A 214,785-nucleotide genomic window follows, 5' to 3' on the forward strand; every position below is an offset into this window, starting at 1 on the left:
GAGGAATGGCTTTGATCCAGAGAAGCTGACAAACTGGTGAAATTTATGGGCAAAGCTCGCTTGCTGCACAGCCTGATTCTCATTTCCACCCCACACCACACCCCTGCAATCACCAGACAGTACATAAAACATGCCTCTCCCTCAGCACGGGCCCTTTTATTCTTCAAGATTGCAAAGATGAAGGCATGAATAAGAAGAGTTGCCACAGTCAGTGAGGAGTCTATATGTATATATAATATTTAGTAATACTTCTCAAATTAAAAAATTCAGAGGGAGAGCCTAAAATGACTTTATATTAGAGGGTTGAATGATGAGTAGATGTGTGTAAAATGATGTATGAGACATCTAGAGACATTTTTCAACACAGAGAAAGGGTTTATTCAAGGTAAATGGTCTGCATTTCATAGCATTATATTTAATAAGTGTTTTACAGTCTCATTCATTCATTCAGAAAAAAACTCAACAGCGACATCTTACAGGCATTAGCATCATACGGAGCGGCTGGGAATCAAACTTTTTACCTTGCTCACAGCAACGTTCTTTGCCACATGAGTTATGTAAGTGATAATGTTTTAATAAACAATGGCAACAATGTATTGTGTATTTTAAAACAAATAAAGAATTTGGACACAATCAGATGCTTCCCTGATTGTACTGCATGATGGATGAGAATGTAATCTTTCTGTGCCTAAACTTTTCACAGTTTAACTCTATGTATTACTGGTGTACCAGTGATGCCATAATAAAATGTGAGGAATCACTGGAGGAACTGTCTTTTTCTGTGTATTTTGGCTCAGTTTGTTGTACTTTATTACAATCAGTAAAACAAAGTTTAAACAGCACTGCAGGTATGGTAATATAAGCATGTGTTCAATCATTAAAAAATGACACACCTGAGAAATCAGCCAACTGCAATGCTTATAGATTGCAGTGGAAGTGCAGGCACAACCTGCTCTCATAGCATTCAGCAGTAAATTTCAAATTAATCCCAGATCGGACGCAGTTTCCACAAGAATCCTTTACACAATAAAAGGCAGTGCAATATTTCACAGGCTTTTATAGCCTCGTAAAGCTCTTATGTTTTTTTTTTTTTCTTTTTTGTGGCGGTTATGAATTGGGGACAGGGTGGCTAAGGTGCATCTCAAAATAGAAAGTTGAAGCACTCTTGAAGTTTGAAGCAATCAGGGGGAGGGCTGTTTTGTAACAGGGCTTTTACAGTATTTCACCTCAGGACTTCCGTTCAGCAGCATTGCAGAGGTATAAATCTTTGAAGAACTGCAATGTGCATCATGCATGCACACGCGGTGCTGAAGCTGTCCCGCCCAATCAGTGCGCAAAAGGCGAGATGGGCTAATTAAGGACAATGCGTGAGGTCCAAAGACTCCAAGGTCAAAGGGTCTGGGTCTCTGTTTGTGTGAGTGTGTGGGGCAGGGATTGGGGGTTCAAGGGTCAATGCACAGTACAGCCTTAGGTAATCCATCATATCTCTGTGATGCACAGCTTCCTGGTCCTGGGCCTCTTAAAAGCTTCAAGGTGACATTGCTTTCCAGCCAGCCAGATAGTCTTTTTTTTTTCTCTAAAGAAATATTTATAAAACCATACTGACCCTCAACACTGATTTTTATCTGTCAGTCAGTTGTTGTTTTGTTTTGTTTTTTCCTGTGATTTCCTTTGTTTTGACCTGTGCAATGCCTTATTTGTTAGTTATTAAATTTTTTGTTGATATATTTTGCATTAAATGCCTACATTTTAAGTGTAACTTGGACATAATTATGACATTTTTTCCCACTAAAAATGCTACGCAGAAAAAAAAAATCTGACTTTCCATCAGGACTGTGTTTAAGAGCTTGTTATTGATCATAGATTAGGAAATATCCAGTTCATCAATAGGGTGCATAAACAGACACGAATGATGTGTGCATAGATCGATAATGACAACTATGTGAGTAGAAATATTTTGCGTTCAACTTTTGCATACCTTCCAGTAGGAAACCCTTCCCCGTCATTTTAAAGAGACATAATGAAATCACATGCAGCCAAAATTATTTCAAGGTTTTATTGATATGGTGTCATACAGCAATACAATAATAATAATAGTAAAGAGAAAAGCATGTCAACTACATTCAATCCATATGCTTTTGTTGTCACTGCAGCTATGATAAACACTACGAAAGAGAATATAACGGTTAAACACCCCACTGAACAGAGTCGTATGCATCAAACACATGGTCAAAAGCTGCTGGTGTTTTAAGGCATATTACGTCCTACAGTATTTCTTTTACAGTATGGCTAAATATTGATTGTTGGTTTTGAATCGGTGATATACTGATCATCACTTTCCAGAGCATGTGCATTTAGAAAAGTTTGGCAGTGCTGCGGACGCGATATTTTTCTTTAGACATCCATGAAAGCTCTTTTGGTTTACAGTGTAAGGATAAAGGCTTGTCATTTGCAACCACTAGCAACTCATTCAGTGTGTTTATAACTTCTTCTGTTTGACGCTATAATTCGTACAATTCATTATTCTACGAAACAAAATCAAAATGCCCAGCTTTCAGACTTGCTGTTCTCACTCAACACATAATTCCAGTTATGATAGGCCACTGTGTAGAGACACAAACACACTTAGTACAGTACTATCAGTAGGTTTTGTTACCATTCTTAGTGTTAGTGCAGTTTGTCAGGGCATTATTCACCATGACCAGCAGCAAGAGAATACAGATAGCTGTGTTAGAGTTGGCAGTGCACGAGCAGAGAAAACAAGCTGCAAGTCTCTTTTAAGCTACTGAAGGATTTCTAGTGGTGGGGTCACACTACAACAGACATTTTATCCAGTCATGGCCACAGTTTAAAAAAAAAAAAGAAGTTGAGACGTTCTAAACACATCATGGCATGGCACGCTTCAACTAAATCATTAGAGTTTTGTCAACACTGTTTTCTTCAGGGTGACTGATATGGTATTAATTCTTGGGTTGTGCTTCATGGGAAATGTTGTTATGCAGCTGATGTGTAAAATTTATCACACCTCAATCGCTGGATCATTATGAAACTCATGCATTTGTGCTACAGCATAATTTATAATTCAGTCTTCAACTGACTTTACAAAAGACTCTTTTATTATGTTTGCTCCATTCTCTAAAGTCTCAAATCTAACCTAAAGGCCTAACAAACACATGTCTAATGCAGTCATTAAAAGGTGTTGTGCATGATGATGCTCGACATAGTCGGCAGTTTTAACTTCATACAACAAAAATGTGTTGAATGAGTAATTTGCTGATGAATTCCATGCAAGCATGACATCTTCGTACACCATGCAAATTATGCCAGAATAATATATTTTTGTCTTTGTCCTAAGTCTTGATCTTACTCAAAGAGCTACATTAATATATTGTTGTTAGTGAAACTTTTCCAGGAATTCGAAAAGGGTCGGTGCTCGACTCCTTCAGCCATTTGGGTTGTGCTCAAATCCCTTGCAATGAAAAGAGAACTGTCTGTGCAAACATTTGATTTAAGCAGGATATTCTTTGCGCTAAAAAGGCTCAAAATGTTGGCTCAGTAAGACATTATCATTTATTATTGTTCATCTTATTAATTATTGTTATTATTGTTAGCTGGTTTCTTATGTAGACTGTGTGCTTACTTACTAAAGAGAAATCATTATATTCCTATTGTGGGTGGAGACCCATACCAGCTGATGTGTTTTAGATCTTTTTGCCATAGTGTGGAATGTGTTGAGAATAATTCACAGTTTGTGGAAGAAATGCACAACCGGAGTTGTTATTATTATCTACTGTGTGTCCGTACATATTGATTAGTGAGAAAGACCAGTAGAATAATGTACTGTGAAAGACCATACTCCTGTAAGAGATGCTACCTAAGTGCTTGATATTGTTTGAAGCTGAGAACAAGAGAGAACAAGAGAGAACAGATGTCCTGGACTTTTGCATGGTGTGTCGGTTATAATAGCGGTATAATGGATTACCCTTGATGGGGGGAACACCTGTGGGGGTCAAAGGGGACAAGGACACCAACATAAAACAAACCTGTAGATCCTGCACTCTAATCACATCCAACACACACTAGCTCAGATATGAAAGACAATCTTACTATGCTTTTGGGATGGGGGATGAAGAGGTATGGGTTTGCAAGGCAAAGGGAAGATTTAGGGGTCAACACCAGGCTTACAGTAGGCTTAGTTTTTCTGATTGGTGGGAATGTCGTCTTGCTGCTTCTCCATCTTCTTGGTGGTGACTACCGTCTCCTCATAAACTTCACGCTGGGACATCTTCCCACCGGATTTGCTCTCCAGCTGCTCGTCATCCTTTCCCTCCTTCTTGGAGCTCTTGCCAGAGCTTGTGTAAATGCGGGTCTGGTAGCTGTAGCCCTGCCCAGGTCCAGCACTTATGGAGGGACTGGGATAGGTGATGCCTGTCCCGATGCGGGTCTCCTCTCCCTCCAGTAGTTTCCTGCAGAAATGGTCATAAAAAGGCGTTAGAGGAAGACATTATATAATGAGAGAGGCAAGTGGTGAGGTGTCAAGAAACATACCTGTATGCTGCAATTTCTATATCCAGTGCCATCTTGACATTAAGCAGATCCTGATACTCCCTCAAGTGACGAGCCATCTCGCTCTTTGTGGTCCTCAGCTCATTCTCCAGCTCTGCCATGCTTTCCTGAGCAGAAAATTAAAAATGAAAGTAGGCCAGAATTACATATTTAAAAAGGTGAAGACAATGTGTGTGACTACATGTCTTGCAGCAGACAGACAAAGACCTCTGTCAATCCCATTGTTAACATGGGCATGGTGTAGGCTAGAATTTGAGAAATGTATTAATAAATAGTAAATATTTTATTTTTAGTAAGAAGCTCTGGATCAAGCGTTTTCTTGTTTTAAAGTCTTTTTTTTATTTTTTTTTTTACTTAGAGCACTGACAGTGGGCGTTGTCAGATGCAGCTGAGCGCGCTATCCCGAAGGAACTAGTTTCAGCACCACGGACAGAGCCCGACAAAAAACGGTTGTCCCGATCTTATTTTTGCGGTATTGTCACTAAAAACTACACACATAGTAGACTATCAATTTAAATGAAACTTTTACGAGACTGCTATTTAACAGCCGAATATCATTGCAGGAGAAACCTGATGATAAGCGTCAAAAAAAGTAAAACAGAATTACCTGATAGTTTCCAATCTCCATATTGTGTCTGTCCTCCATCTCCCGAAGCTGCTTTTCCAGAGATTCGTTGGTTCCTCTCAGACTCTCGATCTCGATAGTCTTGGACTGCAGCTGCCTCCTGAACTCGTTCACTTCCTCCCTGCCGGCGCGGATGGCCTCGTTACTACGGTTAGCCTGCTCGGAAAGATCTGCAAACTTGCTCTTGTACCACTCCTCGGCGGACTGCAGGTTCTTTGAAGCCATGGACTCGTACTGGCTGCGAATCTCTTTGAGGGCGGAGGTGAGATCCGGCTTGGACACCTCCATTTCAACAGACACCTGTGCAGCCTGGATCATATCCGTCAGTTCGGCCACCTCCTCTTCATGCACCTTCCTGAGGAAGTTGATCTCGTCCAGGAGGGATTCCACTTTCTTCTCTAAGTCCAGGCGCACCATGGTAGCATCATCCACATCTTTTTTGAAAGCCTTGAGGGTGGCCTCCGCCTCCTCTCGGGCGCGGAACTCCTCTTCATATTTCCCCCTGAGCTTCTGCAGGTCGTCCTCAATATTATCCCTCTCGATCATCAGCTGGGACTTCTCCCCGTTCAGTTCGTCGAGCTGGGAGCGCAGTTCGCGGATCTCTTGCTGATAGAGCTCTGCCAGCCTGGACGGCTCGGTATGACGCTGTCGCAGAGCAGTCAACTCTGTTTCCAGCACTTTGTTGTGCTGCTCCAAGTTGCGCACTTTCTCGATGAACATTGCAAAGCGGTCATTAAGACCTTGCATTTGTTCCTTTTCATTAGTGCGGATGATTTTAAACTCATTGTTGAGGACGCTACTCTGTGTCAGGTCGAAGGACTCCACTGGCATAGGAGAGAAGGAGCGGCCAGACTTTCTGCTGAAAGAGCCCAGGGACGAAACGTTGCTTCGGGATAGGGAGGAGGACCGGTACCCTCCGCGAGAGGCCACGTTCATCACCGTGCGCGATGGAGAGGATGCATAACGGGGAGAATCCCCGAAAATCCTCCGGTAGGAGGAGGAGGAAAAGACTTCAGATCCGTAGCTCATCTTCGCTTGTGTGGAGACAGAGCAGAGCAGTGGGCGCGTCTCCTTTATATAGGGGGGTCGACCCAATCACTAATTAATGCCCAACGGTAACATCCGGACTTAGTTTGTTCCAGATGCGTCAGGCAGTCCACTGTGCATATGCGAATGAACAGAAATCACTCCTGTAAAGTAGATTTTTCGTTGATAGGTATATTATAAATATGACATCACTCCAGATGTGCACGGTTGACTCTATTTTTTTTTTTTCTTTCAGCAAATGGAACTGTCCTTTTTGGCTCAGTGGTGATGTATCCGCGTCTGATCGCTTGTTGCTTATTTAAAACAAACAGCTAACAACATGTAACAAATGTTCCGTATAAGACATCCTTTAGCAACAGTTTCCTGCAGCCCATCTTCAGCGATTTTGTTGCTGAGAAAAATCTCTGAAAACGGAATTTCATCTAATCCGCTCCAGTCTACAAATTCTCGGTGCTGTTTTTTTTTTTTTAACGCAGAATGACGATGACGGTGCAGTTTACTTGCAAATTTACTTACTTGCAGTACAGCCAGGTAACATCCGTAAAACACTCTTCCCCAAACCACAGTACTGACGTCATACAACACATCTGCTTGCAGTTTCCAAATAACATCTATTTAAATAATATGACCCATTAATTTAACGCAGATCAAGAGCGAGCCCTGCGTTTTTCTTGGACCTTTATAGCGCCTATAAGAAACATGTGTATAATACACAATGAGAAATTTGTATTTGAGGCTGCACGAAATATAATTAGAGTTAGATTTCCAAGAAAACTATTTTAAATAATATCTAGGGTTACTCGGACTGGTTGATTGTTATTTGTTCTGTTTGGTATAGTGTGTATATATAAAGCCTGGTCAAACAGGATCCGACTGACAGGCCTTTGCTGCCCTCTGCTGTCAAATAGCGTTACATTGCAAGCAAACTGGACTACCGAACCGTATTAACTGCCACAGTGTTTTTATTCTAGTGTGTTTAAAATTTTAGTGCGGCACATTCACAGTGGTGTCATTATCGTGATTTGTGGCAGAGCAAGATCGTTATGAGAATGATTTATAAATAGGGCCTAGTTAAATGTGTTTATTTTGGTATCATACTCTTATCATGGACCTAAGGTTTTGTTGTTTGAACTTTGAATTCCAGTTTGCTATTAAGAATTCTTTTGTTTAGTGTTTTTAGTTGAATGACTTGACTTTAAGGTGTGTCTTTGTAACCAAAGTAATGCATCTGTCCTTAGTCTTAAGTTGCACAGTATGGGGTAATGGCAAGAAAGAACAGTGAAATAAAAAGTAGAAATTTACATTTAGAACAAGGGAAGAGCAAGTAATCCTCATCAGATTGAGAATACATCTCACTAGATTAATGGTACTCCAACTGGCTATTGAGCAAGTACTAATTCCATATAGTTGGTACAAACAAGCATGAAGAGAGATGGGGATAATCATGCAAAGGTTAGGTCTCGGGATATCAATATTAGCGATGTGCTCATGTGTGGGGACTCAACAGTGGGAGGAAACTACTATTTAGGTAGGGACATGTCTCCATTTTGAGCTTTAGAAATATATATTTATATGCACTTCTCTGATCTATTAATCGAAGGTGTTTGGAAAGAAAAGCGACTGGACTGCTTTATGTTTCTTGAAGATGTTTCACCTCAAATCCAAGAAGCTTCTTCAGTTCTAAGACCAAATGGTGGAGAGTCCCAAGTATTTAAGCCCTAGTGAGATACCTGGGACTTTCCACCATTTACGTGTGTATATGTATTAGCAAAGTTATTGCTAAGGTCTGAGATAATGCATAGCTGTAACTTTGATAATACATATAAACACATATTGTTGTGAGCAGTAATTAAGGCTTAACAGATTAGACAGATTCTCTTTTTTAATATTATTAGAAACTGTTAACAGTAAAGGTCCAGTTAACTGGGAAGGGACACTGGCTCACTGTTGATGGTATCTTAGTTTTGAACATTACACAGAGCATTACACTGCAGGCATTTAACTTTACTAATTATTGCCATGGACTCTAAATCAAAACATCCTGGATTTGCTCACTTAGGACAGCACATTAAATTATTATGACATTTAATAGCAAGAGTATATATGTATTACAGGTACTTCTGCAGTGACATTCCAAGAGGAAAAAGATTGGCAAATCTGACAGCAGTACAACAGCTAGATGGATAAATATCCAAGAACAAGTCAACAAACAAAACATAAGACAGGGTGGAAAAGAAGTATAAAATGCATACATTAAAAATCTGCATCAAAATAATGGAAAGATGATCAAAACCATGAAAAGTTTCCTACGTGACCATTTAATAATCTGATTCTACTGGGAGCAAATGATTAGCCTACTTCTAATCTTTATTATGCTATAGGGTGAGTCTGCAGGCAGAACAGTGAACTCTGAACAGTGACATTTCAGATACCCATAGCTGCATTTGTGATATCCATTTGTGATTTCACATATCTACATTTTAGTCATTACCAATCATAATTTTAATATGAGATATCACAAATAAAAAAAAGTTATATCTGTTATGACTGTGCAAAACTGTCATATCCCAAACAAGATGTGATTAGTGCTTGTGTTGTTCCTAAAACAAGCTTTATCCTGTAAGATTTGACTTTCAGATTGAATTTACTTTCTGTACTCTGTTTTACTACTTTTAACCTCTTAACACTCATCAGGTCACTTGAGTGTCATCTAGGGTTAGGGACAGGGTTTGAATTGTGTTAACATCCCTCATTTTAGACATCTGTTTTTCCATCCATCCATCCCCATCCATTTTCTGCTGCTTAACCATGCCTAGATTGACAAGACAGTAGTCTAAGCAGAGAAGCCCAGACCTCCTTCTGCATGGCCACCGCCATCTGGAGGACACAAAGGTGTTCTCAACCTACCTGACAAATATATTCTCACCAACATATCCTGGGTTTACCTGGGAACACCCTTCTGTTAGGACATGCCTGGAACACCTCACTTAGTACATGCTTAGGACACATGCTAGTCATGTGCATGAATCACCTAAGCTGGGTCTTTCCACTATATCGCCATCTTATCATGATGGAAGGATTTGTGTGCCCTAGTAAGTTATGTTGTCAGGGGTCCTGGCTGAGGGGCCAGATGACGAAGAACTCACAATACCCCTATGAAGAAAACATCACCTAATGTAGGGCCTCTAGGCAGAGGTCCTAGATATTTTTCTTATTTTGGCTGTTCCCTTTATGAGACACTACAGCAGATCATCTACCTCTGTCACACCAACACTCATCATCACATATATTAGGCTTTTCTGTGGTCTTATTAGCTATTACCAGTAATCTCTACAGTCTAAAAAAAGTCCCTACTCTCACCTCCACACTCCTGGCTTCTCCCTCACTGCCTTTGAACAAGCATTCTTCCGCTTCCTATGTGTTTAGCCAATGTGCCCTGACTGATACGACATGGAACTCTCAGTCTTGATGATCCACATATTTTGTTAGGTAAAGATTTTGGACCCAACGCCCTTCCTGACACAACCTTCCCCATTTATATCAGCTTGGGACCAGCACTAGTAGTACACCAGCTTGTGGCTTCAGCCCCCGTTGCCTGGCCCTGGAGGCCCTAACAGTTCAGTCCCTGGTTATTGTAACTATCCAATGGAATATGAATTTTCCTGTGTGTCAAAAACAAAACGACACCTCCAAAAGGCCAGAAAATTTGTAAAATCAACATTTAGGAAAGGTTAACATCTTATAGTTTCAAAAGAGCTTGGAAAGAGAGTGAGTACCACAACCTGAATGATTGAGAACCTACACACACATCTTATAGTTTCTGAAAATTTGCCTATTTAGCATGTTTCAGAAACAAAAATCAACTCTAATCCCAGAATGAATGCCAATGAGCTGATGGAAATTAGGACTTTAACATCACCGAGGTTACAACAAATACATTTTCAAGGTTAGGGGTTGCAATAAAGGTAGTTATTACCTCTTTTTTTATGCAATTTTCACCTGTTTGACACCCAGTATAGAGGTTGCATATGCATATTAGACTTGCTTAGCATATTGCTAAAATCAAATATTATTATTATTATTATTATTATTATTATTATTATTATTATTATTATTGAATCGTTATTTTATATTATTTTTTCTAAATTAATTAATTAATTTGTTATAAAGTGAAGCCTAATTCAAGTGGGGTCACGTGTTTGTGCCACGGCGCTTGATGGTCCCGCCCCTCTGTGATAGACAGAACTTAACGCCGCCCTCTGAATGTCTCATAACAGCAGCTGGCAGCAGGGAGAGAGACAGCAGGGAGCAGGCAGGGCACGGACAGCTATTACATACCTGGCTTTGCAGAGTACTCGTCACCGCTTCGCCCACAGCTTTCTGTCAGAATATACACTTTTTCCTGCGACTTGCACGCAGCTCAAGGCGCATGCTCAGAGTAACCGACGGCGCATTTGTTTTATTCAGGAACTCAGAGGTGAGTACAGTAACGCCAACCGCAGCTGAACAAAGTGAAATCTGCTCCCATAGTTTCAAGTCTTCGTGTTTTTGTGTCAAAGCCAGCTAACGCGTTAGCTGTGCCTGGACCACCTCTGGCTGCCCTTCGCATCAATGTCAGATAAAGAAGAGCTGGACGGAGGCGGTTTGAGCGGAGTGTTAGCTAGCCCCGTAGTCCGGTGGTAAATACGGGATGTTGTTCGGTAACCCCGCGAACGAGATGTTCTAGCTTGTCGAGATACTTTTACATTAGGTTCAGGTAATCTGTGAGTATTCACCGTTGTTTTCTCTGACTGCGGAGTTAAAGAAAGAGCTGGCGTGATTTCTTCGCCAAAAACAAGTGACAGTTAGCTTCACCCGCTGTACAGTTGCAGTACTCGTCGATCCACTCTCTCTCTCCAAGACTGAGCAGAGGAAACAAAGCCTGCTCTAAGTTATGTTTGCTTTTCAGCTGCTGTCTGCAGTACTGTTGAGTTGAGCAGGTTTTCGTAATGCTTAGCTGTGGATTTTTGCAAGCCAGAGCTTCCTTCTGACCCCATAGGACCCATTTCACAACATGGGCAATTAAGATAGAGCTAAGAAAGCAAACAAGCTGTAAAATAACAGAAAAGTGATTTGTCTACCAGTTGTGTCCATACTTGTTTTTAAATACGAACAGTTAAAATAAGGTTTCAGATGAAATCAGCTGAAGCTTTTGTTTTGTGTTCTGTGAAGCTGCGCACTGATTGCAGTGGTTTTTGTTTGTTTGTTTTTTATGTCTGTGGCCCTGTTGACAGTTCTTTGCCTCAGCATGTGATTCTCATTTGCTTTTGTGCTAGCACTAAGAAGAAGAAAGCTGATCTCTACCCTTCCTTCCTGCAGCTTCTCCAGCAACAGTACAGGAATGACAGCATGTCAGCATAAGAGGAAAAAAAACACACAACACTGGCCTTTTAAGCTAAAAGACAAAACCAGAAACTAGGCTTGCATTCCACTGGAGCATAAATCCACAAGACTTCCCATATGTCTCTTTTTTTAGGTCTCAGCTTTTTTGCTTGCGATCTGATGTTATAACCAAATAAGGACCCATTCATATTCTGACTACCTTGATCCCCATGTTAAATTGAATCACATGTCTTTGTTTTATCTCTCATTTTAATCTGGCTTGAACTTTTACATACAGTAGGTCCTCACTCTCCACTGTGTAATCTAATCCTAGTTTGATAATTACACAGGAAACACCATAATTAGGCGATGATAACCAAATTATCAGGATATTAGTTTGGCCCCTTCCAAGTTTTAAACCACTCAGTTTCTACAGGTTGGGACTTGATTAGCTCATCCACATAATCCCATTTCTAAAGTCTAAAGGACAAAGTGTGATTGACTTATATTTCTATTCACCACAGACTTTGCTGCTTCTAATGTTTTTTTTTCCCACCCTTTTGTTGTCTGATCAACATGGGTATTCAGTAACTTAAATTTAGGCCTTCTGTGTCTCTTCCTTTTTGTCTCTCCAGAGACTGAACAGTTAGAAAGATGACCACTTCATGGAGTGACAGACTGCAGAACTATGCAGACTTGCCCGCCAACATGGACGGCCTTACAATGAAGAAGTACAGGAGGGAGCCCTACCACAGGTATGAAACATCCACAAGGGACACACTGACATTTCACAGCATAAATTAAGCAGCCAGACAGGGACTACTGTGGAAAAAACAAATCAAACCCCTGGACTGATGATTTTGATTTATGAATAGAAATGAAAATAAATGAATGATAGTTTTCAGGAAGATTTGAGCATTTGTAATTTGGGGCTGTCAGCGCAACATAAAGAATATACTGCTTGTAATATAAGGATTAATAGTGCTCATAATTCAGCTTTCATTCAGAGGTTAAATCTGCAGGTAATAATAAAATATTGTGGACGTCCATTCTTTAATATGAAAACTAATAATATGCAGTTTCTGTTTGTTAAAACGATGGATTGTATGGCCACCCACCACAGAGGGGTTTACAGAATGAATTGCATAGTTATATACAGAACCACAAAGGAATCCAGGGCCGCTCTGTGGTACAGACATCAGGACACTAAAGAAACTACCATTATTAATTTCGGACAGCTTATATTTGTGTTTTTTGTTTCTTTTTATTACCAATTTGTCATCAGCGAGTAGTCAAAGAAATTGAGTTAAATTTCCTTTGTTTCACGATTGTGTTTGTTTGTTTCAGCTTAGCTTTTATTGCTTGGAAATGTTTAGTTTTGTTTTATTTTTTTCAGTTTCAGTGTTAGTTCTAGTCTTTGGTTATTATAATGTAGGTCTGCTTTTAAAGGACAAATTTATAAAGTTCAGATCAGTTATTACAATACAGGATTTGACTCACAGCTATGTACATGTGCCAGACTCAGTTCACACTGCTGCCTCATACTTAATGTGTTTAGGAATTTGAAACTAAAACTAAAGGTATTGCCTCTGTGTCTTTATTTTGTAATGATGTTTTTCTCTTTAGTAAGAAACATTGTTTCGGTAAGGTTTTTTTTTTTTTTTAATGTATTTGGGGTTTTTTGTATTTCCGTTAAGAATTGATTGATTGATTAATTTATTTTTTACACCAACAGTAACTTATAGTTCTTTTAAGTAACTATAACAACGATAACTCAAATCATGACTTAACCAGTTGAGTTGTGTTGGGTGGTCTTTGGCTTACCCAACAGTTTATGACAGTAGCTTGTTACTATTTATTTCACCATGGCAAAGCATGTCATACATTTTAAAAATATACTAAAGTGCGTTTCTTAGATTTTACATTGTGTATCACTTATTGTCATAATAACAGAGTGGCTGACTAATCTGTGATTATATCTGTGATTATCCTGTTAGCGTGCTGTGTTTTCCAATTTAATTCCTGTCTTATTTTACTTGTAGTCTGCCATTGGTGCTCAGCATGTACTAGGCTATGTCTCTTTGTCACTTCGACTGTGAAGCAGGCTGTGCTGCCTTAGATGTTTCATAGAATTGATTGTGACTAGGGTGTGGTCTTTGTAGCTGTTATGCAAAATTTTTCACTCATGAAACATCAGCAGAATGACAAGACCCACGGGCTAAATGGACGAATCCAGATCCAGATATGCTCAGCATATTAAACATGTAGTTGGTTTTGCAGGGAGTTTATGGCTTTGACTTTATAGTAAGTAGCTTTATTGACCATTAATATATCTTTTCACCTATAAACATCCTTGTTCCTTTACCTGCTTGTAGTAAAGTCTGTTCAGTTATACTGACATAATCAGGGGTTTATTCCCTGTCAGAGCAATAAAATGAGTGTTTCTTTTCAATGTTTAACTCTAAGGCATGTTTACAATGGGTACTGCTTTTCTTCCATGCTATTATATAATATGCAGTGCTCACAAGGTTTATGAAACCATCACTCATTTGTTTGTTCTGCATGTGCTGCTGGGGAATAAATCAACCAGTTCATGAACCAGCAAAGGGTTACACATGCAGTGCTAAGTGAAAGTTCAAAGGTGCTCTTTGAAACAATGTGACAGAAGTTCTTGTTCAGTGAAATCATTTCTGATTTAAGCGTGACCTTTTGTTTATCTTACAGACTCACAAAGGCCTTTCCAACAAAGTAAGAGCTCAGCCGAAACAGTGCACCCTGTGTATATCACATTGCAGGGGGCTGATGGCTCTGCCCAGTGCAGATAAACGTTCGAGTCACTGTCTGCATGAGATTAGAGCGCAGTGGAAAAAATCTGGCTGATTGTTCTTCAGCTGCGCTCAGATGGAGTAAAAGTTATTAAGGGATTCACTTGTAGGTGCTATTTGAAGCAATACTGATGTCAGCAGGGCCAAAGTCAAGGCTGACTACAGTAATTGATCTTAGAAGGGGCACGCTTTATCATTTATGGCCGTTCTTTACTACCCCTCCCACAGGCATCTGGCAAGAGGTTACATCATAATGGCACCAGCAAAACAGAAATAGAAAAGATTTAAACATTAAATCCTTTGTTCATCCCTGCGAAATGTTGACTGTATTTGTTTTGGCTGATGAGGAGCACATCCTATTTTGATGAGCCAGTGTTAAATGTTAAATGTCAAAATAAGGCCAGAATAGACTCATTTTTTATAAGCAACTAAATATATAAAATAAATATAGATGATCAAATTTGATATAGCATTTTGATATTTGAGTACACGTTTTTCAAGTTTAAAAGGTCGTTAACCTGAATTTGTAAATCTCTTTTTACAGGTGATCAGTTTGAGATTCAGTAGCACTTAATTTCATCTACAAAATTGATTTATTTGTAAGAAAGGATTTACATTAAAAAAAGAAAGAAAGTAAAAAGTAGTATTAACTTTGTTAACAGTTACAGCATAAACATATTTAATTAAATTTTTATTTGAATAAAGAAGTCTAAGGATATTTGAAGAGGTAATTTTCTGTTGAAAATCACAACTGGCAGTTTTCACGGCCACAAAAATGAATTTAAAAAATAACCAGTAGTTGTAGGCCAACGACAAATGTGTATATTCAACCAGATGTGAGTAATGGAAGCAGCTGTAGCTTGTGGCACTGGCGTGCTTGATTCTACCCGACTTGTGATTGTTCTAGATGTCTTTGAGGGCCCACAAACATCATGGTTCACAACAACCCTGACTGACAGCACACAACAACAGAGAATGACGCAGAATGGCCACAATCATTTTTGCAACAAGTCAGAAAATTTCTGAATGGCAAGACAGCAAAGAGAGAGAGGGAGGGGGGCTTTGTTTGTGGGTCCAGTGTTGCCCTGCGTTGCTGGAGCAGTGTCAGACCACCGGAGAGTCAAACCGAGGTTTAATTTCACACAGAATGCATTGCCAGTCGTGTCGTGGACTTTGCTCTAAATGGGAACTTGTTCACTATGGAGCCGCTGCCAGGTATTTCACAACTGATTTAGACGTTGGTGAAGATAAATAGACCATTATCACAGAAAAATGAGAAGATTAGATGCCTTGCAGTTTTAGACTTGTGTATCAGTTCACCCTTGTTTTTAATTTAGTGTCATTCTTGATTTTTCTGTTGGTCTGATACATATTTCGGTTCTTGTATCATTAAATATTGACTTGTATAGAATTTCAACTATGTCACAGCTGTAGAAGATAAGTTATGCAGGTCTGTGCTAGCAGTCAGAGTTACGCAGACAGTGTGTGGCTGTATTTTCTGTGTCTATGAAGCGCTGGCTTTCATCGTGGCCACTTTATATTAAAGTATTTTAAGATATTATCAGAACTAATTATGTGTATTAATTTACTATTATCGTTAAGGAACATGCCAGCAAGTAGATCTCATAAAATACGCTCTAGAGAAACAAACAACTTGTAATAATGAAAGTATCAAAGAACCATCATCCTGGCATGGTATTTCCAGTACATACAAAGATGAAGTGATCTGAAATGGATATTTAGTTCTCATTTTCATTACAGCACCTAAAATGTAGTTAATTATGTGTTATATATTGGTGTTTAATAAGGCTGAAATGACTTGGTAAGCTCTTCTTAAGTACTTGTCATAAGCTGCCTTTTGGCTTCTTAAGGCTCTGTACCTAACACAATAACAGAATTTATTCTTTTACACTGTGTGGTAATTGCCAAATTCGGAGAAGTAGTAGTAGTAGTAGTAGTAGTAACTTCATCTTTTTTTCTGACCTTTAGATTAGACACTCAAGGACACCCAACAGTAAACAAGATTTGTCCGTGTTAGAACTTATGATATATTTTCATTTTATGATGTATGTGGATAGAATAATTTGAAGTAATGATACTGTACAGAAAATATGAAAAAATAGGGATATAACTATCAGTCAAATCTATAAATCACCTATATCATTGTTTATTTGGTGTAGTCTTTTTTTTCTTTTTTGGCAAACAAACTCAAACTGCAAGCTCATAGAGGTGACACCTAAGTTTGTAATCATAACTGTACAAAGAATGCAAAAATAAGAGTTACACTCTTATTTTTTAAGAGTTACACCGTTATTAATAAGAGTCACATTTTTATTTTATTGTGTTTTTTACATTTGCTTTATGTATTTTTCTATATTTGATTTTCACAGTTATTTTGACACCTCAGTCTACGCATGCACAGTGAAAGGCACTGAGTCTAAATTACCTGACTTAAAATGTAAATCTATAAATGTACCTTTTGACAAAATGTAAAAGTTGTACTTGGAAAAAAAAGGACAGTTGTTGGATATGTATATGTGTAGTTTGTTAAAAAGGGATAACATTCTTCTTTTTCTCACTTGGGGCAACTGCTATGAGTCATAATTTGTTGTGGATGATTACATAAAATTTACAAAAACCTTTTCCCCCCCCAGAATCTTTGTTAACAGAAGCTTGGCAATGGAGAAGATTAAGTGCTTTGGCTTTGATATGGATTACACTTTAGCAGGTAAGCTAAATACACAATCACACAATCAATTACAATCAGTGATAATCAGATCAGAGTTTGGATAATCAGTTAACTAATGAAGTCAGTGATTGGAGGGAAAAAATGCCTATTTATCATTTGAAAAAGAGATTTCACAGTACTATGCAGTCCTATTATAACAAATTATACCCTAAATGGTTCCTGGACTTAACACTGTAAATAGCATCCAGGTGCTAATCGGATACAGTTGATTAATTGATCATCAGCAAGTGGCACCACCTCTGTAAAAACAGACGTTTTGGCAGTTTTCTGGATTGAACGATTGAGATGTGTTATCACAGTTTCACAGTTTTCCCAGGAGAGGACCCCACAAATTTACCCCAAGTTCAGACAATGCAAAGAAAATTTTAAAACCAATTTAAAAAAAACAAACAAACAAACAAAAAAAAAAACCCCAAACAAACAGAAAATCAACACAAGACTTCTAGAACAATGACATTTGAACAGATGACACCAAAGTGGAGCTCTTTGACTATAATGCACAGTTTGAATACCAAGCACAGCATATCAGCACAAACACTTTATACCAACTGTCAAGAACAGTAGTGAAGAGGTGATAATTTGGGTTTTTTTGTTTGTTTGTTTGTTTGTTTGTTTTGCAACTGTAGGACCTGGTTACCATGCAGTCACTGAGCTGACCATGAACTACTCTGTATACCTGAGTCAAAGATGATGCTATCTGTTAGACAGCTAAAGCATGGTCGAAACTGGGTCATGCAAGAGGACAATGATCCCAAGCATACCATTAACTCTACAACATAACAGCTGAAAAGAAAAGACCCAATGACAAAGTCACAGTCAGATTATAATTATTTTTATGATTTTGATCTATTTTATTTTCACTTCTTTTTAATTCTAAATTTGCCAGTTTTTAAGAGACGTTTATTATATACGGTCCAAAAGTGTTTTAGATTTAATAAACAATTGATCAATTTATTGATCTAATTAATCAGCACTTTTTAGGGTTTTGGTATGCAGGCCAAGTTGGCTGGAGTGTTGTATAGCACATTCTCAGTTTACGTGGCTCGTCTGTGCTGTCATCAACAATACAGTCTTGTCAAAATGACCATTCCTATCTTGATAAACGTTATGTAATGAATCTATAAAAGTGTCTTGGAGTGGCATTGATTGAAAGGGAAACCAACTTTGTGGTTGTCACGTTAAATTTAGATTTTGAGAGCGCATTTATTTATGTGCCTTTAGAAGCTGAAAAAACTCCCTAGCTGTTAAATGTGCTGTGACCTCATGTTTGGTGTAGATGTTGAAGTCTATAGTATCCCTTTCTTTTCAGCTCTATATTTGGGTACCCTACCATTGCCCCTGAACCACAGCTTGTTGTCCACAAAGTATTATTTAGGTCAATGATAGTGATACACTGAGTATGCCATAACACTAGGATAACGAAATGTTAAGCCAGCAGTAGCTCTCTGTAACACAGACTTAATTGCGTATGTTCTTTTTCCTAGTGGCTAGCAACCTGGCTAAAAATATCCTGATTTTTCATGCCACTTTGTTCTGTGACTCAGCTCCAGTTTTCGGTCTCTACACATCTAAAAATAAATCTTCCCTGACTTTGAAAAACAGGTCACGTTTGTTTGTTGAGTTCAGCAATGACGGCTCCCCTGAGAACAAGAGTCACTTGTAGTTCTTCTTTGACTCTGGACCCCTATCACCATTCGGGGTATAAGAGATTTTACAGATGCTCAGCTGTTGACACGACTCTCTTTATGGGAGCTCATAACCAAGTGTTAATGTTTGCTTGAAGGGTGGCTATTGTGTATCTTTGGAGAGTGTTCACATTTTGATCACAGAACTGCTTCCTCAGATTGACTGTTGCTTAATCACATGTAACGCTATGTGATAGAAGGCGGTTCAGATGTGCAGCACGCCTTAAATATGTACATTTCAAATATTACTTGCTTTTTGCGTGCAATGTTTATGGAAAAAGATAAGGAAGAAAGATTGGGATTATAAAAATAGAGATTTAAAGCAGAAACATAATTTATTTTTTTTAAATCACTATGTAAAAACTCAATAATATCTGTCAGGAAATTTTGGTACACATGAACAAATGAAAACACAGATTATAGTTTAGAAAGTATGACAAAACTAAACTAGAGATGGCACGATACCACTTTTTTATGTCCAATACCGATATCATAAATTTGGATATCTGCCGATACCGATATGAATCCGATATAGTGTATTTTTTAATCAATAAAACGTTTTTTAATATTTTGCTGCATTTTGTATAAGTTTATACTCAAGTTTAAATAAATAACAACACTAAAGCTATTCTGTTATACCTGTATGTAAAAAAATATATACTGCGCCCAAAATATTTCATAGTTCAGCAACACTGATCAATCTAATAAACTTAAACCTACTCCATCCTCCCTATTCTGGTATTTTAAAGAGCACTTAGCAGAAATATTAAGCAACCTAACTAATAGGGTTGCAAACTCCCAGCAAAAAAAAATAGGGAACCACCCTCCACCTCATGATGCTTAATCGATGTAATCAAATTTAATTTGATGCAGGGGGAAAAATGCACAGAAATAAATTATTTTTCAAGAATAATTAAATAGATTCAACATCTTTCTTCAACAGAACTGCAGACTGCACAGATGGTATCTTGCCAAAGGAAAAAGTACTATAGCTTACTAGGGTATATTAGACTTAACAGTTACTATATACAGTAATGGACTTCTATATATTTTACATCAGATTAAAACTTTGGGTGTAAGAGTCAGATAATTATTTATTAAAAGCTCGACATTTTAAATGAGAATAAGAAAGAAAAGTATGTCTTTCTGCCCCCTTTTCCCTGTTCATGCCCTATCGGCCCCCCTGGCTAAACTTTGCTAGATCCGCCCCTGCACAGTTACCAGCCGTCAGCTACATAGAAAAAGATCCTGGTGTAGAAAGTAATATTAAATAAATTCTAACAACAGATTATCAAGCTTAATAGTGCTGCTGTTGTTCAGCCGCTGGTTTCCTCGTTCTGGTGAGAAGTGGGCCAAAAACAAAGAAGAGAGATGGACTCGCGACAGAAAAGCCGATCAGCTGATCATTAAGCAGTTTCACGATTGAAGTAGCAGCAGGAGAGAGAGAGAGAGAGGCAGTCGCTCTGTTGTTAAGCTTAACGTGGGAATGCTTTACAGACATTCAGAGATGAACTTACACACTTGCTTTACTTCTCTCTGGGAAAACTTCCTCGGAGATGAAATGTTGGTTTGGTAGCGAGGCTACAAATACACACAGCCGCTCTATCACGTGACCACACTGCTGCTACGTGCTACGTTATGAGCCGAGTTACGCTGTGTAGCAAGTTTTGTGAGGTGCTTTTTTGATATTTAATGGATCGGATTACATTTTTTATTTCTCGCTGATATCCGATCCAGTAATTTGGGTCAGTATCGGACCGATACGTAATATCGGATCGGTCCATCTCTAAACTAAACATCAGTTGCTATTTCAATCTCCACTGTCCACTTCTGATGATGTGAAGATGTTGCCTACAGTGCTGCTCCTACAGAGATGAGGGGCTCCTGTCTCAGTTTGTAGATAAGTTGGCAAGAATCTGTAAGATTTGAAGATATTTTGCTATTTTAAGCTAGCAGTTCTCAAATATGTACAATTTGCATAACAAGCGCGGTGGCTGAGTGTAACATATTGGGAGTGGATGGGAGCAGTTGTCAACATGATTAAAGAGTTGTGTTTTTTATTGAGTTCACTGCCTTCATTGTGGCATGTCTATGGTGTGTCGAGTGTTTCCAAACAGAGCAAGAAAGTCTAAAACTCAGAGAAACCAAGAGCAGTTTTTCAGTAATTCTTTTCGCAGTCATTAAGCATTTTGAAAAAATAGTGGGTTTTGGGGAAAACCGTTAAGTTAATTGAACGTATGCAAAACCTAATGTAATGATTTTGCTTATCTTCGGAGATTGTGTGAGGCTTTGGGTGAATTTTAAACACAGTCCCTGTCAACTGTAATCAGTTTAGCACATATCACACTGTGCAAAGACTACTATTGTGTGTATGCAGCATATATTGCAGTTCTGCATAGTGAATTTAAGCTGAAGATAGCGGTCATATTATAAAACGTTTTAAAAAGTTAACTTTTTCTTTACTTTGGTATGCGATTGTGATTGAAGCAGGAAATGCACTCCATGTCCTGATTCATGAAGATAATTGTCTTTGTTTTTCTGGATTAATCCTTGTGCTTACAGTAACATACTAAAATACCTTAAAAAGCTCAGAAAAATCACATCTTATGTATCAAATAAAAAAAGGTAAAGTTTGGAAAGGAAATATTGCTAGGAATGCGAAGGAAAAAACTATTAAGGTGCCTTTAAAGTTCTTGTGACCTTGGTTTCAGATGTCAAAGCATTTTTGATACATTTAAATGTATTCAAAAAAGACGCAACAATCTAATCCATTCATAAAGCTTGCTGTGTAATCAAATTTCACTATGCCAGCAACAGGTGAATTCCATTTTAATTCAGATATTGAGAAATTACGATTGGTCTTGGAGACCTCACCATCACCTGTTACCAGCTGTGCTCCTGTTATCCCTTTCAAACGTTTGAGAAGAGCACGGACTATAAAAGAAATGCAATGTAAACAAACAAATTAAACAAAAAATTAAAGTATTTTGTGTTCATATGACTGTCTATAGATCTTGGAATAAAGACGGTCAAAGAAAATGTGATTTTAGGGCTTGTTTTTAATATCAGCATAAGTATTTTAGATTGTTATAGACAATCTCATGATGCATTGTCGTCATGCATCAGTGTAATGACGTACAGTGACTTCTCAACAAGCCAGAATGAGACATTTTGTGCCATTTTGCTCAACACGAGGATAAGAAGAGGTGAAAAGTTTGTTCTATTCTAAAGCTTTAGTGCAAACAAATTGCAAATATCATACATTTTGTAAGACTTTGTAAACTGAATTAGCATTGGTTGAGACAACATTGCTTCATCTGTTCTTCTGCTTCTAAAGGGAACATGTAACACCCTGCAGAAAGTTGCTCAAACACAGTTTTAGGCCCAGATTGCAGTGAGAGATACAAGCAGGTTTGTCCTAGTTTTCTCACAGACTTTTGGCTGGAATGTGGGCCCCTGAGGCAATGTTTAAGCTTTCTAATTTTTCCCACAATATGCTTCACAGTGTTGCAAATTTGTCACAGAGGCCTACATTTCCACTTTATTCTGTGCAAATATTAAGACATAAGTTAAATTATTGCTGTGTGAAATGGGTCAGATAGTCTCCTTGTACGACACACTATATCTGATTTGGAGATAAGGGTCTATCAGCAGAAGGGCTTTCTGCTGGTTGTTTATCTTGTATGCAAGAGGTCTACGTTACATGTAGGCCTGTGGTGGTCTGGCCCATAAACTCTGGAGACATACGTTGCTGCTCAGCAGTGGGAGTATAATTATCTGGCATCAGTCCCATTGGGGATAAAAAGGGAAACAGATCTCTGAAGTTCCCACCACAGGGGGAAAGAGTCAAGGACACAGCAAACAACAATAACCCAACTTCCTGTTTACAAAAAATGCAGTAAACATGAGCATCTCAGATGTGTCATTTACTAAAACATGCAGCTTTATGTTGCATTACGTAGTCTTGGGTGTGGCTTTCATGAAATACAGTTCTACGATAGTCTATCAACAGTTCACGATTTGATGTAAAGGGCTTTTAACATAAAATACCTAACCATGGTTCATTCCAAACTTAACTCTGGCTGGTGCACTTTTATTAAACAGTAACATTATGGACAAAATGACATTTTAAGCCAATTACTGGGGGAACTTTAGTGGCTTTTGACCTAATATTAACTTTGTGTAGTAGGGAGTTTTAGCTGTCCCATAGGTTTTAAAATTGTCTAGAATAATTATTATATATCAAACCATTTTCCAGCCTGACAAACTCGTAATGAGATTTGATTTGTTCTGTTTTATGTATGGGATGTACTAATTTCCAAAAGACAACATGTAAAGAGAGACTCCCAGTGACCTCAAGTGAAGAGGGTGACATAGGGGAAACAGGTTTTAAAATAGGCTTCTTTGTAGCAACTCAGAGCTTCATGAGGAATATTACAAGTAAGCAAAGAGGAGGGGGGGAGGCAGTTATATTGGTGTATGCTGCTGCTCTGGGCAGAGGGCCCAAACCCTGTTTACTGGGAGAACACACAGGGGGTGAACTACAAGAGGTTACGTGATTATAATGCAGAAACTGCCTCATGCAGTTACATCATATGATTGTTGGGGTTTTCTTTGTTTTCTTTGCATTATTGTAGGGTCTTTACTTTACAATATAAAGCGCCTTGAGGCGACTATTGTTGTGATTTGGCGCTGTTTAAATAAAATTGGATTGAATTCATGCTTACAGAGTAAAGGTGTCAACAAAAGAGCAGAGCTTTACTGAACCCAGGCTTTTCCTGTACTTCTCTGTGTACTTATCATCTCTCTGTATAACCCAGGACTTCTGTATGCACACACGTTTTCCAGAGTAGGACACAGATGTTTTCCTGCTTGACCTACAGTGCTGTTCCCTCCAACTAACTCTTCTCTAAGTATCATCAGCCAATATTTCATACCCTTGAGGGGCCTTCCACCACCCCACTGGGGGTATAGAAAGCAAGCATTAACACCAGTGCATTCTCTGTTTTATATTTATAACATCTGACATATTCTTTCCCCCTGTCAGAAAGCATTTTAATCCTCTGCCAGTCTTTTTTTAGCCTTGCATCACTGTATGTTTTAATTTCCAGAGCCCACTCCTGTCTCGCTTTTCGTTTAGCCTGGGGTAAATATCTACCACTGGCAGTGACGGGTTAGGGGCTCGTCAGTTGGGCTCATTAAAGCCACTGCTTAACATGAAGTGATTTTTCATTTGCCCGCCTGATCCTCTTTCTTTGTGGATTTACATGCAGAACATCCTGGTCCGTGTTGGTAGCCAGGACTGAGAAGGGCATTGGGTGTGAGGGGATGTTCCAGTAGAGTGAAAACATGTTGTTGACAAAATACAGACAAGATGATCTCAAATGGATAAGGTGGCCTTTGAAAACTCAAACTTATTTGTTGTGTAACTTGAGTATGTGCAACAAAATGCATATCACCTCATTAACCATTGTTTGCCATCGAATCACCCCACAGGCTATGCTTCTGGGGTTTTTAAATACAACATTGTTTGTATAAATTTGAGTCAGGTTTTCAGATCGATACCATTTCAGTACAGCATCACCGTCAATATTAAAGTAGTTATCCTACAAAAGGTAATAAATACAAATTCAAATAAACAGGGGAAAAAGTTTTTAAACATCTGATTTAAAATCTGTTATATTGATAACCGATCATTTGTTTGATTCTATATGTGTGCATTTATATAATATTAACTACTTTCATGTAACATTTCACAGTTTTTAAAGTGTCTACAGGACACTTTTATGGACAGTTGGCATTATTTACTAAACTAATGTGTACGTGTTTCCTTTGTAGTGTACAAGTCACCTGAATATGAATCATTAGGCTTTGAGCTGACAGTGGAACGGCTAGTGTCCATCGGTTATCCTCAGGAGCTCCTGAGCTTCGTCTATGACCCATCATTTCCCACCAGGTGAGACCAATCCCATCTCTCTGCACAGACATCATGAGGCTGATCGTGGCCATCAGATTTTTGACCAACTGCTGTTTCTGTTGCCTAATCTCTAAACTTTGTAGTCCAGTTAACCTTTTAGCTGAGATATCTATCTTAGCCAAGTAATAGTATGAAAAACCCCATCACCTGTGCAAAGTTCAGTGTCACTGTATTTATTTTGTAGTAAAAGATAACGAGTGACAGGAGTTTAAGTGCCAAGTGATATGATTGCTAGAAAGTTAGAAAGGCTGTTTTACTCGTGTATTGCAAAATCATGCATCCCTCTGCTCCTTTTTTCAGAGGCCTTGTGTTTGATACCATGTATGGAAACTTGTTGAAGGTTGATGCTTACGGTAATATCCTGGTCTGTGTCCATGGATTCAACTTCCTGCGAGGGTAGGTATTTTCAACATTCCCCCTCAAAATGCACAGATCTCTGCATACAAGCAAGCATCATAAATATAAACATTTGATAAAACATTTTATTCTCTTTTGTGCTTTTTTGCTTTTTCCAGCCCAGAGATCCGTGAACGGTACCCCAACAAGTTTATCCAGAGAGATGATACAGAGCGTTTCTATATCCTCAACACCCTCTTCAATCTGCCAGGTGGGTTCAAGTTCAAGCTTATTGTAGCCATTTCAACAAAACAACTGATAGGAATTATCATGGTGTGCTCACATATAAAACAAGACACATCCCACAACACACAGCACCACACAACATGATACAAAATACAAGTGCATGTAACAGATCAGCCCATAGTAGCTCAGTGTATCTACCTTTAAAGTGATTTTTAGTGCAACAGGATATAGTCCAGATTGCAGAAGGGAACACTCCATAGTGCAAGTAGTACAGTTAATATTGCAAATGCATGATACATACATACACATTTTACTGCCCAATGCATTTCGATTCTATGAGCACAACCTGATGTAGGTAAAGTGAATTAATAAGAGCTTCAATGCATCTTCAAGAGCCTAATAGCTTGGAGTTAAGTATTATCCCTAAATGTGTTCAGCTGGTAATGGTTTTGCCCAATGGGAAAAGAATGGAAAGGTCATGTTAAGGGAGGATTGGTCATGGATGATGCTTCTGGCCTTGCTGGTGATTCTGGCGGCTTAGTGTGAAGCTATATATAATGGATCATACCTTACAGACTGACTCTCTATTTCCTTAGCTGCTAAATAAAGTCAAGTCTCTGGTGGGCTTTACAATGAGACCAGTGTTTAAGTCCGATGATAAAAATTGGCGTATTGTGGTGGTGGTGGTGGTGGGAAGAACTTTCCCATACAGAAGAATGGGATGAATGTGTACAACAGAATCTAAATCTGGAAGGCTGGGGCGGCAAATAATTTCACTGAGGTTCTTGACATTATCTTCCAATCTTCCTGTGTCCTTCACAGAGACCTACCTTTTTGCTTGCCTTGTGGATTTCTTCACCAACTGTGATAGATATGACAGGTAAGAAAACTTTTCTCTGCTTTATCTGGCCTGCAACAAGTTTTTGGGCGCCGCATGATGAGACCATGACAGTTGCAAGCCACAAAGGGTCAAGAGCAAGCCCTAACGCATGGGAGGGTTCAGGTGTCTCAGCTGCTAATCTCGTCTAATTCTATTGTTAATCCAATGGGAGTTCAGTCAAATAACCCTTCGTTTCGATTACAATTACTATATCTATTAATCTGTTCTACCAATTGTGAAAAAGTATGGATTCTTATCAAATTCAGATAGGAATAAAAACAATTACTAACTATTTGCAAAGAATGAAATCCTGATATAACAACAAGATAATCCTCTGAATGTTAAAGTAAGGAGATTTAATGGCCTGTAATTTTTTTTGAGAATGTAATCTGGAATGGTTGCATGTCCTTTGTCCTCTGAAACCTGGTTGTTGGTCTTTTAGGGGGAGAATGTTTTCCTGTTTGGCTGGGGACCCCTCCAACAAGGGAAGGCTATCCCATTTAAAAGCAAACAAAAAACAAATGTCATGTTTTTGAAAACCTTCTATAAAGCTATGGCCTGTCCGACGGCTGTGTACGTGTGTGTCTTTGCTCCCCTCCCCCAGCTGTGAAACTGGCTTCAAAGATGGCGACCTCTTCATGTCCTTTAAAAGCATGTTCCAGGATGTCCGGGATGCTGTTGACTGGGTCCATTTCAAGGTAAAATACATGCAACCACTAAGATTTAATCTGATTTGTTGGAACTAAAACTAGATCATGTGATGAAATAGAGTGCATAAATTATATCTTGAGGACAAGTTATTATTTGCAAAGAATAATTGAATTGAAATAAACATACTGGCATGTTATATCATCACAACCTCTCATACTTTTGACATCTCTGTGATACCCCTTCCTCTGTCTTGGTGGAAGTCCTACCTTCCTTATTTATTCTGGCCAAATATAACATGATGTGATAACAGAAGGCAGCCTCCAACAAGCCAAATAAAATTTTCCTCATACGATGTCTGAATCGAGTCTCTTGACAGAATCCAGATAAGTTTGTAATATTTTCTTAAGAACATCAGGATAATGTCTCCCAGTTTTTATTTGATATGTATTTGTGAAGACGACACATACAGGAAATTTTGAGACTGTCTTAATAATAATGCCATTCATCACATCGTTCATATGCAGGCATATATTTTCTGTACACATATGTTTCAGTCTGCACTAACATACTAACACAAACTCACAGTTAAAATTCTGTCAACTATGTCTTATATTCAGTTAAAAAGTACTAAAACCTGTTTCCAAAATAAACTGCAGTTAAACCATGCATATTTGTCCTAGACTGTAAACCAATTTTTAAACCTTTGCAAAAAGAGAAGTTGTTTACAGAAGAATTAGAAATACTCTTGAAACACTACCACTGATTATGCCACAACTAAACAACACAAGGTCCCAAAGGTTCTGCAGCAGTCGTCACCAATTACTGCTTCTAAACTGCTATTAACCATACAGCTGTACTTTAAAATGTTACTTCACTAGAATGTCTGATCTTTATTGTGTATAGTTACCTTTTCTTTAGAGTTTGACAGTAGAAAGCTGTTTTAATTTCGTGTGCTAAAATTGAACATCACTCTGAGCATCCTCTGAAAAGGGAGTGAGTTCAAGATGTGTAAGCACGTTTCGGTGAGGTCTTAAAGCTAATGATTAAACTTTTGAAATGTCGCATTATTGCATAATGATAATGGTTTGAAAAATTATACCAATGTTAATGCGATTTTAAACAAAGGAGTTAGGTTTACGTGTCATTTTAAGAATTTTTATCAGCGTTTCTGGAAATATCAGCATTCACTGATATCTATAGTTATTGATGATTTTGCTAACCCCTTTGTCTCACATTGCAGGGTACGCTGAAGGAGAAGACTGTGGAGAACTTGGAGAAGTATGTAGTGAAAGATGTAAGTAGTTTGTATTCACTGTGAGTGCACTGCTGCAGAGAAAACACACACAGTGTCTCACACTCTTGTAGTCTGTGAAGAGGCTGGTTTGTAAAGATGCTTAGAGCTTCATTCTTTCTCTTTCTTTTCTTCTTCTCTGTTCCCACCAGGGAAAGCTGCCTCTTCTTCTCAGCCGAATGAATGAAGTATCCAAGGTTTTCTTGGCAACCAACAGTGACTACAAATACACTGATGTAAGTGTGTGTGTGTGTAGTTATGGTGGAAACTTACTGATTAGGGAAAACAGTAATGCAATAACAGTGAAAGACTTAGATGCCAGTAAGTTAATGCCGAGATCCTTTTATTAGTTTTCTACCAGTTTGTCGGTAACACGTGTATTAGCTTACGAACAAAGTATGTGTCACATCAGACTTAGAGACGTTGTGTTGTGTTACAGAAAATCATGACCTATTTGTTCGACTTCTCTCATGGCCCAAAGGTAAAACATATTTTTTCTATTTCTATTTGGTGAAGAATTTTTTATTATTATTGTCAAACATAAATGTACATCATGGTTTTATCTTTGTACTCATGTTTGTGTGTTTCCATCCACCCCAGCCTGGCACCCCGCACCGGCCCTGGCAGTCCTACTTTGATCTGATCCTGGTGGATGCCAGGAAACCGCTGTTCTTCGCAGAGGGTACAGTGCTCAGACAAGTGGACACAGTAAGCAAAATCAGAACAGAGAGTTCTGGCCAGAGAAGATATTATAAGTGAACCCTAGCTGGCATGTGTTATGTTGTGGCTTACAGTCTGTCCCTTATTTGCTGTTCAGTCAGGGCTGTTCAGGATTTCTTAGAGCAGAGTGTTCGTTTTGTTTTCCAAAAACACACCAGTTGTTTCAAACTGAGGGCCAGCTTACTGAAAACAGTGTAGAGTGCATGAGTGAATTTTTTGTTAGATAGTCGTTCGAGCGTAGTTTGCATTTTGTTTTAGTCACTGGCTCAACCTGGGATCCATTCTAGGGTCAAATTAGACAAAATCTGTATGTCAATTATTTTGGTACATATATATTAATGGGCAGGCAATGATCACAATGATTTAAAAAGCATAACATTATGTAAATTTAAGCATGAATTTATGCCAGAAAAACGCAGAGGTAAAGGCCCTAAAAATATGCCATCAGTGCATAAGTAATTAAATGATTGTTTTCAGGAAGATGGAGCAATTGCAGAATGATTCAAAAACAGTCACTCACTTCACTTAGGTTATTCAGACCCACTTTTTAGTGATTTATTTATTTTCTTCATTTCAGACAACAGGACGTCTAAAGATAGGAACCTACACAGGACCACTGCAACATGGGATAGTCTACTCTGGAGGTAAGGCTTTATTTGTTTCATCATTCATTCTTTGAGCTAGGCTTTATTCATCTGTCATTCGTGGACCTTAAGAATGCATACATAGTTGGTAACACGCTACTGTCATTCAGGCTCTTCAGACATTGTGTGTGACTTGCTGGGGGCCAAGGGAAAGGACATAGTATACATCGGGGACCATATTTTTGGCGATATCCTCAAATCCAAGAAACGTCAAGGCTGGAGAACATTCCTGGTTATACCTGAGCTGGCCCAGGAGCTTCACGTGTGGACCGACAAGAGCTGTGAGTCTAGAAAGAACTTGACTCATAATAACACATAGTGTGTAGACATGTGGGAGGGCCAGTTTGGCTGCATGTTTTCTCAGTCTCAGAAAGGACTTGATCTTTAACAGCAATCTGAAATGTAAAATGTTGTGCAAAAACTACATCTATAAGTGCAAAACAAAAACCTGTAAATTATCTCACTCTCAAAGGATACATTCTCAAAATTTCAAACATTTGTACAACAACTGTACATGTACTCAAATGTGCTGAAGAGAGAGAGATTCACGCTCTCCCTCTGTTTTCCAGCATTATTCGAGGAACTCCAGGGCCTGGATGTTTTCTTGGCAGAACTCTACAAGTAAGAACTGTGACCTTTAGCCTCATTCCCCCCCACCCCCCCACCCCCACCCCACCCCCAGGTTCCCATTCTGCTGCTCTTTGCTCTCGGCTGTAACAGTGTCTGTTTGCATACATGTGTGGATACTGCATATTTAACAGAAACCCACAGGGCCAATAGGGTAAAGTCTAAAGTGTCAAAGTGTGCACCTGATAAGCAGGTTCACTGACGTTATTTATAGCCTGGCGCAATTCTCTGTTACGCCACCTCTTTGACTCATCATCTTTCAGGAGGCTGATATCAGTATCCACACCCCCACCCAGTCCTCATTGTTTTTCTCCTGCTTCCTTCTCAGGCATCTGGATAGCAGCAGTAATGAAAGGCCAGATATCAGCACTATCCAGAGGAGAATCAAGGTACACCCTTAATGACCTCTGCTGCTATGACAACAGATGTGCTGCTTACGTGGTTTTAGTGCTGTTTGTTTCATAGAGACTAATCATTAAACCTCCTCATCAAAGAGCCCTTTCAGTCGGTGTTTGTCTCTCATAGGCTGTTGGAAAAAGATGCAGATTCAGCTGTTTCACTGAACAAATACGACATCCCAAATAATTTATTAACCGTACTTTCCAGGGTTAATGAGTCAGTGTCCCTCTTTTTTGACGTGATTTTGAAGGCTTACCAGTTTCTCTTTTTCTTCTTGTTTTGTAGAAAGTGACACATGACATGGACATGTGCTATGGCATGATGGGTAGCCTGTTCCGCAGTGGCTCCAGACAGACTCTCTTTGCCTCACAAGTGATGCGTTACGCCGACCTGTATGCAGCCTCCTTCATTAACCTGCTGTATTACCCCTTCAGCTACCTCTTCAGAGCGTCACACATACTAGTGAGTATCTGAATGTAAAGTGGGGGATTGAATGAAACCACGCACCCTTAAGATGCAGACACATTGCCACACTTCACTGATGCACATACTAAAATATTGTCTGTTCTGATCTGTCATTGTTCGTAAAACATTTCAAAGGTTAACTGTGTTCTTGTTGTGTAAAAAATGCTGTATACAGCTTGGTGAATTAGTCAAGAGCATATGACCAGTCATATTCTATCGCTTAGCAATTTGTCTTATTTCTCCTCTTCCAGATGCCCCATGAGTCAACAGTTGAACACACCCACGTGGACATCGACACAGAGTCCCCGCTGGCTACCCGCAACCGCACCCACTGCAGCGACTGCAAAGAGCTAGAGTGCAAGCGCAACCAGCTGACCCGCTCATTCAGCGAGATCAAGCCACCCAACCTGTTCCCTCAGACTCCCCAGGAGATCACTCACTGTCACGATGAGGATGATGATGAGGAGGAGGAAGAAGAAGAAGAGTAATATAATAGGACCTTTAGAGGGGAGCCATGTTCCCGTTCCTGCCTTCTTATCTTTCCTAGTAGAGTCAAGTAGTGATTGCTTTCAAAGCGAGGCAGAGAGGGGAAAACATCTCCAGTGTGCATATGTGTGATCACACACGCTCACACACGTACACATTCTTCAAATTTCTGAGGATAAGTGTAAAGGACCAGTAGCAAAAGAGATCATATGACTGTCAGAAGACTGCATGCTCGGTCCTCTAAACAAAACCTGTATGAGCTTAGTTAAAAAAAGAAAAGAAACACAAACTTCTTGATTTGTAAATTCATTTGATTTCTGTGTAATTCTCCCAGCAGACAGACAGAGAGCACACACACTCAAACAGATATCACACACCACGTTTCTTTATCTTTTTATAAGCTGAGTTTTAAGTCCTGCTGGTGGATCACTTAGTTTTGGTCATGTTTACGGTTTAATCCACCAGGTTTGGACTTTCTACTGTAGTTTGAAGTGTAACGCAAACTGACAGAATATGCACATTGCAGTCACAGGCAAAACACTTTTCAGCGTAAGTGCCGAAAAATCAGTGCAGACATTAAACATTTTTATATGCAACATGGGAACAACATTCAATTTTTTTTTTATCCATTTTGTTTTATTTGCTTGTCTTTATAGAGCTGTAACTTGTATGTAAGAGTATTTCTGTGTGTGTTTCTGTCACGGTAGACTCATTCAGACTTTAGCATCCTGAGTGACAGTAAGCAAAGAAGATGTTGGACACAAGCTGGTGTTAAACCACTCGATACCCAGATGAATATCTTCTTTGACTTGTTTGGAGTTTGGTTAGGCGTACACAAGTGAAGCTATTGAATTGATGCTTTGTTACCAAGCAACAAAGAGGACAGAGTATCTATATTTTATCCTTAGTCTCTATGACTACCCCGAAACACAGTACTGTTTCTATAAATACCTGTAAGGTAAATGAGATGAGCTAATCGTTCAACACCATGAGCGGGCTGTTATGCAGTATTTGTCAGCTTGATTGTTTCGGAAGTATAACTTGAGTATTTCATTTATCAGATTTTTCTTTTTTTCTTTTTTTGGTAAGGGGGGTGTACAGTACAAGGTCTTCAAGTTTGTTATTTTGCGAAGTGTGTAAAAAAGGAAAGAGCATGAAAGTGGATTCGGCATGTAATAAAAGTAGTGTTTTCGACAAAAAACTTAATTGAAAAGGTCTAATGAGTTTTAGCTGACTTTTATCCACAGGTCCAGTATTATCATGCCATTCATAGGAGGATGAAATATGAACTGTGTTTACAGTATTTTGCTAGCGGGCTTCTTAACACTACTATGTGTTGTAGATTGTGTTCACAGGTCAGAAATGAGTGAAGTGCTCCAACATTAAATGCTTGATTTTGCATTTGCTCTGATCGTTGCAACAAAATACAAGCTTGTTAAACTTAAAGCTCCTGAAAACTTATTCTAAAACACCTTACACACTTCGTCTTATACGACTTCTATTACGCTACAGTCGGAGTAGGAAAAACTGCATAATATGATGTGGCACGACCAAAATGATTGTGACCGTGTGCAATTAACTTCCAAATTGTTGCCTTTGAAATGATTTCTTCAATTATGGAAATTATGTCTGCGACCAGTCACAGTCAGTTGCCCTCTTCAAAGTGTGTTTTGTGTTAAGATGGAGATAAAATAGCAAAAGGAGTCAACCTGTTATCAGTTTGCAACAGCAAAATGGGGTCAGTCTGTCTTTGACATTATGGTGATGAATTTGCAAAATCACAAATCTGTTGCAAATTTGTTTTCTGTTTACATACGCAGAAATTCATATTAACTACTTGTATTCAGAGTCCAGTCAGAGCCTCATAGAAATTCAGAAATTCTTCCACAAATGGTGGCATAATTGCTGCTGGATAGCGATTGAACTGCAAAATGACATAAGCACTCTGCAACCTTGCTTGTTGTATGGGAATTTAACCAGAATACAACCAGCTGGTAACCAGCTGAGTCGCGACTTGGAAAGAGATGCGCTCAGATTGATTGCAACATGTTGACTCTAGTTATTTGAATACCTTCAGTCCACGTTGGACCACAAATGTTTGGAGACAGGTTGCATTTATGCAGTCACTGTGTGATTGCTACGAAGCTTGTTATAGACTTCATAGCTTAAATAATTGAAACAACTTGTGTTATGTGGACTTTTCTGCTTAGGTTTTTTTTCTTTAAAAAATCCTAAATGGAAAAACAATTTTTGAATCAATATCAAAAGTTTTATTTTATTTAATTTTGAAAACTTTGGTTGAGGTGGTTTAGTAGGGGTTATGATAAAAGGAAAATGTGACGATGGAAACAAAACGTGACACTTCTGCTTGAAGTTTGAGCCCCTCTCCAATGGCACCAATCAGATTAATTTAAAATGCACACGCAAACTTACCTAATGAGCAAACTACCCGCCAACTGCCATTGGAATGCATGTCGGTCTATACTGATTGGTTTAAAAAGTTAATGACGTCCCTGCTAGTTCAATTTCTCGTTTTTAAAAAGAATTTTGAAAGAAAAAAATCTTCCATTAAATTATTAAAACTGTTCAGATTTTGTTCATACTGGACTCTGCTGATCATCGAGGAAAGGCGATGGAAAAGTTTTCAGGATCTTTAATGCAGATGTCAGTGGCATCAGTGTTCATACACAAGGTAGAGTGCTGCCTCATATTATTTTTTTCTCCCCTTTTTCCTACCATCCACTAAAAACAACGTTAAACTGCCTCACCTTTTTAAAGTAAGTCTCGACCTTTTCTGTCTTCAGTGTGTTGGATCGGCCTTTTGATTTAGGCCACAAAAAGGGAAGGAACATGCCGTTTAGTTTTTGGAATGATTTTTGGTTTGGCTTGATGTGGAGTGAGTAGTGGTGAATGTGCTTAATGCGTTGGATAAAACCATGTTGAACATATATGAATATATTACAGCTGTTTAGGCTTTGTTTTTTTGTTTGTTTTTTTTTACAAGTGAAATATTTATATTTTATGTTCTGATGTTTGTTTCTTGAACATAGAATAACTGGATATGCTACATGATGCAGCTGCATTGCCAGCGTGGAAGAGGTGACTGTCTTTGCATCATTTCATGTGAAAATAACAACAGTATCCGCTCTGCTGTGGCCGTTATGGTAGCATCAGTTTGACTTCTATGTGAGGCTGCTGTCGGTGTAGTTTACACAGAGAGGATAGAGAAAAAAAACAAACTGTAAGCCTGCAAAAAAAAAAAAAATCTTAAAATGAAGGGAAATGTGACTAGCATGTTAAGTATCATAATTTGTTACTTGTCATCAGCATCATGGGATTTTTACTTTTCTAAGCTAGTGTTTTCCAATGGTCTCTGTTTACAGAACTGTAAATAGACCTTGCCATTTCCTTTTCATATGATTTTCTTTAAAAAATATAACATTTTTTTGTTCATTTTTATACAATATCTCATAAACCTGTCACTACGACTTGGAACTAACTAAAGACTGGTGAATAGGTTACAGTGCTTTAGAAGATTTTTATCTTGTGTTCTGATGCCCAGAATGCATCTGTATTAACAGGTGCAAGAACTCCACTGTTCATTTTCTAACCTTTAGTAAACTTTTGTTTTTATGCATATCAATTTATGTTCTTCTGAACAGTGTTTTGTGTGTTTCCACAAATTATCCTTTAGACTGTACATTGAAGTAAATTACATAAAAATGTAGAATAAAGATAGTTTGTAATATTTTGCTGTTGCTTCTTGGGTTTTCTTCTCTCGATATTGTGTTAAGGGACCTGAAACCAGGTGATACATATATTGTTGTATCTATAGTCCAGAGCTAAAACTAAAATTTAAGGTATTTAATATACTCCTAATATATAAAATTTTATTATTGACATAAGGTTTCACTTTTCTAGCACTTAAGTGGCAAAAATACATCTGATCAGTGACTAAGGGAAATTCAAGGCTCAGTTAAAAGGTTTTGCACATCAGGACATAATAAAAAATGATTTTATCCATAGCAGGTTTTAAAATATAACAACATTTTTTTCCATTTAAGAAAAATATTGCTAAACTGGAGAAGAGGTCTATGACAAATTGAACCCTTATTTGTTTATTTTGCAAAGCTTCAACTGAACAAACCAAAAGACTTCTGGAACAATTTTCTTGGACAAACGACCAAAGTGGAGATGTTTGGCTGTAATGCACCACATCGCATTTAGCGAAGGCGTATCAGCACAACCTCATACCAACACACGGTAGTAGAGAGGTGATGATTTGGGTTTGCTTAGCAGGCACAGGACCTGATTACCCTGCATTTGTGTGTATGCCAAAGAGTCAAATGTTAAACTGTCTGTCCAACAGCTAAAGTAGAGCTGGAATTGGGTCATGAAACAGGACAATCATACCAAGCACATCAGCAAATACAATGCAACAGAATGGCTGAAAAAGAAAAGAGTCAGGGTGACTGTTCAGAGGCTCAGACCTCCGACAACGCTGTGAAGAAGAGTGGCTACACGATGATCGAGAGACTGATGAAGTCATAAAGCATTCAAGTAACGCCGGTCAAGCTGTTTCTACAAACTACTGAAACAAGGTGTGTACTATTCACACCCTGGTGTGTAATTTTTCACATCCCGTTTCTCCTCCTGCTGGAACAGAACATAATCCTGACTCAGCATTAAAGTCCTTAGTTTTAATCATTTAAGGTGCAATATTTTTCTTTTAATGTCCTCCAGCCTCCACAAAGTATAAAGCAAAGCATGGATAGCAATGGATGCTAAATTCTAAGATGGGAAAGTTTGCAAGTGAGTATAGTTGGATGCAGTGTTGGTCAAGTTACTTGAAAAAAGTAATCAGTAACTAATTACTGATTACTTGACCAAAAAAGTAATCCCGTTACTTTACTGATTACTTATTTTCAAAAGTAATTAATTACTTAGTTACTTAATTACTTTTTAAAAACACGATTTACAACCTGAATACGTGATAAAGCGATAGATCTTTCAGCCCAATTCTACTTTTTCTGCATAATCCATCATACAAAATGTAATCAAATGGAAAAGTCTCTTTTTAAAATTTGTTTTATTAGTTTTAATCTTTTAACTTTATGCATCAAGCAAAAATTTAATTATATGCAACATTCTCTGACTGGAAGAAATATGTTTAATATTTAAACCTATTTCCTGCACATTCCAGCACATAAAATAATTTTTTTGTGTGTGTTTACACTCACTCTTTCAAATAGATGCAAGTAAAACACAGCAGAAAATAAATACAGTCAAAGACTAGCGGTCCTTTTGCTCTATTTTCACCTGTAAAGCAGGAGTGGGGTAGGCGGAGGTTTACCCTGGTGCAGGTGTGCCGCAGCGGTCAGTGGAAGAATCCGCGAGTTTCTCTGTGAATTTCCCATTACGTCATAGCGCACTCGGTGCTTGCTTGGAAGTTTAGGGGTTTTTTTTTCGCTGTAAAAAGACGTTTTCTTCCCACACACAACGGACACTAATGTTTTTGTCACTTTTTATGGAATCAAACTCAAAGTAAGGTCAGTACTTCCACGCTTTAAACGCTGCACGCTCATACTCTCTCCTGCACTCGATATATGACCCATTGTTGATATGCACACAGCTGTTGTCACAAATGTGGCACTCGCTTACGTCACTGTCAGGAGACGTTCTTGCAAAAAAAATCACGGTTTTAGTAACGCAGTAACGCAGCGTTCCTACGGGAAAGTAACGGTAATCTAATTACCGTTTTTGCAATAGTAATCCCTTACTTTACTCGTTACTTGAAAAAAGTAATCGGATTACAGTAACGCGTTACAAGTAACGCGTTACTGCCCATCTCTGGTTGGATGAGATGTAATCCATGGAGTTTAGGTGATGGCTCAGCTGAAAACTTACTATATCTAGTTGGACATTTTTTATAGTGTGTTAACCAGTCTACAGCGCCATGTCAGCAAAGCCGCTTTGCAACACACCTTCGTTTTCCTGCGCCTTGCCATTGATACGCAGCCTCTCCTGTGCTATGGGTCTTGCATTCCTTAAATACGTGAAGAAGGTCGGGGAGGTGAGAAATCAGAGCCATGCTGCTAAACATATAGCACTGCAGATAGAAACATATTTCTTTTCATTACAGTTGTTCTGAACGAATTAAAAACAAATCAGGATCTCTGAGAGTGATTTAAATGCTTAAAAGCTGGTAAATTATAATCAAAGCTACTGCTCATTAAGTAATGGCTTTGTTAATGACCAACAGCTTAAGAACCATTAGCATCTGAGTGTTTTGAATGAAGTGTTTTCTACTGATATTAACCCGACCCATCTTGGTGGGTTGTTAGATGAAGATTGTCCCGTTTTTAATTGCTGCTCTGGTGTGAGTATCAGTAAAAAGTGTGTCAAGTAGAGGAAGTCCTGCCTCAAAAGCAAACATTTGATGCAGCTTCATATGTAGCACACAGAGTCACCGGCTGCCTTGTCTGTTAATCATTCACTTTTTTATTAAACCACTGGCTGGAGAAGGCAACGAGAGTGTCACGTTCAGGCAGAAGAAGAATTATGGACAGCACATGGTTTGAACAGCAGCATAGAGGTGGACAGAAGTCCAGTTTAACACAGGCCTGGAAGACATTCACATGATCGAGGAATGATGACCTCTGTTCAGCTGAGGCTGGAGCGTGTAAGAGGAAAAAAATGACTGTATGTTTGTTTTGTGTCACAGAATATTAAAATTACCACCCCCATTACAGCTGATGCCCCCCCCCCCTTTCCTGCAGACTTTAAAAAAAAAATAGTTCTCATGCTTCTTCTTTCATCAGGCTCTGAGGTGCACAGGCAGAATTTCAACATCACAACCTTTCAGTGTGAATCACTGTTTTATCTCTGGAGTGATCGTCCCTGCAGACTGCAGTGGGCCTGCTGCATAGGAGCACTTTCAAGTAAATGATAAACAACAGCGAGCGCAGCTGCAAACAATGCAGATGTTCTCTGTGACCGGTTTTTACAACAGGGACGTCCCTCGCATCTGAGCAGATGGAAGGGCTCTTTGTCCATGTGTGCAGCTTGCAGAGACTGTTAGGGCACTCATACATATACCTTGAAATATAATAGGAAACAGCTACCACCAGTGGCTATAGTCTGCAACTGAATGTCAAAAAGATGACTGAGCTTTAGGAAATTTTCTGTTGCCTGTAAAGCAGCAAATTAACTACAAGCAAACATTAGATATGATGTTAAAGATCAGGCCTGATCTTTTCCACTGCCTCTACTTGTACTAGAAAACACTATCAACAGCCTAAAAAAAGTCTTTCTTTTAAAGAATACTTGATAATAAAAAAGGTCTGAGGTCTTGTAAGCAAAAAAACCTGTAAAAACCTTCATAATACAGAGAAGGATATAAATTGTAGTGGTAGATGTTATGTGCTACCAAAGTAGTTTTTCTTATTTTTCAGAAAAATCTAAGTGCCTTTAAATATTAAGACAGATATTACCTTAAAAACTTCCCCAGTTGGTTTATCAGTTTGGTCAGTGGTTCTCTATATAACATGCTTGGTGGAAATGCATTTTTAAAAAAGAGAATTGGTAATCATTTTATTAAACATACACAAATTTGCAAAAATGTCTTCTAGAAAAATTAGCTTAATTTATGCTTTGGGCAAATTCTTTTCACTTTTCTAATAGAAGATGTGATATGTGTAAAAAAAAGAAATGTGCACATTGACCATTGCATTAAAAAACAAAAACAACACAAACTTTATGGTACTGTGTAAGTCTTAAGTCATCCCAAATGTCTTTATATTTTTAAGTAAAGAAGGCTTTCTTGTATTTATCTTTACCACATATTGTACACCAACACGGCGATTCCCAAAGATCTTCTAACTAAAAATGTTTGCATATCTCTGCATGGTGAATCTGAGGAAACTGGATAAGCAAAAGACAAAAAAATGGCAGCAATGGACAGGGTGTGAAAGTCAAGTCTTTAAGAAATAGGAGAAAATCCATTAAAGAGTTTATACAGGAAAGATGCATCTGAGCCTTTACTGTTCCCTGAAGACTCATCAGAAATGGTCTCAGTTCAAAGGTGCCTGTCGAGAAACTTAAGGAAGGAGAAACGGGGTTGAGGTCTGCCAATTCACACAAGAACTGGACTGAAACTCAGGTCTGATGGAGTGGTGAATCCAAAATTTGACATTTTTGGTTGAAATTGTGGTAAATATGTAGAGAGGCATCTAAGAGAGAGGTCCAACAGTGACTGTCTACAGCCATCTAGAAACGCGTGGAGGCTCTGTCACAGTTTGGGGATGCATTTCAGACAGTGTTACTGAGAATCTTTTCAAAGTTGATGGAATTATAAATGCAGAAAAGGACCGTGACATAAGTGTCTGACTGGCAGCAGCTTAATTTTTCCAGCAACAGCAAAGATCACACTGCGAATGCAGTACGAGCATATCTCGATAGACTGATAAGTTTCTTCTTCAGAATTGAAGAAGCTTTTGGGATGAGAGGTGAAACGTCTTCAAGGACACTTAAAGAAGTCCAGACGCTTTTCTTTCCAAGCTCCTTAGACTACGATGACCTGGATGACTGAGAACCTTCACAGACATAGAAGACAATAAATCATAGATCATAGATTGGCCTTCCCAGAGTCAGGACCTCAACATTACTGAAGCAGTGTGGGACCAAAAGGCAGCCAACATCCTAAGAAGAGCTTTGAATGTCCTTCAAAAACCTGGAGAACTACTTTTGAGGATCACTTAAAGAAAGGATGAGAAAGCTGCCTAAGACAGTTCAAACTGTATTGAAAAAAAAAGGTGGTCGTACTACATATTGACTTTGAAGCTTGTTAGAATTGCACAAACTCCATTTTTGCTTCATGTATTTCCATGTATGTTTGCACATTTCAATAAATCACATTTTCCAAGCAAAAATACAAAGAAATGAGGGGTGGTTCAAGACTTTTGCACAGAAATAGATTTCGTCTTCGTCTTGTTTTTTATGAGCATTTTTACACAATAATGACAAAAGAAAACATGAGAGTGATCTAAGTTAATGTAGTCTGCAAAATATCCAGTTTTCTCTAAACTGGGAAATGGCTATAGTTTAATTATAGTTTAGTCTAAATTCTTTTAAAAACTGCATTTTAACTTTTAGCCTCAGACCTGAATTAAGTAAAAAACTATTTTTCTTCATCATAACAGAAGCCCAGTGAAATAAAGGTGCGTTTCTCCCTATTATATTTGCTCTCTTACATTTTGGATAAAGAAACAGACTAAACAGACACGCAATGAGCATGCGTTCAGAAAAGAAAACCAACGTAAAAAGTGGGAGAACATAGCTGTGTATCATTCATGGACACGTTTAATGTCGAGGTTGCTTTTTGTGACGTTGATGGTGCTCAACATGTTAGATGAGGTCATTAATACTGTGCAATTATCAAGTCTGATTATGCGTAAAATTGACAACAACAGAAGAAAGACACATAACCCCCACATGCATAGATGCTGGACTTTCACACAACTCCGCTACCTGCGAACCCCTCCCCCACCCCGGAAACTACACTGTGGTGACAAATCTTGGCGTCATAACTCCCAAATGAACTGGCAGACGTGTCTGAGGTCAACGGATGCAAAAACATGAAGGAAACAAAGGGTAAAGAGAGACTAAGACAAAAACAAATATACATACAGTACATACATACAAATATAATCTGTAAATCTATAGTACAGTGAATTTTTTTTATTCATAATCATCTCTTAAATAAACTGCGGTTCATTGCACTTTGTTAAAATAATTAATTATATGATTTCTCTTAAAGGCAATAGTGTGATTTTTTTTAAAAGGTGAAAAATATATTGTACCATAAGCCTGATTTAGGATAATAGTAAAAATAACGAGATCTGTAATATACATATGTTTCTGTAAAATACCCTCACCTCCTCATATACAGTGCATTCGGAAAGTTTTCACACCCTCGCAAGATTTCCATGTTTTGACTCCTTAAAAGGTTTTAGGAGTGTCTTTTTTTATCCAGACTAACAAACACTAAAACATCTAGATGATTCATTATTCTGTTTGAAGCTCACAATTGATCTCTGGTGCTTCCTTCCTTTATCAACAGTCAACAATCAAAGCAAGGTGCAACTTTTACACTTAAGGTACACCTTCTCCGTATCTAGTTAGCATTGCGCTTTTCAATTTTAGTACTCCTCAGCGAGAAATTTGTGAATGCTTGCAAACAAGTTACCATCTTCCATGCAAACTACTTATGAACTCAACCTGCTAGCAGCCAAAGCGTTTGCAAGGTTTTTGAGGAAACACCTCTTTGAGACCAATTTCACGCCGTTTGGGGTGCACGTTGCTGTCAGTGTAGCACTTCAACAACCAAACATTCATGGTGGAGTAGCCAAATGGAAGTCAATCCTTAATAAAAAGGCACATGATCGACTTGTGAAAAACTGAAAGGCAACTGACAAGATCTCAGACCACAAGACACATAATTATTGTGTCTGGGCAACAATCGTTAATGCTATTCCTGCAGTCAAACACGTGCTCTGGGGAAGCTCTTTTCTGTGACACGAATTGGGAGGCTAGTAAAGATATGTGGAAAGATGGATGCAGAATTATATCCAGTGCAGTCCTGAGTGAAAACCTTTTAAAAAGAGAGCTCAGAATCTCAGTAACATATAGCAGTGGATTTGTAGAGTGGCCCAACTAAAGTCAGGACCTGATCCCAATACAGCACCTCTGGACAGACCTGATAGTTGGTGCACACCAAAGCTCTGCAATGTTCTAAGGAAAGTACTAGGTAAGGTATCTGAATACTGATATCCTGGAATATTTGAGTGTTATTTGCAATTAATTTACATAGCACCTCAGTAACCTGTTCTTGATTTTTCTTCACGGTGTATTGTTATGTGTAGACTGTCAGAAAAAAAATCTACTTTAAAAATCTTCAAAACAACAAAACTTCAAAGGCTGTGAAATCTTTCTGAATGCACTATACAAGAATGGATGTTCATCCCCATATATGTAGCATATTCTACTTCTGTAGCACACTAATGCATGCTCATATGCCAGTTTTCTTAATATATATATCATATCTTCACGCAAACATATATACATACAATATTATAAAATAAATAAATACAGGAAAACATTCTTGGTTCGTGGTTTAACGGTTTCTTCCAAAGCGGTTTTTGGTGCAGTCTTTGACTAACCTCTCTGCATGTTTGGGTTTGAGCCCTTGCTGATGGGATCAACAGTTGACTGAGGCTCCCTGAAAGATGCACCGGTGGGGGAGTTGCATTTCCTTCTGTGCATGATTGTGAATGTGTTTGAGAGTGTATGTGTGCATAAACAGTGTACGAAAGGGGGGGGGGACCAAAGTCTTTGGCCTGAGGAGCAAGTACAGCAAGTGCTGTGTTATGTGTGTGTGCGTGCGTGTATGCACTCTGTTCAAGATACCGCTATGACAGTGTCCGATTGTCCCAAAAAAACGAAGCTCAGTAACACGGTACTGTCCGAGTGCACCCTCCGGAAGAGGGTGTAGTACAGCAGGGATTCTGACAGCGTTCAGGTGGGGGTGTTCAGGGTGACACAGCACCCATCTTCCCCATAGCCCCTTCATGAAAGGGTCTCACTGCCTGACTGACTGGGGGCTACTGATTGGAGCAGAACCCTCACTCCACCTGCCTCCGCTTCCCCACGTTCCCTCATCTTCATCTACATCACTGTGTGTGTGTGTGTTTTCACAAGACAGGGTGGAGGGTCTGGGTCTCCACCGGGCTCGGCGGGGCTAGATGGGTCCCTCATTGTGGGAGGAGTGGTTGCTCCTGCTAAGACCCACACAGTTCTGCTGCTGGTTGAGCAGGTGGGACGTTTCGTTGGCCACGCCAAAGGCCACAGCAGGGGTGGTGATAGTGGTGGTAGCCGTGGCGGTGACCACAGCTGGGTTCTCCACTCCATCGTGGAGCTCTGTTAGCGTGAGTTCGATCTTAGTGAACTCACTGTCTGTCGACTGCGGAGTCTTGTCCATCCGCGACGCCATCACAGCGTTCTGGTACTGTTGTCGCGTCACCTACAAAACAGTGAAGGTCAGGTCAAGTGTCACAACAAGAGGTTGCTGTGCTGTTATTTGTGGCACAGAGCTGGTAGCTCTGTAAACAAGGATCTGACACTAAATAAGGATGTGGAAAAGGCTACAAGTAATATTGCTTTTAAAATATTCTGTAAAAAATGTAATGATTAATTTACAATGATAGCCTTTCATTATCTGCTAGTGTCCAGTGCAAGGACAAGAATATTACTACAAGCCAGAAAATGACTCATCTTCATTTGTTTCTATAGCTGGAATCAAACCAGCAACCTTTTGTGTGTAATGTGTAAACCGCTACACGCTGGAGCTATCCATGATTCATCAAATCTAAATGTTTTAAATTGTAATGAAGTAATTATCTTACTGTCAATTTATATCAGTTAGGTAATAGCTTTTTGATCTTTTCTATTGATTTGTAGATGATTTGAAGTAATAAAACATCGTAGAAAGTCATCAGTTAGTACAACAGTTACGTCAGAGCTCTATTTGTGCCTCACGGCTGATAAGCAGAATAAACAAAAACAGCCTCATGAAGCAGCAGAATTCATCAATGAACATTTCCAAAGCAAGAGATTTGCCACATTTACACATCTGGCACAACAGCAGTGACTTTATTCGTTACTTAGAAGAAACAGAATCAGAGCGACTTTATTAATCCCAGAGGGAAATTGAGTTGTCATAGCAGCAAATATACAACAAATGTCAAGCACTCGTATAAAATGAAGTGTCTCACTGCCTGACTGAGAGTGTACGTGTGCATAGACAGTGTACAGAGATATTGATAGATAAATGTTAAGATAAATATAGAGATATGGGTATAAATAGAAATATTAATATAAAAGGACAAAAATATGTCATGTATGTCAAATATATGTAATCAGCAGCAACATGATATATTTTTTTCACTTTTAGACAGGTAAGACTTTATAAGTTATTTTTCATAAAGCAGCCATCCTCAGATATTTAATGTATTTCTAGGTATTTTTATTTCAGAGCAGAAAATTTGGGGAGGAGAATATTGAAATGACTTGTGCAAATGTGATTTCTGAGATCCAAATTACAGCAGTACATTTGACACTGACAAAAAGCAAGTTTTATTTGTGCATGATATGGTTGTGATAGTTGCTGCTAGGAGTGTTCATTTATTTAGAGTGAGAGGGGAAGATGCTATCAGAGCGAGTTCCTAATTGGCACAGATGGATGGCTCAAAGCTGCGAGTGCACTGCCAAAGCTTTGGTTTCATTCTCTAACTGCTCATGTTGAATGTTGAGAACTCAGTGGGAAAAAGAAAATGGAAAGTTCTCTTAAAGTCGTCAAAAATCCGCAGCTGCATGTGACATCACCACATCACCTACAATGTGCATATAATCCTCATTGCAGGCTAATTTCTGATCCCCTGTGTTTACTCACCTTTATATACTGCAGGTCTGAGCGTGCTCTGACAGAATAATCAGGCACATATATATGCAGGAAGGAGTTGAGCTGGTTGTTGCTGTTGCCCAGAGTCGGGGTGATGGCATCTATACGGTCACTCCTGTTCAGAGAATCGGAGTGATTCAGTCCAAATGGCCGTGGAGGAGATTTATTCTCTGTAGGAGAAAGAAATTTAAAGCATACTGGAATGCAAAAGTAATGCATGGCACTGCAAAAGTACTTTAAAGAGCCCTAATCCCTAAAGGTTGATTCAGTTCATCTGGACGTAGCGTTTTCAGAGGGAGAAACGTTCCGTCACTCATCCGACTGACTTCTTCAGTCTCAGCTGACTGCAGGTTTCCCCAACCTTATAAACAGCACATTTGCACAATAACTGAAACTAGCACCACTGAAGGAACAATGGGCTGGGAGGTCAGTTCCTTCATCTTAATTATGCAAATTGTCATGATCATTGATCAACAACCACTTATCAAAGGCCATGAGTACCATTCACAGAGAGTTGGGGAATGGCTGCAATCACAGCATTGTAAGATGGCGAAAGATGCACCCTTAGTCCCCTCCTCGATTCAGAGATGGTCTTTCCCTTTTCACGTAAATGGCCTCCTTGACTCCGCGCTCAAACCAGCGTTCCTCCCTGTCCAGGATGTGTACATCCTCATCACTGAAAGAGTGTCCACTGGCCTGTAGGTGTAAATAGACTGCAGAGTCCTGGCCTGACGAGGTGGCTCTTCTGTGTTGTGCCATCCGCTTCGCCAGAGGTTGTTTGGTTTCCCCGATGTATAAATCATGCCAATCCTCCCGGCACATAACAGCGTACACTACATTACTCTGTTTGTGTCGGGGGACCTGATCCTTGGGGTGGATCAATTTTTGGCACAGCGTGTTTTTGGGGATTAAAGGTTGTCACTCTTCCAACTGATTTATCCATGGGGCCAAAATATCGACATTATTAGCTATTTACTGATATATCAGTACTGATGATTCTAATGGCTGATAAATGAAAATGAAAAAAAGTAGAGACAGGAGAGGAACTCTTTAAATGTTTTTTCAGTGTGGACATTGTGTAGTTTGTCTATCAGAGGGCCCTTTGCAGCTTCCCTGGTGGCAACGTGTTTGCACAGTCGGGCAGAGCATACACGAGTAATCCACGACTTGTTCGGACAATAAAACAAGATTACTTTTCAACTGTGTTGTCCTATTAGCTTCTTAAGTACTCGTAAATTCACATAACAAATTTAAAGAAAATCTGTTTATTTTTCGAGTATCTGACAGAAAAGAACACCAGAATTGGTTTTCAGTCAGTTTTCAAACTCCTGTATCAGTTGGGCTCTATTTTACATTTCTGCTAGTCTGATCTAATATTACTGTTCCTTAAAGTTCATATGACACTAAATATTGATTTTCATTGTCTGTTAGATGATCTCTTTGGGCCTGTGCAATAATGACAACATAAAAAAAATTTAACTTAGAAACTTTACATAATTAGAAATTTTGTCTCAATTGTTTTGAGGACATTAAGATGCTTAAAATTTCCTCTGAAACTAGCTGAGTTGTACAGCACTACTTAAGATCCTTTGTATCTGTGACTTTTTTCCAGGTTGAGTCTTAGGTACAAAGCTGTGATGTATGGAAATCTAATTTATGTGTAAGTCTTCTAGTTTCATATAGCAGTCTCCAGTGATGCTGCGTTCTTCTATGTGCTACCACATAGAAGACTTGTTCTTTTCTTTTCTTTTTTTGGGTTATTTTTAATTAAAGCCAGATTATGTTTTCCACTTCTTAAAGAAGCCTTGTGAAAATCACACACAACAAAGTGGAAACAGCTTGGCCAACACTAATGCTACTACGCTGACTGGAATGTATGTAATCCCATGTTGGAATATGTGTGTATGAATGTGTATGAGTGAGGAAGTGAGAGGCAAAAACAGTGTGTGTGTGGGGGTGTGTAGAGGGAGCACAGTAGGCCAAAGACCTGGCATGTGGACTCTTGTGGATTAGTACTCTACTTTTTAGGGGCCAGGTCGACACAAAAAAACGTCAGTGTGCTGTGTCAAGAAAACACACATACTAGATTTATAAACACACACACTCAAATGCCACTGCACCAACGTGAGCACTGTAGGCCTCTACTACAGACACAATGAAAGTGTATTTATTCCACAGCATTTCCTATGGATGCGTTCACTTTTAATTCACTTTCAAAGCAGCCCTTCTATGTGTGTAGTATTGTGGGTTTTGTTCATGGGCCTGTAAATGTGAACATATGCATATGTGCATGTCTTTGTATGTGTGCTCAGTGGTGTCCAGCAGGGGGCTGTAGCTGTAGGTCTTGTTTATGTAGTTAGGGGGTTAAAGGTTAGGGGCGAGCGGGGCGGAGCCGGGTTCCACTCTGGGGCCTCTAGTCTCCAACACCATTCAGCCACTTGACTAATGGCTCAGGAGACGAGGATGTTAAGCCTCAGTCTGGATCTGTTTTCCACTCTGCCTCTTTCTCTTTTAGTGTCACACACATAAGTTTACAGTGTATGTTGCATTCAGGGACAAACAGACAGTGAACACGTTCTTTGAAAGTCACACAAAACAAGTCAGTTCTCAAGCAGACTATGAAAACCAAAAGACTAAACACACTCAGGTATATTTAGGTAAAGCATGCAGGTAGGTGAAACTGTGACTCTACAACTTTATGCATCTATTTAATATCAACAAAACATTCTCTTTCAAATAATGAAATTTCATCACTATTCACTAAAGGTTATAGAGTGATAGGTGATACTGAAAATCCACTGTACCTGGAGATCCTGCTAATGACTCAGCCCTACTGACTGCAAATGTACGAGACAGTGACAGAGGCACTTGGGGGAGAGAGGATTGAAACAAGAGAGAGACAAAAGCGAGAACACAGAAAGACGAGATTGTTAAAGTCGAGAAAATGGGTAATTTAATCAATTACATATGATAACATCTGATTAAAGAAAAGAAGTGTTAACTTGTTGTTCCTCTACTGATCAGCTAAAGATGAAAACTGGCACAAACCATGAAGCATTTGATTTAATTTCTTAGAGTGCACACATCCACCACAGGAGAGTTATTCTACTGTTTCACCAGTAGGTGTCTCTCAAATCACACCACCCAAATGAATCAGTCTAATAGCTGAGGACAGTGCTGTAGTTTATGAATGAACAGAGAAGAATGAGTGGATCACTAGATGATGCATTTTCATGACGTCTCTGGATTTAATATGTTATCATATTAGGACTTATGAGTTATTATTATATTATTATTTACTCACAAAAGTGGCCCATTTCACATTTTTCTCATGTAACATGATGAGTACTTTATCCATACGTAATTTTTAAAATTATGTTGCATGAGAACAAGGTGAAAAATTACAATTTTATGAGTAAATCATAGTGCGCTGCAAGTCTTATAAGACCTCCAGTACCTATAAAGCATAAAGAAGTAGTAAAACCTCTAATTCTTCATATGAGCAGTCTATAACATATTTTACTGGAAACAAGCTACAGTGGATCGCACTGTAAATGGTCTATATCACAAACCCAGAGAGAAGAGCTACTCATCCAGCTGCATTTTAACATTTTACTTACTAATAATATCATTTTTCTGTCACAGGGTTTTCTTTCCATCCATCCATCCTCTGCCAGTTTTCTGGCTATGGGGTGGATGGCTCACTTGAGCAGGTCATCTACCAGTCAGAAGTTCAGTGGTTCGATCCCTAGCTACATGTTGAAGTCTTTGGATACTGAACAATGCAACTATTGGAGTGTGTGTGCACTTTGAATGTTAGATAAAGTGCTTAGGTCTAAAAACAAAGTGTGTTATTGAGACTAATAGCAAAAAGCACTTCGAGTGCTCAGCTAGAGTAGAAAGAAATCCCTTTATTTGGATCCAGATTGCAGCAGTCTAGGCACAGATGCCCAGACCTCCCCATCCCAAGATATTTCCAAGTCTGAGAGATATAACCTCTCAAGTGCCTGAGTCTATCTTGGACAGGCCTCCTGGTAGGATATGCCCAAAACACCTAACCTAGGAGGTACCCAGGAGGCATCCTGTCCGAGCCTGAATCACCTCACATCTACTCTAAGCCCCTCCCAAATCAGACACCCTTTGCAGGAAGCTCATTTCTGCCATTTGTAGCTGTAACCTCACAGTTTCAGTCAGGCTAGGAACCTAAATCTACTGGTGACTCAACATCTTCAATTTTAAGCTCAGCTCTCTCTTCCCCGCAGCAGATCAGTACAATATCCTCATCTCCTGCTTTACTCTGCCCATACTTGTGAACCAGAATCAGTGACAAACAACACTTTAGTCAAACACCCACCTAAAGTGAGCTTGACATCAGCGCCATTGATGCAAACCAAACCTCCACTAGTTCACAGAACACATGTAGACTGGTTTGGCAAAGTCCCACCCACCTCCAAGTATTCCACAATGAGTGAAACGAAAACTGCAATTTTGCTCCTGATTGTGAGGTTCAACTAACAGGCGGATTCTTCTGTCCAGACCCTCTCAAAGGAGGCTGACGAGTGAGATTCCCCAGAAGTTGGGATTCACTTTCATGGGTATAAAAATTTAAGACCTAGACCAGGAAATCTTACCTGGTGAGGCTGTCAGAGCCATTATCCCATAGAAGGAGAATGGTCCCGCTTCAAACTTCATCCCCTCTTTTCCTGCTTCCACCTCCACCTTCCCCTGTGACAGCCAAGGAAAAGAATCATGAATTATCTTAAAAGTATGTAAGTGCTCAACACATTATATATCAACTTATCAGCTTAGTTAAACAAAAGATTACTTATTTGTGCTGGTTTTACGATATTTCCTTTAACTTTATGCTTTATTTTTTACTTTATTTATCCTGTCTGTGAGATTATAATAAATCCACCCTGCTTTCCTTGTTTCCTTTCCTTTTTACTACTTGTAGAAAATCCTCACTCTGTTTAATAGCTCCCAATCTGCTTCTAAGCTGGGTCTCAAGGGCAATGACCCCACACTTGCTCAAGCAGAACCTTATTTAATCCAAGGCTAATATACATGTCGACTTAGTGACCTGATAGGGGAAATATACAAAGTCTGCAAACCTTTGCAATATAGACTTTGAACTCACTTTAGGAACAGTTATTTGGGACTTCCCTTTAAGGCGTATGAAAGACTCAATACCCTCCCTGACGAGACAAAAGACAATAGTGGCTCCAGCGGCATATCAGAAACAGTGCAGAAATTCAGGGCCGCTTTTAGACCTGAGACTAAAGCTACATGAAGTGCAGAAGTCCTTGATCTGATACACTATTGAATACACTATTACAACTAACTATTATATATTATCATATATAATTATTACGCAAATGTGTGTTTCCAAGATTTGCAGGGTGAAAGATTTTCATTAAGGCTGGTGTCATAGCTTGGATTTTAAAAGGTTTTAAGTTCAGTTTGGTTCCTATTTAAAGTTTTTTTTCTGAATGATGCTTAACTTTGACTTTCTAAGAAATTTCCTGTCACACTCTATGATAGTTCAAATAATAACATTTAAATGTGAACGCTGTGTAACAATCAGAAAACTTCATTTTGAGGATAATGCAGGAATCCCACAGGGTTCCGTTTTTGGCCTGCTTGTTTTCAGCTTTGATGTGTTTATGCACATAAGATGCTTAGATGACGTATGCATTGTCCAAAACTATGTGCGATTGGTTCCACAGTAATAGTAAAGCAGGCACAAGAAGAACAAGAAGAGTTCTCTAACTCCTTGTTCAGATGAACATGGTACTGATGAACAAATTCAGCCTGACTGTGACACGTTATCCAAAACCCCAAAACACCTGTAAAGTGTGTTTACCCCAAACCTTTATTTCTTTATTGCTTATTGCATTATTTAGGCTCATAGATGATACTGAACGTTCTTGTTTCTATTTCTTGTAGATAAACAAAACAATTTATCAGGACAACTGTGTCTAATTTTTTAAATGTTGGAAGTTATTTGTCAAATAAATTAATCTCCAAGATTAATGAACCATATACTGAATACATTTGAGAAGTAATTAACTAAATAAGTAAATAATTAGCTTATGAAGTATTATATTGGTTATAAGCAGGACTTGTATTGGTCATACTGTATGACTGTACAATTAATGTCTGGCTAAGAAACCACACGACTGAAATTTTCTCAAGAAGGTAAATATTTCATGGTTTGATTTCACTGAATTTCATCAGGGTTAGACTCATCTGGGACATACTGATGTCACACATTCTCACGCTTACCACAAAGAACTCAAACAGGATAACAACTTTAAACTCAAACTGAAACTTTTTGGATTAGTCATGGATCATCTGGTTTATGTTTCATTTTATGGTACTACTTTAAAGACCCGTCTAGGGACTGGCACAATAAATTTGCTCATGCTATAAATGCTATGGTATGTGGCACTGGTCTTTTAAAATGCTGTATCTCTTAGGTCAGACATTATTATAACTAATTAGCTTCTTATCTATAGTATTATTGCTTGTTTTAGTTTAAACTGCCCTGCAGTACAGTCATACCGCGCATACCTTAGGGATGCATGGCTTCTGTGGGAACAAACTCTTGCAGTACAACTCTGTTAGATCGATGACTACACCGTGAAAAACTGTAGGCCAGAGGAAAACGAATGCTTGCAGTGCTACAAGCAGCATTTTTAAACTGATCACATAGTATATACTGCTTATTCATCTGTAGTGACGACAGAAGGAAATAATGGAATTAAATGATGCAGGTAAAACGAACTTATCCTGCATGAGCAGAGTTAGAATACTTGCGTTATTTTTTTTAATGTTAAACCTAAAATACATATCAATATTTACATTTTTCCCAAACTGGTTATGTAGTGGGGTTTTTTGTTGTTGTTTAAAAAAAAAAAAATCAAGACTACTGATGTATCTTTCCACCTTGAAACTCGTTGTGTCCACACACCTGCAGGATGAGGATGAAATAATCCACAGGTTTGTTCCTGTGGAAGAGGTAGTGCTCTGGTGCCCGCTTGTTCTTATCATCGTATTTTAGCTCCTGGATGACATTTGGATGCTTCAACAAGCGCAGCAGAATCTTTTCTGACATCTGCATCGGTGCAAATGGCTCAACCTCTGAAGAGACAAGGAGAGAAAAAGACTGTGGTAAGACAAAACATTTCATTTCTTATGAAAAGTTAAATAATTATATCAATGTAATAAAATTATTCTTATATATCTCCCTTATTGCCGTGAAAATCCCAAAACATAAAAGAAATTAGTCCTAAAAAAGTATTACTGTTCATGGACTATTTACAAGAAAAACGCCACTGTGATGTCACCTGATGGTTTGAAAATTTTGTTTGTCAATCATCCGCCATTAGCCACTGAGCACATACTAGTTTGGGGATGGGCAATTAGTTTTCCAAGGGGGCCACATGGTGCTGTTACCTGTGCAGACAAAGGTTTGATGTGTTTAAATGTGGCAGTTTTACTTACATTTATCCAAAGAAAGGCATGTATATGAGCTGGCCTATTTTTTTTAAACCAAAGACCTGGCAAATTTATATTTGTATTCTTAATATTTTATTTCTACCATATTGTTTTAAACTGATTTTAGACAAAGATTATACTGAAAATGACATCAGCAAAAGCGGCAGAAACAGACTTAGTAGAAAGTGAAAGATGAAACTGTAAAACTGGATTTTAATAATGACAGAGGTATAGTTTTTGAGTTATCCACATAAACCTAACGTAAATATATCAAATGCAAAGTTATGTAGGTTCTGGGATATTTCTGGAAAGATTCCTTTACAAGGCTTTGTTCCTTTACTTGTCGCAGTAAGGAATTTCAGAGATTAAAATCTCATATTAGAGGGAAATTTTAAGATTAAAAAAATAAAATCATGTGTATTTTCAAGTCTTTGTAGGATTTTAAATGAATCAAATGTATAATTGTTGTTTGCATTATTTATCACTGACCTAGTGGATTATTTAATAGAAAATGGCTCACAGAATATTAATTTTGATGGCATGGCAATAAATATATTCAGCTTAGGGTTATGATATATGTAGACAATAAACTTATTTTTCCAACATCAAAACAGGGGATATAGAAATAGATCACTTGTGTAATCTATTAGGGATAATCACTTAAATTCTGGAGCTTAAATTCCTTATGTTCTCAAAGCCAAAATTAAAGCATATATTGTCCATGGATAGCAGGGAAGATTGGACCAACTCTGTATCATAGTCATAAAGAGAATGGGAGGATTACATAAGGGAAACTAAACTCAGTGAACTAGCATACAACTATCTGCTCAGCCAGGATAAAATGGGAAATATTTGTCACCATGGGTCTCGCATGTTAAACAGATATTGGATAATTGTAGCTTATCTTATCTCTGGTTTACACAAAAGTTTAAAAAACATTAACTCGGTGAAACATGTTCTTAAACACTGGATGAAAGATTGGTTCTTGCAAAAGTGGCAAAGTGATCATATGATAATTAAATAAAGTATAAATGAGAGCTATAGCTGGAAAATTCATCTCCTGCAGTAAAACAAATAGTACAAATAGCAGTGGCTGACAAATTACTCGCTAAGGCGAAAGATGAATCACGGGCATGCGATCAGTGCCGCTTATCTGTCGGTTACCAAGCTCCAGATGAATGACCATGCCAAATTTCATTAAAGTTAATAGGAAGACAGAATATTGCTGAAGTAAGCATTTCCCCCTCAAATCAATTCATTAAATAGAGACAATTACTGTAAGAACCACATCCTAACAAAAAAGTTAACATTTTGATGGTTTGGTTTTTACATGATAACAAAAATACAAAATATTAGCAACATTGTGCTGCTGCAGAAACTGTATAAACCGTTACTGCATTTTTGTGAGGTGAGAGCCATACATAAGGGGCCAAAAATTTAAATAAATGTTAATACAGACACCCCCCTTCCCCCTCATTGTGTCTGGTCCTCTTCAACCACCTATTGGGCCAATCAGCTCCTTCAACTCATCAGCGGTGATATGTGTCAGCTGGCTGCTGGCTCCACCACCAGGAACTAAACTCCCTAATAGCCTTTAGAGGAACTTAATCAACGCTTAGCTGCCAGGTCAAAGTTCTAAAGCAAATCCAACTGCAATGAGGCATAGTGAACCGCTGCTGCTGGTGTAGTAGTACTTGCTGCCTGCTCTGAAATCCATTTCCCGAGGGAAAGCGGGTGAAATATTTCACATTTTACGCTAGTAAGTAACCAAGTATGTCGACTTGTGTGAGAACTGCGATTATAGGCCAAAAATCCTGGACGTGATGTCACTGAGGAACGAGTGTAAGCAAACAGGGTGGTGTTTTTAAAGCTGTGAGCAAAGATCTCAACATGTAACCTTCTGTGCATGACACGCAAGCAAATAAACGCCTGCATTTTTTTGGACCTGTGTCCATTCTGCAGACATCCTGTGTCGGGCTTATAGAGAGGCCTTCCACCTCTTTACACATACATACCAGCACACTTGTTGTGAGTCCCCACGCAATTCATTCCCTCACACATAGACGCACACAACGGCTACTCATGCTACACAAATACTCACACCTCCTCCTCTCTACACCCACTTGCCCAAAACTCAAAGCCCGTATGGGCACACAAACACACTCACACACACACTTTCCCCACAGTGAGGGGCTGAGGGCACACTGGGGGAAGTCAAGCAGCAACGCAGCCCACTTGCCTGTTGCTAGGAAACGCAGGGTAGCCAGCAGAAGCTGAGGTGATATTTTAACCTTCATTTCATTGTCGGTAGGCTTGAAGGCCGAGAAATCCTGCTTTCTTTCCCGATGCGTGATTTTCTTCTTTGTCTTGTTGTCAGCTGAGGAGGGAAAAATGAAAAGTCAGGTGTAAGAGTCAACCTGCAACAGGTTGGCTGCAACAGGAAAAGATCAGTCCACGACACTCCTCAGACGCTGAGCTAGTCATTTCGGGTCAAAAGGTGACTAAACTTGAGTTACCCTGCACTGATTACTGTTTTCCATAAAAGTAGCAGTGCTGACTTTCTGAGAACTACAGCAGAGCTATAGGAGGGCTACATTGTTACCACATTCTCGGCATTACAGAAGGCCATATGTACTGGCACGTACTCCATGTACACAGATACCATAATCTTTTACACAGTCAAAGGTAAAATATTAATTATGATTATGGTTGTCCATGATTATGAATGTATTTTGACTCCTATAATTATTTGATACCCTGATGAATTTGTAGGCTTGCTCACTTCCAAAGAAATGAACAATCTCTGCTTTTTATTGCAGTCTCATTTTAATAGAGAAAAACAGAATATCAACCAAAAATCCAGAACAAAGCACATTTCAAAAAAGTTATAAATCGATTTAGAAATTGATTTGCACAGTCAAAGGTAAAATATATGTGCCATATAGCCACACAGATCATGAGTTGCCATGTGGGCAACTCGTTATGCGTATGCACCAAACCTGTCCACAGAATCATTTTCCATTCCAACCTCTCCACCAATATGAGCAAAACCAAAGAATTGTCAAAGGACATCGGGGACAAGACCACAGACCTGCACAAAGCTGGAATGGGCTACAAGACCAGCAAGTAGCTTGGTGAGAAGGTGACGACTACTGCTGTAATTATTCAGAAATGGAAGAATGAGAAATGAGAAAGGTGGTGGATCAACCCAAAAAGGCAGTTGGGAAGTCACCAAGGACAGTCACCAAGAACAGCACCTCCCACCCGCCCAAATCCTCAAGATGGCACATGTAGACACCTGTCTTTAGTTTTACAGAGAATATCTGAATGATTCGGAGAAGGTTTGGAAGAAAGTGGTGTGGTCAGATGAAACAAAGTTCAAGCTCTTTGGTATCAACTCAACCCACCATATTTGGAGGAAGAGTAATGCTGAGAATGAACCAAAGAACACCATCCCCCAAGTCAAGCAAGGACATGGAAAGATTATGCTTTGGAGCTGTTTTTCTAAGGGTACAGGATGACTTGGACTAATTGAGGGGCCAATGGAATGGGCCATGTATCATAAAATATTGGAGGAGAACCACTTTCCCTTAGCCAGAACACTGAGGTCATTGATATGTCTTCTAGCATGACAACCCACAACATACCACCAGGACAACAAAGGAGTGGTTCAAGAAGCACATTAAAGTCATGGAATGGACTTGCCAGCTTCTAGACCTCAGTCTATAGAAAATCCGTGAAAGGGAGCTGAAGCTTCAAATTGCCAAAGGGCAGCCAATAGGATTTAGAGTTTCTGTAAAGAGGTGTGGGCCAAAATCCTTCATGAGATGTGTGTAAACCTGGTGACTAACTACAAGAGTCATAGGTTGCCTGGTAATCTTATTTCACTCCAATAAAATTTAAACTGCAATAGAAATTAGAGACTTTTCATTTCTTTTTAAATTAAATAAACTTACAAATTCAGCAGGAGATCACATAGATAGATAGTTTTGGGAAGGTTACTTTTAAGATGTATTTTGTAACGTATTCTGTTACATTACACAATGACAGTAACGTATTCTGAATACTTTGGATTACTTAATACAGTGGCTTGCAAAAGTATTTGGCCCCCTTGAACTTTCCCACATTTTGTCACATTACAGCCACAAACATGAATCAACTTTATTGGAATTCCACGTGAAAGACCAACACAAAGTGGTGTACACGTAAGAAGTGGAACGAAAACCATACATGATTCCAAACATTTTTTTACAAATAAATAACTGAAAAGTGGGGTGTGCGTAATTATTCAGCCTCCTGAGTCAATACTTTGTAGAACCACCCTTTGCTGCAATTACAGCTGCCAGTCTTTTAGGGTATGTCTCTACCAGCTTTGCACATCTAGAGACTGAAATCCTTGCCCATTCTTCTTTGCAAAACAGCTCCAGCTCAGTCAGATTAGATGGACAGCGTTTGTGAACAGCAGTTTTCAGATCTTGCCACAGATTCTCGATAGGATTTAGATCTGGACTTTGACTGGGCCATTCAAACACATGGATATGTTGTGTTTTAAACCATTCCATTGTTGCCCTGGCTTTATGTTTAGGGTCGTTGTCCTGCTGGAAGGTGAACCTCCGCCCCAGTCTCAAGTCTTTTGCTCCAAGAAGTTTTCTTCCAAGATTGCCCTGTATTTGGCTCCATCCATCTTCCCATTAACTCTGACCAGCTTCCCTGTCCCTGCTGAAGAGAAGCACCCCCAGAGCATGATGCTGCCACCACCATATTTGACACTGGGGATGGTGTGTTCAGAGTGATGTGCAGTGTTAGTTTTCCGCCACACAGAGCGTTTTGCATTTTGGCCAAAAAGTTCCATTTTGGTCTCATCTGACCAGAGCACCTTCTTCCACGTTTGCTGTGTCCCCCACATGGCTTGTGGCAAACTGCAAACGGGACTTCTTATGGTTTTCTGTTAACAATGGCTTTCTTCTTGCCACTCTTCCATAAAGGCCAACTTTGTGCAGCGCACGACTAATAGTTGTCCTATGGACAGATTCCCCCACCTGAGCTGTAGATCTCTGCAGCTCGTCCAGAGTCACCATGGGCCTCTTGGCTGCATTTCCGATCAGCGCTGTCCTTGTTCGGCCTGTGAGTTTAGGTGGACGGCCTTGTCTTGGTAGGTTTACAGTTGTGCCATACTCCTTCCATTTCTGAATGATTGCTTGAACAGTGCTCCGTGAGATGTTCAAGGCCTGGGAAATGTTTTTGTAGCCTAAGCCTGCTTTAAATTTCTCAATAACTTTATCCCTGACCTGTCTGCTGTGTTCTTTGGACTTCATGGTGTTGTTGCTCCCAAGATTCTCTTAGACAACCTCTGAGGCCGTCGCAGAGCAGCTGTTTTTGTACTGACATTAGATTACACACAGGTGCACTCTATTTAGTCATTAGCACTCATCAGGCAATGTCTATGGGCAACTGACTGCACTCAGACCAAAGGGGGCTGAATAGTTACGCACACGCCACTTTGCTGTTATTTATTTGTAAAAAATGTTTGGAATCATGTATGATTTTCGTTCCACTTCTCACGTGTACACCACTTTGTATTGGTCTTTCACGTGGAATTCCAATAAAGTTGATTCATGTTTGTGGCTGTAATGTGACAAAATGTGGGAAAGTTCAAGGGGGCTGAATACTTTTGCAAGCCACTGTATATTATCATGCTTTTTATAACTACATGAATGTACTATTGCTGTGTGATTTATTACTATTACTGAAGGTTACTCGCCATACCAATACCAACTAGATTTTTAAATCTTAATATAAAATGAGTAACAGTAGGGTGGACATTAGGTAAGGGCGCACTTTTTGCAGCGATCTCGTATAGAAAACTATTCCGCGCGTATATAAAACAGGTTTGCGGCTCCGAGCTGTCGTAAAGAGACTTCTGGCGGGCTCGTAGCCGAAAACTAGCTACCCTTAACTTGTCTGGGTCAACTTTGCTAGCGAGAGACAGAGAGAGGCGTTGAAAGGCTGCCCCAACGGAACTTATTGTTTCGGAGGAAAACACGAACACGGTGTACAGTCGAGTCTTAACAGCTTACTTACAACTGGGCTCCTCAGGCACTCTTTATGGCTGCAGTGGTTATTATTACATTTACATGCTTCCATCTCCCGTTTCTGCTCGGTGTCAACTCGGACTTTCCACTCTCCTTTTTCTCCCTTCCTCGCGCTCACACAAACACAGGTATGGCAGTCCATTCTCCCTGCAGCACGGACTACACTGCCCACGAGGCTACATTCTGCCTATTGCCTTCATATTAAATCATTTTTGTGAATAATTGAAAAAATATTTCTTCACGTCATTATGCGGGCCGCAACTAGGTTTGACATGGGCCACGGGATTAGGACGCAGGCATTAGAGCCCCTAATGTGTGTTTTGTTTGGGTTTCCACCGGCGTGGAATTGCCAAAAATAGAGATGTCATAGCCTAACATATGAAACAGGAAAAGACCGCCGTGTAATCCATTTATTTCAACAAAGTCACTGTATTCTGAATACCACCCTTTTAAACAGTAACTGTAATGGAATACAGTTACTCATATTTTGTATTTTAAATACGTAACGCCGGTACATGTACTCCGTTACTCCCCAACACTTTAGATAGATAGATAGATAGATACACCTGATGTTTAAACCTTCTGTTTGTAAGAGGCAGCCAATCACAGGAGCTAAAATGGATTGTTTCAGATGCTGAATAAACTTAGCAGATGCTTTAGAGCGTCAAATATAAATAATAAATAAGAGTCATGTTAAGAAACTCTTTATATATATATATCTTTTGAAAATAATCTCTGCTTGTGGAAAAAAAAATCAGATGTTGGGTGCACAACACAAACAAGACAATCTTCTCAGTAAAAAAACATAAAGTAGATCTTTATGACTTGGTGTAAATTAAGAGTAAATAAAATGCTCACCAAGAGTAGCATTCTCAAAACAACTCAATTTCCAACAAACTCCAATTAACACATCATCTCTAAAATGTATTCTTGAACAGAAGTTTGAAGCTACCATTATCTGCATATAATGAGAAAGTTGTCATTTATAGGCATGAACCCATAGAGCATTATCACTGCAGCTCTGCAGAGATGTTTTTAGCCCAATATTTTGAATTTCTGGCAGCCAGCTTTACTGCTTTGATTCAGTCCCGCTGCACTCATTAGTGTGAACCAAAAACTGCACAAACTGGCTCTACCCCACAGTACCCACAAGGCACCAAACAGCAGATATACATAGTTAGAAACTTGAACATTTAGCTTGTAAACTGCACATTTTCTCCAGAGTTTGTGGACACCAAGTCAGAGTGACAAAGAGCAATGACAACAGCTGCCTGTTGCATCTTGAAATAGTGCTTTTGATTTGAGATTAAAATGATTGGCTGAAAGATGCATAAATGCTGTTAAGAGACATGGAGCGTGGTAATTCTCAGGGATTTTATCATCTGTTTAGTTTTTCATGAACTTATTGTATCTGTTGTAAAGTTGAGTTTAAAGAGGGGAACCTACTGTATAGGTCAGTCTCGTCGAGGATCTCTGACTTGATGATTTCTTCAATAACGTCCTCCAGGGTGACAATACCCAGAACTTCGTAGAAAGGGTCTCCCTCACCTTCATTGTTCACCCTCTGAACTATGGCCAGGTGGGATTTTCCTAGCAAATCATACACACACATGCACATACACAGGTCATAAAGTTGGAGTCATATGTTATAGACGGTTAAACGTGGTTCACACAGTGAGCTTGGTTATAAAAGAGAAGAAACAGGCGGGAGTAAACATGTCTAATGTACCAATCTGAGGTGTATCATGGATAAATGTTTTATATAGTCTAAGTTTTTCTGTATAGCAAAGAGGAATTATAAGTTAGGTAGCAGGGTAGCAGGGATTATGGGGATTCAAAATCACACAAAGAGCAGGTGATGCAAAGTGATTTGAAGGCATGACTGTTGTACCCAGGGATACAGTGCTTGCTAATGTGAGGGTTAAACTGTTATCAGTGCCAGGAAAAAGTAATTCAGACCAAGACAGACAATCAAACAATCCTAAATTTCATCATATGAACCCCTTTTGCCCTCCTTCCTTCCACATCTGTGTTCCCAGGACCCTCCTGTGTGCTGTAACATCTGAAAAAAAAGAAACAAACTGCCGTGTATGCAGAGACGACTGTCAGGCAAAACACTAAACAAATTCTTTGACTTTTCTCAGCTTGTGATCATTTAAAAGGAATTTTCCAGAGGCCTAGGCTAATATTAGCCCCTGCAAAATGAAGTTTCCATTCCGCCCTGGCGATATTCTCACCAAGCAAAGGAACAGACCGGGCGAACCTCCGCTGTGTGATCAGATTGTCTCGGAATGGGCCGTTTGCATGCAGATACACCTGGGTATAAAAACATGGAGGACGTCAGAGTGCTTCTGCGTACATGTGCATGCACGTGTGTCAGGAGCGTCTGTGTGCACAAAGGAGTATGTTTATTTTACAGGTACATCACAGGGTCTGGTCTCAGTTGCTGTTTCAGCTCATTTTTACTGCTTCGATGCAGGCAAGCACAGACTGAAAAGATGTCTGAGCTAAAGACCAACAGAGTTATACTGCACAGCATCTCACTGCTTCCTCGCAACACTATGACAGCACAACAATGTTCAGTAGCTAGAACCTGAAAGTGAGAATGTTGTGAGTGCTAGATGGAGAATTGATGCTTTCAAGAAAGATACTCAGGTTACACCTAACACGCTGGCAGCGTAAGATCCCTTAAGAGAGGTATTAATAATGTAAGGACATAAATCCACTAACACAAAGAGCCTGAAAGTAGAAGGCCTTAGAAAATCTTAGCACCCAAGTGTCAAAAAACATACAAATGATATCTTCAGCATAGTGCTTTTTTACTGAGACAAACACAAATGGCACCTCATGGGTTAAAGCAATCATACCTCTGTAGTCCTTGAGCATGCACTTACTCTAAACTGCCCAGGGAGGGAAAGAGAAATGGAGTGGCTAGCACAGCACTGCAGAGTGAAATTGATCAATGCTCGCTTTTTTCTCGCTAATGGCATCCACTTCACTCATGTTAATGAACACAAGTTATGAAGTTTAGGTTTGTACTGTAATAAAACATGTTCTGTCTTTACACCATAGACTTTAAAATGAAATTAACTAACCATTGTCAGTAAAAAAAAACAGTTTGCTGCTGCATTTAAAACTGAAAATTAAAAAAAAAAAAAAGTACATATCTGAAAAGTCAAAAAGATTTCTGTTTTTCCAAGAGAAGAAACATCCAGCTTGTTATCACAGCAAAGTTTGTAACCACCTTCTGCTTATAGGTTTTACATTTGCAATTACACATGCCATTACTGCATATGGCATGGGTAACTGCAAATAGACCATTCATGTTTATAAAACAAATACTGGATTTGGAGAAAGAAATGCTGCTATTCAGGCTTTTCCGACTTTCTTCGGGGAAAAGTTTTCTTACTTATGCATTTTTTATATTTTTTTTTAAACTCGCATGTATTTCAGCTGCACAAGTAACGTAGTAACTGGGTCAATACTGTAAAATGTTATTTATTAACATTAATCGTTATCATTACTTACGTTGTATGGGGATGCAGTTTGCGATTTAATATACTGTTTATGTTACCTTGTTAACCTTTTATCGTGTTTATGGGAAGAACTGGCTTAACCTGAGGATGAACATGACATGCACAGGACATGCTCTAACATTTGTCAACGTGAGTAGGAGGACTTTTTATGTCAAAATATTTCCTAAATTGCAAAATAAAATCATGTTCATCCACACATACATAACCAAAGAGGGGCAAATTACAAATTACTACTACCAGACCTCATAAATAGTCACATAGTCTACTCTTTCTACAGAGGTTACCTTAACATCTTTGCACATCTGTAATTTCAGCCACTGGTATCCCAAAAGCACCAAAAGACTTGATGACTCTGTTGTAAGGGTTTCAGCAGAGGCAGTAAGCGTCATTACTTAAAAACGACATAAGGATGAAACTCAGTGGGAAGCTGAGATTACAGCGAGAAGCATGTTTATGCAAAGTTTATAGTCTGTCCCATGGACTGATATATAAGGAGACTCAACATTTTGTTCTATATAACAGAGGGCATAAGAAAATGATACACCCAATAATTTTCTCTTGTTACTATACTGGATGTTTTATGTGTCATTAGGCCAATTATAAATAAAGGATATGCACTGACAGAATATGTTGCAGCTCTAAAACCATGGGTCCACTTTATTTCACCTTTTAATGAATATCTTCAGCTCATGAAACGGCTGTTATGAGTTTCCATCACTAGTGGATGATCTTCCAGTACTTGATGGATTGGTTTAAAAGTTCAGTTTGAATTTATGATCACTTTGATGATCTACTGACTTTCCCCCCATAGTCTGAGTAAATTTTTCAACAACTACCAGATAGATTGCCATGGATAAGTGACAAGAGTGCCTATCAAAATCTGTGACCAATTAGCCTCAGCATTACTCTTTGCTTGTGATAAATGTGCTGGTGGCACACAGACAAAATGACAACCGTGGTATTAGTTATAACTACATGACTTAGCATCATCATTGATGTTAACGTTTAGCTTGTGTAGCTGGTCTAAAGTTCCTGACAGAGCTACACTTTTTTATTTAAATATTCTTGGCCGAGCACAATTAGGAAATACGGAATGAATGAATGCTCTTCTAAACTCTGGAAAACTCTTTTTTTTTCTTTTTTTTAAACAAACTGTATTTAAGAGCTGAGTCAATTAAACACTGGAAAATTTCCATGGGATTTGAGGGTGGGTGCGTGACCTCAGTATGGCCCTGTGGAGCAGACCTTTTGATGTACATCCTTCTCCTTATGCTGCCAGTGTATTAAACAACTGCTAAACTGTCTACTCAAGAGGATTAAGCACTTCCTGGTAGTGCACCTCTACTGCTTTGTTGTTAAGGAAAACAAAATAATCCGCTGTGTACTTTTTACTTCAGTTCACCCAATTACAAATATAAACCGAAACTGTAATTTACAGGGCTACTGACATTTCTCAGAAATGTTCAAACATAGCACTGAATAACTGTAATAATTGTGTTGTAGTTCTCAACAAGCTTCCTTAATAGATGAAACTGAAAGTGAATTGACCCTTGACCCTGCTGTTTGCAGTGTGCCTGTGCGCTGGACTACCCAGCATGCATTCAGCCTCATCCCAGCTAGATAGCCCCAGATGTCAGGCAGCAGTGGTGGGTTATAGGACCCTAGACGACTGGCCTTAACAAGGACACGCTCTCCCTGAGGCCCGCTGCCAAGTTCCAGGCTCCAGAAGGTCCAGAGTGTTAGCTTCTACTCTCTACCTCCACTCCCTCTTTTTTTTTTAAAAAACAAAACAAAAAAACACTGCTTCTACGGCAGCGAAGCAGCTATAAATAAACAGGCTGTCATTGTCTCGTAATATATTTATGGAACACAGAAGCTGCATTTTTTTCCTCTTGTTTGTGTGTTATTTTGTCTTTGTGGGAAACTGGAAAGTATGCACTCATCTGTGGGACAGTGAGACAAAATAACTGGGATGGCACTACTGTGCAAACACATATGTGTGTGTGTATTTGTGTGTGTACTGAGAGAAGCAGAAAGTGACTCTAGTTAGTTAAAGGTAGGGTATATGGTTCCATTCATGGTAACACTGCAACTTTTTATTCACATGTAAACAGAATTTATAACCTTCAACTGATTATAACCTGTCATAAAAAAAGTTGTAGTGCTTGTATTTGTCACCTAACCAAACTGATTTTTGAACACGAGTATTTTGTGCATTAGGTTTTTTAATCAAAGTATTCTAAGTGATATCAGACCAAAGCTTCAGCCAGAACAATGTGATGTGATGTAATTAAAGGTGGAAAAAATGGAGGCACTAAAGGGAAAGTCATTGGGTCCCCAAAGTCAGTCAACCAGTCACCAAAATGCCAGTCACCATAATAAAAGAACCTTTGAAAAATCTAAATTGGGGTTGCAATAATTCAGGAAGTAATATTCTTAATGGGCCCATTTTCATATGTAGTTTGACAAAGATCCAAATTAAAAGCGCTCCAACTCTTGATAACTGTACCAAGCCAAACCAATAAACCATCCATCTATCCATCCATACCCCAAAGCCAAGCCTGAGAACCTCCATTTAGGCCTTCGGAGACTAAGCCATGTGCTCTTTTCCACCATTCCCATCTTATTTATGGAATGTAGCTTTGTCATATTTTTCCATAGCGCAATATGCCCCTATAAATAGGCACGTAAGGCTCAGAGACTTGGGGTGGGAGTATGAGGGGTCAGTATCTGTTGTGGACACTCATCACTGCCCCCCCTCCCTGTCTCGCTCTCCCACTGTTTTTCCAAATATTTGAGCCCTGACAAATATAGTGCAACGTTAGGGTGATGGGAACTCGTTGGATGGTCTTTCTTCTAAATCTACCTCCTGTGAAAAAAAGGAGCAGAGTTTCAGGCTATTCTCACCCATTTTTCCATTGACATGGATAAAAACTTTACCCTGGTAACATGTCAGCTATTTACAGCTTCTTTATTTACACAAACATTCAGACTGAATACACACTGAATAAAATAGTGTCACCTCGTGGCCTGTATTATCTGGAGACAGAAATGGAATTTACAGATAAAACAGATACATGAAATGCCTGCTGAGGCATTTATAAGATTAATATAAATAAGGAAACAAATGATCCTTAATTGGTTACTTAAAGGGGCAGAGCAGCTGCTGCTCTAGGCTCCGTCAACTTCACTTTAATAAATCACACAAGGGGCATTTGCACCTTTATTGATCCTGAGCAAACTTTATAATGTGCATGCAGTTTGCTGAAGGGTATTTACAAAAATGATACAGAGAATAGGTCAACCAAGAGTGCTTAATTCATTTCGACTGTTCCTTTAATTAACTACATATCTTTGAGTAGATGGTATCAACTGACACAACAATATCATGATCTGGCTGTGTCTCAGGCTACGTTCATTAGACAGGGTTGTAATGCTGTTACGTGCTTTTACCTAAATGTGCTTGTACTAAATGTAGTTACGTAGGGCGATCGTGGCTCAAGAGTTGGGAGTTCGCCTCCCATCGGAAGGTTGCCGGTTCGAGCCCCGGCTTGGACAGTCTCGGCCGTTGTGTCCTTAGGCAAGATACTTCACCCGTTGCCTACTGGTGGTGGTCAGAGGGCCCGGTGGTGCCAGTGTCCAGCAGCCTCGCCTCTGTCAGTGCGCCCCAGGGTGGCTGTGGCTACAATGTAGCTTGCCATCACCAGTGTGTGAATGGGTGGATGACTGGTTGTGTAAAGCGCTTTGGGGTCCTTAGGGACTAGAAAAGTGCTATACAAATACAGGCCATTTACCATTTACGTAGTGCTCTGATAAATGCTATATAGATAATATGTAACATGTTTTTGTTTACAAGTTGAACAGCCACAAGGAGTAATACCCTCCATGGAGAAGGAGACTAGAGGCCAAGCTCAAGGTAGCACAGGTTAGCCAACTATCGGAGCTGCAGAAAGGCGCGATGAAGAAGGTGCCTAAGAAGTATAGCAAGCTGTACTGTTCCCACTGCTCTTCTGCATAGGCCTGAAACCCCTTAGTGAGATCACTGACAAGACTGGCTACTGATACCGACTACGGAATGGAGCAATCATCAGCCACCTCCTCTACATGGATGACATCGAGCTGTATGCCAAGAGTGAACGAGACACCGATTCACTTATCCACACCACCAGGATATACAGCAATGACATGGGAATGTCATTCGGACTGGAGAAGTGTAGTCGGATGATAATGAAAAGAGGGTAGTCAGAATTGAGGGGATTGAAAATCTAAATGGGAGACACCCCCCAGGGTGGTGGAGATTGCAGAGCTAAGATCCTGTGGGACTTCCAGATACAGACGGACAAAATGGTGGTGGCTAACCAACTGGACATAGTGTTGGCAGACAAACAGAAGAAGACAGCTGTAGTGATCGATGTAGCAGTTCCGAATGACAGCAACATCAGGAGGAAGGAACATGAGAAGCTTGAGAAGTACCAAGGGCTCAGAGAAAAGCTGGAGAAGATGTGGAGGGTGAAGGTGACGGTGGGTCCAGTGGTAATCGGAGCACTAAGTGCAGTGACTCCCAAGCTAGGCGATCCCAGGAGCAACATCCGAGATCTCTGTCCAGAATAGCGCAGTCCTAAGAACAGCTAAGATACTCCGCAGGACCCTCAAGCTCCCAGGCCTTGACATATAGGACATATGTATATATATATATATATATATATATATATGTATATATATATGTATATACACATATATATATATATATATATATACATATATATGTATATACACATATATATATATATATATATATATACATATATATGTATATACACATATATATATATATATATATATATATATATATATATATATATATATATGTATATACATATATATATATATACATATATATATATGTATATACATATATATATATATACACATATATATATATACATATATATATATATATATATATATATATAAAAAAACACCCATCTCGCCCCTGCGGGCGGTTTATCCTTCAAGCTCGGGTCCTCTACCAGAGGCCTGGGAGCTTGAGGGTCCTGCGCAGTATCTTAGCTGTTCCTAGGACTGCGCTCTTCTGGACAGAGATCTCCGATGTTGTTCCCGGGATCTGCTGGAGCCACTCGCCTAGCTTGGGAGTCACCGCACCTAGTGCTCCGATTACCACGGGGACCACCGTCACCTTCACCCTCCACATCCTCTCGAGCTCTTCTCTGAGCCCTTGGTATTTCTCCAGCTTCTCGTGTTCCTTCTTCCTGATATTGCTGTCATTCGGGACCGCTACATTGATCACTACGGCCGTCTTCTTCTGTTTGTCTACCACCACTATGTCCGGTTGGTTAGCCACCACCATTTTGTCCGTCTGTATCTGGAAGTCCCACAGGATCTTAGCTCGGTCATTCTCCACCACCCTTGGGGGCATCTCCCATTTTGACCTCGGGACTTCCAGGTTATACTCGGCACAGATGTTCCTGTACACTATGCCGGCCACTTGGTTATGGCGTTCCATGTATGCCTTGCCTGCTAGCATCTTGCACCCTGCTGTTATGTGCTGGATTGTCTCTGGAGCATCTTTACACAGCCTGCACCTGGGGTCTTGCCTGGTGTGATAGACCCCAGCCTCTATGGATCTTGTACTCAGAGCTTGTTCTTGTGCTGCCATGATTAGTGCCTCTGTGCTGTCTTTCAGTCCAGCTTTGTCCAGCCACTGGTAGGATTTCTGGATGTCAGCCACCTCCTCTATCTGCCGGTGGTACATACCGTGCAGGGCCCTGTCCTTCCATGATGGTTCCTCGTCTCCCTCCTCTTTCTTGGGTTTCTACTGCCTGAGGTATTCACTGAGCACTCGGTCAGTTGGGGCCATCTTCCCAATGTATTCTTGGATGTTCGTTGTCTCATCCTGGACTGTGGTGCTGACACTCACCAGTCCCCGGCCCCCTTCCTTCCGCTTAGCGTACAGCCTCAGGGTGCTGGACTTGGGGTGAAACCCTCCATGCATGGTAAGGAGCTTTCTTGTCTTTATGTCAGTGGCTTCTATCTCCTCCTTTGGCCAGCCTATTACCCCAACAGGGTACCTGATCACGGGCAGGGCGTAGGTGTTGATGGCCCGGATCTTGTTCTTACCGTTCAGCTGACTCCTCAGGACTTGCCTGACCCTCTGCAGGTACTTGGTGGTTGCAGCCTTTCTAGCGGCCTCTTCATGGTTCCCATTCGCCTGCGGGATCCCCAGGTACTTGTAACTGTCCTCTATGTCTGCAATGTTGCCTTCTGGTAGTTCAATCCCCTCAGTTCTGACTACCTTCCCTCTCTTCGTTACCATTCGACTACACTTCTCCAGTCCGAACGACATTCCAATGTCATTGCTGTATAGCCTGGTAGTGTGGATCAGTGAATCGATGTCTCGTTCACTCTTGGCATACAGCTTGATGTCATCCATGTACAGGAGGTGGCTGACAACTGCTCCGTTCTGTAGTCGGTATCCGTAGCCAGTCTTGTTAATGATCTCACTGAGGGGGTTCAGGCCTATGCAGAACAGCAGTGGGGACAGAGCATCTCCTTGGTAGATCCCGCACTTGATGGTGACTTGTGCTATGGGCTTGGAGTTGGCCTCTAGTGTTGTACGCCACATCCCCATTGAGTTCCTGATGATGATATATATATATGATGATGATATGATGATGATATATATATATATATATATATATATATATATATATATATATATATATATATATATATATATATATATATGCGAGCAAATTTTTCAGTGGTGCGACTAAAAAAAAATATTTGGTTGCACCTGTGCGACCAACTGTTCGGGTAGCAAAAAAAAAAAAAAAAATCTGCAACCTTCCCTGTGGTCAACAACAGACACACATTATGCCCCTATCGTGGACTAAACCAATCAGAGATAGTAAGGGGCGGGACCTCTCTGATTGGCCGTGGTCCAGTTGAAAGTGCAGGTGGAAGTGGGAGGTGAGTAGCTTGAATAAAGCGATATCAATTCATTAAATCCTGAATCGACTTTTAAATATAACTGTGTTTTGCCAGAAACGCCAGATTCTCAGATAAAAGCTCACAAAACCATTTCAACAACAACCAAACAGTAAATGAGAGCAGGTACACGGATTCCACACAAAGACGTAAACACGGAGCGGAACCGACGCATCAGAATCAACTTTGTCTTTCTCGGCTTTCTCACCCGACGGCCCGGAGACGGACACGCTGTCGGAGCTTAGTAGGGCTGCCACAAACGATTATTTTGATAGTCGACTAGTCACCGATTAATTTTGCGATTAGTCGACTAATCAGATCATCATCCATTGGACGTAAAACTACAGCTTATTGCACCAGCAGCATCTGCTCTTATATAACTATCATTAGCTTACAGCTTTAAGTGTTTAAGGTGCTAACTAAAAATAAAGACAAGATGATAGTTTATTAAATTTTAATGAAATTTGCAGATTGTTTAGGTGAAGTTTAATAAACTCAGCCGTCTGCTCCTTGATATCTAACATATAACGGGACACCGGAGTAAATTCTGGAGCATCTCACACTTCTGATAATCAGCTGTCTGCCTGACGTTTATTCAGCTGTGTAAAAACTATAACTTTGATCTCAGCCAAACCGATTTACTCAGGAACAAATAAAATACTAAAAAAAGCCAAACAATAAAATATTTAAGTTATCTAAGTGACTTATATATGTTTAACCTGAGTAGCGAAAGACGGAGGTGGGTTTGAAGCCGGGAGTCCGGTGTTCTCACGACTCTAGTGAGCCTTGCCCCGGCTAGCTATCGAGCTAGTGGGTAACAGACGTCTCTGAAAACGTCGGAGCGCTTTTGAAAATATGTGGTGTCTTGATAAACTGAGCAGATATTTGAGGTTTACACAGCTACATTCTCGCCTGAAAATATGTTAAACGTTTATTTTGTGACCCAGAAAGAATAATAAGAGTAACATTAAAACTAACTAGCTGCCGCCATTGTTGGAAACTGAGCTGGGCTGCGCTATGAATTCTGGGACACAGCTTCTTCTTCTTCTTCGGGGTTTAACGGCAGCTGGCATCCTTGTACATGCAGTGCTGCCATCTTCTGTTTCAGTCCGTTATTACACTCTTAAATCCTACTACTTATTCCTGCGTCTTTTGTGATCTTACAAAGCTTCAAACGATGCGTCGACTATTAAATTAGTCGTCGACGATTTTGATAGTCGACGTAATCGTGACTAGTCGACTAATCGTGGCAGCCCTAGAGCTTAGCGATTCTGATGCGCTGTGATTACGTCTTTTTGCGCTGATTCTGAGCTGCAGGTTTTGTCTCTCTCCAACCAAAATTCACCGAGCCAGCAGCAAAAGAAGCAGCAAACTGCGCTTCACATTTGATCAATGTCGTCATGAATTTTGCTGTTTTGCTTCCACGACTATTAAAATCACACTTCATGCACAGCTAGCTCTCTCTCTATCTCTCTCTGTACTTCAAGAACAGTTTCCCGTCTCCAATCTCTGTTTTCTGTATTATTCATTCGCTTATTACCCACCAGTCTACCGTTGTTTACAGCGCTGTCGGCTGCTGTCTTTTTCTTTTTCTTTTTTTCACTTAAATGACCTCGGACAAGAAAGCCTATTTTTTCTGTTGTTCAATACTGAAGAAATTTAAACTTTATATGCAGAACATTGTAGAATATTTTTAACGTTATCTGCTATAAAAAGCCATACCAGGAAAATCTCCTTCATGTTTTTCTGTGTTTTATTCTCAGTTACTTTCACACAAAGGCATCTGCTGTGATGGTCACAATTCTGATGAAGTCAGTACTGATAAATGATCAGAATTATAATATTTCTGACTGTCTGAGGCTAAGTTGAATCGAATCGGGACTTTGAAAACCGGAATCGAATGGATTATAGAAATCAGTGATGATACCCAGCCCTAGTGAGCAGCCTAGGCACGACAGAAGTGGATGTAGCTGTAATAGGAATTGCTAACTTTTCTGTTAAGTTAAGGCCTGATCCTTCTGAAATTCATAGCCAGTGCTCTGACACGGTGTCATCAATCTTTGAATGCTGAAAAAGCACAGTGTATCCAGAAAAACACATTATATTATATAAATTATTATAAAATTTGTGTGCGCCTAACTTTTGTGCCGGTACGCCTAACTTTTTAAAGTTAGGCGTACCGGTACGCCCATGGCAAAAAGTTAGTCTAGAGCCCTGATATGTATATATATATATATATATATATATATATATATATAGCCAAGTAAGCTAATCTACTTGTACGATCACACACATACATTGCTACAATGACTCATCTTGTAAGTCCCTCTCCACCAAATAGCATTATATACATATACTGTATCCCTCAATGAAATATCACCAAGCTATGAAAAAGCACAATTTTTTTAATTTTCCAAAGATAATATTCAGATATCACCTCTGAATTTCTCTCCTGACAGGAAATTAAAGCAACAAATCAGCTTGTGTGATATCACAAAGTTCTTGCATCCTTTGGTTGCTACACTGGTGAGCTGTCTTTAGCCCTGTCTCCATATACAGGGTGGGCCATTTATATGGATACATCGTAATAAAATTGGTATTGGTTGGTGATATTAAAGTCCTGTTTGTGGCACATTAGTATATGTGAGGGGGCAAACTCCTCAAGATGGGTGGTGACCTCTTCGACATGTCAATGGCTGTGAACAAAGAGAAACTTGTAAATAACTCATGAAAGAATAAAGTTACATTGAAACCAAGCACACCATTGTTTTTCTTGTGACATTACCAATAAGTTTGATGTGTCACATGGCCCTCTTCCTATTGAAAAAACAAAAGTTGTATCCAAGATGGCCGACTTCTAAATGGCCACCATGGTCACCACCCATCTTGAGGAGTTTGCCCCCTCACATATACTAATGTGCCACAAACAGGACTTTAATATCACCAACCATTCCCATATTATTACGGTGTATCCATATAAATGGCCCACCCTGTACATTGGTATTTTGGTTTTAGCCTTTTCTATCCGCTTTAGCCTTTTGTCCACACAAAAATGCTGTTTTAGATAACTGAAAACAGAACTTTTGAAAAACTCCTTCAAAGGTGAAGATTTTCAGTTTCTGCACTGACATGTGGAATAGAAAAACGGATTTTGTCTTACAAAGGTGTGCGCTTTTACTATTATTGGTGTCAGACTGGCCAACATTTTTTTACATTAGGAAAGATGGTGGTATATCGGTATATATCGCCGTCTGTTGCTCTGGCATGCACTTGACAGCGCTTGAGGTGTTTTCTTTTTTTTCATTTTCATGTTAACAGAGATATTTTTCAAAACAAATACGTAAAAATCCTCATTTTAGATATACTGATATAGTAGTTTCTGTCTCTGTGTTTTGTGTTGCAGATGCCAAGTAAGTGGTCAGTTCACCAGTTATTGGGAACATCTGGGCCTGCTCACAGTACAAAACCACATTCTGCTTTCTTCTTCAAGGGTGAGAAGGACAACTCTGCTCCGAAGCTCCATGCTAACCATTTTTGTGATTTCCTCTTTACTAAACAAGACCTTGCTCACTATACCAACCCTTTTAACTTACAACTAACCCCATGTTTCTTTTAATTAATAACAATAACCTTCATAGATACTCATCAGCACATGTGATATTTGGGAAATTTATCACCGGATGAGGCATGCTTTGCTTTCTCACTAACAAAACAAACTGCTTTGACTTTGATCACTGATCAACTTCCAAATGGGTGATGTTGTAAGAAACTGTAGGGGAAATGAGGAGAAACAGCTCAGATTTTAAAAACAATAATCATTTCCCAAACAATCATAATCTTAAGTATGCACATTCAGGTCCATAGCTGTCACAAATATAAACAATCAGGGTCACTTGGACAGAGATGAACACTGGCCTGAACAATTGACTCACTGACTGACTCACTTACCCTGTAATTTACCAGTCAATCAACTAAACAGTTGAGAAACAGACCTAATATTCATTTGCATGGACAAATATACAACTGCATGTGAACACAAACTCAGACACACAAAACTGAAAATGACTACTATAATTACTATTTTTACTGTTTAGCATTATTTTAACAGCAAAACAAAACAGTTATTCTGTTGCGGACACCAAATATATGATCAAACGAGTGCAAAGACTGAAATAGACGCCTTCCTATTTTAAATGTCGGTTATTTAAATTGCCTTTCACAAGATCTGAGATATTTCAGCCTGGAATTTAGAGATATTGTCCTGTTCACAACTAATAATCTTGATACACTCAGTGACATTGTTTACTAAGCTACTGAATTGAGACAGCACCTCACCCAAAGTGGAAATGCACCTTAAAACAGACTTATTTCTAGGTAAAAACAACTATTTCAGCGTTTGTGTTCAGTCACTGATGCACTGGTAGGTCTTCTAACGAAGCAATAGCATGGACAAATCAATCAATGGACAAAAGTTAAGTCCACTTCCAGCTCCAAAGCGTCACTAAGTGGCCTTGGTCACAAGATCATTCTGCTGCTACTAGCCAGTGGTGTTTGACTACACACACACATACACAAATACAGGACAGCCACACACACACTGCTGGAATGACATTGTTGTTCATTCAGAGAAGCAGCTTGCTGTCATAGCTGGCTGCGTTTGTTGTTGAAAGGTCCCCTGGGTGGAGATTCCTCTGGGCCTCAGTCATAAGGAGAGGCATCAATGGGAAACCAGTGCGGATAAATGAATGAGTCTGCGGTCAGGTGCTGCTCTGTTATGTGAGTGTTGCAACTGCTGAATGGTTAGCACATCGCACAAGGATGACGAGGACTGAGGGTGTCTTAAAAAAGCAAAAATGAAAGAAAAACTATTTTGTATTATTTTTGTGGTCATTTCTGAGCGAAAAATTGTCTTTACATAGAAAGTGCTTAATAGCATGCTAATACCAAGACCTGATCAGTAAGTATCAACATATTAGAGAATTAAATAATCAAATGGTGGCTGTGTGATAAAGATCATTTGCTGTAGTATTTTGTTTTTGAACTACATTCAATTTTCAATCTATTTCTTCTACAACTTTTATACTTTGTATATACAGTAATGAAGTGTGACAATGCAATAATGCAATAAATCTCTAGCATGTTTAGAGCAATCACAGTGACTTTATTAGACTACTTATCAAATGTCTGTTAAAAATGGCTAAACTTTCAAAATTAATATCAAAATAATGAATCAATTTATTCCATTGCCACACCAGCAGTCGAATCATTAGATGCACTCTTCATTTTTAACACAGAAAGAGCAAGTTAGTCAAACGCATAAAAACACACATTTCTTGGCATGGAGTACTCAGAGCTTTAAAACTCATAATTAATGCCTCAATAAAAACAATTAGCCACAGGGCAAAATCCTTAAAGCTACAATGAGCTAAGTACTGAATAAAAAAGCTCCTGTTCTTTCTGCAATAAGCTTTAAGAATGTGAAGGAAAACACAGAACCTGCAAAAACGTCCCGGGTCCCCGTGTTTCTTACCTCCACAGAATCATCAGTGATGATTCTCAAACTTTGCTGCATAAATAAATATGTAAACATGAACTCAAGTGATTTTAACATCTGAGTTTATCACTCCTGTTTAAATATTATATAGTTTAAAAATGACTTATTTCATGGTGTATGGTAGGCTACCATACACCATGACACCAAACACATAAATAGCTTTTATCATTTCTCCATAGTTTTTCCACATTTGAAGTGCTTTCATTTAAATGTTTGGGCCAAGAATATCCATTTATCTTAACTGCTTTTCCAAGTTGGGGTCGGAGGAGGGCTGGAGCCTGTCATAACTGTCATGTTGGAGAGGCAGCCTAGACAGATTGCCACAGAGAGGCAAGCGTTCGCCCTTATATTCTCTCCTACAGACAACTTAGAATCACCAATTAACCTAACAAGCTTGTTTTTGAAATATGGGAGGAAGCTGGAGTACCCGGAGAGAGCATGCAATCTCCATACAGAAAAGCTCCTGACAGCTGGCAGATTCAGACTGAAGACCTCCCTTTCTGTGAGGCTACAGTGCCAACAGTGGTGGTGTACCACTGCACTGTACCTCCCAATCATATTGTGTTAATGATACAAAAGAAAAAAAGGCCACAAGCTCAAAACATGGCAGTGCTCATCAGCAAAGCATAACAACAAAGTCCAAGAATGGACTATATGTTCAGGTTTTGCAGCCACATGACCACTTACTATATGATGCTAGACATTTAATCCTATAGGGTCAACTGAAAAAGGCCCCAGCCACACAGGTCTATAGACCAGTTACCAACAATCTGACAAACTAAGGATTGCGAGGGAAAAATGTGTACTCCCAGATCGCGGATGGTTTCTGGGTTGTAGTCGTAACCACCACCAGTGAAATCAATTCCTGAAGGCCCAGTCACATGGGTCTAGAACAGGGGTCTCAAACTCCAGTCCTCGAGGGCTGGTGTCCTGCAGATTTTTCCATGTGTCCCTGCTGCAACACACCTGATTAAAATTAGTAGGTCATTAGCAAGACTCTATAGAACTTGACTCCATGCTGAGATGGCAATTCAACCATTTGATTCATGTTACAGCAGCTTATGAGTAAATGAACATGGTCTAATAAAAGTACTTTTAGAAGTCAATTTTTCCAAACACTTACATTTACTTAAATTTACTTGAGTAGGGTTAGGGGTTGCCACTTCAGCATGCAGTCAAATTCTAGAGTCTTGCTAATGACCTACTAATTTTATTCAGGTGTGTTGCAGCAGGGAGATATGGAAAAGTTGCAGGACACCGACCCTCGAGGACTGGAGTTTGAGACCCCTCGTCTAGAACATGGTTAGACCACTAACCACCAGTTACCAGGGGAAAAATCTTTTACTGGACTGGTTGTTGGAGGCATACACTGCTGCACTAAAATCCTCTGGGCGATTGTTCAGGTTTCTAGCAGAAGACACAGACTTGTTTGCAAACACTAGTCAACTATTTCTTAAGAATGATAGTGAAACTGTGATAAGTGCAACACAAACTGGAACCAGAGACTGTCTGCTTTCAAAGTAAAAGCTGCACCTTTCGAAACATCATTCTGCAACACTGAGTTACAACATTTACTCTGGAGGGGAAGATTTTTTTTATTACAGTTTGTGTTGCACCTTTTCACGTTTTACAACTGCTTGGCTGGCAGCCAATGAAAGTTTGTAGACAAGTCTATGTAAACTACAGGCAAAGGTGACAATTCGCTAGTGACCAAAGCAATCACAAAGAGGTTTTCTCAAGCAAATGTTACCTAATGACAACTAGCAACCAACAAGAACCATTTGCCAAATGGTCAAATAGTAACATTTTCCATCGTAACCACTGGTGCCCCAAAAAAAATCACTGACTGTTCTCTCGGCCTATCTGACTGGAATCTGAGTGAGTGATAAAATGCTAAATATTAAATAATGAGAAGCACAAGTGAAAGAAATAAGGATGAAAAACCTCAATAGGTTATATCCCTCAAGCATGACATCAGATGATATCACAGAAGAAAGTTCTGTTTTTTCTGTGAAAGAATACAAAGGGGTTGATTATCAAAACGCAGGTGAAAACAATCAGCAACAAGTGAAGACAATTGCTATAGAGCAGACAATCACAAATAAGAAAATAAAGAAGTAACTAGAAGGATACACAACAGAAAACTAACCTTCACAGTAAAACAACACTAGGACCAAAAAGAAATCAAACAAGAATCCAAGGTACTATTCAAGAAAACCCAGGGCAATGAAAATAATGCATTTCCCAGAAATGATCTAAAATAACTCTTTTTAAATGATTATGGCCTTGACCCTGTAACACTTCAATGGTCATAAATAACTCTTTCACTCATCTTAAGGTCAATTGTCATTAATGATTAAAAGTCATAACGTCACACTTTGCACTAAACTTGGTTTTCCGATGACTTTACTAAAGTCAACAAACTCGGCTGTGTCCCTAAAGCAAGAAATTAGAACTTCAAGCTTTGATTAAACAGCCATCTGCAGTGGAAGCACACAGGACAGGAATAATAATTCAAGCTGGACAGTCAGCTGTGGATAGGGTTAAAGCTTAGAGGCTGAATCTGGGCCCGAAGGGTCAGCTGGAGCAGTGGCTGGGGCCTGCAACCCATAGTGGGGCTCTACTAGCAGTTCCCTCTCTTGCTGTTAGTTGGGAGACGCCAGAGAGGGAAAAGGTCCACCGCACGCATACCAAGAGTCCTGAATGACCTAAAAATGCATCTGCGTCTTTACAACAAAGTCAGATAGGCAGATATTTGATTTCTTCCTGCTTGGTTTCTTCATTTGAATGTAGAACTGAAAACAGTCTTGACAACTTAAATGCCTTTGTGTTATTTGTGCCACTTTGAGGAAAAAAGTTTTACTCGGTCTGTTTTCATGCTTGTACAAAATAATTGTGAAAACCTGAGTCAGAGTTCTTCTATGATTTGATACATCCAAATGTATAAGCATGAAAGAGGTGAAGCCACTTGAACTTGAAGACACGTTCTTCAACAAGATAACAAGTGAGCAAAACAACTGAAACGTGGAAAAACTGGTAAAATGTGTAAATTGAAAGCAGAAACCAAACCTATTATTGTGACTGCAGCGGAAAGTAGGTGCAAACCAGGGGCTCAATATTTGGAGCTCATTCCAATTTCAATACTGATCCGAAGGCAGTAAAAAAAATTCAGATACTGACAGCAAAACGGATCAAAAAGGTTTTTAACCTCGATAGCTTCAACAGCACAACGGGCACTTCATTTTGTACGTGATTACTGAATCATGGTTAATGCCACAGAGTGATCAAGAGTGCTTGTTGTTGGTATCCCGAAAGACATTTTGGACTTTTCCTGCAGAAAAATTATTTTATGATTTCCATAAAAGCACTTATGTCAAGTAGTTACAGCTTACCATATGCTCGATCAGAGCTTTTGTGACTCAAAATTGACCTTTAAGGTGTGATTACACAAACAGGGAAAATTGGTGCAATCAATTATATAGGTATGTGTGTGTATGTATGTATATATATATATATATATATATATATAGATATAGAGATATAGATATAGATATAGCATATGGTAAGCTGTAACTAGTTGACATAAGTAGATAAATATCAGCTGAACAAGGTAAAATGCTAAGTTATACAATTATATCATTTGCCTTGTCTCTGTCATTGTTTCTGTCAGCAGACAGCGCTATGAGCATTTCAAACAATGAACTCTGAGTCACTCTGCTGGAAAAACTACACCAGAAACTGTTTATAAAATATATATTTTTACATGCTAGGTAACATGCAAATACCAAAAAATCTTTAATAGATTAGTATTGGCTGAAACATTAGTTGGACTCTACTGGAAACCTACATTCAGTTCAGCTAACATGAGCTGCCACGTTTAAGGTTATTGGTAATTATGAGAAGAAGAAAAAAAGGAAAACAATCATATTTGTCATGCGGGGTAAATGTTATTAAATGTTGTTTTTTGGTTCCGTTTCATAGTGGGTTTATTCTTTAATATAACTTTGGTAATGTGAGGGCACGAAATGGTCACATGCACTCATGGCCCATTAGCTTTTGCTAATAAATGCTAATGAGTGGCTGGTGCTGATTTCTGAGAAACTGAAACAGCAGTGTGAGAATTTTCCAAATGTCCCCCAAAATGACTTTGATTACTTTCCTACAGACTTTTACAAATCTATAAAGTTTAATTAATAATTAAATCAGAAGGTATCCCATAAGAGTAAGTGTGAGGTCCTGATGCTCGGTGCTTTTTTGTCGTTTTAATCATTATCGATGTGTTTCACATTGCCAGCTGAAATAAAAACACTACCACTGCTTAAGTCTCAGGAAAGTAGGCTCCATCAGCTGATTGTAAAAAGTGCTGGTGTCTTTCGGGCCTGTGAAGGGCCCGTCTTGGGCTTTTCCTCTTGCCAGTAAATGGAGAGACGGACAGTGTGCCCGGTGTTATCAATGAAGCCAGCCTCTTGGCTCTCCAAAAAGTGCAGCTTGGAAGGCATCCATAGCAGGGCATTAGGCCTGGAGGTTTGTGTCGTTTGTAATTTATAACACTGAGGGAAATGGGTAAGAGGACAATATGGAGAGAAGAGGGAGAGAGGGAATGTAGGAGGAGGGGGATGGGACTTTGCTACACAAGCAAGTGGCTCTGCTTCCTTTAGTGTGCTGCACAGAGCCTGGTTACTAGGTTGACCAAGCTGCAGAGTCTTCTGTCCCTCTCTGAGGCACAGCCTGAATGGGCCTTATTTTTCTTTTTACTCAAGTCAAAGTTAGACACAAACCAGAAAAAGATACAGTCTTCTGTATAGAAAAAATGCAGTGCTGGAATGTAACTAAGTACTTTTACTCAATGTTTTCTTGGCCAAGTCTCGCTGGAAGAAAAGATTTTAATCTCAAGGAACTTCCTGGTGATTAAAGATTAAATAAAAACACAAAAAAACAAAACTTAAGTACATAACATCTTTTTTTTAACTAAATTTTGTGAATTGCAATTATCTGACACCTTTAGTAGCCTTCATGATGTTTTGATTCCTTTGTTGATTCATATTTGATCACTACTTCTCAAATAAATGTTTAGACTGGGCAATACATTAATGCCAGAGGAGAGCAAACAAGCAAACAAAAAACCCACAACATTTCCATGCTATGGGACTGATTTGTTAAGTAGATGAGAGCACATTTAAACAACAAACCCAGTAAAAACAGCTCTTAAGATTTTTCCTTATAGTCCTTATAGTCCATACAGCCTTATAGTCCAGAAGTCATCTGGACTATCAGGCTTAAAACAAGCAATGTGAAGCAATTATTTGTTCATTCATTTCCATAAGAAGTATATTAAACAATACATTTTAAATCAAATAACTATGACACTAAAAAGCTGCTTGCACATTAATGCATCACTGGAAAAACCCAATTATATAAAGCATAATTGTATATTAGTCCCAGGCGCTATTCTATAGCCTCAACTTCTTTTGTCTTTAATACATTAAGTACATCAGCCCATTGTACATTTATACCCAGGATGTAGTAGCAGCTAGTTGCCACTTTTCTCCACATGAGAGAATCAGTAGGATGCCGGTTAATCAGTGCTAATGGCTTTCATTAAGAGGAGTCTCACTATCTCCATGTTTCATTATGGAACGCCATCTCTAGAGCCTGCTAGAGCTTCCAGTGGGACAGACTGACATAGAGGCGGCATTACAAATTTGTACATTTCAACCCCTGCTAATAAGACATAATGATTACCGCAATACAGTAATCATCATCATCACTCTTCTCCTCCTACTAATCATCATACGGCGACACTAATAGCAGCAATTTCCCGTCATTTCATAACAATGACATCATGCACAACACCCAAATTACCCTGATAATATCTTAAAGACGTAACCACAGTCAGAGCAAACAGTTCCTCTCAGCAGAGACAAAATGAATGACACTTTGCATACGACTACATAAAGGATTTGTTTTTATATATTAAATATGTAATGGTGGCATTTCAAGTATCAGCTTAAGGACGATTTTGCTCTTTTTGCTCTTTTTGCCATCAAATGCAAAAGAAAGAGCATCTTTTAAGTGTCTTTCCAACAAGATAAGGGTCTTGGTTAAGTGGTTTCTTGCTTTAGAATAGAATTTCTTCTAAAAATCTTGGAATTTAATAACAGCAAAACTTTAGGCTTATAACAATAAATTGGTTAAATTTGGTGCCTTTTTGTGTCTGTGTGTCTGCATGCATGTGTTTTATATTCTGCCATTTGGACGACAGAAACACAAAGTCTTTCTGGTGTATCATCATCATCAGTCTTTGAACATTTAGCCGCAAAAAAAATATTGGCAAATGCCAATATTCAGATAAAATATTGATTAACGCCAACAGTTCATTTCTCTACTCCCACTAAAGTCTTAGATTATACAATCCCAAAACAGAGGCTGCACTATGGAGATGATCATTTCACATTTGTTTAAAGAGGATTAAAGGGGCTATCAAAATTAATAAATTTAAGTTCAAATGGATGTAAGTGCAAATATCTCATCTTCCATTCGGGTAACTTACAGTTAAATCCAGGCCAACAGAGTAAATGAAAACATGAGGCTGTTCTGTTACATCATACACCTCTCAGCCTCAGTCTCCTGTTACAGTAATACCTGCATGGCCACGTCAATTACAAAGTCTAAATAATCTGTTAACGAAATAACGGGCAGGTGCAGTGTGAGCTCTGTTTTGGGAAGCAGCTTATTAAAAGCAACGTGGGGGTGGCTGCATTCTGGATTGCATAATAACAAATTTTTTCATGGCGACAGATCCTAGGCAACATGCGCTGGAAGCAGATTCGGCTCCTTAACTACACGAACAACACAAAATTACAAAAGCCATTCCTTCAGGAGCAGCCATCGTCAGAGACTACCAGAAGTTATATGAGTCACTAATGAGTCTGCACTCAAGTTACTAGGTAGAAATGACGTGAAGTGAGATGCACTGCAGTGTCGAGAAAAAAGAACTGCGGTTTTTAAAATGTGCTCAAGATAGATGTTTGCACCAACATCAGAGACAATACATGACAGTGTTTGGATTTCTGTGCAATGTGTTCTGACCGAAAGAGACCTTACAGTAGTACAGTAATACCACTATACTTTCTACAATAAGTGCCTCAGGTTTATCCCACTCACTTCCTTGGTACAATATGGGACTTTTTCTCAAGTGACTACAGTGATAAAAACCATATTTGTGGATGTTCATAAAAAGCCCATTGTCACAAACAAATAAATCTGCCATACAGAAGCAAGGACGTGAGATTACAGAGGTTTATATCAAAAGTCTTCCATGTCAGATCTCCACACTTGATACTCTTCAAAGTAACCCTTGATAAAATGTCAACTATAAAGCAACAGAGACCTTTTTGTGTGTTTTAACCCCTTTTGGATAGTAGTGCAGTCTCATTTCTACTATATCTTTGGATGGCTGTGCACAGGTCAAATTTGGAGGCTAACGCATTTTGGTGCTACTTCCAAATATAGCAAGCTGAAGCTGACATAGTTGTTTGCTTGCAGGAGTTGTAGGCCAGCAGTACTGCTTAATACCACAGCCTACGTGAATAGAGACTGGATCACACCCAAAATCTTAATTTTGACATCAGAATACATTACAGTCAACGAAAAATCTGCAAAACTTCCAGGAAACCTACTTTACATTTATTTTCCAGGAAGAAAATAAATGTAAAGAAAAGTCATAATGCCAGATCAGACAGGCTTTGGTAATGCACTGCGGCTAGATTGACACTCCTTAACTGTTGTACTAATCGGGTCTTAAAAGCCTACTCCATGTTGTACCAGAATCTGAAGAATGTGGGGCAATTCAAAAACTAGTCTTGCAACGCAACAAACTCAAGAGTTCAACCCAGTCAATATCAAAATCTGCAAAGGTCAACAGTGCATCCATTCATTGTTGGGAAAAGTTTGTTTTTTTTGTAATAAGTTACAGATTACTAGTTAACTTGTAATGAATTTATTCTTCATTGATGATGAAGAATAAATGTTTTTATTCTTCATCATCAATGTAGCTTATTGCAGTTACTGTAATTAAAATGCATTTCGTTTTTGATTACTTGTCTAATAAATTAAATTGGGCAATAAAGCAGAAACAGACTTGAGCAATGTCAACATTTTTTTACAGCTTGCAAACAGGGTTTAGACTTGTTTACTAGCAGTAGATTAATGTCAAAGATTTAAAAAAAAAAGAAAAATCACTGAATTTCTGTACCCTGACATTGTTGGCGGGTCATAGCGTGGCCAGCTCGGATTTTTCACACAAATGTGCACAGAGTTGACTGGTGAATGACAACAAATTCAAACAACAGACACAAAAAACAACGCTAAACACCTTCAGGTGACTGTTGTTGTGATTTGGCGCTGTATACATAAAATTGAATTGAACTGAACATTTGAGCACAAATTGCTAATACATCAGCTTTTTGGAACGATCGGTATTAATTACATTTACATTTACTGCACAGTCTCACACCAACTTTTATTCTGAATTGACAGAAATTCTACATTTCTGCATTCGTGGATGTCACAAGTAACTAACCAACTTGACTTCACTGCTTGGGAAGTACAATAAGTGAGATTTTGGCTACAGCTGGTTTTCATCCATTTAATGAGTTTATGAAAATGAACTTACAAAGTCTTTATATTTGCATTACAAAATCTAGTAACCATTACATCATCGTCATTTTTTTTTCACAATTGTGTTACCCTGGAGCCTAAACAGTTATGAAAAATCAAACTCAAACAATGTGCAAGTATAAGCAATGCTAATAGAAAATGTCAGTTTGTTTGGTTTTTAATCAAATGTTTTTCTTCAGCCAACAAATGTGATGTTTGCTATTAGAGAAGGCCAGGAGGAGCACTGTGTCTTTGTGGATCTAGAGAAAGCATATCACAGCGTGCCAAGAGAGGAACTGTGGTACTGCATAAGGAAGTCAGGAGCGGCTGAGAAGTACGTGAGTGTGGAGCAGGACATGTATGAGGACAGCAAGAGAGTGGTGAGGTGTGCAGTAGAAGTGACAGATGGGTTCGAGTGAAAGGCGGAGTAGCATTACATCAAAGATCGGCTCTGGGCCCCTTCTTGTTTGCAATGGTGATGAAGAGATTTATAGATGACGTCAGGAAAAAAACTTTGTAGACTATGATGTTCGCAGACAACACTGCGATCTATAGTTGGAGTAGGGAGCAGGCGGAAGAGAGCCTGGAAAGGTGGAGAGAAGAGGAATGAAAGTCAGAATACATGAGTTTGAATGAGAGGGAGACCGATATAATAGTGAGGATGCGATTAGGAGAGGTAGTGACGGTGGATGAGTTTAAATAGGCATGATGGAGCAGATGGAGACGAGTGTTGGGTTGATTTATCAGAGAAGGGTAGGGGAAGATGTAGTGAGACTTGCTTTGATACATTATTTAGAGACAGGGGCACTGACAAAAACACAGGAAGGGGATCTATAATAATGATAATAATATACGGGACATGCCTCTCTGCCAGACAAATATAGTGTATTACAGAGTTTAAGTGGTGCAGAGGGTGGTCAGGATTATCCATGATGGATAACAGTGACCTCCTCGCTACACCAGCTCCACAAGTTCCAATTTGCAGCCAGTAACAGAGCCGGCCTTACTAATCAGTTTGTTCTGTTGGTGTCACCACCTGATGATGATTTCCCAGCAAACCACAGCAAAGTCCACCGTGCTCACCACAATTAACTGATAAAAAAAATAATCACCTTTGTTTTGATTGACAGATTGAAGGCTCTCAGCTTCCTTAGGAACTAAAGTCTGCTCATTCCCTTTTAGTATATAGCCTCCAGTTCAGCCCAGGTACTTATACATCTGTACTACGTCAGTATCCTGTCCCGTGATAGACACGGGTCATGTAGCCATCCTCTTCCTTCTGAAGTCAATAACCATCTTTCTGGTCTTATTCATATTAAGAAGCAGACAGTTCCTCTCAGACAGTTACACAAAATCATTAACTAGTTCTTTGCCCTCCTCCTTCTGCCACATAAACATCCAACAACTACAGAACTGTTACAGCATCTCTATATCTGGCATGAACTGCAGGTGTACAATGTGAACAGCAATGGAGACAGCACAGAGACCTTTCTGCACAGCTGCTTTAGTACACATCACCAAATCAGACAGAGCACCGCTCAGTCTCACATACTATGACCTGTCTGCCAGGTGGCCAGTAATCCATGAGATGGTGGATGCATTTACTCACACGTAGCTTCTCTTCTCGTATCATCCAGTTCTGCATCTCTGCACGCCATTGTGCATATATACACAAAGTACTTTCTAGTGAATGCTTTCTAGTTCTGTTCTTTCTACAGCATTTCCATCCTCAGCTTTTTTCAGTAAGGAGTCTTAATGCCATTGTTTACCATTTTTAAAAAATGTTTTTCCAGCACCTGAAAGCATATGATCTGCGCAAATTGCTGGTGAACACAATGTGGAATTAAGGGAGAGGATCTGTTCCACAATAGTTCAGAATGTGTTAATGTAACACACTCAAGTCTGTTAGGGTCTGTTGGGATATGACAGACAATAATTTCCTCACTGGACGGTCTGCGCAAGGATCTGTGCAGATGTCCGAATCCCTGTCTGGTTTTTTGTGTGTCTTATCTAAGCCATCAACTGTTATGCATGCACACCTTTAAGTAAGTATAATAGGATAAGTATTATAAGTATAATAGGAATAGCTACTCAGCCATGGTGTCTCCAGCTGTCCATGTCTATGTCCACAACTTGGTATAATCAAGGCTTTAAGCAGTACAGTATACTAGCTCATATGACCACAGATCAGCCACAGATAGACATTTTTCTTTACATCAACTCTTTATTCAGGTCTGCGATCATTTTGAGACCATAAATGATATCCCTACTTTTGCACTTTATTCATTAACCTCAAAGACAGCTTATCATGTAAAACATGTAAGTATATACATGTAAGTGTTCAGTGGGCCTGGTCAGTCCCTCTCACATTAGATAATCATGCTGCATCCTGGTTACCTCAACACATGAAGATTACCAATGCTTTTTCAGGTGTTGTCAGCACGTGGCCTTTAAAGGGTAGTTATTAAATAATTCTCCATAATGTAGTACTGTGCTTACTATATATAAACTCTACTTTCTCAAAAACTCAAACAATTTTCTGGTATTCCCAAATGATTAAGTTAATAAATGACTTGTCTGGTTCAATCAGCAACAATAAGTGAACTAACCGCATGAATTAACGGCAACTAGTGAACTAGAAAAATCCTTTGTCAGGTGCTGTCTTAATAGAAAGAAAAGCAATGAAAATTTCATCGTGACGGATTACATAATGCGCTTTCAGCAGGCTTCTCCAAAACTACGTCCAGAGCCGGAAAATCTGGCGGCAGTGAGTTATTCATCGCTTTTAGTAAACGGGCTAAAACACGCATTAACAACTTGTGTGGGCCTTTAAACTGAGTCACAGACAAGAAGTTACCAAACAACAGGTTACTACAACAGAGGTTTTCTGGCTTCTTTCTCAAAGACCTCCTAAAAGGGTTGCAGAAACAGAGGAATATGTTTACAACAAGCGAATCATTTTTGTTCTTATAAACCATGCAGACAGGCGCCTGAACAAATAAGCAGAAATCACAAGTGATATGATTATAAAAAGATAAGTGTTTAAATAATACATAAATTTGTTTATAAATGAACACACTATGTTACGCTGGAGGTAACAAGTACTTGCGACACTCAAATGCAGAGTGTTGTTTTTTTTTTAAATGATATTACATTCCACCGGAGAGAAAATCTGCAGCCGATGCCGTCTTCTGTAATACCAAGTATAGTGAAATGCAGACAACCTTTGATTCGAGGTAATTAGTTCTGATAAAGTGAGCGGCTGGCAGAAGAAGTCACGCTGAGTTCAAAGGGGTGTCCCTCATCAGGAAACATTAAGTGTTCTTACCAACATGATGTCATTTAATCCCAACACTTGATGCAGCGTTAAAAACCGAGGGTTACCAGGCAAACAATCCATCACGCTTTTTAGACATTTGCTATGACATGCTCCACACAAACCCCCAGAAAGAATAAAAACATTAAAAAAAACACAACACACACAAACTGCTGTCAGTATTTCAACAAGGCCCAAAAGAGAAAAAATGAGTTTCACTTTAAGACAAAGTCCTAAGCAAAGAGCCTGCAAGGCTGCTGAATCTGAATTAAGCATAGATTGGCCTATATTGCAGCAATTAGGGAACTAGTTCAAGTCGTGCCAGTTCTCATGTAGGTTCTTTTACACTGGGGACTTTTACTCTAAAACAGTGAAGAATACAGTGCAGTCTGGGCTATGAAACAGTGGTTGAATTGGAAAGACCACGGTGGAATTAACTTTTACTCATTTAACAGCAGAAAAGGTTTGCAGATGAGTGCTGTGCTTTGAAAGAAGAATGTGGCATGATAGCTTGTAGGCATGACTAAACAGTATGCACGTGAAATAACATTTTTCATCACCACCACGCAGGAGAATAACCACATCAATCACACACGCGATTTGAAAATAGGAGATAAGATAAACTGACTCTAAGTGCCCGTGCATCTGATGCTGCACGAGTGGCCCGGCTTCCCCAGAATCAGAAAGCAGAGTGGTGTAGAGGAACATGTGTGCAACCTGATTTGAGCTCTCATGCCTACGGTAAATCCATTCCTCCTCTCAAAAAGCTTGGAACACTGTATGTGAAGGGGTGACTAACTTGCACTTTCAGGAATATCGCACATAACTGGAAACCAGAAGGGCAGCTAAATTCCTGTTTTTGCCCCAGCTACTTGGTTTTGTCCCAAAAGGCACTCACTGACCCACTCATTAACGGGTAAAGCTGCAGCTTGACAAGAAACCCCCAGATGACAGTAATTGTTGCAGTCGCAGATGGAGAGCAATTAATGAAGGGTCAGAAGTTTCCAGAAGTGTGTCTGCCTGCATTAAACACCTCCTGTATGAATCTCACTGTAACCCTTGACCTAGGACCTCGATGGAGTTGGGTAAAACATAAGCAGGGGCACATTGATTATGGTGGCTTCTCTAAATTTCAAGTAAAATGAGCACTTCTGAGAATGTTTTTAAACCTTAACAAAGAGTAGAATCAGCATCACGGTGAATTATGTAATGCTGCACAGTCTGAAATCCTCTCTTACAAATCCATAACTGTGAAGAGGAACCAACTTATGAAAAAAGTTCTGATCCAATGCAAAGCAGAACCATCTGCTCTAACACAGTCTCTACCGTGAGCAGCATGTTTTGGGACTGTTTCTTTTTTTTTTTGTAACCGACTCCAAACGACTATGCGGCTCCGCAAGCGGCATCAAATTAATTAACAATGACTTACAATACAAAGCACTTTGAACTGAGTGTGTGCTGTGAACAGAGCCAGATTGACGGGAAACTTTGACCCCGCAGGCCTCCCCACAGCAGTTTCTTATGACTTGCCTCCCTTGAATTCCCCTCTGGTGCACTGCCAGCAGCACAGACGCTATACCCTCCAGAGCTGAGTGTTTATGATTAAGTATGCAGGTGTAATGATGCGAAAACTTAATGTATGCGCCTTTTAGTGGGAGTATGTGAACAGAATTCACAAATTGCCACTAACTACTGCAAACAGATACACCCGGTTACCCATTTACAAACATATCTGAGATGAATGGAGCTGAATTATTTAAAGCATCATTATGCAACAAGACACTCTCTCTGCTAACGGGCAAAATACTTCTACAGAGAAAAACTTCACATTATTTTATTAATTGTCTCTTTTTAAGTATTTCAAACCAAAGTATGTCATGGCTGCTTAGGCAGCAGCTTTTATTTAAACATAAACTCAGTGTTAGGTATGTAGCAAGTGTTTGGATGCTGAGGACGGAACATGAACCGATGCCCCGGGATATTTAATGAGGTGCATGCAGATGTTTTAAACTCCGACCACATCTGCAGCTTGTGCACAAATTGAGGAATGACTCTAAAGCAAACTAAGCACGAGTGGAACAGTGGTGCAGTGGTTATGAATATCGCCTCACAGCAAGAGGGCCCTGGATTTGAGACTGTCAGCTGCCTGGCATCTTTTTTTGTTTGGTATGTGGATGTTGTCCCTGCGCCTGTGTGGGATCGCTCCATTCTCATTAGGCTAATTAGTGATTCTAAATTGCCTGGAAGCATAAGCGGCTGTCCTTTTCTCTCTGTGATAGATGGGTGACCAGTCAAGGTTGTACCCCACCTCTTATCCCATGACAGTTGGGATAAGCTCCAGGCTTGCATGGCCCTGAACTGGATAAGGAGTTAAGAAAGTGGATAGACAGAAAAATATGCATCTAATTAAAAAGAGTAGAAAACTGTTTGTCTTAGTTTATTGTTTTTTGTCTAAACAAATTGTGCAGGAGTGTAATTATTAATCACTAAATCTCCATCAGAGCATGGCACATTTTCCTTCCTTAAGAAGAAAATGTTGCTACCTTACAAAAATAAACACTTCACACAAGTTTCTGTGTCACTGAAATATGGTGACTAATGAATCAACAACCCAATTATTTTCTTTTCACTAGCAGGGACCACATCCCCGGTAACGATGGGCGATGAGAGATGAGGAAGTGTGACTGGTGCTGCGGTTTGGGGAAGGCCTCGAAGGGGACTGGCGACGGCTCTCGGGCCGGGCAGATCCCCATGTACTAACGAGAAATGAATGAAGGAAAGGAAGAGAGGAGAAGAGGAGAAGATAGGGGAAAATGAGGGGGAAGGGTGGGGCATGAAAATGAGAACAGCAGGTATTGGAGGAGGGGGGCTTTTATAGCCTGAGGCCGGAGGGGGCGTGAAGGAGGAGTGGTCCCACTCCTGAAATTCAGATGATATCTCCACCAAAACAGTTCCCAGTTAATGTTCTGCAATATTACTTATCAATGAAATGACTTGTGGATTCAGCGCCATTGTGTAGCACACACACACACACAAACACACACACACACAGGAACACAAGTAACACAAACATTCAAATATTCACTAAATGGTTGTAACACACAAAATCTTAGTCATCAGATGTCTACTACAATCACAACAGAGATATGTAATAATAAAAAGAAATTGCAAATATTTGCTGATCTTAGTATCCTGATAATATAACAGGATGGTGAACTTTCTCTGTTGACTCAGAAAACTGGTGCATGTCTGTGACTAGTCAGCTGTAATGAAAATAAATAAACAAACACCCCCCTCCCCAAATAGTATATTATGTAATACTAATTTGGCAGAGGAACTACACCTAATTTCTGGTAATGGAGCTCGCTGATTTGTTCTGTTTTTCCTCCCAATTAATCCTCTTAAAGTGAAGCGAATATTCTAATAAGCGCACAACAGTCATGTTTTTTTTCCCTAGTTTTAAGAGTTCATAAATCAGCTGCTGACAGGTGTGTCTGTGTATGCATCAGTCCAGTCCAGCACCAAATCTACAAACCCTTTCCAGGAATAACTTAGTCAGAAGCAACAACAGTGAGGGGGTTGGCTATGCAAAACATCAGATAAACCGTGGGTGAGGTAAACATCTTTCTCAAACACCATGCGCATACAAATACACACAGCACACGGGGGGCTTGAGGGTGTTAGAGGTTGTTATTCATTATCCACACGACTGCATTCCAGGATTGGACAAAAAAAGAGTTATCGCCACCATCACTCTGAAGCAAGCGCATGAGAGGCAGACAGGGATTTAAGCAGGTTCTCAAACAAGATGCCCCCACCTGATAACCTCAGCGCTGCTGTTGCACTATTCCCACATGTCCTAATGCATTTACAAATGAGAGAGAGGGAGAGATGAAAGGAATGGGAAAGTGTGAAAAGGGTTGAATAGGAGGAGGGCAAGGCATGAGGAGGAAAAGCAGGAGGAGAGAGAGAGAGTGTGAACATTAACACTTAATGGAAGTGATGGAGAATGATAAGGACACCTGCTTCTCCGCTTTACAGGAAGTGACCTGTGAAGATGTGGCAACTACACCTGTGGCAGATTCAGTGTCGTCTGAGGGGGAAAGAACCTTTGCTGCTACCTCCCCCACCTCTTTTTCCTTCAGTACAAGAAATTTATTGAGGAATTCCTCTTCCTTCTTTTTATTGCTCAATATCTGATTTTAGACATTTGACCTATAGATACACCACATGCACTCAGTGACTCCTTGCATCATAAACGATTACATAACTCATGTATCTACCTTGCCTTATCCAACAAAGAGAGTGGTCATGTGAAAGACCTGCCTAGAACAGACATCAACCTTTAACACATTCCAGGTGTCAAAGGTTGATGCAAAACTCTCTTACCTTTTTTAAACTCCTCCAGCATTGCGTCAAGCTTGGTGTCATTGAACACAAAATGCAACGGGTGGCTGTAAAACTTTGTGATGGTTTTGAGCGGAGTGCAATCATCCGGGTCCACGAAGGCCAGGTCCTTGACCAAGAGCAGATCCACTATATTGGACCTCTCGCCCTCGAAAACGGGGATGCGCGTGTAGCCGCTCTTCATTATCTCGGACATGGTATTGAAGTCCAGCGTTGCATCCCCAGGAATCATGAAGCAATCCCTCAGCGGCGTCATCACGTCCTCTACAGTCTTAGTCCTGAGCTCCAGCGCGCCCTGGATGATGTTCAGCTCCTCTTTCACCAGATCGTTGTAGGGGTCCGTGACGCGCAGCATCTCCAGAAGCTTCTCTCTGTTGTACACGGTTCCTATCTCCTGTCCGAGCAGGTAGTCCAGCAGCTTACTGACTGGGTAGGACGCAGGGAAGGTAAGCAGCATGAAGAACTTGGTGAGGAATATGGTGTTGGCTCCCACAGCGAGGCCGTGCCTGGAGCAGATGGCCTGTGGCACAATTTCCCCAAAAATGACTATACCGATGGTGGACATGACAACAGCAATCAAGCCCGAACCGGCGATATCATCCAGCAAGATGGTTAGCGTGGTGTTCACTAACACGTTCCCGAGCAGAAGAGAGCATAGCAAATAATTCCCTTGGCTCCTGACCGGCTCTATTTTTTTGGCGTAATTCTTCTCCCTTTCCGTCCCGCAGTTCTGCACTATCTGGAGCTCCATGGGGTCCAGAGCCATGAGCCCCAGGTTCAGCCCGCTGAACATACCGGACAGGCAAAGCAACATGGAGATGAAGATGACCTGGAGCCAGAAAGGCAGCAGAAACTTTTTCTCCTCCACCACTATCACTTTGGTGTCATCCCCATCGTGGTAGATCCAGGTGTTCTCCGTCCGCGGGTCGTGCATCCCGGCCACGGCTGGTGACGAGGTGGCGATGCAAAGGTAATACGTTTTACTCCTCTCCGTCTTTCGCAGAGGTTTGACCTCAATTTCAACTATACCGGATGTCTTTCGATTCAGGATGATGTAGGGCAATATCATTATATCCGAAGTCCTAAAACCACAGGGATGCAAGCCGGACGAGTCCTCCTGGCTCTGGTTATCCCCCGAGGAGCTGTCAATGCTCCCAATCGCCCGGCTCCGCTCATGTTCCGTGAAAGCAATTTTGGACCAGGTCTCGTTGTTGATGTTCTGCCCGTACACTCTTAATTTTACCCGAGAGCGCTCACTCACCCTCAGGTAGCCCTTATCCATGAAGGAAATGTCGTCCGTGTCCTCCAGTCGGAGCCCTATGATGACGGTCTCCTCGGACCCTTCCTTGCCACTTGTCGGGGTGACACAGCAGCCAGTGACAGTTAAGAAAATCATCGCCAAAGCTCGGACCCGGTTAAGTGACGCCATTTTTGCAGCGGTGGGTGCTTGGGATAACGGTTCTGCCATATTGATAACAACTGGCAACCAACCTCCTGAATGAAAAGGGCTTTTAAAAATCAGAGCCAGTCGGAGTCCGCCTTCATCTCCGCCCAGGGTTGCCGTGACTTGTGCATCGGGACCTGCTCGTTCCCACTACGTGTCCGACACTGATGACTCGCGAGCGCAGGCTTACGGGCCAACTCGTGCCTCCCCTGGTGTCCCCGATACAGGCGACGGCGACAACCAATCGGGAGGTTCCGCTGGCCGGGAGGCGGGGCGTCCGCAGCCTCCTTGGCGAATCAAATTCCAAAACAAGTGTACCTCATGTTAGTAGACAGATAGGACTTTACTCGTGACTTCTTAAAACATATCATGCTAGAAAAGACAACCACAATACCCGGTCTAAATGTTTGAAAACAGCACGTGCAAAGATTAAAGGTTAACTAAAATAAATACTACAACATGTTTTATCTATATAGAGACTATCAAAGGTTGTGACATGTTAATTTGTTTTCCTCCTAACGCATTGCATCATACTGCATGCTGAAACTCCGAAGCACTATCTATATCATGTCTCAATGATAGGTATTACAGTGGACAGTAATATGTTCTTAGACTGACTAACTTGAAGAGGTTAAAGTTGTCAAAACCGTTAAACACATATACATGTACGTCATTGAGATGTGTAATACAAAAAACAATTTCTTTAATACAATTATCTCTTATTAGCCTAGTTATCTTTTCCCCCTTTAAACTTAAAATGAAACTAAAGTGAGAGATCCTGACCACCATGGCTTGAACTGGTCCCCTTAATCAAAGCTTTTCCCAAATACAAATGTGCATTTGTACCTTTAGAAATAATGCACTACATCATAGGAGCAAAGATGAAAATAGAAGAGTCATTTCATTAATTAATATTTATTGTGTTTTATCAGAAATAACACATAACCATCACAATAATGAGAAATAATTTGTACACTTTTGTTGAAGCATATCTTAAAGCCAGTCTGCAAAACAATTAAGCACCGATTTACTAAAACACAGGTTTTAAGGGAAGTAAAAAGTATTGTGTGAATAAACAATGTCAGTTTTATGGGTAAAAAAATAATTAGACTAAGCAGGCATATGACAAAATGAAGCACAAATGAAGAAGTTGCTCTTCTTAATACTGCTCATGGTTGTTAAAAGGTTTTAAATTTGTTGCATTTTTATTTTACCTTACTAAAGTTTTCCTTTTATCTATACAATATAATTATGTTAATGAATTGTTACCATATTTAATCCTTTCATAACATATTAACTGGGAGCACTTGCAGAACCCTTAAACCCCTCAAAGTGATATTGTTATCTTGTTTGCGCAAGATAATTTATAGCCTAGGTACTCAACATGTGGCCTGTGGGCCAGTGTCAGACTTCAAAAATGTTATGTGGCTTCTAATCACCCTTGATTCAACAACAGTTCAGTCAAAACCAATGGATAGTACCGCTGAAAACTAGAAGCAGGGAGCATATCTCTTCAATTTTAACTATTTTCTTTGACATTATAGCAAAATAAACCACCCTAACCTTAATTAAAAAAAATAGTTGGTACAATTTAACAACCACCTCACTCTGATAAGACAAACTAAAATTATTTGATGTGAGATTTCTTTTCTTTATGGCCCTAAATCATATGCTGGCTCCTTAAATTGGCTCATATGCACTTGAAGCAACTTCAAATACAAACACTTTGATTACACAATAAAACATTTTAAAGTCATCAGCAGAACTCATTTCTCTGCGGGCCATACACTTGTAGTCCTTCACATAGTCATTCAGTATGTGAAGCAAATGATGGCTTTGTGTAATTGCAATGCAGGGTGTTCCAAAGTGAAACTAAAACTTGACCAGCTGAGATGTCTCCATTATACACTGGGTGGGTGAAGTTGTTTGAGCAACCAGTATCTATTAAATTATGATCTACCCACAAGGTGTTTATTGTTTGTCAATGTAATGAAGTTGTGAGGTCATATATGAGGAACATGATTGTGTTTAATTAAAATGAATGAATTAATACTCATGGAAGTTCACCAAACATGTAGACATTATTGGTAGGCAGGAAGCTGAGCCTGTTTCTTTGTGCTCTTCCCACCATCATTTGCAGCAGCCAGCAGACTGTGTGCTGCAGCATCCCCCAGTGGCTGATGCAGGGCCTTGCACACCCAACTTCAGGGCCAGCTCAAAAGGGTCCTCAATGCCAGCCTGTATGAATAATTCAGCCAAGCAGAAGCATTATAAGAACAAGCACCCAGTTACAAGTATGTATCATGTAACATTTGTGTTTCATCCCAAATCACTGTAAGCAAGGTCACAAAATTGAAGAAGTGAATCCAGGTACTATTACGGTACATTATAACAGAACACCAGCTCTTCTACATGGAGTCTTTTTATGGCCCTTTGCTTCCTTTATCAGCCGCTGGTTGTTCATTAAGTCACAATTTCAAAGCAGCTGTTCTTTCCATGAATAAGACCAAATACTTTTTTATTACTATTATCGGCACACTGCTGTAGTGATTACAGAAAACTCTTTCAGACGAGACTTCACACTGTCCAAACTGTTAATAATGAGGTGGATTTTGATAAGCCTTTACCATTTTAATTTACTTCTATTTCTCATATCAGAAGAGAAAAAAATCTTTAATGAGTGGTTAACAAATTAGAGAACTCATTTTAAAAAAATGTAAAGCGGTGCTGTTAGAGGTGTATGTGCATAAAATGATTGTAAGCCCTGATGAAATGGTATTCTATTAGCTGAGTGTAGAACATTCCTTCTTGTTCAAGGTTCCCCAGCATGACTCCACAGTCTGGTTATGAGTCCAAGACAGCTGCTTGACCTTGTGCTTGTGCATGTGTGTATGTATGTTTGAGCGGTACGTGAACGTCCAAGAATGTACAGCATGCAGAAGCACATGCATGTGTGTTTGTGAGCGCAGTTTGACAGAGGCGCTCTGCCCTCTGGGCGTGTCACACAAATTGATACCAGAAACATACTGACCCCTAATGTGTAAAAGAGACATCCAAGAATTTAAACACAACACTGACCTTAGGTTTGACTCCACAGGGCCCAGTGGGGCCCCCCAGTGGCTGGAAAGTAAAGTCCTCTGCAAATCTGGAATGTGTCAGTATGTTGGCCACCTCTCCATCCACCTCCACAACTTCATTGGCCTACAAAATACATCCAAATCTGAAATCATTTGCACAGTTTAAGTGAGTAGAAGGCTGATGTATATTCTAATTCAGAATATACAGACCATAAAGGTGTACTGACAGTCAAACTGGAAACTATCCTCTGCCCCTGTAATGCCCCCATTATATATGACTTTGCAGTTCTTGGTGTTCCCCTTGGGGACCTTAAACAAGCGGTATGTGGCAGAAACAAACTTGAAGTCACCTGTATTAAACACACAAGATTGAAATTAAAAAATAAATAAATAAATTTCAGGTCATACAAGAAGGTTAGCAGCTCTCAAAATGTAAAATAACTTGGAATCTTGTAATGTTACATTAGTTGTAACTGTAGCTACATAAATATAGGTTAGGAGAAAACCAGCAGTGATATAATAGTGCAAGCTAACTTAGTAATGTTTATTTGTAGGGTTAATCTATAAAATGTTCTTCTTTAAGAACTTGTGCAAAAGGATTCTCTGATAGCATCATTCATGTCGATTGTGCCTGTATGTATAACTGACATGAATGTCACTGGATATTTACTCTTTTCCAGAGCTCTGTAAACCCCAAAGATGGCTGTGTGGGAAAATCCCAGTAGATCATTATTTCTGAAATAATCATACCAGCTTATCTGGCACTAACAACCACGCCACATTCAAAGTTACCTAAATCACCTTTCCCCCCCCATTCTGATGCTCGGTCTGAACTTCAGCAGGTCATCATGACCATGTCGACATGCCTATGTGCACCGAGCTGCAGTCATGTGATTTACTGACGAGATATTTGCATTAAAAAGCAGCTGAACAGATGTACCTAACAAAGTGGCTGTTGAGTGTAATTCTGTATCAAGCAAATAATGCAAAAGTCAAGCAAGTAAAAAAGCTGTCAAACCAAGAATGTCCTGCAGTTCCTTGTTGTCAACAGTGATGACACTGGCCGTAACCAGCCGTGGGGGGCTGAAGCCCACTTTTTCAGCCAATTGCAGGAGATCCTTCCAGCAGAGTGCTCCAGCAAGGCACTCACCTGCAAAGATAAAACAGACTATGATATTCTGGTGGGTGCTTGTCAATTTATGGCAGTAGAATATTAATTAGACGCACCCCATAACACTTTGTGATTTTTAATTTCCTCTGTTAGTGTTCCATTGCTGTAAATGTCACTGAAGTACAGCTCACCACCATCCTAATGAGGAAAAATGAGAAAGTGTATGTAAATGTGTAAATATTTGCTTAGCTTTGCTCTCATAGCTTTATGATTGAAGATTTAATAACAATATTTAAAAAATGAGAAGCAGCGTACCTTAAGTACTTTGTAAGCTTCAGTCAGTACCAGCCTCTTGTCTGGAGAAAGATTCACCACACAGTTGGAGCTAAGCAAAAGCAGAAGATGTTCAAAACTGTTATTCTATGATTATATATTGTTAAACTGCACACAAAAAAGGATTAGTAAGACACCTTACATAATTACATCAAACGAATCATTTTCCAGACCTGCCTCGGTCAAGGCTTCGATGTAGCCTTGGACAAAATTTATATTTGGCTTCTTGTAACCAAACTCTTTCATATGATGGTCTACATAGGTCCTGGCCAACTCGAGCTGGAATTTAAAAAGAAAAAAAAAAAGGTATTTATCAGAATTTATCAGTATCACTAAATAAGTCCAAAACTTTTTGGTTGTATTTAAGGCATGCATGCATACAAAACAGAGTTTTGTCTTTACAAATTAAGAAGTTGAAAAATTTTCACTTAGAAGATTTTACCAGCCTTTAATAAAGTTTTGGAGATATTTTGAGTTCAATTCAGTATCATTTAACCATCAGCTAGGATGCACCGATTAATCATAAGGCCAATACAGCGATACGGATGTTCAATACCTGGCCATCAGTCATGTCAATACCAGTGACATGTCCCTTCTCACCCACAAGCTGACTCAACATATAGCAGTCCCTCCCACTTCCACTGCCCAAGTCTAGTATCCTGCAGCCCTCTAAGCATTCTGGCACAACCAAACCACAGCCATAGTACCTGTGGGAGACAAAAACATATTAAGTTCACTGATTTTGAAGTGTGACTAGAAGAACAGAGAGGTCAGCAACCCACTAACCTAGCAGTGATTTCAGGGTGTACTTTCTTCAGTGCCTGGCGAATGAAGTCAGGGGTGGGCTGGACTGGAGCCACGCAGGCATTGGTCTTTAGGTCTGAGGTTTTCTTCAGCCTCTTGCCATAATAATCCTGTTTTGACAAAGAAATCTTGGTAACAGTAGCTCCTCATTATGAAGCAGACTATTTATTTATAAATAAACAGTTTGTTTGCTCCCGTTGTCTCAGCAACATAAATAAAATCCTTTGGGACCCATCTCACCATGATGATGCACTATTTGAACATCTACCTTCAGGCAGACGTTTCAGAGCCATAAAGACATAATAGACTAAGGAGCTTAGTCTGTTAAGCTTTTATCCCTCAGCCATCAACATGCTGAAGACTGCTAAATTACAGACAACCAGATTCAATACAACTTACATATACAATGTTTACATTTTTACAGCATGATCTCATGTTTACATGTCTACAATTGTAGTTACCCTTGGTATTTAAGCTAACACCGGCAAACGGGGAGAAGCACAATATGGAAACGATTGTATATATATATATATATATATATATACACACACACACACACACACATATAGATATAGATATAGATAGATAGGTATATATACACTAATTTCTATTCTTCTTTTGCACTGAGGTAATTGCACCTCAATTTCCCTGTTTAATGTTTCATTGCTATAATGTCAATACAGATTGTGATTCTGATACTGTCTGACTCTGAGGCTGCATTGGAAACTGACCATACAAGCAATGGAACAAAACTGCTGGACAGACACCTTAATGAGCACAACTACGGCTAACATGTGTTTATTTTTAAATGACAGATGATCTGTACAAACAGATCATTTACTCATCAGGGGCCAGATCTGTTTTAACAGTTACATAAATACTGAAAATAGGCTAACAACACTCTGTCATGAGCAGTACCACTACCGACTGGTGTTATTTTACCTTCACATCCACGTGAATCGTGCTATCAGAGAATCCCTTTGGACACGTACTTTAAAAAAAAAAAAGAAAACATGAGTTACAGATTAGCCCTCCAAATACACGTCAGTAAGTTAGCCTGCGCCAAGTCACTGCTAGTTCTCTGCTGACTTAAACTGATGTAGCTTTAGTTACAAGTAAGGTCACATTACAAGATCACAAGTTATTTTAGTCTTTAACTTGACACTTTATGACTATTGTTTCTTTAAAATAACCGTGTACGTATCATAACAACATTAAAGGTGAAAGTTCAACCTGACACACGTCACTCGCTGAATTCAGAACACCTACAGCTTGAAATTGGACAATGCACAAGGATTAGGCTGTTTTTACCTCTTTCCATGGTCCATGGTTACATTACGTTCGCTTCCCAAGTAAAGGAAAATCTCAGTGTGCTGTCAAGTTTCCTTACTTTGAACGAACACTGTGCGTTTCACTTCCTGTTTTACCAGCGCGCCCTCTACTTGCCTCACTGCCTAACATAACAGCAACAATGTGACAGCATTTCACATTGTTGCTGTATTAATTAAATGCATTTGATTTAATTTAATTTAATAGAAACAAGGCTATCGATTTCATGGGGATTTCCAAGAGGAAGCATGGGACACTCCCACCAATCATTCAGCTCAATAATAATAGATAAATAATTAAAACTGGGAGTTACAGAATATAATAATATTATACTATATTATAATATTGCCTTCTTGTTAAATGGTAAGGTGCCTTCCATATGTGGTCAGTGACGGTTTATCAGTTTACAATAAAAACAGCTGTCCACCTGCAAGTAAACCTTTTTTATTATATGTGGCAAAAGTGCCACAGCTTCAAACTGGAACATACACAGCATTATAGGTGCATAGCAGCATAGCCCTTTCTGGGAGGCTACTAAAAGTCAAAATTCAAATTTTGACAAAGTTAGACAACCTTCTGGGAAAGTAGCAAGGAGTGCTTGTGATATTGTACAAAATCCTAATTACATGTGTATGGGACTTTACACATATGCCTGATGGATGGAGATGCCATCAGGCATCTCCAGGATGGACCCTGCCTTTCACCCAATGACAGCTGGGACAAACTCCAATCAGCTAGTCAGTGGCTGATTAGCGCCATTTGTTAGGAACCTTGACCTCTACAATAACATCACTCAGTAGAACCACTCCGAAATTAATTCACGGACACAGTGATCGACTACAATTAAGCATTTTTATTGAACATACATCCATCTTAGTTGTCATAATAAATGGCTTATGTCAAGAAGTGCAAAACCACACACACTTATGAAGAAAGAAAAATGTCTTTGGCAAGATGCCCCTGATCTTGTTAACAAATTACCTACTGTACTGTTAGTTAAACGTACCCTTCACACAACTTCAGTTTCAGTCTCAGAAGAACTTAAGTCTTTCTCAACAAAAAAACAATAATACCCACAAGAAGAAACAAACAAAAAAAAAAAAGAATCTGTCCATAATGATAAAGCTAATGATTTCATAAAAATGATTAAAGCAACTATTTGGTTCATGAACACGTTACAGAATGTTGTACATAATTTGTAATATAAAGTGGTTTTGAGATTTTATACAGTTCTGTTATTTTTTCAAAGAATCAGACAATATGAAAAATAGCTCATCTTTCGACTACATGTACCACAATTACACAATGACATCTTCTAGCTTAATGAAAGCATTAACGGATAAAGCACTTTCGAGTTTGTTTAGGCTTTGATGGGCAAAAGTCAATCAGCTTAACTGTTTATGCAGAAAGTTACTTTCCTTTTGTGCTGGAAATTCTGGGAAACAATTTTCTCCTCGAGCCGTAAAACTAACGGCTGAAACATTTGTGCTTTGCAGAATTGCAATTTGTGCATCTTTTCAGGTACTCCAAGTAGATTAATTGCATGGCATAATGGTGTAGTCTCATCAGTTGTGGCTACTTAAAGAGATTAGACATAGATTTCTTTGTGGAGGTTTCACAAGGCATCTTTTATTTGTGTTTATCATCTATGGCATACCACTAGAAGCTCAGGAGGCTAGATTGTCAGCATTCAAACTCCTAAAATAACGGGAACTGACAACTATATTCTTTTCCTCTACCACATTGTCTTTGTTTTGTAACAACAGTGCAGCATTATACATATTGTACCATGCTGTACCATAATAGTCTCATAAAGATCCTGTTGTGCAACAGCTTATTTTTAAGATACTCTGGTATTCATAACAGCCAATGACTTATTTCATTACCTTATGCTCATTTCTAATAAGAAACTAATCTCTAATCTTCCCACTAATATATACATGTATATATTTTTTTGACTGCTTATCCAACTACGGTTACAAGGTTACTGGAGCCTGCCATATCAGACATTATGTACATCCTGGACACGTCTCCATTCAAACTCAAACTTAGGGATAGAAATGTAAATTTACCAAAGATGGAAATTGAAGCACCATGACGAAAACCACACAAGCTCAGAAAGAACATGCAAACAGAGAAAGGCAGGTTCAAACTGCTCTGTTGGGTTAAATACTTATGTTAAAAGTAATTTGTGTGCAAACTGTTTTCTTCATAACCATAGCCTTTATTAAATCCTCATTTTAATACAAACTTATACGGGATGAATGTCTAAATGAAGAAAACATATATACATTAAAAGTAACATTTCCTTTCTTGATTGAACAGTACAAATGCAGATGACTGGAAATATAAACCCTGGTTTAAAAAAAAGAAAAAAAAGAAGTCACTTTTCCAGTTGACTAAAATTAGCCTTAATGTGCCTTCAATGAGACGTTAAATCTTTCATGTATGAATAGCAAAGCTGAATAATGTCAAAACTGCGGTGATATGAAAATTCAATACAAATAGTGTTAAAAGTTATGTTTTTTTCATTGTAAAGCTGGTGAAGGTGATAATTCATTAAAGTGACTTTAAAATGTGAGGTGTGATGTTGCCCGTCTCACGTGTAATCTCTATGAAGCTTAACATTCAGTTCATGTTTTTGGTACCTGCTTTCTCTGGGTCTCTCAACATAATGGAAGCCTAGCATTGTCCATCAAATTTCTGCATTTTTAAGGGGGTAGGCACATACTACAAACATTCAACAAATCAATTTTAAAAATGATTGTATACAAAACAAATCTGCTGCATTCCCTACTAACAATTCAGAGGTCCATTTCTCACACATTACAACAAAATGGTAAGACGGTAGGTAATCATCTACTGCTAATTTAAGACTAGATTTAAACAACCGTAGCATCTGCAAGATAAATACCATTTGTGCAAAAGAGGAACCGTTCTCATGAAGATTTGTTAATGCACTAACACTTCCCTATCACTAGTGAGACTTACATAGCAACAAAAACAGACAAAAGGCAGCATGGTTTTGAACTGCTGAAAAAGCACTTTAGAAACATGAGTCTAACGGGACATCCCACAAAGTCTTGTTCTGACATCCATGTACAATATCAGCTTACATAAACACATACTTTGGGTAAATCCACATCATACTTGTCCAAAAATGTTCCTGCTGTGTGTTGTTTTATTACATAGTTCACTACCTGCAGAGAACAAATAGCTTTGCAGAATTGTTGCAAGCACCTGGCAAAGAGAGCTACATTCATCCTAGGCAGTGAACGTCCTGTTCTGACAGCACAACTTCAGCCATCATATGTGTCAGTAGCTTTTGTTGTATGAGAAGGGCAAATAAAGGACTCTGTGTGCGTAGTCTGAAGTCCCAATTGCCACAGGATATTAAAAGGGCCTTACAGACCAAATATAAGCCAAAATACACAGGTTAAGGCCACTGTTCCACACAGGAGCGTGCTTTTTCAACCTCTGGATCTCAGACAATTTTTAGCAGAGATCCTACTTGCTGCTCCCTCACTTCTCACTTGTTTTATCTAAGATGCACACATTCATAAAAAAAGACTTAGAAAGCAAACACTTCCTGAAGTACAAAAACAGTGTAGTGCTCTCCTTCCCTCGTGACAAAGGTGTGTTAACTTTGCTTCAGCCCTGTGGCTCAGTGCTGGTGCTGTGTGCTGGTCCTTCCTGCTCATTGATGGTGTGGAGGAGGAGGCACAAAGGAGGGTTTAGGGAGCCACTACTTATCTGGTGAGCAGGCTGGGGACTTCCTGTTGGCCCACATCCAGGCCGCCTATCAACTTCCCCAAGAGCCTGCTCCTCCTCCACACAGAAGGAGGCCTGATGGCTGCAGCTGTCACAGAATTCGCCTGCTTCCTCCTCTTCCTCGTCAGCTTTCTCATGCCCCAGAAGGCTCTCTAGCTCCCTTAACTCCTTGCTTTCCTGGCCTGTACTTCCAGCTCCACTACAACCACTGCTCCCACGTGTGCCACACACACACACCTCAATCCCAGAATCACCTGTAATTCGTCGCCTCCTTCCACTGGGAAGTCGCTCTTTGTCCTCAACACTACCATCTGACAGGCTGAGATCCTTCAGCAGGGGGTTCTTGCAGGAGTCATCCCCACTTTCGCTTAGTTTTTCCTGGTTGGCGAGTCCCTCTCTGCTAAGCCCTTCTGAGAGCAGTATCACGCCTGAATTTTGTGCCGTTTGCACGGACTTGGTGTCAGGCTTTGGCCTCAAGTCTAAGGTGGGAGGTTGTGGTTCCTCTATGGTGGGCCTACAACACAGGCTATCAGAGACTGGGGGAACTGGGGAAGGCTGAATGGCTGTACAGTGTCCTTGCTGCTGCTCAGGAGCCAGTGGACTAGAAGCCACTGAGGATGGGCCAGTCTGTAAGGCACTGTAGGGAGGGGGAGGAGTCAGCGGCCGGTTGACCACCTCTTCATATTCAGGTAGGAGGTAGTTTGGCAGAAACCCTATAGGAAAAGAAAAAAAAATGCTTTAAAAAGGCTATAAAAAGCACATGAATAAATACATGCCATGCACACCACTGATTATACACACAGGTTTCTGACCTGCCAAAAGAAAAAAAAGACACTTTGACCTCACTGAACTCCCCAGACCAGAATTCAAACAGTTCCAAAACAAAGCAATAGGGTAAAAATGTGACAACAAAAGCTTATTTGTGGGTCAAGTGTGTGCTGAGGGCCATTGTAATTTCACGTTACAACAGTGGCAAGGTACCAAGACAACAATGTTGGTCATTTCCTGTAAACTGAAGCATGCAAACAGGGAAGGTTCTGGCAACACCACAACATGTGGAACCATAGATGGAGTTCCCTGTAAACTGCATCTGTGACAGGTTCCACTGTGTAGTAGGTGCAAAGCCATTTCTTTTAACGAGTTTAAGAATATAGTATGTGCGTTTTTTTTCCAATAAAGCAGCTGCAGCTATCAGTTATTTTATTAATCGAGTAATCTATTCATTTATTCATTGATTAATCGAGTAATCAGATAAGGAATTTGTTTTTCTTATTAATGAGCAATAATAAATACTCAAAAGTTAAAAAAAAAACAAACAACACCCACAGATTTTTTTGTGTCCATTTTAGAAATCCCAATGTTTTAATGCAAACAGCTGTTAAAACAAAACAAAACAAAAAAACCCTAACTTTTTTGTATTCATGTAACATTAAATTTTATTTTGTAAAGAAAACACTTTAAGTGCAAAAATATATAAACAACCTCAAGTACAGCCAAAGGTCAAAGTCGGTAAAATAATATATATTTAAAATCTAAATTAAAGGCATAAAAAAAAAAATGTAAAAAAAGCAAAAAAAAAAAAAGCTTCAATTTTTATTTAATGCAATTTAATTAGCATAATATTTTATGTTATTTCACTTTTAATCTGCAAAATGTTATGAACGCCTTAAATTTTGTTTAGTACGCTCAGTGCCCCCTTTTAGACTGACCCCTGTTTGCAGCAGGTATCGTTTCAATTAGTGGTGCAACGGATCAAAAAATCTCACGGTTCGGATCGGATCACTGTTTTAAGTCACGGATCGGATCAATTTTCGGATCAGCAAAAATAGGGAAAAAAAGACAAAAATTCGACTCGCCATTTACTTAAGTATTTTTTGCCCATTCAACTGAAGACTCATTCCACGCACTCCTATAAAAACAAATTAAGGTGCAATATGGACATTATGGACCATGCTGGGCAGCCTCTACATCCTCTGCACACAGCCATAAACAACCAAAGGAGTCTGTTCAGTGAGAGGTTGCTTCTCCCAAAGTCAAGGAGCAGCAGACTTAAAAAGTCCTTTGTCCCACACGCCATCAAACTGTTTAACTCCTCGCTGGAGGGGAGAGGGAGGGGAAACGGGGACAAAGGAGGGGTGTGCAATAGTTTTTGTTAATATCCAACGGTGTAATAGACTCACAATACTTGAAATGTGCTGCTCCCTTGTATTCTTATTCCTATTTATTCTATTTATCCCTTTTGTATTTTCTGTATTTATATATGTGTATATATGGTATATTTCTGCTCACATTTTGCAACTTCTGTCGGTGCTGCGCTACTGGAAACTGAATTTCCTGGAGGAACCCACCCGAGGGATAAATAAAGTTCCATCTAATTGAATGTAATCTATAGGGCAGTACAGGGCTTTGTATCTACCACTCCGCTGTGATATAACGAGCGGTCACGTGGCTTTCCGTTGCCCTGGAGGTCCACCCATTTGTAGTTAGAGCAACAGAAGATGCCTGGGACAGTTCAGCCATAACTTTAAACTTCTCCTGCGCATACATGCTTGGAACAATCTTGTCACTGAAGTGGACGTGCAACGAGATATCATAGTGTGGCTCAAGCACGTTCATCACCGTTTAAACCCCTTGTTTTGCACAACGGAATACGGCCTCCCGTCTGCAGCTAAACACCCCAATAGCTTTTGTAATAGCTTTAGCCCGGTCGGATTGGGCAGCAAAGGGCTGCTTAAAACACACAGGTTGCTCCTCTACTCGGACCGCTAGCGCTGGCCATAACTACCGCTTGACAGACTGACCACGTGCACCATACACATACTTTTTTTTTTTTCTTTTTCGAATCACGTGCATACCGGACCGTGGAGTGGGATCGGTTCGGATTACGGATCAACCGTGATCCGTTGCACCACTAGTTTCAATGTAAAATAGTACGGCTACAGTTAGTCAACTTATACAGCAACCTGTGTGTTTTAAATATGGCATCACACCAAGTTAACAGTTGATCTGCATATTTCCAATAAACTTCTGTTGACTTACAGCTGATTTTTCTATGTATAAAACAAACTTCGGTGGAGGGAGCAGTTACAAAGTTTGCTTTTTATCACCTTGGGAGTTTGCTGATCAGGTGCTTTGATGAAGAACCCAAGCTTTGTACCCAGTAAACAGCGCTGCTGTTATGGATATTAGAAACATTTTCTTTCACTCAACCTGAGCTCACTGTCTTAATAACGGCTCCACCTGTTTGCTCTGTACCGACTCCACGTTAAACTGTGCCAGTGTCATCATCTCTGCTGCCGTTTTGTTATCATTGTGTGTGGGCTTAATGTTGTCAAACTTTTCATTGCTCCCAAATATGTTTGTATTGCAGGTCTGTTTTAGTCGCAAATGTGACTCGCGTTTCCATTGCGACAGTGGCATGCTACAAATCTGTGTGTTAAACGAAACACTTAAGCAAAGAATTTGTGTCGAGAAATTTTTATCGAATCACTCGATTAATTGTTGCAGCTCTAGTTTTGGAACAAATGATAAATACTGTACTAACTGTACTGTATTGATGTGTATGTGTACTCATGTTCCATTTAATAACCATCACTATTAAGAATAAAAATCTGTAATTCTAGAGCTGATACCAGTTGACTTAATTCCATGTTCACCGATTTCTCAAAACTTTGGATTGTTTACCAAATAATAGGAAACTGAGCCTGTTTTAAACTCTTGTGAGCAGTCTTAAACTAGTTCACAATTTTTGGATTGATCCTAAAGGATTAATAAAGTAACAGTAATTACTTTATTTTAGGCTTTTTGCTTTAAATACAACAAAGACACATTATCATCTCCTTAAAGAGAGCTCAAAAACACTGCAGAGTTCATTTGTTATGTTCACCACTATAACCAACTCTAGTTCACTTGAGACTGTTCATGCAAATCAATGAAATGATGAAACCTTAAATACATAATTGCTCAGTTACGATAAAAAAAAAAAAAAAAAGCTTAATAAATAGTAAAAATATCAACATCAGATTTTGTTGTTTTGTTTCTCTTGCTGTTGTTTTTTAAAAAAAAAAAAAAAGATTTATATAATGTGGGTGTATGTTCGAGTGGCAGAGCTTACTGAAGTAAAAGGGCACAGAGGGGTAGTTGTGTGCTTCACGGTAAGCAATGAGGTTGATCTCGTGCTGCCGTTGTTGCTGCTGTAGTCTGTGTTTGGTGCGGCGATGATGACATACACAGCAGCAGCTTAAAATGAAGATGATTGCCCACACCAACCAAAACCCTAAAATCAGAGGAAGAGCAATTTAGTTTAGTTAATACATGTGAAAACAATGTGACTTTTTTAATATTAAGCAAAACAACATAGTTCAAAGTGGGCAAAAATGTGCTCTCCATTATCCATGTGGTGATGTAACAAGTGCCTGCTGCTAACACAAACATAACATTGCAGATCAAACAGTTCAACACAGTGAAACATCTACACGCTTATACTATACTATAAACAACTATGTATGCATTGCATTATAAGCTTTACACCATGAAAATCCATTTAAACATCAGAGTTCCTTCTTATCAGTACAACAGAGTACTGACAGATTTTCATTCTTTTTCAATTTGGCACCAGAACTGTATGACGTCAGCACCCAAATTTCTACATAGTATGGAAGGCATACTATATAGACGTCTTTCAGGCTACTTAGCCTGAAATATTCTGTTTTGGCCTTATAGTATAATGAGTGCTAATAACTGGATCCATTTCAAAATGTTGAGGTTTGCAGGACATCAACATAAAAAATTATAAAAGAAAGCTGACTTGGATTAGGTGTGGGTGATATATCACATATACTTCATGTATGAAAAGTTTTTACATGTACGATGGTTAAAATGCCTATATCATCGCTACTGAGTATAAATTGCCATGGCAATATTAAGCTGTCTGCATGTAACTCACTGTGAACACACACCCCCTACCCAATGCTGCGAATGGATCACTAATCCAATTCCAACTGGAAATTTTTTACCTGCCACCCTGTGCTGAGCATGCATGTTTAGATTCCACCAGATAGGGGGGAAAAAAAAAAAAAAAAAAATATGGTGACAGCAGGCGTTTCAGACAAGTGAAGGAATTAGACTGTAACTGAAGAGGAGCCAGATTAGCTAGTTCCAAAGAGAAACAGCACTGGATCAATAATCTGGCAGTGGTTTGGACTTCACAAAGAGGACGTCAAAAAAAGGCAGTAATTTGCAAAACATGCCATAAAACCATTGCCACAAAAGGGTGTAGTGCTAGGGCTGGGCGATATGACCCAAAATTCATCTTGATATTTTTTAGCTGGATGGCGATATAAGATATATATCTCGATATTTTTTTAAAGCCATAAAGTAAGAACAAAAAGAGAGTTCTTAGTCAAAGCTGTGTCCCAGATGTCACACAGGCACTTTTATTAAGATACAGCATAGATGTACATGAAAAAAAACTACTCAAAAATAAATTATGAGCATTTATTAAATAATAATGCTCCATAAATAAAAGAAAACTATGTTGTTTTTGTGCATAACAAAGAGCTCACAATTGTGCAGTCAAAATGTAAACTAACAGACGCTGAGCATAATAACAAAGACAGATTTCACAGCTGCTCTGTTCCCAACTTCTACTGCGTGACTGACAGCCTGGAGTTTGAAATCCGCTTCATAACCATGTCTCTTAACAGGTGCCATTTATGGTGCTTATACACACACACACACACACAATACGGTAATATTATGTTGAAGCACAGTACGTATCACTACACGAGGCTCCTCGGTAGCCATAATGCTCCGACAATCCATCAAGCAGTGCAGCTCCGTAGCTTACCAAAGTCGCACTCAAACATTTTTTGACAGATTGCTGAGCGCCGTGTACCACATAAAATCGGTTCGCGGTCATCAAGCACAACCAGAATTCATACATAAGGTGTGTTGTCAACTTTTGAGAGAATGAAAGGTTTTTAGGCTGTGCAGCCCCTCTGGGCTGCATGGCGTTGGCGTGGTGAGCTCGTTATCACGTTGACGCCGTCCAGCCCCACGCACGGGGCGATGCGCAGTAACTCGTTAACGGAGATTTGCCTTATCCATCTTGTCGCTGCCTGCAGGTGAAGCGATGGGGGAGGAGGGGGAGTTGTGTTCAGTGAAGGAGAGAGGCGAGGTCGAGTAACGTTGCGTAAAGACAAAAGTGAACGAAAGACAGGCAAACTTGTGGCTTCAAAAAAAGATTTCAATTAGTATACCGGTACAATTTTAGGCACTATATAGTTGAAAATAACATTTGTTTTTGGAGGTTACTTAAACATATCGTGATATAGCCAAAAAAATATTGTGATATTAGATTTTCCTCATATCACCCAGCCCTGCTGTGGATGGAGTTCTTTGGGGACAAAAAAACCCAGATTTCCCAGAAAACTGTGATTAATCAACTGTGCTTTTTTCTTCCCGTACATCATGTTCTCATTTTCTATAAAGGACTTTTGCAACTGATCTGTTTTGAGCTTGGTCTAAACAGTAACAGCAAACAAAAACTGTCAAACACTTTTTAGGATGTGTTTGAAATAAGAAGACTACCACTACATAATCACAGAAAAATTTAGGAAACTTCACTTCAAGGACAAGACAATCTGGGTCTGTGGAAAATAGGAATGTAAACGATACAGTCCATCATTCAAATCGCTGCTGGCCCTTTACATAAACCAATACTGAGAGCAAGAACTTCAGTAATTTGCTAATACAGTCTTGGATGCAACGTGAGACATTTTCTTTTATTCAGGGCACTGAAGAATCTTAGTTCATTACGTCAATATTTTTTGGCAAGCTGCATTTTACTCCCCATCATGTCCTCAGTGAATAATTAATGCTGTAATATAATTCCCTCTATTTTTACAGGGAGCCCACACCAATTGCTATACCTCACTTTTGCCCTTGAGGCAACCTTTTTGCAACTGTGGCTAGGCAAGACTTCAAATTTACCAAACATAAATGCACTAAGGCAGATAATGCAACTCTGCATTAGTAGTCACTATTTCCAGCAGGGCATATACAGACATGTGACAAATTAAGGGAAAAAACATTGATGCAGTAGCTCTGCAATGGTTTAGAAGATGATTTTGCTTATATGGTTTGGGACCCAGATGAACACCTATGGAAAAATTTTGTCCTTTGAGCTGTTCCTCCAACTTCTTTAAAACACCCAATACATTCAACAGATATGCAGAATCAATGGTAAAGTACCTGACTAAAACACTAGAGTATTAGGTTATTTCAACAGTGCCAGCTGATAAGCAACAAGAACAGTTTCACCATTACATAATTTGTAGATCTATGAGAGCTGATAAGCCATTTTTATTACCCAGCTGAGTGCATGCCATGGTTAAAAAAAGGTTTGAGTACCTATTAAGAATCTTTATGTGAAGAAAACAACAACAATTTAATTTAAACATTAGTATTCCCCATTAGTATTCACGATGTTTTTAATGGTGATATCCTTGAATCTGCTACTTATCTTAACAGCAGTCCCTGCCATGATATCACAATGTTGATTACATTGCACTCAGAGAGTTCCTACAAATCTGTGACCTCTGACTACAGAGAGCTAAGACTAAAACTACACAGGTGCGCCTAAAATATAATAGAATTGAGATGATGAATGCTGAATATGCATTTAGTCAAAGTAATAATAAACAAGTTAAACTGCTAATATCAAATTGCACAGGTTACAACATTAAACAAGGAAAGCCCTATAGATTTTATAACTGGACTCACTCATTATGCCAGCATTGCACCCTTTCATCCTTGTCTATCCTCTTGCCCTTTATTTCTATCAAGCACTTTTTCTAGCATCCCAAATTTTCCCCTTATAAATACTTTAACCTGGTGAACATGATCTGCTCCATCTGACCATGAGAGTTTGCTCACTGTTGCTGGCAGTTCAGTCTTAGTTTAAGAATAAAATGTAAATTTAATTCTGAGGATGACACTCCACTTCGAGACATCTAACCTTGTTTTGTAAGGTTGCTTAAACTACAATTTTAAGCATCACAATTTATGTGTACCAGTCTTGTTTCGGCACTAAGTGTATTTATCCCATTACTCTTTCAGTCCTTATTACAATGCATCAGCTTAATATTACAATGATTGCTTTTGTCATACCTTATCTATTAGTGCCTACCACAGAGTGAAAGGTCTAAGAATTAAGATCAAACACACAAGAAGAAAATTAAACTTACACCAAAGCTCATAGTAGTAACTGCAGCACTGAGATTCCCCACAGCAATGTCCAGACTCACAGATGTAGCTCTGGTTGTTAACACCTTCACAGTGCAGCAGGCTCTGCAAAACAAGTAAAGAAATGCAGTCACTTGTTAGTAGCTACGTCCAATAACAAAGACAAAATAAAAATTATCTGAGCCTATAACACAATAAAAAAGTCTACAAAATGAAACTGGTTTGAACAACATCACTGCCACCGACAGGAGTATTATGTTCTTTAAGTTCTCCATACTTATGGTATATATATATACACAATTTTAGTCAGCTTACTAAAGCATACACCCTATCTGGGGTTTTGTTAATCTTTCTGAACATTTGGTTGACATAGGTTAATTATCCCCACATTTGTGACACAAAGAAAAAAAGAAATATCAAAATCAATTACTTATTTTCACTTGCCAACAGAACAATGACATGTACATCTACTTTAAATCTGATATCAGCCAATATTATCTTCTTAGAGTGAAGTGGTGATACAGAATCCTGATACTTTAATATGAGAAAGAATTCAGAAGGTTTAAAACAAACAAACAACAACAAAAACAAGAACAAAAAACACACACACACACACACCTAACCCTGATCTGTCATTTTGAATATTAATAATAACACTGCAGATAATGTAGAAGCCATACATTTATACTTGTTCTGAACTAAACATGTCGTAATCACTTATGCTTGGAAACTACTAGAATTTCACTAATGTTTAAGACACGTATCAAGTGTATGAATCACAGCCAGCACAAAAACCACCCAGTATGCTTCCCAGAACAGTGAAAAAGAAAAAAAATTTAAATTCAAACTTCAGCTAAGGCCAAATGAGAATGAGGAAAATGTCAAAATAAATAGGGCACTTGTCTCCACTCCAAGCACGTGGTTGCTTGCTTTAATAGTCAATATAGCAAACTAGCAGCGTGGTCAACAGTTAACTTTACAAAACATGTTAGTGAGCTGACTGCCACCAAACCTGTAAAAACTTCCATTGTGAAATAAACAGAGAAGACAGATCGCTATAGAAAAAAAAAAAATGAGAGAGCATTGTAATCAAAAACCTTGAGACAGCTTTACAAACTTTTCCAAGTAGATCAGTTATTCTAGATTAGCTAACCAAAGTTCTATATCTGGATTTTTTATCTCTCTGTAGATTACCAGTGCAGGTCCCCGACTGAGAGGCATGATGATCATGGGTCCACAAATCCTAGACAGGTTTCCTCTACCACATGGGTCATTAAAGTCAAACAGCTCTCAAGCATACTCTCACCCTCTCACACAGCCTTCCTCTCCGTCTTTGTAGACCACACACACACACACACACACACACACACACACCAATCCAGGCCCAAACAGTGGACAAGGATTGCTTTACGGAAATTTCCAAGCAGCAGTGGAGAGCGAGCTGCTAGCTGAGCCACTGCATGAAAATAACTTGTGCAGAGTGGTGAGAAGTGCGTTAAGTATGAGGGAGGGAGGGAGAGAACGAAAGAAAATCAAAGAAACTCCAGACACACAAGAATGATTTGTCACACAAGAAACACCAGATCAGCACAAAACAAACTGCTGACATAAAATTATAGCCCCTATTTCAAATCTGATGGATTGTCAGCCGTTTCGGCTTCATCAACATGACATTTTTTAAAATTCAGTTCCACAGCTTTAATTCTGTGTAATAATTACTGGATGTTCTGTTCCTTCCTTCATCCACTGTGAACATCCACGGTCACCACTTCATGCATAATGGACCTTCCATGTGTATGGACATGTGCAGGTATATATGTCTGTATATGTATACATATGTATATTTAGTGTGTACATGTGTGTGTGTACATGTCTATAAATAGGAACAGTAGTGGTAAAATAGCTATATCAAGCTATAGTTTATGTCTTCCATATTTCCAACTATATTCATAATCACATACTGTGTATGCTACCATTGTATATAGTGTATTATCTTACTTTTTTTCATTGATTGTACTTATTTGTATTTTTGTATTTCCTTCTGATATCTGTACCTGAGCTGAGGTGACGCAAAAAATTTCCCCGTTGTGGGATCAATAAAGTCTTATCTTAAGTTTGTTTTTTGATAACATCAGCTGTTTTCACTGACTCACAAGCCAATCTCAACAATATGCTGTGCTCCTTAGGGGTTGGGCTTTTTATTGCAATTCAGTAGAGAAAACCATCTAGTTTGTTTGGGTCTTCAGCACTGAGTGTTCAGTCATCAGTGCTGCATGCAAAGAATGGAGTAATGAATGGGGAGGGGGCTTCAAGATTTTACAACAGTTTAACAGGAAAAAGTACTATAGTTAAGTCTTTAACATGAACATGCATGAACTAATCTGTTTTGCCTAAAAAAAGATCAGGTGATTACCACAAACTAGACCTAAAAAAAACCATCTGAGAGCATTCCCAGTTCTTACTTTTTAGTCACCCTAAGAGACCGTGAGCGAGCAAAGAATCTGGACTAGTGAGATTCCCCTGTCTCTAATCCAAGCAATCAAGAGACAATGAGACAATCCACCTCTCTTATGCCACACTTGCAGATTAAAGGCAGATTTGGTTACTGTCTCAGATTACTATTGCATCAGAAAATAAATTAAGCTTATTAATGAGAACTTGCTGAAATGACCAGTTCAAACATCTGCTGGTGACAATCAGACACTGTTACTGGAGATACAAGGCAGCAGTTCTTTCTTAAGTCTTGACTGCACAATCAGAGTTGATCCACTTAGCTCAGGCCTGTAGAACTTGGCAAGTCAGACGATGCATGCAAGGACCTTGCTGCCCTTTTATTAATCTGTCCTACAACAAAGAAAGGCACTCTTTCATAGTCATGAAGGTTATGCATAACAAAAAACTCCTGCAGCAACTGTAAATGCTATGAATGCACCCGAGAAAGGTGCGGCAGCTTAGGAGGAGAGTTTAGTAAACCAGAGTTGCTGAATTTTATCTCCAAGTTAACAAACAGTATGTTCACAGCAGCTAAAGCTTTGCCTCAAGAGAAAACATTTATACAACAGTTTTGGCTGTTTAAGAGGTAGTTAATTCTAAAATTACAAACTGGATTATCTATGATTGGCTTTACATCTGATGTCTTCCAATATAGCGTAAGCTACACTTTGCAACATTACCATGTCAGAAACTTCTCATTTTATACAGTGCAGAGGTATTACTGATGCTAATTCTTTCTGAAGAGTCCCATGGCCAGGGAAGACCTTTTAAGCTTTTGAGGCTGATGGGTTTTTTTAAACCTGATGACTGTGTTTCCACTGTTAGGAAATTATTTTACTGAAAAAAGGGAAGGCAAAACAAACATTTCAGGGTGCTTATGTGTTTGAAGAAAGCAAGAGATGGACGGGGACAAGGATCCTAGTCTCAAAGGCTGCCCTTACTTTACCCTATGATTGAGAGGGACTGCAGGATTTAGGGCCAGTTTGAAAAGGCTTTAAGTCAAAATAGCAGTGAAAAGCCAAACCATGTGCCTTTTTAGCCTTTTGTTTCTCCTACTCAGTTTAAACGGTTAAGTAAAGAAACAAAGAATCGCAGACTTTTAGCAGTGATGAATACCAACCTACCACCCATTAAAACATCAGAGTGACAGCTCATGCAGGTCAAGCTTACAGTTTTAGCTTTGTCTTTCACTACCCTGGGAAGTCTTTTTTTCCCTTTTTTTTTGTTGTAATTTTAATGTGTGAATGGACCTTTTTTCAAACTTACATTGTATAATGAAGAGAATAACTCTTATTATGAACCGCTGCCAAATGGTAATCAACATAATCACTTATTATAATAACATGAAACAGATACAATATACCTGAAATCACTATATTAAGTTTTGGAGGTGTGAAAGCACATGGCACATATAGTCGGGATCTTGTGCTGCATCTATTGCATCTACTAAGTTTATACTTCTGTTGTCAGCAAATTACCTGCACACACGTGCACTGATAACATAAAGACATAAAGCATGTGACATTACATTGATAATAGTAGTCATCTGTAATTACTTTACTCCCAAAGTGCTGAACTTACTCATAATCTATTACACTACACATGTCAAAACTTGTGAAGAATTTAACCTAAATTAAGTATTAAAGCCAGTAGGGTAATAATTTTCCCTTCCTTCTTTTTTCTTGCCAGTACTGAGTACAAAAAAACCCTTCCTGGAAGTGTTACTGGACATAAGCAACGAGTTAACGATTCTGGTCACACAGGAATGCCCATTAAATTCAAACTTCACATTTAGTGCTCACATTATGTTGTCACATTGCTCCTGATTAATAAAACTTTGCTAGGCTCTAGCCAACCTTTCTGTGATTGGTTGTTGAGTTGTTAGTTGGGTGAAGACTCTTTGTAACACTGTTAAATTTCAATGAAAATGAAAACAAATATTTCCTTCATCAGCTTTTCTTGTAAGTACACAAGTGAACTGTAGCTTTCACTTGGTGAGACTTCTCACTGTGTGAAGCAAATCCAGTTGACTCCTACCTGACAGCAGCTCAAATCACTCACAAGGTAATGGAAAAAAATTTACAGCAGACCATTGTTCCTTCAGATATTTTTTTAAATAATCAACAACATACAAGTCCAACAGAGCACCAACATTAGCTGGCACTTTCAAACCAGTCAAGCCTGCTGTCAAAAACAGACTTCTGAAACAGAGTATATGTTTCCAAAACAATTTCACCTACTTCCAAGATGCACAAAAACAAAAATCTGAAGAAGTTAGAGCTCCAGCACCACTTGTACTCTACAGAACAATTTCATATCTGACGAACATGTTTCTGGCTGGTGGCCTTAATCCCCACAGGGCTTAACTGCTTTGAAAACTAGTCTGTCAAACAGAGCAAGTTTCATATAAAGCTGAATACTCAATTGGGACAAATACATTCATGTTTACTTTCTGAAAGGACTTATTAATAACTGACATTGTCCTGAAAAACAAAACAAAACATACCAATAAGCTAATTTTTACAGTGACAGTTGCAGTATTTTGCTCTGGTGAAATGGGCTAGAGCAGTACAGGATATATCAAAGATAGGGTAAACCTAGACTACAAAGAGGTCCATAGGATTGTTTGAAAATAAATAACAATATATTTGCATACATTTTGCATGTGTATACCACCATGGTAGGGCTGTTTGATATAATGATATATATCGGATGACAATATAAAAACGTCTATGGTTTCATTTTACGCTATCGTTTGTTTCGTGGTGTCGCAAAATAAACTGTTTACGGCAATATTTTTTCATCGTTTTGATGGTCACTGTAGTGGCTATATTAATTTCTTAAAGTTCTCTCCTTCTTTTATATTTAATATAACCACACTACGGACGGACAAGCGCCTGTTTTTATACTTTGTGGTTAGCAACAACGACGGTAACACCATCGTGTGTCCGCTTGTTTATGTTCCACATAAACCTTTCACAATAAAGCTCAAGATCCCGTTGAGACTTTTCAAAATAAACTGAATCACGTGAAAGAGCAGATTATTTACGGATGAGAAGTAAAAAAGAGCCGCCAGGTGCTAAAAAATAAACCTTAGACTCAAACGTTAGAACAGGCTTTTCGCCGCAGCACGCCGTGTAATAAATACTCACAAAGAAAACGGCGTCTGTTACAACTTATGTCTAAAAATGTATCGTTTCATGCATCTGTTAAAACACTGGACTCCAGCTACACGACACGCAGCTAGAAACACTTCCCGCAAGTCGAGCTACCCGAGATTCACAGAAAATGTTACATTTGTGTGATTTATATCGTTATCGGGACGATAGAATTCTTATATCGGGATATGAGATTTTGGTCATATCGCACAGCCCTACACCATGGCATATTTTAAATTAAACAACTAAAGTGGATACTTTAAATATTTAATTAACTGTTTGGAAATTACATTTTTATAAATACTCCCCCCATTTTCAGACTTAAGTAATGAAACAAAGTAACAACTTTAAATACTTGAGTAAAAGTACTTGTTGCTTGTCTGTGTCTCTCTCTGCCTATTTTTTTTTATTTTTTTTTTTAAATTCTGTAACTAAAAGCACATTAAAGAATTTCCCATTTTTCTCTCTTAGGGAACTTCTGGGTTGCTTTTGCATTATGTGTTAGATGACTGACCTTTTGGATCAGTTTTAAAGCATTTAACTGAATCTGAGCTGAGAATATAGTGCTGTAAACTTCCGAATTCATCATGATACGTCTATCAGCAGTGATATCATTAATAAAAACTAGCAACCCAGCTCCACTTGCAGCCATACATGCTGACAGTGGCCTCCACACCGTTTGACAGATATTAATGTACGTTTCAGATAATGAACCTCTTTCACCACGTCTGCCTTCCCATTATTGTGGTAGAAGTTAATCTTGGTTTAATCTTTCCAGTGTTTTTTCTATTCTTTTTTCATTACTGGACAGGCGCTTGTCAAATCAAATCTGGCCATCATGTTCTGGATTGTAGACTGTGACAATAATACACCTTCCTCCATGTCTAGATGTTTTTAACGGCATATCCTGGCCAGCACAAAGAGTACTACAATCACCCGCTTTAGTCATTTTCTGTGGTCTTTCATTTGTTCTGGGGTTGCTGAGCTGGCTGGTGCATTCCTTCTTCTTAAGAATGAACTGTTGATTTGGCCACTCCTTCAGTTTTTGCTGTCTCTAGAATAGTTTGATTTTGATTTTACAGCCCAATGATGTCCTCCTACACTTGTATCAAGATCTCTTTGGACTTTGTTTGAAAGTTGCAGCGAACAGCTACCAAATGCAGTTCAGTTCAAGCTCGTGAAGATGCATTTCTGGTGTGCCCATGACACTATGCAATGCATTATAGACCTCAGCTTTGGCGTCCCAACACACCAAGGGTTCTCTTTACGTTTTTATCTTACCACTGAAAAGTCATATGTTCAAGGCTAATTTCGTTTCTAAATATGTTGTGTGTCACAGAAAATACAACAATATGGTTTAATACAGCATGCCTCCAGAAGTGGGGGGAAGTACCATTAATGTAATCTAGAACAAGGACTAATACATTTAAAACATCACCCCTGACCCCTTTTAGAGTAATAAGCCTTCTTATTGAGGATATACAGTTCATGTATGTTCATGTAATTAAAAAAAAAAAATCACTGCTGATTTTATACTGTATGTGTTAAAACTGTACATCACTGTTTACGTAAAAACGAAGAAACTTAAGAATCCAGTTCTGTTCTGTTCACGAAGCTACTCCCAATGTTTTACATTTATTTTTGTAAAAGGAAAAAACATCAAGGCCCAAAGACTGAAATAATGGGAGCAGACTACCACGAAGCCAAGACAGTGATAATAATATATATAGCTCTTCGACACAAATTAATTACAGAGTGAAGTTCATACGAGCTATTTTTATGTTGCTGGTAACTACACCGCTCTTGATCCAAGTCAGACGATTTTGTTCTGTTTACTGCTATGGTAGCAGTCAGGCATGAAGAACTGCTTTTAGTAATCGTGCTACTCACTTCTGGCTAAAATGTCAACCGCCTATCATAAAGAAAACAGACCAAGGCCCTGACTCACTGATCTTTGTTTTTTTACTTCAACGGTGCGTTAGCTGCCGAAGCTAGCAGCCGAAGTAAGTTAGCAAGCAGGCAGCTAACGTATTTCCTGACAACACGGTAAGAGTTGCAGCAGGCAAATATCAACGACAGCAGATTTTTAGAAATGTATCAAAGACTAGGCGAGCTTGTTATAAAGCAGAATAAAAATTCCCTATTCGGATAGTCGTCTACCTTAGCCCGGTATCTATCTAGCTAGCTATCTGAGAAAGCCTTGTTTTTGAGTGAGCAACCTTACCGTGTCGGCTGCTGCGGACTCGGTGGGGGTGACAGAGCCAACAGCGTGCAAAAACAATCCCATTTTAAGACCCGAACATTCGCCTCTCATTCCTCCAAAGGGGGCTCTGACTACAACAGAAACATAGGCATGCAAAACACTTGTTTTCATAAACTGTGTTCGACTATCTTTAAGTATTTCTCGGCCCGTATCGCGTTGCGAGGCCGCTGTAAGCACCGCCCCCTTTGCGTACTGGGCATTACAAAAAACGATGCTAACGCAACTGGTTGCTGTCGGTGCCACTGACTGATACAGCTGTTATACAAGCCGTTCCCTAGCTCAGGCACTCCGCTTCGGTCAGCTGGGTGTGGCGTGGTCGCCTCTATACGTTGCATGTGCGCAACGTGATGGGCGTTCGGTGCCGTGGATCATAACTGGTTTTGCGGATTGACCAGCGATTGGACAGTCCCAGCCAGATGGGAAGAGTCTGGCCAATCACTAATCGGTGCGTCTCCCGTGCATGGGGTTGTTATGATCCTGGGTTAACGTCTCAGTTTCGTGGGAACATACCTTCGGAACAGCCAAGTTCTTCTCAACAGCAAAATAAAAACGTCTGTGTTTTTGTAAGTCGTTTCCTTTATTTGGCCTTTTTGAAGTGATAAAAGTGATGGGAGAGAGGTTCTACGTTGTACCAAAGTTCCAAAACTCTACAACACTTAACTAGTGAATACTCGAACCAGGACTTCTTAGTTCTAAAATAAATAAATAAATATGTTAAAGAAAAAAGACAGACAAACAAGTCGTGTAATCTTTTATTACATTCTGTTATCATCTGTAATCTTTAAAAAAAAAAACTTAAAACATTCAACATCCTCCTGACATGAACTGAAGGTCAATTCACTCGCTTAGTGGCACTTATCCCACATTTTTTTTCTGAATTTACAAGCCTCTAAAACCTCTTCTGCCAGTATTAGATCACCGTTGTTGTTTAAATTTCACACTTTTAAGTTACCACTGCCACCTCACACCAAAAGCACTCCTGGTTCAAACAAGAATATTCAATTTTGTGCAGTAGCCACAGACATTTTGGAGCTAAACACAGGCAACAAACAAGCTTTAGCTTTTTATAAGTTTGGACTACCACCATTCTTTAATTTGCAAAATATAAATTAGCATTCAAGTCAAATAGGGCTCTTGTATAATCTAAGGACCTGTAAAATATAATTAAAATTGTTTGCGTCCAATAATCTTTATTCCTTATCATCATAATTATTTTTCTATAAAACCATAAGCTAATCGTCAAATCATCACCAGTCCCTTTCATGGGGATCTCTGTATGGTATGCCCAAAAGGCTAAAAACATCCTTCTCTGTCAGTGTGGGAAGTGGAGTGCCACCATGCACCTTCACACTTCCTTGACGTACCACATCTTGGTTCAGTGAGTGCTCTGATAGGCTCATTCTTTTTGTCTTGGCCAAGGCTCTCATTGAACGGTTAAAGTGTGCCGAACCAGTGAAATACATCAGAGCACAAGCAAACTCATTGTAGGGCACTATGATGATATCCAGCCTGCGATGGCGTTGGCCATGCCCCAGCAAACGGCACACACCCATGTATTTCTTCTGCTCACCGTTCTCCTCGTGGCTCACCAGGTCATCGGTTAAAAACCCTTAAAGTAAACAGGTCAGAAATAAAGAGATTTTTATTAAAAAAATAAAATACATGCTTAAGTTTTTCCATCAACAAAAATGATGCTTACCACTGTCACGGAGTGTCTGTAAGACTTTAGTAAAAATGCCCTTGTGGGACTTGCCATCAGGGTGAGATATAAGTACATCAACATCTCCACATGTGGCTTTTCCCCGACGATAGGAGCCACATGCTATTGCCACTAGGCCAGGGTCGATGGCTTGTGCAGCATCCCTCACCTGCACGGAAAAGGCCGTTAATAAAGCACAAACGCTGTTACCTGCAAAAACATTCCACTTCTTATTAGCATGCTGATATTTTTGTGTGTTGTTTTTTTCACATTTGCTTGTTTTTGTATGTTCACTGGCAAAAAAAGAAAGTTTTTACCCGTTCCCAGCCAAATACTGGGAGGTAGCCTTGCTAAGGCATCGCATATAATTTTGACAAGCTCAAGGGAGCACACATGCTTTAGCCATCTATCTAATATGCACGCTCTATCTGGCAGCTTTGTAGGAAAAAGAAAATCTAAGTAATACAATATGAAAACAACTAGCGTTGTACTTAACGCTCTGGAGCGAACAGGTATCTGGCTAACTTAAGATGCAGCAAGTTTAAGGATTTACTTTTCCCCTTTGGGATGCTCTACTTTGTGAAAAGGCAGTCTGGTTTTTCCATCATCAAGCAGTCAAGGAAAGCTGACACAAGCTTTTTCCTTCTTCAGACCCTCTTTCTACATTTCTGATGGTTAAAGAAGCATATCTTATTCAGATATCTCAACTCTGTTTAAACTTGACTAAACATATTAGAGTGGTGAAAGAAATAAAGATATTTCAGTCATCATCACTAAATTATACATGCTCTTAATGTGACAGATGAAGATGCATTACCACTTTTTCTATGGCTCCTGCTTCTTCTCTGGGCATTCGGTCTAGAAAGTCATTGTAGTGCTTGAGTCCTATTTTCTGAGTGTTTGTCAGGTGGGCTTTTGTATGGATATCCTCCAAAGTACGAAATCCCTGAAAGGCAAAATGACATTTTTAAGAAAAAAAATGTTATGTTGGCATTTGCTTACTGATTTTTTAAATTCTAATTATTAATAAAATTAGAATAAATTAGAATAAAATTAAAGACATTCACAGCCAGGAATGAAAGTGGCTTGAGATTCAGTGTTTCCTGGAACCTTGTTCCGGTAAAATTGATTCATGAGTCATTAAATCTGATATTATTTTGAAGCCTGGCACACCTTCCAGCTGAAGTCATGGAAGCAGATAAGCCATCACATGGTCTCACCTGGATACAACTGTTTTTTCCCCCTCAGTCAGATCAAAATGCTGTAGTTTAGTAAACGTATTAGCGGTAAGCAAGATAGTGGCGTAGTAAAACTGACACCTCATAATTGAGTAATTTTACAGTTTAGAAAATCCAATAATGGTATAACAATACATATTTTAGCTCACAATTTCACCAGAATTTGTTATTTTATTAACAGACTTATGAGAAAATGCAAGGACTGTGTTGTTGAAAAATAAATTCCAAAGCTCTTTGTAGACAAACTGTCTAATGGCAACACTGTTTTTACATTATCTTAAATCTTCTGTAGTTCTGCACTGCAATCAGTCAATATGTGCAGCAATACCAGTGCGGCAGAAATTTTAGCACCATATCAGTCAGGTTGTTTCATTTTTCAGGCTATAGCCCAAAATTTCAATCTTAAACGCCTTACTGTTATCTTATATTTCATGAAATAGAAGTCAATATCATATCACTGTGTTGTAAAACATATTGTAAGACAGAAAAGACACAGACAACATAATTCAGTAACAACTTTTTGTGCAGGGTACAATCCTTGTACTTCAATCTCCTATACTAATATGTGAGTTTTCACCTGTTGGTACCACAGTTGTGCGGTCTTAGTCCCAGCACCCCAGATGTTCATGAAAAGCTCCAGCACTGGCACAGCCTCACCGATGTGATCAAGCTTCCGCAAATGACCGCTCTCCATAATCTCTTCAATTTTGTCAGCCATGCGTTTTCCTATTCCTGGGATCTGACAAGCTTCCTGAGACCAATGGGAAAAAATGTAATTTAAAAAAAAAAAAAAAGCCAGACAGTCCTTGTATTATCACAGAAGATACAACCTACAGTACACAATGACATATACAGGTAATCAGCAATCTAAACATTAAAAGTATCTGGGTAAGGCTACCTGATATGATGTAACGGGTTTATGGTAGCTTTTCAGTGCGTTGACAGCCTTGGAGTAGCCCAGCGCCCTCCACTTGTCCCCCTGATGCGTGTAGGCCTTGGCCAGCAATTCAAGTTTGTCTGTGATGTGCTTGTTGAAGTTATTACTTTTGGACTGAGAGGACTGGGCACAGACCCACTTCCCCGATACTGGCTTCTGAGCAGCAGTATCTGGACCAAGGGAGAGGCTGGGGCCAGGAGTCTCCTCTTTGGGGTGCTGGCCAGTGATGAGAGCTTCCAGATCACTCTGAGAGACGCTGTCTTCTTCTCCCCGCACTTCCTCTTTGCTGTCTGGGACTGTCTGAGGGCAGGATGTAATGTAAAATAACTGTTTCTGTTTCTTGCGTTTGGGGTCTAAACTTTTTCCCCTGACTGCTCTAAATGATTACTAACTGAAAGACTGAAATGCACCAAGAAGCTGCAAAACAATGTTTTCAACATGATCTGGAAGTTTACCATTTCTGTGTTCTCCTCTTGATCAGTCACTGGCTCGATCACAGTTTCTGCATCAGGTTTGATATTTAGTGACTCTTTTTTAATTTCTTCGTGCTTTGTTTCAGAGTCACTAAGTGGATAGAACATAAAATGTCATTACAATACAAAAGCTTAAAACATATATTACTGTCAACGAGGTAAATGTAAAGTACAAATAAGCCGATACACATTTTCTAATGTTTGTGAGACTATCTTGGGATATTCATGCAGCAAGAGTACAATTTTACCTTTAACTTTCAAAGAAAGCATTTTTAGATCACAAACCTCTTGGGTGAAAGAAGGCTGTAGCTGGCTATATCTAGCAGCTGTTTCTCACTAATGCACAAGCTCAGCCAGGTACATTTTACCAGTTGGACTCCAGAGGGCATACAATCTACTTTCAGCAAGCGCAGAGCCCTTTCGCTGTCCATGTTGTCGTCCACAACAACATGAGTAACACCGGGACACAGTGAACTCTCCGTTCGTCCCCCATTCTGTTGAATTTGTCTTTGGAAAATCTGGCATCTGGCATTTCCTATTCCAGCAGGCAGAAGGTATACCGTCACTCCATTAAAAGTGTTTCCTGAGGCAGAAAATGTTAAAACAATCCCAGTAAACAAATATTTTGCATTCTGGCACAGTATTCATTTCTCTCTTAATGTAATGCAGCCTTATTTTTATTTTTTCTATGTTGTGCTCCATATTTTTGTTTTTAAATCATTCTTTCTGTAATGTGGACGCATGTGTGCAAACACTGTAACCACCTGTGACATCACAGTCATCTGCTGTCTTCTTCAGTGGGGGTGCATCCTTCCCCTGTAGCACTTTTGCCCTTTTGACTTTAGGAAAAGCTTTCATGATACCATGACGAGGCTCCATCTTTTCTGGTGATAGGAGGAGCCAGTGGCCTGTGACGTAAGAGAGAATTATAACACTGCAGTCTAAATCTGGGAAACAAACACATATTTGGAAAAAAGTAAAATAAAATAATTTTAACAGTGATTCAGTCCAGTTTGCTGACATGAGAAAATGGACTTAATTTAGTGTGTGGAAATGTCAAGTAATTTATTGTTCCCTTAACATGTCCTTTAGTGGAATGTATAACACATCTAAAAATGTTGCAATTATGAGAGACATTTAAGTAATTTTCTAATATTTTGAATTTAACAGCAATTTTAGAGCAATTAGTTTGATAGCACACATTTCACAGAGCCTGCTGTCTGAGTTATCAGTACTGGCATTTATAAAAGGCAATAAATGATCATTTCAGAAGAAGACACTTTAAAAGCACCCTTCACTCATGAGTGATGATAGTGTGTCGTTTGTTCTCCAGAGGGATCTCTGCAACTTCCTTGTTGACAGCACACTTGTTTGGAATCCCACAAACAACAACCCTTTAGAGTCAGGCAGAGTGTATACTGCACATAACTACACAAAAATGTTAGGGAAATCTATTCAGATTTCATGTGTCTGAAAGAAAACAAATATTGGCTCATATAACAGGATGCAGAAATTTTAAATCTTATTCTGGTCAGAACTTTTTGTTAAAGAGATCTTAATGATGCATTGGTGTGTGAGACACATTTAAAGGGTTAAGCTTAAGGGTTTGGTAGGATGAACTTTCATCCATGTAGCAGTTTAATAGCATTATAATCTCACATAGATTTTGTACAGTACAAGGCTTCACTCTGAAATGCAAAGTAGCATATAATACTCCAGTGAGAAGACATCTGTCCCCCAGTACTTTGTCGCGTTACACTACTGCTATTTGACTGGTGTGTCAATTTTCTTAACCCCTACTACAAAAATAAATTTTTCTTACAGTTACTGCTTTAAAACTACTCTCTGTACAATGGATACTCTTGACAGATAGTCTGCAAACCGTACACTATCTTTAGCTGAAGCTGACGTTAGCGATAGCCAAGAAATCAGTATTTAGATTATTACAATTGTAGTATTATCTCAATATATATAAACTAAATTTAAAAAATCTAAAGTTTCCCTGCATAAGTGCATGTTTAAAGTTGTTTTAAACGCCTGAAACTCTAATGTTTTGGATCTTACCCCTGATCGCATGGAACCATACATACAGGAACGTCAAAAGACAAACAACGTTCAATTTAAACGTTTTACTTCCGGTTCATCGAGTATTTAAATTTTGTTAAAATGTATCATAATCCCTGAAGTGACATATTATGTTTTGATTGAAAAAAATAATTGATTCCAGTAAATTCATTGATAATTTTTTACCTATTATATAAATACTTTTGTAATTTGCTTAATGTACTTATCGCGGTTGCTTTGGTTACGGGTTGAATCCGGAAGTGGCTCTATAGAAACATTTGTTTGAAACATGGCTGTGCAGAGCTGGAGTGATATCCTAAAATCGTCAAAGAAAACGGCTTTAATACATGATGGTAAGTGCAAGAAATAAAATGTGTTTTTAATACAGAGACCTGTTTTTCTCGTTCCCCCAGAATTACTTTCATTTTAAGCATTTTAACTCAGTCATCTCAACTTCGCACATAGCGGTACCCCTAACATGTAATATAAGTAGGTAACAAGCAGGTGGTACAGGTGGTATTGAACTCCATTGAGGTTGTTTTTGCTTTAAAATTACAAGAAATGCGTGCCTTTTTAGTAAAACAGCTAGGCTCCAAATTGTAAAAAATTAAGATAATATGTCCAAAGTAAAGATGTGCATTTCTCTAGATGTCAACGGCCAGCTAGTCAGGCATTTGCACTGCGCACATTGTTACTTCTCTTTCTTAAGTGAGTTCACCTGCTTGACTATTTAAGCCTGTTGTTCTTATTTGTAAATTACGGTTTGATCCTAAATTTATAAGGAAAATATACCCACACCGGAGACTTCCCCTTACCCCCTTACTGGCAGAACTGCCTCAATTCTTCATGCCACAGATTACATAAAGTGCTAAAAGCAGTTCTTAAAGATCTGAGTCCATATTTACATGAGAGCATCGCACAGTTGTGCAGTTTTGCTGACTGCACATCCATGAGGTTCTATCACATCCCTTAATTGGTCTACTGGACTGAGATCTGGTCACTGTAAAAGCCATTTTAGTACAGTGAACTCATTATCACGTTCAAGAAACCAATATGAGATTACCTGAGGTTTATGACATGATGTGTTATCCTGCTGGAAACAGACGTCAGAGGATGCAGTATTGTTACAAAGAGATGGACACGGTCAGCAACAATAGTCGGCTTTTAAATGATGCTCAGTTGGTACCAAAGGGCCCAAAGTATACAAGGAAAATATCCCCTACAACATTACCCCACCACCTGCAGCACGAACCGTTGATACAGGGCATGATGCTTCTATGCTTTCATGCGTTTGAACCCACATTCTGTTTCTGTTATCCGAATTACACTGCCCTAATCTGAACCTCAGTGCTCTCTTGTCCAATTTTTCTGAGTCTGTATGGATTATAACCACAGTGTCTTGTTCTTACAAGAATGACATGCACCATGGTCTTCTGCAAGTTTCAACATGCTGTGTTCAGAGATGTTCTTCTGAATATGTTGGTCGTAACAAGTGGTCATTTGAGTTACTGTGACCTTCTTGGCTATTCTCTTCTAACCTCAGGCATCAACAAGCCATTTTAATGCTGAGAACTGCTGCTTACTGGATATTTTCTCTGGATTCTCTCTAAACCCTAGAAATGTATGTGTGAGAAAATCCCAGTAGATCAGCAGTTTGTGAAAATGCTCAGATCAGCCTGTCTGGCACAGATAACCGTGCAACTTTTGAAGTCACTTAAATCACCTTTCTTCCCCATTGCGAAGCTAGGTTTGAACTTCAGCAACTCATCTTGACCATGTCTACATGCTTAAATACACTGAGCTGCTGCCATGTGATTAACTGATTGGATATTGACATTGAAAGGCAGTTCAACAGGTGTACCTATGGAGTGGCCAGTGAGAGTATATTTTACATATATCATGACAATGATCAAAATTAGTGCTGGGTAAGGACTTAATTTAGTTGGGTTTGGCATGATTTCTGTTGTTGTAGTGAGTAGAGAGTAATTTGTTTACTAATACTTAGGAATTCGCCTGTATGTTGGCTGAATGTTGGTATCTGTTGATATTGGTTCTTTTGACTAAAAATCAGTATCACAAATCAGTGTGATGAAGAGCTGATTTATTTTTTTTAAAACAGGTCAATTATTTAGATTGAATATATTGGTGTTCCTGGTACAATAGTTGGAAATAAATAATAAACAATAAACAACAAAATAAACTGACTGAAAAACAAAGATCTGAATCAGCTATTGGGACAACTGTTTTGCAGCATTGGTATTTGCCTAGAGTTTTGCAATTGATGCACATCTGCTTATATGGCTCAAATTTGGCTTCTTTTTTGTGCAGGAAAAAGGAAGATCCACTATCTCTTCACAGATGGAAAAGAAATGGCAGAAGAATATGACTTAAAGACAGATGAGCTCCTTGGTAAGCCACATGTTTTGAGTTATACACAGCTGAATGGTGCTGTTAATTTCTACAGTTTCATGCATTGGATCAGTTTGTGTCTCATAAAGCATTTGATACATTTCAGTGAGAAAATGGCGCCATAAAAGTACGCTTGGAGTTCAGGGCGTGTGGCTGGTGGAGGTTGGGGAGCCCCTTACAGGCCCTGTTGCATCTTTGGAGTCTGATATGATCAAAGAGAACAGCTCAAATGTAGGTGTTTTTCCCCCTTAACGTTTTAATTAGATCTTACATTTGTGAAGTTTGTCTTCATTTTGTTTCCGCAGCCCATGTTCATGCGTAAAGACACAAAGACCAGCTTTCAGTGGAGGATCCGCAACCTTTCCTACCCCAAAGATGTTTTCAGTGTTTCAGTGGATCACTCTGAGAGATGCATCATCATCAAAACCTCAAACAAAAAGTAAATATGCATGAGAACACATCTGTGCACCTATTTCTGTTTTGTTCACTGGTTGCATTGAAGTCCCTGCATTCTCCCTATAGATGGCACTGTTTACAATACGTTTGTCCCGACAGTTCAGCTTTGTGACATCCTTCCCATGTCTTCCCAGGTATTACAAGAAGTTCAGTATTCCTGATCTCGACCGCAGTCAGCTACCATTAGACAACTCCGCGCTAAGCTTCACTCATGCCAACAACACTTTAATTGTTAGCGTAAGTTTTGCATACCAGCAATTGATAGATAGATATATATGTATGTATGTATATGTGTGTGTGTGTGTGTGTATTTTATGCAATTTTATCATCAGTTTATGATAAAGTTAAAATTGCTCCAGCCTGAAGAGAATCTATTTAACGGGTATAACTGCACTGTTATTAAAAGAATATATATGTACAATATATGTTTTTGTCCACACATTCAAAGAAAATGTATCTCTCTCTTTTGCAAAGAGACATAAGAACAGTTTCACTTTATTGTTTAAGCACTATATGCCAATCATGAGAGTGAAGAATTGTTTCTTTTCTTTTTTTTATTTCCCACGTTTATTTTTCGTGCCCACAATAATTGCTTCATTCACTTTGTGTGTTCATTTTTTTCAGACTTTTTTATGAAGACACTCAATAATATGCATAAATAAAATCTGTTATTATTATTTTTTCTCTGTTGTCCAGTACAAGAAACCCAAAGAGATCTTAACCCTTGAACAAGAGCTACTGAAGGAGCTGAAAAAGCTGAAGGGGAGTGCTGACGGGGATGTCGACTGCAAAACCCAGTGAATTCTGCCTGTGGGAGCCAGGGAATAATTCTGGGTTGCATTTAGAGCAGAACCTCGCAGCATCATTTTCCAGTCACGTATGAGCTCTCATTTATTTCTTCTGTACTTAATCCCTTCATTAAGATTCACTGTGCCTTGTCCCTTAGCTTAATGTCTAATTGTCTTAATTAATTTGGTGGAATTATATGTCTGGAAATGTGTCCAGCCATTTATGTTTGATACAGTGATATTTAGTAAAATATATTATTAGTAGATTTAAAAACTTTGTGGTTTAATTTTTAACCCAAATTCTTTGGCTGACAAAAAATAATGTCAGAATCTGTTTTTTCTTCTTTTTACCAAACCTACTGTGGAGAAGTTTTGTTGGGGGGGGGGTCACATAACCTACCGGCCTCCTTCCATTGATGTCCTTGTAAAACACTCAAAACACACAAGGCTTCATCCCTGTTCGTTCCGAGGTCACAGTTACGAAGACATCCCATTTGTGTTAAATGAATACCCTCATGTTCCTTGTATGTAGTGGGCCACCCTGAAAGCCATTACTGAAACTTGCGTTACCATTTTCCTTTACAAGAGAAGGCGATTCTGACTTAGTGGTCTATGTCCAAAGTGCCGTAGACATAAGTAAGAATTAGATGCAACTGTTTTTGCAGAGCTTTATTTCAAATTTCTATGAAATTTTTGTTTGTTTGTTTGTTTAACGTGAAGGAATGTGAAGCTGAGATTTTATATCTTTGAGAAACTGAAATGTTTGTGTATACTGTACGCTGAATGAGGTTTATTAAAGTTGGGTATTTCTCTATTTTTTTTTTTTTTAATCCGAGTTCAATTAAAGAAAAAAAAACCAAAAAAAACCCCTGGCTGGTGAGGAATACTTAGACAGTGGACAACAAAAGAAGTAGTGTGTTTAAAGGAGACAATGGCATTTAAATATAGATTGTTTGAACCTTGTGATTCCTTGCATTTTTTACCACTTGTCCAAACCCAAAGAGCAAGTGCAGAAAGCAGAGACAAAACCACAGGTCTCTCTCTCTCTCACTATTGTGCTTTGTCTTCATCCAGATGGAAAGAACAAAAATATAAGAAAACGTTTCAAAACCAGCTGGCCCTGTCGCTTTGTAAATTCTTGTGAGGGGCCTGACTGTCAAAATGACAAAAATAAATTCGTACGTAGCGTTTGATAGTTCGGTCTTGGTGCCAAATGTTGATTCTGATTATATTAAACATAATGAAGGTTTCTGCTGCTGAGTAGCGTTCATTTAGAAGTCTTAATTTTCTTTAATAATTAACTGTTCTCAGAGCTTCATCTACTGTCAAAACAAATTCCTGCAGCAGCTCACAGCTAACAAATTGGACATCCAGCTCCAACATTGTGGGAGCTCTGTTCAGGGTCTTCTTCCTCCCCTGTCATTTGGCCTCTGATGGTCATGCTCAGCTGCTTCTGGGAAGAGGGTTTCTTTCCTGCCTCCCTTTCATTGCCGAATGCCTATTCCCAGCCATTCCCCCTCTTTCAGTTGATGCCACAGTTTGCCACACAAGCCCTGGTGCTTTTTCTGCAACCCCTCAACTCCCTCTTCGCTGCCTCGCCACCTCCCCCCCTCAAAACCCCTTACCCCTCCCTGTGTGACTGGCTTCCTTTTTGATAACTGACCCCTCCTCGTGTTATTATTCGAACCCACTATTGTATAACATGCCCTTTTATATGAGGTTTCACAAAGGGCCCATTTGATCAGAGGGTTACGGTGTGCGATCGTGAGAAATGCAACTACATGGTGGTAACCTTTGTTTGGGCCAAAATGGTGGGCTGACCTCATCGCTTTTAATGCATAGCTCGGGCCATTCAGGCCCAAGTCTCACTTGCTGAGCACATTGAATTCAGTAGCCTGTCACAGATATTGCCTCTCAGTTATCTGGGTCTCCAGCTTGAAGAAGAAGGTGGAGAGAACTGCAGTTTTGGGGGGATACCAGCATCGCACGCTAGCTTTCCATCCCAATATAAACACACAAGAGAAAACCAGAGCAGCCTGTGATGTCGTTCTTTAGTGGTTTTAATATACACTCTACAATAAATATTTCCATCATTTGATGTAATTTACATTTTTACAGTAAAAATATATTTATATATGTAGAAAAAAAAACAGGTTACATAGTCTCCAAAATGGCCTCATAAAGGCAAGATAGCATGTCAGCTGAAAGTCAGATGCTGTAACCACAGATAGCTGCCGTGTCTAGCTTCATTATACTCATTTAAACATTCTTTGTTGCTGAGCTGACTAACTTCTAACAAAGGGTTTTCATTCGTGAAATTATTGTTGAGCTCTCCTGTACTTTAAATGCCTCCTGATTTAATAAGAAAATAAGCGTTCTACAGTTTGTCTGAATTGGAAAAAATCTAACAGATTAGATAGTCAATGTTTACATACAAGCCAGTACAAAAAACAACAAAAAATTATATATCGAATCCAAAAATGAGGCAAAAAGTGTATTGGCACTTGACAGGAAAAGTTAGTTTGCATGAAGCACATGGTTTTCTCTTGTAGTGGTTCTTCCGTGCTGGTTCATCCACGGTTCTCCCTCAGTGGTTTCAGTCCTCAGCGTCCCCCTGAGCGCTGGTGGTGGGAATGTTTAGTCCGCTTGTTGAAAGGGTGCGCGGGGACAGGGAGAGGAAGAACATCAAACGGTCTCTTCTCACTCAGCAAGTGCCCCCTGGGTAGACGCTTCATGAAGTGGGCCTCCCTCTGGTGTTGCTTGGTCTTGGAGGCCTTCCTGGGGCGGCCCTTGCGTGTAAAAGCCATGTACCAGCCCTCGTACTTGGCGTTCTGGAGTGCAGTGTAGTTGTTTTCCAGAACAATCTCGGTGAAGATGCAGTCCTTGCCTCGCCCTTTCCGCTGAGGAAAGAAAAAGACACGAGAAGCTGAGACACATTTGGACAATCTCCAGGACTCAGAAACACCATCTTTATTTCCAGACAATGAAATATCTCTCAAAATCTAATTTGTTCTGGCTTTGAACGAGTCTCAACAATGTATTGCCATAAGCTTGAAATCTGGAAAATACATTTCCAAGGAACACTTCACAATGTCGCTGTCGTCTTATGCAGCCACAGAACTATTATTTCCAGATTACCTTGCCGATCAACTTCCCCTTCTTGTTCATACATATGTAATATCCTGTCTTCACCCCTTTAATACGAATGCGACTTCCAAAAGAATCCGTCTCCACTTCCAGTTTAGCTGCATAGACAAAGAAAGCAAATGCGTATAATGAGATGATACAGTCAGGTCACGGTGCAAGCATGCAGACAAACGACCTCTGCATTTCTTTTTTCTGGGTTTTTTTAATGCATGGCAGAAAGAATATGAAAATTTATCATCAGCATTAAAGAATATCAAAGTCTTCTAAAAAAAAAAAATCATGGCCAGTCTACTAAAGATGACATAAATTCTCTCTAAGCCCTTTTTTGTAATCCAGCAGCCACCTTTAACAAAGCATGCTAACCTTCCAAAATAGCATCAAATGATAGTGATTTTGTACGGCGTGATTGTTTTCAAATGTCTGTAAATGCTGTGCTGTGATGCAGCACAGACTGGGGATAAAGGAGAGAGTGAATACTGCGGTCAGAGACACAACCACCGAGCACAGAGCAACGGTCAGATTTGGGCCAGTTACAACAGTGACACCCACTTAGGATGTGTGGAGAGTGTATGCATGGCTGACTCTTGCTCTCTCTGTGAATGTGAGTCTAGGCAAAACAAATTTAAAAGACAAAAGTGTACACAGGAGAGGACTGGAGAGGAAAAGGTATAAAGTGAAGATGCTGACTTCACCGCTCCTTGTAAACTGAGTCATACATTGAGTGTAAAGCAATGAAAATTCCTCATAAAACCAGCCTCCAAGTAGCAGGCATCATGCATTGAGAGGTGGATGGATGGTGGCGGTTGTGGTGGAAAGATGACTAGACGCACCAAAATTTTGGTGACAGAAATGATGTTTCTTTTTAAGTTTGAGATCTGTTTTCCTCCAGTTAAATGTTAAGAAAAATGTCCCTGCTGAAGTCCATCATAACAGGTGTCACAGACTTTCTGCAACACCAACACACTAAGAAATAATTCATCTGCACAAGACATAAAAGATGGCAACACTGATGCCACTAACAATGTTTGCAACTGTGGCTTCTGTTTCTACTGGCTCAAACTGTTTTCCACAGGCGGCCAAAAATGACATAATTTATGCTGCTTTTCAACACCGTCCTGCGCGCCATTGAATTTAAACAATTCCGGTGTTTGTAAGGTGAACATGTTTCGTATTTTACTGTTTTCCTGAGGTTTAAAGGCACTGAAATGTAAGAAACGATGGCCTTTAACTGTCATGGGGTTTGACTGATCTGGCCATAACACACGGGCTTGAAGAAGTAAAGTCGCTCGATCATTTTAGAGACAATAAAAAGTGATTCCCCTGAACGGATTAACATATGTGCATCGTTTAACTACCTATTTATTACATAAACTACAGTGGGCCTAAATACATTATCGCATGCGTAAATTTGGAAAGGTTAATGGTTAAGTGAGACTATTCAGCAACTATTTAAAAATAAATCCCCAAAATATATAAATATATTTTTGTTTTTTTAACTATAAGATTTAGTCCTCCCTGCTGGTCTTATTTAGCGATCACTTGTATCTAACCGTGTGCCGCTCCGTCTTCTCCGTTGGCGTTCACCCTCTTGTTGGCCAGGACCTGGACGTGTTTCCCGCTGGTGCGACTGTACAGCTGGTAGGTTCGGGTCAGCCTGCGGCTCATCCGGTCCGATAGCCGGCTCTGCTCGGTAACGTGGTGCTTGAAATTCGGAGGGGACTGCACGGTGTTCTGTCGAGAAAAAAACACCCCGAACACGTCAAGGCAAAATATTTATTTCACCTGTCTGGAAATAAAAAGCCCGTCAAGTCACTGAGCCAAGGCCCCTGCCAACAGTTCATCATAGCATTAGTCATTTTTAAATAAACCCAAAATAAAATTGGGTTATTTTGAGTCTTTTCGGAGATGCTTTCAAGAAACCTCGTGGATGACATTTCACTCTGTAGGTTGTTTTTTACCACCGTTGATCTTTCACCCCTTCATGACTTTCTCTTTTCCCCTCATTTCAGCCGTTCGCCGTCCACATGTGTTTTAACAATTACCTTTTAGGCTGGAGCTTACCGCTTTTCAAGATGTTTGAATTGTTGCCAATTGCCATAGCACTCATAATAAAATGTTTTCATTGTTATTGCAGCCTATTGGAGAGGTGGAGGGAGTGGGCTATAAGCTGCTAAGCACTGCGCCTTTGGTACCTGTTAAGTTTTGTTCAAATTAATTAGCCTATAGAACTTTATGCAGCGTTAGTGTATTTTTTTATTGAAGTGAAAGTGTGCGTTACCTGTGCGTAAAAGCAAAGCGCCGTGAACTGAAGTAACCTGCGGCAAAGACAAAATCAATTAAAAGCTTTAACTTGTTGCTCAGAATGTATGATTTACACAGAGAGCTACATGAAAAAAGATGTTTTACTTACAGATAACCTAACCTCGAAGTTCTCAGCCTCATCTTGTAATAGTTCAAATATTGCTTCATGAATACTCCACTGATTCGCTGCTGGAAGCTCTCGGAAATAAAGTTGCTCCTGAAGGGGATTTCAGCTCAGTTTTATCCCCCTCTTGTTACGCATAGAAAGTGATACCCGTGGCAATTAAGAGATCCAAAACTGTCAGGGTCCCATACAGGTACGGCATCTACGCTCCATTCTACTTATAGGATAGGGGAAAAAAATGGACGATTTAAAAGCGTTAATCCAAACTTTAAAGTCCCGAGAAAGCGTCGCTTTCACCAAACCACCTCCATTAAATCCTCTTTGTGACACTCAGTTGTTCAACAATGAAGATTTAAAGTAGAATGAATCCCACTTGACTTGCTTTGTCACCGCAGTGAAGAGTTTTAGTTTTACGCACAGATCTTTACGCACCAGCGATAAGATGCGTAGCCTACCGTGGGTTTCCTAAAAAGAAAGGTGATTCGATATGAAGGAAAACTAGTGAATGAATATCACGAATGCTAGCGCCGCTCAGTTTGCTTAAAGTTTTCAAGCAATGTCACCACAACTGTCTTTCTATAAGATGCGCAGATAGTAAAGCTCCTGCTTCAACCTTCCTCCCACACGTGTATTTCTTGTGGTTGCCTCCAGTCCGCATACAGCATCTGTCTCCCTCTACATTTAAATACTTTAACTTGCGGGAAAGTCAATATCCTCGGTGAGAGCAGGCGGAGCGTTCAGCCTGGAGCCAAGTTGAAACCGAATACTTGTTAAGTTACTTAGCCTGCAACTATTTGGTTGCAAATCCATAAACACCGCATTCATCAATGAGTTGACTTTATAATTAAACACCTTATGAGATGAAATATAAACTAGATCCTGTCACGAAAAAATCGGCTTATTTGCGGGTAAATTGGTAGACCTGATCTACAGAAATCTAATAAAAACAGGCCCTTCAAAATCTTTTAAACCAAGCGTTTAATCACAGTCTTACACATTAATCTTATTCACGCACATGTTTTGATCTTGCAGTCAGTGCACTTTGTTTTCTAAAAGCAGAAATGTCCCCTTGAAAAAAAAAATCCTTGGCATGTACTTAAGAAAAGCTACAGTTACATTAACCTATTCCCTGACTGCAGGTTAGAGGTTGTTTGGTGGTCCCTCAGGACACACCTCGATGTACTTTTTCATCCTACATATGTAAGTAATATGTATTCCATGTGAACGCATGACACAGAATGGTTTTCACATAACATCTAAAGCCTTTGCCATGGATACAAATGCTCTCTCACTCAAAATCACTCTTCCACAACTTTTCACAATCATGGTTTGATTTTGAGAAGTGTGTCCTGGCCCATGTGTGCTACTTGCAGAGGATAGTTTCATACACTACATCATGCACTTATATTGTAATTATTCTTTGTGACAGCAAAGCAGCAGGGTTTTCTTCAAGGGAAGATCACTGTTGCATAATTGTCTCATGGGTAAAATGGGAAACTTCAAACACAGCTTTTCAAGTTTAAAATCTACAACTGAACGAATGACCCCTTGCAATCTAACATATAAAATAAAATTAGGACTCATTTAATTTAAAAAAACAATCAGATATTTTTATATGTCCTTCTTGCTGTCGTGTAACTTTTCCCTGCCTTCAAAATTTCAGGAGGATTTTATATAAAAAATGTTATATCATTTCTTTGTCACTTGGACTGTTAAATCTTCATGTTTGCTTCAGATGAACTTTGGTATATTTTTGAGTTGAATCATTTCTGGAGACTTTGTCGCCAGCTTTTTTACATCACAAGCACATTAGGAAGGGGACTCCCTATTTTTAGCTAACACATTAGAGAATAAAGGAGAAACAAATACAGTGAAAAAAGGTTTCAGTGTACAATATAAGTAATATTTTTAAGCAGACTTAAAAAAGTCAGCCCAATGTCATTTGTAGACGTGAGGAGAAATACAGAGATATGTGAAACAAATGTTACTTCAAACCCCTCTTCTTGACTTTCTATTGCTCTTGTGTGTGCAGATAAAGCATTAATCATAAATAGAGAAATGACCGACTAAACACACAATCATAAACTGCCTTCTAAATCTCTACTGTATATCTTAGCCCTCACAATGCTGCAAGTGAAAGTAAATTTAGGTAACTCCGGCAAATCAGCCTTGATAACTACACTTTAAATCAGAATAATATTGTTAACAGTATAGTTTTACAGACTCCAGGCCTCAAATCTGATTATCGTCCTAATGAGCCAAAGCAGAGTTCTGGCTTTGACTCTTACCTGTGAGACTTTATACAAGCAGGCCCATGTTCTTTGTGCGAACAGGATGGGAAACTATTGCACCCTTCACACAGAACAGCTGTACAAGAGTAAAATATAATACATATATAATTATGTGAGTTTGGTCAACGTCTTAGTTGTAAATCAGTCATTTTAGCCAATGCAGGGGATTTAGAGGGTGAAAATGGACTGCCTTATTAGTTCCAGCGGGACACTGCAACAAGTGATTTTGCCACCTGGACCAATTCAGCACTTTGTTCTTTCATATTTTGACCCCATATGAAGCAGCGATTGCACATCCTAATATGAAATCCACATGCATGACAATTAAAGCAAGTGTTTTTTTTGTAGACCACACAATGACTTATCAGTATAGTGCACGTGACTGTGTGACCCCAGATTAGTTCACCCACGAGTCATTTAAAGAAAATTTGATTAAGAGGCAAAGGAAACCTTGAGTCCCATATCGAGGGTTTCTTTTTATTTTAAAGCCACTGTACATCACTCACAGTCAAAGTTTCTATTTTAGGTTTAGGGGATGACACAAAAGTATAGTTTATTATTTACTTTTTTGAATGTCTTGGGGTTATAGCTCATGCTGATTGTCTCCCAAAATTTTAGCTTCTGTCTTTGTTAACTTATAGTCAACTTATTTGAGCCGAAACCAACAAGAGAAGGTCAGTGCTTTTTTTGTGAGGAAAGTTGTGCATGTTTAATTAATTTTGACAGCCTCGACACATTATCATTGTAATAACTGTTACTTATGAATGATAAATTAAAGAAAAAACATTTAGGATGAGTTTTTAACTTGGCTTTTTTAGTTTGTGATTTTATAAGTGCTTTGTGAGTGAACTGCCCTGAAAAAACGTCTCTAAAAAAGTAGAAATTAGGTTTAAAACTTGTTGGGGAAAAAGTAAATAATGTAAATAATGGCACTGGCTTAATAAATGTTACCTGGGATATGTTACTTGAATATTTAAAATTACATGAGATGACTGACACAACTCTCTGTATGTATGTAAATATAGGTTTCCACTAGTGGTCTGGCAAGTTTGCTGTGTTCTGCTCCCGCCAAGAAAAACGTAACCTCTTGTTAGCTGAGAAAAAGGGTCTTTACACTTCAGTTTTTGCACAGATTAAACAAACAAGACGTGATGTTTCAAAAAGCTTTAGATGTGCCTTTAGGGGGGTTTCTGGGGTGCTTTTAAGATTTCTACCTAGCAGCAACCTCTGAAAAATGAAACCCATGTACCAAAAACTACAGCTCCTCGAATGCAAGAGTGGGTAATTAATTTTCCCAAGGGGCCACATGAGAAACTGTTGTGCAGGGATTCACCAACAAGCTTATAAAGAGATAAAACCCACCACAATGGTCTCAGGTTCTCGTCGGGACTCTTGGGAAAATGATTTGCCTACCCCTGCTTAAAGGCTGTCTCCAAAAGTGTTGACTGTCTGGTATAAAACAAACAAATCAATAGAAATATTTTGTTCTCTGCAGTTAATTTCCTGCTTTTGTGTCAGCTGTATAGGAAGTACTTTTTTTTATCTCTAAAAATCATTAAAGATAAATTGTTTTAAGACTAAAAGTTATACTGCTCTGATAAGCCAGTGACAAAGCCTAAGCCACGAGCTGTCTGCCAGACTTCAGCCCAGATAATATGAGTCAAAGAACTAGAACTGTTTGTTGGAGTATTTGAATGCAGTTATTTAATAGATATTATACCTTTCTGCATAGTTAACAGTAGCAAAAGGCCATTTGTGAAGTCTAATCTGTAGTTTGGTGGTAAGTAACCTATGAATAGCATAGGTTACTTACCACCAATCAAGAGTTAGCCAATGCATACAGTCTATGGATGCAACATATTAACCCAACTTGCTACTATTTCCTGGTGTCTCAGGCTGCCATTCAGGGCATCAAAAACCAATGCTTGACTTCTCACACACAAAAAAAGAGAAAATAATGTATATTCCAGGACTTTAATATCTGAGTTTTGAGCCAGTATTTTAAATCATTAGAATATTTCATTTCAAGTTTGAGTAAATTACACATAAAGCAGTAGAAATATTGTATCAGTGCAGGTAAAGACTGTTGAATTGACAGTTGTCCAGATGATGAAAGCTGAGCCACATAAAGTCATTGCTAAAAAGGCTGTTTGTTTGCAGAGTGCAGTATTTTAATAGAAAGTTGACTGGAAAGGAAAATTGTGGCATGTAAAGATGTGCAAACAAAAAGGATGAGTGCCTCAAAGTTTTTAATGCAAGAAAAGTCGCCACAACTGTTTAATTCCTAATAACAAGCTACTCCTGAACCAGATGTCAGAAGCATCTTACCTGGGCTAGGGAGAAAAAGCACTAAATTGCTGCTCAGTGGTCCAATGTCTCATTTTCAGATGAAAATCAGATTCATTTTTTTGCATTTCATTTGGAAATAAAGATCCTACAGTCTGGATAAAGGCTTGGTGTTTGAACTCCAGTGTGACGTTCCTGGAGTATGTGATGGTTTGGGGTGCCATGTTATCTGCTGGTGTGTTTTATCAAGTCACAGGGCAGTGCAGTCATGTTCCAGGAGATTTTATGCTTCCATCTGCTAACTAGCTTCATGGAGGCGCTGATTTCTAGTAGGACTAAGCATCTGCCCATGGTGCCAAAACTACTACCACATGGCTTGCTGACCATGTTATTACAATGTTTGATTGGCTAGCTAACTCTCCTGACCTGAACAACAAAGAGAATCTTTGGGCTATTGTCAAGGGGAAGATTAAAAACACCAAAATCCAGGCTGCTAACACCTCAGCAGTGCCACAAGCCGATCGCCTCCTCGCCACGCCGCACTGATGCAGTAATTCATGGCAAAGGTGTCCCAACCAAGGACTGAGTGCAGAAGTCTGACATTTCTGCATTTTCAAACCTTTTTTAAAAAACTGATCTTAGGTTTTTAATTTTCAACACTTCTAAGTCATAATCAATATATTCCATGATGTAGACACATCCAGGCCGTCAGATTCCCTCAGTTTCAGGTTTTTACGATAACCCAATGCACCTGCAATCTGAATATAAATCTTCTTATTTAACTCGCACAAAAGTTAATATGTTTTCAAAAATATCAAACTTTTGTGTTAACTACTCCTTTAAACAACCACAACACCTTTGTCCTTAGTGTAGTATCTGCCCCTACAGTAACACAGTGCTCAGTCTGGTGCTGTAAAGTCCATACATCTCTTACATTTCACAGCAGTCTACAACAGCCACTTACAATTTAGAAACAATTCCGTCTCTGCAATTATAAACGACATTTGGTTAAGGTGACCTGTCAGGCAGTTTTGGCTAAAATTCTCCAGACTGAACATGAAAGGTTCCTCGTGAAACCTGATCAAAAGCTATATTTTTTATTCTGCTTTGTTACATACCTAACTGTCTGCTGCCTCACTCCTGAAATTCTCTAGTGAGCAGCTTTTCTGGCCTCTTAATAATTTTGAGAAGAGTTGACACAGGTCCAAGTTTTGCCCCAGATCCCTGCTCCTTTGCCTTTTCTCCCAATGCTGCTTTTCTCATTTGGATCACAGTTTGCTAATCCAAAGCCTTGGTATCAGAGAGTGAGGTACAAAGACACCAATCACAGGACGCTGTGAAAAAAAGTCAGGGAGAGGAACCTTTTGGCAAAGCTGCGCATTGGTTATTCTTAGAAGAGAAGTGACTGAATGTCTGAAAAGGCCCCAGAGCAGACTACCATTCAGTGAGAGGCATTATTCCCACTAGCTAATGCAAGACATAAAAATACACACTCTTGCATAAGGCCAGCCAATGGAAAGGTAGACACCATAGATGAAGAGAAAAAGCAGAGCCAATGAGTATGTATGAGTGTGTTTGGGTGGAAAGAAAATGTGAGATGTTGTGATTCACTTAGTGTCATCTGCTCGCAGTGTTGCTCACTCCCCAAACCTCAGCGTTTTTTTAGAAGAAAAACTCTTCAACCACCTGTTGTAATTATGCACTGCTGCTTTGTTGCAACAACCTGGACCACATAATGTGCCTGTGACCACATCACCGCCTCGGCAACTTACCTTGAACTGGCTTGAGAGCATGCTGGCTCGCATCAACCGCATCACTGAAGGCTACAATTTGTTCCTGGCACTGCAGGACAAGAAGGATTAATGCCATAAATTGAATTAAAGCATTTGACTTGTCTACTGATGTTTAACTTTGGATGAACATTTAACTGAATACGACAGCTTAATAAGTTCCTTTTTGTTTTAAGCAAATCCCTGTCATGTCTGTCAATCTTTTAGAAACAAGAATATTTCTGTATTTAATGCTAAAAAATGTGTTTTTTTTCCATATCGAAGTCACAATTTAGACTAACACAATCAAAATAAAGTCGTAACACTTAAACAGTCTTTAATAAAAACAGCAAGTAATCATTCATAGCTCAGGGTGGAAAAAGTAAGTAAGCTTTTGAAATATTGCTGTTGATGTAATAGAATAACGGGGAGACCTACTACTACTGCAACCAAACTTGATGTCTTTTTCTTTAGTGCATTTTAGTGCTGCTAAAATTTGCTCTAAAACACCCACCAGTGGAACCAGTAATTCAGGGCTTAAATACTATTTAATTTGTGTTAGCGTGTGGTACTGGTAAAGCAGCTCACTTGTGTATAAAACAATAAAATATTTCAGAAGGCCCTGCTTTGCATAGTAATCAAGGAGCTACCTTAGTTGATATTCAGTTTTAATTGGGTAAAGTGCACAAAATTGTTGCAGTATTTTAAATACCTATGACTGACTAGAAGAGCGCTATCTTCCCTGAAGACTAGTGCCTTGTGTTTTAAAGAAAAGGATCTGGATATGCACCTCCACCTTCTTCTGTCTTAATGGAGGAATTAACATGCAGAGATGTGAGCCACCGGGGGAGATGCAGACTTTTGTTCATGCTTGTTTGTTTGTGGTTTATTAAACAGACTTAATGTTTTATTATAATTAATAATTACATTTATAACAGCCAACATAATGATTATTACAATTTTTTAAATTCAAATTTTTTGGTTTTTTTTTTTTTACTTTTCATGAGTGCTTACATTATGGTGGATCATCAGTGTTTTCTACACCACTTATTAGTGACCTCTATAAACTCCTTGAAGCATTTATTTATTATTATTTAGCCTCATTAAAGTAATCCACCAAATTAATTTTAATTAAAGAGTTTTTTTTAGTTCTTTTTTTCTGGAATCAACTGATTTGATAATTCGGTTTATTTTGCACAAAAACTTCCATATGCAGGCAATCTCGGCTGCAACACATTTCTAGGATGCCCATAAGTTTTGCTTCAGGGTCGAGGTTAAACGCCTTTAGTCACCTTACTGCACTGAAAAATCCTGTACAGTTTCTTCAGGAGCATGTCTTATTTTTTTAATCATCATCTTAGAAATTAATTATTAGTGATGGAAAGACAGCGTGTGAGGGACATTAACTGTCCCTCCTCTGCTGTACCGCACCATTAAAATGAGGTAATGTGGGTGGGGTGAAGGTGGGGTGGGGGTGTCAGTCTACCTTTCAGTCACAAAGAGCAGCTCAGTTACACAGCCATGATTTGGTGAGTGTGTGCGCGACTGTGCATGCGGGGGTGTCAAAACGCCAAAGCCTGAGAAAATTGTTACAGCGAGAAAATTTGGAAAATCAAGCCATCCAATGACGTTCAAAGTACTTACTCGTGTTTTAGTGAAGTGGAGAGCTTGAATGACTTTTTAACTGGATGAAACGACTGTCTGGGAATGACCCCAGTGTGTAGAAGTGATTAAAGGACCCAGTTTTGCCATAACCCAAATGTGTTTGCTTAACGACTTTGAGTGGTGCTCCTAGTACTATTAAATAAAGCTCTCAGCTGAAGATTTTAACAACTGTTGCGTACAGCAGTTCTGTTTTGCTATTTCGCTCTGTAAACGTAGTCAGTGTCTCAACAACAATTTTATCATCCAGTAAGTCTTAAATTACACTTTTTGCTCTTGTCAGTGAAAACAATGGCCCCCACGGTGTCATCCCCATCAGTTCCCTGTGCAGGAAGATGTGTGTGTGTGTGTGTGTGTGTGTAGTGTGAAGTGCTGGCAGTAAGGCAGAAAGCTGGAAAGTTGTCTCTGGATCAGTCAAAGCGGTCTTCCTTCCCGAGCAAGTTGGATGTTTCTGCCGTATTTCACCCCATAACCCCCCACCCGGAATGGAGCGTGATTTACTGTCTTGTAAACACATAGGAAGTAGCATTGAAAACGGTTTAACAAAGTCAATAAAAGCAGACATGGCTCCTATCGAGGGGGGTGGTGGAGGAGGTCTGTGGTAGCCGCAGGCAGGTATCCTCCTCTGCCTCTCTGGTTTCCTTCACATTCATTCATCTCTGTATCTGCATCTTTAGTCCTTATCTGTCATCTATGTTTCTTTTTTCCTCCTTCGCTTTAACTTTTTAAAAATCCCCCTGTTTTATGCACTTTTTTCACCTCCTCCACACCCTCCTTTAAACTCCCTCCTCTTTCTCTTTCTCTCTTTTGCTCTTTCTGCCTTTTTTTTTTTTTTTTTTTTTTTTTAAATTTCATGCGCTGGGCAGTGGACAGCCAGAGCAATTGCTTTAACAGACCTACCTGCAGGGCTGCTTAGGGCGGCTCTTTTATCTGGGCTCTGGAGAAAGAAGCCCCCAGCCCTGAAACAGCTGTGCAGACCTGGGAGTGAGAGGACCATGAAAAAGCCACAGAAGAAAGAAAAGAAATTCAATGGTCCTCCGGGAGTCATACCTCCCAATGCCTTTCTCTTGCTCTTTTTCTCTATCCCTCTTTCTCTATACCTTTCTCCTCCTTGTTTTTTCTCTGTCTCTGCCTTATTGTACAACATTTTTTCAGCTATAAATTGTCTTTGCCACAGCTGAACAAATTCTTAATTATATTTATCTTCTGTCATATGTTTGATATGCTCAGCTTTACCACTAAATCGTTGAATTGCATTACAAGAAAGATAGTTACAGGATGAAATCTTGAACATCATTGAAGGGCAGGTAGAGGCTCAAACTGAGCAGTAAGAAATAAATGACTAATTATAAAGATGGGTGTCGACCTGTTTGGGCATTACCTCCAGCTGCTCTGGTACCCATGAGTCCAGTGCAGGTTCAAGAATCCTTTAAACCTTGCACCATCTCTGGGTGCCAAAGAAATGGAGGACAGGTCTCCCTGTTTCTGGATTTCCAGTTACTTCTCACACTTCTTTCCTTTCAAAGGCGAATGCTACTCTCTTCAGACTCTTCAATCAAATCTTTCAAGCCCTTTCATCTGTTTACTTCTGTTGCTCCCATGTCTTTTACGAGCTGAACAGCTTATGCATAAAGCTGCAAAATCTTCCTCTTGAAGAAAATGTCTACTGCCTCTTCAATGGGACATTAAGCTTAAATGATGAAGAGAATGGTTTTAAGACTGCTGGACCAGATCGTATGTTAGGATGGAAGTTTTTCAGGAATCAGAGCTTCCTGCTGAGACTGACTTTCAGTTCTAGTTTGATTCTGTCATCAGTAAAGCTACTGACATTCACTTGTGTTGCCCTTGTCATGTCTGACACAATGAATATACTGAATTGCTAGTGGAGGATGAACTTCACCATCTTGACCAATTTTAGGCTCTTGTCATGTGACCCGCAGCATCCTAAGGAGTCCAAAGTCTTGTGCCCTGGATTTGGACTATTGCAGATGAGCCGGTATTCCTCCCTTCCAATCCACTGCTACAGGTTCACTTGATTGAAGAGTGTGCTGTATGCTACCTTGATAAAAAGAAAAGAAACTAAGCCTTGCCCATGGGCTCTTCCATGGTCCACCATGCTGATATTTATACTAATGAAGCTCGCCATGTTGCTCTTGTTCTTCTTCTTGATCCACCAACGCTCTTCCTCTTCCTGCTGTCATATACAAACCTAATTACAATAATAATAATACAAAAGACAATGCTATGATTTGCAAATCTCATGAACCCTTACTGTATTCACAATAGAACATACAATATATACTCAGTTGTATATAGTATTTGTATTCTATTTTAACTCTATTGTATATAGTACTTTATTTTATTCTATTCTATTGTGTACAGTATCTTATTCGTATTACTATCATCTTCTCCTATTCCAGTGTTTTTCTCATTTTTGCTATGTAACTTTTGCACTGTCCACTTTCTGCAGTAACATAACAAATTTCCCACGTGTGGGACTAATAAAGGTTATCTTATCTAATCTAATTTTAAAGACATTTTACCATTTTATGAAAAATATTAGTTCATAGTGATATTGATAGCAGTGATATATCTCCAAAAAGATGGGACAGGGTCAACAAAAGTCTGGAAAAGTAAGTTTTACTAAAAAGAAACAGATGGAGGAATATTGCACAACTAATATTTTTATTTGGCACCAGGTCAGTAACATGATTGGATATGAAAAGAGCATCTTAGAGAGGCAGAGTTTCTCAGAAAAAAAGTCGGGCAGTGGGTTGCTTCAAAAAAACACAAATTGTGGAACAATTTCAGAATAATGTTCCTCAACATGAAATTGTGAGAACTTTGAACAGTCAGGGAAAAGTCTGAAAATCAACACTGGATGCCTGTGATCTTCAAACTCCCAGGTGGCACTGTATTAAAAACAGGTTTGATTCTCTCATGGAACTCACTGCATGGGCTCAGGAGCAGTTCAAGAAGACTACTGGATGTTGTTTAACACATATTTTCATGGGATGTTCAGCAGAATTGTATTACCAGCCATAATAAACTGTCACTCTTGTGCTCTTCAGCTTCGCTCTTGCCCAGGACGTCGACACACCCAATCTTTTTCAGCATCCTAGGTATACACAGGATTATCCATGGAACATAGTATATTTTCAGGGTAAACACATCTGTCTTGCACCACTGGATAACATGTCAAAGGCAGAAAACACCAAATCACAACAAGCTGGAATCTTGGAGGACCAAACCAGTCCTTACATTCTTGAAGTAAGTTGGCTTTCAACAGCTGGTTATCTCCTTGTTCGTTATATTAACTACAAGATTTAACAGCTTCTGAAAGAGACTTTCTCCAAACATCCTTTTTCCTGACTGCAGTGATTTCTGCAGCATCTTGCTTAGTCTTCCCCTCCTTGCTCCTTGATTCAGGACAGGTGGGGGTATCACCTCGGTGCTCACATGACAGGACGTTTTCCACAGGAGGGATTTTCTCTTCAGCTGTTTACCTAACTGTAGCATGTGAATGTGTATTTATTTGAGTTCGAGATATTAAACAATAAATAATATCATGATTCACTATTTATTGCAACCAGCTGCTTAGGTCCTAGTAATACATTTTAGGGTTGGTTAATGGTTTGAACACCTAAAGTGACCTATAAACATGTCTGCCTCAACAAAACATTATCACAGAATCAAAACAATGAGCTGAAATAGGCTAAATGTTTTGTGTTAACATTGTGCTGATGGTGGTACTGGAATAAGATGCCCTTTCACATTTCATACAACGTAAGTCAAAATATAAATGCATACTTTAATTTTAAAAAATCAGTTTAGGATTGTTGTTTAGTTCAGTGAATTGTTTCTACATTTAGAGTTTGGATTCAGAGTTGTATTCGGGTCACTGATGTTTATGTAAATCACCAGTGATACTGGTAACAATAACACACATTGAATTGTTTTGATGTTTGAAAGAAAGACAAAAGGATTAATTTTCCATCTCTAGAATTAATGATTTTCTGTCCCAGCTTCTGAAAACCAAAAAACCAAGAGCTGCAGTTTTGGAGCTGAACGTAATGTCCCTGATGCATCATCACCATCAGTCCACTCTGTAGTGAGATCACCATTCTGGTTTTAAAATTCCTCGCACTCCTCCAAGAGGTGGGATATAATAAAAAAATGAGCAATTGGTGAGAATCCCTACCATTCTCGGGGGTGCTGTTCAAATATCTTCTCTGTTTTATAACGGTTCTGTTTTAGCCTTTCCAATCCCAATTGATAGTTTTCTCTACATACCAGCCCCCCCGCGCACCACCTGCATTAGTTGATTTGTTTGTGCTGGACGCAGCAATGCTTGCTAGGGTCAGAGCTGTGACTTGGGTTCAATTGCTTTAGATTGCCATAAGTGTGTAGTTATGTTTTAGGATGTGTGTATGCAGGATGTGTGGGAGAAAAAGAGAGGTGAGGCACAGAGGCGGTGAATTTGTAACTGAGTAGCCATGTGCTGTGTGGGGGTTTTGCAGTCACATCACTAACATTCATTCCAGTCAATACCACATATAACCCGTAGATGTACAATATATTTTGCTTATAGCAGGCACAGGCAGTATTTCATGCACTGAGGAGTCAACTGGAAGCCTGTGTTTCACTTTTGTTGCTGGTTCTGTATTAAAAAAACCAGTGAAGTCTTTTTCACTTTGGTTTTTGTTTAGATTAAACACGTGTTGATTAGTGTTGTGGAGGTGCCAGTAAGCAGTTCTGATAAAAAGCCAAGATTGCTGTTTTCTATGGCTGTAGCATCATATTTACCATACAAACACAACTGCAGCATTACTTCTATTATCTAACTCGAGCCCAGAAAGCCAAAGCCTGTATTGCTCAAAATGTCAAAGTATTCATTTAAATAGTTTCAGTGTACACGTACACCTCATTATGTACTCCATTTCATCGGTTTTGCTGTTTTTTAGAGAAATATTGATAAAATTCTACACACCATTGAATGTGCTACACATGAAAATGTTTTAATGTGTAGCAAAAGTCAGCAACTTGTGCAAAAAAATAAAAATAAAAATAAAATTATCAGTTCAAATAAAGTTGTTGCCAGGAAAAGCCACTTTCCATTCATTATTGTCAATTGTTATAAAGGCCACTTAATAGAAGGGACTTAAATGTTATAACATTTATGAATTACTAGTTAAGTATTCCAGCAGCATTGTTTCCTCACAGTGTAAAGCCAACTCTAGTAGATGTAAAAAGCTGACCTGTGAATTACCTGGCCCTACTCTCTCTTTCCTACTTTCCACCCTTCTTCCCCAAGAGAATCTCCACAGAGAGCGGGAGAAAGATAAAGAGAGAGAGACCACAAAATGACAAGGAAGATGAAAGGATTAGAAATATGGGCGGGAAGGGTAACTGGTCATCATGAGGGGCTACGTATGGTGTATGGCAGGTAGCAGAGTGAGAAAGCAGAGAAGAGAAGACCGAGGAGGCAGAAAGGAAAGAGAGTGGACATGGCTGGTGTTGAGTGCTGTTGTGTTTGTTTAGTCCCCTTCAAAGGCAAGCTTAATTATTTTACCATGCTGTGCCTGCAGAGACTGCAGGATTCATGGGCTGCTCTCAGCCCCTATCTCTTGCAACTGAGGTCTTAACCCTTTGGCTCCCACAAAACACTTGAAAGATTCCAGTCAAAGCGATGATCAGGCTCGGCGGCCTGCAACAAAGATCATTTGGAAATGTTTAAATAAATGACAGCCAACATTAAATTCAGCATGTTTTTCATCTTAACATTAATAAATATCTCATTCCTTCAGCAAATGCTGGTGATGATAATGCACGGAGGTCCTGTTACAGAACATCTTCACAAACCTGAATCCCTGTTAAGGGTTGGACTGTTGCTTGCTGTCTGCAGAATAGTTTGCTTTTCACCAGTGGGTGCAACAAATCTAATCTCAAAACAGGTCAGTAACAGCTTAGACATTAAACCTAAAAAAAAACAAAAAACAAAAAAACCAACGTTTGATAGACCAATTGAAATGTGAGAGTAATAATTTGACATTAGTAGGATAAACATTACTCTTGTCAAAACTGAATTAAATTAATTAAATGAAAACATACATTTGAAGGCGCCACCAAGAGCGAATTAGCTTCAGTTAATGGGGGAAACCACACGTTTGGCCCTGTCCAGATTCCCTCACTGCCACCTCTAAGATTCCTATAGAAAGAAATGACTTTGAAAACAACATATTGTGATTAAATCACTAAAAACACTCATTTTGTCAGTGACTGAACCTTCACAGAGAACCAGGTAAGCTGTTCCCCTTGTTTTTTCTCTAAGCTGGACCAAGATAACCAAATTTTCCCAACAGATGACTCCAATAACCCATTTAAAGCCTTGCCACATGGTAGAGAACCCAGATTTGACATTATTTCAAGTTCTTTTCAATTTTAAAGATGTGGTAAAGACTCAAGTTTACTAGATATTTGACACATTCATAACACATCTATGAACATGTCATTGGACATCTGTAAATCATACCCTTCGATACATCTGGGCCATAACAGTTTAATCATGACAGCTGTACTGTAACTGTACTGTAACTGGCTCTGTGTGTGTGTCTGTGTGTGTAGCATTTGAGATAACAAACTTTCACACTGAAGCTTGCATTTATTCTCAGTCGATGGGAAGTGGATCTGATTTTCAGGACCTTCATCGTTGGTTATACCTTACACTCTGTTTTTTTACAGCTGGAGTATCGTGCACAAAAGCTCAGGGATTTACATTAAAACTTAGTGACTCCTTCAAATAAATTGTATAACAGGAATAGTGTCAGTGATCTTGTTCACTCAGTCCTGGCAAGCACACAGCAGATCACTTTACATCAAATGGGAATGCCACTCACTTTAGGAATTTATATGTGTTATTACTATGGTCTAGACAGTCTAGGACAGATGTCATGGAGATGTAAAATTGTACTTGCTCCATAAAAGGAACAAAGTATGAAAGAAGGTAAAGGTGTCAAGGTGCAATGGAGGAAATGTATTTCACTACAAAGACACTTATTTGTCAGTTCAGTTTAAAACAAGGCAGTTTAGTCCAATAGTGTCAAAGAAATACATTTTTTTAAGGAAACCCTTAAACATAGTCACTGGGAAATCTGCAGGTATTTTCTATTGCGCAAAAAATATGTCGCATTACTTTTCCCCACTGGAAAACATTTTTAAACTTTCTTTTTAAAGAAAAACAATGTTTTAAGAGTCCTAACTAGATTAAATGACTTGTAAGATTTCCTGCAGTGTGACAGCACCCAAGGTGATTTCTCTGGGAATACCATTTTCTGCCCCATAACTACCAATAATACAGACTAAAGCTTGTGGAGGTATAAAAAGAAATAAATACTCAGAGGACTCACAAAGTCACTCCTTCATCTGCTGAACAGTTCCAGATTTTACTTCCCGATGGCAGCGGTTTGGGGCTTTGTATGTGGTTTGTGGCTGTAGAGATGATGTGTTCATTACATTAGACAGACTGCACTATAAATTAACAGATAATATAAACCTAACAAAGAAACACCAACACAAGAAATGAAAAGCTCATAAATGTGCCTCGCATTAGGGGCTTTCATATTCTACAAATATATCCTATTATGATGACTTCTGCAGGTTATAATGTTTTTTTTTTTTTTTTTTTTTTTTTACCATTTTGTACCGTTAAAATGATAAGTCACAAACATGCACAGAAAGCCCAACATAGAGATGTTCACCAAGCTAATATACATTTGAAGTACTTTAATCAAAAGGTCCAGTTGTCCATAAAAACAAGGGAAAGAAATCATCCTAATTAGGGTGCAAGGTAGGATAAATCTAATCCCTTCACCAACTGTAACTGGACATCATGCATCTCTGTCATAACTAATGTCAGTCATACAATTACAGTTAGCCTCCACTATAGCAAAATGCCAGTTCCGCTGAGTTCAGCTTCTCTTTTACACATCTATCTGATTTAGATCATAGATTATATTAAAAAGAAAGAGTTATTGATGCATTGTTCAGTTACCTATTTGACAGAGGACTGCTGTTTTGAAGCCTTCAGATCAGCATTTTGACATTTTTGGATGAGGTGGTAATCCTGGGGTGTTAACAGTCAGTGACAACGCAGGCTTAGTGAGATTCATCTGTACTTCACTGTGATACTAAATGGGATCCTAAATTTTGATAGTAGTTAAAAAAAAAAAAAATCCAGAAATAACGTCACCTATCATTGAAACTGAATTGTCAACTCCTCAGACTCTTATACATAACCTACATTTTAATAAGTGAACAAGATCACTCAAAGTGGTCATGCCTGTAGTAACGCATGATTTAAACCACTTAGTGTATTTTTGAAAAGAGGTAAAAGTAGTTTGACCAAACCATGTTAGGTATGTTTATTTCTGTTGTAACGTTGACCTTTTTAATACCATGGGGTTTAACACCTTTGGGACTGACTCACCTTTGAGGCCAGTCTCAAGTGGTTATGACTGTAGTCTTCAATGCTGGCACCAGTATGCAACACAGTGGTTAGAAGTACTACCTAACAACAAGCACACACTGGGTTAAACCTGGACCAGTATGTGGAGTTTGCATGTTCTTCTGGGCTTGCACGAGTTATTTCTGGGAGCTCTGGTTTCTCCCACAGTCGAAAAACAGGAAAAGTTAACCCTGGCTTTCTTGGACGCTTTCATAAAGACATTCTTAACCCCAAGTGTTTTACTTCCTATTTAAATAAAGTTTGATCAAAATAGATGCTACTTGTTGCTGCTATCACAGGGTTGCCATGACATTTTGCCAGCTGATTTTGTGTCTTAATTTTGTACTATGTTGTATCCTTTCTATACTGCGTCTTTAGAAATGACCTGTAATAACAAGTGATTCTGCAGCACGGCTTTACCATCATGTCAAAATCCAGTAATGATGAAAGTCCTGCACGCTCATTTAGGCAGCCCACGTTGATTCTACTGTCACACTCACATGACATAATCACTTGCACTTTTAATAAATATTAAGCATTAGGATCATGTTTTTGCTTCATGTCTGAAAGTTAGTCTGCAACCTACTGGCACTGCTGCCCCCACTGTCTAAGCACTTCATCAGCTCCTTGTCCACTGGGCAGCTACCTGTAGACTCTCAGCATAACATCACCATTCATAAAACTCCCTATTTGCTGCCTGAAGCTTGTTGTTGGAGCCTAGATGCATTACTTTTGGTGCTGAGCTGTATTTAGTGCTAATTATCTAATGTTGGTGCTGTTCATCCATGTTAAAGAGATCAGTCTAAAATACTTTGTGATGTGACCGGTATTTTAGTGACACACCTGGGCTTGGAAGCAGTGATCTGCCATTTCTCGCTGTCTCAGCACAGCAGTAAAAGTCACTGTAAAACTGCATCATGGAAAGCGACCCCTCTGCTCCTCTTCTTTTCTTCTTATTTCACCTTTTTTTGTTTTGTTTTTTTCCATCCCTTCATCTCATTTTCTATTTCTGTCTGCTACACCCCGCTTTACCATTTGCATCCCTCTCCTCCCTCCTTTCCCCCCCCGTCCCCCTCTTTCCTCTGTAGTCTGCAACCTGTGGAAACAATTAGACCTTGTAAGCAGGGGCCTTTTGCCCCTGTCGTGTGGTCGGTTTAACCTGTTGCTCCAGAAGGATCTCTCCTCATAGTGCGACCACCACCTTGTCAGGCTCAGTGGGTGGGTTAAGGATGATTTGGGAGTGGGAGGGGGGACTGTTTGTGATGGTAGGAACTAGGAGACCACCAAGCTGCTTTTAAATGTATCTCCTAAGGGTTTAGCTGCTTTGAAATGTCAGTGACACAGCAAGATCACAAAGACGCTGTGAAAGAAAATGGAAAATCTTTACCAAATGTGTCACTTTCTTGTTCTCTGTCATTATCTTTTGTATGTTATTATGTTGCAGGCCTGATAGGATAAGGTTCAACCACTTTAGGAGTAAACAAACTCCTCTTTTAGCACGAGAACATCGCCTTTCACACTCTTTTCACCCTCTCCTTAACTGCCAGGAATGCTTTTAACAATTCACTGTTGGACACAGAGCAACATGGAACGCTGGGAGATTGTTGCATTCCAAAGGGGAGCATTTTTTTTAGTTGCTCTTCACGTGTCAATCAGCGACACTATCTCCTTGTCACCCTAAACCCCCCAACCCCCACCTCTAAGACACACAAACACACATACACTGTGAACCTACAGCCCGCTTTACTGCATTGCAGTTTAAGGACATAGTCGTCAATGTGTTAAGCACCTAAGAATGCAGGCCTTATGGTGGGTATAGGACACACAAACACAGTTTTCTCAGACTTCACACAAAGGTCTCTTCCACCACTAACATCTGTGATGTGGGTCACTGAGGAGCGCCTCTCCTTTGGTGACACACAGTAAGCACCAGATCTCTTCCAGTCCTTTAAAAAAGGGGGGAGGGAGTATAGTTTTCCAGCCTCATAAGTCATGTTATTATTTTATTCCATTGTGATTTGGTTGACTGTAAAATCAATCAAGGCTTGCAGCTGAATCCGATATTTTTGTTGCTCGATCTGAAATGATAAGGAGCAAGCTGGGTCACAGAGGGCAAACACACATCTCACACAATACCAGCAAACTTTCAACAGCTCTCCTTCCGACACACAAACACTTTCAGCCCTGGTGACATTCCCTGGCACATTATCAGTGCGTTGAAAACACCTGACTGGTATGTGACAGTTGCAGTTAGTGACAGTTCTCTTTTAAAGTGAGGACTGGGCAGGTCTTGGTGGTGGGTTGGGGTTTAAGGGTTGATCCATTTGATAGGAGTCCTGCTGGATACTTGACAGGAGCTGTCAGTGAGCCGAGGGGAGGGTGGTGCTTATCGATCAAACACCCCTCCTATCTGCCACGCTGACCTTCATGTCCCGAGGAGGGGCTGCTCTGGTGGGGAGACTGTAACGGGAGATGGGTGGGAGGGGGTAGAGGGATGTCTCGTGATTGTGAAAGTCAATTCAGTACAATAACAAAGCTAATGCACAGAAAACCTGCCACAGACGAACTTACCGCTTATCCTCACCACATGAGTTTTCTCAGTGAAATTACCTTATCATCCAAACTATACAACTGACACGAGTCCTGTTTCTGACATATAAGATTACAACATCTACAAAATTTAACTTTATCCAGGGAAAGTGGTGGAACACTAGAAAGAAAACAACTGCTATTTTTAAAAGCTTATTCTGACCGCTAGTTTGACTTCTAAAAAAGGACACTATGGGCTTCTTGAGTCTCCTAATTCATTAAGGAAGATATGTTGCTAAGGTAACTAGTCCAAAACATCGTTAAAAGTAAATGCTAAAATTTTAATATACAAAAGAAACAGTAAAACTTCAACTTTTTTGATGATAACCTTTTATTTCAGACATATAAAGCAAACACACCAATAACACACACATATATACGGATACCTGCATATACATGTACACATACATATGAATGTGTGATAGGAAGAAGTATGTATATATTTATTAATCCCTACCCTGTGCTTGAAACTTTATTGATTCAAAATTTTCCTCTTCACCTGCACTTCCCCTCAGTACTTGTATACATTTGCTCCACAAAAGAGAAAAAAGAAAGGCAAAAGCAAAACAAAACAAGGTAAAACAAAATATATCCAGCTTTTTTAATTAATAAAATTATTGTTGCTAAATGTTATGTTTGTCAACTAATCAAATCAATAATTCAGGTACCAACATTTACCTAACCCTAACCCGGTACGGTTACTAGGACCGAAGTTTATCAAACAGAAATTTAGATGGAAATTATTAATTTTGTATCAGGAGACAACTTTAATTGCTTTAATTACTATTTGTCACACCATGGAGGTGAAACTCGAACATCAAAGACATCATATACAGGCTTAGTTCATGGTTTGAAAATGTTGTGTGCTTGCTGTCCACTTCTATGCACAAACACAGCATCATATTGTTAATGACTGAAAAGCAGCAGATGCCAGCCAAAGGCAAAGTTACTCATGCACGTCTCTGCAAATTTTCCAGCCCGTTTGGAGTTGAACCAATCACATGCGTTTTGCTTTGACCTTCAGACTACGACTGTTCACACGCGCACACACACAACATTTGAATTTTGTATTATGGGTTTTCAGGGATTCAGTAGTTTCCAGAATTAAAAGTAAACACTTAAATCATCAGGGCAGCGACAGGATTGGTTGATGCTGAAAAACGTTTTTCTTTCTTCAAAATCTGGCATTGTGCCAAGGTTTATTTTTGCTGGAGAGATGGACGCCGTGCATGAAACCCTGCAGCAGCAGAAATGAGTTCGACACTGGGACACCCAGTCATCTTGTGGCTGACCATAACCAGTGTTTAGCCAGGACAACCTTTGGCCACTGGTCATTAGAGCACCATGCTGGACCTGCTGTACCGTTGTCAAAACACTGCACTTGGCGGAGACTCCGCTCAGCAGAGTCTGACTGGGAAATATGTGACTTTAAAATTGTGTATTACAGATAGAGTCATCTATGTGTCAGTGACTTGTATGTAGGCTCTTCCCCCCACATATTTTGGTCTTTTATGGTAGATGGCATAAAAACTTTATGTTTTTATTTAATTAAAGTTGAAGTATGTGCTTTTATAAAGAAAGCTGAAAAGTCGACACATGGGGTCTGATTTGTGGTTAATGGGCTCCCCCTACAGTCTCCTGCGTTTGTCACAACTCCATGTCGGCTGTGCACACAATGACTACATGGCTCTGTTCTCAAGAGAACAGCAAGAGTTTACTCATATCAGATGTATAATTACTATCACATCTGAATTTGTGTGCACACACTTCCTCACATGCCACTTAGACACACATCCTGCCTCTTCTTTCCTCCCTGCCTTTCTCCTTCCTGATCTATAAATACTCTGTCATCTGCAGAGGTTGGCTGTGAGAGGCGTTGACCCCGGCCTCTCTCCGTCCAGCAGAGCAGTGATTTATGGAGGCTCAGGTTGGTGCTAACCTTGCACTTGAGCGCTGGCAGTATAAATGATGGTGGGTCAGTGGCACCGTGGATGGAGGGGAGAAACTCTCTATCTGTGGCTCCACCTCTCTTTCTTTCTCTCTCTCTCTCTACTCTCTGTCCTGTTATCATCAGTGTGATAGAGACATCATTAAAATCTCCTGGGAGTATAAATAGTGCTAGATCAGGTGACAATGCCAGCTCTGGCCTTTGATGGGAGCTTTAATTTCATGCCTAATTTCTCTCGGCAAAGCGAGGATCGATGCTGGCCTGCCCGTGCTCCCTATCCAAAGACAGAGAGCGAGGAAGGACAAATGCTCACCGCTGAGTGATGTGCAAGCACCAAGACATCTAGCTTACCTGTAAACACGCATGCGTCGGTACTCCTCACAGGAAGCAAATAGGTTGACAAACGTAGACAGATACCAGGTCAAGAAACTCATGCAGAGATGCCTGCACCCACATAAAACTTAAACAATCAATACAGCTGGAACAGATAGCCTTGGAAATAAGAGCAACAAGCAAAATATAACTACACAGCTACCCACCTGTGTGTTGTGTGTGCTACACATTGCCATAGTGATAAATATGTCCCAGCTTGCAGCCCCAGGGAGGCATTGAACTCTAGCCCCTCTATAATGACTTTGTCTACCTATCGATCCGGCCATGATCCATGTACTGTAATTCTTATATCATCAGGCCCGGCCCCAGCAATAACTCCAAGTCATATTTCGGGGCCTCCCATCCACTTGACAGCTTAATGATGCAAGGGTCCTTGCCGAGTTTGGACTTTTAGCTCCCCAGCACACCTCTCCCTCTCTCTTCCTCCTGCAGGGCTCTAATTTCCTTCCTTGTTCTTTCAGACTAATATCAGCAAAGGCACAGAGAGGCTGCTCTCTCTGAGGACCTCCCTCTCTGAACCACATATCGTCTCCTTTTCACCTCTGTGCACTTGCAGTATAGCACAGGGTTGGTGTCTGACTGCTGTGCATCTGTCTCTGATTTGGAGCACAGCCCCTTTCAGGCTCCTGGGGAGACTCAGCTGTCCCTCTTTAGACCCTGTTCTTTTTCTCCCTTTGAGCCAAGGCTATATTTCATTGTCATTTCAGCCCTCTCTTTCTAGCCTGGGTGTAATAGCAGGAGATATATGAGGCTTGTTTCTGCAGCCTTCTGAGCTTCCTCAGCCTTTTATAAAACACTGTCAGAGTGACAAAACAGCAGCCCTTGGGTATTCGGGCACAGATGCCCCCTTATCCTGAAGCAATTTCTCAATATCCTGAGCTGATCCTTTTAGTAAAGAGATAACATCTGGGTCCTTGGACAGGATGAGTTGGAATAGTCATCCTGGACAGAGTCGTAGCTCATCGGTATAGCTCTGTCTGCTTATACGCCATGGGCTGTCTGTCAGTTCTGTTTTTATAAGCACTGATTTAGGGTGCAGCCCTTGAATCCTGGGCCAACAGGAAACCACAGGAGCATGCGGTGCCCCTGATAGGAGGTTAAAGCAAGAATTTATCCAGTTATTTTTTATTCTAATGCTGTGTCGGGTTATGTTCATTACTGTCGCTGTTAGAAAAACTCTAATGATGTTCCACCTGGCTGCAAAGACACAAAACAACGCTGTACCTGTGAGACAAGGCCCTGATTCAGATGTGAATAAAATCGAGGAGAAGAGAGGGAGCAGATGGGGTCTGCAGGCAATTAATGCTGCATGTTGTGTTGTTATTCTTCCACTTTGTTCCTGTCCCTCACCCCATCCTTAGTGACAGCTATCCTCTTTATATGCCACCGCATCTACAGAATTTCTCCTTCCTGTCAGTTCTACCCATCCCCACTGTTTTTTTTTAAACTTCTTCTCATCTCCATTGCAGTCTTCCCTCCTCCCATCTTTAGCTTCCCTCCTTCCTCACACTCACGAGGCGCACAGTCTCTGTCTCCTCTCTCCCGCGCTCTACCACCACCACCACCCCCAGCCTTAATTGGGAGTCAGGGAGAGCAGTGGAAATCGCATTAACGCGGGCCCTGCCTGGGTGTGCCATCCATCTTCTTTTTTATTACGCCGCGCCGGGGCTGCTTGGGTGCTGCCGTTCGATTTGTCACCGGCCTCGTTCGCTGATAACAGGCATTTGTCATCGCCTTGCCTCCCTGTTAATGTTATCATCTCCTCCCTGACAGCCGCCCTCCGCCGGGGAGCGCCGGCGACAAAGCACATCCGTCAAGCGAATATTTCCACGGCTAAGGGGACCGCACACTGCAATAAGCCACATTAAAGCACTTATGAAGGGTGCAGGCCGAGTGTGTACGTGTGTGCGCTTGTGTGCGAGTCAACGTACCGGTGCCATAGTGCACAGTGCATTGTGCGCTGCGTGCGCATACACATCTGCACACACACGTGCGCAGGAGCGTGCGCTCTTGTCAGTGCCGTAAAAAAAGTGAGGTGGGGGCCGACAGGGAGAGGAAGAGGTAATTTGTTGCAATTAATTACGCAGTGAGTGTGGCTTTGTTGTGTAGGAGAGCATTTTATCTGTTGGAATGCTTTCTTCACCAGGCTGTGATGCTATTTGTTTGATTTATAGCTTCTGCCAGCCCGAGGCGGAGCGAGCCTGCGTGTAAGTGTGTGTTTTCACATGTGCACAATGCTTTGGCATTATCCACAGAAATATACTGTAGTCTCGGTGACAAGGAGCCCTTTGTTTGAAAGTGACATTACATATGAACAGCCATGCTGCCCCTACTTGTGCCTCTCTGCAAGACCGAAATGCTTCTGTCCATTCAGCAGCAAATCAACAACGCCAAAGCCTGACCTTCCATCACAGTTTGCCTCACTTTTCCTTCTGCTTTTGTGAGTAAAGAAGACGTGTTTTAAAGTGCTGTGAGTATTCTACCAATCCTACAGTGATATGATGATGTTTCCAACATTGGCACGGTCCACCCCTCTTCTCTGATCTGTGATATCAAAACAGGCATTTGACATTGTGTATCCATTCTGCCTCAGCTGGGGGTTGCAGGGCCTGACAGATGGATCAGCCAGCCTCAAGGCAGAGGGAAGAGATGAGCGAAAGAAAAGCAGTGCTCCCCATCTCTCAACATACTGTATGATTCCCAAATATGCCATAGCATGTCATATGGTATGGCAAATGTTCGACCCTCGCAGAGAAAAATAGTCAGTGATGGCACTAACACACTGAGAGGTACATCTGAGCAACATTTTACCAAAGCTGCTTCATGCTATGATCACACAGTTTGAGATGAACGACTAAAGTAGACGGTCATAACTTAGTAACACTTTAGTAACATTTTAATTGACACACTTTGCGCAGAATGACGGAACCAGAGGTAGATAATAAAACACTTTGTTTGATTTACAATGTCATAACAACATTTTGACTAATACATGCTGCCTCCGTGTCATCAGCCAGAGATCACTTTTTATTTTAATAACTAAATCTGAGGTTGACTCCAAAGGAGAGTCAGTCACCACAGACACCTGTGTTAGCACATGCAGTATTAGAGTAAAACTAACAAAATAAAATATTGGTTCTTGCTTATTAATTTCCCCATTGAGAAAAAACAGCAATAGCTGGTAGCTGTCTAGCGATCGTGGCTCAAGAGTTGGGAGTTCGCCTTGTAATCGGAAGGTTGCCGGTACGAGCCCTGGCTCGGACAGTCTCGGTCGTTGTGTCCTTGGGCAAGACACTTCACCCATTGCCTACTGGTGGTGGTCAGAGGGCCCGGTGGCGCCAGTGTCCGGCAGCCTCGCCTCAGGGTGGCTGTGGCAACAATGTAGCTTGCCATCACCAGTGTGTGAATGTGTGTGTGAATGGGTGGATGACTGAATGTGTAAAGCGCTTTGGGGTCCTTAGGGACTAGTAAAAGCGCTATACAAATACAGGCCATTTACCATTTACCATATGATCTAATTCGAGTCATCAAACTGGACCTCTTTGTTATGTTTGTGGTTTCAGACCTCTTAGAGCTCTTGCTTTGCAGGTAATTATGCTCTAGTCTGTACTCCAAGTAAAATTCTAGTATTTAACAACTATCCTTAATTAACAACTATCTGTAATTTACCCATAGAGCCTGTGAATGCACGTCGCTAACTAAGCTTGCTAGCATTCCCAAAACATTAATTTTAATAACTACATACCATCTGCAGGAGAAACACCAGCCAAATTTGACAGCTATTAACATTTTTCTTAATAGCTTATATCTGTGAAACACTTGTAAAGTAAGTAAGGTCTGTTTATTTGCCCATCAGCAGTGTTGGTCAAGTTACTTGAAAAAAGTAATCAGTAACTAATTACTGATTACTTCCCCCAAAAAGTAATCCCGTTACTTTACTGATTACTTATTTTCAAAAGTAATTAATTACTTAGTTACTTAGTTACTTTTTAAAAACACGATTTACAACCTGAAGAGGTGATAAAGCAACACATCTTTCAGCCCAATTCTACTTTTTCTGCATAATCCATCATACAAAATGTGATCAAATGGAAAAGTATCTTTTTTTAACTTGTTTTATCAGTTTTAATCTTTTAACTTTATGCATCAAGCAAAAATAAAATTATATGCACCATTCTCTGACTTGAATAAATTAGTTTAACATTTAAACCTATTTTATGCACATTCCAGCACATAAAATAAAATATTTTTTGTGTTTACACTCAGTCTTTCAAATAGATGCAAGTAAAACACAGCTGAAAATAAATAAAGTAAAAGACTAGCGGTCCTTTTGCTCTATTTTCACCTGTAAAGCAGGAGTGGGGTAGGCGGAGGTTTACCCTGGTGCAGGTGTGCCGCGGTCAGTTGAAGAATCCGCGAGTTTCTCGGTGCTTGTTTAGGGTTTTTTTTTTCGCTGTAAAAAGAAGTTTTCTTCCCACGCACAACGGACACTAATGTTTTTGTCACTTTTTATGGAATCAAACTCAAAGTAAGGTCAGTACTTCCACGCTTTAAACGCTGCATGCTCATACTCTCTCCCGCATACTTATCCATTGTTGATCTGCACACAGCTGTTGTCACGAATGGCGCACTCGCTTACGTCACTGTCATGAGACATTCTCGCAAAAAATCACGGTTTTAGTAACGCAGTAACGCAGCGTTCAGTTATAAAAATATTCTTTAGTGCATGCAGTACTGTAGTATGTTTTTTTTCTGAGCACTTGTTGCCCATATTGAGCAGTTAGATGCCTGCTGTGTACGACAGTCTCCCTGTTGATAAAAAATGATGTTATTTGATGAAATTAGATCTGCAACTAAATAGACCTTGTGGTGACAATGTTTTCTAAACTGCTATTACAAACCCAAGAATGAACTGTGAACCTTACTGTTGAATGATTTATTTGCTAATAAAGCTCCTTTCAGCTGCTACTTTATTAACACGTGGTCGCCAAAGTGGATAGCTATGCATTTTTTTGATTTGGCAGATTGTTGCACAGGAGGCCTCTCCTGATGCAGTCTCAAAGGGATTTTTGTCTCCTCACGGGCTAAAACTAGGGTGTCTTCACTTGTTAGGCAGATCTGTAAACCACTAAATTCTAGAGATAATGAATGATTTATTAACCAAAAATAAGAATCAGAATAATCCTGCCTTTATTAAAGCTTTAACTTACTGGGCAGCATTTACCTGCCTTTCAGGCCAAAGTTTGAGTTCTGTTGTTGCCCTTTGGTGTGAATAGCTCCTTTTGCAATTTTTCTCCATTATGTCAGTGTTGGGAATGATTTTGGTTGCAGTTTGAAAATCTCCGTTTTATTTGTGTATTATTTTCATAATTCATTTTTGTTCGTGCTGTAATTGCAAGTGTTGTTGTGTTAGCTTTATGGTAGTTTTGGTGAGACGCAATGATGCCACACAATATTTCTCTTGATTTTAATTTTCTAAGTGTGGGAGTCCTTTTCCAGCATCACATCAGCTCAATGAATGTGAAGCAAATATAGCCCCCAAAAGAAGTCAAAGTATTGTGCTAACTCAGAGGTGCTGCTTAGGGCTTGATGTTAAAGTAGAAATGCAGTTCTGAGTTTATGAATGGAATTTTTTCATATTAATGTTTTGTATGTTTGCTTGTTATTATAGGCAAAAAACAAAGAACAAACAGACAAAAGAAATTCAGGGTCAGATGTATTTTTGTGTCTTGTAAATGATAAAGCATTAAAAATTGACTGAGCAATCTTGTGCAGCTACTATACAAGATTCTTCAGCGGTATACTAACTAATTACTCTATATAAAGTTGGCATGCATGTGTATTTGGAAGAGGATGTGTTTGTGCTGTGATCTCTGAACTTGACAAGGCCAAGGTCTGTTAACTTCTTGTTAGTGATCATGATCGACTACAGCTGGGAGTTTCTCTTCGCCACTATAAAAAGGATTTGTTTGACAGCATTCATTGGATTGACCGATATTCAGAACAACGGCAAAGTCAAAGGAATTTGGGGATGATCCAAAACTGACACCTTCAAGCTCGACTAAAATATGTAGCTGCCTACACGGACAAGCCAAATGCCTTCTGGAGAAAAGTTATATGGCTAGATTAGACAAAGACTGAGCAATTTGGCCAAAGGAGGTGTGCTTGGAGGAGCAAAGGTGAGGCTTTCAAAGTCTAAGAACACTTCACCAACTGTAAGTGTGGTGGTGGTAGCATCATGCTCAGAAGCTGTTTTGCTGTCAGTAGTACTGGTACCTTGCACAAAGTGGACGGGATAATGAAGAACTACTGTCAAATTCTTCAGTTAAAACTTTGATACAGTTGGGTGTTTCAACAGGACAATGATCCCAAACACACATTAAAACTGGTTTTGGAATGGATACAGGACGCTAACATTAAGCTTCTGGAATGGCCTTCCCAAAGCCCCCACCTCCTCCATAGACTATGGTTAAAAGCCATTACCACATCAAGAAACCAGTTTAAATTAAATCTACCAGTTCTATCAAGAAGAAAGATCAAATGTCCAGTAGGAGTTATGACAGAAGCATAATTCTGGTTACCAAAGGCATCTACAAAAGGTCCAACCCACTAAAGAACATTTAATCAAATATTAGTGGGGATATATGTATATTTTTGAGTCTGTATGCATACTTTTAATTCTGAGTGGATTTGAGAAAATACAACATGAATTCACAACTATGTCCCCAGTTCATACTTTCTAAAAGCATTAAAAATGTTTGCCATACAATCATTCCAACCTTAAAAAAAGAACAATTCAAAGGAGTTATTAAAAGTCCAAAATTACCATGACATTCATGCCCATGATGAGTATGTAAACTTCTGACCATAACTGTATGCAGTGACAATTTGCACGAAGCAGTTGATCTGACAGTTCCTCGTCTGTATCACTGACAGTGTTGGTTAAGCTCCTATTCAACTGGCTGAATTCCTATTTTTTGTCATGGAAGTCGAGGGTTCCATAGCCGTTCATCAGAGCCATTTTTAGTTCACTATTTGGATACAGCTCTTCTTCACAAATCTCATTCTTGGTGGCAAACATCTGGCTGATCTCCAAGAAAGTTTTGTTCTTGGTCTCTGGAATGATGAAGAAGGTATAGACAGCCACTCCCAAGCAGACCACACAGAAGATCAGGTAACAGAAAGGACCTGTTGCAATCTGGGGTGGAAGGACACAAAAAAATAAAAATGCACAGTTAAAGACACAAAACACTCTGGGTTTTTGGAAGATCATTACAATAGATTAACATAAACACAATGCAAACCACGACAGAAAACATGAAAGGTAGATTATTGGTTTTGTTGGCTTAAAGGTTAACGTTAGCATTAATAGCATTAGCATTAACATAGCAAATTTTTAAGGCAAGTACTTCCCTTTTTTTTAAGCTCTAAATGATCTACTAGGTTTCCAAACTAGCCAGGGGCTCTTTTATTGCCCTTATTGCCATTATTTTTGCTGGAAAAGACAGTAAGATCAGTAGCAAATCAGTGATGTTTTGCAGCAGGGGAAATGTTTTGGTATAAACTCTAAGGATTAGCTTTCCTAAAGGTAGGCTATAAAACCGAAAAAACACAGGACAGGGTGTTTAGCCTAGCTTATCCCAGAGACTAGAGGAAGACGGTACCTGCTAGCCTGAAGACTAAAAACACTTTCTGAGAGCAATGAAGTTATTTTGCTTCATGTGGAATAAAAACAGAAAAATTAAGGAACATGCAATCTCATATTTTAAGATCTGTGGCCAGACTAATTACTGACTGCCTCGGTCACTGTCAACTTAACAATTAATTGTCCTCTTTACTTTGTAGCTTTTCACTTGGAACGAAGCCGAGGACAATGACAGACAGCAAGGTCGGGACTTTTAATTGGAAATTTTATTGGTATTTGTGGAGTCACTTCTGTTCAGACAAAAGTGCACAGCCAGTCTTATACACACAGCAGATCTGCATCAAATGTCAAGACTACACATGTACAAAAAAAAAATTAATAGAAATAAAGCCTTTTTACATGTTTTTTCACTATAAACTGGACAGTATTTTTAGATGGCTTTTGTGTACATTTGAATTTAGCTCTGTGGGATAGAAGTCAGTGCTGACCTCTAAGAAGGGAAAGACAAAACCAATGGTGAAGTTGGACATCCAGTTGAGGCAACCAGCCACGGTGTACGCAGCCGGTCGATGAGACTGCTTAAACAGCTCAGCAGTGATCAGGAAAGGCACACCCGCTGTAAAGAATACACAAAAACATATTTGTCTTATTCCAAAAATATTCCCAACAACACCACATGAAGACAGTTTAATCTAACTAAGCATCCTGTTATAACACAAATCACATTTAATTACTTAGTATGGCTATATGAATCTATTGGGTGATGTGAAATTAACATCGGCATCTTAGTTCATCAATTACTTTATCAATACTCCCACTCAGGACTCTTCCTTGGCAGTTACTCAAAATTAACAGAAGATGATTAATGATAAACATTTCACAAGTCCAAGTGCTATTATATTACACTCCTTTTTCTACATGTACTTCATTATGTGTTCATTATTACTCACTAATCATAGACTGACAAGAGAGGAAGGTGTTTGTCAAGACGGCAAAACTCCACTTCTGAACCACAAGACACAGAATAGCTTAGCTCATGCAATTCATTAGTTTAAGATGTGCCTTAACTTTAAACATGTGATTCTTCATTGTTAGAAGTGAAGGCTATGAAGGAGAAATATGCATTAGTATAAGCTCTAATGATTAGCTTTCCGAATAATGTGCTCATTATTCTGTGCATGATAACTGCAGAGAGAAAAGTTTAATATTGTCAAACCAATAACTACACCATAATTTGTCAACATCTGCGCTATATATGGGAGGGCATCAATGTGCAAGCAAGGTTTCATTTGAAGGAAACCATATTCATCACAGCTAGCTTATGAACAATGAGCCATTAGAAGTCTAATTGCAGCAAGAGAAATCCTTGTTTGCTGAGGTATAGATTTTGCCTGTTTGACGAATGACGTTATGTAAACCAGATTTGTTCTAATCCATCATCCTCGCAGGTTCGCTCGACGTGGCTCTCATCGTTGTAAACTATTGCCTCTTAATTCACTTCACTCATCTCATCCAGTGTACAAATGGCTGTGAGAATGGAAGCAGTGTGGCAGTTAGGATTTCCTAATTTACAAGACTAATGAAATACAATATCTCCTCACAGCCAGAGGAGGAGTGTGGAGGATGGGGTGCTGATGTTTTCAAGCTTTAATGCCTGCTATTGCGCAAGTTTCCAGCAGGGTGCAGTGTTTCCTCATACACAGGATTACTTCTAGCTAATGCAATCACATGTAGGTTTGAAAGTGTTGGAAAGTTTTCATGCCAGATACAGATACAAGATTGTTTTTTTGTTTTTTTTACCTGGACCTATGCAGAAGCCAGCAATAATCCCAATAACACAGCCCACACTGATGTAGCGCATGTTGGACAACTGCGGCTGTGATTGGTCAAACACAAGTCATGAGTTGCAGATGGTCACACACAGTTTTTTTTATTATTATTAATTTATATGATGACTTCAGATGGAAAAATCTCTAAGCCTATCTAACATTTTACTTTGTTTTAAATATTTCGTCAGTGTCCTTTGTTCAGCTTCAGTGAGTTTACTTTAACAGCAGTGAAATGGTCACTGAATGAAATGTCTTACACTGGTTTTTAACAAATTCAATAGTGTTTTGCAGCAAAACCTGCTTTGCATTTGTGCATCATCCTTTGTGCAGTCCACCTCTTTGGATGAGACATAGGAAATAGTTGCTAAACATGCAACTGAAAACAATCTTACAAATAAGTGTGTTTTGATTGGTGTTCCTGTGGACATGGTAGCTTTTAGTGGCATTTAGAGGTTTCTGCTAACAAACCATGTTTGGAAAGAGGCTTAGCATGGCTTTGAAGTGAAGCTTTCACCTGATATCATTTTCTCATTTTTCACAGAGGGTGTCACTTAGAGGCTTTTGCATCTGAAGACATACAATAATTTATGTAAATTATGTAAATTTGGTTATGTCCTAAGCTCCATGTAATGTACTATAATGTCATGCAAAATATTCCTAAACCAGCAGGATATCAGATGACATGTACCTGGAAGAGGACAGACACAGTGATTCCGGCACAGCACAGTCCCATAAAAAGGAAACCACCAATCATCAGTGGTCTTCTGCCCAGACGCTCAATAGTGAAACACTAAATAATGGACAAATAAGCAGGACTACATGTGACTAACCCATAAAAATAGATTTTCAAAAAGTTAGTTGCAATTATACAAATCTTTCATTTGCCATGCTACCTATGCCTATATATATCTATATCTATATATCTATTTTTAATAGAGTATAACATGACCCTGTGCACGCTACAGAATAAATGACCTTCATTAGGTTTCAGCTCACCTTCCCCTAATCAGATTTTATGCAAGCATGACCGAGACAACAGAAAACACAAACTGAAACAATCAAATTAAACAAAACAGACTGTGCATGACTACATGTCATAACCAAAATAACCAAAGTCATTATTTATTTTAAGTATTTTAGGTAAAAAGTTACATGTTTATCAGAAGGGAAGGCATTTGTTTTTCCCAGTTTCTCTTTTTCTTGTGGATCAAGACTTAAGTTACCATCAGTCATACAAGGCACAGATTTATTGCAACCCCAAGTGCTTCATGGTTAATTAATCTGCTAATTCTATTTTCAGTTTAGCAGCCATTAAATCCATAACAAAACAAAAAATGCAATTTTTTATGTCAAGTTCCCAATATACTTAATTCTGTTGTATAGTTTTGCTTTAACACTGGTCAAACAGAGCTCAGACCAGGAAAACAGGAGCACATTATCACATCTGTGTTCCAACGTTACAAGTCCAAAATATAAAAAATCCTTGTATAATAGAAATACATTCATTTCATCTTAATGTGTGTGTGTCTACTCACCCCCAGCATCCCTGAGATGACCTCAATGGCCCCAGTTCCCACTGTTGTGTACTGAATATAAGGGTCTGCGATTCCTGCTTTCCTAAAAATGTCATTTGTATAGAACCAGATCTGAAATTGACACAAGGTTTATTGATATGTTGAATCCTTTGAACTATTGATACAGCAAAAATCAAAGTTTGCCTTGTTTCCTTAAGGAGCCAAAAAGTCACTCTGCTTATCTGGTAATGCACACGATTCATCATAGTGATCATTATCACAAGGCCGACCATCACTCATGCATTTGAGATACAGCTTTTCATCAGTATGGACTCCTGACAAGTACTCCCCTTGAAATTAATTTGCGCATTCTCATTAATCACACTTTGCTGATACAACATCCATCATTGATGATGTGCGGACAAGATCGTGATCAGTGCAGTTAAATGCTGTCTTGTTGATTTAGTAACCATACATATAACATTTCATCACCATTGGAGGCTTGAAGTATGCAAACAGACGAGCAAAGCAGAAGGCCTGCACAAGCACAAACAATTCCATAAACTTAAACAACTGGGATAAGATTTGATGAAGATGAATATAAGCTGCTAGGCTAAAACGCCTCCTTACTGAGCTAAAATCTCCTCTAATATAAGAATTGTGTTATATGAGTTGATTCATATATTTTGTTTTACGCACATGAGCACTAAAGTGCAAGCCAGTAACACTGCAGTGGTGTCAGAGTGCTAAGCAAAGTAGCCATGGCTCATTTCACTCTGGAGCTTTTTTCAGCTTTTTCAGGCCAAACTGTTTGTTTAACAGAATTAGCCTCATCTAAAATAAACCCTTTAAAATCACAGAATTTCAAAGGTGTTCTCGGATTATTTAGCTCATCTAATCTGACATGCCTCAGTGTGTAAACCTAACCCAGATTTACACAATGAGGTATGTACAGTTAAAGTAGGAAAAGTTAAGTAGGAGAGAATCACAGTCTTAAAATTACTTAATTTCTGGGCTTACTCAAAGCTACAAAGCCAACTATACTACTGCAGTATTACCAAAACAAGCATCTGTCTTGAGAAACTGTCCTTGAGAAGACAGATGCTGATAACATAATAGTGTAATGGCAACTTCTACTTTATACAACCTAGTTCAGGAAACCGTTCATTGAGCACATTTGTGTCAAATGTCCTAGCACCTTACACCTCCACATTACAAAAAGTGGATAAAACCTGGTTCACTTTTTAGGGGAGTGTGTTGATCCTAAACAGATGCAGGTAGCCTCAGAACACGTCTGAACTTAGTCTACCTTAAGAAAAAACAACCAAAGAACGTAATCCTCATTGTCTGTTTTATTACAGCATTCTTGTTTGGAACTGATTGCGCTCATGCTGAATTATCCACTACAACCAGTACAAAGACACTGGAAATCATTCATTACATACATCTGGAAAATATTTTGTTACCTGAAAATTAACTTTATGAATTTAGTTATGCATTTATTTGTCCCTTCTTTTCCTTCTTCATGATTTATCCATGATTTCACTTCTTTATGATTATGAATATGTAGTCAATGCTTTGTCGTATTCTCTTGCTTCGTGTAGAAGTGGAAGAACGAAAACAAAGCAAGAGCAGCAACAAAATAATAGCGGGGCTGCCACTTTATGATGTGAATGACAGTACAGCTACAGTAGTACTTGCAGAAGAAATAGCTCTTTCATCATTTTTCCTAGGTTGAGTGGCTCCCCAGCTGGCTGTAATAACTCTACAAAATCAGCACCACAAATACTGTAAAAGCACCATGTTGTAACATGTTGAAAAATATCTGTTTGTGCACAAACTCAGTCTGTATGAATATGATTATAAGTATCCAATATTTTAAGAAAAAACATGCACATTTACTTTTCAAACTCTTTTGAATTGCTTAGTTTTACTTTTCGTGTCTCAGATTTGGAGACACTACTTCTTCTGGAGGTTTGAAGCCTTCCAGTGTTCCTGGCTGGAACAGCTGGGACTGAGAGACTCAGTGGGGTGCACCCCTGCTGCGAAATGGCACTAGCATATGAGCCTGCATGCCTGGAGCCTCCATCCATATGAAGCAATGAGTACAAAGATGTGTTTGACTTTGTGTTCGGATGGGTGGACCTTGTTATGTGAGGTAACGCTGAGGGAGAGCACCAGGAGATAATGAGGCATGGTCACATCGCCCCCTGCTTAGTCATTCAGTGGGTGTGAGACTGTGATGTATGGATGGACGGGAGGAGCCCAGCTGGGAACTCTCGCACTATAAGATCTCACTCTCATATAATAACTGCACAGTTGTTGCACATTCAAAATGTGACAACACACACACATATAAACAAAAGATGAAAAAGGCAACACAATAGTTCTCCTACTCACGGCATCAATCCCAGACAGCTGCATGCCGATGTTGACCACCGCAACAGTGAGGACCTGCCAGCGGACACAGCTGTCCATGAGGAGGCTATAGACAGAGAGGGTCTGCATGGAGGACAAAGAGCGTTGCTCCTCCTGCATCTCTTCAACCTCAGCCTGAATGTTTCCTTTAGTACGGAACCACTTTAGGGCTACAGAACAGAGTGAAACATGAGTCTTTTTTTTTTTAAACTGTTTTAATTCATCCTTCAAGTATCACAGTGAAAGGATTATGTAAAGTTTGAGAATCTGTTCTAGGCGTCTTGATCTTCCTTTGTAATTTCTACATTCAGAAAAGGAAAGCAGGAAATGCACTTTTTAACCTGCAATGGTGGCATGCACATCTCCTCTCTCTATTAGCAGATATCGTGGACTCTCTGGAAACCATGGCAACAGTATCAGCTGGACCATGGTAGGAACCGCCACAAGAGACAAAAGCAGAGGCCAGTGCTCTTCCTGTGTGGGGAAAAAACAACCCCAATAAAAACCAAACACCTCACCTAAACCTTGATTTAAAAAAATAATAATATCATCATCTAAAACTATTCATTCCATCTTTACCATCTTTGTCTTTATACCTATATTTAGCTATTCCATAAGTAAACATAAGGTGTCTTGAAGCTTTTTCTGGCTGAAAGTATATTGTTTGCAATGCTTTGTGCATCTGCTCAATTCTAGATCACAGAGTCTCTGCTTGCATGCATCAATTCAAAATGTTATTTTTATTACATATTAGAACTATGGAAGCCAGTCAAACATCACAGTATAAGAACCTTTCCCAGTATCTCCGAGAGCCCCAGGACCTGAGCGATGAAAACTCCAAGACAAATATGAATGCTGGGAACAAGGCCCAGGAAGCCTCGCAAATTCTTAGGGGCGATCTCACCGAGGTACATCGGCACCACACTGAGAGAAATCCCTGTAGAAACGAAGAAAGTGCAATTAATACAGTCTGATTGTGCTGGTGCAAAAATGAACAAAACACCAAAATGTGAACTGAAAAGGCAATTTAAAGCATAAATGACTCAGCTGTTTATAGATTATAGGAAATGTATATACAGCTATTTTTCACCAACAACACAAAGTGCTGCTAATTACAGACAAATATGTGACAGTAATAATAACAGTAAGAAATATTAAGAGGAGATTATTGACATCGGAATAAATTTTAGTCAACCAGGGACAGTAGGTATGTCTACCTGAATGTACTCCTGTGATGAAACGCCCAATGATGACCATCTCAGGAATTCTGCACCATCTGCTAAAGCCCATCAGAGCTCCGCCCATAAAAACAAGTGCGGTGGATCTCACCAGAGTCCCTTTCCTGTTTGGACGCAGTGATTCTCGTTGCTCAGCTCTCTAAGTTTGAGTCTGTCACAGGTTAATAGTAATTTCATAAACATGCACTCAAAATTCATAAACATGGTCACACTGACCTTCCATATTTGGTAACTAGTCTGCCCACCAGCAGTGCTCCGGTCATTCCACCAATGGCAAAGATTGACACAGTAAGAGAGTACAAGACGGTAAGAAGATGCCCATCCGGAGTCAAGCCATGACTTTCTAATAATGTCTCATTGTAGAAGTCTTTGATGTACTGGTGGAAAACAAGGTAAATTCATTTTCTAAGCAAAAACGCCCCAAATAAATCAAACCCAGTGTAAAAAGTGTGCAATCAAAAGATAATGTTACCTTTTTTAGATATCTTATTTATTTAGCCTTTTATTTATTATTCTAGCACAGCAGTTTTATAGGAGTCAGAGTTCAAAATATTGTTTTTTTTCTTACACTGAGCTTCGTGCAACCATGTGCTCTCTGAAACCAGCTCTCTGAAACCAGCTCTCTGAAACCAGCTCCTCTTCCTTTTAAAGCAACTTTCTTCTGACCGACTGCCCCTTGCAAACAGAAAGTTTGAAGAGGAGTGTGGAGCTTCTGTGCTCACATCTAAAGCCATGAGACGACTATAATAAATACATCCAATCTTACTGACATAAACGAGAGCCAAGAGTTGCAAAAACAGCCTGAAATAGAGCAGTCGGAAGCCTGGATTTGTGAATAGTGCAAATACTTAAGTTATTATCAATTACGCCGATCAAACTTTTTGAAACCTTGAACATGTTTAATGTGAGCATCCGTAACTGTAACACTACAGACATGACACAAAAAATGAAACATATAAATGATACGTCACAATATATCCCCAAAAGACCTGAAAAATGAAAATTTGATGTTGTAGCTTCAATAATTTAATCAAGTCAAGTCAAATTCAAAGCTGAAAAGGACTCATCGACTGCATGCTTGATGAATCTGACGGTGACGCCTTTCACTCAATAAAGTGTCCAGGATGATCCATTGCATTAAAATTTTAAGAAAAATCTTAATTAAATATATAAATTAATATGAATTCAAAAGAATATAGAAAAGGTGCAGGAGAGGACACAATTCAAAAATTCACCCTGTACTATGCGCTATGTTATCGCACATAAAAAGGCCTCAGTGAAAGTCTACAGATCTCATAAAGAAGCATACGACAGTAACAACATAGTAAGTGTCCATAACCAACAAGAAGGGAAATTCATATTTGCTCCTTTGCTTTGTTTCTGTATTGATTTCTTATACAAAGTAATGAAAATTATTGAAACAACAGAAAGTGTCATATGATGTCAGAAAGGTTTCAGCTGCTGATCTGCTCCTCCTTAAAAGAGCTGAATAGAATAGAATAGAATAGAACTCCTCCACATTACCTTGCTTACTAAAATATTACTTTCTGAATGTTGTCATATACTGACCTTGAGCTTGTATATCTGCAGCATTGTTATTTGTATATCTACAGTCATGTAAAAACCCTAAAGAATGTTTTTACAGAACTTCATAGAGTTTTGTGAAAATCTAAGTACATCCTTACTGGTTCCACAGGATTAGTAGCAGGCAGGTGCTGCTAATCAAAAGCACTTGACTAACTCATCAGCAAGTGTGACCACACGAATAAAAGCTTTTTTTGTTTATTTGTTTGTTGGTTTGTGTTTTTTTGCAGTATGCTGGTCTGGAGTGTTCAGGTGTGTGTTAACACAACGACAAAATCTTGGAAGTACAAACCCATTGACCCCAAAGCCAGATGATCCAATGCTCTGAGGAAGTGTTAAAACTTTTAATGTTAAAATTCATGACAGGGCAAAAAACTGAGAAGTAAGGCTTGTTTGGGAGGGTTACCAGGAAAAAGACTCTTCTCTCTTAAAAAACAAACACAAAAACAGAAGAGTGATTGAAAAAAGAGGGTAACAACAGATCACATTTTATTTGTATCAGTGTCAACAACAGCGTCAACACATTATCAAATGATTGTCGTACCAATTACATTAAATCATAACCAACTGCTAAATGGTCTTGTCTTTCTTTCTACTCTGCTGGCTGATTATTGAAGCACAAGTTTTCTTTAAATTTGATAGTAAACTATTAAAACTAAAATACATTTTACCTGAGATTTATTGAGTTTAAAGTCTGAAAAAAAGGATGTTATGTCGATACTGTGAGACTTGCGGGCTCTGCTTTGGATATCAGTCTGAAGTAAGCACTTTGGCTTTCTGATTATGTAATCTAAGTTTTTATATTATTTATTTTCAGACAAGATTCGTCCGTATCATAATATCCAAAGCACATAAAATGAGCTATTTTGTCTTGTTGCACAGACTGACTATTGTGCCACACTTTGTGAACATTATGACAGCACAAAAAGGACGCTAACGTTACTGAGAGCAGGTAAATGTTTGACCTCATCATTTGAGCAGAAAATTTTAGATCACTTGACACTAAGAAACTGACCCAAACAAAATGAACTGAACTGCTCCAGCTGTCCCTACTTCTGTGCAGAGCATTCAGGATTTGGGGAAATACCCAGTATTTTTCTGTTTTTCTCAAGAAAAAGATTGATTTTATTCTCACATCTGACTTCCATATCAGACGGGAGTCGGCCTACGCTAGCTAAATTGCTAGCTTAGCCAAAGGACACAAGCAGAAGCAACTAAATTGGCTCCATGTCTTTTGAAATTAGCCGTGCCAGGAAATAGTTATTACATTAATGTGTGCGTTTTAGAGCATTAGAGAGATGACTTGTGACTTCATTCCATCCTCCCGTGACCAGTAGCTAAGCTAATCATCTCGTGAATCTATTTTTATAAAAATGAAACTCATGTCAAGCTTTTAAAGCTGGGCATACACTGTCTGATTTTTCGGGGATCGGCCCGAGTTTCGCCTTAATTGTGTGTCGTGCATCGTTTAGTATACATGAGGTAACAAGAAGCGATTAACTCACGACCAGCTCCCAATCATCAATCGTATGGTCGCAAGAAAATCAAACCTGTCTGAAATCCTTTCAGCCCTCGTGAGGGTGTCACCGCAGCCTCTCACACTGCGCACGCGCAAACAGAATTGGAAGTAGAAAGACGGAGCAGCACGGCAGTGCAGCGTGTGATCTGGACACAATCGATGGAGGCACAAATTGTAGAACTTTGGCAAGCTCATCCGAGCATTTCGATGTGGCCTCACAATATTATCACGACCGCACCAACCATGAAAAGAGTTGGATGGACATTGCTGCTCAACTGCAGCCGCCTGGTCAATGTTTTTCATTAGCAATTTAGCAAAGTTGATGGTGGTGGTGTGTGTGTCTGTGTCTGTTAAAGACAGAGAGGGAGAGACAGATTTTGTGTTATAAGCTTCATGTTATGGACGCACAGTGTGAGCACTCAAGTTGCATCAGAGCATCGGGCCGTATATTGTGAGACCCTGCATCGTGACCCACGAACTTCTAACCCCTGCGAATCAATCGTAGAGTTTGAGCAGGAGCTGAATAATGCGACTGAAAAAATCGCACAGTGTACGCCCACCTTAATGTGCATCTGCAAGCATTTCAACATGTCTAAGCCTCCCTCTAAACCAATTACAGTTTCATTGTGGATATTTAAAAACAATAGCATTAAGAAAACACCCTGGCTGGCTGATTCCTGACCTGGAACTGATGCAGGGTTTTTATAAAATTTTTGTTACTTTAATCCACAACTATAAAACATATTTATAAAGTTTCAACAACAGATACCAAGCTCTAGAAAAACAATGCAAATGAAAGCTGGAGATGAAAGGTTTAGCTGATCCTAAGTCCTGAGCTACGAACATGAAGCGATACCCTGAGCCTGCTCACATGCTTCTGTGGGGCTGGACCACATGACTGCACCGCGGCAAATTCAACATCCAAGGAACATAATGGATTAAGAGCTACAGCGTATCAATGACATGGTGAGGTAGCTACATAAGCCCACATGACCCCACATGACAATTTATTTGTTCAGTTGGAGTGTTATGTTCAAATGGGTTATTTAACCACTGAGAATCAAATTTCATACAGCGTTTAACCATAAAGGGAATATTTGAGTTCTCACGAAAAGCATACACGCAAATGAAATCACAAAACCAGGAGTCTTATTATGTAGACGACGATGAAAATACCTTTGCAGGAGAGTTGACAACGGCCAAGTTATAGCCATAGAGCATAGAGCTGCCAAATGAGGCCAGGAAAGCCACTGCCAGCAGAGGCTTTGTAAGATGCTGTGGAAAACACAAAGCAACACATGAGGGGAAAACCAAGCTGCAAACAGAGTCTACTGTCTCAGGGATGTCTAACTCATTTGACATTGTGGGACACAAACAGTCCACTTTGATGTGAAGTGGACCAGGCCAGTGAAACTCCCCTTTCTGTCAGTGTAAAGCAGTTTAACTATTCATTCAATTCAATTCAATTTTATTTATACAGCATCAAATCACAACAACTTTGCCTCAAGGGCCTTTATATTGTAAGGTAAAGATCCTACAATAATACTAGAGAAACCTCCAACAAGTATTTGGTGACACTGGGAAAGAAAAACTCCTTTTATACCTTTTATAACAGGAAGAAATCTCCAGCAGAACCAGTCTAAATCCCAACTGGTCAAGGTTGGGGGTTAGTGAGGGAAGCCAATTCAATTTCAACAGCTTGTCTGTTTTTGTACTTGATGAAGAAATGTTGTAGTGAATGAAAAATTGTAAGGAAGTGTATATGCAAGGAATAAAGGTGTAAAATCACATTAATTACAATTAAAGGTCTGCCATTCTCTCTCTCTCTCTCTCTCCATATGGCCATTTTTATCTAAGCTGTAAAACCTATTTAAACACAATTAAAAGTCAAAAACGTGTCAGAGTGGAGTCTTTGCTTGACCAATTCTGGCCCCCTGACCTTATGTTTGACACCCCTGATCTAATAGATTTCACCATAACTAAACAAACTGGAAGTGTAAACAATTACCCTAAATGAATATGTTAAAGCAGCTGACTAAATGTTACAGTTTAGTCAATGTGTATTGAAAAATCAGCAAAATGATGTTTAGTTTTAAAAAGTCACCATGATCAAAGGTACCTGACTTTATTTAGAATTTAAAGCTGTACAACAACAATCAGTCATAACAGATAAGACTCATAGTCTGTTATGACTAAAGGTAGTCAACAGCTCCTCTGAGCCATTGTCACTCCTTTTAAATATAGTACACAGGAGACATTGCACCCCACTCAGCAACAATTTATTCTGATTAAATATCTCATGTGGAGCTGCTCACATGTCACACCACTTTAAAATGAGACACGAGTAACTTCTCATTTGCCGTTTAAAAACACACGCAGGCTACTTTTGCTTTTAAAGTCTCCTTTAGTCTTTTTTAACCTGATTTGTGGTAAATTGAACGATGCTTGGAATGTCATATGACGTGGTGACTGGTGCTATTGTACGAGTTCAGTGTGTCATGATGAGTTTTCCAAGGAACCCAGTAAGCATCTTATATGAACCATGACCTTGAACGAACGTTGTACAATGAGATTAGGAGGCATTCGCGACATAATTCCAAAATCATGTGACTAATAAAAAGCGATCACTGGAAACGACCATACCACCCAGGAATTAGATCTAAATTTTTCAAAATGCTTACACTTACCAAGGTGAGTTTTTCATTGTTTTCCTGTAACAGTTCTTCCGCCATTTAAGTCATAAATAATTATTCCCCTTGTGTGAGTTTCTTCGTCATCTGCAAAACTTTTCAAAACTATTTTCACTGCATCCCCATTTGTAGAGTTTGAGCCGTGATCGTGTACCGGAGAGGAGGCGTGTCGTGTTGATGGGCGGAATTTCCACAGTCGTTAAACCGCCTGCAAAGCAGGCCCATCCCACAAATTTTATCGTTTCCCTTTCCCCAGCAAAGATCACGAGTGTCATCCTACACCCCAGAGTGATTAGAATAATCTACTTTAAAAAACAATTTTTTAAAATCATTTGTCAGTTAACATGATTACACAAAACCTACCTTAAAAACCTTAAATTTCGTGGAATTTGGTGGAAGAAATTTGCAGTTTTAAGATTTTAGTTTTCCTTATACACCTGGAGGTCTGTTGTATAAATCTAACCTTGACTTGATCTTAAAGTTGCACTGAACTTTGCATTTGTTCCTGTTTCAATTCGTTTATCTTGTTTCATCTCCCCAACACTCACATGAGTGTAGCAGAGCTCCTCCCTTTTCCAGCTAATTACAAGTGATTTTTAAAAATCCAGTCATTGAAGCCTAAAGCACTTGCTAGTCAAATGGTAGCTGCACGATTTCACAGAAATCTATAAGTGCAGCTTTTCACTTCTGGTTAAGTAAGACGCTTTCAAAGCTGACATCCTTATAAGTTTAACTATGTTATGTTTTATTGCTTTATGGTAAAAAATAAATGTTGCTTTCTGTAACCCCCTTTAATGGAAATAGTTTGAAAAGAATTTAAGATTAAATTTTTTTCTCTTACCTTTACTGATTAATTAAAGTACTTGGAGTAAGACTTGCATTTTTTGCTTCCCTTTTGGCTTTTAATTTGAAATGTTCTATAAGAATAATTATTCTACTCAGAAACGACAAGCACAAAACCTACATTTCCAGGTGTAGACATCATTTTTTTCATCTGCTCACAGTTTTGTCCTCTACACAAAATGCAAATAAACAATGTCAGTTAATATTCACCAAAGTGATATGCTCAGCATCAGATCTTCACCTGACTGTCATGGATGAAGACCTGTTTGGTTGCCTTTTAATCGCCTTTAGTCACAGTACCATCTGCTTTACATATGATTCTTGAAATGTCTATAACAGGGGTGTCCAACTCCAGGCCTCAAGGGCCGGTGTCCTGCAGGTTTTAGATGTGTCCTTGATCCAACGCAGCTCATTTAAATGGCTAAATTACCTCCTCAACATGTCTTGAATTTCTCCAGAGGCCTGGTAGTGAACTAATCATTTGATTCAGCTGTGTTGACGCAGGGTGATATCTAAAACCTGCAGGACACTGGCCCTTGAGACCAGTAGTCGGAGACCCCTGGTCTATGGTGATTTCAAGATGAGATAATGGAGTTCCTTGCAAAAATGCAAAAGCCTTGAGCCACCTCTCATTTTTTAAAACACATTTTCTAGTTCTAATTTAGTAAAAACATACCTGTGTAGAAGGACACACAACATTAGTGCAACATTATTGAAGCAGTGTGGGATCATCTTGATAAAGAACAGAAAAAAGGGCAGCCAACATCCAAAGTGCAGCTTTGGATGTCCTTCAAGAAGTTGGAGAGCTACTCCTGGAGACTACTTAATGAAATGACATTTTCAAGTTTTGTTGTAAGCACAGAACAGTTTAATTGTGTTTAGAAACTAAAAGCTGAGAAGACAAGAAGAAATCAAACACAACATATGTAAAACACAGCTAAATCACATTAAGTATATTATGCACTGTGAGAAGTTTTAATGAAATAATAATAATACAGGGATATGTGAGTTGAAGTGGAGAATTTAGTCAGCAATGGACAAAGTGGCACAAGATTTGATTTGATTTTTTCGTGGGGAGGGGGTGATGGCGACTTCACCTCCCTTACACCCTTTTGCTACCTCCATCAGATTTCTCCCTGCTGATATTTCCTGGTATGATATAGTATATTCCCTACATAGATTCCTCCAGTACACAGCCAATGACCCTTTAAACATATGCTCCTAACTTTAAACCAACGAGCCAAGTTGAGACCATCATGCAGGTCAAATGACTTGTGTCATATGACTTCTAGCGCTGTGAAATTTATGCGGCATCATGCTGTTTTTGTGTATAAAATCAATTAGGCTGGGAACAGGGACATAACTCACTGGGCTGACACCATAAAAGAAGAAAAGAACAAATGTGTAATGAAATGAAATATTATGAGGAGAAGGTGTGTGCTGACACTAAAAAACACTCGGTAAGACTTACAAGTTTACTACGCAACACAAACTTGATATTTGGCATACATGTTCACACATATACATATACATTTGTATACACCAAATTAATAATGACTGTGAAGCATAATTGTAGCTTTTTTTGGTCTTTTCGTACAGTCTGACTTTTAATTATGCCATGTGTAAAACATTTGTGGGATTAGAACACAAACGCAAGTGTCTGAGCTCTTGTCTTTTCTCATCCATCCATCCATCCATCCTTTTCCACTAATTCAATCCAAGGTCACAGGGGGCTGGAACCTATCCCAGCTGAGAGAGGGGAGAGGCCATAGACGCCCTGTACAGGTCACTGTAGCAGAGCTCCTCCCTTTTCCAGTCACGTTTCAATTGTCACTTACCAGCTCTTGTTCGCCTCCAGTTCCACAAAATTAATAGATAATTAAATAAATTTGTAATACCCTTTTTCATCATGAGAACAGAAAAAACTATTGCAAAAACAATTGAGGGTCTATAAAGGCAAACATTTGATTTAATTCACAAAATAATTAGATTCAGTTTGAGTTTTTGGACACTTACGAATAGTGCAAATAAGTTTAGAAAGTTTGTTGTAGTCAGTCATGGCAAACCCTGCCATGTAAAAGGTAATTAGCTGACCTAATAGTTAATTAAAATATTGATTAGTGTAGCTTTAAATGTTTGCTGGTGATCCTGGTCAGGTGACTGCAGCAAAGGAGCTACAGAGTAAGGAAAGTCACAGCTGCAGGGTTTTTATTTCTTTGTATCTAAGTTAACTTACAAGAGCCTCTGGCCTGTAGTAATTCATCAAAATGAAGTCCTAAATGCATCAAAACACATATTATAGAGCAACATTAGTTGGTCTGTTGTGTTTGTGTTATAAAGAGCAACACTTGATTACAGTAAACGATGAACAAATCTTTCCTTTTATTATAAGTAAATTTGGAGACTGAGGTCTGTGTCTCTTGATGGGTCTTGATGGATATCAGGCCTGTTCTTATTTGTTGCTCACTGGGCTTCTTGGATCAAGGTCAAGAGTGCACATTGAGGAACACGGACAAAATGTGAGACTCTGATCAGAGTTCACGTGTTCATCTTTTTACGTTGTTTAGGCTCATGTGACTCGGAGGTTTATGCTGGTCATTTTTCTGCTTAGGATAAGAACAGGTGGAATAATTCTTTTATCTTCCATCAAAAGTGAAACCACAGCATCATATCGCAAAGACATTTTTTTCTCAATTTATTGCGATTCTCACCATCTGATTGTGTCTGCTCATTAACACAATGATTAGGAGAAAAACCAGATAGAGACTCAGATGCTGACAAATAAAAAGCAGTGAAAAGAAATTAACATCTCCCTTACATAATTTACAATAGGGACATTTCATGATCATAATCAGGATGTGGAACTACATGATTTAATTTCCTCCCAGCAGTGAATAAGATGTCATTTGATAAATTACCCATCAATAGCAGACAGTAGGGATGCTGTGCAGGGAAATGCAGCATGTGCATGTGCCTGTGTGTGCCTCTGTGTGTGGTTGTGAGTGAGTTTCGTGTGAACGTGCACAGCCATGTTGTCACAATGAGGATGCTCAGTGTATGTGTTTGTATGTGTTTGTGTGTGTTGCAGGAAGCTCGGAATAACCTCACATTAGCAGCCCATTATTTCAATAAACCTCCTCTTGCATCCAGTTGACAGATCATCTGCCTAGAAAAGCAGATATTGTGGCCTTTAATCAGTCAGCCCCCTCTGAGCCTCCGTAGTCTCTTGTGCAGTATTTAAATTCCTCATTTACTCTGTTGCAGGCGGGACGTGCCTGTCCCCCATTGTTCGCTCTGAATAAACTGAGAAGCTGATCGTGTTAAGTGTGGCCATGATTGATGGCTGCTGATGAAATCTAATATACTCGCCCCATGCCATCGTTTAGCAGAAATAGGATTAGAGAAAAAGACTCCTACACCAGCTGATAAAAGGTGGAAATGTACTTAATGCACTTAATGCTTTTTCAGATTTTTAAAATTGAAGAGTTCTGGCAGTGGTCGAGTAACTCCAAGAGGAGTCTGGGACATTAACTGTTGACTGATGGCTGTGGGTTGTGGGGTGTGTGATGAAACTGAGTTAGTGAAATGAAGTGTGAGTGTGAGTGAGGTCAGGAGGCACAGATTATAAATCTAAAAACCATAAAGCAGAGTGACTGTCATCAGTCGTGTCATGATAATTATTTTCACGATTGTTATCACAGCTATTAAGCCTCCTTGTGTTCGTGGAAAGGTCAGTACACTGCAGTGGCAAATGGCACATGACTCTGTGATATAACTGCTTTAATGTGTTGATGAAATTTTAAGAGATGAGAGCGGAAGTGAGATTTTAGTGACCCCTTGTGGGGTGTGAGCTCCAGTTCATTATGGAGTGATTATCTTTATGAAAAAAGAAACTATAGTCTGTGTACTCTGTGTTAGATGGATTTTTCTTCTGGAAATATAAGTATTTCTAGCTAAAGAACACACAAACACACTGGTATTTAGATAGACAAACTATAATATACACACACAAGCACACGCTTTGCAGCCCAAATAAAGCAGTTATAAGTTTAAGCGAAGCCCTGTCATCCTTCCTCTAGTCTCTTTTCTCCTCTGTTTTGTGTTTTACCCCCTTCACAGCTACATTATCACTTTATTTGGGTGTAATGGATCTCCCTCCTCCCCTCCCGACCGTTCCCATTGGCTGTGGCTGGCCTCCAGCCCAGCCCACCTGCTCCACAGCGCTCTCCTTAATGTGACTGGCCGAGGATGATGGATTGCCTACTGTCACTTCCACCTCCTCCTCCAATCAACAACTAGCCATGGAAATTGATTGTTCTAATTTGCTCTCATTATTATTATGATATTAAGCACAATATACAGACACAGCTCACTGTCAGATCTGGGCAACGCCATCATTAGTTACAGAGGCTGGAGAATACGCCTCAGTGCGGTTTTCTCCCACAGACGCCAAGATGTAAAGGAATCAGCGAGCGTTGGAGAAGCATACTGCTTTTTCTTAATAAGATTTGCCATGCAGCACCTCGCTGAGGTGATGTAGCATCTAATTAAGTTCAATTCAGTGCATCTGGGAAAGAGGAAAAAAAAGAAGATATGATTAAGTTCCTCCATGTCAAACGCAGCGTGTTCACGTGCAGCTGCCGGATCAGGGGAAATGGGAGGTGCCAGTGTGAGGAAAACACTCGTCTCTACATCTGCAATGACTGCAAATTGTACAAATCTACAGTTATTAAATGCTGCTCAGAACACGCAGTTGAGATGCAGGACTATACATTTACAGAGTGAATGGTACTGAATAACAATGAGAGTGCACAATCTAGGAGCTTTCAGAAACATGTCCATTTCAGAAAAATACTAAAAATGTACAGTATTTCTGTTTAAAGATAAAGTGTACACTATATGATGACCTTATGCATGACCTTTCTCATTCTTCATCTCATTAAACAGCTTCTGTCTTTCTCATCAGGCTTGAAGTTGAACAACCGAAGATCAGCAGTATCATCATTTTGAGTGCTTTAGGCCTTCTCCCCCCTCTGCTATATTCACAAGCCTGATTTGAGATGGTACAAATGAGACTCCAAAAGGCCAAAGCAAATACCAGAGAAATCTGCTGATCATGATATTACCAGAGCAGCCCCTCCAGCTGTATACGACTCCTGTGTTGCATGGACCAAAGTGTATCCCCAGCCATGCTGTTATCAGCCCAGAGTATATTGGATACTGCTTACATTAACACACAGTGTCTAACAAACCGCTTACGCTCCTTTAATTGGATTACAAGGAGTGCTGCATTCCCATTGGTGAGATTAGAAGGGTCCGGGCACGGAGCCGACTCCCCCTCCTCCGCGTGAGTAAGGTATCTGATTCGTCGTCATCTCTAACGACCTGCAGATGCCAGATGTTTGATTGGTGGAGTGGTGCTGGCACGGGTGTTTATTGGTCCATGACAGTGTAATAAGGGCTATGCCAAGTCGACTGTCAGGGTGTTAAAGTGTCTACTCTGATCTAGGGGTGATTAATGAGGCTGTTTATTTATTTACTGGCCTTAAATACAGTTTGTGGAGATTCTTTTCTCTAAGTAGATTTAAAGGTCAGTCTTGAAATTGCCAGACAGGATTTAAACATGTAAAATATAGCTTTTTATATTAAAAATGTTATGTTTGAAAACAACTTAATTTTACCTGTATTTGAAACTGTGAGGATCCTGTTTAATGCTGCTGTTGGGACTTTACATCAACTTTGGGGGAGTTTTGATCCTACAGTTTAAAGCTTGCACATTTGTAACACACATCTCACCACAGTTAGATCAAAAGAAAAAAAAAAATAGAGGTCTGTATCAATAGTTCCTGATATTAGAGACAAAGTATTGAAATCATTGTTTAGGTGATTTTCAATTTTAAGCATATTTCTATATTTTCTCCATTTGTCATTTTCTGCTTTTCATGTAATAATGATCAAATAATAATAATAATAGTAACTGGAAAGCATTGTAAGTATGTAAATATATATATATTTATTTATTTTTAAATTTTATGTATTACATAAGCAGCAACATATTTGTTTGCCAGAAAGAGAGAAAGACATCTCATATATGTTATCGTTCGTCTGGGGCAAATTAAATCTTTGACATTCGTTTTCTGATTTCATAAAGAGTGAGTTATTAAAGCTCCCAAAAAATGTAAGTCGAATGAATTTTTTTTCACTTGTCAAGGTAATTTCCTATCACAGTACGATAAGTACAAATGTACATTAATTGCACTCATAAAACATACATTTAAGATAAAGCGGCTAAGTCTAAAATGACATCTAAAATAAGAGGTGCTTAACAGTTTCCTCGACATAGTATTAATTTAAACTTACCCGTTACTGCCAAGATTTTTGAGTATATTTAATAGCCCAGTAGCAATATGCATGAAAAGCAAGATCATTTTTCTTTTTAACACTATTGTATAACAGTGAAAACATAGATTTCCAGAATATCTCATTAACAGAAAAATTTATCTTAAGTCTCTGAATCTCAGATTTTAAAAAAAGAGGTCTCTTTCAAGCTTTCGAGATATCACGTTTTCATAAACAATACCCATATGCCAAGTCTGTTGACGGTGAACAGCCTATCTGAGCTAACCGCCTAACAAAAATATTTTGAAGTCAGAATTGTTAAAATGCCTGCAAAAGTCTCCAAGTTATTTACAGGAATAAGAGGAAGTAAGACATATATTTCAGTATAGTTTGAGTTAACAGAACCTTAAATAATACATAAAAATGCATTAGCATGGAAACGGTGAAGCAGGATTCTTTCACATTAGCACAATGAGTGTGTGTCGTGTGTATCCGAGAGAGCAAAGAGAAGCAAAGAAAAGAGAAAGTGCACCTTGTGACCTTCCACACTCGGACCTCCACCTCCGACCTCTGCTGTAATTCTTGTGGTTTTCAGCCTTTTCTACACACATCACCCAAACCTCTGACCACTAACTTATGTGGAGTCCCCGGTACAAGCTGCTGAAAACCTGGCAGCTGCTGGCCTCCTGTGAAGGAGGACCCTCTCCATCATGGTGGTGACACCTTAACTGTCCAGCTCTCGCTCAGTGAGGAAGGCCCCCTGCCACCACACACACACACTTTCTCTTGTGGTGGTTAAAGGACAAACACAATGACACAAACTGTAGCCAGTCACTTTCTTTTCTTACACAGGTGCAGTTGTGAATGTGTGCACTTGTACACCCGACACAAATATTCACACAGTGACATTCTCACAAACTTTCTTTGAATCCCAGTTCCCACACTCTCGCTACATGGCCAACAAAACAATTCTCCTTTTGATTCCCACTTTCACACACACACACAAGCACACATGAATACACACACTGGAGCTCGACCATTATGCCTTAATGTACTCTGGCCTGTCCCTGCAGGTGACCTGACCCTTACTGTCCTGTCTGTCAGAGGGAGAAGAGCCAATTCAGCCAGATGGCAGTAGAAGCGAACGGCTCTGAACAACAGGCCGAGTTAATATGTAGCTTTAACCATTGTCTCTTCTGCCTGACAATGGGGTGAGCCGGGAGGGAGGAGCACTTGCTTGAGCTGCGGGTAAAGACGGACTCTGTATATTCTTGAAGGAGTTCATAAAAATGGCGCTAAACCCACTTTATTCATCACTGTCTCATTTGGGCAAGAAAGCAAATGGACAGAAAGGGGTGGTGGTGGGGGTGGGGGGGGGGATACACTGTGCTTCTGCTGTACCTCTGTGGGGAGTTTTTATTATGTAGTCAGCAGTTAAAAGTGCAAAACACTTCAGTTTCTTTGCTTTTACAAGGTATTAAATCCATTTATCAGAGCTTAAATATAAGAAGATTTTTGTTGTTTCTATTTAGCAGCAAATGTCATGAAATATCTATTACAATAAATGCTCTAATTATGCTTCTACTGTCACATTAAATACAGAAACAGAGATCAAAGTGCTTTCTTTCCTCAGTAACCGCTGCAACAACGCCTGCTAACATCCCCATTGTCAGCCTCTGTTCCTTGGCACTATCACTTTCCTAAAGATGAGGGTAATTTTCTATGCAAATGTGGCGCCATCATTGTCCCCGCCTCGTTAATCTGGGCCTGGGCTCCTTTGACAAACCTCTCTCTGATTGATGAGGCCCTGACAGCTCCAATGTGTGCGTGCATTTTCACAGATTGACATCATCATTAAGGAGCGAGAGCAGGCCCTGAATCACAGCAGATTTACCACTGCCACCACCCCCTCTGCTACACGTACACACCTCGCTTTAGCATGCACACGAAAGGGTTGTGCGCACACAGACACACAAAAAGCAGCACACCATCCGTCTAACAGCTGAGGTTTCCCTTCTGTACCCACAGAGTCAGGCAGGCGGCAGAATGCAAAGCGCTCACTCATTGGCTGCCTGAATCTGTCATGTTGAAGTTAATTGGTGTAGGCTTTAAGCAAATTTCCAGCATCACCCCCAGTCGCCGCACCACTTGATGGGTGAGTCACTGTCATATGGCACCTATTGATTCACCCAGGGGATGAAATGATTCCCATAAAGCTCGCTATGTCAGTGTCACCCTCTCGGAGAGCGGCCGATAGCCTCTCTCCTCCCTGTCTGTTAATGTAGATGTGAGAGAAGAGTATTTTAAATCATGCTTTATTCATATTCATTCAGTCTAGAGGGGATCTGCGGGCTGGGTTTTTAGTGTTTCAATCGGCTAAAGTCCATTTTGGAGTTCATTTGAAAATGGAAAAATCGTTACCTAATCCTATTGCTTTAGCCCTGAGCTACAACATAAGAAGCATGGAGTGTGCCGGCAGAGCAGGAAAAAAGAAAAGAAGACAAGAGACACAAACCCTGACTGAGTGGAGGCAGCTGCAGATGAGCAAATAAAGCATTCAATATTTATGACTGAAATTAAAACCAGATAAAGATGTCACATATTACCGTGTCCCCACCCTCCTCTCCTCCCTCCCAGGCCTCTGGCCCCAACTCCGGTGCTCACAACTCTACTCTCTCTCAGTGCGAGTGAAAGAGAAGCATTATTCCTTCTCAGCCCAATGTCTTCAAAGACAGTAATGAATGCAATGCAGTGACCCAGAAAATGGACTTTAGAGAAGGAGAGGGAGAAAAAAAAAAGCAATCTTGCGTTTGTGGCGGAGTATTATCACTTTACTCCCCTCCCCTCATCCTCTCCCCTTCCAGATTGGTGTGTGTGCTTATGGCTGTGTGTGTATGTGTGTGTGTGCACCTGCCATTAAGTGTGTGTCGACAGACCGGTGTGCCTAAGTGCATTCATGTGAATTTGTATGAGTGTGCACGCTTGCTTCTGATCGTGTGTTTGCATATGTGTGTGATTGCGTGTGTGTGTGAGCTGAAGTCTCCATCAAGAGGGAATGGGCACGGGCTGACAGGCAGGCCCATTGTGAGGTTAATTAAACACTTCAGGTTTAACACCCCGTCTCTGTCGTTAACCCAAACACTGGCTCATCACTCATTCCCGCCACACTTCAGTTAGAGAGCAGGGGGGTGCAAGAAGGGTGGGGGACAATGGAGATGTCACAGCGGGTGGGGGTGTGTTGGTGGTTGTATGTGAGGTTATCAGAGATGGTGAAAGTGGTGAATGTTTGTGTGATATATTATAATTGTAAGAAAATAGATGGAAACTAACCAGTATGTAATTCAATTTGCAGGAGAAGTGCCACTTAAAGTGATTCCGTAAGGCACGGGTTAAAACAAGCTTTCCTCCAAAAGACGCTGTCGATTTGCTGTTTTGATGATGGTAGTGGACAGCACATGCAACATTTCAATCTAATATTTATCCCAAGTGTTCAGTGAAGTCAAATCTCAGGTGTGCAATTCAACATCTTGACAAGAAACATCTCCATTCATACAAGCCTGAAAACCAGTTTGTCAATCAGGTTCTTGCCAGAAACCACAGTGAGAACACACATCAAAGAAAGTTAAGCAGAATTGAAATCTCTGGCAATATGATGCTTGTGAATCTGATGCGCCACACCCACATAAGAAACAGATTAGGGGATGTATAAATATTTAACCTCCTGGACCTCTCAGGGCATATTTCTTTTAAAGAATTTCATGTTCGAGAAAAATATGTCTGCACTGCTTGAAAAAAAGTCCCTGGAACTTGTAACTTCCAGATACAACTTTCACAGATTAAGAAAATAAGCAGTATATTTTGTTTAAATAACACTAGTGCAGGTAACTCTGGTCATCTGCAAAATAACCTACTGGCGCCTGCAGTGTAATGGATCCTCACACCACTAGATAGCAGTAGTTTACACTTCTGACAACTTAACCAGTCCACACAGTTACTGCAGAGGAACTCATGGAGCCACTGAACAAGTGAAGGAGTGAATAAATGATAAGATGAATGTGTGAAGGGACTTAGGAAGTGTCTGTAATAATCCTGTCTTACTCATCAGCTGCTGAAGTCCACATAAAATTAAAGTTTTTGTAATTTGGTGTATTACAATGGTTGCATGTATGTAGAAAGCATGAAAATGAGCAAACTTTCTTCATCTCAATCATTTGAGAGTCTCAATCAACCTTAGAGATTACAAAAAAGTGTTTCTGTTATGCTGACTTGTATTTGCAAAAAATTAAATGGCAAATTACACGCCTGTAATCTATGTGATTTAACCTGCAATTAAAAATATAAATAAATACATAAGCACGCAAACAGTCTGCAGACTTGTTCTAAACTAACTTTAAAAAGTTGTAATTTTTTGTGACTGGTATAAAAGTTGTGAATATTTGCATTAAAAAAAGCCGTTTGTAATCATGCAGAATAAGCAAAACATAAGCTGCTATCATCTTTGTACAATCACAGATACAAAATGTTTTTATCTCAGAAATAAAATCAAAAACGCTTCTATCTTTATATAAAGTTGTAAATGGCAGTGAATTATAAGACTGCATGAATAATTTTTTTCAGTGGAGTATCTACATCTTCAGCAACAATTGTACACTCTGTGTGCCGTGATTGAAGTTTATGATGTTAAAAGGCTAAATGATGATTAGAAATAAACATTTTCCAAATATATTGGCGCAGCTGATTACTGCTGATCTGGCAAAGAAGATATAAATTTGGCCAGCTAAGTGTTGGGTGCATGTTATTCTTGAAATGAAAGCTATTCCAGTTTTCAAATGCTCAGCATTTTATATTAATTTATGAACTACTGTGAACAAGTGCACATCGGAATCTCTAGTTAAAGTAAAAGGACACATCATTGCTCCTACTTTGGCAGCTTCTTTAATTGGTATCACAAAATAGTCCAACTTGTGTCACCAGTAAAGAGAAGCCTCCTGGACAATGGCGTTTTAGGCAGAATATATGTGAAACTGGCCAAAAAGCAAAAGAACACACATATTGAAAAACGGACAAAAAACAATGTGGAGAAAGGTGGTGTTTACGTGGGGAAAGGGACATTTGTGGATCACCGAACAAATTAAAATATACTGAGAGAGAGCATTCAAACATTGCTTTGGTAGTAAAGTGAGAAATTTGTTGAGAACAAAATGGAACAAGTGAGGCTATCACTCCATTTCTTAGCACCAACCCGTACCCTGTGGGTGCTGCGTGAGTAGAGCCAATTACTTCCTGCAACAGGACAATGACCCAAAGCACAGCCCCAATCTATGCACAAACTATTTAGAGAAGAAGCAGTCAGCTGGTATTCTGTCTGAAGTGGCAGTCAACCCATTTGAGCTGTTGTTGTAACAGCTTGACCATATGGTATGTAAGAAGTTCTCATCAAACAAGTCCAACCTGTGGATGGCGCTTCGGGAAGCATGGGGTGAAGTTTTTCCAGATTACCTCAAGAAAATGACAGCGTGAATGCCAAAGCAGGACTGCAATTGCTGCAAAGCCAAAAGCCAAGTTTGAAGGATTAAAAAAAAGTTTTTCAATTAAGAATCAGTGCTTCTTATCTTACCAGTGTCTTGACTACATGACCTATTAACTTTATTATTCAAACTTTTTAGCACAAGTGAGATGGATGTGTTTTTGCAGGGGTTTTTTCCCCAGCAAATGAAAAAAAAAATTAGTTAAATTGCAGATTTAAGCAAGTAAATGAATCAAATGAACCACATTTCAGTGCTGTTTTGATTTTTTCTTACATAATTAAAACTGGCCGGGCAGATGTTAGCGAAACAGGTTTATACGACTAACTCTGGTATTCCCAGGGATTCATTAATGATAACGTGTTTTTTGTTACCATTTTGTCGTGTGTCTCTGTTATTGTGGAGGTTTGGCGTGACAGAGCCCACGCCCATGATGCAGCCTTTCCATTAGCCATTAGCCCATTAGCCCGTTAGCGCTCAGGCTGTTGGAACAGCTTGAATGTGTGATGCTAATGCTTCAGGGATCCAACCCAAACTGGAGCCTTGGCAAAGGGCCAAATAGGAGGAATGGTGCAACAATTTCCTGTACCTATTCTTCGCCTCTCTCTCAAATTATCAACTCACATTGTTGTTTCAGTGTTGTTGTTTTTTTTTTCTTATTTGTCTGCTCTCAATTCTTTTAAGATGCAGGGTGCTTTAGCATCTTTAAGCTACACTTTTCATTGGAGGAGCAGCTCTTTTTCATCCCTGTGCCATATGTTAGTATACAAGACTGATGAACATGTCTATCCAAATGTGGTGGAAACATTTTTCTCCTTCAATTCACTCGCCGTTGCCCACTGCAGTTTATCCCCGGTTTGTTTTCCAAGCATTTCTCATAAAAGTGATTTATCAAAAACACTTAATACCGAACTGCCGATGTTTCATCCTGAATGATTCCAAAGGCTGCTGAAGCTGGTGGTTTTTATGGCTCGGGCTGAAAAGGGTACCTCTCGGGGGCATGTTGTGTTAGCTTCTTGTAAAGTGGTAAGACACATACACACACATGCTCTCTAACACTATTGGTGTTGACTGGGGATGGGCGGTGGGGAAATGTCAGGAGGGATAGAGGTCATTGCCTTCCAAAGGGATAAACACACATTCCACATGGCTCCCTACTGCGTTATCATTTACTGCCCTATCGGACACATTTTGCCGCCTCTGAATGTATTTATATTTATAAAAATATTCTTTATTTATTTTCTCTGAGGCCACTGTGCCGAGGAAATGATACTGAAATCTAACATTTGGAGAGCCATCGTGACTGCCAGAATGCAATTTGTGTTCTTTCTCCATGGAAAAAAGGGGGTCGTGATGCCCCGGGGCGGCCATTTCGTTCCCTGCAGTGACATTTTTAACAGGGTGCCTGCAGGACCCTGGGACGCAGCCTGAGCCACGCGCTCTCCGTCATGGCAGACGGCCTGCGCACTGTGGCGTGGACACACTCACTGTCTTTCCAGAGCTCTTTACCTGACTCAATATGTTGAACTGAGATTGGCTGCAAAAGGCTACGAATGCTGCAAAGAATCTCTATGAGAAGAAAGCATTTACAGGTCACTCTGTGTGCCGGTGCATTTTTGTTGGCGTTGAAAACTTGGGTAAGCGTGTAAAAGTATTGCATGAATGTCAAGCAAATGCTTCAGTCATAGAGGCAGGTCAAACACTCAGTGAATACACGACAAAAGAACACTTTGATCTTCTCAGCAGCTCAGGACGCCGCTCTTTGTCGCCTCACCGTGCTTTGCATCCGCAAAAGCAGACCTACAGCCAGGAAAACTTTAACGACTACAGTTGCTTCTTTTCATTAACAATGATGTATACCAGTTTTGTGTGAGCTCCCTGTTCCTGCCTATATTTATCAAAGCAACATTAGGAGTGTATCAGCATCAATTTGCCATCATGAAGCATGGAGGCTGCATACCACTCATGTGTGACCATTATACTAATGAGGTTAATGGTTCAGCTGTGCTTACCATAAGATGGATGCCCCCCAGTGGAACCTGCCCCTTTGTGTGTGTGTGTGTGTGTGTGCATCTGCGAGCTCGTTTATGTGAGCCCCTGCTTTTGCGGCGCACAGAACGAAGAAGCGAAGTGAAAAAGAAAAACTTCTTGTACTTTTTCCAACAAACAGGGTTTTGTCATGACATTTCATCTCCATCAACATTTCCTCACTCACAAACGCACGCTTAGCTGGAGCCTCATTATCAGTCAGAGCTATGTATTGCTCTCTCTCTCCACCGTCCAGAATTATCTTTGAACTTTACAAACTAATGCGATGAACTGATGACTTCTTGTAGGCTATTACGAGAGGGCGAATTACTGGTGTCTATTTTTTGCTAATTACAAATGGTAAAACCAGTGAAGCCTTTTATAAGCTAGGATACTGTTTATGCCGTGCCACATGCTATTCAGTCTAAAAGTGAAACAACCCTCAGGATTGAGATTGCACCATTTCTTTAACAGATGGGAAGCCTCAGCCATCTGTATTGTTTTCTTTTCTTTCTTTTTTTTCATTGGGATTTAAATGTGTTTTAAGGTTGAGAAATACTCAAACTCCAGCAGTCTACCTGCTAACTCTTCTTCAGCAGCTTTAAAATAACACAGGGAGTTGAGAGATATGAGCCCCACAATTCAAACAAAGCCATTCAACTAATAAACATCCTTGTTATTGATTTTAACGCCTTCACACAAACAGTTATCTGGGTTCAGATTTGTTTGTTTTAGTGCATTTCTAATTTGAATTTCTACATCCACGCCGGTGTTGAGGGCCAATACTTGTTTGCACACAACCCCAAAACCACAGTATTGCTTCTTAATTAGATTTACAGGATATTAAAAACACAGTAGGTGCTCCTAAACGATGATCATTGGAGACAGTGCTGAAATAGCAGGCTATCATACATCTTTTTTTATATTGCTAGTCGAACCGTAACAATATCTGTTTTTGTTTTTATAAATGTATTCAATTACCGCCACCAATCTCAGAAAATATGAAGAATGTCAAATTAAGAGTGCAAATTTGGAAATACATGCTGCTGACTATTATCAATTTTATCATCTTCAGAATGGTGCTTTAATGAACAAATGAAGTTGGCCTCATTTACTGTTAATGCAGTCAAATGCTTTTTCTCAGTGGGTGCTACCCGATAAGCTGAGGAGAGGAAGGGCATCGGGTCTCTGGAGGGGTACAACTTTAATTGGATGATCTGAAAGTCCTTTTTCCCAATTCCAAATGTAAACAAGGCATGTCATGGCACATCTAACACCAAATGAAGAAACCTCCTGAAAATGCCTCTCAGAAGTTTCACAGTTTTCTTCATGTTTAGTGTGTTTTTCTGTATCTTTTTTTAAACTTTCTTTCATGGCATATAGGCAACAAACTGTAAATCAGAACGGCTGCAACTCAAGGCAACACCCAGGGCTCTACACAGAGCCAAATATAACAACAAATCAGCCTTAAAGTAATCTAACTGTGTTATGTAATTATCTTTTGGGGATGAACCACTCAGTGAAGTAGATGAAAACGAAAAACTGCACAGAAATTAAGGATTATTATCGTTATTAAATAACTTGTAGGTTTTTGGAATTACTGAAAATTACTGGGAAAGGAAAACTGCAACTCTCCAGATCCCCAGCTAATGTACCAAGAGTGCTTATTTTGTCTGAACAACCAACATGTTTTATAAAAAGGAGCAAACTGTAAACAAAAAAATTACTTTGATTGACAACATGAACATTAACGACAATACTAATTAGACATAATATGCACATTTAACCTTTATTGATTAAAAACAACAACAATATTATTAATAATAATATTAAAATAAAATTTGTAATTTATGCGCAGCTAAAAATTCCAGTTCCACTTCATGATTATCACAGTTTTAAAAGATCACAATGACAGCAAAGTGTGGAAAAAAATACTCATCTATAACTTTTATGTTCATTAAGCAAATTATAGTCATATTTGCTATTAAGATAAGATGGCATTTTTTATTTCTTATTTAAATAAATACATCATGACATCCATCCATGGTTATCATGACATTTATTGTTATTATCTGTAATTCTCTCTCGCGATACATATATGTAGTTAATATGTGATATCAGCAATGGATGTCATGATCTTTTACTCTGTGGTCTTGATCCAAAGGTAAAATAGACATAAAGTAGCGTGAAATTGTAAGGCTACAATCACTTGATGATTTTCATCTGTGTTCTACAAGGAGTCTAAATTTACTTTTAAAGAAACAAAACTGACAACATCTTATATTTATTAACTCGAGTTTCAAGCTTTTTCCTTCCATAAACGCTTCTCCAATTTAAAAGCAAATTGCACAGAAATATATCTCAAGCACGAAAGAGAAAAACGTTTGTGCTTTGGGACCGTTTTATGGCCAAGACTACATGCAAGACTAATACGCATTTTGAGGAGTTCAATTTCTTCCCATGCAGATTATGAACTTGGAACAACAGCTAAGAATCTAATTGTTGTTCAAGGATGTAAATGCAGTGCTGTATCTTTGCGAAATTCAGAGGTCAGATTTGAAATCGGTGCGATCATCCAGCTTTACAAGCTGTTCTTTTCATTTTGAAGCTTGAAATAGGAGGCATTACAGGTGAGCCAGTGTGACTGGATAAATAACTTACAACAGGCTTGAACCTTAACATAGATAAACTTGAAATGGAAAAAGACCAAAAAAAAAATCCCTGGCTGAAGTACTACATTAGGTAAAATTATTACCTAATAATGGTACAGGAAAAGATCTGTCTGCAAAAAACACCAGTTACACTGAGGATACCAACAAATGTCTCCTATGCTGTTGTGTTGCACTCCTTGTCTACATATGGGTGATAATATTGGGCCTTTAAGTTTGTTTCCAAGTGCCTCAGCGAATGTGTTGAAGAACTGAGCTAAAGAGTGCTGAGGCAGTGAGTTAGCTTAGCCGACCCTTGGGCCTTTAAAGCTGCTGAGCACAGCACAGCACTTTGTGCACACATGCACACACACACACACATTCTCAGCCCTGATAGCACATAAAAAGTTTTCAACCCCTGAAAACACTCGTGTATGCACCGCTCCATCTCAGCTGAGTAATTTAACAAGACTTATATCAACGTCTCAAAGATGTGAAATATGCAATCGACAGACAACCAATTGTACAGGAAGAAAAGTGTTCCATAAAGTTCACACTGGTGCCTGGTTTATTGGCTCTTTTAGGATCAGTGAAACTCATAGCCAATGGGAGAGCTGGAACACAGACGGCATATTAATTCATCGCTATTCGTTAGGACCGCCGCATGTGCTAAAGATGGTAATCTTAAGTAATTTGTTAGTGCTGCATCGGCGCTTTGACTTTTTAGAGAGCTACTTGACAGCAGCGTTAGCCCCTGGGCTCCAGTCTTGAAAAAAAAGAAAAGAAACTATGCTCCAATTTGCAATTCATACACATTGGGGGAAATGTTTAATTCCATGGCCGTTATTCAACTCAGTTCATTAATTAAAGAAAAAACGCTACCATTTTCTTCTCTGCTTTCCCGCCATCTTTTTGATGAGCTTTCTTCAGGAGTAATTGAGTCCGTTAATTAGACAGAATTAGGCTCTAATTATTCTAAAGGCCCAGTGCCGGGGGATAGAAGAAACCAAATGTGCCATATTTCACCGTCTTGCCACTCCAACTGCTCTCACTGAATCCCCTTTAACTCTCTTTGATGTCCCCTACACCGCCGGTTTCACAAGAAATGGATTAGATATCAGGCCTCTTAATTCTGCCGCTCTGCTCAACAGGAGAGCTCTTTTGACATTTGTGCTCACTTCTGCCTGATTTCAAGCCTGTGCTGCAGTAAATGCATTTCATTACAATGAGGTGTTTTATTTTCTCCAGCTCAGTCTTTATGTTATATTAAAAGGGACGGGCATCCGTCTTGTTTATGTCCTCCTTCAGCCTCTCAGTCAGTGGCAGTGCTTTGCCATATCACATTTTTACGGCCATACCTTTAAACGTTTCTTTGTCACGCTGAGTCTTGGGTTTAAAGACAATGAATTAATCTTTTGGAGCAATGATTCAAAGGTAAGCTTTCTGTGCACATTACACATCACTGCTGGTGACTCTGTTTCACTTTTGTTTTGTGCTTTGAAAGAGTCACATGCCTGTGCAAATCACATACGAAGGCAAAAAAAAAAAAAAAAAATCAGGGATCTCCAGCTGACTTAATTGCATGTCCTGAAACATGTTTTCATTTTTCCTCTCAGTCGTACAAAACGAGACACCTCTCCGAGGCGATCTCTGTATTCATGGCCATGTCTGTCCAGAAACCATGAAATATCAAACCCGGCCCTTACAGTCAGTCAGCCTTTGCTCATATGTAGTTATTGATTTCCAATATCATAAATCGCAACATATTAGAGAAAAACACAACACTGTGTTCCTCTACACTAAGCGCACCTCCCTTCCTCCTGTCGTAATACAAGCAATGCTTTATTAATGTTGTAATATTGTCTTTAGTTTGTATCCATTTACAGGCCACCAATACAAGCATGACACACAAACACAGACACAGGAGCAGCCCCCCCGCGCCCCCCTACACAGCTGCTCTGCCGGAGTGTCTCATGCAGATGTTGAATTGGACAGACCACCCTGAAGCGTCGGGGCATACAGTGAGCTTCACTGCCGCCAAACCTGTCGTGATGGATCGGCCCACTCTAATGCCAACTACGACTTGCTACGAGATGGTTCACTCTCATTGGTCCAACTCCAAGCGTTAATGGTTGTTCCCAGATTGTAGCAAGGAAAGGCCCTTTAGCTGCTCTCATAAATATGGTAAAGAGGTAAAAAAAAAAAAAAATGAACGAGAGAGAAAGACACTTGCAAAAAAAAGCTTAGAATACAACCAGTTGTGATGATGTTTGAAAGAACACAGTAATCACAGTGCATAGCAGAGCCACTGTTTTATATTGTTACGATTTTTGATTCAATATAACCTCAAGAATCAGTAAAGCTTATATATCAGCGTGTTATAGCGCTGTGGTTCTCTGTGGTTCTCCAAGCTTTCTCTTATGTTCAAGGGTAAAACTGTCTCCCAGTATGAAAACAGCCATAAACCAAGCATTGTTCAGAGGTATTTTCTTCTATTTTCAGATGCCAGATGCTGCATGTTATATGAAATGCCCCCGTCGTATTTTTCACAGTGACAGCACCATAGCTTACTCTAAGGGGACTGGGGTTAGTTTATCCTCAACTGGTGTATTACTCTTTGAATGTCTCTAAGTTAAACTGCTGGTGACAGCTTATCAGTCAATGTAATGCACAATGCCTCTATGTGTGCGGAGCAGGGGAGTAATTCAATATCCCTATATGATTCAAGGCAAAAAGAGGGAAAAAGAGATTTATGCCTCCAACGGTGGCAAGGGACATTAATGTTGGTGGAGTCTGAACTTCCCGCAAGAAAAATCTAAGCCAGGCATCAGTCTTCCATTTGTAATTTATTCTAATATTAAATTGTGTTTGCGAGCAAAGACAAATGGAGAACTCAAACACATGCAAATCCGGGAGGGAGCCCGGATATGAAAATAAGGGCAGTAAATAATGTTAATATTTTTACTTTTTTTCCTCATGCTAGATGCAGTTCTTTTCTGTTTTGTCTTAGTTCTTAGTTTGTTGTATTTCAGGATTTTTCTTTACGGACAGACGGAACATACATTTCTCTGTGATGTCGTTCCTGGTTATTCCTCTATGTTTGTCCAGGGTTTCGATTTGGGATTCTCTTTGTTTTTGCACCTCTGCGAGGCCGTGCTCTCTCACAAGCGACCCGATCTCTGCCTTAGCCATCAAATCCCACTGCCGCGACCTCTGCCCTACAACTAAACCCTTTCTCCAACACCAGCCCTGATAATAAACATGAGTATCAGGGAGCAAATCACTGTGGAGTTCACGTGTGCTGATATGTGTGCATGCCTGCACAACTTCGCATTTCTTTGTGTGGATTTTCTCTGTTCTGCTGCATGTAATCTGAGTCAAAACTTTGCATGTGCATGCACCAAAAACTGACAACAGACTGAAATAGCACACGTAGGCCAATCGCACATACCGGCACATAGCATGCCAGACTTCTCCATCACTTCCAAACGTGGATGTCTGCCATTTTTTTTAATCCACAGCACTTTAGAGTTTATGAGCTGGGTCAAGACTGTTGGTCTCACAGGAACAACTCTGGTCCCCTCTCACGATTTCGGAGTCAGAAGGAGAAGCACTTATAACATGCTGCACTCATTTGAAAAGCTGCACCTGTTCCACCACATGGATGAACATAAAGGCCTGGTTATCTATTTTTACATGCAACTCCCACATTAGTAGAATAGAGGTGCTGTTGTAAAACATGCAATTGGAGATTCTGTTGATTGGCTGGTAACTGCTTGTTGATAATAACCTCTTTGATCACTCTGTTTTTGTCATTTATTCACTCATCATTTAGTGAACTAAAATCCTGATGTAGTGTAAGTGGTTTCATAGAACCAGCTTCATGGTTATGGCTGTTTCTCCCTGCTTTATTAATGGTTAACAAATTTATTACAAAGATTTTTTTTTCTGGATACGTTCCAGAAATATCAGAATATATCTCTACAAACTGCTGGTTTTTGGAGAAGCTTTTAACAAAAATAACTTTGGGTTTGACTTTAGTAAGCTATTAATCTTCAAAATTGTGATATTTTGCTTTTTTCTAATTGTTAACAAATGTCAAAGAATAACATCAACGTAATCCTAATAATATGTTTAATCTAAAGCATGTTACTAAAACCTGATCATATATCTTATTCGTCATAACATACCATAGAACTATACTTTTGCTAAAGAAAATAGCTACGTGAACATGGCAACATGCTCCCATAAATTAACAATCCAATAAACAGCCACACTGTAGTTTGAGTCAGCTCAACAGTTCTGCTGCCATAAATTTACTGTAAAGCTGCAGATGTGTATTAATCTGCAGCTGTGAATAGTTCCTGAACAAATGCACGTTATATTTTGGAGCAAGTAATGTGTTAAAAGATACAAGATATCCCAATATTGAGCAATCTGCACTGGAAGGAGATTTGGAAATGCAGAGCACTGGATGGAAGCACTGAAAGAGGTACTTGATGCCTCAGTTTGTGCTACACATGGCCTTATTTAGTGTAAGGCCACGTGTAGCTGTTGTATCATGTTCATTTTTCCATAGTTAAACTTTCTATAATGTCTAAAGTCACAGATCCAACATGTGACACATGCAGATTGGCTGCAAGCTCTTACTGGCAATGCCCTAATTTATTATTGTATCAGAGTTCAAACTTTAAAATGCTGTCAGACATGTTTGAGCTGATTCAGATTATTCAAAAGATATTTAAAAAAAAACAAAATAAAAAAACTATGCTTAAAATAACAAATGTGTATCTTTAGCTTTGGAGGTTGATCAACACACATACAGTGGTTAAAGGAGATAATGCAACAAACTGCTGTCTGAAACGATTTAACGACACCTGTTAGGTGTTAGGACTGTTTCATGAATCTGCCGTTTTGTGTAAAGTAACATTCAATTTGCTGTGTTTTGAAAATTAATAAAAAGAAATCCAGTACCCACCTGTTTTATTAAATAATGTAGTGTTTGTTCAACTACTTAGTTATTGCTATAGGTAATATACTCGAAGCTGTGAAAAATTATTGAAGCACAAAAGTGGTCACTTCTTCTTGTGGTCTTTGCTGATTAATTTAAAGACCAAATAAAACGATTTTTTTTAATGTGAAAATTCACTGTTCACAGGTGAAGGATGTTTTCATAACCGGGCAGTTCAAAAGTTCCATAACAACGGACGTTCATTTAAAGTTGAAAATATAAAACACTCCTAACCCAACAGCAGCAGACGGAGAGCAGAAAGAGGTACGAGATACTCTTGCAATAACTACTGCAACACACACTCATACTCCCGAATGGCCACACCAGTGGGTATGCAGGTGTTTGTAAGCACAGCAACACAAGCTGTGCGGTTCCTTGCAGCAGCTGATGAAACACAGCCAGCCTCCACCATTTAGTCAGCAATGAACTCCACATAATCAGATTAGCTAGTTTCCCTTATCTAAACATCTACAAGTGTTACTAACCTAACCTAATGCCACCTTATAGCCTGAGAAAAAATCAGCACCCAGTTTCATGTTCTTTAAAGTGGCCATTGTCAGTTTACAGGCCATTTAAAATAATCGTGGTTAATACACATTGTTTCCAAAGGGCTTTTTCGAGAACATGCCTGGAAGGAAAGCAGATACTCCCTTAATCCAACTGCCACTGAAGCATCATTAATTCCCTTAATGAATCTGTAACCTGAGAGCTGGTAACCTGTGAACTTGTCATCCTGGACACACATTTTGGAGCGAATCACAAAAAACAGGCTTATCTCTCATTCGTAAGGAACTGGCAGTGGAGGGCTTTGTTTTCCGGAGGGATATGAGCACGGTGCGGTCACGCCCATTAGTGAAGGCATTAGCAGAGTGGTGCGGCCAGGCCGTTTCCTGCCACACGGGGTTACGGTGTCACGCCTTGAGCTCTGATTGAGTTACAGTCCAGAGAGAGAAGGTCACGGTACCCCTCCAACACGTCTGCCACTCACATTTTACTCAGACTCTAGAGGTATGAAAACCCTCACATGACGAAATTACACACAAGTTACAGTCCCTGAATAAAACCTCGGGTCATTTGAAACTAGCGAGTGCACAAGTTGTTTGTTCCAGGGTGTTTTCCAATTGTGCCATGTTTTATTAAGATTGGAGTTTAGTACAGCTAGGTATCAACCCTCAATGCGTTTTAATGCATCTGACGCAAAGTCTGCCAAACCTATGTTTGGATGATGAAACGCTTAAATCTGCGGACATGAAGGATAGCTCTAATAAGTTTGGTTCTACTTGATGAACAGTAGCTGCAGTGAGCCTGGATTCGCAAAATTCGTGATTGCAAACCAAAGTGGAAAAATAAACTGATTTAACACAGAACCTCCTTGAACTGTGTTTCTCCTCACAAACAGTGTGCTCAATTCTCATTCTTAGAATTATCTCTAGTGTTATGTTCACATCATGGCAAACTAATAACAAGCAGCGGAGTGGGAAAAACCATTCATGCCGGTTTCAAGTCTTGGATGAGTCTTTGATTTCTCCCTTTTGGCAAAAAGGTTTTGAACGTGTCAGCAAACTCTTGGCAAAATTTCAGTTACAGCTGAGTAAAATCAATTAAAATGTTATTAGCTTGTATTAATCTAGTTTGATTTCTACCAGATACCCACTGTACTCATGTGATTTAGAGTATTTATGGCTTCACATTTAAAGTAAGATGTGAACGCTCCCAGTGGGAGGTTTCCCATTTTGCCAACACTGCAACTATACTAAAATGTGAAACTTCAGTTTATAGTAGGTAAAGCTTTTGGCCTTTACTAATGTTCCTTGTGTGCAGTTATAAAAGTTAACAGAGGGTTTATGCAACCACTTAGATAAAGTAAGCATAGAAACTGAGAATATGCAGTTAATGCTGTAGCAATGGTTTTGACATTTGTTGATTATCCTTTTTACCATGAAAGAAAGTCAATAAAGTCAAGACTGTCATAGTCCTGAAAGCATGTACATTTTAGAATATATATATATATATATAATCATAAAATATAGATTCAGCAACTCCCAACTAGAGTGTACCATTGTCAATCTCAACTTTGAAGCAACATAATTGAAGTATGAGGGGGAATCAAAGATACTGTTGACTAACATATCTACTATACATGTGGGTTCCCTGCTGAACCAGAGCCTGAGACATCCACTAGTGACAAGTTTTTGTGTCAGGAAAAAAAGCTAAAAATAAATGTATTTAACTTTTTTCCACAAATGAGGCGGATACACCAAAGGGCAGACTCTAGAGCTGAAAAATGATCTAACATGGAAAAAACAAACGCAGCAGTTCCTCTTGGTGCTACTTGAGACTGGTTCCAAAAGGTGCTCAATCCCCATAGACTCCAGTGTGAAAATACCCAACTTTATAGTATGAGAAAGCATGTACAGCCTGGTACAATGAATGCTTTTGGTCTCTATGGACCGTTTCATTTGACTGAATTTTTTAACTCATCCACTTGGATACTGGAGTTAAGGATGTGACTATTTTGGTTAAGTGTCTCAACAGAAGCAGGTTGAGCCAATTGGAGCCTGCCAGGTCTCATGTACCACCTCAAGTTATTAAATTGTTATTAAATTGGACCTCTTCACTGTGTTTGTGCTGCTGGTGTCTTTTGGAGCATTTTTAATGGATTGTCTGATTAATGTCATTGCTTGTTTTGTTGCAGAAATATGTGTGGTACCATCTAGTACTTTGTTCTCAAGTTTTGTTGAGTAAAAGAAAAAGAAAAATTTTCATATACGGCTGTCTAGTTTGAGGACCACATGTGAGTAAATACAGATACCAGCAAACAATCTACATCCACTTGTACAAAACATCACACAGAAAAGGAGTGTGCTAATTCTCGAATGTAGATGTACCTGCACACATGCACACACACACACACTCACACACACAATCAGATGATTGAGTTCTCTCCTCTTAATAAACCACTGATTCAGCATAAGTATAACCATTGATTGGTGACTTAATTCCCAATTCAAATTATCATCCTGGGTCCCTATCCAAGGTTGACATGAGCCTTGAGCTTCGGTGCGACTAAATTATACTCTGCTCCACTCCCTGTTAGCTACCCCCACCTCTCTCTTTCCCATACACACATACACACTCACACGCTCAGACTCCCAGTTCCCCCATCTTTCTCCCCTGTATACCTCTCTCTCAGTGCAGCCCAGGTGCTGATACAAGCAGAAATCCTCCACGCCCCATCACTCCCAGAACACATACGCACTTACAGACACACACAAACACACATACAAAGTAAGCACATACAAATACACCCCCACCCTGCACACACACACACACACACACCTCCATTCCCTACACCTCCTCAGAAAAGCCGAGGGGAGGCAGCATTCGTCTCCTCTCTATTTGCTGTGTTAGCATGGACACGATATGAAGCACAGGATCACTGTAGTTTTTCTGCAGCATGCTGGCTGCAGTTTGTATGTGGAGGTGGGAGGCAGAAAATAAGAGATTATCAGTGTGATTCATTGGTGGCTGTAGTCTTAAGTCACCCAAGGTTGTGGCCCTTCTTCCTCAATGAGGATGTAGTGCCCAATAACAGCACTTTGTCAGAGAGAGAGCTGAAGGAGACAGAGGAGAAAAGACAAGCAGAGGAAGAGTGAAAAGTAGTAAACAAGATAAAGGAGGCAAAAGAGGAAGAGGAGGAGTGAATTGAGTCTGCTATTGTCTCTGCTTCATCAATATCCTCTTATATAAATGTCAGCTGTACCATTCCCTCATCACTGTTTCACCACCCCACTGGCTTTATCCTCTGGTACAAGGGGAGGGACATCGCTCTCTCTCATCTCTCTTTATCGCCTTTTCTCCCTCCCATCTCCCTAAATCGCTTTCCTCTTTCTCCCCTTTTACCCCTCTTTTCTTTCCCTCCTTTCTTTCTCTCCCTCTCCATGTGCCTCGTCTCTTTATCATTCTTCATCTCTCCTTCCCCTCCCTCCATCCTGTCTCTTTGCCTCTCATGGCGATGCGTCACTAGCCTGCCCCCATGAAACAAGTCAATTTTCTGCCAGCTCGGCGGATGAATAAATCTCCCTGGCTCTGCTCAGAGCGATGGGGATATTTATCTAAGTGGAGTGTGTCCTCCTCGGCTCAACGCCACCGACTTCTCATCTAAGCCCCCACCTTGTTCCCACCACCACCACTTTTTTTTTTTTTTACAGGAGGAGAAAAAAAACTATGGAGAAAGCAATTGCTAAGGAGGAATGTGAAAGGTAAAAGAGGTAAATGAAAACACAAGAGAAAGGGAAGTAGAAGTAGATGGTGAGAGGACAGGAGCAAAGAGATCAAGGTGAGGAGAGATGGGGGAGAGAATTATGAGGTGAAAATATGAAGAAGATGGATAGAGGAGGAAATAAAGGAGCTGCTTCAAACAAAGCATATAAAGCAGCAGCGTGGCGGAGATGTGAGGCAGGGGCATTAGTTGAGCCTGCTCGGGTTTAAACGGCAGGAACAGGCACAGATTTGGATGAATGGCAGTCCTACTCCTTCGGGCTATACTCATCTGTTCGGGAGAAAGAGACGCAGGTTATTGGGCTCGCTGTGAACAATACTGAGATGAGAGCGAAGACACAAAAACAGAGGCAGAGAATGAGCATTAGATTAAAAGTGATGATAGATAGTTGAGCATGTTGTGGTATTTTCCCTCCATTTGGATGAAAAATTATTAAAGGAGCCCGATAGGCAGACAGCAGATCCCAAATCCACTGATGCGTCCTGTGTTGATTGGCAGGATAATCAGCACAAGGTGGATTAGGGTTCAACTTCTATCGCTTAAATTTTTAATGCAATATTGTATTTTGCAGTGTAACAAGTCCAAGGATTTAAAAAAGCTCTGGGCAGTAGCAGGGGCATTTGCAAGGAAAGAGGGGGGTCGCGCTTGTTACATGCCATAGTATTAAAGCAAAGTAAATAGCTGTTGTGTCTCATTACCATTCATTTTTTAAAAGGGGACTGTTAGTATAATAAATGCCTGTACTATCTTCTTTGGGCCCTCCCCCTCTTTCAGTATTAGGAAGAGTAATACTATCATTCACGCTAGATAAAATGCAAGCAAATATTTCCTTCGCAATTAAAATGGTCAATTTTGCTTATGCACAACAGGCGCCGTATAGCACCAAGTTTTGGACTTAATTACCTACAATAACAGTGTGATATATTGGGTATATGGTTCTTTGCTGGGAGAGCATGATATGAAACAAGACGCTTTTAATAAAGTCATAAACACAAGCCTAGGCCCTGTGGAGCATATAATGTGTGAGTCTGCGTGGGAGTGTGCAGTCTTTAATTTGTTTGCACACAAAAAGACTTGGAGATGAAGACGAGCACCTGCACATGCAATCGCATGCACAGAAAGACACAAAAAGAGATTTCTGGTGATGAAACAAGCTCTTGGCCTTGAACTTGATATTTTTGTTGTTATTGTTGTGTGTGTTACATTAAAACAAACCATTTTCAATTGTGTAGCCTACAAATGCAGACTTGTTTTCCAATTATATTGGGGTTAAAGGTTGAGAACCTACCTCACCCTTGCTGCCTCAGGTTTTCTGTTGTTTATGTTCTTACTGATGGTTATTACCATTAACGCATTATAAAAGAGCCCATCAAAGCCTTTTTAAATAGGTCATATAATTAGTGCTGATTCTGAGGGATCTGTCTTAGCAATTATTTAATAAAGCTGTCATACATACTAAGAAACTAAACACTTTTAACCTTTAATGATTAATCATTTATTATTAGTAGTAGTAGGAAATTGTGCCATAAAAGTTGTTTCACATGTCCAAGTTTTGCTATATATGTGAGAAAATTCTCTTAAATTTAAAAGGAAAGTGGTGCAAGAATTATTCAGAATTATATTTTTTAATTTCCAGTAAAAACAGTTGACTAATTTTTCTGGATATTCAAAATAATTTTTACTGGAACTCAACCAAAGACGCACTTCCTGAAACTGACAGATCTATTGTTCGTCTTACTGACACCTAGAAACCATTAACTATCAGTGGGAAGGTTTTTTTTAATTATTATTATTTGGGTAAATTGGCACTTTGTAATTATACGTTTAAATTACGTTAAATTGTTCTACCGCACATGCACAACCTGGCAACACATATGTTTCACATTTTAATGTACATGTTTGGCAAAGCGCTATAGGTTGCTACGCATAATATTTCTGCTGTCACCACATTAGCATGACAAATGCAGGCACTTTTCATTAGAGACAAATGAAAGCTGTTCTGACACAATTATGGCAAAAACAATAACAGCGCCGTGTGAGCCACCCTATGATTGATAATACTGCAGGGGGGGATTCAGTGGTGTTGGGCTTAACCAGGCTTTCCCTGAGGGGTTCTCCTTTGGCATTAATCAGACAAATCCCTTTGGCAACCTCTCCCCTCACCATTTTTATTCATAAGCATTTGGCCCTAAGAAAGACATCACCAAGAATACAACAAGAGGTCAACATCATCTTTGCGCAATGTTAACCTCTGCATTGATGAAGCTAATTCACATTTCCTCAGTGCAGCCTACGGGGGTTCAGGAGAAGAGGGGGAGGAGGAGCAGAGGGAGGCACCAGGGTGTGTGTATGTTTACATGCATGTGTGTGCACGGGTGTGTGTGTCTGCTTGTGCCTCTGTGTGTGTCAGCAGCCACTTTGTAGTGAGACTCCCTCTTGACCTGGGCCCCTCCACATGGGGTTTGTATTGATAGTGTTAGCTGAAAGCAGGCGAAAGTGAATGTTGTCCGAGCTCATTGGAATGACAAAGGGGGCATATGGTTGTGTGTGTGTTGGTGTATGGTCATGGCAGCCACCATATTCCTCTGTGCAGGGTTGCCAGGTGCTTCATGAACAGACCCACTGAGAGTCGACAAATCATGCACAAATCCAACAGACTGGCTCGTGGCTCTACTACCCAACAGGGGGTTATGTGTGGCTGTTTTTCTTCTTTTCCTTTCTTTTGCTGATTTTTCTTCTGAACAGAGTTATATAACAAGCCGCAAAAAAAGAAACCACACTAGAGATAAGTGTCAAACTGAGTCACTTGCTCATTATCTGTTAATCCTGCTAATCAGTAGCCCCCCCTTTTTTTAAACACGGTAAAAACTCCACAGAGAACAAGAGAATAAAGATAACCTTATGTAGCAGCATTCCCTCCCACACAAAGCCACTTCTTCTGTCATGAATAGTCAGCTCCACCCTAATGACTATTCAATACAGTCTGCAGGCTGCAGATGAACGGCCAATCCACAGCAGCATCTGCTGCAGGCCTAAATCGCCAGACGCCAGCCTTGTAAGAGGGCCATTGCAGGCTAATTGAAAGACAGAGGCCATCACTCAAAGACAGTGTTTGTGTGTATATGTATGTGTGTGTTGAGAGGGAGACTTCACAGAGAGAACGGTGAAAGAGAAGAGAAAAGTGAAGAAAATAATTGACAATGGATGGAGTGAAGCAGGAATAGGGAATGAGGAGGAGAACGAAAGACATTCCTCCTCTCGGAAAGAACAGCTGACCTGTCAGCATTTGGTCTCGTGCGGCCATCTTGAAAAAGCCCCTGCGGGCATTGAATTAACACAACACAAACCCACTTTATGTAATGAGAGTGGCCCTGTGATCTTCTCATATTATAAATACGTGTTTGCATTATATAAGCTCCGGTGTTTATGCATCATTTATAAACCTTTCTTCAATGGTTAAAGCTTGAGGTGATCAGATAACACTGATGATGAAGGATCACAGGTTAGAAAATGTGAAGCAGGTGATTGCAGCCAGCAACAAACAGTAAGTAACAAGTCATAAAAATCCAGTTTGATTTACAATGTTATATATGAGTAATCAACAGAAATGCAGCTGGTATTTACACTTGTGTATGTGACAAATTGGATTTTCGGTTGTTTTCCACCTCAAGGTCTCTTTATCCTCCTTTGCAAGTCTTTGCATCAAATAAGTATAAAAAGGGAAAAAAACAGCCTCCACAAACAAAAACTACAGGATTGTTGTCATAATTCTCCCCAGTTCTCCTCTGGCAGTTTTTATTACCAAAGGCTTTGAATAATCTTTTCCACCCTGCCCATTCCAAATAACACAATCCTTCAGCATCACTGCTTACTGTGTTTTATGGTGAAGTGTAGATGAGAAAGAAGGAACATTCAAATGAAGCACTATCTGCTGCCGGTCTATGGCATCCATAGTGGAGCAGAGGGATTCATCAGCCGCCCGAGAATCTGGGAGCAAAGGGAAATAAGCGTGTGAAAGCGTTTGCTGTAAAAGTATAAAACTAGCTGTCTTGAAATAAAAAGGAACAGATTGTGAAAGGAAGAATAAAAATGAGGTGAGACATGTTTTCAGTGAGGTTTAATGGTCAAAACTGGCATGGCATGGACGGTTTCTGATGGTCGCATATGTGCAGTTTCAGATTGTGCCTTCTGTAAATGAGGAAATGCTTATGTTCAGGCTGCGCCAACAACAAGTGTACAGGCCCCAAACCACACCAGCACGATCAGGAGCATGCAGCCATTCTGTAACTGGCTGGCAGAGCAGTGTGAGATGAGCAACTGTTCCACCAGGTAGGACACAATAAACAGATCTTATGGCCCCAGGTACAGTTGTTATTGTCATCGTAAGTAAACAAAGAATCCTGGCACACCCGACACCAGCTAATATTCGGTATTACTACAGCCAGAGACCCCTAAGAAGGTTTCTTCTAGAAGAGAAGAAGGAAATAACTCAGCATTATGCACCCCACATGGGGTAACTTTTGTGCTTCTTGTATTTCTTGGGCGACTGTGCACCTGTTTTTTCTTTTCGTGCCTCGGGGATAATGCCATGACTTGTAATTTATTGACTGTTGTGTCTGTCCCCATTTTATGTTCCTTTTTATTTATTTGTGCAGGTTGTGTGTTGATAATCTGTCATTTTTTTTAAAATTAGAATATTGACCAGTAGAGAAAAGTAACTTTATATTACTGGCATAAGTTTGAGGGCATTTGCTGAAATTTGCACTTTTTCTACTTTCCAGAGATAAATCATTTTTATTTTTTCATATTTATTAGACAGACACATTAGCATTTATGGACAAAGTGTTATTAAATAGCAAATGAAATATTTCAGAAAAAACTTATTCTTTTGCCCCTTTTAATGTCCAACGAATTTTAATCACAAAATTATGTTTTACATGTCAGATACATTTCTTTGACAATATTTCCATAATTAACATTTTGAATGCACAATTTTAAATTATTGTGAACCAACTCAAAGTAGTACTCAAAGCTTAAATTTATTTTGTTTTTAACAACAACATATTTTTTCAATGACAGTACCTGACCCTTTGTTTTTATACATAAGAAGTTGTTCCATTGTTATACAGAGATGTCACTGATAACAATAATGATGAATTTTGGGATTTTATGTTACACAAACATATAAAACTCTTATCTGATTTGTTAAGGTTATCCATTGTAATTGGTGTTATTAGGCCATCCGAGCTTTTCGCACCAAACGTGCACTCAGCTGAGTATTCAGGCTTTTTACTGCTTCGTACGTTTAGTTTTTATTCAGATTTTTTTTAAATATGTGTTATTATCAGACTCTGAAGTATTTCTTGTTGCACTTTACCCATCCATGTGCCACTACTGTATTGTTTGTTTTTTTTGTTGCTGCTGTTTTGTATTTTGCACACTGCAATAGATCTATGTGTTAAATATCTGAAAATCTTGACACTTGAAAGCTAGACTAGCTAAATATCACTGGTGATTCGGGAGACCTTACCCTTAAATAGAATTCACGTGAAACTCAACAGTCTGCTGAGTGACACGGTGCAGTATCATAGTGATAATGGTGCTGCTTAAGATCCACTGTTGCTGTTCCAGCAGCACTGGCACTGCACTGTGAGGCAGGAAAAGCCGGGCCATTGGGGATTTGTCAGAGGCCTGTTATTACATCTCTAGTCACATAAAATATGGCTGCCTCTCTAGAGATCCAGCTGCCAGATAAATCCACTCTCCTCCAACCAGACTGGCCCTGGCGATGAAACCATCCAATAGGGTACCTCAGCGAGTGACCTCTGGTAATGACGTGTGATTTATACAGTACATGCTTTAAACAGAGAGACACATTTGAGCCAGGTTATCTCTCCCTCTCTCTATGTATCTATATCTGGTGTCATGTGAGATAACTGGCAGGCCTTTGGGAGATGAGGGAGACATGACACTCGTCTTTGGGGTCTCACAAAATGGCTACAATGTGGACAGTTTCCCCTGCAGCTGTCTAATCGCAGCCTAAGCCTGCAGTGAGCACTGTGTCTCCTCCTGCATGAGGTCACTAACACATATTGCAGGGTGGCACTTTAAGCTAACAGACCGCAGTGTGGATGGCCTAAATCAACACCTGGTTGGGAAGTAACAGAGCTATTGTATTCTGTATGCATTCATACATGTCAAGGAGCAGTAGATGAAGATATTCAGAGTGCATTAAACTAATACTGCTGGATTACAGTAAACCAATGTTTTCAGTGTTTATTACAGATAGAAATTCAATAACCATTTATTCCAATCTAATCAAAATTATAAAGCCAACATTAAGCTTTGGCTAATAAGAACATAAAGTGTGGATAGAGTAATTTTTAGGACAGTCACTGATGCAGTTTGTACTGCCAAGAAATGTCCACTGCACAGTCTAGTAACTTAAGAGATTAAGTTCTCCGGCTAAAGGAGAGCCGAGAGGCAGGACATGTCATTGACCTTGGCAAGCAAGACACTGCAATGATGACACACCACTGCAAATATCTGTCTTTAATAAACAGGAGGGCATAGCACTGAACCAACACCATGATCCACCACAGCTTAGCTGGATAGAAAGAGACACATGTGAGGTAAAGTGGAAAAAATAAGGTGACTATATATTTTCCTTAATTATATAATTTCCTGCAAATTAAACATGTTTCATTTCATTCATTAATGGATTTTTGGTCATATTTTTAGTAATAATAAAACTATTTAATGTTGATTCTTTTTGGCTGGGTTATTGCAACATTGTCTGTTTGTTAGCAATGGCTAATGTCCCTTCATATTACATACATCAATCAAACTCTGGTTTAAAAGCATTTAAGTTCATGTACATATTATTTTTAGGCTGCCAATGTTTTATTGTTTTTTTTTAATCTATTGGTCTCTCTATAATATTTACGTTTAAATAAAAGAAACTGGAAGAAAATGTGTTCAAAAATAGCTCCTTAAATTTCAACAAGCATCTAAAGAACAGTGACCACTGAAATTAGATCTTACCCCCCACCAGCAGCAAATATAAACTGTCTGCCTGATTTTTATTTCTTTTTCTTTTTCTTTTTGCAATCTGGTGAAGTTAAACTGGTCACATCATTGAAAGTCTTTTGCAAACTAACATTGTTTTTCTTTTTCTTTTTTTTAAATCTCTTAATCTTTAAAAAATTAATAAATCTTAAATGCACAATTTGTTAAGAACAAATATTTTATTTTAATATAAATATAATAGATGAGGAAGGGAGCAGGCTCATTTAAAAAATATATTTCACATCCAATTTCTTTTTCTTTTTCCTTCTGCTCATCGTGGTTTACATTTTTGTCTTCACCGCCATATATAAATGATATAAATGATAACCTGAATATACCGTTATTGGCAATACAAGCTGCCTAAATAGAAAAATAAGGTAATTTTAGAAAACACAGTCACCTAAGGATTTAATAAAACAGCTGAAAATAAAAATCCAAATATAAAAAACATCAATCTTGTACTGATTTTCTTTCTGCACCACGACCGTCATAATTCTAGATATGATCATAATTTGCTTTAAGTAATTTACAGGGACTTCCATCACCGAAATCTATAATCACCACGATACTGATTTACTGCATCTTCGTTTGCTGTTAAAGTAAATAAATGCTCTTTATTGTAACAAACATGATACGCAATTAATAGCGACAGAACTAATAGACTTAAAATCCCCCTATCCGCAATGTATTTGTAATTAACTCAACTTTGTTCATTTAAAGGACTAAAGGAGAAGTTAAACAGACTATTGTGAAACAAAAAACTATTTTTTTTTTTACCTTTTAAAACCACATCTTTAAAATCTGAAGTTTAATTCTAAATTAAAACAAACACTTTGCCGCACTATGCAAAATACCCTGCCGTCGATCTGTGTCCAGTGCCAAAATAAACCCATTCTGTCAAACCTGGAGGATGCGAGGAGATTTGAGAGGAAATGAAATATTTCTCGGAAGATATAAAAGGAGCCTTTTCGCCTGAGTTATGGCCCGGATTTGGCGTTGCTGAGAGGGATGCATGCTGCTCCTTCTATCTCGCCCCAGAGGAGGTATCATCAGAGCTGATATATAGCCCAGCTCTACATTACCTTTACAAAACAAAGGATCATCCACGCTTTGGGAGGAACGTATTCTTCTGACTAAAGCTGCGGAATCTGTAACTGAGTCGACTTGTTTTTTGTTGTTTTTTAACCATCCAAATAGTCCAAATACTTTAAACAAACCTGCTGCTGAACTTAACTTTTAAAGCGTTAAAATTGGCTAAAGATTCTGATGCCTCTCAACCCTTCTTCCTTTTTCTTCCTCTCCCTCTCTCTGAGCTTCCCCTTATTTATCCCATATACCTATTCTGGTATCTCACCACACGACTAAATTAGACCAAAGATGATAAGAGCACAAAGCATTATAATTCCGCCCGGCTCCTCCTCCTTCCAGCCATGCGTCCTAATTAATGGGACACCCCCAGTTGCAAAAAGCCCTGCACTGGACTGCAACATAGTCAAAGAGTGAAAGGGAAGAGGGCGAAAGTGCCACTGGAGATAATTGATTACCCACCAATCAATGATAACTTGTTAGTAATCGTCAACTCTTTGGACCTCGCCATTTTCAGGGAGGCATCTCACTCCTGCGGACTTGCTGCTCGCGAGGATCGACACTTTGAACGCATCCCATTTTGGAATACGATTTTCTTTCCCTCAATCTCCCCTCCTTATCTTTGTTTTTTTTCTACCTCCAAACTGTTATGTGACTTTTTTTTACCCTCGATACGTTCGCTCGTTTGTAACTGCTTAATACTTCAACCAAGTCCTATAAACTCTGCGTACAACCAATGATGACATCCAAAGAAGTCGCCAAATGTGATGCAGTGGAAAACAGGAGGCGAAGTCCGCTGGACCACTTGCCGCCTCCTGCAAACTCCAACAAGCCGCTGACCCCATTCAGCATTGAGGACATCCTGAACAAACCATCTGTGAAACGAAGTTATACAATTTGCGGCACAGCTCATCTAATTTCGTCTTCTGAGAAACATCGTCCCTCCAGCATCCCTCTGTCCAACCGGGGACTCCTCACCCAAACCTCCCCGCTCTGCGCGCTGGAGGAGCTGGCCAGCAAGACCTTCAAGGGGCTGGAAGTCAGCGTTTTGCAGGCTGCCGAAGGTAAATCTACAAGATGAAAAAAAGCACGACAAACACGTTTTGACTAATACGCCTGGAACTAGATTTTTAAACAACAAAAATTCACTCAAACGTGTTTATTCAGTAGACAGTCTTTTCCAATTTAAGTGCGCATATTTTCCTTTTCACATATATATCTAAAAAAGGTGTGTTCTTTTTTCCTGGGCCGCTCTTATCACCAGAGTCCTTTCTTTAATTTTATGGCCTCGTGTAAAGAGGAAGACCAATTGTCTGATGTTCAGTATTTCCCAGTGGTGTCTGTGTAATATTGTTGTAACTGTCTACCTATTCCCACAAGGACTGGGAGGCATTTCTGTTCCAAAGACAGCATCATTTTCGTTGTTTTGTCTGCGTTATGGGTACTTTTACGCGCATACTGCAGCAGTGCAGAAAACGCCCTGCACCTGTATCTATCAATGATTTTCACTCAGCCTCTCCTCTCCCTCACAGGCCGGGATGGGATGACTCTGTTCGGCCAGCGAACCACCCCGAAGAAGCGTCGGAAGTCTCGGACGGCTTTCACCAATCACCAAATCTATGAACTGGAAAAGCGCTTCCTGTATCAAAAGTACTTGTCCCCAGCCGACCGGGACCAGATCGCTCAGCAGCTGGGCCTGACAAACGCGCAGGTGATCACGTGGTTTCAGAACCGGAGGGCCAAGCTAAAACGGGATCTGGAGGAGATGAAGGCCGACGTGGAGTCGGCCAAGGCCATCGGCCAGGTCCCACTGGACAAGCTCGCCAAACTGGCGGACCTGGAGAAATGCGCCAATGGCACGCTGGGCCACCCGCGAGCCGAGTCCCCCGCGCGGGGAGGCCAGCAGGAGCACGAGCTCTCTCAGAAACTGAGGACGTCGCCGCTGTCTCCATTCTCAGACCACACAACTAGTAAAGAGTGCTCAGAGGACGAGGACGTGGAGATTGATGTGGATGACTGATGGCGCATCGAGGAGCTTGAAGGTCAAGAAACACAAAAAGACGATAAAATAATCCCGCGGAGGACTTGTAACTTACTGCTTATATTGTATACCATATCTCGGAACATGTACCAAAATGTAATGACTTTTATATTGGCACAGATACTATTCATAGTGAAGCATGAACACAGAACAAGAATTATGCAGTGATATTTTACAATGTATTCATTAGCAAACTGTTACTTCTTTCGATCAAAGCAATATGGTCTGAAATGACATGAGTAACTTATTTTTTTACAGTATAAACCAACACACACACACACACACACACACACACACACACACACACACACACACACACACACATTGTTTTATTGCTTTTCCCGATAGCCCCACACATCACAGTGAAGTGCTCCAGTTTTCCATATTTTTGCATGTAAATGCATGATTTGATTTGTGATCATTATCTATTTATTTTTACTTTTTTAATTTAATTGCTTTTGTATTTTCTGCGAGCCAAATCGCGATTCAGTCACTTTGTCACTGCCGGCTCTTCTCCTCTCCATTATCATTATCATTTGACTGTAACCCCTGGCTTCAGTTCATATTCTGCGTCCCGATGCTGCAGTGCATGATGAAGATGATGATGACGGTCGGAAAGGCAAAACTCGGACACTCACAGTTACAACGCGTTTTGTGGAAATGCTCGAGCGATGGCGAGAAACAGCGGTTGATATTGCGGTGATTTTGACAAGCTACTTTTTAGATTTATTGTTTGGATACAATAGATTTACAGTTATAAATTTGTTATGTTTTGTACACCTGTAAGTGCCTTTCTGAAATCAGGACATTATTTGAAAACCAATGCACAGACTGTAATGTATATAGGCTACTATGGGAATAAAATGGCTTTTCTGAATAATTCTTTTATGTTGCAGTTCTTGAAATATTGTTTAGGTTTTTGTTGTGGATATAATAGCCCCTTTTAATTTATTTATTGAGGGCAGAAAAATGATTTTAGAAACGGCTCCCCTTGCCAAATCTGGGCGTGTAAGCTCGTCAACAGCGGCCTATTTAGAGTTACTATTTTGTTCCTTTGTGTCCTTTTCTACTAAGATGCTCTAAACATTTTGTGGCCCGGAATCTCACATCCCCTTTCACATCCTAAATGCGTATCGTGGCTTCTTGACCCTTAGACGTGTTTCTCCATTCGTGGCAAAAATTTATGTGAGAAACACAAATCTG

At 39.4% G+C, this 214,785-nt stretch overlaps 10 protein-coding genes across 13 annotated transcripts; 3 read left to right on the forward strand and 7 right to left on the reverse strand.

Moving 5' to 3' along the window:
* Positions 1–2,042: 2,042 nt before the first annotated feature.
* inab (internexin neuronal intermediate filament protein, alpha b) lies at positions 2,043–6,801 on the reverse strand. Its single transcript, XM_084930554.1, has 3 exons — positions 5,174–6,801; positions 4,549–4,673; positions 2,043–4,466 (listed from the first exon to the last, which is right to left on the reverse strand). The coding sequence occupies exons 1-3, from the start codon at positions 6,218–6,220 to the stop codon at positions 4,193–4,195; spliced, it is 1,446 nt and encodes a 481-aa protein (XP_084786680.1). The 5' UTR covers positions 6,221–6,801; the 3' UTR covers positions 2,043–4,192.
* A 3,698-nt stretch (positions 6,802–10,499) lies between these two features.
* On the forward strand, positions 10,500–35,328 carry nt5c2b (5'-nucleotidase, cytosolic IIb). 2 transcript variants are annotated; one of them, XM_084930552.1, is made up of 18 exons: positions 10,500–10,715; positions 12,235–12,354; positions 17,079–17,152; positions 24,697–24,814; positions 25,136–25,231; positions 25,351–25,442; positions 26,240–26,297; positions 26,902–26,995; positions 28,189–28,242; positions 28,392–28,475; positions 28,679–28,720; positions 28,840–28,947; positions 29,537–29,603; positions 29,714–29,884; positions 30,173–30,224; positions 30,559–30,619; positions 30,915–31,091; positions 31,346–35,328. In XM_084930552.1, the coding sequence occupies exons 2-18, from the start codon at positions 12,254–12,256 to the stop codon at positions 31,580–31,582; spliced, it is 1,686 nt and encodes a 561-aa protein (XP_084786678.1). In that variant the 5' UTR covers positions 10,500–10,715; positions 12,235–12,253; the 3' UTR covers positions 31,583–35,328. The 2 variants fall into 2 exon arrangements, with proteins under 2 accessions (XP_084786678.1, XP_084786679.1); XM_084930553.1 differs by lacking the exons at positions 10,500–10,715; positions 12,235–12,354 and adding an exon at positions 13,312–15,639.
* A 5,594-nt stretch (positions 35,329–40,922) lies between these two features.
* On the reverse strand, positions 40,923–92,816 carry cnnm2b (cyclin and CBS domain divalent metal cation transport mediator 2b). 2 transcript variants are annotated; one of them, XM_084930547.1, is made up of 8 exons: positions 91,150–92,816; positions 60,135–60,278; positions 54,836–54,973; positions 52,070–52,239; positions 49,728–49,821; positions 47,901–47,963; positions 45,088–45,266; positions 40,923–43,659 (listed from the first exon to the last, which is right to left on the reverse strand). In XM_084930547.1, exons 1-8 carry the CDS (start codon positions 92,633–92,635, stop codon positions 43,378–43,380), a joined length of 2,556 nt encoding a protein of 851 aa, XP_084786673.1. In that variant the 5' UTR covers positions 92,636–92,816; the 3' UTR covers positions 40,923–43,377. The 2 variants fall into 2 exon arrangements, with proteins under 2 accessions (XP_084786673.1, XP_084786674.1); XM_084930548.1 differs by lacking the exon at positions 47,901–47,963.
* A 541-nt stretch (positions 92,817–93,357) lies between these two features.
* On the reverse strand, positions 93,358–100,017 carry as3mt (arsenite methyltransferase). 2 transcript variants are annotated; one of them, XM_084930561.1, is made up of 11 exons: positions 99,248–100,017; positions 98,879–98,927; positions 97,919–98,046; positions 97,733–97,839; positions 97,306–97,411; positions 97,115–97,184; positions 96,916–96,997; positions 96,707–96,838; positions 95,899–96,038; positions 95,690–95,812; positions 93,358–94,849 (listed from the first exon to the last, which is right to left on the reverse strand). In XM_084930561.1, the coding sequence occupies exons 1-11, from the start codon at positions 99,262–99,264 to the stop codon at positions 94,742–94,744; spliced, it is 1,062 nt and encodes a 353-aa protein (XP_084786687.1). In that variant the 5' UTR covers positions 99,265–100,017; the 3' UTR covers positions 93,358–94,741. The 2 variants fall into 2 exon arrangements, with proteins under 2 accessions (XP_084786687.1, XP_084786686.1); XM_084930560.1 differs by having other exon boundaries at positions 93,361–94,849; positions 97,275–97,411; positions 97,689–97,839.
* An 81-nt stretch (positions 100,018–100,098) lies between these two features.
* Positions 100,099–119,564, reverse strand: wbp1lb (WW domain binding protein 1-like b). Its single transcript, XM_084930558.1, has 4 exons — positions 119,159–119,564; positions 111,286–111,388; positions 107,151–107,312; positions 100,099–103,749 (listed from the first exon to the last, which is right to left on the reverse strand). Exons 1-4 carry the CDS (start codon positions 119,306–119,308, stop codon positions 102,917–102,919), a joined length of 1,248 nt encoding a protein of 415 aa, XP_084786684.1. The 5' UTR covers positions 119,309–119,564; the 3' UTR covers positions 100,099–102,916.
* Positions 119,565–119,935: 371 nt separating this feature from the next.
* poll (polymerase (DNA directed), lambda) lies at positions 119,936–125,669 on the reverse strand. The gene is made up of 9 exons (XM_084930551.1): positions 125,609–125,669; positions 124,309–124,452; positions 123,830–124,127; positions 123,527–123,635; positions 123,033–123,371; positions 122,712–122,885; positions 121,714–121,842; positions 120,897–121,065; positions 119,936–120,806 (listed from the first exon to the last, which is right to left on the reverse strand). Exons 2-9 carry the CDS (start codon positions 124,421–124,423, stop codon positions 120,445–120,447), a joined length of 1,695 nt encoding a protein of 564 aa, XP_084786677.1. The 5' UTR covers positions 124,424–124,452; positions 125,609–125,669; the 3' UTR covers positions 119,936–120,444.
* A 192-nt stretch (positions 125,670–125,861) lies between these two features.
* On the forward strand, positions 125,862–130,075 carry dpcd (deleted in primary ciliary dyskinesia homolog (mouse)). Its single transcript, XM_084930543.1, has 6 exons — positions 125,862–125,961; positions 127,937–128,017; positions 128,124–128,248; positions 128,323–128,456; positions 128,608–128,710; positions 129,170–130,075. Exons 1-6 carry the CDS (start codon positions 125,898–125,900, stop codon positions 129,272–129,274), a joined length of 612 nt encoding a protein of 203 aa, XP_084786669.1. The 5' UTR covers positions 125,862–125,897; the 3' UTR covers positions 129,275–130,075.
* A 1,238-nt stretch (positions 130,076–131,313) lies between these two features.
* On the reverse strand, positions 131,314–135,579 carry fgf8b (fibroblast growth factor 8b). The gene is made up of 5 exons (XM_084930544.1): positions 134,819–135,579; positions 134,687–134,723; positions 133,959–134,139; positions 132,400–132,506; positions 131,314–132,161 (listed from the first exon to the last, which is right to left on the reverse strand). Exons 1-5 carry the CDS (start codon positions 134,875–134,877, stop codon positions 131,865–131,867), a joined length of 681 nt encoding a protein of 226 aa, XP_084786670.1. The 5' UTR covers positions 134,878–135,579; the 3' UTR covers positions 131,314–131,864.
* A 27,049-nt stretch (positions 135,580–162,628) lies between these two features.
* On the reverse strand, positions 162,629–176,753 carry slc2a15b (solute carrier family 2 member 15b). Its single transcript, XM_084929961.1, has 12 exons — positions 176,709–176,753; positions 175,198–175,296; positions 171,135–171,295; positions 170,898–171,022; positions 170,472–170,617; positions 170,022–170,154; positions 169,663–169,850; positions 167,284–167,394; positions 166,437–166,538; positions 165,720–165,795; positions 164,408–164,535; positions 162,629–163,472 (listed from the first exon to the last, which is right to left on the reverse strand). Exons 1-12 carry the CDS (start codon positions 176,751–176,753, stop codon positions 163,245–163,247), a joined length of 1,542 nt encoding a protein of 513 aa, XP_084786087.1. The 3' UTR covers positions 162,629–163,244.
* Positions 176,754–211,576: 34,823 nt separating this feature from the next.
* Positions 211,577–214,462, forward strand: lbx1b (ladybird homeobox 1b). The gene is made up of 2 exons (XM_084930545.1): positions 211,577–212,605; positions 213,074–214,462. Exons 1-2 carry the CDS (start codon positions 212,278–212,280, stop codon positions 213,559–213,561), a joined length of 816 nt encoding a protein of 271 aa, XP_084786671.1. The 5' UTR covers positions 211,577–212,277; the 3' UTR covers positions 213,562–214,462.
* The last annotated feature ends 323 nt before the right edge of the window (positions 214,463–214,785 follow it).

Source organism: Perissodus microlepis, chromosome 6 (assembly GCF_051167445.1).
Source record: "Perissodus microlepis isolate ML-2025 ecotype Zambia chromosome 6, ASM5116744v1, whole genome shotgun sequence".
Classification (NCBI taxonomy): domain Eukaryota; kingdom Metazoa; phylum Chordata; class Actinopteri; order Cichliformes; family Cichlidae; genus Perissodus; species Perissodus microlepis.

Bases quoted from the DNA above. Each gene is read 5' to 3' on its own strand.
- inab (XM_084930554.1), bottom strand. From the start codon at position 6,220: ATGAGCTACGGATCTGAAGTCTTTTCCTCCTCCTCCTACCGGAGGATT. The intron at 4,674-5,173 runs GTAATTCTGTTT...TTTTCTGCTCAG, and splicing joins TGGAGATTGGAAACTATCAG to GAAAGCATGGCAGAGCTGGA. The intron at 4,467-4,548 runs GTATGTTTCTTG...CCATTTCTGCAG, and splicing joins ATAGAAATTGCAGCATACAG to GAAACTACTGGAGGGAGAGG.
- nt5c2b (XM_084930553.1), top strand. From the start codon at position 15,410: ATGGCCACAATCATTTTTGCAACAAGTCAGAAAATTTCTGAATGGCAA. The intron at 26,996-28,188 runs GTAAAATACATG...CTCACATTGCAG, and splicing joins TTGACTGGGTCCATTTCAAG to GGTACGCTGAAGGAGAAGAC. The intron at 28,476-28,678 runs GTAAGTGTGTGT...GTTGTGTTACAG, and splicing joins GTGACTACAAATACACTGAT to AAAATCATGACCTATTTGTT.
- cnnm2b (XM_084930547.1), bottom strand. From the start codon at position 92,635: ATGGCAGAACCGTTATCCCAAGCACCCACCGCTGCAAAAATGGCGTCA. The intron at 60,279-91,149 runs GTAAGAGAGTTT...ATGATTTGCTAG, and splicing joins GCTGGAGGAGTTTAAAAAAG to GAAAATCCCACCTGGCCATA. The intron at 45,267-47,900 runs GTACAGTGGATT...TTTCTCCTACAG, and splicing joins GTCATTAGCAGGATCTCCAG to AGAATAAATCTCCTCCACGG.
- as3mt (XM_084930560.1), bottom strand. The intron at 97,185-97,274 runs GTAAGGTGTCTT...GCTTTTGCTTAG, and splicing joins GATTCGTTTGATGTAATTAT to CTCCAACTGTGTGGTGAATC. The intron at 96,039-96,706 runs GTTTGACAGCTT...TGTTTAATACAG, and splicing joins GGAACTGCAGGACATTCTTG to GTGACTTCAAGTTTGTTTCT.
- wbp1lb (XM_084930558.1), bottom strand. From the start codon at position 119,308: ATGAAAACAAGTGTTTTGCATGCCTATGTTTCTGTTGTAGTCAGAGCC. The intron at 107,313-111,285 runs GTAAGTTTAATT...CTCTGATTTTAG, and splicing joins TTACTACTATGAGCTTTGGT to GGTTTTGGTTGGTGTGGGCA. The intron at 103,750-107,150 runs GTAAGCTCTGCC...CTTTTCCTATAG, and splicing joins CTCTGTGCCCTTTTACTTCA to GGTTTCTGCCAAACTACCTC.
- poll (XM_084930551.1), bottom strand. From the start codon at position 124,423: ATGGAGCCTCGTCATGGTATCATGAAAGCTTTTCCTAAAGTCAAAAGG. The intron at 124,128-124,308 runs GTGGTTACAGTG...TTTCTGCCTCAG, and splicing joins AGATGACTGTGATGTCACAG to GAAACACTTTTAATGGAGTG. The intron at 123,372-123,526 runs GTAAACTTCCAG...TCCTGCCCTCAG, and splicing joins AAGAGGAGAACACAGAAATG to ACAGTCCCAGACAGCAAAGA.
- dpcd (XM_084930543.1), top strand. From the start codon at position 125,898: ATGGCTGTGCAGAGCTGGAGTGATATCCTAAAATCGTCAAAGAAAACG. The intron at 128,457-128,607 runs GTAAATATGCAT...ATGTCTTCCCAG, and splicing joins ATCAAAACCTCAAACAAAAA to GTATTACAAGAAGTTCAGTA. The intron at 128,711-129,169 runs GTAAGTTTTGCA...TCTGTTGTCCAG, and splicing joins ACAACACTTTAATTGTTAGC to TACAAGAAACCCAAAGAGAT.
- fgf8b (XM_084930544.1), bottom strand. From the start codon at position 134,877: ATGAAGCAATATTTGAACTATTACAAGATGAGGCTGAGAACTTCGAGG. The intron at 134,724-134,818 runs GTAAGTAAAACA...TCTTTGCCGCAG, and splicing joins ACTTCGAGGTTAGGTTATCT to GTTACTTCAGTTCACGGCGC. The intron at 132,507-133,958 runs GTTAGATACAAG...TTGTCTATGCAG, and splicing joins AGAAGACGGAGCGGCACACG to CTAAACTGGAAGTGGAGACG.
- slc2a15b (XM_084929961.1), bottom strand. From the start codon at position 176,753: ATGGCGGAAGAACTGTTACAGGAAAACAATGAAAAACTCACCTTG. The intron at 175,297-176,708 runs GTAAGTGTAAGC...TGTTTTCCACAG, and splicing joins ACAATGAAAAACTCACCTTG to CATCTTACAAAGCCTCTGCT. The intron at 171,296-175,197 runs GTATTTTCATCG...GTTTTCCACCAG, and splicing joins TTGTCAACTCTCCTGCAAAG to TACATCAAAGACTTCTACAA.
- lbx1b (XM_084930545.1), top strand. From the start codon at position 212,278: ATGATGACATCCAAAGAAGTCGCCAAATGTGATGCAGTGGAAAACAGG. The intron at 212,606-213,073 runs GTAAATCTACAA...TCTCCCTCACAG, and splicing joins CGTTTTGCAGGCTGCCGAAG to GCCGGGATGGGATGACTCTG.